At 38.3% G+C, this 288,179-nt stretch overlaps 1 protein-coding gene across 5 annotated transcripts; it reads right to left on the bottom strand.

Moving 5' to 3' along the window:
• Positions 1-45,830: 45,830 nt before the first annotated feature.
• Positions 45,831-187,650, bottom strand: GULP1 (GULP PTB domain containing engulfment adaptor 1). 5 transcript variants are annotated; one of them, XM_041487569.1, is made up of 14 exons: positions 187,565-187,630; positions 168,312-168,365; positions 118,662-118,750; positions 106,047-106,108; positions 85,856-85,927; positions 76,593-76,691; positions 74,225-74,362; positions 72,935-73,051; positions 72,490-72,582; positions 64,071-64,295; positions 61,113-61,251; positions 54,358-54,452; positions 52,620-52,630; positions 45,831-47,866 (listed from the first exon to the last, which is right to left on the bottom strand). In XM_041487569.1, exons 3-14 carry the CDS (start codon positions 118,687-118,689, stop codon positions 47,845-47,847), a joined length of 1,101 nt encoding a protein of 366 aa, XP_041343503.1. In that variant the 5' UTR covers positions 118,690-118,750; positions 168,312-168,365; positions 187,565-187,630; the 3' UTR covers positions 45,831-47,844. The 5 variants fall into 5 exon arrangements, with proteins under 5 accessions (XP_041343503.1, XP_041343501.1, XP_041343505.1 ...); XM_041487567.1 differs by lacking the exon at positions 52,620-52,630; XM_041487571.1 differs by lacking the exon at positions 64,071-64,295.
• Positions 187,651-288,179: the final 100,529 nt, after the last annotated feature.

Below are 288,179 nucleotides of genomic sequence, written 5' to 3'. Positions count from 1 at the left end.
CCCCCCCCCCCCGCCCCTTCTTCAGATTTTGTTTCCATGCACAGTTGTGTCTCAGAAGTTGCAGCCCTGCACCAGATCAACTGCTTTCGTGGGTGTTGCCTCATGTCTCCTGAGTCCTTGGAGTACTCTGAGTAGATCAGTCAAGAATGAGTGAGAAGATATTATTAAATATCTTATTGAAAAATAAATGTTTCTCACTATATATACATGGTCATGGCCATTCAAAGATGTACCATCTGATAACTACCAAATAAATGGATTTGTCATTGTGAAACAATCAGAATAGGAAAACCAATTTCTTGAGGGCTAAGGTTCTGAAATATTTTGAAACCAGTTTTATTCCATTAAAGTAACTAAGCATTTGAATCTATTTCCTAAGTGAAACTACCCTTCAGAAATCCCTGTATACTAAGAGGAACATCACTGCTTGGTGAAGATGGATAAAATGGGCAGAATGTGTTACATGCATTTGGAAAAAACCAACAAAACCAAACACTTAAGAAGTAAAATACTGGCTTATTACTTAATTTGAATAGCTTTCTAATTTTACCCTGTGAAAATGCTCTGCCCTGACACTAGAGCACTTCTGAAAATGAACAGAACACACAAATTGATATGAATGTATCCTACAGCATATATTAAACTTTATTAAAGAAAAAGCAGGGAAAACTGGAAAAAAGGAGTCATGCTCTGCCTTAGTTTTAGTTTGGAATTAATGGGCACCATAACTATTGGTGCCTTTGCCTTTGAACTGGAGGCTGCCCATGTTCACATCAGTTATTTCTGCTGTACACCTGAGGGCTGGGAGGCTGAAAGAAGCCTGTGGCTAACACACCTCCCCTTGTTCCACAGTGCACTGCAGTTGCACTTAGAGTTGGTATCAGCCATGGAGCACGTAGACACTGCACAAACAGAAAGCACATTTTTGGATGCTTTTCTGTGCATACCTCACTGAGCTGTGAGAGTTTGTTTACAGAGTTGCTCAGCAGCTTCACTTTCCATTGACTTCAGTTGCTGGCTCCTCAGGTCCTCAGTTTACACAGGGAGGAGTGATGGAACAGAGAATATGGACACTGTTACAAGAGCTATACTGCTACATTTTTGTAGTATTTAGATCTATTCAGAACAGGTGTTTCAGTTAATTTCTAAATATTTCACTTTAAAAGATTGATCTATTTACTTAGTAAAAGCAAAGAAAATTGTATCTCAGGATTTTCAAAGCAGCAGAGCAGCTCTGTGTCCAGCATCCACTGAAATTTATTAGGATTTGACTGTCTAATTTCCCTCAGCTTTACTGAAATACCAGCTTTGTGTACAGCTATGGAAAGACTGAAGCATTTACTAGTAGCTGTGCCATCATCTTGAAACACAACATATAAAAGGCATGCCAAATGCCACAAAATTGCTCAGAAAAGAAGGGAGGTCTGAATGTTTGGAGATTACATGGTTAGGAGTAAGGCAAGGAAAACTATGTCCTATAGAAGACAAGAGTATTTTAGCATTATCTGAACCTTTTGGCACCAAAATGAGATATAGAAAATTATGAACAGTTTGATTTTGAGGGACTAGCCTGTAATGGGACCTATTTTGTAATGAACACTTTTACAGCACTTTTACAGCATTACAGTTAGTACAGTTAGTTATCAGCCACATTGATACTTTATGAACAAAATCTTATACACTTGAGCATTTCCACTATGAATGCTATTCTTACATGTGTCTAAAATCTTATCACTTCCTTCTGCATTTTACTCTCAGCAACTTTTTTTTATCATAGTGTCATCAAAGTGATAAAAGATTTTATCCCTACATGAAACAGAATAAAATTATAGTGAATAGTAACTCTGAGATTACAGATGCTTAAGAGTACTCTGGACATCCTTAGGGTTAGAAACTTCACAGTAGAAGTGAAGTTTTAAGCTGCAGGACAAGTACAAAGACCTAGCAATTCCTGAACTTTGGGCATTTTTCAGATAGTTTTTAGAATGATTTTCAGACTGTGGAGGACTGCCTTGGGCACGTTCTTGTGGGAACCCATTGTATGTTTATTGGTGTGAATTTAACTAGAGAAACAAGATAACTCTGTTTATTATGAGAAGGGATTATGGTGAGAACTCTTCTGCTGCTGCTGCATTATGTTATCACTATCCCAAGAATAGGAAGAGGATATAAATCCAAACTTCTTTCTCAAAATTGCTTCCTGAGCCCATCGTTCTTATAGGGAAGCATGAGGGTTGTACCCCATCACACATATGGCACAGTAATTCTAATGCATCCACATGGAGAAACACAATACCCACACAGAGAACTTTTGTCTCAGGTTTACACTACAGAGTGTAAATCTGCCCCTAATGCTCTGACTTAATAGAGTGCATCTACTCTTATAACACATAAAAAAATGTAATACTAATAGCCGTAAATAATTATCTAACACCACAGAAAATTTCAAGATAATTCACATAAATGTGAAGACTGGTTATGTTTGAGTAGTATCGCTCCTTTGGGAGGGGAATATCACATATCCAAACCAGCAATATTTCTAGTGAAAACAAACTTTCTTCTAGATTCACAAAAGGAATTACAAAAGTTGGCTATGTGCATAAAATGGCAATTTTTGCAAGTCCTGTCTGACACAAATACACTTGGTACTCTCAGCATTCGCTCTAAATCTGCATTTTCACTCAGACAACATTAGGCCATTGCCTAACCTTGGCGCCCATCCTCCCCTTTACTCCAGATGAGATAGACTCGAGATACCAGAGCAGTGTGACTCACAGAAACTCCTTCCCGCATGAAATCCCCAGCCTAGCGTACAACATGGATTCAAAAGCCCTTCCAGGCCACGTGCCAGCACTACAGCTAGCCCTGAGCTTAAGATCTCTGGTCAGAGAGGAAAGCCAAGGAGCTATGACTAAGCCAGTGTTAGGAACATCTTTTTCTATCCCCATGTCTAACCCCATAGCACCAGTCCTTGCTGACACTGTCAACCCACACCCGTTAGCTCCCGGAAACTCATTAGCTACAACACAGTGTTGCTAATTCAAAAGTTAATTCTTAGTTCCCCCAGCAAGTGAAATTATGACCCCTAGTCATTTTCATAAAGCAGTTACTCTGTCACGAGACCTGGGTTTGGCACTAGCTCACATCCACCTCCAGAGGCTTCCCGAGTGTTTCTCAATACTGCTTAGGTCCTTGCTGTCCTGAATCTTTAACCAGAGCATTGCAGATAAACTAGAGAGACTGGATTCAGGCAAGAGGCCTGATTTATCCACGTGGACAGCTTTTCCCTTTCATGGACTTCTATTTCTGCAGCATGTGACTTGTCTGAACACTAATTTCTATCCAGCAATATACTGATTTTCCTCTAATCTGAAATTCTTGGCAACTAAAAGAACCTTATTAGGGTGTTTCTGTTGGCATTTGTTCTTTTTCTGTGAGAGGGAAACATATTTCAGTTTTTTGCAGTTCAAACTCCTTAAACACTGCCAGTTAAAATACAAATTTGAACCTAACTGATCATCCTCTCTGGGCAATGGAATTAGTTATAAGTCCAACATTGTGACACAAAACTAGGCAAGCAGCTTCACATGGAGCTGCTCCTTGGCCCTTGTCTGCATTGAATTTAACCCTATTGCTAATCTTAGCCTTAACCTTAATCATAGACCAGCAACTGCTACCACTACAGACAGAATAAACTCATTGGGTCCTAAATAAAACCTATAATCTCATTCTGAAAAAAAAAAATAAATCTATCTATATCTATCTATCTATCTATCTCTATATATCTATATCTATATCTAGAGGTTCCTCTCAGTTCAAGCACTGACTCTGATTTGATCATTTGTCCTAAGCTGAAGCTTTATTTCTCTAGTCCTCTAGAGGACATAAACTAGAACTAAACCTATATAATTACCTTAGTTTATAATCTCCTGCCATTAGAATCCAAAACCTCAGCTACATCTCACCCACATTCATTGAACAATGTGTGTTAAACATCGCTACTCTTGGCACTTCTTAAAAGTAGCTGAATAAATTGACTCAAATCAAAAGAACTATGTTTTGAAGAATCTGCCTTTCACACTCAAAATCACAAACAAACTAAGCAGAGGGAATGAAAGAGAGCTTCCATTTATCTCACTTGTTTCCACCTCTGGCAGAAACTCACAGGTTGTGCAGCCTGCTGAGACCTCTGCATCGCTGAGCTGACGAGGCTCACTACTATGTGGGCTGAAAACCTCCACATGAAACCTCCAGATCTGCCTGGGCACCCTACAAAGAATGAGCCACACCAGCTGGCTGGGGTCAAAGAAGTGACTACTTGGCAACCTAGCTTGCCATGGTGACTTTCTGATTTCAGGTGATTTCTCACTGGGATTTTTTCTCCTACTCTTGGTAGCTTGAGTAGTGCTCATCAGACCAGCTGAGAGACACGTGGTTGTAATTTTTTTTTAAGATATCAATGCAACTTAGTTCTTTATACAAAGTAAAAATTCAAGTTGAAAAAGGTCATGTGAATGATTAAAGAGAAGACCCACAATATACAATTATTACTGTTACAAGCACATGCCTTAGTATATCCAGTGCCCTTTTGGATCTTTAAAAGGAAGATTTTAGGCATAAAATCTTCTACTCAGCGACAGTCACTAAATTAGAATTAGCTGCAGAAAAGTATACAAACCCCTTGAAGTGTAAGATCACTTGAGTTCAAGAAGGAAAAAAATAATTTAAATAGTAACAGTCCAGCCAAGCCAATTTGAAATGCAGCGACAGGGAAACAAAGCTGTACAGATTGGACCGCTGTGTCTGGAGTGATGAGAGGACTGGCAGAAAACACAACAGCACTCAGGTGTCCTTAACCACTCTACTCCCCACAATCCTGAGTCCATTCAGACATTGCAAGGTCCAGATGCATTTTGCTCTTTACTCTAGAGCATTTCTGGTGATTGACTGCCCCGTGAACAGTTGCACGGTAGTGGGAAACCCCAGAGCTGATAGTATTGCACACTGCAGGGATGGCAGACAGGGAAACAGAGATGGCTAGACAGGGAAAGGATCAGTATCCTATTTGGTTAATAGGTGGTCCTCAGATCCTTTCAGAGGTGGGATTGCTCCTTTCTACATCTGATGCTCAGCTGTTTTCTGAGGTGTATCAGTTTTACTTTGGTAAGTTGGTCATTAGTGCCATATTTCTTTTGCTGTAGTTCCTTTTCCTCCATTTGTAATTATTTCAGCCATTGGCTCACATGATATTAATCATTCAACACAGAAAATGTTGCACATGCCAGGTTCAGACTGTTCTAGTAAACCACAGGGAAATGTTTTATTGTGATAGAAATGCTAAGTTTACTTTGACCTGATGTCATTGCTGAATAATGCACAAGGACAAATTTCAGTACTATTCAAGACTATCCAACAGAAAGGTGGTAGGCAGCAAAACCTGAAAGTTAAGACTTGGTGGAATTTTAGGTCATTACGGACAGCAAATCTATTTAATGGGGAATGTCCTTTTTGGTATGTCTTTCATCTTGGAAGCAGGAACACTTCCCATTGAGATCAAAGAGAAAATGTTACTGGCATTCACGATACATAGCTAACATCATCAGACCTTCAGGGCTTAATTAAAAGAAGAATTTTGTCCACAAGAAAAGCCAGTAGTCATCCAAACCATGGTGCATTTCACAACTGGACTCTCTCAACAGATTCCCAGATATTGCTGAGATTAGTAGCCAAAGCCAAATGCAATGCTTAGATAAATACCAGATGCCAGGTGCTTGGTGTCTTTGGGCTTAATATTCCCTCCTACAGGGCTACTTTCCAGTCTGTGGTTTCTGCTGAAGAAGGTCTCATTTTGGCTTGCATTAAGCAATACACATGTGCACTGCTCTTAATGAATAAATCCCGTCTGGATAACTGCCATCATAAAGCTCCTCTAAGAAGTCTCTCCCTTCAACTGAACGCAAAAATTGTAGGGTGGGACCTACAATTAAACCAAAGTGCAAGCACTGTTTTCCCTCATGCAATAGTCTGTTCACAGTAATTGTTGTGACAGACCCTTTAGACAGGGAAGGTTCATCTCTCAATTGCAGTGGTGCAACTTATGTGCAATCCAGTTCTAAGAAGCAAGAGATATGCAAGGTTGTATTGCTTGCTCAAGAATGCATTCAAAACTTTGCACCTTTCCAAAACTCTCTGAGTCACTTCTGGCTTATTCCAACATGTTATTAATCACCATTCTGTTAGTGAAGATCATGAAAAACTTTTTGCACATAATGAATTTTTCAAGAGAGATTATACAAAAGGACCTATACATTAAGCAGATGGTAGAGCACAAGTCTTTGAGGGAAGAGATAACGTGGAAGACAGAAGAACTATTAATTTACAAAATATTAGAACAAATAGTTTCTAACTTCTTGAATTTCTTTTACCTTTGAAAAAGGAAACCTGGACAAAGAGTTCTGTGAGGAAAAGCAGATATGACAGGCACAGATTAGGAGGAAGATGGAGAAGCAGTTACAGAAGAGCAGTCAGGAAGGGAGGAAATCATTCTCCTTGAAGAAAAAATTAGAGCGTGACAATTCTCAGGAGTAATAAAAGATAAGAAAAACAGAAAACAGTGAAAGGCAGAAATAAGCAATCCTGACATATCCTGAAAATAAGAAATAACAAATTGGCAGAAAGCAAACCAAACTCAAAAAATAAGGATTCAATACAACTCTGTTTATAAGATCCAAAAAGACCTTTACACTGTTAATGCTTCTCTTGGCCCCAGAGTTTCTGACTCCTGCTAGTACCAAAAGGAGTGGGAGGAGAGCATTTGACTGGCCCTTGGTCTGGAAGCCAGCCAGCAGCACTGCAGAACTTCTACTTTTTTTCTTTTTTAATTGTTTTTGCTAGTGATTACAAATATTTCTCATTACGTGCTTTCTAGGAGGAAGCTTGGTGTAAATAACCCATTTTTTTCTCTGTAAATCCCTCCTCTTACACTGCTTATGTTTTGGGTTTCCTTCCACTGAATATTCTCAAAATATTCTCACTAATTCTCTCTACCTTCTGAGGTCCAAATTATTCCATGTCAATAGACTGGACTTTAGTTGGGAATTTGGTATATAGCAAGCATTTAAAAATATTAATGTACTGTTTAAATCACAAGCTTGTACATCCACTTACCCTTGTCATATCAAGACTAGATTCTTCACTGACTTCTGCGGGTGATTTTTGTAATTTGGTTTATGACAGAAGTCTCCAAGTGGCCAATCTGTTTCTTTAACTATTTCTTTTTTTACCAGAGGTAGAATATGTCCTTAATCAGTTAACTTTTAGTCAAATTTTTCCTTCTTCCTGAGGATTTCTAATAAGTTTGTGAACCTCCAAAGCTCTACTAAAAACTTTATGTGATTTTTATTCTCTTCAGTACTCTGTGACCTACCCTTCTGAGGCCCAATGTGTAGCCAGAGTAATGAGTTTCTTTTTCAAACATATCTTGCCCTGAAACTTCAGGATAATTTTAGTTTTTTCCTATTTCTCATTTGCAACAACAATGGAGCTCAGCAGGTCTGTGGGAAACTGAAATAAACTGGGACAGAGGCAGAGATGGAAATATTTCAAGCTGAAAATCTGTTCTCAAAAATGAAGGATTGGTTGCAAACAAGCTGGAGAGAGAACCTTTGCTAGTTTGATATAATACCTGATATTATAAAAATCACAGAGAAGCAGATGTTCCTTATCCAAGAGACTAGGTGTTGGGTTTTCTTGTTTCCAAAATAACCTTCCAAGACAGCACAAGGCATGGGGAAATATCAATTTCTTCTATTTCTGCTAGAACTTCTTCTGGCTATACCTGCTCCAGTAAATGAACTTGGCCTGAGACTGTGTTTGGGTCTAAGTGGACTGGGATGGCCTGTGTCAGTGCTGAACAACTGCAAGAGTTTCCAGGAGGCCTGCCTGGAGGGAATGGCCACCACAGTCATTTAACTCTCAAAACACCAAAAAGTGCCCAGGAATTGTTTTGGTACAGCACTGTTTGTAAAAGGATGAACTCATGCCAGGCAAAGCTCTCTTCACCAGCACAGATGTTTTCAGCCTGGTGCTCAAAAATGTTTCCAGGCACGCTTGGATTTGGTCATGCAGACACAGCCTGAAGGCGTAATAGTGTTTCAAGGGGGCCCATGTGTTAGAGATGTGTTTTATGACTTTTATGTAACGTAGATCTTCTCTTACTGGTGTCTTGAAATCTCCATGGGAATAAATAAAGATATAAAGGTGTTATTCTGTCTCTGTGTAACACAAAGGGAGGGAACAAACAAACTTAGGGTGTTTGGGCTTTTTAATAAATCCCTAGTTTGCATGAAGCATGTTCTGACTAAGGCACACAATGGGCAAATTAGAAATCTGCAAATTAAATTATATGTGATTGATAGTGGTCATTAAACAGATCTTTCAGATCTTTTCAATCAATCAAGCACTAAGAGTGTTCCTACTTACCTTCAAAGCAGTTGTGAAATTTATCATCCTAATACATGCAAAAGTTTCCTTTTGTGGATCCAGCAAATACTGCTAAGCCACCCACGCCACACACATGCTCCCAGGCTCTATAAATTTTGAGATGGTGCAAGTTCAGATCCATTCCAATTGCCAGAAAAAAACACTAAAAAAAGATCAGCAAATACAAACCAGAACAGAAACCTAAATAAAATACTCCAGAAGGTTCCCTTATCCCATTGTATTCCAGTAAATTATGTGTACCTTCCTGTGTGTTTTGGCACCAGAAAAAAATACAAATCTGTCTCTTAATTATGCAAACACAAGGAATATGTGAGTCCTTGAAAACAAATCTCTTGAGCTGTGCTATGAAACTTTTTAAGAGATTCATGTCACCCTGACACCCTGTCACTTCAAAGCATGAACATAATATTTCATCACAGGAAAACTGGTTTGTTGAATTGGGCTTTACAAGTTATAACAAAAGCAAAGTGCTGTACAGCATCTTTCAGGATTCACCTTGATTTTTTTTTTAGAAGTAGAAGCACTTCAGAGAAATGCTTTGGCAAAGCCTCCTTGGTGCAATCTGGAAATTTTCCGGTATGAATAAAGACATACATACACACGGTTTGTGCCTGAGTGTGGGACCTGTGGGAAATGGTTGAAGAAGAAACAGGACTTACTTAGTAGATTGTTATACTTAAGCTCATTAACAAGAAAAATTAAATTATTTTCTACCTTCATCCTGGTTGATTTGAATGTTCTGCTAAATGCAATTGTCAGAACAGCAGGCTAATTTTTGAAAAACAGGCTGCAATCGATCTGGCTGCCATTCAAATGTATATAATTGTTTCAGAATGAGCAAAGAGCATGACAAGGCCATGTGAGGCCAGCAAGAGGAGAGAAGGGAAAGTTTGGATTAGAGGCTTCCTGTATGGAAAACATCTGCACTGGAGCTGGAGAAGCTGCACTTTCACTGGAGCCTGGGTTAGAATTACAGGGCTGAGGCAGCACCCACTGCTAACCCAGCCTGTGCAGGTACATCACTTTGGGTGATCCAGATTCAAGAGCAAACTTAGAAGCTTGTCCCCTTTTCCAAAGGCAGTTACTCTGTTTAGTGGTGCTCAAAGCAAACTTTTGAAACAACTGTGTTTTGTCATCATATCAACTTCCCCTGAAAATAAAATCTTGTAAATGATCCAGTTTTTGTTTCATTCAGGACAGATACTTGAGACCTGAAGGTCTGCATTAACACAAAATGTAATTATAAGCTGAAAAATAAAAAATTTTTGCTACACATTGTACCCTGCCAGTTCTAGTGGTCTGGGGAGAATTATGTAATTAATGTTTTTAAGAACTTCTCACTTGCTTGCCTCTCACCTAAAGCAGATCATCAAAAATCAACTCACCTAACTTGAACCAACAGCAATAGAGGGCATAAGTACCAAAGAAAGAGTCATACAAATACAACATTTTTCCAAATTTCTCTTGAGAAGGTGTTCACTTATTTTGACTTTTCATATTCCTTATATTTTCCATTTCACTGACTACATATTTCTTTGCTGGTATAAAAACTGTTTGTGAATATGCTTGAGAAGAACATCTTAAAAAACCCCAAACCTGTTTATATCTCATCCTTCTGATATCTTGCAGGACTCTGTCCTCCTAAAGATGATTTTAGTTTCTGTCTCTCTATAAAAACACTTCTCAACCAAGTGCTCTCCCCTTTCACCCCAGCACTTCCTCCTCTCTCCACACAGTCTATCAAAGTAACAAGAATTGAAGACAACTTGTTCTAAGTTATGCAACCCTTAATTTCTGGAAGTCTGTCCCTCAATCCCATAATTAAGTAACAACAGGTTAAGCAAGATGGATAAATGCAAAATAAGATCTAATAAGTGGCTTTTAAAACATTGAAAATAACTAAAATAGAATAAAAAATTAGTAATAAAATCAGCTGTAAGAACTGGATTTCTTTTTTCTTTTCCCATATGTTCAGGTCCTTGGAGATTTTCCAACAGGATTTGGTATCTCCTAGAGCTGATAAAGATGTAGCAGGAATCATGGACTTGCTACTAAGCTCACTCAGAACAGGTTGCAAGCCAGAATTATCACAGTATTCACTTTTGACCTTAGTCTATGCATAGGCAGTGAATCCCAAATAAATAGCAAGATTCATTCTGTCCAACAAATGGATCATCTCAATATGAAGGAACACCACACATACTAAAGGATGAAATCACACCCTGAAAAAGAGCATTAAGGAGGAGCAGGACAGGCACTGGCCATTCCTGCACTTCTCTTCCTGAGGCAGGCTGAGATGTGGCCAAGAGCAGGTGCCTATTGCCAGGGGGAATAACCACATGGTGAAGAGAAACTAAAGAAATCTAAACAAATTTCCCCCCAAAGCCACAAGGTCCCAGTGGAAGGAGCAGCTGGTTTCTCATTCCCAGGAAAGGTACCTGAGAGCTTCTCCACCCTTTTTCCCTTTGTGGTCAAGTGAGGCAGAAGCTTGTTCAGAGCCAGCTCCTTGTGGCCTGGAGTGACCCTAGGAGGGGAAGCTGATGAGAAAGAGCCTAGCTAGACAGAGCTTGCCAGTGGGTGCAGCCACAGAGAAATTCCGTGTCTGATTGAGTCCTTGAGTGTCTGCCAGGGATCCGGCATGCCTGGACACCGCCTCAGACACGTATAGTGCTCAGAGGCTTCGGGTGTGGGGAAAAAGATTGATGCAGCAAGAGATGCTATAGCTTTTTGCATCCAACTTGGTTTCAGTCCTCTACATCCAGCTTGATTTGCATAGAACAAATATTCCACTGAGAACACTGCTGAATTCTTTCTAGCTGAGACAAACTATTTATATAAATTGTATTGTTCTGGCAAAATCCAGCTAATACAACATATTTTATTCCCTTTATTATATATGACATTTACATACTGCACAACTTCTGATTAGTGACATGGATATAAAATGTAAGATTGATTTCTACTGTAAATCTTTATTTCCATTTGCCATTTTGTGATCATCATTCTACAAAACTCATGCACATGCTTTTAGGCTGGAAGCATTTTTGTTTATATGACATGAATTGTTTTTCTGAATCATAAAATCCTATGAGGAAACCTCAATTTCTGCTATAATTCTTTCCACTTTAAAAACCAGGTCATTGCCAGTCACTCTGACTTTGGTGAGTTACTTTGGTATTGCCTTGTAGGATGAAATAATACCTTGTTCATTTGGTACACAAACAATTCAGTTTAAAATACAGGACAGCATCCTATTCCCCAAACACTGGATTACTGGAGACCAAACTGAAATTCTTTGACTTGATTTCTCTTTGCATTTGAATTCAAATTTATCTCCTTAGGAAGACACAGTAACAAAGAATGGAAAAACAGCATTGCATCTAATTTTTGCTTAATTAAAAATCAATACACATTAGTCTGTACCTGAGATCTTAAGACCTTTCTTTATGTGTCCTATCACATTACTTCTACAAATCTGGAGACTTTTGATTGCTCTCCTTCTGCATAGATTGTAACTCTTGTCTTGGAAAAGCCCTCAGGAACAGAAGTAACATCATTAGAAAGCTGCCTGCTGATTCAGTAAAACTTTTATTTGCTCTACAGCTCCTCCAGATGCAGCAAGTGTAACCATATGATTAATCTCCTCTTTTGGCAGCCTCAAAAATTGCAACCAAAAAGGAGCAGAAAGATCTTTGCTACCCATACTCTGCGCATGCAATGTCACTATACAGATTTGATTTTCTTTGACTCTTGACCACATCTGTCCGTTTTTGCTGTGGTGAAAAATATGCTCCTGGAGAAAACATACTGCTAAAACTGGAATAGAATATCACATATGACATGTATGTTTCTGAATTTAATCATGGTGGGCTGAGAGCTTTGATTTCAGGACACTTAGAAAAGGCATTGTTTCCTTCATCAGGCTGAGGAAGGCTTCAGAAATTAGATGGAACAAGTTTTCATAAAAGCATAGTCTTTCATTTACCTTAACTCTAAAGAGATGCAAATATTCTTTGTTCCTCCCTCTGATGAAAGAGAGTGGACAACTTTTTTTTTGAAGCTTCTTTATTTACTGCCATCTCTTGTTTTCCATGGCAGATGCTTCCCTGTCTATTTTTCATGGAAACACTTATTTTCTGCAGCTTGTTCTGTTTTGAATGAAGACTGAAGTGGAATTGTCTGTGACCAGCAGACAGCAGCAGGAAGACCTTTTCTGCTTTCTCATGATCCATCTTCTAAATCAGACCTATTCATTACACTTGCAGCCTAGGAGTGGGGAAACTGGAACTGAAAAAAATATGGATTAGGAGTTGAAACAAAATATTGCTTAATTTGGTCTCAATTCTTAAAGAAGCAACATCCTTAAAACCAGATAACTGGGATGATAAAATTCCTGCAGAGATTATTATTTAGGTTTATTCTACAAAATCAGTCATTAAAATGTATTATTGTATTGGTGAACCTTTGCTATCTGAAGAAAAGGGCAAGTTTTAAAATAAGGCAGGCAGAGTTATAAATAACTGGGTAAGAAATGTAAGGTTTTGTAGTAGAAGTGCTCTAACTATACTGGCAGAGTGTATAAATCACCAGCAAGAACCTTCAGGGCTGGCAATCAGTCTACATATGACTACTTCACTTGCAGTTGTCCTTAAATAACAGCAGAGAACAAGTACTGGGACACAAAACACACGGGCAATGCTTCCCACCTAATATAGCTCAGGAAAGTGATCTCAGCCTTCTTACAGTAAAGGTTTCATTCAATGAAGCAAAGCAATTGGCTCCACCTGTGCTGAGGGCAGACAGTGAGCAAAGAAAGGCAAATGCAACAAATCAGCAAGATGTTGAAATAACCTTTCCAACGGGGAAAGAATGTGACACAGAACAAGTACAATGAGTAAAAGTATCTGTTGTATGCTCTTTCTTGGTAGCAGGCAGTGCAAGCTAAAAAGCTAAAAGCATCCTCGACTCAAAAGTAGCTCTGGTTGTCAGCAAGCCATGAAGGTGCAAAAAAGCTGCACAGCCCAGAAAAAGTCACGCCACGTGTCCCACCTGAAGCCCAGCACAAGGCTCAGAGCCTAGCAACCTTAGATCAGCACATCCAACGCTATGGCAGGATAACTGCCCCAGCTGAGAGCAGAAGCTGCACAGCTGGATTCCTGCAGGGCTGTGCCCAAGCCCTGCCTTCTGACTGCCTGAGGACAGAGCTGCTTTTTGTCCTCCTTTACTTTATTTGCTTGTCTGGAACCCCCACACGGGTCTTCATGACTGAAGATGCATCCTAACTCTCTGAAGACCTCTGGAAAATGCCCTTTGTAAACACCCTGAACATTAAGGGCCAGGATAGGTGACTGTCACAGGACAATTGTTATGATCAAAGCACTTTAGGAATGTTCTTGAGCATTCATCTGGGTTGACAGGGAAGCTTCTAAATCCTGTTATCACAGGAAGGTTGGGAAAGCAGGACACCATTATTACTGCAGGACTAGGCTCCTCTGCACTTTATTGCTTCACTTTCCTCTTTTGCATGTAGAACATGCCTTACATACCAAAACATATTGGTTTGTTTTGTTTTGGTTTGGCTTTTTTTAATGTAAAAGAGATAAGAATAAGTATATCAATTAGAGTGTCATCTGTCTTTGTCTGAGTAGCACAACCCAAAAGTGAAAGCGGAATATTTACACTGTGTGTTTCACTATTTTTAGAGGATGGACTATTGGAATTCACATCCTCTGTAGACTGTTGCAGGAAAAGATACCATGAAGTCCAAAACAAAGTACTATTCATGGTAAAAAGGGTTATTTTGCTTGTGCTCAGCACTTTTTTGTGTTTATAGGGATGGCTGGATCTCATTAGTTACTTAATAATATAAAGCTGAATTGGAATTTAACGCGTCTGGAGGGATTTCTGGTTTCCTTGAAGTGCCAAGCGTATTCACTCTTTAAAACTGAAAAAAAGAAGAATGACATTCATGATCCTGTTGGGATCTGCCTTATTCAACACAATTTTTCTGATGGCAATCCACCTCTTTAGTGTGAGTTACTCTTTTCTCTGTAGTGATGCCTCATGCTCGCTTGTCACTTCGAAGAGTCTGAGCCATGTTTTAAGGCTGGGGAGAAGACAGGTGTATTGCTGGGGTTTGGGAAGTGTGCCAGAGTGCAGAAGGTAACCCTGGATCTGCTAAACATCTTAATGGGATCTCTCTGCACTGGAAATGTAGAGGCATATTATATCCATCCATCCATCCATCCATCCATCCATCCATCCATCCATCCATCCATCCTTCCACCCTGATACTTCTGCTGGGTGGGTGGATGGATGCAAAACTTTTCCTGTGACCCAGCCATCCCATGGCTGTCACCTCTGCAGCAAGGCCAGAAGATGCTGGCTTACTCTGTGACCATCCTCCAATGATTTGCTAATGTTAAAAAAGGAAAAGCTGTCCCTACCCCACACACACAAAAAAGAAAAAAAAAAATTAAGCCCATTTTCACTAAATTACAAGTAAATGTCTAATCAGACCAGGGGAGATCCAAAAGCACAGCCCAGGCCCAAACGATGGGCCACTTAATGACTATCAGCTCTGTGACTGTTTCATTGATGGTTTCCAACAAATGTCTTTTTTCTTACTGAGTGAGCTCTCTCATTAATTAGGAAAAGGCTAACAAAATTGGTATCATGATTGAATATCTCTCAAAATAACATGTGCTTGGTCAGTTGCACATTGTTTCAATAAATTTTAAAAAATAATAAACTCTACAGCATTTCCTCCATAAGCTACATTACATTATTTTAAGGCTTTCTTTAAAGACCATGAATTAATCTGGAAATGGTGGTACACATGTAGGGTGCCATGATTTTTCATTCATAGCCCACATGAGATAGCATTTGAGCATTTCACTCATAGCATTAGAGAAAACAGGATAATAGAGTACAGTTTTATGAGTATGTACTTGTGCATTCCCCACACTTCTTGTGTATTTTTATTTTGTTATCCTGGTGTTTTGTCCCCTGCGAAATCTGTTTTATTATATTAATCAGGGAATGGTTGTCTTAGTCAGAGAGGTGTGGAATAACTCTCTCCCATTTCTTTTTCAGTGGGGAGGGAAGGAAGAAAGCACACACAAGTATGAAGTTTGTTTTCATTTCTTCTGACCCTTTTCATGCTAGTTAACAGGTTTTGTTTTTATGTATGCATAAGGCAAGAGATAAGAAAGTTAAAGTCCTGAACTTGGCAGCCCTTGGCTACAGAGAATTGGTAGAAAATATATTAAAGAAAAAGAAGTTTGGAGTTGCAGTAAAACTCAAATCCTGTATGAGATATTTTTAGAATAGGGAAATAAATGAAGTACTAAGGAAAAAAACCCCACACTTGATAAGAAGACAGAAATGTTTAAATTTATGATCTTTCAATGCAGCATTCAAAAATTCTCTAGCAGGAATGACAAAATCTGTGTCACATCATTCAAGGCATGACCAGACTTGATAATTAGTTCACCTAAGAAAAAAAGTGTTCTTTGACTTTACTTTTAAAGAGTGCTGGTATTCGCTCTTCAGACATGGACCATTCTACTGGATTAAATTAATTTATAAAATATACCTTCAAAGATAATTTTTTTCTTAATACATAATTGGAAATCATTTAAGAAATATTTATGTGTTATTATGGTATTAACTGAGGTTCAAGCAAGGATTTTTGCAGACAGAGAATTTTACCTTATAGTGCTTTAATGAAGGCAGCCTGTTTAATGTACGGAGAGATATTCTCAGTAAATCTGAGAAAGAGGGGAGCAGCAAATGTCCAAGCCAGAAGGATATTTTATGTGCTATATATATTATTGCAGTTCAAACCATAACTTCTTAACTTGGCAATTACTTTTCAGTTTTTCAAGCATGTACTTTTTGAACTCAGGTTAAAAGCCTGGTTTATCCTTATTGATCCAGTTTTGCTCTTTAATCTTTCACTTTTCATTCTATTATGGTAAAATGTAAAGTTAAGGATACCCTCCCAAGCTTTTTCTTCAAAACTGACTTATATATACTTAGAAGTCCTTGTGGTTCACCCTGCTCAAAAGCAGATACTCTAAAATCTTTCTTATCCGCACCTTAGCAAACCCTGCACCTGACTTCCCAAACAGGTCATCTGCACTGGACCCATATAAATGTGGGTTCACACCTCTACCAGTCTAAGCTGACACCTCCAAGGTTGCTGGGGCTTAAGTAGCTGAGTCTCTTAGGAGTTCTTTGCTTGCTGAAAGCAATTCAGACTGAAAAGTATTTTTTCCCCTTGTTTTCATGACTAGAACTTCTTGTGAGTTGGAATCTCCTGTGAAGATATTTAAATATATATATATATATTTATATCTCCTGTGAAGGTATTTAAACCGTGTGCATGCTCTTCCACCAAAGAAACCACCCCAACCAACCCCAAAAAACTCTCAAATCTTATCTTGTTACTACAGATATCCTCTTGGCAACTCATGATAGATTGTAGAAAATACTACTAATGTTTTGATTTATCAAGATTTATTATTCATCTCACAAAGTTGTGAGATAGATAAAATTGTTATTAAAAGGTTAAAATGGAGACTAGCTTTAACTCAGATGAGAGAACAGGAAGAGAAGAAAAGATGTAATCCAAGTGCCTGGAATCCTCTTTAGGCACCATAATTGCTTCAAACAGTTTAACAACATGATTTAAAACAAACTAATAGGATAATTTTTTTTTTTCAGTATTATTGATGTCTGAGATTAATCTCTGATCACTAAGATCTCTGTTCATTTTGGGAGGAAATTATAGACTGGAGAACCCAAATATCTACTTTGTGAAACAATTTTCTGCTGTGGTAGCAGAACAAAGGACAGAATGAGTGTTCCCTGACATGTGGAAAAGACACAGTGGGCAAAGAGGTCTCATCACTTACAGCTCCTACACTGAAGTGCTTTATTCTTTAAAGAGTCCTCAGTTTGCAGGTTTAACACTTATAACTGTCAACAAATCATATCCCTGACACTACTAGCTAATGAATTTGACTCTTACTCAAAAAAATGCAAGGAAATGTAGGAAAAAATCGTGTTTTAATCAAATTAAGACTCACTAGCAACAGGGGGATGGCTAGAGAAATTAAAATTGCAAATAAAGTACCATTTAGAGAAGAGGTTGTGAGAGTGATCTAACCAACTGCATGAAAAAATGTCAGATTTTGGCCCTCCAAATGCTCTGTGCTGGTTACAGCATTAAAGTTTACAGCATGATACTGATAAAACCGTCAGAGATTTACACCAGAAGTGGAATGAAGCAATTCTGCCCATTTGATTAGGCAAGCAAATTGCAATGAGTACTTGGGAAATGTCTGTTGGTGTCTGTGATGGCTGTTCCAGCTGTGTGATGATATTCCTGGGACAAGGAGTTCACCAGCAGAAGCCACCCTGTGTTTTACTCCTAGCAGTGCTGAGAGGCATGGGCCAGCAGGCAGCACATTTCTGTCCCAAAATCCAAGAACAGCAACTGATACAACAGCCATTATCTGTAACATCTTTTTAGTGCTCTGCAGAGGACAGAGATCATTCCCATCCTAAACACTTTGCCATCTCTCCATAGCTCCTACCTGTGGAATCCAGCGGATAAATTTCCCATTGCTCCTGGCAGTCTGGCACAGAGCTCTTTGCCAGGTGCTTTCACACCTGGGTGAGACTTCACTGGCTGATTCAAGTCAAGAAATTCAGGGTGATGAAACTGCCTTCCACGTGGTCATCTTGTTTTAAGGAAAGCAAGGAACTCCCAGCTTCAGGACCTATTCAGCTATACAAGGCAACAGCATGTGCTGATCCATGCTTGTCTCTGGCTGCCAGGCAGGCACCTGGATAGAAACACAACTGCTGTGAAAAATTCCAGGATCATGCCAAGTGTAGCTGTCCTATGCATGTATTTGAGCAAGATGCTCAAATGAATAATGGATCACCTCTTCAGCTAGCAGCCCTATTGTGCAGGATGTTGGAGAGCTCAGAAGCGCTGCTTTACTGAGGAGGCTCTTGAACCAGATTTGAAACAGGCTGGTGTTGCTAAGTGTAGCAATTTAGAATTCAGCGGCTCTGATGGAAAAGAAGGATACAGAACTAGCTCAGGATCAGTGCAGTGATCAGTCCACCCCATGAGAACCCCAGAAGTGGCTGAGAAGACACACGACATTAAACTGGGCACTTTAAAGCACCATCTAAAGCAGAAAATCATGCACAAGTTTTATAGGTGAGAGAAGGACAGCTGACTGCTAAACAGGGGATCTGCAAACACAAGCAACTTCAGTGTGACTCAGACAGGCAGGGACAGTGCTGCAACCCAGAAAACTCACTTGCCCCATGGAGAGAGCAGGTGAATAACCCACACTGTGTCTGTGGGCATCAGGAACAGATTCCCAGCCCTGGGGCACTGACAGGTCTGCAAGTCCAGGCTCCATCTCTCACGTTGGCCAAAGCTGCCATCTGCATCATCTGCATGTGCTTCCAGCCTTTGAGGGAGTTGTTCTTTTAAGCCTCACTTTTATAGCTCAGAAATATAAAATCTCTGTCACACACAACCAAGTTAGAAGTAGCAATAAGCCAAATTTCCTATAAACATGCCAGCTATTGTTCTTTTCTTATACTATTTTTCATTAGGGTTGGCAAAGATTATCTGGGGAACTGGATGACTCTATCACACATTATTTATCCCACACCCAGCACTCAGAAACGTGCTCACTGATACGGTCAGTGAATCCCAGTTCACCAATTCCAGTAAAGAAAACTCCCTCAGGTCAGCTTGTGATTCTCCCTGTAAAAAAATTGCCCATCAAGGTCCCCTTCTTTCCTCAAAGCCTTTTACCACCTATAAGGCATGTACTATTCCATAGTCATCACAAGACACAGCTGTGTCAACAGATCCATCTTTCCTAATATCTTTTTCTCTCTTATTTTTGGATTTTGCTGCTGCATGTCACCAATCTGTGAAAGGATTCACTCTGAAATGGGGATGGAAAAAATGCCCACCATAGCATTTGAGCAGGTTCTACATGTGCCCTCAATGGTCCAGCTGTCACTTGCTGTGTGTGATGTCTCTCAATCTCTTCTTGAATGGAACAGCATGGAGAGGCCAGTAACTGTGTTTGCACACACCAGTGTTTTGCAGTGTGTTTAAAACACAAATAATGCACATAGTTAAAGAAATGTTATTTTTCAGACCAAAGGCAAACAAATCCCAGTGTCCTGCTCTACCACTGGTGGCTTGATTATCCATTTTACATCTTTGCAGTTTGCCATTCACATTTCTTTGCACTCTGAGCAAAACAACAAAGTGGAGATGCACATGTGGACTTTGTCCTGAATGGAACATGAATTTGTAGATTTTTTTCATCCCTACTGAAATCCCCTATACATAAAAAATACCAGCTAAAGAGGATCCAGATTAAGAGTTTTTAGTTTATAGCCAAGACTTCTCTCAGCTCTAGGACAAGATTTAAACAAAAGAAGTATCTAATTGACTTTTACTGCACTAAACTTCTTAAGTTTTACAAACAATAATAATCATCCCAGATGGTGGGTTTGGTTTTTTAGAATTTTTTGGAGTTTTTTAGGGGTTTTTTTTTGTTTGTTTCAAATTAAAGAATAAAACTGAAGTATCCAGTTTGCTAGCAAAATATAGTTAATAGAGTGTATTTGTATATTGATCAAATTCAATGCAATAACTTAAATTGCAAATTAAGAAAGTACAAAAATGAGTGTAGATGAAAAGAGATTGAATTCACTGTTTCAGGACGTTTTGTAAAATGGATCTGTATATATCCTGAGCTTTCAATATGAGTCTTTTCTAGGAGGTGGTCTGGGGTGAATTGTGTCCCTTAAAGCAATTTTAGTGGAAGTTGCAAGAAATGCAGGATTCTGGTGATGAGGAGGATTTTCTGTTTATCAGATGTCTGATTTGGTCTCAGCAATCCAAGCTGACACAAAGTACCTCATCTTTCCCATTGCTGGGTCTGGCCTCCTACACAATCAGGACAATTATGGGGTTTGTTGGTTCAAATTCTTGCCCATTTTCCATAGGGTCTGACCCTCTTCTATGAGACTGAGATATTTAGGGAGGAACTCCAAAAGAAACTTGCCTGTTTATGCATATCTACTCATAAAAAGCTTTAGTGGCCAGAAGAGTGTTTTATATTTACTCCATTTGCCAGTTTTCTATGAAAGCCAAAAGGATCTGAAATTAAATGATCTGCATTCAATACAAGCTTTTAATGTATCCAAGCACTGTTGGATGTTAAAGCAGAAAATAACAGCTTTGCTTGGTAATGATGTCTTTCAAAAAACAGACACCATATTTTACTTAGCTGTGGTTGACAGAAATAATTGCTATCATGGATATATGCAATCTCTCACAAATACATTTCTTTATGCTTTTATCAAACTTTGAGCAAAAGATTTTCCTGATCAAAAATGCTTATAGCCATAAGTCCTGATGTAGCTTAAATTAAAGTTAATTGAAGGTTTTAAGACAGTTTAGTTGAATCTACAGACATAAGACCATGGAGTCATTATATTTAGCACGAGGACAAAATCCACAGTTCCCTTCTGGTCACATAAAACCAATTTACAAAAGAGAAGTAGACCTTTTAAGATCCCTTACTCACATGAGTAGCATGCATGCAAATGGACAGGCCTTTTATTTATTTTACTCTGCAATAGAAATCACTGAAAACTTAACAATGTGCTTCCAAACTGACCCTTAGCCAAACCCATTTCCCTCAGTCCCATTTGCTAGTTTTTTACTAGCAAATGGTGCTGGAGTGAGGTGAGTCAGTGATAAAGGATTGAGCAGGAGAAAAAGCTGTAAGTGGCTGCAGATCACAACATGGGACGCTATAGCTGAAGAAAATAAACACTAGCCTATTTTACAAGTAGAAACGTGTCAATTAAAAAGCCTTCTAGTTTTGTTAACAAAGGAACTAAATTAAGCAGAAGGACTACTCTGGCTTATGAATTAGCAAAAAAAACCACAGGAAAGGAAATCAAAGTTCAAACAAAACACACCTCAAGAGTGAAATGCCATACCAGGTTACAAAGTACAAAGAGATTTTTGAATTACCCTCGCTGAGTGATACACGTGACTTTTCAAAGTATGTACACCAGGTCTGTCAACTTGCAAGCATGCATGTGTTTGAGATGGCCATGACAGCTAAGGCTAAACAAAAGCATTCAGAACATACATCTCATGAGTGTTTTCTAGAATGTACACCTGAGAGGAAAATCAAATAAATAAATAAAGAGCCCAAATGCAATCTGACTGAGAAATAAAATGGAACAGGCTTATTACACATCCTTCTTGAGAATTTTTCTACAGGCCAACAAATTTTAAACATACAAATTTTCGTATTATTATCAGTCTATTTCTTTATAAACAATAGCCTAAATACCAGTGAAATGACTGTGTACATTTATAGATAGCATTCTTAACATCAGAAATTGTCTACAGACAATTTTGACATCTGCACTTGTGTCCAAAGCAGAGCCAAGGCCCTATTTGGGTTTTCCACCTGCAAGCATAGAAATACTGCAATGAGCAACCTTCAGTAGAAATACTCTGACAAGCTGATTATTACAAATTTGGCTTAGGTTTTTTTTCCTCCATTTTTGACAAACTAGAGCTGGTGACCATCCCCTCAAAGATGCCAAATCCCCACTTGAAATTCAACCACAAACAGCCAGGTAGCGTTTAACTTTATGAGTTGAAGATAAGGCTATTTTATTTCTGGTGTGGAACTATAAAAATAAGACAGCATATCAAAAAATTTTTTGTGAGTTTGGCAAGTTTTAAGAGATTTACTCCTCATTCCTCCTCCCTGGCCTTGGGACCACCTGCTGAGATGTTTACCCCTTGGTTACCACTCGCAGTAAGGCTCATTCCCCACTTGCCCACTGTGGAGTATGGCACAGACAGCGTTTAGTATTCCCCTGGCTGCAAGTCATGACTTTTCTGTCTTGTTCCTTGGCTTTGCATCTCTGAGAAGAGTCTGGCTCAGTCATCCCTGTGACATTCACCCCCAGGGAGCTGAAGGAAGCAAAGAGATGCTTTCTGCCTTCTGCTCTCTGTGCTGAGCAAGCCCGTCCCTCTCAGCCCCTCTGTACATGAACATGGTCCCATCAAAACCATCTGGGTGGAGCTCTGCTGGATCCCCACCACTTGTCAGCATCCCTCCTGTCCTGGCATGCCCCAAATGGGACATGATACTTATGATGTGAGTCCACAAGTGCCACATGGAAAGGAGTAATGACTTTCCTCAACCAGCTGGATATGTCTAGACTCCAAATATTGTCTGTTTTAGACTCCTTGAGGATGTGGGACTCAGCCTGGGCTACAGTCCAGCCTCTGTGTTCTCAACTTTTCTTTCAGTGTGTCTTCCAGCATTTTGTAAAAAAGGAGAACCTTCTCCTTATCTGCCTCCTGCCTTTGGGTTCCTGCACTTTTTTTCTTCCTCCAGCCTGACCTCTAGCCTATCCCTTCTGAAATCAATCCCCAATGACACTAATTTTCAGCTTTCATCTATCTGAGAGGGTCCCAACCTCATCACATACTTTGTAGTCATGCTGTGTAGCCCAGAAATTGTAAATGACTCCCATGCTTGCTTTATGGCCACGTCACATCTTTTCATGCTAAAGCATGGAAGAACTGTGTTCAAAACCCAGACATAATACAGGGGTTCCCAGTACAAAAAACATGTTTGTCAACAGCTTCCACACAATCCCCTTGCATTAGAAACAGGAAATTCTGTGGTATCTCAACTATTGCCATATGGAAGACTTTTCTAAACTCTTAATGTTTAGTAGTGTTGGGTAGCTACCAAGTTGCTGTATTCATCTTGGCTCCAAACCACAGAAAATTCCTTTGTCTAATATGTGTGTTTTTGTGTCAATATGGAGTACCTTGGGAAAGAGTCCAGGGAAATAGGTGCTGTGGTCATCTGTGGTGATGTTCCTTCAGAAAACTCTTGCAACAGAAATGGATGAAATGTATTCATACATTACTTCACACAAAATACATCTCTGTGTCTCAGTAACTGCAGAAAAATGCAATCTTTTTGCAATGTATCCTTGCTAGTGATACTGAGATCTGAGCAAAATCTTCACCAGCAAGTTGTTTCTTTGCAAGATATAACACACCTCTCCTAAATGCAGAAACACAGCTGTGCAGGATAATTGTAGTTTTCTTGTTAACATTAATGTGGCAAAAGCAATGCCCATACACTCAGCCCTGAGCTGTGGACAGAAGGCTGGCCCAGTACCTGGCAGAGCTTCATTTTGTCCTGGATGGAATGAATGTGCTAATCATGGTTATGGAAGTCTTGCGCCAGGTTTTGCAGGTTTCTTGGCTGGCAATGTAAAGTGCTACTGATGTTACCTTAAGACACCAGAGTTTACATTTATTTAGAAAACATACATGCTTATTTATAATGCTGTTGGGGTAAATTCTAGTGCAGGCAGTCACGCTGGCCCCCTCCACAAGGTTTGCCATATTAAAGCTACATTTGCTTATCAACTATATCTGATACCTGTGCTCTGCTTTGAACACTGTGAACATCCCCTTTGTACTACCTTCTTTCCTGCTGTGCAGAAACAAAGATGTTCACTCTTTTTCAGTGTTTCCTGCTCGCAGACATAAGTGGGCCATCACTTGGGCCTGTGCAAATTGGAGACATGCGTTTGGATCAGAAGCCGCTCGTTGTACGCGGGTGTTTGAGAAGCGTCTCTCCGCTTCACGCTTCTCCTGTTGTTTTGTAAAAGCAGCTGGCGAGGGAGAGGACCCAGGCACTTTGCTTCCCAGTAATGAAGCCCCAAGAGGTTCCATGACTCACGCCCTCCGTGTTCCTGCAGATGCTTTCCATCAGCAGCCTGGAGGCAGGGATGTGCCTCCAGGAAGGCTCCCAAGCAGATGCTCCGCACAGGCTGTTTCTGCTTCTCCAGCACGTCCTTGCCTGGGAGGCTGCTTTGGCCTACACACGCCTGGAGGGGGAAGAAGGGCAGGGAGAGGCAGCTAGAACTCACCAAAGCCCCAGCAAACTCCTGTAAATCAGTGGGCTGCAGATCTCACAGGCAAGGCAGAGGAAATCACAGGATGGCTCGGAGGGATTATTGGGCTGCTGGTTAGAATCAGACTTCCAGGGACTTGAGGATTGTCATGAGAAAACTACAGAATAGTGAAAGATTTCTTCATTGCATTAGTCAGAGTCAGAATGCCTGTTCCGCAAATTCTGTTGTCCTTAATTCCAAGTCTGATTTTGGCTCAGTTAGAAACAATCTCCACTCGCTACATATTTGAGGAATGAATGCACACACACACATATATAGATTCATATATACATACATATATATATGTATACGTATATATATATGTATATATATGTCAAAATGTTTTAAAAATATTTTTGTTTGAACTCACCACAAAATGAACCTCTAAAACATCAGAACTGCACCTCAAGCTGAATGTTTTGTAGCAACCTAAACAACACACAAGCACAGATTACTGCAAGCTGCAGTTCCTCCCAAGGCAGTTTATATTTCTATTTTTTAAAACTAGCCTGCTCACTTTGTTTAAATTTCCAAAATTGAAGTGTTTTTAGTAGCTTTATAACATGAATACAACGCTTAAGTGATAGGAAAAAATTAATCACTTTGCTTTGTTTACTTTTTTACCATTACACTTTAGGCTAATCTTGCTAATTAAGTTTCAATAGCAGCTACACTTGATACATAAAAAAGATGATACATAATTTAAATACCAGTTGAAAGGGACTAAAAGTGTCAATATTACATTAGCTTTTATGCTTCCATCTACCAATATTAATTTCCCTCCTGTTTTAACTCAGATTTACAACTTAAGTGATACAACAACAAATATTTATCAACACAAGTTTTTGCAGTAAGAACATTTCACTCTATTTTCTTTTCCCCAATGAGTTTTTACTAGATGATGCTTTTATGTTAGAATTGATAGCTCTAGCTTTAACCATCAGAAGGCAAAATCTGCTGTATCTAAATATGAGTCCAAAAAGTCAATTGACAAAATCTCATTGGTATTGAATGATTTAGGATCAGCCTCATTCCCACCTTCCTGTAGACATTTGACAGCCTTAAATTTCATCAATATTGAATAAGAATAGTTACAAGATTTGTTTCCTTATGTGCTTTTCCCCCCCAAGGACTCAAGAACTGATTTGAGCCTGAACTATTTGAAGGATCTTACTTGCTGCATTTGATTTTGCCTGCAGTTCCCCTATCTGCCTCATAAAGTAAATTAGAAACCTTCTCATGTCTAACAAATTTATGGAAGGCCAGCTTACAGAAAGTTGCTATCTGCATGACACCACTGTTGTAATCTGGTTTATTTGGCAGTGCTGGTCTGGACAAGCCCTGGATGAACTTGCCCTTGTTATGTAAAGCAACCTCTTTCTTCTAAGAGTTAAAGTTGAAAGACAGGTCAGTGTGGTCCAGACAATCTCTGTGTTATCACGTGTCATTAATTATGCTTCATCCTTTATCTCCTGAGCGATACGTTCATTAGGCCAAAGCATGCATTGCTTAATGAGATATTTTGACTTTATTACTCTTTCCCAACTGTTCAGGGAAATTTATATTTGTAAGTTTAAAGCACAGCCAAATTGACAGTGATAGACAGTTTGGCATTAGGCATTTTTTTCCAAGATTTAGTCCAACACTGTCTTATTGAATACAGCTGCAGAACTCAGATCTTACAGATGGTCGCCACAATTCTCAGAGACTAGAAAGCCAAGACATTGGTGCCAGCTTATGTAATGACCCTTAAAGTACTGACATGTACAAGAAAATCCACGTGTCTTTATTGGGCCTTTTTTCCTGAGCAGCCGTGGTTGAAAGGGGGACTTTGACTGTGTGATGTTCTCTGAGAGGTTGGTGTTACCCAGGATGGATGTGAGGGTCTCCAATCTGGTCCTGTGCCCAGGAAGGAACAAAGCCAGACTGTTAATGGCAGCTTCCCCATGGTGGTGGGAAAGAAGGACAGCAGACAATTGTTGCTAGATTAGTTTCTCTCCAGGACGCTTTGACCTTCTCATGGCAAATAATGGTCTTTTTTTTTTTTTTTTTTTTTTTTTTGCAGCTGAACACATAAACACTGTTTTCATTTTCTGTGGGCTGTTCTGTAGGGAAAGAAAAAACTCAACCCCAATAAAAATCAAGCTGCAGTCAGTAAACCAGTTTTTTATTCCCCTCCTCTTTGCATGCATGGCTCTTAGGACCCGTATTTTCATGGAAGACCCACACACAGCCAGTAATTATTTGTGAAAACAAGAGGGGCAGTTGTTCCAAGGTTTCTCATTTTCCTTCACTACAGTTTGGAATCCATCTTCCAGTCCTAGTGGTCCCACTCCTTACCCATCCACTGTCACCTTAATATGTAGCTGATCACTGAGTTTGATGTCACAAAGGGACAGTTCAAGAGCGACACAGAAAATAAAAACTGGAAAGGCATAAACTTACATTAGAATAAGCAGATCCTATTTTTACACAAAAATAAGGGTTGCTGAACTTCCTCCTGACAACATATAATGATCTAATTTTGTCTGATACTTCTTTGAGGCATCAGCACCTCCCTGAGAAGAAGGAGGAAACTGCACAGTATTTTGGATGCAGATGATCCAGCAGGCAGTGTCCTACAACCCCCATGCAACACTTTCTCTAGATTTTCACTAAGCAAATTAGTATGAGTGTAGACTTTATATCAATATGATAAAATAATATTCCTTTGTTTGCCCAGAGATCTTATTAAAAAAAAATCTGAGAACTGAATTTCCTGATGTGCTTTGCATTAATTAGTTGTATGTGGTTTAAATATGATTGTGAAATAATATTTGGGTTATTATTAAAATTCAATATTATATTTTAATTCTATCATTTTTTAATGATAGAATTAAAAATGACATGGTCTCACCTTAATCTAATTTCTATTAACTGGAAAATATAGAATTATATACCTATATATTTTTTTGAGAATAATGTTTTGATAGCAGGAAACAGGATGGAGAGCTAGATTCATAGCTAGATTCTGTTCAAAACTCAGCTGAATAAAATCAAACCATGCCAATTTAAATCAGCTGCAAATCTGGCCTCTGACTATGTTGTTTTCCATTTGGACAGAGGGATGTGCAATGCATCAACTGGTCATATTAAAAAATGATCCAAGGTTATTCAGCCAAAGAAATCATTAAGCTGTTTGATTTTGCACTGTGGGTGATCATACAGTTTTATTCCCAGGAAGAAAATAAGAAAATTGGTCTAAATGGTATATCCTTTTTATCTGCCCTATTTAAAAGAGGTTAGCAGCATTAAAAAGTCACCCTTGAACTAAAAGTTACTACCATAGTGCAAGGCTGAAGGCTTTGAGGAAATCACCAGAGCCTGGAGAGGTGGAGAAATTTTGGAAGGCAAGGGAGGAAGGAGATATGACCATTTGGGACAAGGAGAGCCAGGCAAGGGCAGAGGAATGTGAAAGCGCTAAAAGAAATGAAAGAAGAAATTTGGATGCAGGAACAGCACACCTTGTAGGTAACTAAAAATTAGACCTTAAAAGAATGTGCATTCAAGAAGCTTGCCAGAAGAATGTGCATTCAAGAAGCTTGCTCTCTGTCCTCATTGCCCTTCCACTCATCACCACTGAGCTCCCTGCACCTGCAGCCCCTGCACAGGTGAAACACGCACTTACCCTGCACTCCCTCACCAGAGAGGCCTCCACCTGCTCCTTCCCAGTGCCATCCCAAGGGCCCAGATCCCAGGCAGCTAACCTGCTTCTTGCCAAAAATCACAGCAATATTTGGGTCACCAAGGTGTCACCGTTACCGCAGCAAACAACATAAATGCTCTTACACAGACTGCTCCTGGTGAATGCCCTACAGCACAAAGCACTTCTGGATCCATCTCCACACCAATGCTGGCAGACACAGATGAGCCACAAGCACCCAGCACCCCTGGGGCACCTCCCTGTGCCTCTGGCTTCACTCCAAACAGCCCCTCCAAAGGACACCTTTGTGCCCCAGCCCCAGGGGCCATTTGGAGTGGTGGCACCCTCACACGCTGCTTCCCACCAGGCTGATACAACTTTCATCAAATAGAAGCTCCTGGACCTCAGCCTCTTGTGTTTTCCTCTGCTGGATCTGTCTCTTTGCTGCACTCCCTGGGGACTGTGCAGAATATTTTAATAGTTCTGACACCGTGGCTCAGTGCTGACCCAAATATTCACATTGCTTTGTTGCCTTTTTTTTTTTTTTGTATTTTGGTAACTAATCATTTGAGCATCTTTTTCTTACCAAACTGCTATATTGAAGTAAAAAAACTTAGAATTTACCCCATGCTACACAGAAAACTGTGAAGTTGTTCACTAAACTACTGCCATCTGCCAGACACTCATTTAAATACACTGCATATAGCAAAAGTGGATTTGATTAAACAAGGTCTTGAAAGTATATTCTTACTGTCTGAAATTAAGCCAAATACCTCTTTTCTTTCCCCCCCTCCCCAGCCTAAGCTTATCTGTACTTATTCCAAGGAACTGTACTGACATGGTCTCCTTAGAGATTTTTTTTATAATCTTTGGCACAAGCAAAAGCCTTAATAATTTCCTTGACGTTTGCTGTTTATTTAGGGCCAATGTAAGCCATCTATTATATATCCCAATCCTTAAATGACCCCTAAATGGCAATTTAATCACATTTTTCTCAGAATCAATACTGTTGTTGGAAAAAAATCCATCTAGGACTGCTAAGGACTAATATTGTAGTCTAATGACTATGACAACTCTAATAAATTCAATCCATTTTACTGTGTCTTGTCCTTCACAGGGGTTCCAGAAATTGCAGTTTGGAGTCTAGACAGGTTTATACTTTTTGCATAAACTTGAGACAGGTAGTTTCTCACTCCTCAAGTCAGTACATTTTTGCCACACACAGGGAAGATCTTCAGCTATCAGGTGTCTCACATCCGTGTATTCAACTTGAAATTTCCACAACTGGGGCTAAAAAGCATTTTTTACGAGTTTCTTTGCCAGATGCCCAAAGGTCACTTAGAGCCCCCAGTCCTTCTGTTCCAGTGCTCTAACCCCCTCTGGATCTGATGACTTTCTGATTCTTCTTGTCCTCTTAATTTCATTGTTCCCAGCATCACCAACATCACTTGGGGTTGCAAACCTCTGTTCAGTTTAAAATCAAGAAACTTTCCATTTTCTACTGGAACAACGATTGCACCATGCTCTGGAGCTCGTGTCCCTGGACCCCTGCAGATCCCCTGGTCCCTCCAGAGGTGTGGGGCTTTGTGCAGCTGGCTGGGCACCACAGGGAAGCCTTGGAGCATGGGCTGAATAGAGTGAGCCCACAGCTGGGACAGGGCAGCAGGCAAGGGGCAAAGGTAGGACACTGAACCATGGCAAGGCCTTACTGCGGACATCAGGAAGATTTTTCTGCAAGGGAACTCTGTAAAATCTTTTGCAATAGAAAGTTTCTTAACTGAGAGCAGGGAAATGGCACATGTGCTCTCTTTCAAGGTCAAAGAGGGTGGGTAAAGGCTGTGTTCAGATCCTTTTTTTTGAATTTCCTCTGTTTCATATATGACCTTGTTCCAGATATTATACAAACAAATCTGATTTTTTGTTTTTGTCTGTTTGCTTTGAACATGGGTGCAGACAGATCTCAAAATCTTGGCTGACTTGGGATCCTGTCACCCTTCCTAAACTAAAAGTGCTCTTGTCATGTGCCTGCCAATGCACTGGTCTCTCTTCTGACACTTCCAAACCACCATGTGCTTCCTCCAGAGGGTGACTGCTGTTCTGGTTTCTGTATGCTGTGACAAACATGACACGTGATATGTTCTGTGTTGTGGCCTCAAATTTCTGCAACTGGAGTGTTTTGGTTTCTCTATCATCTCCTGGATGTGAGAAGATAATCTGCTTTTTACACATTCATTCTGAACCGCACCAACTGGCCAAACTCTAATTATTTTATCAGGGTTTTGTTCTGGTCCTGCAGTAGTAGCCAACAAAACTTTGTCCTAGATCCCAGTTCCTGTCTTTTGTTAGAATTTCAGCACCCTCTTTCCACAGGGCCTTTAGAGACCGCTGCATTTTATAACTTTCTTTTTCTCCTTTCCTTCCCCTGATCGACATCACTTATTTCTTGAACACACAGAAAACTGTTACTAAAAAAGAAAAATGGGCTTTGTTTATTTGTTCAGTAAGGAATTTTCTAAAAGATCGTTGCTTTCATAAGAAATTAGCTTGATGATTTTCATGAACAAAATTTTTAAGAGGCAAGAAAAAACTGGAAAGTAAATTATTTAAATTGAACCATGAGATGAAAAAAAGAGAAACCATGACCCAGAAACTGCACATTTTCTGCATAGCTGTCTAAAATTTCTCCAAGTATTCAATCTTTAAATGGAGATCTGGATGAAGATGAAAGATTGTATAGGATGGCTATTATTATCTGTGGCAATCTCTGCAACGCTGTGGAGCTTTTCTACAACTGTCTATGGGAACTTTCTGTGGTTTTATTAAAAGAGTAATAAGGTTCAACAGAAATGTTATAAGAATCTAAAAAATTTAATTTAGATAATCCTAGAGGATTTAATTCTTGCATATTTTTACTGACATATTTGAATACGCAATTATGCAGAGTTCCTGTTTTAGTTACAAGACACCTCATAAAATAGATACAGCATAACAAGTACAGATTAGTTTTCTAGAAGCATGGAAATGTAAATGTTCCTATGTTCTTATGACTATATTTATTATCTCACTTGTGATTTTATATACTTACTGCACTTATTTACAGTGCTTAAGTTGAAAGCAGATGTAACTGTCAGACTGCAATTGCTATATTTGCTTACCTTATTTTACATTATCTAGTTTTTGGTACTCTTGGATGTTACTCATCACTGCACGTGTTTTCTGCTGGGGTTTCTCCCAGTATGTGTTCTCTGGCTCACAGAGTCACTCACATGCAATATTGCAGTGACAGCAACCTGAAAGTGGATTGGTGGGACAGTTCAGGTGAAGCATTCTGATTCAAGCTAAGTGGAAAACAAGAGAGATGGAAAATAATGAAAGAACTTGAGCAAAATTATTATTTAATAGCTGTGTCAGGTACTGGTAGAATGATGGATTTGAGTGATATATTGATATAAAACAGCAGGACAGGTTCATGAAGACAATAGTTTACACTGTGAGATTCACAACATATAGGGAAGACAGAATTCCTTGAAGACAGATAATGACTACTTGAGAAAAGAAATTAGAAATTATTATGGGGCAATTTTCTTCTACAGATCTCAAAATCAAGAAAACCCTGGTAAAGTATGTCTAAGCATAGCTACTTTATCATTACACTTCTTTTTATTTTTTAACTCCATGAGCTGTTGCCATTACTATTTTTTAAAAATTTCTTGTTTAATAACAAAGTGGTCTTAATTATCTTGTTTACAGTTTTAGTGAGAGGTATAGATGAATGGCAGTGCTGGTTTTTCAATTACACTTCAGTAATTTGATTTGTGGCACAATACTTCATCTCTGCCTCACAACAGTGAGGAAATGCACCATGCACCAAGAGAGATGGAAAAAAACCTTTTCAGCAGCGTGATTAAAAGCAAATAAGTAATTAATACCTCATTTGGTACCATTAGGAGAACCCAACACTTTGCACCATGACACCCAGCAAGGCTGGGTTTTAGAAGACTCCTTATTGCAGATGCCTTGTTTTCTGAAGCTTTACCTCAAAATCAAAGTTTCCAGCTGTATTCTTTACACAGGAACTCTTTGTTTTGATTTTTGTTTTCTTGTAGGGAAAGCATGATCAGGTACAGGAGACTTGAGACCACTTCCAGCAGGTTTAGGGGAGCCTACAAACCCTGACTTGAAAGCGACCCTCAAAGCTTTTGTACAAATCAAAGGATTCTACTCAGGCTTCAATTCCCTCTGTCCAGGAGTGGAGGAAGATGGCCCAAACACCTCATGCAAGCATTTCCTGAGGGGCTGGCACAGGCTGTGTGCCTGTAGTCAGTGGGGGAGAAGAGGATGGCGTGAAATCCCCAGCCCAGAGCACCCAGGAAAAGGTTGATTGTAGCAGGAGGATGCACAAGGCAATGCTTGAGGCAGTCAGATGAAATCCAGGGGTCAGACAAGGACTGAAAGGGTTCAAATGGCTCAAAGTACCCACAAATACTCAGGTTCTTCCCACAGACCTCTGGGTTGCACCTCTGTCTCTCCACTGCCCCACCTGAACTTAGCTGCACAATCTGGTATTTTTCTACTGAATTTCTGAGGAATTTGGATACTGAATTCCAACTGATTCCTGAGAAAGCCACTGGAAGAACATAGGAAATAATCAGTCTACACAGTAAGGATATCTGAGCAGGATCACACCTTAAAGGGGTATATTTTAATGCAGATTGATGATAAGTTTTCAGAAGTCTCAGATTTGTAACACTAGGACTCTTCCAGACAGAAAATTTTTCAGAGTGAACCATATAATGGCATTTTTAAAGAATAAAATCAGGAAGTTGCACTTTCTCTTAACAGATGGAAACAGCAGATGTGCCCAGATAATTTAATAATCTGTGACAATATTAGTTTTAGATCCAAAGCAGTCTGAGAAAAAGCACATCGGATTTTCCCCAAGGATATCAATAAAATAAAAATCAACTAACACCCAAATAGAAAAGGCTAATCAGCACATCAGTACATTCTTTCATGTGGTAGTTTGGTGCAGTGTCACCTTGACACAGACTGCTGCTGCAGCCAAGGAAACCACACAACAAGGGACATCCGCATGTGATAGAAATCAAATGGACTGTCCTGTGGTTAGCATTTCACCAGGCAATCCTTTGGAAAGGAGCCACTGCAGGCTCCTGCTGGGACTGGGGGTCTGTAATGTAATTGTTTGAGACTGCAGCTCTGTGATGTGCTTTACTGCAGAGACGAACACCAGTGGGATTCAATGGGCAATCCATCCAGAGAAACAGAAACAACTGGACTGAAGATCCTGGCTCAGTTTAGGATTTTAGCAAGCAGAACTGATAGCTGCTCCTTCTGCTCCTTTCCCTGCTGATGTTCACAACTGTGCAGCCTCTTACTGAGCCTGCAAGAAGAGTTTCAGTGTCAAAACAAGCTGCACTCTAAAATAAGCTGCACTCTGTAATGCACACATTACAGAGATTACACATTACAGGGATTTGAAAGCAGTAGGACAAAGTGGTCTACAGATATTTCAGTGTCTTGAAAGAACCAGAATTACATACTGGACTCTTCCAATAGGAGTATTTCTGACTAATTCCTGTTCAGTCTGCAATAAAATAATGACAAGAAGCACAAGTATTTTAAAACAACATAAAATCATAAGATACCTTACTATGATACCTATTTATTTATTGTTTATTTTTCTAACTCCAAAGGCTGTTGTCTTTAAAAGGATTTAAATTTCTTCATTTAATAGCAAGTGGTTTGAATTATTTTTTTTACAGCTGTAGTGAGATCTGTAGATTAGAAGCAATGCTGTTTTTCTCAGAGCTCTTCCTAGCTGTCTTCTCCAATTCTCATCTTTCTTCCCTTCTGTCCTCCCTTCCTGTAAAGGAAACATTCCTGCCCAGCTCTTCTCCCTTAAGACTGCTTCACTCTTAATCCCATGGGAAGATCCCTTCCTCATCTGTTAAAACAAAAAAACCCTACCCCAATGCCAAATCAACCCACCAACAAACCCCATCATTGCAGCTTTAGCACACCTGGATGAGAAGGGACATTGCTGCTTCCCAATATCCCCTGAGGCACTCAGCTCAGCCCTGCAGAGCCACAGGATGTCACTGTCACTCCCCAGGGGACACACTCCATGCTACCCTGCAAAGGTCAGGGAAATTGACGTCTTTCCTCATCCCCCTGTGCCTCCCCTAAATTCCCCTGTGCCTCTGGGCACTGCTGCTGAGCTCTCCACTAACACAAAGGCACCCAGGTTTTCTGTCTTTGCCATGGCCAGGTCCTGCAGGGCCCCCAGCCTGTCTCAGCCTGGCAGGGCCACAGGGAGTGGATGAGACAAGGTATTTCTGTTTGCAGTATTGGAGGGCAGAGTCTGTGCTACCTGTATGGCTTGGAAGGGTTTCTGTGGCTCTGCTTTCACATGGAGATATCTCAGCCCTCTTCAGCCTCCTGCTGTGTGCTTAGACAGGACGGGACATCCCAAAAAAATAACAAATCACTGCTGTGGTGGCATGGCCATAGAGTGAATGATGACCATTTCAGTATGAGCTTCTCTCTCTGCTAAAAGAGTACAGGAACGGGACAGGCTTGATTTGACTCCCATGGTGTGCCAAAAGCTTGGGCAGTGACTAAAATAATCTAGGATTTTGGTAAGTAAAATGAAGCAGATGCTTGTCAAGGTTTTCCTAGCCGAGCAGCCTGAGATTTGCAAACTGCATGTTCTGACTGAGATCAAAACCACAGAGCATGTTGGAGATTAGCTTGGATTTGAGTTTTTCCAGAAACAACGGAAACTTGGTATCACTTCAGATCACAGATGAAACAAAGAAGTAAAATCTTCATTGCAGAGTTCAGTTTGTGGTCATGTCATGTGAAAGGAGGTCAGATTACCAGTGACCACACTGAAAGCTTTATTCATAGCTGAGTTCAGATATCATGAGAAGTAAAAAAGCTCTCCAATATGTGACCAAAAAGACATTGCAGCCTAGAAGTATTAATAAAACTAACTTAGGTTAAAGTTTGCTAAGTAGATTGTTAAAGACAGCAAAAATATCAACTCAGAGCAAAGTAATTCAGCTCAACAGAAAAAACACCAAGGAATGCTTCCACTGCTTTTGATGGTTTGGGCTTTTTTTCTTTGAAAATGCTGGCTGCAAATGACCTACATACTTTTGTGGCTAGATTAAATGTATTGTTAAAGGATAAAATTAAAATTATGTTCATGCCATTAGATTGTAAAAAAGCCTTCTGAGCAATTTTTAAACTCTTTATTCTGGGTATATTTGAGGAAAGAATAACATCTTAATTATGTTATTTTCCTATTTTCCTAAAACACCCCTTCCCCCCTTTTCTTTGCTCCATTACTCTGCCCTTTCAGTGACAGCCCTGTGTGAATGAGAAAGAGCAACTATAGTTAAGGAGGTCTAGGACTTCAATACATTACATTTAGAAGTTGGTTCTGGCAAATTTACCAGTCAGTCACGCTGAGGAGAGTCCTCCCTTCTCTGTGGCACACCCTGCCCAACCACAACACAGGCTATTTGGAACACGAGACTCTCGGGATGATTTGAGTGAGAAAACTGGCAAATAACTCTTTCTAATGCTCACATTTTGTTTAATAAAACCTAAGTACTAGGATGTACTTGTCTGAAAACAGATACAGGGAATAGAAAATGTATCCTGCATGTAATTAGAGCTAGCTTTGCTGAGGTCGTGTAACGCACTGACTTGCCTTCCAACAAAACCTTTTCAAAATGTGGTGTTTATTTTGACACAATTGCCCTTTCACTGTAACTCCCTGATGTGTAATATTTTTTTTTTATTTCTATGTAAGGCTGCGTTAGCCAGTTCAGAATAACAGCATGTGTCACACATCTTTCACATGTCTTAACCTGTAGCAAGAAATTTGCATCCTTGATTCCTTTCTCTCACATTCCCCTTTGTTCTTCACTGAAAATGCTAGAGTAAATAAAATATTTCTTTTTTCTCCTACTCTGACCATATTCATAAAACAAAATTGGCATAAACTATGGATCAAATGTAAATAAGAAATGCATATAAGTATATATGTATATAAATCAAGTCATTAGGGTTTCTAAGCTGGTAGATTGCAGCATCACTGATGTGGCAGCAAGGAAGGCCACAGCTCTTACATCTATTTCATGTGGTTACTCACTCTGCTACTTTGGGCTTTTCCAAAAGATTTCAGTGGAGTTTTTTTTTTTTTTGTTTGAAGGTACATATATAGACTTATATATAAGCATCTCAATTTAAACACATGCATATATAAATATTTGCACAATTAAATGTGCTTACTGTGTTGATTAGCCAGTCTTGTCATATTCTTAGAAAGGGAAGAGGTTCTTTTTCTTTTCCAAACTGCAGGTTGATTTCACATAGGCAGAGATAACGATATAATTATGAAATGTATACTTATTTTTTCTTTCTTTCAGAAAGGAAAAACAAGAACCAACTAAATTTCCTGGAGATGGGATTAGAAACATGTTTTACTAATTATTCCCGGGAGGAGCTGGCTGCCAAGCCTGGGGGAGCTGTATCTACATTATCTGTCAAGTATCTAAGAGTACCTATGGGACAATCACAGGGAGAACCACTAACACACTGAAATTTATTTTACCCTGTCAATAAAGGTTAGTGTGAAACAATACCAATTAAATTAAATGCATAACAATACATGAAAGGGTCACATCAAAACATACTGCCATTCACCACCTAAATCTGTGTCCCTCTGAGCAAGGGGTTCCTTGCAGATAAAATTTCCATGGTTTGGATGCATGGACTAAGTGGAGAAGGAATGCTTTCCCCACTCATTGCCCTGGGCTCTAAACACATCATTCACTGGATATGAAATCAGGCAGCAAGGACTGGGAAGGCAGAGAGGATGGATGCCCCAGTGCCACAGAAGTCCAACATCCCTGTGCTGTGCACATACAACCTCACACAGAGTGTGGTTCATTGCTTCTCTGGTGGCTGCTGAAAATGCTGACACAAGATGGAAAGTGATTGAACAATGGAATTGCACAGCTTTCCCTCCTGCCTTTCCCTGCTCTGTCCTCAGCTGCAAGTCTTTCCTGTGCCTCTCCCTTTTAATGACACTAACAGGCTGCTAAAGTGAGAGCTTGTCATTTTTGTCCCCAACTCAACCTTCCCTCCAGCTCTCTGTGCTTACACTGCCCAGCCACAGTGTCCAGACACCAGCTCCAGCCACAACTTCCAAAGGGAGCTGACAAAGCTGTTGGGACCTGACCTGGCCCAGCAGTCTGTGCATGGACAGATGGCATCCCTGTGGCACACACTGCCTTTTTCTCCACAGAGACACCTCTGACTAAAGAGTGTTTCACCCTCAGCAGAGGTCAGGAGAGCCCCTGGACACAATGGCAAACACTCAGAAGAAAAACTAATACCTAATGCAGCTGAAGAGGAAAGAAGATTGTGCAAAGGCCTGGACCACAAAAACCTTCTAAGAACTACTTGCACTGGATCCTAAGTGTCCTGGAGTTACCAGGAATTGAGACTGCTATGACAGAGGCAGTAGTCCATATGGAAATTAATCAATCAGTGCTAGAGATGAAACTGTAAGCTTTACAGTCTGCTTGGATGGGTGGTCTTACCCTGAGTTAAGACATAAATTTGGAGGAAGTACTGCTGTTGGTCATTTTTCTGGAATCCCTAGGACATGGCATATGGGTCTTCAGCAATCCACAGGAGGATGAAAGTATTAACAGCAATATTGGTCATGGAGAATTGTGTGGGTGGCAGAGCTGGGATAGTGGAGGCAGCCAAGTCTGTGGGGCAGCAATTCACTTTTCCATGTGCATTCAATCTGCCACAGCCACAGACTGGTCCTGAGACAGCCCTGTGGAAAGCAGGAGTACATTTGGCTTGGCCTCAAGCAGCATCTCCTCAGCAAAGGAACTGCTGAGGACCACGATGGCAGCCACACAAAGAAAGTCCTCCCAGACAGACTTTAATGGGAAGCTGGGACTGATTCATCAGGAGTATCTACTCTGCCTTTCATGAGGTTTAAATGATCATGCTTCAAACAAGTCCTACAGCAGTGCTGCTTGGAAGTCTGGTTTCCCTCTCAGCAGACACTCTACAGGAACCAATTTAAACTTGAGGGGAAAAAAAATGCCAAAACCCAACTAAGGCCTATCAAGTGAGATTTAGGACAGGATTTCTTTTCTGGAGCAGAACAGCAAGTCCTGCGTAAACTGCTCAAGAGCCCAGATTAATGAATGGCTGTGGCTATGTAAACATGATTGTGGTGTGGGCAGAGGCTGCTGGGGGAGAAAGAGGAGAGCTGAAAGAGAAGAGAGGAATCCAGAGCTGAAACACCAAAGGCTTGGTTAGCTTCAGAGTGGGGTACAGACATCCCACCGGTTTATGCAAGGCACCGTAGCACATAAGGGTGTCAGAGTCCTCAAAACAAGGCTGGTGTTTCTGGGCTTCCTCCTCCTCTTTCCCAGGGCTGGACACACATGTGCTGAGCATCTGAACAGACAAACCCAGAGGTCATAGCCCCAGCTGCCCTCGAGGTACACTGGGGTTCCAAAGCCCAGAGTGAACTCCCTTGGCACTGGGGCCTGCTGGAATGTGGCTCCACAGCAGAGGGCCTTGAATGCCCTAATCCTGTACTTCTGACAGTTCAAAGGAACAACAATCACTGCAGTGGAACAATATAAAAAGATACAATTTATACAAGAAATCTTATTTATGTCTAAATCTTAATATGAAGATAAAGGAATGGCCTGACATCCAGTGACATCAAGAGACTGAAAAAGCTACGGAAGCATTTTTCTATCTCTCTATACCTACAGTGGTAACAAAACCTGGGGAACATCCAGTGCAGCAGTGTAACTGAAAGGTAAAGAGTTTCCCCTAACAAAACAGCTTTGAAAAGGCAGTTTGTAGAAGACAAGCCCAGAGCAGCACACAAGAATTCTGGTAAGAACTTATTTTTATAAAATAAAGGTATGGCACTGTTTACCTGCTTTCTAAATTTGGCAAGGTTTTTCTACCATATACTTATTATGCACTGATGGGACAAAAACTGTAACACCAGAATAAAAACAATAATCATTAGCTGGTTGGATAAAAAAAAAGACTACAAGGTTGTACCAACATTAACCTTAAAAAAGAATTTGAGGCATTACTACATCTTGAATTTTCCCTGCCTTTGGTCAGGTCTCAGGATGAACAGAACTTGCTTCCCTGGCTGCCCACAGGAACAAACTCCCCACAAACTCCAGCTGTGTTCTCCTGGAAGTGTCCTCAAGTGCTGCTTTCCAGGAGTGTAACCTTAGATCAGCTCTACTCAGAGCTCAAGTCGTGTGATGCTGTTGCATAAGGTGTGGGGAGGAAAAAGCACAGCTCTAAGGAAACAGGGAGCCGTAGATCACAAACTAACCCAGCATTCCTGGAAAACAGCAGGCTCCTTGGGGCCAACCACAGGAGTTTTTTTCCAAATTTTCTTGGAGGCTTATTTGCCCTTTGAAAAACCAACATGCAATCTGTGATTCCCAGGAAGAAGGCTGGATGTTAGGTTTTAAGAAAAAACAGCCTTGCCACAGTTTCTAAGCAGAAATGTCAGAATGTTGAGATATGGCACCCACTACACATTTCACAGCTTTCCTGATAGTTCTCTAGGAAGACTGAAATTGTGGAAAAATAAAAATTAATTCAGAAAACCCAAGCAATTATAAGAAAAATAAGTAGTATTCAAACAAATAGAAGCTAGAATACTCTCTCTAGGGGCTTGCAAATAAGGGTTTGCATTTATAAAACACAGGGATGATACATTTTTAATATGTTTCATTAAACTCTCTCCTGCTTGTTGTTTTGCTGCTTTTTAATTAAATTTGGGGAGTCAGAACGTGTTGCTATTTAATCTAAATTTTCCCAGAATGTACTTGAGGGTACTTCTTCCCATGGGTTTCCCCTCAGGCTGAGAAAAAGCAAGTTTTAAATGTTCTGGTTTGTAACAACTGAGAGAGGGGCCAGTGTCTGGAGTGCCTTCAATGTCTGTCTGCACCTATTTGCCTTGTGCTTGAACTCCTGATGGAGACTGACTTGACCTTTCCACAAGCTCTGTCAGCTCTCTGAATCTGTATTCCTGCTCAGCAGCAGCAGCAGCGCCTGAAGCACCTCCCCATTCAGCCCCCCAAAGTGCCCCTCCTGACTGCAGAGCTACCTCTGAAGCACCAGCCTGGGGAAGGAAAGCTTTCAGCACCCCTGTTTTGCATGTGTGCAGCATTCCCATTCCAGTGTGGACAGATCAATAGGCAAATATAATTTCAAATATTGTAAACAGTTTGTCCATACATTTTTCTGAAAAATGAAAGCCATCTGCAACACATTCATTTTAGATCCTTAGATACTGCTCAGTAGCATTTAGCAATACATTCACAGAGGCTCTAAATGTCCTTTCAGAGCAGTTAAGCATCATGTGAGTGTTTTCTGTGGGCTGTGGGGTCATGCAAACTCAGGATTTTCCTGCTTATAACCTAAAACTAACTTTCTCATTTTATATCAGTTTTCTCACTGCTGCCCTGTACCTTTTCCCATTATAACAGTTTGCTTATGAGCACACACCAAGATTCAGGATGACCCCTGCAGCAGAATAAAATATTGCTTAGAATATTGTGTGGGATTGTTTTCCCTTTGGCATTCAAACTTCTAGCCAGGGAGGTCTGTGAGAGACTGAATTAGTGGTCCTGAGAAAACAAATGTCTGTTTTCCTAAGTTTCAAGTAAATTCATTATGGCCCTATGACTCATGTGGCTTTAATGGCTTTACTGGTTTATTTATTAGAGTGCCAAGAGGCAATTTATCTTGTTTACTTAACTCTCTAGTCACATGTTTCAGACTTAAATAAGATTCCATTATTTTAAAATACCTACTTTGAAAAGGGCTATTAAATAGTGGAATCTTCTATGAGATTATATTGCTCCAAATTTCATCCATCAAACCTTTGCCATGTTACCACAACATGCAGCTGTGATGACACAGATCACAGCCTTGTTCAGTCCTTTCACATCAAACATTACACAATCTACAGGTTCCATCAAAATACACACAGTGAGTGCTACAAATCCTTAACACCCTCAGGGACAGATTTTAGTGCAGACTCACCAAAACCCTAGAGATGTGAAAACAGACAAGCACCTTGTAAAGTCAATATTAACACTTTTCATCAGGAGACAATCTGACTCAAAATCTGGAAACAGCATCAAGGATTTAAATGGTTTTGTTAATTTTATTTTAGTTTTTTTTTTTTTTTTGCTTCCCAGCAGCAATACAGCAGATCATCAGCTAAGCTCCACAAATACAGCCTGACTCATGGGTGCAGCACAGCTGAGCCCAGTCACACAAGCAATCCCACAGAACATTTCCATGCTCCTGTACCATTTCTCACTCACTTACCTTGAAAACTTTTACCTTTATTGCCAAGTGTACTTGCTTATTTTGCATCCCAGGTTTATCAACCACAAAAGATATGTGATCATGTCACTATTTTATAGGGTTGAAGTGTCTAAAAAACTTAAATTTATTCATAGTATATAGTGTTACAAAAACAGGGGAACCCCATTTCTGCATTGTTTGCACTGTAGGTGACTTTAATCTGCTATTATGGGGGCTCTCTTCCACCACAAAAACCATAGCAAAGTATGCATAGGGGTAATAATGTTATAACATTCTCTAAATATTAATGAAGAGGAGAAAAAAAATCTCAGATTTCTAAACTATCTAGGCCCTTCAAATAAGTTTTGTTGCTTTCCTCCCCCCCACTAATGAACTGTATTATCTTTAGGGCCTTATCTTATTGCAGTGCACGGAAGGATTTTCTGTCTTTTCAGTGTCAAAGATTGCTTTATTTGAAAACAATGAAGAATGAAGTTTCTTTAAAAAAAAAAAACAACAAATTACAAGAACACCAAAATATTTAAAATGCACAATAATTTTCCAAAGCCAACCAGTTTAGATCCCTGGAGAGCTCATTCAGTTATTTTCAGTGAAACATGCTCAGAATATTCCAATTCTAATATGATGCAGAAGCTTCAAAAAGCATCTTGTTTTTACTGAATAAAATGCTTACAGGACACAATCATAAAAGAAATAAAACTTGCCACAATTTAAATGTCACACATGGTAAAACCAGAGGTAGCTTTTAGAAGTACTCATGTTGAACAGAATTTCTGAGTTACTTTTTGGTCAGAAAAGCTTGTGTGTAGCATGAAGCTAAAGGAAACTGAACCAATGAAAATTTTAAAGGGTCTATTCTAAGACTCCTCTTGTGAGAAAGTTCTTATAAGGAGATTAACTTATATAAAGGTTTTATTAACAGGCATTTAGAAAATATGGATGACTGTCATGCCTTCCAATCAGCATTAGAATAAAGGCAATTAGCTAAAGAACTTGTGTGATGGCTTGGTACAGCTTCCTTCTGGAAGCCTTTGTCAGATATGCAACTTAGCCAGGTTTTTAATATGGTACAAACTACTAAAAATTAGGATAAATGCATGGAAACTGGAGCTTGCAGCAAGCAGCATTGTGGACAAGGCTCACTGTGGTTACCTACTCTGTGTGAGGCAATATTCCTGGCACACTCCAACAGCTCCAAGAGCAGCTCTTGGGGGCTGCAGACATGGCAAATCTGCTTCTTGGCAGCCCTCGTGCAACCCTGAGATAGCATAAAAAGTGATGGGGCAGAACGAGAGGAGTTCTCGCATCAGTTAAGTTTCACAAAAAAATGCACCGTGACTGAACTGCTTAATGCTGGCACAAGATGATATTTTGTTCCCTTTTGATTTTCTTCTACACTTCCTTCCTAATCTGTTTCTGCTCCTTATTAATCTTTATTGCAAGGCATAAGCTCTGCTGAAATAAACAGTGGAAAATGTGAGGGGAAAAAAAAAACAAGAAAAAAAGTTTAAAGGCTGAAATCTGCTGAGTTTTGTTACTGTCATTCATATGAGAATTAAAATAAGTTCAGTCCATTCCAGAGTCCACTTTAGGAGACTTAACCTGCAGGGTTTGTTATCCCCAACTATACAGAAATTAGATTCTTAGGAAATTCCTTAAACACGAAAGTTAAATTACATATTCATATGTTTGGAAAGCTTTACTGCATCACACACACGAACTACATATTCACTCCATGAATCCCAGTGTGTCTTGTACTTCCAGAAAGTGTTTTGGTCTGATGAATAAATAAATGTGCAGTTTCTTTAATCTATGCAGCACCACTGGATGCATGCTGAAGCACCCCAGGAAGGCAGCACGTATTACAAATGTCAGGCTTTCCCTCAGACAAAGCACTGCCTTACCCTTCTGAAATAACTGAACAAACCCAGAGAGTTGAAATCCTGGTCCCTATTTCATTTATGACAACTGCTTCCCAGTTTCTCACCAGCTCACAGTGCAACTCATGCCTCAGTGTCTCATTAAGAATTTGTCTAAAAAGAAAGAGGGGAAAGCAGGCTAATGAAGTACCAAGGCTCCCTTGCTGCCTTTTAGCTGAAGCTCACCAGACACCCACCAGTAGGCATCTTCAGTTGCAGTTACATATGGCCAGTTATTCTGAGGGCTTTCTATGTGTGACTTCTGCATCCTCTAATGTTAAAAAGCAACAAAAAAACCCCAAAGTGTGAAAATAAGGAAACGGAGAGCTTGCCTGCAGTTCTCAACACAGCTCCTCTCTTTAGAGGGTGTCCAGGGGTGACAATCTCTAGTGACAGATGAGATACAGCACAGACAGGGGCTGTGTGTGTTTAAGTAGAGGTTTCTCAGGCAGTGACTGTCTCCTCCTTTGCAGAAAAGACTTTTTTGTGAGGCAGATTTGCTCAGTGAGAATAAAACCATGCTTAGTTCCACAAATTGAAAATTAATCATCATAATCAAGTCTCAGAGCCAGCCTCATCCCTTGGCACATTCCATCACCTCTGGGATTACACAACCACCCTTCTGCAAGTGTGAGAATTTCTCCTTCTTTTCTTCCTTTTCATCTGTGAAGCCAGAATGGAATAGAATTTTTTCACCACATGGAAGATTTGGTCTTTACCAATTTGAGCAATTTGATAAATTTTATGTTTAGCACAAATCCCATCTGTCACACGGAAGGGTACGAGCCACTTGCAGACCTGCTGAAAATAAAGATGAGTTAGTCCAAGAACATCCTGCACTGATGCTCAGTGATTTATCAGAAGTTAAAAAAAGAAAACAGCAACTCACCATATTTCATCTGTTTGACTTCAGAATTCTAACCTAAGCAGCTCATTCACTCAGGTACACCATGACAGGCAGGTAGGAAGAAAAAATTAGTTCATATCATAGGAAAACAAGGAATGTAAAGCAGGAATCCTGCTTCTAGGTGTTAATATAGCTTGGTATGACAGGCCAGGAGAGTTGCTGGGCATTTGAGTGAAACCAAAATCAACAATTACATGTCCAGAAGTGATACAGCCACAGTTAGCATGGTCAGCAGAGTGATCACAGTTTATAGAAGAAAAAAAAAAAATAGAAATGGAAAGAAAAGGCATCCACAAGAAATAAAAAAGTATTGACAAAACAGGCAGCATGAAGCTGCTCTGGTATTTTGTTTTTGTTGCAATTTACAAGTAAAAAAAAAGTCTTGTTCCTGACTCATTAGCACCATATCTCTAACCTAGTAGATGCTGTTTCTCTCTCTGTAACGAGACAACTTCCACAACCAACACTGTGCTGTGAGCAGCAGCAGCATCCCCTCCCTCTGACCAGAGCAGGAGCGATGGCCTGGGCTCCTCTGAGTGCTCCCAGCCAGGTATTTGAGAGCAGCAGTGCAGATGTGGCACGAGGTGCTGCTGCTCTCCCTGTGAGAGAACACTGACGGCAGTAGGGAGGGACAGCTCATACCCACAGCTCACAGGACACAGCGACACATGCTCCTTGCCTGCCAGCACCCAATCCCATGGATGTTCAAGCCCCATTCCCACAAATCCAAGTGCTTAGATGGGTTTTGAGCATTAGTTTGAAGGGAAGTTTTACAAGGGAACAGATTACCAGATGGTTTCAGATCACTTCTCTCAGAAGCACTGACACGGTCTGCAGCAGCCTGTGCCATTAACACACCTGGGTTACAGAGATTGTTTTCTAAGGCTCAGGAAAACTTCAATTATTATCCTTCCCTCCTTAAACAGTCAGTCAGCAGCCAAATGTATTGAGTGGAGAAGTATGGAGGGAAAAAAAGGCAAAAAGAACAGTCAGTTAAATCCAGGAAGCACTGCAGGGAGAGTTACTCCCTAACTGTCAGTATTACACAGCTGCATTTAGAACAAGATTTTCCTCTGCTGATTGCAGATTAGCCCAAACTCAGTAATAAAAGGGACTGGAGTCTTCTACCCTGAGATCAGATCCTTTCCAAACAAGACTTTTGACCCATTCCAGCACTAAACCCTCTTTTGTGGCAGATCCAGCCCAATATTTAAGCACCAGCCCACCCTACCTTCCAGCTGGGCATTTTAGTGAATGAACACTGTGTTCTGGGAAGCAATTTATTTAAAAACATTTATTTTAGGCAAAATTAAACAGACATTTGAGATTACATAGAAATACAGTTTCCAATTGGATCACATAAAAATTAAAAATGCACTGCTGTGTTGATTTAAGTATTTTTGTATGTATTGACCAGGTATATAAGATTTAACCATGCCATTTGCAGTCAACTATCATAAAAATCAGTAACGAAAAAGGTTCCTTAAAATGTGCAAATATTATCTTAGTGTTACCATTGATAATAAATGACCACTAAATAGATGCTTATTATGTAAAGCTTTTTAAAGTACAATAAAAATACAAATTCTATTTGTTAAAAAAGGCCATTGCTATGGCTACTAAACATCCTCATTATACAAATTCGAAAATACTATATGACAAACAAAATTATAAAGACTTTTCTTTATGAAACATATACTATTCTATTTGTTAGTGATTTCATATATTTTTAATATATATTTCTCTATAATACTCTATATGAATGATGAGCTCAGAATGAGAGAGAGGAAGATAAATGTAATGGAGGATGTTAAGGCCCCAATTCAGCAAGGTACCTGAGGATGTGTCAAAGCCAGCAAAGGAATAATCCCATTCTTTTAGAGGACTCCAAAGGCACATGCACAAGTACTTTGTTGAACAAGGCATAACAATACTCGGGATGAAATTGAAAAATATGGTTTTGGTGTAAACTGTGACTGTTAAGGACAAAACTATAAGTGTCAGCAAAAAGCCTCTCATTAAAAATAATCTGAAAATTTTGGGGCAGGGGGGGTTTCCACATTTGTATGTTTTGAAGGGAAATTACTAGAGGTTGGAAAGTTTTGAATTGAACTCATGACGATAATTTTCTGAGATCGGTTTAAGATGGTGTTTTATTGCTTATGAGAAAGATTAATGAAGAGTATGCATAGACATGTCAGCATTCATCTCACCAGCAGCTGAGAATTTTGGTGTGCAGGTATTTCTGTAACATGAACAACCAGTGGGTACAAAGGACTTACTTATAGTTGTTTCTCTGCAGAAAGCCTCAAAATTAAAGACATGGAACACTAAAGAAGAGAGTAAAAGAATTATACTCAACAGAGCCTGGCTATAAACACTCAGGTGTTGAAAGTAATTACAGAAGTGAGCCCAGTGCTGCTTATACACAAAATTACATAAGTTCCTAAGTAAATGCAGGACCATAATCTTCCTTTTAAGTTATGGCTAGCATGTAATGGACTCCAAGGTACATACTTTACACTTCAGCTATAAAAGATCAAAACAAAGGGCAGTTGCTTTGCCATCCTGCACTTTAGCAGTTCTTCTAGGCTCATTACGCACTAATTAGCAGACTAATAACTTGTTAGTTTCTAAAACATGAATGAAGGACCTAAAATCTGGATTGTATAAACCAATACAACATATGTACAGGATAGTAACCACACACAGTGATGGAAATCAATCACACTGCATCCAGATTTACTTTTGAAGCATCTAGTAATGGTTAGTATTTTATGCTTTTCTCACTGCAAATTGAATTTTTTGTAGCAGATATTAATAATTTTACTGCTTGGATATTAAATAATATCTTAAAAGCATAATTTCAAAATGCTGCCAGGTAAAGTATTATGTAGAATTCATGCCTGCACATTTGCAGAGAGAGACAGAGACAGAGGTATGAGTGACCTTTCTGAAGAACTTCTCCAAGCTAATAGTCATAAAGCATAGTAAATTCGGGCCAAAATGTGACAGAAAGAAACACAACAGCGTAATTTAATCCATAATCCATAAACAAATACAACTTTTTACATTTGTACAGGGAAAGACTGGAGATAAGTTGAATTTTTACAGAAGCAAGCCTCACAAGAGTATACAAGTTGAAAAAAGCAATTTTTGGCACATGGATAGTATCTGTGAGTACATGTTCAGAAATAAAAAAAAAACCCACTGTGGAGGAAATTCACATTGACTTTCTTGGCATCAGCACCTGCTGTCTAGTGGGTCAAGACAAAATACTGTGCCTTCAAGAGTTAATCCCATTTTGAACCCCTCCTGCAATGAAACAAGACATCATTAGTAAAGAGCCAAGTGAGTTCTGGAGGATTACATTCTTCTTGTAAAAACATTTAAATCCAAGCATATCTTTAGGCAGACAAACTGCAACGATACTTCAGCCTGAATTCACAAATATTTACATTATTTGGTCAGCCACTTTTTAGTAAGTCTTAGTGGTTAACTCATAAAAGATGTACACCATACAACAGCATAGCTACAGCATGTACATAAAGTGAAGAAAATATTATAGAACAAAAATATTCAATATTGTACATAGGTTGACAGAAATCCAAACAAGTCTGACTTGCACTATGTTGTTCCTGAGTAAAATTCAAGAAGATTTATATTGAAAAATGCAGGTATGACATGCACATAGTTACTGATACAAGGTGTCTCCTGTGTTCTGTGGTGCTGTAAGAGCAGTCCAACAAAAAGTGCTGACCACCCCACCTCAGAGAGCTGCTCTGAATTGCTCCCAGTGCAGTTAAATTGACAGGGCTTTACTGCCCACTGCCATCTGAGCTTCATGAAAAAGGCAAATAAAATCATACTTGCTCAACTGCAAATGAAAAAAGTGCACTTTAAAGGCATGTAACTCAGTAAAATAAAACTCAGTGGTATTTTGAAAGTGCAGTGAGTTGCTTTGAAATTTCAGACCAAAATTCCTGAGTTTGCTCACATTCATTTTATTAATAGAAACACAAAAAAGATTATAAGCTGGATGCTACCACCTCCTCTATGGAAAAGAAATTCATTCTACAAGTACTTTTTTTTGGTATACTATCATAGATGCTTGGCTTGCTAAAGGTACTTCATTCACACCAGTCCTAAAGTAACAACTGCACTTTTAATACAGGAAAACCACTGTTATTTTCATTTCTCTTTTTGCATTAAAAGAAGCTGAATAAGCGGCTGAAAAGCTGAATTTTGTGGCTTGAACCTCAAAAGTCACCTTGAAGTCAAGAAAATTTCAGTCTGCTGGGTGAAAGTACTTTGAAGGTTTAAGCAATTGGAAACGGGGCTCTGACTAGAAATGCCATGAGAACATCAACTCCAGTGGCAACAGTCACAGTGCTCTGTTCAGTGAGAGTGCTGATTGTGTGCTATGAAATCAATAACAGGTCCTTTCATCAAGAAAACATCTTGTAAATAAGATAAATCTTTTTGTAAAACTATCTGTGTGGGGATTAGGCACAAACTCAAGTCTTTCCCTCACATGCACAGCAGTACCTCAAGACCATACCTTTTGGGTTTAGAAGATAAATCCCACGTCAAACCAGCTTAATTTCAAACAAATTCAAATCACAGGCTAACACTTGAAAAGTGTATGAATATCTAATAACCCTGCCAGCTACTGCTATCAGGAGAATAATGTGGAAAAAGAGAACAAACCTCCTGGCAATAGTTACTAAATGGTCTGAGAATTTCCAAGTAAAAGCTGCATTTTCCTAAAGGCAGATCTATACCACGAGATGCTGAGCAAGTAGCACACTGTGGTGTAAACATTCCCCAACTGCGCTACCCAGTCTGCTCTACCTGGGTGACAGTGCTGCCAAGGCTCACTAGTGTATTTAAGATTTTTCCTTTTTTTTCCTCTCTGTATTTTCCAAAGGTTTAAAAGAAAGAACATACAACGCAGAAGATATTTCAAGTGAACAGTACGTGAAATTCCAAGTGAAACACATCCTGTTATAAACAGACAGTGTTCATTTATCCAAAGGGTAAATTAATTGATGTAACTGCAGTCAAAGGAGGACTGCTTACCCAGAAGGAGAATGCAGAGAATTAGCCCTAGAGTCTAATCTTACATTTTAAACCCTGCAGTTACAGTGTGCCTAGGATGCTCAAACTCTGACGTATCTGAAGGCTGTTTCCAGTTTTAAGCTTGTAAAGGGATACAGGAACAAGGAATTGTTGTTGTTTCAACCTGAGGATGATTGATGAGTTCCAACAGCAGAACATCACCAACAGCTGGTTTGACAAGGATAGAGACCTTCATCCTGAGGCAGCCAGAGCCTTCACTGAACATCCATCCCATTCCTGTCCACTTTTATTTTTATCTTATATTTACTGTTAAGTTTGCTGGTGTCTTAAGTAGCTTTACTTCCAATGCCGTTTCCAGCAAGTGAAGAGCAAATCAGATGATGCATTTTGGAAGTACACTCATCTCACTGCTCTTATGTTGAGCATGTCAGGTTTTTTCCACACAAACTGATATTTTGTCACTTAGCACTTTGCTTGTGTTTGCTATGACTTCACTTAGAACCTTGGCCTCCTTGGCCTTTCCTTCTGCAGCTTAACTCCAGCCACTTCCCCCCACCCCTGTTCAGTCCTTCTCAAGCTGTGATATTTTGCATTTAAAACAATTACATTTCCACATATTTGCAATGTGATCAATGCTAATCTGTTCTGAGGTTGCTACTCTTTATGGATCATAATAATTTAAAAAGTTTTTTAACTTTATGACCAAAATGAACTGTCTGTCCTAAAAGAAATCAGTGCTGTGGTTGCCAGGTGCTGTTCCTGAGAACAATAGCTCATGCACCTTCCTGTCTCTAACAGAGACATGGCATTTCCATGATCACTTCTGAGCCACACCAAACCCACGACCATCAATGTCAGATGCTGCACTTCCAAGCAGGCTCAAACTTCCATGACAACCACAAGGCCAAAGAGCCCAACAGCACAGAGAGGACATCAAAGCAATCCAAGTGGCTAGCTGGGCATTTCTGTCATTAAAGGAACGTAAAATCAAGATATTTTTCTCCTGGGTATTTAAGTGGAAGACATGAAGTGAATTTTCAGGGAATGCTGAAAAAGGCCACCCCGTGGTACTGGCCAGGAGAGGGAACAGAAGGGCTATGAAGTGTGCATCTATACTGTGCCTTGTTTTTCTGTGTTCGTGTTCTCCTCAAGGAGCTTTTTTACTTTAGAGGCATTTTTACAAAAGGACTGAGCAGTTTAGCTACTTACTAAGTAATGGTATTGTACTAAGGGATGTGATTGATGCCCTAAAGAGAGGAGCAAAGCTTGTTTCCACTCGAAACAGCTCAGAAACAATCCCTCTTCCAAAACCAGCCTTTTTTTTTGGAGTCAAGGATAAAAAGATATGAGCTATTCTGGTTAAAACCTGTAAGCAGTACAAGACAAAGAACTTGCACTTTATCAGAAGATAAATTTGCCAGAGTCAATCTTATGGCTCAGAAGTTCATTCACTTATCACTTCACAGTGACTTCCCTCAATGAGCTTAAGTCAGCACAAACCAAACGAAGCAATGAAAAATTTACATATCTCTGAGAAGAGCATTTAGAGGGGTGAGCATAACTCATTTGAGATGGAAAGATGCCAAGTCTACTGACTGCTTCAGGGCATGCAGGGAGAATGGCTTGCAGCTCCTGGAAGCTCTCTGATATGAACTACCTTGAGATTTTAATAAATTATAGCAGCTGCTGCTGGTGTGACTCATAATCCAGGGAAACTTCTCCTCACTACAAGATTTCTGGGAAAGTAGACATTCATTTTATTAATGTCTGGACATAGTCAAAATAAAGATGGAAATATGTTTCAGCATAAGGGTGCAGAGAAACAGGAGGTTGGACAGTCATCAGAGAGAGGCCTGAGCTATAAAAGTCACATCTCAGCAAATGTTTGAGTTTTAAGCTCTCCAAAAAGATCAACACAGATTGGACTGAGAAATGGAATAGAAAGCTTAACTGTGAAATTTGGATCCTCACTGAAGTTTAAAAATAAGAGTGCTCCCCCAGAGGCCAGGGAAATTTATCCGATCTCATTAAGTTCAGAATGCAGGATACAAAGGAAAAGCACCCACTACTCAAGAGTTTATTCTCCAGTGTCTCTTCTGTGCTGTGCTCTCTTCTCCCACAAAGAAATTGTTCCCAAAATCACAAGGCCACATCAGAGCAGCTTTTCTGCACACGGGGTGTGTGTGCTGAGGCACCTCACATGTTCCTCACAAGAAACAGGCTAAGAGAGTCTGGATTGGGCTGCTCCAGTCAGGTCGACACATTCTCACTGCAGGCTGAGCTCTACTGAGCTCTACTCAACACCATGGTGCAGGAAGTTTATACATGGAGCTATTTGCTAGGTGTCTGTAAAAAACTTACCTTCACAGATTTAATGGAATACATAATTACAGAAATCCAGGCTGTGCTTCCATAATGCAAAGATAACAAATTCATTCACTGCATTTCAGAAAAGAAGAGAGGCCCACACTTCTCTTCCATGTTTCTCATTGTTGGATTTCCAGAGCATGTTACATGTTCCGTGCTCTCACCTTCCTCAAAGGCTGTGCCTAAGCACAGCAGCTTCTGCTCCTTGAAAAGTTTTAAATCACTATGTCCAAACAAAGACTTGCTCTCAAACGTGGTTGTACTAACACAATCTCTGTACTAAAGGTTTTGCTTAAACCATTTCACTAGTGACAATCTGATAATGACAACTGGAGATTTCACAAGTACACATGGAAAACAAACAGCAGCGAAAACAAATTCTTAGTATTAGCACCTGGCAAGACAGAGTAAAGAAAAAAACCATCAGCTGTCTCTAACTTAGAGATTGCAGGCCCCAAAAAACCAAAATGGCCCTGACTCAGAGTTCTATACACAAACCATAAATCTTGGAATTTTTATACATAAACAAATATACATAAAAATAGAAACACAAGACAAACACATGCACATTTCAATTGTAAATGCTTTAAATACCATTATTAAAATATGATATACCAACCATCGCTGACGCTGCGCACCCAGGAAAGCACAAGAAGATAAAAGAGACATTAGGAAAAACATGTTTCAATCTGTATTTTGCACCAATCACACAGTAAAATCACTTCCCACAGTGTTTGCTTTGGCTCAGGCTAGAATATGGGGGTTTTTCATGCCCCTGCAGGTGTACACTTATTCTCAGCTGGATCATAAATGTCAAGTTTTGTGCCTACATAAAGGCCCACTAATTAATTTTCAGTGAATAGTTGATATGCTGGGGGTGAGTGCCTTTCTTCACAACAGGACACAGTAACACCCTAATGTTTGGGGGTTTTGTTGTTGATTGGTTGTCTCCTTTTTTTAGATCAAGAAAATACAAACAATGATGGAAGATTTTAATTTCATGACTTCAAACATCTTCAAACATTTACTATTTAAGTCCCTGAAGTTTTATGAGGTGACAACACTCTGTACTGGTATAGGCAAACAATTCCAAATATTGTCAAAATATTACCTGTATAGGAACTCTTAATATGTGACATTTAAATATTGACATACCATTATTAGTGGTAACCACAGTTGCTACAATTTATTTTTCCCTAAAACAGTGGAAATGTTGGTAATATATCAATGGGAGGTGCTGTAAGATTTGGGGTTTGTGTTCAAGGGCTTGGTAGCAATGTTATGGGATTCACAAAACACCAGCATGTTGTTGGAATTGCAAAGAGGACAGTTTTGGCTTTTAGCTGCTGTTTAAAATTATACAGGGGACCAAGAAGCTAAATTTCTTACTTCACTGTAAGTAGAGTTTGTCAGTGGAACCAACCTGAACTGACAAAGAAAAGAAAATGTACTTAGGAAAATTAAATGGTATTTCAATTTATTTAATCTATTTTAAAAAGTCTCTGCTGCTCTCTAGGCAGGAGACAGGAACAGAAGGAGCCCGAGAGCAAATGCTCTTGAACTTTGTGGGCTCCTAAGAGACAAGAGGGCTGGAAACCTTGGGAATACTTTCTGCTGAGGAGCCAGGATCCTAGAAATTCAAGTTTCCATTATTTCCAGCCTTTTCTTTTGCTGGCAGGCTGCTTAAAAAATACTAGAGATAAGCTGGCAAGAAACTAGAAGTTTTGAAAGCCTGACTGCAGAGCATCATTTGTTCCAAAACTTGAGGACTTTCTCCTAGAATTGTTTCACAACTGGGTCAATAACTGAATGGACAATGTTGAGTGTTTCAGACTCAACAAACATTTTATGATAAAAACACAACAGCTCAGAATTCTTGAATCAATTCTCAAGAGTTTAATTGCTCCAGGGTGCTACAGAGCTGTTTTCAAAGGCAGCAAAAAATTGCCATGGCCTCAGAAGCACCTGTCTGCCTAATGCTGTGAGAAACCAAAGTGATGCCATTGAGGAGGGTACATTGAGATGGCTGATGGTGGGATCTGGAGGGCTCTTGGCTCAGCTCTCTTTTTCAGCTCTCTCAGTCCCTTCCCAGGTAACAGCTCCCAAACCATTTTGGTTACACTGCTGAGAAACCCTTCACTAGTGTAGCTGACTGTCTTGGTACCAGGTAGGGCTCTTGAGGCAAACCCAAACTCCAGCTCAAAGACCAGGAGATAAACTCACAGAAGGAATAGTCAGAAATAGGGGTTTGTGCGTGCATTAGTGTGTGCTTTGTGGAACACATTTTCAGAATACAGTAAGCATGTATTTCAAGAATAGGCACACAGCCATCAAAACCCACATAAGACAGTAGTTACCTGCATCTCATCTAGTTTGGACTGAATGTCTGGAGGGAAATCTCCTGCTCCACAGCTAAAAGGGTCAAAAGGTTCTGCTCCAAAAAGGTCTCTCTCTGAAATGACAGAAAAGTGAGTCACTGGGAGAACAGGTATGAGCTACAACAACAGCGCTCCGGAAAAGCCACCTTACATCTCCTCCTGAGCTGAGCAACAGCATCAGCTACAACACTCATCAACCACAACTTTTAACATCCCAGTGTGCAAGCCAGCTCTTGGGCAGTTTCCCAAACCTTAATACTCAAATATTTTTCCAAGAACACCACTGGACTTCTGGTTTAAGCCTTTCTTTATCTTCCTTTAATGCTTGTGCCTTCTCGAGATGCAGTGAGAAGTTGCTGCTTTGGAAGAGGGCATCATGTACTGACATGTGCTCTGGAGCCTGTGTGTAGAAGGAGTTTCAAAAATGAAGAGGAAGCAACTGGACATGAGTTGCCAAATTTCATTTCTACATTATGTCAACAACAAATTGCTAATCAATTAATCTTCATATCTCCTGTCTGCCACTCCTCAGGTTAAGGATGTTTCTGTGAGACATGCAAATACTCTTATTCAGGCAAGGCAAGGCCTTTGTTTGATCCAGTTCCTCAGTGAACAACTAGCAGTAATTAAAACTAAAAGCCATCTGAGTTTTAAAATCTTTGAGAAGATCACATTAAGAAAGAAACACTATTTAAAAAAAAAAAAAAAAAAAAACCAAAAACCACAACAGTTCCATGAATTGTCATGCTAAAACTCCACTAAATTTGGGTGCGTAAATAGATTGATAGCAAATTTTCACTTTCTTAATACCAATTTTTTCATCTTTTCTTAACTGCAGTTTCCATTCTAGAGGTCAAAGGGAGGGGAATGTTTGTTTGTTTGTTTGTTTTTTTTGTCTGGGTAAGAAGAGGGCCCTCCAATACAATTGGGTTTCTTTCTGATATTAGACCAGTATAGTTCTTTATATTTGCCTGATCAAATATTTTTTGCTTTTTCAGGTTTTGGGTGGTTTTCTCTCCTTCTTAGTCATAGATTTTTCTTTCCTACATTTAAAGGCTCCACCTTTAGATACTTTTCCCATCTCACATTGGATTAAACTACAGCAGTTAAAAAAAAAATTGCTAACCCAACCCCACTGACTGCAGAATTTACAGAACCAAGTTCCTACAGCCTTGTCACTGGTGAGAAGAAAACCAGAATCATGGGGACATATCCTCTCTCCTAACTTTCATGGCTGCCTAGCAAGAAACCTGACAGGCACTCTACCTGCCTTGAAACAATTTTAGTTTTAGAGCATCACAGTAAGGGGGGCAATAGTAACCCTGAAGTGACTGGACAGTCAAGTACAAAATTCACCCTTAACACCTGAGACCTGGGTGACAATTAACTGCTGGACCCACTCCCCTCATTGCAGTGCTCCCAGTGCCATTATCAGTGGTGCAGCACCTGCTACAGCTGCACAGCTGGTTTGATTTTGGCATCCTTAGAGGCAGAATTTTACACCTGTGTTCTCTGGGCTCTTCAACAGTTATTGTGCATATCAGTCTGTCAGGTCTTTGCCCTTATCAATTAGGTGTTATCAGGCTGCACAGCAGGCATTTTAAATAACCGGCAACTGCCATCATTTGCTCCCACAATAAAGTACAGAAATTCCCATTATAAAGTACAGAAACTTGAGTAGAACTTGATTGATTACATATTTAAAAAACTGTGGCTAAGCAGCCACAAACTGTCACACGGGACCAGGAGATGGCCCAGATAAGAGAGCCTTATTCCAAGAGTCCACTTGAGCCAAGAAGAAATCCAGTCTTTCCTGGCAAAGGCAGACCACCTGCGTGCAAGAGAGACTTTAACTCGGATAATCTAATGTAAAAATTAGGTTCTCCCTCATCCTTTGCCTCTTTCACAGCCAAAATGGGTCTGCTCCAGTGTAACCAGTGTCCTCAAATGCTCTGATGCTCCTAGCAAATGACCTTCAGATGTGTAGCAGCTCTGACTTGCAATCTAACCTCCACTGGACAAAAAAGTGATTCTGCTCTATAACCCTCAACAGTCTATGGTTCATTATGTAGGTCCATTTTCTTTCCTTTTACCTTTAAAAGGAGCTGACAGCTTTCTCTGTGGTCAGACAACTGAAAGCAGACAGTTCCAACACCAGGGCTTAGCAAACATTCTATGGATGTATTTAGGAAAAAACGGTGAAGGACAAAACTCCTGCATGTAATTTGTACTGAATTATGACTTCTGACTATTTTTAAAAGCAAGTATTTTGTACACTATTACGGCTATTATCTCATTCATGCCTTATTGGGCTTTTATCAGTGAAAGCCCTTTTGAGCTCATTAGCAGGAGAACAGCACAAGTTTTAACTCCTTTAATGACATTCCTTCCTTTAATTTGAAAGATTTTTGAATTTATACAGTATACAAGGCAGAATTTAAAACCAGAGTGTGACTTATTCCAAGTGACAGAGCCTAGTAAGCCCTGCACAGAATCAAATTCAAAATGAAGAATCATTACCTAGCTGGGTTTCTGTGCAAAGCTATTACTTGGGGAATTATCTCTATCATAACTTGCTATCCATTCCACAACTGCTTTTCTGCATTTAAAGTTTGAGTGTTATAAGAGAGGCTGCATTGCTAAGAGTCAGGGAGGGACAAAGTTCCCTCATGGAATATTTTCAGTAGCCCTGTCATCATTTGCCTCCAGAACAAGAGCTGAAGAACATGTGTGAAATGGAGAAATGTGCAGATTTCATCCCTGCAGGACTGCACTATTCCTTGGGATATCCATAAGCTTATCCACCAGTGTTCACTACACTCATGATGGAGGGGGGGCTCCTTTTTAGCACAGATGGGATTAATTGGTAACTTTTTTTTTTTTCAGTGCATTTTTATTTTTATTTGCAGGAAAATTAGCTATAACAAGAATATCTTGCCTGGCACACTCCCCAAAATTACTGTAGCATACACAGGCATTTCTTTCTCCAATAAACAGCAACAAGGAAGCCTTTGAAAATTATCCTTTCAAACAGTACAAATAATTTCCCTCCCCTTTCTCATTTCTTTCTGGATGGAAATAAATTCACAGGCTGCAAAATTGACCCACAAATTCAAAAGCCATGAAATGTTGATGTTTTAGATCCTCAGCTCAAACCACAGGATAACATGAACAAGTAATACATTCTGGGACCTGACATTCAGGAGAACAAACACATAATACTGGAGAATAGCAACCTGCACTCTAAGATAAATTCAAAATTAGCTATTACTAAGGAAAAATACAAATATTTGGCTTTTCTGCTGCACTTCACATCCCAATCTCTGCCTCAGCTCTCATCCAGGCACACAGCTATGCTGATATATGCTTTGCCCAGATAGAGCAGCTGTGATGACAAAAATGAATCACACTGAGAGACAAGCACCCAAAGAAATATTTGGAATGAACTGTGACAGGGAAATCCAGAAAGCCTTTCATTTAGCTGCAGGCTACTCCATATTTTTTCCTTTGGAAATTATTACAGCCATTATTCTGACAAAATAATCTTAAATATCTGCAGAAAAAGAGCACCTTGGAGCAGATTTCTGCATCTGCCCGTTGTGACCTTGGATTGTCCATGATGCATTTGTGTGAAATAGATATTAAAAAACTCAACAGAGGATAATCCTCTACAGTTCTTTTCTGAGATATGAAAATAATGCTGTGCCAATAAGAAACATAAGTTAATTCCTCCTTCAATGAAATAAAATTAATGAACTATCTGACCATTCAGATAACTTAGAAGAACATTTACAACTCCTTACTCCATGAGGAAGAAGCAGCATGCAATCTCTAGCATTGCATTTTTGGTTGCATTTCCCTATGTTGCAATCATTACCTGAAGAGTCAGCATGCATTTGACCATTCTGCAACCTCCTGTACAAAAATTATGCCATTTTCTCCTTTAAATAGGTAAACCCCATTTGTTTGCTATTGCTCATATAGCCAGTAGTGAGCAGACATTTGCTGAGTAGCCCTGTTGGAACATTGCTGAATATGAACTCAAAATCTCAAAATTTAATTCATTTTTTAAAGCCTAAAAGCTCTCTTTCAAAAAAAAAAAAAGAAAAAAAAGAAAAAAGTTAAAAAGGTCACAGTTCTGCTCTAGTATTAAAAGGTGGGGTATCTTGAACTACATGCTGTGAGCTTGGCAAAGCCAGAGGTACCATTTATCACTCCACAATTGTTTTTTCCTGTGAAATTACCAAGGGAAGAACTGGTAAGAAAAATTCTAACGCTGGGCATGTGTCATTATGGGGAGCTGAACTGTCATTCTGATCCAGTAATCACCTATGGAACTATTCCTTGGAGAAATGCAAAGTGCTTGGTATTGTTGCAGGTGCCCAGGCCTTTCTGGGTTATTTTTGGCTGGTTTCTCAAACTGGCCAGTGGATGAGTAAGATGAACTTTGGCTTTTAAAAGCACATTTTGCTTGAGCAGCACAAGTGCCCTTCCTGGGTAACAGGCCCCACTTAAGCAAAAGGAATAAATGAGGTAATACTAACAAATAGATGGCAAACCCTCATTATTCTCCTTCTTTACTACTGAATGTGAGAAAGGTGAAAGTTACAAAATTATAAAATCCAACAATCACCCTGTAATTTCACCAAATCAGCTCTGCTTGAGTGCAGTGATAAAGAAAGCAGAGGCAGGAAGAGAAAAAGGTGATCTCAGAAAATGGAGACTCCAAACTTTGGCTCCTTTTGGTTGCCAGCCCTCTGACTTGTACTGGAGAAAGAAATGCCACCTGGTACTGGCAGCAGTGACACCACAAAGCAGTGCATTACTGCACATTGCTACAGTAAGGGGACATTGCACAGCCTGAACGAGCTTATGGGAGTTCAACTTTCTCATTTGGGACAGTAAAGCCCTTGTTTGATGATAAAATATTCCTCTCCTGTTTCACTGACACTCTGAAACCTGCCAAAAAGCATTAATAGCTGATGAAGACAGTAATTTTCAACACAGAGCACCATGACACAGACTGAAAGAGCAGAGATCAAAAGTATAAAGACCATGATGGCTTTGGAACCTCTCTCTGAAGTGATGTCTCTGAACTACATCATCTCAGCTGAAGGCAAATCTGTGAAGTGTAGAAGCAGCAACTACTTTAAACAATAGATATCACTGTTATTAAGCAACTCTTTTTTTTTTTTTTTTTTTTTTTTTTAATATTACAAAACCTGCTGCCTAAACAATTACCAATCCCATATAGATGGAATTTTCAAGATCCCTCAAGATCCTTCAATATCTGAGTGTGGGCTCTCACAAGATTTCTATGGAACTGGGCCACAATTTCAATGGAACTGATGTAGGACAATAGATAAAAAATAAGATCTTGACCTATAATTCAATTCAAGTTCAGTTGCCATTCTTGAAGCTGTAAATGCACATTTAGATCTATTTTATGGCATTGCCTGTAGTTTCAGAGAAGCAATCTTTCAATTATTTATTGCAATGACATAATTCTCTCAATAGAGCAGATCTATTCTAATATTCTATTAGAATATTCAAGTATTCTTTTAAATTATATGAAAATAGTTACTACTATTTTCATATAATTTAAAATATAGCTATGAGTATAACTGACAGATGTAAAATTCTGTCAGTATACTTTCTGAGAATCCTACAGAAATTAATTAATAATTTTAACATATGCTCTTTAAAAAACCCAGGGTTCCTTATTGAATTAAGAGTCTGAACATTTACTTTTTCTTTAGAAGGTGGCAGACATTCTGAGCAATGGAACCAAACAGTACATCACACATGGGCTCAGGGAGGGAAGACATTCACTGACTGAAGTTACAAAATGTATTTTTCTTTTTGTGCACAGCTCCCATTCACAGCTGAAAATTCTACATCCTAGAGGCATGCCCCAAAGCAGCACAATCTCCTCAAATGTGTTCCATATGGTGGCAGGCAGTAACATTAATGTCCCTTATCCACTCTAAAATAGGCGTGAAGGAAGATACGAACACAGACCCATATTTCCACAACCTCTAACATCACTGGTGCATGCCCCACTCTTCTCTCCCTCAAGGGATTTCCAAAGCTTTTAAAAAGACTTTCTGGACTCCAAAAAGATTTCCAGTGAATTCAAGAACCTTACCCTAGGTGCTTTTGACCCTTTGAAAAATAAAATTGCTGTTGTTGATAACCTTCTGAAGACCTTTTAGGAATGGTTGGAGATCTGAAGAGGTTCATCAACTACAACCAAACAAAGCTGTGCATGATATGAAAAGTAGTGTTGAAAACAGCATTCCAGGTCTCTTTGAGAGGTTTCTTCAGCTCTCCCTTGAGCATCACCATCACCATACTTACTCCACCTGCTGCCTTCCCCAGAAATGCAGGCTCTAGGTGCTAGAACCGTGGCTTGGCAAGGAAAGAATTAACAGGAAGTAAAAGTATTCCTTGAAGTACAGAAAAGAGACTGTAAAAGAAAAGCCAAGTTAAAACCCCCAACCCAACTCCTTCCAAGTGTATATGTCACAGTTTCACAGTAAGTTTGTTTATAATGCTACTTGGCAGCAACATCAAGGATGTTGGGAGGATGGTATAAAGATGAAACGGCATCAGTGAACGTGATTTACAAAAACTGCATTTGGCTTTTCATGCAAAACGTACGTAAAACTTTAAAGATGCTTTATGAAAAAAATAATGTAAGCAAAAAGTAGGTCAGTTGTTACAAAACTTACTGATCTCTGTAGATCTACTGGGTACTGGAGGAGGCTGTGTACCATTGCGAGTAGGTGTTGTTGACTGAGGGGATATGGGAGAAAAGGGAACCATATCAAAGATGTCAGTGGAGGGTGATTTAGGTGTCACACTGCCTGCCTACAATAAGGACAATAAATATTAGGGCAATGTTTCACACGAAAAAGATCACAATACTGAATTCTTCAGCATGCAGATAAGAGTCACATTTTGAAAAGAAAAGTTAAAAACAACCATCAGCATGCAAACCCCAGCTACTAACACCAAGCAAATGGCATTTGCAGTACAGACTGACACATGCTAACACCCCCCAGTACAAAAGCAGCATTGTAATTTTTCCATTTTCAGTGGAAAATGTATCCCCGTTACACCTGACACAGCTGTGACAAGCAGCTCTCTTGCAAACATATGAGCACAGACACCTTCATGAGACCCAGCTGAGGTAATATGGCAACAACAGTGTGCTCTGCTCTGGACAGCACAGAACCAAGTTCAAAGATTCAACCCCAGTGTTTTTGGTTTACTAATTCTTCTTTACATGATCTCTTATTTGGCAGCTTAGAAAAACTGGTATGATAAAAACTTAAATGTGTTTTTCCACGAGTAATAATCTATACATAATATACTGAATATTAATATCCAAAATAAACCTTTTGTCCTCAAAGGTAAAAGTGAAGAGATTTCATTCAAAAGGCACTGGAATTTGGAAGGGTTAAAAAAAAAAAATACTGGGCAAGCAAGAAACCCCAAACCCACCAATTACTATAGTTCTACAGCCATATTTGGTTTTGAATGGTTCATTCCTCCTGCCACCAGTCCACTACTTCAGGGCACAAGTGAGGCACAGTCAAGTTAAAATATACTGAACACTGAAGACAGAGGATGAAATAGATTAAAACTGAGACTGACAAGCTGAAGGCATGACTAGTTTGCATGTTCATGTTATTGCTGAGACAATACAGAAACCCCCACACCCTGGGTATTAGAAAGGCCAGCCAGGCACAGCAGGAGCCTGCAGCTTTGAAACAAGATTCAGTTTGCACAAACTATCCATGCAGGAATTTTGAAGCACAAGTTAAGTTAGTCACATGGATCCTCTAATTCAGAATACACAAATATGATAACCTGGCAAGCAGGTAATCCTTAGCACTGCTTGTCCATGAGAGTGCCATGGATAAACCCGTATTTTGGAATGCTGCTTTCTTCAGTGCCTGTGCTGCAGACCTGCAGCTGCCCTGGGACACTCACATCACAGATCCCTAAGTCAAGTCTACAGGTGGCCCTGAACCACGCCTATTTCTCTCTGGAAGTTCTCTGCACTGGCTGCTGAGAAGCAATATTGAGCCACAGCCTTCCTCTGAATGCACTGTTAAAAGAGGAAAAAACCACAGGGCTCTCAAGTCCTACATGTCCTATTTCTTGGAAGTTCTGTGATTCTTAGGAGTTTTGAATTTATATTTTAAATTTGGATTAATATTTTAAAATTGGATTAAGAGAGTCTGTAACTGTTCAATATCTAAAACAACTTGGGGTATTTATTCCCAGATATACAGAAGCATAGCAAGAAAAAAAATCTACATTTTACATGCTGCTTTTATTTTTTGCCTTTTTAAAAAAATATTTTCTCAGTCATTGCTACTCCCAATCATGACCATAGGTGAATCAACTTCATAAAAAACAGTTTTCAAGATCCAGAACTGTTACTGTCCTCAACTTGAGTTACTATTGGGGTTCCAAAGATCATGTGTTGTGAAAAGATTTCAGTGCAGAGTTCAGACGCCACAGGCTCCTGTTAGTGTCCACGGCCCGTGCACTAACCCTGCAGAGAACCAGGACAATCTAAGTCTGGCAGAATGCTGGATGTCATCTGCTCCCACTCCAAGCAGGGCAATGGATGTGCTGGACCCAAAATATATACAATAAAGAAGCACAGCCCTTCCTTCATCTGAAATTGCTCTTATTGTAGACAGGCTTTTGTTGGCATCAGGAAGGTGGGATCAGGTTTGAGGCATAAATAAATGCTTACATCAACCTCCATTTCCACCAACACCCATGGGCAATCCTAGAATGACCTGGAGATCACATGTGCTAATGGAGAATCTTATTATTTGCTACATGATTATGGTTATCTAGAAGACAGATAAACAGAACTTCCATTTAGTTATAAATGTGCCTTTTAGGCAAAAAAAGAAAACCCAAACTTCAGACTCATTTTTCAGTTACATTCAATTTTGTTGAAGTCACTTACTGGCCATTTTGATTCTACTGATATGGTTTAATTAAAACTGTAAGGTAATTAAGAAATGTGTATTTTGAATACAAATGAGCACAAGAAGCATTTTTATTTAGTGAACACATGCAGAAAGCCAGGATGGTCGCTAAATAAAGCCAAATATTACTTGCAAATGGAAGAAAAGTTGAGGGTATAAGCACATGAATATGAAAAAGGAGGCAATATGCCCATTTCATATTTGAGAATAATTTTCAACCTTCATTTTGCACAGTTTTTATAAAGTATTCTAAAAGCTATTTAATGACTCATTGCTTTTCTATTAATTCCTGGGGGGAAGAAGCCCTTGCAGTTGGACCTTTAGAATTGCTTTGAATTGCTATTCTTCATATAAAAAAATTTAACAAAAGATTGACAGATAACAGAGATAATTAATTAATGGACTAATGTAGACATGTTGGAAAAGTAAGAATTTATGTTTTGGTGATGGGAAAGAAAAAGCTCTGCAGAAATAAGAGCAATTCTTAACAAATTCCATATTTTAAGAGTACCCCTAGAGAACCTAAGATTCATCCACCCTATCCTTTAGCCACTGTACAAAATGCACATTTTTAATACAAGTTAATACACAACAGAGAACAAAAAAAAAAAAAAAAAAAGCCAAAAATAAACGAATAAAACTGAAAAAGCTTTTGCACAGCAAGATTACACGAGGTCTTGGGCAGCTGTATTCACTGGCAGGCTTTGGAAGACCACTTTTTGAAGGTGGTGGTATTAACAATCCAGGTGGTAGTCTAGAGTCAGGAGAACTCCTAGGAGTAAGCGTAATGGAAGAGATATCTAAACAAGGAGGTGAATCCTCATTGTTACACCAGAAAAAAGTAGAGGGTCTTTGAAACATATGTTCATCATTATCACACTTTATGTGCAGCAGCTGAAAAGGAATCACAGAAAGAGAAAACATTCTGAGGAACAGAACGTGGTAACGTCAGGGAAAGAAGAAAAAAAGAAACACATTTTATATTTCAAAAAAGCTTGTCAGCAACTTGCTGTTCAGTGCTATAGTTACAAGATACAGAACTTGAAATTACTTCAATAAAATATAAAGATATGCCACATTAAGAGGTAACCCAGTACCAACTGGAGCAAAGACAACTTGATCATTACACCAAATAAAAGGAATTCAGACATCTTTCTAATAGTGTGTGTGTGTGTGAGATGCTAAGAAATGTCTAAATCCAATGAGGTATCAGCAATCCCTCACATCTGCACTTGTAAATTAGCAGCAGGCACAAGTCTGGGGAGGAGTTACTGTGCTGGTTAATGCACAGGTCAGGCTTTTCTCTAACTGATTGAAGAAAAATCTACCATTTATATCCCACCAATGCTGAAAGAACCGCTCATTATTGAACTAAAATCTTCAGAGGACAGATTAATCTTTGGATCTTAACAGAAGGGAATGCACAACTGTGCAGAAAGTTCTTCTTGGCTACGGCCAGGAGTTCCACATGGAGAAGGCAGAAATTGCACATGGGCTGGAGGTGTCCTGCCTAAACCCAGTCCTGCTTAAACCCCTGTGACTGGCCCAGGCTGAGGCAGTGGCAGATGAGTGCATCAAGAATTCTGAAGCTTGGTTTTGCTCCCCTTGCAGTGTTACACAATAGATATATCATGATTATTTCATCAGAAGTTTGCATAACTTAGTAGAGCAGGATTCAATCATTTTAAACAAATTTTTTCAGTGTTATGTAGAAAACAAAACATTTCATATCCTTTTAAAATGACTCTCAGCTTCTTTCTTTACAGATTAACCTGGCTAAGGTGACTAAAGTTGCAACAATGCCATACTTGAGAATGTCAAAATAACATACAAAATTCCCTACTCAAAACATGCAATTCAGCATTAAAGAATAAAAAAATTTTCACCCCAGCTTCAAAAATCTCCATACTGGAATTGTGAAATGGAGGGTTTGGAATGGTAATCAACAAAAAGAAATAAAAAAACTACATGAGAGAATTTTGATTATTATTTCAAGAATATCACCAGATTACAGGTAGAAGAGTTGCAGTGCTACTGTGCATTACTGCCATGGAATCCTTGCTGCTACACAACTATGGGAAAAAAAACCCAGGCCTCAGAATAATAAACACTCAAAAAGACTAAACAGTGTAATTGAGAAGGCCAAATACTCTCCTGAAATGCAAAACAGCAAAGGATAAGTAATTTTCATAAAAAGGCATGGATGTCACATGAAAAAAATCACACAGAAAGCAGCACGACGCACACAGGACACCAAGCAGCAAAGCCATGAGGATATTGAACATATATCAAATCCAGGCAATGGAAAAATTCAATACAAAACCAGAACACACAGCCCTGGTGTCATCTGAGCCCTGAACTGGAGCAGTTCCAGGTCTCACAGTGACACTTTGGACACCACACACCCTATGGGGTGGTGAGCTTCCTACCACAGTTTTGGGAACGCACCTGCTCAGGAATGCATTTTCCCTGGGAATTCTTCATTTGCAGAGCAGCACAGAACCCATCAGGTGCTGGGAATGCTGCTCTGTGTCTCACCTCAGGGTCCAGAAGGACCTGCAAGGCTGATGGGCTTTCTGCTCACAGCCCTCTGGAGCCAAGCAGCCCAGAGACACCACAGGGGCAGCAGGGAAGTGTATTCGACAATGGAAAACAGGGAATGTCACCAAATGCACAAAGTGCAGGGGGAGAAAGGCAAAGACCCTCATTCTAAAGAATACAACCTGAAAAGGGTGTAGTTTTTGAAAATTAATACTCTTACACTGAATTATAAAGGAAGAAAATATAGTAAAAATAATTAAATTGTCATTTTATACAGCAACTGTGCTTTGTCTGAGGTGCCCACTCAGAGCTGCAGTAATAGTGGCATTGATACAATGTGTTCCAATTTGGGCCTCATTCCACTAACATAAGAAAATGACAAGAAATGATACTTCATGAAATTATCATACTAGTTCAGTGGACTTGGTCTCTCTTATGGTCAGATGTAACTACATGCCAGCAAAAGATTTATTTTTGACTCATTCTGCTGAGAAGGGTGCTGAAGATGCACTCTTGTGCTGCATCATATCAGAAAATGTAATGTGATTGTGGTTTTATTAATCAGGAAATTACTTCAAAATTGTTTCTTTTTACAAGGTGTCTCTAGACACGATTGCAATCTCTGTGTCACACCCACATAGTTTTGCTGCTTAAAACATTCAAATTGGTGATATACAGAACCACCACATCAGGAAACTGCAGCAACATGCCAGGGAATTGCGAGCAACCTTGAACTGAAAATTATGCATTTAGTCAAGAACCTGGTCATTTCCTGAGATTTGGGACTACTAAGAACACTCACTCATCCATAATTTACTAGTTCATAAAATACTGTATGAGCATTAGCAGTCCCATTAATTAACTGCTACATCTTCAGTTCATTTAGTACTTTTTCAGTGACATGAAATCTGCCATAGGGAATTTCAAATCCATTTTCTTTAACATTATAAATGCAACAGAATTTTATACCCTCAGGAAGAAGTGCTCAAACAACTCAACACAGAATATTATAAATCTAAACAAGCTGAAGACAGGCAAAAAAACCCAAAAAAACCCCACGTGCCTTTTCCCACTTGGCAATCTTGGTGGAAACAGGAACCAAGTGATATGCATAAACACATTCCAAAATGGTTTTTGAAATCTGCATACAGTTTCAATGTCTGTCTTGGGGGTTTTCCCGTGAGTGTGGTAAAACTTTCCAGTGAGGAAAGCTTTTTCACTGAGGCAGGTGGCCTATGCCTCTAGGTCACAGCAAAACCTTGGAGCAAAGGGCTAATCCATCAGTGTCTTTAATGCTCTGCCTAAAACTGAAAGGGTTTTGCACCATCTCCATGAAGGAGTATGTATTCCACACTGCTTCTTTGGAAATATTTATGGTGCATGGAAGAACACTGATCCTTCTGGGCTGCTGCTCCCAGCATCTCTTCCTGCTGCCCTCCAGTTCAGCTTCCCCACATTTCAGTGCTCTCAGGCAGCCCTGGCAGCTTTGGGCAGCACTGGCAATGGGAACAGCAGCAAGAAAGACACAGTGTGAGCCCACTGTGCCAGGGCTGTGCTGAGCTCTGGAGGCTGCAGTTACACACAGCAGCAGCATCCAAAGCCTCCTGGGGACACAAACTGCAGCAATGTCCCCACAGGCAAACAACGGGATGAGAACCCGATGGTCCTCACTTAATCAAGACCAAATGCAAGAAAGATCAGTGATTAAAGCATTGCCAAGCCACTGCAACAGATGAGAAGTAAACAACAGATACACAAGTCACAGAAACTTTAGTAGTGCGTGCATAGGAGCGAGACAAAGGAAACATTCCATGCCAACATTTCCCATGGCACATGGAAGCGCAGCTCCAGAGGCAAACTAAGGAAAGTCTTAGTTTGGGATTGCATGTCCTCGACAGAGCTACTCAGGACACCAAAAAAAGTGATAGTTCCTGTTGCATAACACTTCTGCATGGGCAAACACACTCATCTGAGGGACTAACTTCTCAAAGTTCTAGGAGGACTGCTCAAAACCATCGACCCGAATGCAGAAAGCATGATCACTAAGCAGTTTATTATTTACTGAATGTGCTGAGCAAACGTAAATCTAATTAGCTACAATATCCTGAGAGAAAAAGCGTGAAGATTGATAATTTGATGTGCAACTTTCACAATATACTTTATGCAAAAGTATTTCATTATACAATCCAGTTTCCTCTCTTTCATTTCCAACTATGATCTCATTGCCTTAATGGGTTCTTTTATAGGTTGAGAAAGAAATTTATTTTTCCCACAGAGTTTATGAACTGACAGAAAAAAACACCTAAATTAGACTGATGTTGATTTGGCCATATGGCTAGATTTAGAGCAGCTACAGAAAAATTTTCATAGTGATACAAATTAGCAAGCAAGGAGAGAGAACCCTGATGGCAATTGTATCCCTGAAAAGCAGAACTTGATTGCTGTCAATGCTTTTCACCCATTTAAACACTGCAAAAATGCAAAGGGTAGGTAATCATATTATTCACACACGTATTTTGCACCCATTTCACTCTGTCAATATTATTTTAAAATATGTCCTCAAATAAACCCTTAGCTGGCCTGCAAAAAAACTGCAATACATGCAAGATTCATCAGAAAAGCAGTTTTAGACTGAATTTCCCTTTGTACATCCCAATCAAGCCTTTAACTTGCACTACTTATAAACTGGACAGAAAAAAGTAATCCCTAAATTTTAAAATTATTGCTACTTTTAATTTTCATATGCAAGTGGGATTTTTTTCTGTTTTTGTTTTTGATTTTTTAAATAGAGTAACTGAGGACTTGCTAATAATAAACTCCCTAACACTCCAATTCACTATTATTACCTAAAACATATTTAATTAAAACAATTAGTGACAGATATTTCAGCTGGAAAAATGTTCTCTTATGAAATTATCAACTCAAAAGATTCTTGATTCTACGCTTAAAACGAAGCTTTAAGCTTACTTAAAGTAAAATGCACTGCTTGCATTTTCTTCTCTTAGATCATGCATGGATTTCTGGATAGGTCATCAATTTGTACACATTTTGATGTGAAGGATCAGAAAATTAAGGTGTTTTAGTATTATGTTTTGCAAAGAAAGTGTTGAACACTATTACCCAAGAATTCAATATGTGAGCACAGGGCAAACTCCTTTTAGAGAAGTGAATCTGTCAGCAAAGCCACACATTGCAGTCTAGCCTGGCAAATCACATTTTGTCTATAGTTTGTGAAACTATGAAGACAAAATGTTTTAAAAACATTTTAGAAGTAAAAGACGATCTGAATTTTAAGTATTGATAGCATTACATTTGATCCTAAGCAAATGGTTTTATCTCATATTTAGCTACAAACCTATTTTCAGTGACAACAGGAAGTTAGAAAAGTTTATTTCAAATGACAGCCTGGATGTATCTGTTTGGAACTGAAACATGCTGAAACAATTTTTTAAATATGCAGTGAACCAGATGCTTAAAACCATACATGTATTAAGTTATCCATCCACAGTTTAAAGATGCTCTCACATTCTATTTTCTTTTGATATTGAAGTGAAAACAGAAAATGTAATCTCTTCCTGCTTGTGGGAAAATGATCTGTGAATGAGAAGGCTGAGTTGTCTAAAAGAGTACAATTGGCTTTTAAAAAAAAAAAAAAAGAGACCAAAAAACCCAAGTGACACAAATCAAGGGTCAGTGACATAATACAAAAAAAACCAAAAAACAACAAAAAAAAAACCCGGGTGCACTTAAAATTTCCTGAATTGTTTTTTCCTTTCTTTATTTAGTTAAAAACTAACAGGAAGACTAATGTGTGCAGAATGATTAATCGATGCACCTCAGAAGCAGGAATAAAGAAATTATAACTGGCACTGATGCAATGGCACCATGGCTTCCCAGTGACTGCCAGGTGGGAAAGCCATTCTGTCTGGATCAGTATCTTACCACACAAGGCATGACAGTGACACCATGTGCTGGCTGTCACAGCAGCGTGTCACACTACCGGTGCAATAAATTCTAAAAGCCCCTAAGCCTCCACTCCTGGGGATGGAAATCACCCTCCTGATCATTGCCAGCTCTGTGCCTGCTTAGAGCCCCTGGTGTCACTGGGATGGCTCTGAGGGAGCAGAGGACACAGCCCAGAGCGATGTCAATGTTTCTGCTGCCCTGTTTGTGCCTGCCAGCACAGGCCCCTGCAGCACTCCCTGCTCTGGGCAGGGGATCCTTGTTTAATCCCACTGCTCCTACACCTGCTCCTGACTGCCAGGCACTGACCAGCAAGGGCTCAGCCAACAACCTGTGTGACAGGGGAGCCGCTGGAGCGCATTGCAAACACTGGGAGAGCACAAACAGCATGCAGACAACCAGATACAAACAGGAAAGCACAAGCTGTGAAAATCTAAGGTACTGTTCAAGCACAAACAGAAGCAACTTTTAACCATCTGTAGCTGGCTTCTGAAACTCAACATTTCTTTACAAACTGCTGTGATGCCAGTTAAAGGCATGTGTTCTTTTATCATATTAGGTGTCAAGGATCAAGGTTCAACTTTCCTTTGACCACTGAACAATCCCTTCCCTAGACCTCACCACGCAGAGGAGCTGGACTGCCAGATAAAGAGCTCCAGCCATAAAAGATTAAAAAATAAAAATAAATCAAAATGCTTATTATGGGTAAGAAAAGCTTCAGAAAGCTGTTGTATGGCACTGGCATCCCTGCATGATTCAACAGTGTGATAAGAAAAATGCAAGAAAACTTAAAACTTATAGTTTAATAAATCTGCTCTAAATCAAAACGATGATTATCTTACTTTCACAGCATATAATACCAAGACTATGTGCATGGAAGAAAGCTTTTCCCATCCACCCAAAAGTGCTTAGAAAGGGGCTCAAACAATGTTTTATTCCCCATGTTGGATATTCAGCTTCACTTAAGCTGTTTTATTTCAGAAAATATAGAGCTGAAAAGTTTACTCTGACAACATAATCACAATATAGATCTGTTACTTTAATTTTGAAGACAGAGCAGCAGCAGTACAGATATTTTTAGTTTAAATTCAGAAAAAATCTGCAATTATTTAGTTTAAAACTAAAGGGACTTTTTCATTTCAGTAATCATGTGGAAACAGGGGGAAAGAAATTTTTGCACCACTTCTTTTTTCTGATAGGAATTGAGACTTTGTAGAATCATACTTGAAATTATAGTTGATTGGAATGAAAGGAAAGAAAATTAATTTTAAAATATAACAGGCAACCAATTGTCTTATTAATTGTTTGTAATTTTGTTCCTTCATACATATTTGTTGCTCACAAGGTACAAAAGGACATAGGTGTCATCACATTCACTGCTATTTCGGACACATTGACTAATAATCTTTTAATGGACTCAAATATTTTATATTTATATGAATGATAATAATTTTATATTTAATAAATAATATAGAAAATAAAATATATTAATTTTATTTATTAATTTGTATAAAATAAAATATTTATATCTTTTTCTCTGCACTGAAGTCACTTGACAACCTCACCAGCCCATTCCTTCATTCATTCCCAACCTAACAGTTGCACTGACATGGAGTTCCTCCTACAGCAGCACACCTGAGAGCTCTGATTCACCATCTCCACGAGACCTGGTTTAAAAGGACCTACTGAAAGCTGCCTCCTGCTGAGGTGCCAAAGTTGATAGTGCCTGGTGGGAACACCTGTGGGCCTGGAGTGAGAAAGACTTTTTCCTAAAAATGAGCTTGGTTTTGGTTGGTTGGTTGGTTTTGTTTTAATTTTTGGCTGCACAACTGATGGAAGAATCCTGTAAAAGGAAAGGAGCTTCATCCAGACTCCTGCCTGAAGCAGCATACAATTTGCTGAGGCTGTTGAGGACCACATACATTAAGAAATTTGGTTTATTTTGATAACTGCCTAAAGCTGTACAGATGGAACACACTTGTGGGAAGAGGGGAGTCATTAGGACCAGTCTGCAGTGCAACCTGCATTTTTGGAGGCCCTGCCTAGGTGTCAGGAAGTGCCAGCCAGCAACTTAAACAAGTTTCTCTCCTGATCACCTACAGGAACTGCAGAGCAGTTGGAACTTCCAGCGAGGAACCTACCCTTGCTCCTCTTTCCCAACCACCCAGCATCGGCTCCCAAGACCTCAGGGCTCCTTGGCAGGCAGGTTGTCATCACAGGTGACCATGTCCTTGTGACAAAGGTGTGAGGAGCTCCCAAGCAGCATTTAGGAACCAGATCCTTTCAGTGCAGAACAGTTTTTCACCCTCAGCTGGCACATTCAGCTCTCTACTCGAGTGCGCATTTATTGTCCTGAGGCAGCAACAAATAGGTATGGAAGGGCCACAGCTGGAGAGCCTGCAATTTGTACTTCTGCTGGCTCGTCCCTCTGTCACTGTTAGTGACAATGCCCTTCAACAGACATGCTACTTGGTCACTGCATGTTAATGGCAATCTCTGGGAACAGCAGGGATGCTCAGAATGATCGTAATGTGATTATAAATACAGAGTGACCTCAGACGCAAGAGTTATGTCAGGTACTTACTGGAGACGCGTGTACTTGTGTTATTCTTAACTGGTTTTCCAAATCTTGAACTTTATTTTTCAGTTCTGCATTTTCAGTTTCTAATTCTTGAATCTACAAAGAAAGTGGTTATTCAACAGCTATTGGGATAGTCATGGATTTCAACAACAGCATCCACTGAGCATAAGTTTCATCACAGATCTGGTGATTTAGAATCAAGGTTTAACTCTTTATCTGACTATAAAACATATTCAGTATCCTCCATATTTCAAACTTCCTTTTTTGTGTCCTTGGAGGACAGCAAAACAAAATATTTTAACAGATTTTTTTCAGTCTTCTTTTTTTTTTTTAACTTTAGCAATCTGAGAATAATGCTGGAAATTATACTTCCATAAAAAGCAGCTAATACAAACACAGCAGCATGTACTTTTATCTCTTAAAAAGAACAACATAGTTCAGAACTTACTCTTTTCTGTAAACCTGCGATTTGTTTCCTTGTTTCAACATCTTTTCCTCCGGATTCCAGAAATTTCCTGTAAGCTAAGTCAAATGCTTGACCAATTGTTAAAGTTATCTCTTCCGCCTTTACATAAAACATAAGACTGAAATTAGTAAATTAGGAATACTTGCTGGAGCTCCTTTCATTTCAGAATATCACAAAACACTTTATACCATGTATCATATCCAAAGGCTTTGCCCCATGCACCATGAAGCCAACACTACAAAGGAGCACCACAATATACAGCCTGTTCAATCATGAAATAAAGTATTTTATATTTAATGAAATAATGTTTTCATGCCAATGGATGTTTTGACCCCTATTGATTTTAAATCTAGATTTCAACACTTATTTTTATGAGTACTATAAAAGCTCACTCAGGATACTGCAGACAAGTATTTAACTGCCCAATTATTAATTATTTCCAACTACATATATCCAGAAAAAAAAATCTGCAGATATTGCATTTGTATGTGCAAAATATAGTAATTTACTAGTTCTATGCTGATTCATATCCTATGTTATGATGTGTTTATACAGTCAGCGCAGAATATCTATGTCAAAAATGATGGGAGTAAAATAAGCCTAAAGGATGCTGCTGAAGGACACGAAGGTTTCAGGAACAAGTGATTCCAAAGCAGGACCAATGAAAGGTGAACAGATGGATACACCATTTGCTTAGAACTTTAGCAGAGGAAGTAAACACAGTAAGGAATAACTGTTCTGTCTCAGACACCAGAGAATGTCCGTTCTTGGTGCAAGGAGTTGTTTGGGAGTGCTTTGTGGTGTTAAACTTGAGAGATGTGGCAGGGAAAGGGGTGGACAAAGAAGGGAGAATCTTGCTGCGATAAAATAAAAACCTCAAAGACAAACAATGCACAAAAACCCCAACACTAAAACCAGAGACAGACACATCAGCAGAAAAGCCTGCAAGGGTATCTCAGCCCCAGAGCTGCAGTAATCTCTGCAAACAGCTGTGCAAACATCTCAAGCCTGGTGGGATGGAGCCTGTTCTCCAAGAGTATTGCAGATGCTTCCCCCAGGATGAAATTATCCCAGAAAACCACCTTGGATCACTGAAGAAAGAGACTCTTCCTTAACTTAATGCATCTAAGTTGCAAGACAGCATACTGGCATGAAAACCTGTGTCCCAGTTAAGAGGCAGGCTGTCTCTGTTAACCATTCCCACCCCATCTCAAGGCAGACCCATCAGCAGCACAGTGCCCTCGAGCCCCGCAGAGTGTCCCGTGTACTTACACACTTCTCACTGTCAAACACATAGCACAGGTGCTTATTGGATTCTGAGTCTTTGCAGATGAAAGTAAATATTCTCTTGTCAGTTTTGTCATCAGCACAAAAGGATATCCTGTGCAGCTGACAGTTGTGCTGGACCTCCTGCAAACAAACAGAATGGTAATTTTGAAGAAATTCCTGCACTCATTTAGGATGAAGATGCACAAAGGAAAGCTCTGGATTTCCTCATAAGAGCAGGCAAGCTGCAGTAATGTTTTTGAATGTCTCTTGTTGCAGTGAGAGCACCCAAAAATGGACTTAAAGCATAACAGAAGTTAGCAAACTCATCTCCTAAAAACTGCTCCTGTTTTTACTGAATGTAAACAGGAAGTTTATTTGGACAGCATTTATCTGGAAGTGTTTATTGGACAGTAATTTCTGTTCTAGAAAATTGATTTTACTGTTGCTTTGCATCCCTCTGCAATTTATTTAGGGCCTGATTATGTAAAGTCATCTGTGCACTTCCAGGTGCACAAGATCTTCAAATTTCATCATCTCCCAAGGTTTGTTATAATGGATTTACTGAAATGAGTCCTTACTTTGCTACATTAAATACAGAAAACAGAAATAAAATTACTTTGCTAACCAAACAAAGAGAAATAAATCTGACACACAAATACTTGTTTACTTGAGGTGCCACATAAGCAGCTTTTAAGCATTATTATTTGTATATTCTGCTACTGTATTTAATTTTCCATTAAAAAGTAATTTCCAGCTATTTAAAAAGTTTCAATGGCACTGCTCTTCAGTTGCAAGAACTTGACAAGACTGAAATAAACTATCTCAGCTATTTTTTTATTGTTTTTCTTCAACAAGTCTCTTCTTGGTATTTTATTTTATTTGGCTTATTACATGGGAAAGCAGTATTTGCTTTAAAGGAAAATATGTCTTTTAGATGTGAACTATTGTCTATTAAAAAATGTGCAGCACAGGGGTTCCCAGCTTGCTGTAAGCCCATAAACAAGGCCATGCCCGCTCTGCACAAAACCACATAGCCAAAAAATGCACCCTATGGGCAATCTTTTGCCCTTGCCCCAAGTGAGTTCATTTTCTCAGTCTTTACAGCTGTTCTGAGTATTCAGTTTCTCCCATGTCCCAAATCCCCATCCTGTAGCAGCTCTTTAACACACAGAAATAATAAAACGTGCTTGCCCTGGCACTATGAGGTTTACCAATCCATGTAATTATTTTATATCGTTTAAGGACAGAATCACATTTTTATAATCCTTTTTTTGAGTGCTAAGTATAGAATCAGGTCCTGATATATGAGCTGGCCTCCTATTCCTACTGCCATTAATAGTCACCATCTGACTAAAACCCAATATTCCTACTGAAGTGCTTTGTTTGAAAAACACACTGCAAAAAAGACTTTAATTAGTGCTGATAAGATGAAATTGAATTTCCTAAAGCATTTATAAACTGTGTAAAAAGAAGGAAAACTCAATTGAAATTTACATGCAGCTACAAGAGATGAAGTGGGCGAGATAAAAAGACTGCTCACAGTTGATTACTACTTGAGTTGTAATAACAACATTGCTAAGAGATTAGAATGTTCCTACTCCCCCAGGAACATATAACCCACAGATTTCTGCTAATCTCTGCAGGAAGGCTAAGATCTTTTGGCATTTCAAACTGTTATTTTAAAACAGTTTTTGCCAGAATATGGGGTTTAGCACCCCAGTCTGCTCTACCGCAAAAAAACTCCAATTAAAGTTGACATGGATATTTCTTGTCCTCTCTGCTTCTGTGTGAACTGTTGAGTCCTGGTTGTGTGAAAAGCCTGAAGCAAAAATGGGCTGCAAACATCTGTAGCTTTGAACTACAGCTACCATTTGAGAAAAGGCACTGCCACTGCCTGAATGCAGCAATTACTCCACAAGTAAGTTAAGAAGCAGGAACAAAAGAATCTTCCGAATTCAATATTCAACATATATACGGACAGGTTTTTATTATATACAGTGTCATATTTATTCTACATATTTATTATAAATATTACTCATATTTATTATGCATACTTATGCAGTGTCAAACATTTATTTAGGTCATTGTCTTCATCTTCCTTAAAGTTTAGAAGTCCTGCTGTGAAAGGATTAAAAAAATTCAACGCCATGTTAGCTACAGTGTGCCTTCAGGACCATCATGTACCTTCCTGAGAAGATGCCACCCAGATGTTGTAACAAACTATGGTATTTTAGAAGATTTTTTTCCACCAACAGAATGGTGGGGTTTTTTTAATAATACTTTAAAAAATACAAAACAATGAAAACCTTAAAACCAGTGAAACAAATATTTACTAGTTTAGCATGAAAAAAATCCCATGTAAGTTTCTTACCTTTGTTTTTGGATCTAGAATTTTTACACCATAGATTGAGATTTGTAACTCAACTTTGGGTGTCTTCTGGCCTTCAGATTTCTTGATATGTCTTGCAAACTGAAACATAAATGCACAACAGAAATCACATTAATAGTAAGTTTGTTTTTATTAAATCTCATTTTCTCTCAACTCTCTCCACCTGAAGTTGTTTCCTTCCTTCTTCAATAATCTTCCCATAAACAACACCAACTACTCCAAGAGTCTCAGCTGGGCACAGACCAGCATTTCTAACTGCACACTACAGAATGTTCCTAAAATTCAGGAAGAAGCATTTTAAAATTACTTAGCACGTTCCCCCAAAACTTTTATCTGCTTTTTATGCACTTAATTGAAGATTTTGCAGGCAATTTCTCTGAGAACAGCAGAAACATGAACACATTCAGCTTAGCAGCTGCCTGGTTGTTGAGTAGGAAACATGTTTATGTTTCCCACACACCACTATTTCCAAACTCACTTCCATACTTGTGCATGGAGGGTACTTCCAGATGCTCCTTTAAGATATTCCAGCAGTTGTTTTAAACAGGGTCAGTTTGAAAGTACTAGAGTTGTCAACACCTAAGAAGTACTTGATCTGTTTTATTCTCAGAATTTATCTAGCCACTAGATGGTGGCTAGACAGCACTTTACATGCCTGGGTTGGGTAATAATTCCTATCCAATACACTTCTCATCTTTTTCAAGACTCACCTTTCTCTCTTTCTCTTGTGAATACTGTCTATAAAATCAGCACAGTACCTCAAATTTACTCCTGCATGACAATTAAGAAGTGCCCTAAATTTGGGTACCTTTCTTAGCAAATATGTGTGATTGCTTCATATTTTTCTCTGTTCCCAGAGCAAAATGTTGCCCTTTTACTCCCAAGTCTCTGACAGCCTGGAACGGCATTTTCAAATGCATAAATAAGGTTGATGACCCACCAAAGGCCGGAATTTGGAGTCTCTGCTTCAGAGCTCTATGTTTGAACACATGATCCTCAACATTCCCATTCCAGAATAAACTGGATGTGCAATCCCCACCAGTACAAGTGCTCTGTGTCAGAAGCCAGTGTGGACAATGGCTTCCAGTGCCATCAAGAATCCAGAGTGCCACCAATGGTGCTGTCCTATCAGACCTGGAAGGCACCAGCCTGAATTGCCCTGTGATTGTGAGGTGCTCGGCTGTAGCCAACTGACACCTCTCCCTCAAATCCTTAAAACCTCTGACCACAATTAATTATTTATTTGAAAGTTCAGGGTTTGGATTTTTGCTCTGATCCTTTTCCAACCAGTTCTTGGAAAATTTTCCCATAAAACAAGTGCTTTACAGAATATGACTGTCAATCTCTTATTTCATTTTGCTTATGGGCAGCTTCATTCATGGCAAATTATTAAATAGTTTGCAGAATGACCCTAAAAACACAAAATGAGCCTGTTTTTCCCTTCTTCTCAATTTTATTCCTCATTTTGAAGGCATACTTATTGGACTTTTGATAGCTAAACATTAATTTATAATTGATCCTATTAACTTCACACAGTAACAGACACTTCATTACTGATTAATGCACCCCAATAGCTGATAAGTACCACACACTTGGTAAAACAGCCTCACCTCAAAAACCTCCCACCTCAAAAACCCCAAACAACTACCCCCCATCTAAACCACTCTGTGCCATTCTCAAAACCAGCTCTTAAATATAAATACCTATTTTGCATTTAAACATCTAGAAATGCCACAGTCACTGGCCAAGTATTTTATAAAACATAAAGTATTCTGTATTTCATACAGAATGATTTACTTTACCAATTAGTTGAGAATCAAGAAAATATAATTTCTAGTTCTGCCTCTTCAGCACCGTGTACATGCTTCTTGCAACACATTCTTTTCCCATCTGTGAATTTCACCTCAAGCCCATGTCTTGCTAAATACACTTTTAATACACATTAATCCCTGTATCTTTATTAAAGCGTACCATTCCATGTGCATACTTGAATTTTTTAAAAAGACATTTTACAGAAAATAAAATTTTAAAAAACTTAACTGCTGGTTTTCAGCATTTTGTCCAATGACATCTGTTACTTTAAGGAACAATTAAAATTCACTACAGATAAGAAATGTTTTATTTAATAAAAATCACTCATTAAACCACACAAAATCTGTCCTAAGTTTTATACTGCAAATTTAGCCTTTAGTCTGTGCTTAAAGAAGAAAAAGATAGACCAACCATTGCTTCATTTGCACAAATTTTTATTTTTTTTTTCAATATGAATATAAAACTTGAAGTGTCTTTAGATAATTTTCAGATCATGGACTTATTCATTAACTGCATCCAGCAGCTTTCCCCTCTGATTTGTAATTTCCTGCTGTCCCTTCAGTGGGTGGGACTTGGAGGACATGTGTGACCCCTTTCCTCAGTACTCTGCCAGGTTAAATGGAATGATTACAAAATCCAAAGATCACCCAGACATTCTGGACATCTCAATTCCCAATGTACTCGCTGGTGCCCAGGAAGACACCCACGGAACAGATAACCCTGAGGCACAACTCATTCTGAAACAGCCTGGAACTGGAGCAAATTCTAAGCTTTTGGAAATGTCCTTTTGCAAACAAGTCATGCACGAGAATTTCTGCACAGTAGTGAAGAAAAAGCACAAATACTGTTGGATTTTACAGCATTAAACTCATGGTTCATATTGAGACTGATGATGGAATGCTTGATTTTCCAACAGCAATCATCTCAGAGACTCGAACAACAGCTACAACATGAAAAAGCCGTAATTTTTAAAGAAAAGAGGTTTTAAAGAAAAAGGTTTTAAAGTAAGTGATGTGAATAGCTTGCACAAGTTTTAGAACAGCTGGCCAAAGCTTGCTCCAAGTAGTCAAGAAGACTTACAACACTGAGGAAGTTCCAGAAGGCAGTTCTGTGCCAATTCCAAAAAAAGCGTGAACAAACTGACCCTACCACGTCTCCACTCTCAAAAAGCAGAAATCCAGTTCAAGAACTAGAGAATTCAAGTGAGATTAAATTAATGATGATCAATATTTTACAAAAAATGCAGCTTGTCTAAGTATACAAAGCATCTGCATTGTGTATGCCACTTATATTTAAGAAAGTGAAGCAACAGAAAGAAAGCATGAGTTAAGTTAGTTACATTAGTGTCCAGATGTAGTTATAAACAGGAAATTGTCATTGGGAAGATATGTTTCTAATGTATTCCAGCAGGGTTTATTTCTTAAGCATGACATTATTGAACAATGACCAGGAGAAAAAAAGTTACTGATAAAATCTGCTAGCAGAAAAAATAAGAGGGGAAGGAAAGGGGAGAAAACAAATTAATGATCTGAAATCTAAATTCAGAGGATTGAATTTAGATTCAATTACACAGAGGAAACTTGCAGCCCACAAATACTGATGAAGGGGCAAAGAACAGAGAGAAGCCTCATCAACCAGAGCACCACTGGCTGGTATCCCAACACAGCCCCTTGTTTTCCTACAAGCAATCCTGCAAATTCCACACATGGCAACAAACTTTGGTTCTTGGGAGACCACCCTGTGAGGATGGAAGAATGGAGTCTGACAACATGGTAGGACTTCCACTAACTGAGGACCTTCTCATGAAACCAAAACTGGGAAGGTGTTTCAAAGAGATCCTTAAGATGACAACAATGGCTGCACTGCATCAGCTGCTTGTGAGAAAACAAATGTTATTTACTGAGGGTTTCAAATGCAGAAGGATGTTGACAAAATGGAGAAAAAATTCACAGGATATTTAGCAAAGTTAGCAGAGGGCTGGAAAACCCACTTTAAGACACTCCATAAAATCAAAACCAGGACAATGGTGAAAAAAACCAAGCACCAAAGAACCCCTTCCATACAGACATCCAGACAAATGGTTTTTTTAATCAAAGGTACAATGAACACACAAAGATTAATTCAGAAAATCTGTGGCAGTTCCTTTCTTAGCATTTTTCCTGCCCACTGTCCTGTGCAATAACAGATAGCACACAGATACTGATCAGCAATTTCTTTTCTAGCTGACATTCTCCACATTCATCCACATTCAGAATGCCACATTCATCCACCTCCCAAACCTGTGCGGGGTTTGAACAGCACTTCCCCATCACTGAGTCAGGTATCAGGAATTTTCTATTTTATGTATTTCTAGTCTTTTCTTCTACCTAAGGAGGACCCCAAGAGACCTCTGGACCTGGGAGATGTACAAACATGGCATTTTCCTATCAGCACACATTTGAAACCAAATAATATTTGTATCTCACACAGTAACAAGATTATTTAAGAGGGTAAAAATCTGCAGCCTCCCATTGGCATCAAAATGGAAAATGATATAAAATTATAATGAATCACAGCATGGCTTGGGAAGAGACATGATGGGCCAAATTCTTAAACTGTTAGTTTATACATATAATGTTCTCAGGCACGAACTCCAGGTTTGGTCCAGCTCAGTGGGATGGGCTAGTTTATGTTCAACTGCTTCAGAATTAACATTATATTTTCATGGCATTTTTAGGGAAAGGAACAGATACAAATAAACCTATTTTCTATTTCTATTTTCTACTGTTTAACTTAGCTTTAAAAATTAAAAAAAAAAAAATGAAAAACCATCCATATATTTTGTAATTTATCACAGCAGCAGGGAAAAATGCATACTCTAAGAGTGTTATTAAAATTAAATTTGGTGTGTTTAGGTATCAAGTATTATCAAACCACAAACAATAAAAATGCCATGAGGAAAAAAAAATCATATTTTCAAGACAACCAGGAACTGGAGCTAAAGAACTAATTGTTAATACTAATTACCTCTATAGATCTATAAATCAATTTAAGCCATGCAATTAAAATTATGTGCTTCTCATTAATATTTACACCTCCCTGCACAATTCAAGATTTAATTAAAAATAGTTGAGACATCAAAAGGGAGATGTTCCTGTGATTTGGATGCTAATCTCCATCCCAGGGAAGAGAGGTTCACCTTCATTTAATGCAGGTGACCAGTGACAAATCAGACATGGCACTTCACACCTTAAAAGAGTCCTGGTTTAGGGCAGGGTCTTTGGATAAGCTGGGAGACAGCTTTGTAACCTCTCTTGGAAGAAATCCTTCCTCCTTTTTTTCATTACAACATTCATTCTAAGGAAACATGTCTGAAAAAAAAACCCAACAGGCCCCATTTTTTTTGCAGTGCCTTCATGTCATCTAATTGGTCATGTTATGGTCCAAACTCTCATGGACATTTGATGTGGGCATAATGAAATTATGGCTTCTGAAAAACAGCTGCCACGAGCAGGAAAATGGTGAAATGATATGCAAAATGCAGTCTCTCAATAATCACCCGGGCAGGGAAAAAGCCATCCAGAAGTGTATGTCTATGGAATAAGTTGTATTTTATTTTCCAGACACACACTGGACTGAGAGGCAGCCTATCCATCTATTATCCACAACGTAGAAGACAATACAGTGCAGCCTTTCTTCCATCTCTCACTTCCTGACAGATCTTTTGTGTTTTGTTGTATTTGGGGGTGGGCTGCTTTTTGTTGCTGTTTTGACATCTTTTGCTTATTTTGCCTGGTGGCATGGAGGTTTTTTTGTGGTAGGTTTTTGATTATTTTTTTTCCTGGTTGGTTTTGGTTGCTTTTTTTTGGGGGTGGGGGGTAGGGGAAGGGGCAGGGTTTAATTTTAGGTTTTTTGAGAGGCAGGGTAAACAGGTATTTTCTTCAGCTCTTCTCATCTGACTTGCTTTGGTCTTCAGGATGTCCTTGACTGTCACTGAACCACAAATTCTGCTTTCTGCAGTACTTCAAAGAGAGCAGTCATAGCTGGAAGGCTTGGCTGCAAATCTCTTTATCCCAATATTTAAAGCTTCTCTGTACTCCACCCTCCTCCTCTGTCCTTTCAACAACAAATGAAACTGAGCTTTAACACGGGCGGGAGCCCAGAACAATATCCATGGATGGTCCTTTAAGGGCAGCAGCAGGACAGCATCTCTGCATGTGTGGAAGTGTGTGAACGAGCACTCTTCACTCTGTGTATCCATAGAGGTCAAGGACATGATGAAAAATATTTTGAGTGGTTTCAAAGTGATTTATGCTATTTGCATTTTGTCTGGTCATCTCCACTTACAGAAGAAATGTGGAAGAAAAAAAGGATCATGAATTGAAAGCTGGGTAAGCAAACAGCCTTAAGTTTGGCCCTCACAAAACATCCCTTGGAAGACTGTGGAAGAAACAGCCCAAAACTCAGGTGTTTATTCTGGTTTCTCCCTAACACTCCTCCGTGCAGCTTTCTTACCACTGCTCTGGTTATGCTGCTCCTTCCATCTGTCATGCTGCTCTTTCTACCTGTTTCCACTTCTGACAACAATTTATGAGAAAGATCAAATTCATTCTTACAGTCTGATTGAGAAGTTACAAACTGCATTAACCAAGGAAAATAATAATTTCATTTAATAAAGTATGATTTGACAACATGTAGACATTTGAGTACCATAGGCATGTTTGGATACAGCGTCTGGGTGCCATGTGCTTTAGCTTTTGTTTCATTCTAGAAACCAGTTTGGCTAGAAAACTTGAAGGAAAACACGTTTTGTAATAATTTATTATAATAGTTCATCTTATCTTACAAATAAATAAACAAACACATTGTAAAACATTAGTGTTCAAGTTTCTTCTCTCTCCTGCAGTACAGCTCCAAGCACTTGGAAAACACAAGGGGAAATCCCACCTAGATAAAGCCACTGGAGAATCTTTTGGAAAAATTAAACATAGTTGCTTGAAAAAAAGATCTTCTAATTGCAACTGTCCCAGAAAAATTGTCAAGAAAATATAAAAGTCGTATTTGGGACAAAAGTACAATGAAGCACCAAGAAAAGTTTGTCCAAGATATTTTATGTTTCTGTAGAACATCAGCTCCATCTGCTGGGAAAAATCAGTTTGTGGAATGGCAGCTGCAGTTTCTGTGCTGGGCAGCCCAAGTTTTTGTGCTGAGTTAAGGGCTTTTAGATGATTTAGAGAAGTAAACAGCTGTATATCAAATCTTGACTCTGACAGTTTGGTGACACGAGGGCTTAAGAAAAATGCTTTCTGGTGGCTGCGTTTCATGGTCCGTCTATCACTGGAGCGTGTGACTTCAAAAGCTTATTAGAGTGATGCATGTCACTTGTAAAAATAGTTCTAAACATTAAGAAAGCATCAGTCGTTTTTCTGCCAGCTATTTATTTTAATTAAAAAAAAATTATGATTACTAACATTGCAATTAAAAGCAAATCCAGATAATTTAAAAATATAAATATGGCATCAGAAGCTACATGTGTTTTGAAAACTCTCCTAGCACCAAACCACTTTATATTTCTTCAACATTTCTTTCAGTATGACATTAGTTTTTCCAGCTGTTTTAATTGCTTAAAAATTTTCAATTAGCTTTTTATAAAAACAAATTTCAGATTTGTGCTTAATAAAAAATCCAGTACCTCTAGGCTTCTCTTCAAAAACTACAGATGCACTATGTAAGTCAGTCTTCAAATGAGTATTCAATTAATTGGGGATTGTCTCAAACATAAAAGCGTTTTCATTGCTTTCTGAATTCTGTTCCAAGATTTTTCAAGGCCTTCCGAAAGTCATGTTTATTTACTTTGGAAGGTCCCTAATAAACTTGTGATTATGTAAGATCACATGCAATACTTGATATCTAAGCTACAAAATTCCAAACTTGAAGAAAATAATGTAATTCAGGCAGCAGCTATTCAGACTTCTATCTCCAAGGTGGCTTATTTAGGGAATGTGTGTAGAAAGTTAGGGCAGGTACCTGCGTACTCCAGTGACATCATAAACACACACACCACATTTCTGGCTTTGCCCACACTTCTGAGAGCAGTTATTTGAAATCCTTTTTGGACCCTCTCTCAGAAGGGAAAAAATTGCCATGTGAGAAATCATAGAATTCAACCCACCCAAAGCCTCCAGTGGTCAGTGAGAGCCCAGGCCCAGCCTGGGGTTCCAGCAGTGAGACTGAGATACTCAGCATTTGGTTTATTCAGGAGTGCAATGAAACACCATTAAAACAGAAGCAAAGCTGCTCCATAGCAAGATATCACTGTGACAGATTTCTGCACAGAACTGAATTTTCTTGGGGTATTGGAATTTTATAAAGACAAACTACACAAGGTGCACACAAACCCACTTTGTTCCCACCGATAGAATGCTGCAATGTTTAAAAAAGGGTCAAACTTAGCCTAAAACACTTGAAAACAACTGGACAATAATGACTCTGACTATCTGCAGAACAATAGTCTTTTTGGCATAAAACACTTCAAGTATCAGCTAAATGAATCTTTAAAAGCAGCTGTACTATTTTGGTAGAGTGAAAACAACAGCAAAGAATGTGTTTTAATACCTTAATAAGATTACTGATCCATCTTGTAAAGATGGCTTTCTCAATGGAAAACTGAGCCTTAAAAGCTGAGCTGCATGAGTAGTCTCATGTTTCCTTTCTGCATTTCTTTAGTATGGTAATAACACAATCAATTTTTTCAATATTGACTCCCCACGTTTCCTGCCCATTTCCAAGGAACCTGTTTAAACGAATAATGAAAAGCCTGCAAAAAAGTTATGAAAAATGCGGTAGTAGGGAGAAAGATTTCTAAATCTAAGTAAACTGAAGGGTCAATAGCTCAGAGCAGCTAAGCATGAAGCAATTCCACAGGAACAAGGCAGTGGAGTGGACTGGAACAATCAGCAATCCCTGCCCCAGCTCACAGTGTCTGCAGAGCTCTGAGCAGTCAAGGCAAAGCCATGTTAAATGAAAACAATCCTCAACAAGTCATTGCACTCGGGTATTTTTAGTTGTCCACCAAGTCCCTTGGTGCCCAAGCACATGTAGCCAAGAGGAAATTGCAAAAGTCCAATTTTCTCAGCCATAGCTGGGGATGGCAGCTGAAACAAATTCTTGCTACCTCAGTTTGTATTAATGAAGCTCTAACCAAGCCCAAAGAAGAAGCATTAGCCATTGAAGTACATTAACTTTATAAATATTTCTGAATTATTGTAAAATCTGTAGGACAACTAAATATTGTACACAGCAGAACACCTGACCATACTGACATAATAAGGAAGAACCTACACACTAAAGAGAATTCACTTCTGGAGCCAGTGCATTCACCTAGAAAATCTGCAAAGTGTCTTAGAAAAGAGGGTAAGAGTACATTCCATTTATGTTTCATTAAAAATTCTTACCTTTAACTTTCTAACAGCATCTCTTACAACTTCTGTGCCTTTGGGCTGCTCCACTTCTGTACTGCCTAGAAACTGAAAATATTGTAATTTGTGAGCAGTAAGTTATGCATTTAAAAGCCTAATCAACTTGAGTAATCTTATTTTCCAATTATTTTCAAGCAGCATTTTGGAAAGGCAATTGTTCCAGTAGTTGATAAATAAAAAAGGCTTCACATAGCTATTTCTAATGAAGAGAATAACAAGAATTACATTCTATACTAATATTAGCATTACCAAAATTGACTTTAAAAAACTATCCTATACAAATCTGTAAACTAGAAGTTCAAGTACCTTTTTCCACAGGGAAATTACCACTTTGGTAATAACTCTTCTTAGAAAATAATAAAAAAATGCACATAAAATACAGATGGAAGATGCTTCCCATGAATCAACATGAGCCAATCATTTGGATTCTGTCACTGAAACATTCATATACAATGCAAGATAAATTAAAAGAACTGATTTTCCTCTTAGAGCTGCTTGGTATAGTAACATAGATTTGCAGGAACTAGGCTCCAGCTTATGTAAAACAAGAGTCATATTCAAGTAGTTTCTATTACAATTCATATTTTTACCAAGTAAGGTTTTAATAAAAATCAAACAAGTTTTCATATATAAAGCATAATAATGCAAAAGGAGCTTATTTCTTTATTTGTACACTGAAATGCTTTTGTTTTCTGTACAGGCACACTTGCCTTCTACTGTACTGTCACAAAAGGTATGATAATTCTGCCTGAAACCCATCTGTGCGATACACTAATTGATTTTCTGTTGCCCAATTTTCACACTGAAGTACAGTTAAGTCACATCATGTACATATATATGCTGAAATAACTCTAGGAAAAAAAACCCCTCCCTTTTTTCCCAAAGTACAGTTTGCTGTGTACCATGACACACAGAGGCATGTACCATTTTTAAGTCCCAGCCATTTCGAAAGGAATTTAAATTTGCCAAGATACAGACAATTTAAACAGAGTAACTCCAGAGTTTTTAGTTCTATTAAACCTTCCAACATGTTTAGTGCAGTCAGTGTGCTCAGGGTACTCCTGCAAAGAAACTGTGCAGCTCCACCCATAATGAAGCCTCATTAGACATTTGCTACTGACTAAGAAATATGACATTCCACCTTGAAAACAACAGTGTAAATCAAAACACCACACACTGTCTGTGAATATTCTCTATGATTACACTTCTCCAGCCAGGAGACCAAGGCTTTGGAAGAGCAGAGCAGAAGGCTCTGCTATTGATTTGATGTCCTTCACACAACATCTGATGACTTCAGACCAAGGGGGTGATCTTGCCTGGAAAAGTGATGGCTGCACAAAATGCATGCAGAGAAGGAAGAATGATTCTTGGACATGATGGATACTGTATGTGGCAGAGACAGAAAGGTGAGTGTGAGCAAAAAAACCCCGAACCAGCAGGTAAGATCAGATGAGAGTCTAAGAGGAAGGTTGAAACACCAACATTACCAGGTATCTGCACACAAGCATGCTTATATCCACCACACCTGGCAGAACACAAGAGGCAGAAGTTTAATTGCTGTAAGTTTGTGAGCAGCTCAAGGATACACAGAACAGAAATCCTGCAGAAACACGGGAAACAAGAGCTGCAGGCATGGACAAGGCTCAGTAAGCAGAGCACAGGTCACTGCTGCCCATGGAGAAGCTGAAACAGATGCTTCATCCCTGGCTGTATCCTAATCCTTGTGCTGTTTTCAAGCTGGCAGCACCAGTATCAGTGTAGGCAGCCCAGTACTTCTCAACACAGAATTAGAGCCAGGCCTCTGGTGGAACTGGGTCATGCACACAAAGAGGTGCCTCAGGTTATGCTGCCTTGCCTGCAGCTGCTTCTCCAGAAGGGCAAAGGGCTGCCCTACGTTTTTTATTTACTTACTTCCATCCACATGACCAAGCTCTGATAAAGCTAAGAAAGAGTCAGTCACTTCCCCAGAACTCTCCTCCCAGCTCTCTGCTTCACACTGCAAGAAGGATGAAGGTATCTTTGCTGTATTCAGTAAATCCCAGCAGCAGACCAATCTTTCCACAAACAGTACCTTCCCACAAATATAGTTTTCCCAGAAGCTTGTACCTCATGCTAATTCACACTACTGCCTCAGAAAATGTAAGCATCAAATTAAGCTTCTGCCACAGCTGGGGAACCTTTTAAATGTCACTGAATTTAAAGCTTATAGTAATGTTCCCCCAACCAGAAATTACCATTTATGATTATGGAGGAGAGGAAGAAATAGATTTCTAAGCAGAAAGATAAACTGCTGAAAGCACTTTAAAAGACTGACAAAACCTGAAGAAAAACTCATTGTGTTTGTTCAGTAAGTAACAAAAAAATAAACAACCAAGACTCAGAGAATATAGAAGCACCACGAGCCTTATATCAGTATTTACAGAACATAACCCACTAGAATTCCATAAGTCATTCACTGTCTTCCAGATGAGTGTTGGTTTTGACATTAAGCATCACCACTGAAATTTTTATTGCTCTCAGCAGTTTTGAACAGGATGTCAAATTCAAGCTTGTGCATAATAAACTATTAAGCATTGGAAAATAATTAGGACACATTTAATCCAGATATACAAGGAAGATTTGTAACTTAAGTGTTAATACCATGAAAAATTACAAGGCTATGCTATGGATTGCACTGTTTGTATCTATTTCTAACTCTTTTAATTGAACTGTACTTTTTGTTAATTCAGGTGTTTTAAAATTGCTTACACATTTTATGCTTGACCTCCCTTCTTAATTTCTTGGTAAGAGTAATAAAAAGAAAACCAGCAATTAAGTGGAGATATTCTGAATATTTGTATTAATTGGACTGTTCTGTTTGGGGAAGAATATAGACAGAATTTCAGACAAAGACGGGTTTGTAACAAAAGAATGACTATGTAATAAAGCCTTAACAAACAGCTGATGTTTTAATGGGAGGTTTTTATTGCTTGCTTTTTCACCTGCTCTGTACCTTTTCCATCTCATCTATCATCATTTTCTGTTTAATATGAGGTACCGATTTCTGTGGTATTACTGATGACAGTTAAGCTAAGCAAACAGATGCATTTGCAAAGCTGGGGCTTCAGCTGCCAAGGTCACTGTGCAATTTGTACAACCCCTGGCACAGCAGACACACTGTCACCAGGGTTTCTGGGGGAAGCCACCAACAACTAACTCACCAACCTCATGAAACGGGAAGATGGCCACTTGATCATGGTCCTTTCAGCAGATTTTTCTCACCAAATCTCACACAAAAACAGAAAACAAATATTTGTTATGTCAGGAAGTTGGTCCAGCTGTGGCATGAATATTACAATTATTCAGCATGGAAGAGTTTCCACAACAAAAATTTCAAAGCAAACGGGGTAAATGTGAAATCTCCCTTTCCAAGCCCAGGCTCCTTTAGGGAGCAGTACTGATCCAGAGTTTTAGATGGAAACTTGGCAAGTCAGTGTTTGTTTTCAGCATTTGAGGTTCCCTTCTGCAACTCACGCAGAACAACCAGCACAAGAAACCTAAGTGGCTCCTGAGAGTCAAGCTAACACAACTCCTACACTTCACTGCAGAGGAGGGAAACAGAAAATAACAGCTTCTCTTTAGATCATTCACTATTAATCCTAAATGCAAACTAATAAAGGCATTAAGTGCTTAAGTGTTCTTTACATAAGTAAAGTGTTCAGATACATAATACAGCTGAAAAATGTTTACATATGACTGCTACATCTATTTACTGTCTGCAGCTAGCAAAAAGATTATTCTTGAGGTTGGTGTACTCCATGCATAATATGCCTACTCAGACACAATACATAATTTAGGCATGCCACAAGACTCAAGTATTTATGTGTTGTTTACTATTAAGTTCATCATGACCATACCGAATTTTTGTTGGATACTTTAAAAGTTGGAAGAAGATGACATTTAATATTTTGTATAACATAAAGCAATTTTCTTTACCACACGTTCTGCACTGCAGTCTGCTGTTCTTCCAAACATATTCCCTACAAAACTGACGAGCAGTTATTTTCCTAATATATTACTCATTCTCATTTCACTTGCAGCTGTCTGCAATCAGAAATAACTCTTATGAGGCCAACAGATCCTATCAGTCAGGACCATTTAAGTGTTCCTTTAATGTACAGTGATGCTTGCCATGAAGAAAGTGAGCTGTTGGCCAGCCACATACAAGACAAACTCCTCAGATCAAACTGTTTCTAATCTAATATTAGCAGACAACCAGATGTGTTCACTCCACATGCAAAGATTTGCAAGATAATGCAGCTGCAAAGAATTAACAGACACTATTTCAACATATTAAATCAACAGAGGTTTTACCACTGACAGCAACTGAGAGGAAATTCAGCCCTGTAATGGCCAGGAGGGCTGTCTTTCACAACAAGCTATCAGACAGACCCTTTGTGAGGAATATCTTTGTCAGAATGTAGGTGATATTTCCCTACGCATTAACATGAACAAGACATTTTTTGGTCCAATTCCATCGTGAAGTTATTAAATTGCATTTAGATTTGCACTTTGGGTGGAGAAACTGTTAAAACAGAAGGTAAATAATCTTTTACTTTGCTGGCTCAATTAAAAGTCAATTAAAATGTAAGAAAACTTCAGGCATCCAGAATCCCCTACATTTCTGACAAGGCTGCTGCTGTTCTGGTGTGCCCAGCAGGTCTGAGTAAGGCCAGGTGAATTGTTAAGGTTAGCAGTGCATTTTTTTCCTTGACATTAGCAGGAAACTCTCCAGTAATTCTTCCCCTGGCAGTTCAGATTTTGACCCCTTTATTGGCTTTACATGTAAAGCACATCCAGGTGCTTTTCTTCAAAGCTTAGGGGGGAATAAAACTCTATACATGCTTAGGAAAAGTTAGTTTTACCAGACTAAAAAAGTTAATAGACTTGACTCTTGATTAAGGAATAGTTTTAGGTGCACTTCTGAATATTTAATGTAGACTTCCACTCTTCCAGTAGAGAGCAGTGTAGGATATTTTAATAATAAAATAACATCTGTTTTCCTGTGTCATCACATTTCAATCTTCAAAAAAGCCCCCAGTCTTTCACAGTGCCACATTTTTTTTTTACTCTGAAATTCTTGAACATTAAAGGTTCTCTCTTACGCAGACTTAAATGCAATTATATGAAAACAGTGCTTACCAAATTCATACAATAAAGAAAGGGAAAAAAAACCAGTGCATAATTACTGGATACCTGCTGCCAGCTTTGACAAATTAGCTCCTTCTACCTCCTCAGTTCTGCAGGGATGCTGGTATACTGATGAAAGGAAGACAAATGTATCCATATTGAGAGAACACCAGGACAACAGTGTATAAAACAAGAATGAAAGTGAAGTGGGACCAGTTCTGAACAAATGTCTAACATGTTAACCATTCCACAAGCCCAGGCAGACGTTTTGCTCAGCCTTGCGCTCGTGAGTCTTCTCCATCACTCAAACAGCAGAAGGACAACAGGGACCATAAAACAAACAAAACTTTCTATCTTGGGTTCCTTCTCTTTCCCCACCCCACAGTCCAGCTCCTCACCTGCAGCAGCTTCCTTGGCTCTCTACAGACACATGCTTTTGCCAGAGCACATAAATGTTTGGATTTTTCCCTTTTGGAGAGCACTCCCCTAGTACCACCTTAAAAGCAACTCCTGGGCATGATTGCCACTCAAATGAGAGCAGAAATCCAACTCACCACATGGGAGTATGAGGCAAAGTGGGACCAGACAGACATCAGCACATTCCCCAAATATCCCCTGCTTGTCTGACATGTAATGTTCTGCACAAATGGTGGCCCTGACACAGGAAAGAAATTCTAGGTATTTTTTGATGGAGTGCTCAAGTACTACTGGCAAAGAAGAGAGATGAATGCACAATTAAAAACATTAAAAAAAAAGGTTATCTAATGGAAATAAAATATTACCAGGTATTTCATCCATCAATAGAAAATATTTACAGTAATTAAGATATGACAAAAGAAAAATTTATTTAATAAGTAATTGAATTAATTGGGGAGAAAAAAAGAGAGTGTTACAGAAAGGATCATAAAATAATTAGGTTGAAAAAGCCCTACTGGCTTAATTTGTACTTTCTTATATTCTCTACGACTGCAGTAACTAAGAGCTCTCCACCTTCAACAAGCAGTGATTTCAGTCTTTCAGTCTGGATCTATTAATCAGTAATAAAGAACATTATTTGATAACTAAAGCTCAATATATCTTTGAACAGCTGACAGAGACAACAGACATTTCCCTGGAGCAGTGCACCTCACCTGGACATGGCTCCACCCAAATGTCTGGAAACAGGAATCCCTAGAAATATTCTGTCAAAGCTACCTGAGAAACTCAGCCCTAATCCTACCTACACCTGTCTCCTAACCCATGTTCAGATATGCTAAGAAGAGAAATTATTGAGCTGCTGACTGGAAGAAATCTGACTTGTGGGCCAAGTCAGCTGATTCCTCTCGGTGTATCCCTAAAGGCTAAAGAATGGGATAATTACACAAGGTCACATTTCTCCTCAAGTCCCACTGCAGCCAGAAGGGAAAGTGGCACTCAAAAAGAAAACTACAGTAGGAATATATATGTTTGTATTACTAAAATCAGCTTGTTTGTAAGCAGAACTTCAGAAGACTTTAGGACACTCTTGGTAAATGATCAAAACTTAATCTTCTCCAGTGTGGTCACATACTAAGGGGGTATCAACAAGGATAAAATAAAAAATCAAATCCAATTGCAACACGGCTATCAAAGCTGTGCTCCATATTAAACCATCTAATTGCAATGATAAAATGATGCTAATATAGCTAGGACCAACACAAGGGAGATAAGAGCAGGCTGGAATACAGAAAGAGAGTAAAGGTAACACATGTACATGGTCAAGACTCTCACTACAGAAAACACCAGTTGTACAAGAGAAAGCAGGCAGCATTTCTTCAGTCCATCAATCTCCCCAGCACTTCAGAAGCACGCCTCAAACTGAACCATGCCCTGAAGAGCTGTCAGGCTGCACCTGAAGATCAGACAGGCACTGGGGGTGGTGTACCCTGACCTCCCGTTGCACACACCACCAGCAGCTCCCCTATAGCTACCCAGACTACAGGCACAGGCTGAGAGCAGCACAGCTGCCCCAGCCTGACTCCCACCTCAGGCACTGACAGCAGAGAACGTTTCCCTGGCTCTTCTCCACACACTCCTTAGCTGGAGCTGACTGTTTACTCCAGCTCTGAGTGAGGAGGCAGAAGCAGGAGGGTAATAGGGATATGTCCTAGGGATAGTACAGCTCGAAGCAAAAAAAGGCAGCAAACTCAAGCCACTTTTAGAAAACTCCTAAAAAACTTTGATGTATTGGAAAAGGCCTTAAAAAGGGAACACTTTGCCAGTGCACAAATGGCAGTGATGCTAATACTAGTAGTATATCATGCTGAAGGCCTGTTTTCCTTTCAATCCCAGATGTACTTCCCATAGCTGATAAATAAAACCAAGGATAACATTTGGCATGTAATAAACAAGGGCAGGAGAAAATGGAAGCGAGAGCAAATTCATCACTGGAGACCATAATTTCTCATCATATATTCCCTGGCTGTGACGGGTCACACAGGTTCTTTTGATAGCATTCTTTCCTCATGTGTGTTGCAATGTTCTCTAACCTTCACATGCGAGAATCCTGTGCTCAGACAAAATGAAAGAGTAAATTAAAGAATGACACATTTTCAAAATTCATCTATTGTGCTTCAATTTGGACATATTCCATATTTCCAGTTTTGGCTTTTCACACATGTGAAAAGATTTATTTTTTTTTTTTGGTAGGAGAAACTGTCAGATCCTTTTACGGCAGCAGGAGATGTCTGTGAATAACCCAAAGGCACCATCCTCAAGTTATTACAGCTCTTTTACTTCAATCCACACACTATTGACACTTACACCAAACAATGGCATCAAATCACTGTCTTCTGCTCCTCTGCCACTACTCATCAGCTCTGCAGAGCCTCCTGTAGCACAGCCTGAAAGTTTAAGGATAACTACCAGGAGAAAACCCATCCAATAAGACAGTATTGACTAATGTGATCTAGCTTGACCCTACATGTGGCCTGAATTGCTTCTGACTTGTGTGGGAAATGACTGAGATGTCCAACCACAGATGCTCAATAACATCTTTGTCAGCTCCTGCAACCCTCTCATATTATTTTAGATTTCATTTAGTTTGTGACCTCAAAGAATTACGAACTGGCAGCTCTAAACTGCAGCACCTCTTGCGTTTTGCAAGATTTTTCATTGCTGAACCAATGTTCAGTGAAGGTGTGCACAAGAACCATTGTGCATCAAGATAGGACAAACAGACCTAATTATCAAACCAGACACTTCCTTTAAAAAGGATATTCAAATGTGAAAAGCCTCTGATACTCACTGAAGACACATCACACTACTTCAATACCTCAATTTAGGAAATTTATATTCCTGACTGGATTGCTTCCAGTAAAAAAAAAAAAAAAAAAAAAAAAAAATTTACCTTCACTGAAGAAAGCCACCTAAAAATAATTCATATTCACTATTTTATACACCAAATTTTTGAGCATCAGAAGTAATAGAGTGGACAGATTTTTCAGCTTTACACGTTCATAATTAGACAGTTAGTTCTGCACCACAGCAGCTCAATTTAACTCAAGCATAATTTCTTCATGAAAATTGTAAAGTCAATTAGGCCCTTAAATGTACTAAAACATAGTTTTTCACTAAGTCCTCGATACTTCAAAATATTTAATGTAACAAATTTGATACCATTTGCTGCTTTTTTATTGTTGTTTCCATAAACCAGATGCCAATGCAGTGACTTAATTTACCTTAAACATAAAACTGAAAAATTGCAACAACTCCTACATTCTTTACACAGATGTGAAATGCAGTGTCAGAAATTTCAGAACACAGAGGCCAGTTTACTTCACTTCCCCCTTCACCTCTGCAGATACCAGCCAGAACCCTGGCCATTCAGCAAGAACTTCACTGCACTACTGTAGGAGAGAACCTTTAACTGCTACTACTTGTGTAAAGCCACTACCCTACCCAAGCTGAGGTTAAAGATCATCATCTTCAGCACTCCCAAATGGAAAGGACAGATTCCTACATCCACTGGCCCCTCAAAAAACACACACCTCTCTAGTAAAATGCTACAATTAAAGGTAAAGATGAAGATCCCAAGTTGCATCACAACAACTTGAACACTCAGCATAAGGCATCCAAAGCTGCTGTCCTGGTTTGACAATTTGGTCCTGCTCAGTTATCACACTGGTTTTCATAACCCCACTGTTCCTCTGAATGCAGCACCTACTGGTTGGTTCTGCATTAACATCCTGAAACCATCCCTTTTTCTTTTTTTTTTTTTTTTTTTTATTAACAAAACACAGCAAGTTGAAGCTTGAACTCTGTTAAGCTCCATCTGTCCTGCTGACTTTTTTTCCTGTTACAAATACTAGGTCTACCTCCCCAAAACAGAGTGGAAACAGAACTGAGACAAAAAGCCCATATGAAGAACAGAGATGTGCTGTCAAGTATTTGATAACAAAGCTGTCGTAATCCAGAAAACTGACAGAACCACTCTGCTTTACCAATAAGTTGAAGCTTTCTAAATCCAGGAGCATTTTGATGCACTTGGAACTTTGGGGTGCACCTCTGAGCCAGGAGAGCAAACAGGCCATGGCACCACTGAGAGCAGCTGCTCTTTCCAAGGGATGTTTCCCAGATGAGTTCATTGCTAGGAATGGCTCTGAGCACAGGCTTCAGATTCCTTCTTTCATAACAACATGTACCAGACCAGCCAGGAGTTTCCATGTGCCACTTCAAGGTGGGATTGTGCAATTCTGAGAATTCAGTTTGTAGCAACTGAAGCTGGGCACAAAATTCTTACAGCCTTCCTCTGCTCAATGTAAATAAATTCTGCAAGTTCTGGAAGAACTTGTGATGGATTTATATACATATATATAGGATATATATGTTAATAAATACAAATCAAAAACTATTGAAGTTATTCTTCTGTACCAGAAAACACTAACAATATTTTATAAAAGCAGAGATGAAATCCCACAGACGTTTCCCATTTTGTGGTTAAAATTTATTTTGATCTAATTTCTACCTCCCTTGCCCTTGACTAACATAATACTTAACTTGTATTATCATACTTCTGCCATGGCAACATGCAATGACATTATAAACACAGAAACAGGAATTCCCTGTGGGACAAAAAAGTCACAGTTAGGAACAAAATCCTCATTCCAACACAAATAGCCTCAGTAATAGGAACAAATAACTATTGTCCCTGACTCTCAGTTTATTAAAGACCTTTTCCAGTTTAATGTGAAATAAGAAATGGCCTATTTTAAGGACACTGCATTGCTTCTGAATCAGGACTTTTAATACTGCCAGGCTTTCTGCACCATAATTAGAATAAATGAGTCCTGATTTAATTCTTGATTCAGGGAATCGATGTGCTGTCAAACAGAGGACAAGCAGCACACCAGAAAAGAGCTATTCTGAAGAAAGAGCCATGAATGTGTGCAGCTAATGCTTTAGCAGCTTGGAAATATAAGATAAATTTTGGTAGGCTTCTCAAGGAACCCAAAATTTTGGACAGAGTCTCAATTTCTTTTTTTTAAGCTATCATTACCAGAGAAGATCATCTTTATAATCTAGTATCATAAGTTTGTGTGCAGTAAATAATTTATACATACATTCTGTGGGCAAGATAATAGACACCACAGGGCAGATACAGGTGCTGAGGAGTATTAAAGGACAGGAACATGAAGTGCGAAACTTGGTTGTTTTTTCATTGGTTGGGTGGGTTTTTTTTCCTAAACTGTAGATTTCCTATAGTGAGGACCACTTAATTTGGAAAAAAATAATAAGCCTAAAGTGTTATTAGTAATGTAACTTCAGTGGGAAAATATGTTATGTCAGTATGCAAAGTGTAATTCACAATCACGTGGCTAATCTACATGAATATGCTAAATTAAATACTATATTCACAGAAATTAATATCAGCATTTTGATAAAAGTGGACAAGAAAATGTCTGTGTTCAATAATTTTTTTTTCTTGGCTCCTAGAAACTACTCCCTAAACTCCATTTACTTCTTTAAATGTGCTGGTAATTTTATACAAATTACACATATAGATGTCTTTCTCACCTGCTATATTCACAGAACACTCAAATTTTCAGAGACTATGTGACTGGGATAGCCAAGTCAAAATCAAATTAGTTACATGTGGAAGGAACTAATTCTGCAGGGAGAGAAGGTCCACGCAGCAGATAAATACACAGAGAACAAAGGAGAGCAGTAGCCATGCCCTTAAAACTGCAACATGACTGAAGTTCTGACAAAATATCTTTAAGTGGGTATCTTGGAATAACAGAAAAAGGACAGGGCAACCTGCACTGATTCTGAGTGCTTTGATTTTTTGGACTGAAAAGGGACAATAGCGACAAGACAGCACAGCTGGGAGGCAAATGGAAAAGCAAATGAAGAGCAGGGGCTGGAGAGGAAGTGGCTCTTCAACCACAGCAGCTCAACAGCATTTTCAGCTACTGCAGGTTCATGACTACAGCACACGGTAAGCTGGTCAAGGATTTTGGGGAATTGCATTCAAAATTTTTATAGGAAAACACAAACATTTTGGAAATCTTTCTTTCCAAGGCTGGGAATGTACCCTTAACATACCGCTGCCTCATTGTCTGTGAAAGTGCTGCTGCACAGAACACAAACCCTACTCTAAATCCCTCTTCTTCTACTCCAGCACAGATTCTGGAAGCAAGTACAACTCAGGCAATGGGCCTCAACAAGAAAAGCACTTCTTCCCTTGTTTAGCTGCACTGGATCTTCCACTTTTCCTCCAGGGAACTGGTAGTGTCTACTCTGTGATGATTTCTGTTTTATGAGCCTGTCCATATCTCTCTCATTAATCTGTTTTTCAGAAGAAACTCCCTTCTTTACACATAATCTCTCATAAAAGACAGCTATAAAACAGATGTGATCACCATAATTCAACACCTGGCCTTCAGGCACTTGAAGAATATCTCTAACAGAGTTTTTTTCAAAATCTGACTATGATGAGAGTAATTTATTTAAAAAAAAATTATTTGGGACAGAAATAACTGTCTCCTTATGTTATCATTTAACAAATGTGAAGAGCACTATTAAAACACGGTAGTGTTTTTCCCACTAAACAGTACAAAATATAAAGCTGAATTTTCTTATTAGACTGATTATTTTAGCAAAATGCAAAAATATTTCAACCTGACAACATTGGATATTAAATTATACCACCATTATTATGACCTTAGATCCACCAGCGGATGAGATGAACATCTTGGATGAACTGTTTAAGAGAACATAACTAATGGAAAGTAATGTATAAATTATTTTACAATGGCAATTAATCCAACAAAATATTGGCTTTCACTTCTTACTTCATAAAAATATTATGTTTTCCAATAAAATACCTCAATCTGGTGCTGAAGTGGTAAAATTAATCTAGACTAGATCATTATAGTGATACTCATATCTTTAGGTGAACACAGAATCAGAAAAGTCTGATTATGCATTTAAAAGTTCTTCACAGGATTTGGAGTCTTCCCTAAATAGCAACCTAATCCTTTTCACTAAGAGAGCAGGTATTGAGAAGACATTTAATCTTGAGCTCAAGACATGAAAGCAGAGCTCAAAATTTGGGGTCTGATTTGAGAACAGAGATTTGGGGCAGATATGTGGAAAACCTTCAGTATTACCTCTGTTCCTTATCTTTAAGCTAAGGATAATAAGTCACCCATTTCTTATCTGCATTATCATTTAATTATCCCAGCTGAGAAGAAAGCTCATGAGAGAAGTCCAAGGTCTTCTGTTGCCTACTTATTCTGAGCTTTGATCTACGACTGCTTGCACCAGGGTAGCACCTACAGCCTCTCTCTCATTATTCTAGAGGCTGCACAAACATCAAAAAGATAGCCCTTAGCTTCAAAGAATTTATGATCTAATGAACTGTGATAAATTGCAGTAACCCCTTGGAAATGCACAGCACAGTTTCAGTTAGTACCTCTGAGTGTTACTGATGAAAATCAATATAAAACATCGACCCTATTCTTCCTCGTACGCATCAAACAGCCAACACTAACACAAATAAAAAGCTATAACCAGCACAAAATTAACAAAGTGTTCTGTCACACAACACACACTCAGAGTGCTTCAGCAGATTTCAAATATAAAAAGAAAAACCACTTGAAGAGGTCCTGCCTTCCCACCTGCCTCTCTTCAAAACCCAAAGTTTAACCTGCAAACCCACATCTAGTTTTAAAAATTTAGGATTATTCTGAACATTAAGTATGTACATGCAATTTTGGGGAATGCTTTTTCATTTTGAGAATGTGTTTGCCTTTAACAGTTTCAGGTCCTCAATGTCTCATAAAGTGAGGATATGTGATATGGCCTCTAAAGTCTGACTTAAGACCTATAAATTCCTGATGGGAATTGATTTTTCCACAATAAACCTGTATTCATGAATAAACAAGATTTGCCTCCCACCTAATCTTTTAGCTCTAATTAACATGATTTGTTGAGTTACTTATCTGTCCTCCTAGTTTCTCCCTACTCAGAAGCACTGGGAGCTACAGCAATAGCACAAGATGGGGTTTAAGGACCTTTCTAGTTCATGCTTCAAGTTATCGCTCCCTTCAAATGCAACCTTTGGTTCTACCCATTTCAAAGATTTAATGGACATCCTTGTTTCTACATTTTCCCTATTTTCAGTGATATTACAGCAACATGCTGAAAAACAACTTGTAAAACAATAGGACTTGCCCCATTTCGATTTTCTTTAAAGATTCAGAATGAAGAGAAATAAAAATACTTAAAGAAGGTTTAGACCAATGTAACCCATAATTCCCTTTTAGTTGTACATAATAATTCCTAGTGAAAATGCAAAACATTTCGACAAAGCTTTACAAATAACTTCATGCAAATATTCCTCCTCTGCTATGTTCAAAACCAGAAATTATTCGTTCTTCTATTAAGTTACACCTAACATTCTCATATTCAAAGTTTAAAAGGTTTTTTAAAGCAGGTCAAAATGAGTTTTACCCTTTCTGAGCCAGAGTTATCACAAGGAGGCTTTCTGAAATATTTATTGCAGTCCAAGATCCACAGCTGACTAATGTACGTTACTATTTTATTAAAGTTAATAAAGTCAGAGACTGCAGCTGGTGGTTTGTCTGATGGTTTATTAAGGATGGATCCTCATGGAGATCAGCAAATGTGAAACTTTTCCTGAATGGTGAACAGCCTGGCTGTAGTGTATCTTGGCTCTGTTTTTAAAATTGTATCCCCTTGTAGAATTTTCTGTTAAAAACCATGTGTCATTCTCTTATTTTCTATAAACCAGCTCTGTTCCTAGTTTATAGAAAGGCTGAGATTAAATATGGGAGATAAGAAAGAGTAATTCATCTGCAGACCTGATTTAATTTAAAGCAAGCCAATCTAGAAACAGCTGTGGGCCACCTAGCCCACAAGGACAATAATCCAGATGTTTGAATCCTTCTTATTCCAGTGTCAGACATGCAACTCACTTGATACTTGACAGTTCAGAGGCTGAAAGGCCTTTTTCCAGAAACCTCACATTCCTACAGCTGCCCGCTCTCATGGAAGTAGAGCTGCAGAGGGAATCCCAGAGGAGATGCTAATGAGGCTAATTGGCATTTTCAACCAGACTTAGGGAGAGCCAAGGGAATAAATATGAGCAAGAGAGAAGGAAGAGAGAGGGATGTGGAGGGTTGAGTAAATCTTTGTTGACCCTAAGGTCTTTGCACACTCTTTCTTGCTTTGTTAATTCTGACTGGACAGACCTCTGAGCTTTGTTCATTTGTTTTGAACAGGCAGATCACTCACTGCTCCTTAGTCAGTGAGTGCCTGCTCTTATCCAGGGCTGAGAAATTCATGACTATCACAGACTTCAGAAGATTAATACTCAAATACTAATTTAGTCTGAAGTCTTTTTCTTCTTAGTCTTCTTCTCTGAAAAATAGGAAAATGATATTGTAAAAGCTACTATATGAAGCTTCTAATGATTTTGTGACTTTTGTCTCAACAATCTCATTGCTCACCTCGTTTGAGACAATACCAGGGATGGGCAGAAATGCAACTGTTCAAAACACACTTTTAAACTCATTGTTAACATGGTATCTTTAGAAATATGCTTCAGATGCTGGGTTCAATACTAAACCATAGAAATCAGTTGCAAAGGGCTGGAATGTGAAGCCCCTGAAATTTCTGTTACTTCTGGATTGTTTGGGATATAGTTTATAGATGCATGGTGAACTTCTTTCTGGCTCAAAGCTTTTTGCAACCTTTTACTACAAGTTTTGGTTTCCTAAGTATGCATATTGTTTTGGCTGCGTTGGAAAATCCACAGCAGGGGATTCTGTGGTGTTCATTTCTCTGGCATGGAAGATTTATGTGGATGGTGGGATTAACAGGGCACATTGGTGAGCAACATAGCACCTGAGACCCAACATGTGCTAGGGACATTCTTTAGGTTATTTTTTTTTTTGTATAAATTATTATTCTTTATGTAGGCTGCTAAATAAATGGATGTGTGGCAATTTATGTGAGAGAAAGAAACTGCTTGGATACAAAGGAAACCTAAAACTTGCTCAGGATAGGAAACTTCACCACATATCTTAAATAGTGTGCCTTGTAACTCTGCTGACTTGGGAAAGCTACATACAATTTGCCATTTGACATTTTTTCATTACTTTTAATGACACAGTCATGATCATTCTGCTGAAATGCTGACTGGATAGAAGAAGAGAATTTCTATAGCAATAGCAAAAAAAAAATTGTAGTAGAAGTGCAGTTTAGGCCACAAAAAATGTGGCTTTGATAACACTGTACACTAATGATAGCAAAATGCAGATATTCAAAAGACAGAACTGCACCTAGAGCCCTGCAACCACAGTGACATCATTTGACCAAAATGTCTGCTCCACAAGAGTTTATTTGCCATTCAATAGTGATAAAAAACACACGGAATAAGAAATGGCACATAGTTGAGAATCTAAATAAACTGTATTGTCCTACAGTGAAGACTGAGAGCTTTATGTATGGCCAAGGGAGGTCTTTTATTACAGACTCACAGAATCATTTGGGTTAGAAAAGACCTTCCAGATAATAACGTGTGATCATTACTAAATTCCTTTTTTTCCATTGTTCTTTTAACTCTAAGCTTTCAAATTGAAACTACTACATCAAGAATCAAATCTGCAGCTGACAATATAAAAACTCTGAAAGTGAGTGTGAAGCGAGCATTAGGCCAGTGAGCACGGGGGGGCTGTGATATCTCTTGGTGAGACACCTTCCCAAGAGTTTAATGTGCCATCACTTGCCATGGAAAAGAGCAGCCCTTCTGCCTCGTGCAAGGTCAGAGCCACTGATCCCTGCCTTGCCAGCTGCCAACATAAACACCAGGCTGGCAAAGCACAACCTCTCGTCTGCAAAATGGAAAGCTATGCATGTGGAAGTCTGATATAAGCCAAAAAAATAAGTGACTCTAAAGGGGATTACAGACACAATTACTACAGAGAGACATAGTAAATATGGTTGGTTGGGGCAGCTTTTGATTGGCAGAAAGGCACCACTCAGGGGATGACAACCACCAGCTCTTTTTTAAAGGCTGCAGTGTTTTTCCATTATAAAGTCACATTTTGATCACTTTCATTTTGCAGAAAGGAAGCTGGCCTCAAATCAAAAGAATTGCCTAAAGGGCAAAAGAGAGCTTTTTCTTTACAGTACAAAAAATAACACAAACATCTCTTCTTAATTTTAAGGACCATTACAGAAAAAAATTAACACAGAGAAGTTTGGGGTTGCCTTAGAATTTTATAATTGGGTGATATTAAAACTGTCATGCCACCATATCAAAATGTGTCAATATTTGGTACTGTATTATAAAAAGTCTAAATTATCTTTCTGGGGAAAAAAAAAAGTGTGAGCAATATGCTTTCATTTGTAGTGACACAGATAAAAAAAATATAGCACCACAAACTGATGTCAGAATTACGGCTTCTCTAAACCAAGGTTGCATATCCAGAACATGCTGAAAGGCGAGGAATCTTATTATCAGTGCCTTCTGGTAGACCAGGATATCAGTAAGATAAGGGGGAAGAAAAAGGACCCAAAAAAACCCACTAAACAAGCACAAAAAATGACAGTAGCAGAACAAAAGCAAACAAAACAAAACTGAAGACGGAAAATAAACACCCCAGTCCTGTCCCACCCACCCCCCACAAATAAAAAACCCCAGAGCCCAAATCCTCATTGGTTTACACGGTGGAAAAATTTGCCAAAATCAGCAAATTTCAAAACAGTAAGTAGGAGTGGGTGTGTTGAAAAAGAAAGAGAAATTCAAGACACTTTTATATTTTAGAGCTTCCTTAGGAGACTCCTGTTTCCTGGATTTTACTTGCAGAAGAAAAAACTCAGCTCATGTTTCCTTGCAAAGAGGATTATGGTCATAAATCATCCTGAGGGTGCATGTTCTAAGAGATAACATGACATTACTAATTCTCAGTTAAAAAGGTCCTCTCCATTTAGTAGAGCAAAAAGGCCAGTTGTCAAATTGCAGGATTCTTTTAATTTCCAGTTAACTTTGCTAGGATTTTTAAAAAAATGACAGTCAACTCATGAACTCTGCTTTATCAACGAGCTGTCTCAGGAATCAACAAAACCTCATCTTTCCCAGTAAGCTCTGCCCGTGTTCTGATCATCTCAGATTAGTGTCAGAGAAACTATTTTTGTGTCTTATGAAGAACAGAAACCACTTTTCCATCCACACTAATCTGCATCCAAAAAACTGGAGTAGAATACAGCTCACTTGCTCATGGACAAATAACATCTCTGGTATTACTTTCCATCAAACTGATTTGATTTTCTGAACACATCATTCTTCACTCACATGATTACTTTTTAAAATAAATCGGATCAATGTTGTCTTCCCAACAAACATGGAAGATACATGAACTGAGTGTTAGAGAATTGGAACAGTTTGGGCAAAAAACAATGAGTCTTGTTCAATTCTTGTGTTATGAAGGTTTTCTGAAGCTTTTAATCATTATTTCACAACACAGTTACAAGTTATCAAATCAATAAGACATTTCACTTAAAACCCAAAATGCTGCAAACCCCAAATAAGGTACTGATAGATACATAACTTGCTCTTCCAGTGAAAAATACTGCAAGACTTTATGAGAATGATACTTGAGAACTGAGGTGGAAATATCATCTAGATTTATTGTTGTTATGCCTGCATATGCCAGCTAAGTTCACAAAAGCATTGTGAATTTCTTCCAGGTGTAAATAAATAAACAGGGTAAGGAATCCCTTTGCACTCCAGTTACAGAGCGGAGCAATTTTTTGCTTGCTTTGAATCAAATGACTGACAGTTCTAAATAAGAATTTTCTACTGTGATCCAAATGAAAAAATGGGTTAACTTTCTTCAAAAATAAATAAATAAAACAAAACTAAAACCCAGCATATATGGCATTAAAGTCCCAGTTTCCTACAACTGTTCTGGCAGACCTTAGAGGCCACCACAAAGGTGGAGTAGGCCCTGGAATAAACAACAAACAGGAGCAGAACTGGAGAGGACACTTAGGCACATATCAGCCTAAATAAGTGGAAAGACATTTTGGACCAAGAGTCTTCCTAACTAGTCTGAGAGCAGACTTCCTTTAGACTGGAATTCTCCAATCTTTTCTTCTGCTCCAGAAGTTGCTGATGCTGTTGTTTCTACAGTTACCACCATCTTAGCACCATCCTCTTTATTCTAATTCTTTTTCTGCACTGACACCTACTCACCAGATCTGCTCTTAGGCAAGACAATGAAACACGAGAGACGAGGGAGGCTTCTTTTTTTCTCTCAAAGACCAGAAATGAACAGACACTGTTCAGTGCTTTGAAAAAAAGCTGGCTTCAGCTTGCTTTTAAAAGACATGGCACAGTCACCACAGCAAGTAATCCTCCCTCTGAAGAAGTGTAATATAAAGCCAAGGTGTTTGGCAAGGCTATTCAGTTAAAGGGTAACACATCCTTTGGACAAAAATTCAGTTGGAGAACATAGAATGAAAACACTTTCAAAACCTGGCAACTGTGAGAAAGAGACTCCACTTTCCACTACAAACACTTGCTCACTGTGTGGCAATGCTAAGCAAAAGAAAATTGCAAATACAAAAGCAGGGAACACTTGTAGAAACCTGAACCCTGGCCTGTGAAAGAAATATTTTGGTGTATATATATTTATATAAAGAATTTTCACATTTATTTTTATTAAGACTATTTTAAGAAAGGTTTTTATATTAAGAAATACCAATCATAAGAGAACACCATCCAGAACAGCACACAATATAATTATATTAAATTATACTCTCAGTTTAAGCGAATAATTGCTCATTACTCAGTCTACTATGAGTTATGCTGATGGCTGTATATTTTCTCCTCCTTTTAGTAGACTATCTTTTAAGCTGGTATTTAGGTAAGTATTTAGGAACCTTTAGGTTCTCAGGTATTTAGGTAAGATGCATTTCCTGCCAAGTGATGTCATTAGACAAATGGAACCATTACTTACATAAACTTACCTCTCTGTAATTGGGATAAGAAAATTAAAGTAAGGCTCCTGGCTTTGTGGTGCAAAAATGCCATTATTGTTCTATCACATTTCCAGAGTATTTGACATAATATATCCAGCAGAAAGGGTTGTTACTCGTTGCCTTTGATATTGTTTAAAAGAAGTTTTTGTCATTAATTTTAACAATATTGTAAGCATGCAGCCTGATGTTAAATTCCTTTGCACTCAAAACTTCCATCCATTTACAAAAACATCATCAAGCAGAGAAGGAACACTAGGTTGCTTTCTGTAAACCACAGCTCAGAACAAGAATCAACTGGCCATTAAAAACAGAACATTTTCACCTGCAAAACAGACATTTATTAAGCTTGTCTTCATTATTTCATCTGGCAAATCTACGTCTCTGCAATCTTCCAAGTCAAAAACAAGATAGAATGTGCTGCATTCTAAAAGTATGAGGAGAAAATAACTTCATTTTTTCTTACCTTTGCATTATAGGGAATATAATGCTTTGATAAGGCTTCAGGAGTGTGCATCCATGTTTTGTCTACAGAAAAGCAAAATAAAAGAAGCACTGAATAGGTTATTCGATTGTTAACTAGAGTATAATAGTACATCTGTGGAAAAGTTCAACACTCATCCTCTTACTCAAAAAACCAGCTGTCTGAAGTGGTTAGAGCAGCTGGAGGGAAATATTTCACACCTACACAAACACTTAGAAGAAAGAACCTGCTTCTTTCTGTTGGGCACACTTCCCATTTTAACCAACTTGATTTTCCATAAGAACTGCAACTCCTCCCCCCAAATGTATTAATTGGTCTGAGGCTGTTTGCTAGCTCTGCCTCAGATCAGGATTGTCTGCATCCTGCTGTTTAAAACACTGACTGCATCTTGTGCATCTAAAGATGCTTTTTTGATCAATTATGTCCTTTTTCTGATGAATTGTCAAGACACTAAAGGGACAAACAAAAAATTATCCAAGTTGCAAATGACAGAAGAAAGTCCTAATCCTTATAAAAGAAAAATGATGAACATCAGATTCATATGTTTTAGATCTGATTTACAAGTTCAGATCATCTGTAATTTTTCCATACATATGCTAAACAAATTTGCATATTTACTCTTTAACTTTTCCATTACAAGACTCTTTTCCTGTTGCATAGACATAATTCTGTAATTATTTGTCAAATACATCTTCTCCTCTTACTTTAATGGCCTTTTTGAATGTTCTACACAATTTAAGATGGAATTTCAAATGTTAAGAAAAAGCTTTTATTTACAAATCTTAGAAACAAATTTTCAAAATTTTCTCAGCTGAGAGCCTTTAAGAAAACAAAAACACTCAAAAACACTAATTTTCATTACCACACATTTGGGAGAATTTGTAAATCCAATTAATGTTTTATATGACATATACTGAACATTTAGTAGTATTTTCTAACTTGAAACTATGCTGGTTTAAATGAGCATGAATTAAAGTCACAAAATTGGAACTTTATTAAGTAACAGACTAACAGCTTAAAGCAAAATTCTACCCTTAGATACTCGTAAGGGTAGAATTACAATTACATTTGCCTTTATGGGGAGTTGCAGTCACAGTAATTACTAACTTTTTTGTTAGTTACACTTAAGGACAATAAAGTTCTGTTCCCTTCAAACTGTTGAAGAGCAAAAGCTGTGACACTGATTGACATTAAAGCAATCATTAAATATTTTAGATTATGCAGAAGCAAGAAAATGGTTAAACAAATTGTTCACCGGTCACCACAGTAACAGGATCAGAACTACAAAACTGGGAGAATTCTTTTTTTCCTTAGCAAATTTCATTCTAGATGGCAGCAATGTTCAGCTCCATTACTGAAGAGTGATATTATCACTTCTTAATTAAGGAAGAACGATTTGCCCATTCAGCAGCATCCAGGAGGATGATTAAAGTGGCTCTTCCTTTTAACTGGGGCTTGTGATTGGACTGCCAGAACCAAAAAATCATTTCCCAGAATATTTTAACACCTGAAACCTGATCTCTACTTTAGCAGAATATCAAAGGCTGATGTTATCTCAAAGTGCAAAAGAACCATCCCAGTGAATTTGAGCTAGGCCAGAAGGAATAAAGCCTGTCAGGCCAGGAGATAAGCCGAAGCCCAGCCAAGCAGCGGGTCAACAGGCTCGCTGGCAGGGCCAGGCAAGGGGAGATGGCACTCAGGACAGGGTGAATTTCAGCTGCTCCAAGTGCAGCCACATCGCTAATACCAAGGGTTAATTTACCTAGTTCCTTCACTTTACTGTTTACCAGCTTCAGTAGGGATACGGTCATATTTATAAAGGAAAATCTAATAAAAATAGAACACTGAACCTCCTAAGGAAATTGCAATAGTTCTCCACTCATTTTATGCCTAGTACCACCATGAACAAGTGACAGAGCTGTAGCTTCTAAAGCAATTTTACAAGTAGACAAGTGGTGCCATCAAAACTATTCCTTGCAAATGTTTCTTCCTCCTTTCACCCCATCAGGGCAAATTCAAATCTGAAAAAAATGTTATTTATTTTGGGAGTCAAGTGTGAAGTGCTGATCTTAATTCAGCATCAGGTAATCTTTCCAATTGTATTATCTTGTACAAAGCTTTACTTCAAATGTTTCTGTCAAATCATCAAGTTTCCTAACATCCTCCAATCGTAATGTGACAGAGATTCCAGCAAGGAATAACATTGCTGGGCAAGTGTTGCTGTAACTGTTTGCACCCCTAATTGGTAGAAAGATCAGGAAGTATGGACAGGTGCTCCCAGCTAAAAATGAAATCAGCAACGTAGCAAGGTACCAAAATACACCTGGCTCCAGGAGTCTTGTGCCGTTGGTTAAAATAGTCCAACAGATGTAGATCCACAGACACTGACACAGCTACTGAAGATTTCCTCTGACAATGGAAGTCCATTTGTTAGAGGCAAGTAACAATTACAGAGTGGTGATGATTTGGAAAGAGCTCTTCATCAATACAAGGCAAAACTCAGGCTGATAGTAAAGATGTGCAAAAAATCATGCAAGCTGTTATGGGGTAGTTTTTTTTACCAGCATCTCCTTCTGAATTGTGAGGTCTGGTTATGGACTTACACCACCCTCAGCAATTGTTTGAAACACTGCTTAGAATTAGTTTGTTTTCACAGCAGTTGAGAAAAACCACATTTCAGAGATTTTGCATGCAATAAACCAGAAAAACACGAAAAAAGAAAACCTATAAAAGAAGTATTGGTCAAATATCTGATGTAGATATAGTTTGTGGTTTGCATGATTCCTCAGCTAATTTAATTTTTAAAGAGTTTCCACAGCTTAAAAATTAATTATTCATTCTGAAGCAACAAGCAAAATATAAAACCCTACAATGAAAATCACAGTTCATATTATTATTATTTTAGTAGTTACACAGTAAAGAGTGCTAGACACTTGCCTGCTAAATAAAATAATAGGTCCTAAAGAAAGGACTGAAATCCCAGATAAAACCAAACCTGACAACCTGCATCTAATGTTAACAGTAACAGAAAGTGAAAGAAATAGAAGTGTAATGCTGTTACACTGGGTGAAAACCACAGTTATTTTAGATCTTGTCTGAAGTTCTTAATCCAGGTTGCTTTAGACTTTACATTAAAGTTTGAAAAAGCGCTCAGTTGTGTTTTGAGAATTATGAGGTTTTGAGAATTATGCGTTTGAGCCATTCAGAGTTCAATAAAACCTATGCTTAACTGGGTTATGAGAAATTCTGAGTATGGGGTGGCTTTGCATGAAACAAGAGGTGTAAAAAGGGGTCATCACTGTGATTTCAAGGGCATGGGGTAAACCACAGCCCTGATTAACCAGGACTGGCAATCCTGTGTGCAGCCCCTCCTCAACACCTCAGCGTGTGCACAGCTCAGTGCGTGGCACACGCACAAAGAGCCCCCAGAGCAGCAGCACTGCCCAGTTTTTAAGGGAATTTGACTTGGGTGAGATCTCAGGTTTTGTTCCCTGCCAGCACACACCAGTCTGCTAAGAGAAAACAGCAAGTGAACAATGGGATGGATACCCAAGGGTCTGACAGCCTGAATTGCACTGGTGGAGGTGGGAGCTGGGCACTTCCATGGGCAGAGGAGTAATGCAGCTCAGAATTGAGCCTTCTCTCACCCACCTGAACCATGCCAGCCTTTACCATTAAAAAGGGGAGGTTGCTTTCCAAAGTGCATTTCCTACCTGCTGCCCGGTCCCACACAGCTGGATACTGTGTGTGAGCCAGGGCAGAGGGACAAACAAATCACACACTGAAGGCAGTCGACTTGGGGACTTCATCAAGGGCCCTGAACAACTGTGCTGCACTCAGGGGAAGATGGCATTAGGTTAGATAACAGCACAGCTGACCATTTATCTACCAAAAAGGAAAGCACTAGCAGTGCCAAGAAATTGTTCTCCCTTTGAGATTAATTTCTCTGCATGTTACTGCCCTAAGAGATTGTAGAATGGCATTTTTGCAGTGCATCTTTAGTTAACTACCTCCCTAAAGCCCACTGTCATTATTAATTCATTAACATTAAGTAACATTTATTAATTAATGTTACTAAAGTGTTTATCAAAGCATATTAGACCTAGTGGCCATTCATTTAATACAATGAACAGAGAAAGACTCTGATTTTAATTTTTTCTTTTTTAGTGCCACAGAGAAAAGAGTAATTTCTAAAAAGTAGAAAATAAAGCCTTTATTCTTTACTGGATTAATATATTTCCACATTGATGGATGCTTTTATTATTAACAGAAGAAATCTTGGAACTGTCTTTTCTTCCTGTTTTACAAAACTTGGTTTGACAAAAATATTTTTTGTGACAAGCAGCATAATCAGAATCTCCTGAAGAAGAGATCCTAAGAGATCCATAATACATCAAGGTATTACTGCCTCAGGAACAACAGCTTACTTGCTTCAGTGTATGCACACTGTTTCATTATTCCTAGATTATCTAGGAAAAATCTGTAAAGAAAGAAAACCTTCACAAGAGGACATGAAAGAACTGTCACCCTGTTAAATGATTTCCTTTATTCTGACTGCAGTAGAAACAGGCAGATGCTCACAAAGCCTCCTTATGCTGGTCAGACAGTAAGGCAGAACCTGTCTTCCTGACCACTGCAGGTAACACATGAATGGATAGGCTGAGGCCTGAGACAATTCTTGGCACCAGAGTTTCCATCAGAATGTAATACCAAAATATTACTAACAAATAAATCTACCCCTATTATTGCATTGCTCAGCTGCAGCATTTGTTCCACCACCTTCTAGAGCAATGACTGAGTGAAGTCTGGGTGTCTGATACCAGTAATTTATTAGAGTTGTTAACAGGTTACTATGACTAATGAAATGAAATTATGAGTCAGAGCCTTCCCTAGAAACTTTTAGAAAAAAATGCCCACGAATACACATAGCTCAAAAATAGTTTTGGTTTTTTTTTCCTCTTTTTGTCCTAAACATAAGCCATGCTTTGGATGCATATTTACTCTTTGCCAAGAAAAGAGCTGTATCTCCCTAGAACAGAGTGAGCTTGGCAGAATGCTTTGCCTGTGTCCTTCTCGTCTAATATTTAGGACCTTGTAAATGGTTTTAAACAGCTGATTGCTATAATTGCAAAATGGTGTCACAGAATGCTGGGTTGGCATAATTACAAAATTAAAACAAGCCTGGTATTTGCATTTCCCTCAACAGTAACATCCACTGCATAGCCTAAACATTTTATAGTACATGTTTTTGAGATATGGATGCTAATATGTAAGCTCTGACAAGAAAGGAAAATAGGATCAAAGTGTTAGTGCAGCTGACCAGTGATTAGCAAATGTTAGCGTTTGCACTTCAGATTTGTTGATGCTAAGAACTTTTAACAGGTTCATATTCCTAAACCAATGGAGGAAAAACCAAGAAAAATAAATCTGAACTATTTAGCCCATATGTCATACGTTTTTTAGCTACAAGAGCTCCACTGTCTTTGATAAAAGCTTTTATTTGAAGTCAAAAAGAGATTACTGGCATAACATAATTTAAGTGATCACATTTTGCAAGTTTTCACTAAGATATATAGAGAGATCAAACCTCCAACTCCGTATTTCACTTCTGTAGTCTTGCTGTAGAAAAAGTTCAGTGAGTTATTCCAGTATTACTATAAATAAATTTGGAGGAGTACCAATTAAACTCGTAAAAAATGTTTAAAAAGCAAGCTTTTGAAGAATTTCTTGCTGTTAAAGAACATTATGTAAATAGGTCAAAACAAAGGAAAAGGAGCATAAATGACAATCTCAATACACAATAAAAACAGAATTTTAATTTTCTGATTCCAGAACACTGAAATAATGTGATATACAAGTTTAAATGGAGCTTTCTGTAAAATTCAGCTGGAGGGAGAAGGAAGGAGTTTGAGCAAGCAGTGAGAACAACTAAAATATACATATCTATAGCTTCCCCTTGCTTGTGTACCTAAGGTACATCCTTTTATGTCTCAGAAGGATTTGATTTCACAAAACAGTGTTTCCTGAGTGATCTATTTTGGATGTTCTCTGCAATTTTCCAAGAACTTTACAGGACAGATTATTATGAAATCAAGTAGCCATTGTGATTCCTGTCAAGGTCTGGTTGTTACAGCCCTAATTTACTTCACACAGGATAAGATATTTTGCCTTTAACTAGATACCCATCAAGTAATCTCACAGTGTACCTGTGTAACCCAAGTATTTAGGCTGTGGCTGTGTACAATTTAGTAGGGTAGAAGCCAAAAAGCTTCAGACTCCCAGTATTCGTGTCTATGGTTCAGCAGCACACACGTCTTCTGGAAAGGAGCTCCTGAGCTTTGGGAGAAGTAACAAAAGTTATTGCTGTGAATGTCACTGTTAACCTGCCTAGAATATTCCTTACAGCAGGCAAGAGATAAGATCAGTTCTGCAACACCTTTTTGAAGATAATGAAGATAAAATAAGCAACAGGAAATTATCCTCCTATTTTTATGGGACCAGAGAGAAAAGAAAAATCAGGCTCAGCTGCACAGAGCCAAGAATCCTTCAGGGAAGGTTTCCAGAGCACCCTCCTCATCTGTATGCCTCCTCTGAAGCCATACTGTAACCTTTATTTTCTAAACAATTAGAGCTGAACCTTCTGCTTTCAGAATGTGGATTTACTACCATAAATATGTGTCCAGCTGCATACAAATGTTTACAAACACACACAAATTGTCAGACTGAGCACAGCCCTGTCCCACCAAGAGAAGACCTCTGGGTCCTTGCCAAATCATGTCCAGCTGCATACAAATGTTACAAACACACACAAAGTGTCAGACTGAGCACAGCCCTGTCCCACCAAGAGAAGACCTCTGGGTCCTTGCCAAATGAAGGTGGAAACCATGCAGGTCTCTTTGCTGCTGTACTTGAATGGGTGCTGCCACAGCCTAAGGAGAGCAATAGCACAAACAATACTTCAAAAAAACAGAGTCAAAATTCAATACAAAAAAAGGATTTGGCCACTGAAAATTGGCTTTCCACATGACCCCATGCTTGGAAAGACAAGAAACAGTAATTGGAATACATATGACTTCTTTGTGGAAGTGTTATGAAAATGTTCAACTATTTTTGTGTCAAGACCAGCTGAACAGAAATATTTGTTATACCAAAAACGCACCTTCTTTTCCTCCCACCCTTCACTCTTGAAAAGCATTTGTTCAAGAAAATCCTACAAACATCAAGCAGCAGCTTTTTTTGCGGTAGGGGCAGAAAAGGAGATTTAGACCCAGATTTGGTTTGTTGGATTATTGTTTTTTGGTTTGGTTTTTTTTCCCCCCCCTTTCTCCCCTGCAAGGTGAATGCTTTTATGAAAGGACAAAGTGCAACCACAAGAATATCTGAAGATCACAGTGGGGGAGCCTGTGGCTGCTTACATTGCTTGAAAACTATGTGAGTATATCCTCTTTACGTTTTTTATCATTACTCGTAATGTGGTAGTCCAGCATACAATAGGCCATTTGTTTAAATCACTGATGTGAATAGATTCTGACAGAAGGAAATTATTTATTTTAGGACTATGCTTCTCCCCATCAATTTTTGCCCTTCACCTATTGTCTTCTCATTAACAGATAAAATATAAAACAAAATATTTCTCATCTTTGGAATGTAGCATATGTTTATTATAAAAATAAAGATCATATTATAGCCACTCCATTCACATAAAAAGCATCCTATAACCTTTAATTGCAGTTTCTTCTATGTCAGCCCCTGCCCACTAAATGCAGCTGTCTACGCTTTCATAAGTAAGACTCATAAAAAGCCATTTCACAGAAACATCATTGCTGAAACTTATGATTTAAAACAGGCCATTACTTCAATATATTCTATTTAGCATTATAAAGACCATCTACATCTCAGGAGTTGATAATTGGCAGCAATTATCCACCTTATTAACTGCTACTATATGGGAAAAAAACCCCAGAAAATTTAGATTCCCGCATATATTGAACTTCATGTCATAAGAAAACTAAGGCTGACATTCTTTTATGGGATGAAGGAGGATCATTGGGGCACAATAAAGAAAGACTAAAGTAAACTAAAGTAAACTGCTACATCCTGTACAACCTCATCCATTTCAGCCATTGTAATTCAGTAGTCATGTATATCTACATTTTCAGCATTGTTTTTTATCACTCAAAAAGTTTCAATCTTTTGCTCGCTGAGAGTTTGGATTACAATCATCCCTTATTTAGATGTGTCTCTGTCTGGAAGGAACAGGAGTTTTCTCCCACATTTCTGATGAGGCAAAAGCTAGCTATTTTTTCCTTACTTATATGCACCAGTTCTTACACTAGCATCTTTTAACAGAAGGATGCAGGATCAGTAAGATGTGCCAAATTCATTTATGCGAAGCAACTCCATTCACTAAAATAAGTAAACCAAAACCCCCATAGTTAATATTTTCTATTTTGTTCATGTAAATAAATCTCATCACAAAATCAAGTCTAAATGAAGAACAAGTAAGTAATTCAGTTTAGATACAAATATACTAAAAATGAGAAAAATTTGCATAACATCTTAGCATTTTGAAAGATTTTACAGGAGGATTACATTAATATACCTAAGCTACTTAAAGGAGTGATTGAACTTTTCAAAATGCAAACATATTTCAAATTGAACAGACTTCCATTTGCACTACAGACTTGTTGCACCACAGCATTTCAAAGTGAGCATGGTACCATGTGTGACTTTAAAGGAAAAACTGAAAATGAAAAGTCAGGAGGACTCCTCAAAACTCCTTCCCCAAAACTGGATCACAAACAAAAGCAAGCTTCCAATAATGTGATAGATACACAAACCTTTTCACAAGCTTGGTCATAACAACAAAACAAGGACATAAATATTGTTCATCAATTTCTTTTTGTGGGAGAAGGAAAGAGACTCTTAAAGTAAAGATAATTATCTTTTCACTGTAATTTACTGCACTCATTGATCAACGAATGGAAAACAATGCTTGCTTTTGTACAGTTTGTGGAGTCATATAGTATTTCTGGAACTGAGAATTTTCTCCATAACACATCTATTTGTTAGTCGAAACAAATTCTACTAAAGCCAAGAGAGAGGCTATGTTGCTTTGAATGTTTTTTTCTGTATTTAAACATGCAACTTCAAACAGCAAGTGCTGGTATCAGCTTTAAACCTGAAATTAACCTTTTTGTCAATATTAGTGCCTACAGTTTTTTTCCCTATTATACAAGCACATGGGTAACATAAGAGACCAGATATCACAACCTGAACTGCTGAAAGATTTTATTATTTATCATTACCTGTGTAAGTACTTTCTGAAACAAGCTGAATTTAAACTTCGCATTTTCTTATGTTTTTTATTGACACTATTAGGATGAAAGATAAACAGCTTGATTTTTTACAATTTGAGATTTAAGCAGATCAATTAAGCCTTCAACCCAAATGACTATCAGACAAATAAAAATAATACCAGCTGAAATACAAGCAGACTCACCAGTTCTGGTTTGTACTAAATCTTGGGGAGTCAGGCAATGGCTGTACCACTTTTTTTATAGCCAGAGCACTCAGCACACCTTGTCAGCTGAAGTGGCTATTTCATGTCCAAACCATGATCCTCAAAAATCAACTTACACTGAGTATTGCAGTGGACTGCAGATATGATACCCATGATAACAAACTGTGCCTCAAAATGAGGTACTGGTAATGCTGAAAGTGGAGATGTGTGCTCTCAAGAGCACTGCTCTGATTTATGAAAAGCTGCTGTTCCCAAAACAGATTCTCTCCATAAAAATCCATGCCACACATCTTATCTTATAGGAAAGTTTTGGCTGTAAAGGATCAGAACTAATTTTTAAAAGAGCTCACTTTCTGTCTCAGCAACATTTTATGGCAATTGTTTTGTGAAAGCACAGGTTGCTATCCAGCCTCCAACAGCAGAAAAAGGGGGAAAAATTAAAGAAAGCTTGCTTTTAGTGCTTCTTTTCTTGCTTTGTCTACTAATGTCTGTCCATTAAATAATCTGTTGAGCATTTAGAAAAAAATTCTGGTGCTGGGATCAGGTAATGGAATGAGAAGAGAGTTCATCAGCAGGAACAGCACAGTCCCAGCCATTCTGGCACCCAGTTTGCCCAGTTCAAAAAGATGGGAGCCATGGCACCAGCAACTGCCTTCTCTCTGTGCATCCTGATCATCACAAAGAACATTAGGGAACGTTTATTCTGTACATCCACCCAACTCAGATATAATCTCTGGCTATTATCCAAGAATCACCTACATCTGCTTAAATTCCCCTCACAATCCTATGGATTTTAAGGCTATTGTTTTTGTAGCTTCAAGATAAGAGAGCACTGCAAACTTGGAATTCACACAAACCCTACCAGCACAGCCAGCCGGAAACAGGTTTGGGTTTAGCAAGAACTGCTTGGGAAGCCACAGCAGCAACACTGTTAATGCCTCAAACTAGCCACACTCTTGTGGACAGAAGAAATCCACAAATAACCCATCAATAATGGAAATAACCATTTCATAATAACCAGATCTCATATCTGTGAGATCTGGGGGGGGGGGGGAATCACATACTATAGAGGAAACTGTTTTTAAATGCAGTTATTATGCAAGAACATTGATGGAGCCGACTTCTTCTGAACTTCAATTTGCATTAAAAATATGTAATTTAAAATATGTAATTTTCACTTATTCTTGACAATTACTTAACTGAAACTTGGTGTTTTTTTTGGTTTTTTTTTTTTTTTTTCCTAGGGTATAAGAATGGAAATGTCAGGAGTGTTACTATGAGTAAAATAAACAGATGACAGCATTGAATTCCTCTGTCTCCTCATGTTCTGAATCATTATTAGGAATCCACACTAATTGCATTTCATTTTGCCTGACAGCTTTTATATGATACTTTTTTCTTGTTGGGGTAAAGAAAACAACACACAAAATCAACTGAACAACAAAGCAAATGTCTTTGAATACAACGAAATTCCAAAAATTTAGATAAGGACTTAGTAAGAAATTAGTAAGAATCTTTTTATGAAGAAATGAAAACAGATAAAAGTTAATTGAGACCCCTCAAATACTCTCAGGAAACTGAGGATACAACTTCACACCTGATTGTAAAGGTAAGATGCAGAAACTGCCAAGGGCAATATGAAATAGTGACAGAGCATTTCAGCATTCTGGGTTCAAGTCCAAACTCTGAGAAAATATCCAGTAAAACACAACTGGTCTGTTACTAAAACTTGGCAGGCTGAGCTTCAAACATTATCAGAAGTAATTAGAAAAAAAAAAAAAGGAAAATAATTACACAGTCTCCTAGACAAAACAATCTACAAACTCCAAGTTTCTCTCTCAATTGCGATAAATCAATCCTCAATTAAAGAATAATGAAATGGTTTCTCAAATGATCTGGAAGAAGCTTGGCAACACTATCAAGCACCTGAAAGGTGCTATCTGTTGATAGCAATGTTACAATTACCTACAAAAGGAAACACATCAGTGCTTAAGGAGAGCACAGGCTATGGGTTTAAGCTTATTTCCTCCTGCTGTCAGGGTATTAAAAGATCTTTCATCCTATTTTGCAGCCTTTGTAAGTGTATCTTCCTTTTGTGGTCACATGCTGATATTCTGGACTGCTTCTCTCACCTTGATTCACCCGGCTTTAACAAACAAATGCACTGGACACACAGGGATGCAGTGATGCTGGCATTTCATGTTGGTCTAAGTAAGAACATTTCTTTTATTTCCAGCTTTGATATTGGCACCAAAGCAGAAATTCTTGCTATATAAACTAAATATTTACACTCAGTCCAAGTGAGGTTACACCTACTTATTCATGCAAGGGCTCCATCTCAGTGTGTGCCACACTTAAGAAGAAAACATGGAAAACAAAGAAATGTCACCTACTGAGTATTTTCTACCTTACAAACAAATGGGGGAAATATCAACAACGCTGTCAGTAAAAAAAGCTTCACCCCTAATGCTCCTTCTACAGACATATGTTTAATCATAAGCAGTTCATGAAAAGAGACTAAGTGAGCCAGAGGAGCAACATATATAACTGAATATTTAGTGCTTTGATATTCTTTTGGAAAGCATGCCATTTCAGATTGCTACAAATCCAGAATAGTTTCTTACAGCTAAAAATATCCTGCTGCATGAGATATTTCAAACATATTAAACACAGTTTGAAAAAAAACAATAGCTTCTCCAAGAATAAGAATCCAATGAATATATAAAAAGAAAAGTCACTGATTGTTAGAAGTTCTAAAACCCTCCAGCACCTCTTTGGAGTGTGCAGGCAAAAAAAAGATAACAGAATACGTATTTTATGTTTATGTATTTATATGTGTGAGTGTAAAAACATCCTGCAATAAAAGATATATGAAATTCAACTTCAGCCTTGGAATGCAGTAAGCTCTGTAAGTACCAATCAAGAATGCTTTGCTCCATACATCTTCTAGAAGGCTGCTCATTTTCATCTAAGTAATTCAGGGCAATGATTAAGTTTTTCTTTGTATAATTCCTAATACTCCAAAGTTTTACAGGGCATTTATGTCTCCATGAAATATAAGCTAAATTACCTACCTTTCTTCCTGCTAAAAGCACGATTCATGTTGATAAATCTACCCAGTCAATGATGCTTCTGGGTTTGGTTTTTTCCTCCCCACTTCAACCTGCAGAACAACACACATAAGAAAGCAGAAAATCCCATTGTTATTATAGTTGAAGTTCTATCTATCTTCATATTAAAGACACTGCAAATGACCTTAAAAATTCTGAAATAATTCTGAGAAAGCAAGGATGTGCTTTGCTGAGGAAGAAATTTCAGCATTGAGAAGATCTATGTTCAAAACACCCAGAGGTGCTTCATACAGAAAGACATTTTAAGGTTCCTTTAAGCTGTTCTCCCAGAGATTTCAGAGGCACAGAGCAGGTGGCATTATACATATAGATAAAGACAAATACTACACACAAATAGGTTGAAAAGAAAGCTTTAAAATGAATGCTGGCTACAAGACTCCATAAAAACACCCAGTTCACGTTTGCAGTGCCCTGTTTTGTGCCATTTAGACTGTCAGATTATTTCAAGCTAGGTTTTCATCTTCACATGGGCTTGACACTAGGGAAAAAAAGTAAAAATGACAACATATAGAGTCTTCTTCACTCAGGAACTCAATACTGATAAAATTGTCTTCTATCAGTGCTACTGATAGAAGACATTTTCTTCCAATTTCCTCCAATTGTACAATAATTTCTGTATTTTCTTCCCTTAAAAACATGGATCCACTCTTAAATTATTTAATTTTTGATTCACAACACTATTTTTGAATTTTATTATTTACCAACATAAAAAACCCAATAAAATCCACTACACCCAGAACTATTCCACACCATCCCATTCTGCAACACAAAGTTTCTACTTTTACAAACACATGTGAAGATATTGCCATTATAACTTTTCATTCTGTTCAGATCTACCAAGCAGAAGTGTCACCAGTTCACTTTTCATTACAAAAAGTTTTTCTTTCTCCGCTCTCCAAGCAGTCCAGTCAATTAAAAAAAAAAAAAAAAAGGAGAGTAAAAAAACAAAATAAAAAGACTTTGCTATCAGATGATTTTTTTAAATTAACTGGAACAGTAATTTTGCTTTGAGTAAAAACAAAACTTAGGCCAGTGTTTCAATATCAGCATTAAGATAACAAATTCATTTAAGATACTTTATGCAGCTCATGAATGCTTCTTGTGGTGCTTACCCCTCTTTTGCAAGTAAGTTCAATATTAATTAAGGCAATCATATCCAAATTTTCATGTAAATATTTGATACTTTTCAGATTGGAATACATGGGAGATTACTGCTAGGGGGAAAAAACCCAACAAACAACAAACAAACTGAAACAACAAAGCCTCAGTTTTATTTTCCACTAATCACTGATGCAGCAGGACTTCTTCTCCACACAGTCCTGTGAGAATGAAGGAGCAATTCCTCTTTAATTAAACTCAATGCAGCCTGGATATAAAACCAACCATTTGTTCCCTATAGCACAGGTACCAGATCACTGTTTTACAGATTTTACTGAGCATTTAAAAAGGGAGGGCAGGACACAGTCAGCACAGGCAGGAGTTCCCCATGCAGTTTCCATGCCATGATTTTGATGCAAAGCCCAGATGGCATTTGGTGCCCAGCAGTTCAAACAGCAGGGCTGGGGAAGCCTCACCCAGCCCCAGAGCCATCCCTGCCCTCACTGTCATCAGCACCGCACAAACGCTGGGGGTACACGGGGGGCAGTGGAACCAAAAAAAAAAAAAAAAAAAACCAGACCTGTGAGGCCTCTTGAGCCCCAGGAATGGTTGTAGCAGCATCCCTGGAAAGGGCAATGGCATTGCTGGGGGAATTCCAACATGCATCAGCATCTCCACAAAAGCTGAGAATGCACGAGTAGCTCTCCTGGCAGGGCAGGCAGTGTGGGGCTTTCACCAGGGTAAGTGAAGACAATAAACTCAGTTGGCATAGAGTAATAGGGAAGAACATGAGAATTCCAGCTTTTTAAACAACTACAAGTGTGTTTGGCTTACAGGTTTAACACAGGAACCCTATTAGCTATGCTTCGGATATATAAGCAGTAGCACAACTTTGTTCAGGATGTTCACCCTCATGAGTTACCACAGTCAGTTTTGAGTAAAAAAACTTCCTTTCCCCTCTAAGATAGCTCTGGCAGTTGTCTAGTTGTCCTCCATGATGGGATCATAACATGCCCTTTTTCAGAATGCCTTTTTTTGTGTATTCCTGTCTCATCCAAGAGACTGCTAAGGAACATATTTGAGATGGTTACTGCATAGAGCATCTTCTAAATAGAAACTCTGCAGGCACAGGGCAGCTGGCCGGCCACATTTCTAGAGCTCACCATTCAAGTATTTTGTTTAAAACACAGTGTAACTAAGTATATGTTTCTTCCTCATGAATAAGGATATATTACCATTGAAGTAATTTATGCTAATAAAAGCCAAAATTTATTGACTACTTAGCTAAAAATGGCCAGTATTGCCAAAACAATGTTCATAATTTCAATTCCAACAAAACATCAGTAGAACAAAACACAGATGTGGTTTATGCATCAAACGATATCAAAACACTTAATCAGTGTACTTCCACTTCACACAGATGTTATTAAATAGGGAAACAGAATTATCTACATGTAACTGCATTTACAATTCCCTCAAACTCTGATATGAACAACACCATCAACCTCTCAGATGCTGAATTAAATGCTCCATAAAATTTTTCTATCAACAAAAGACCAAGACAAACACTGCCAGGTTCATTTCAATCTCCTCAGTGTGGCCAACCAGACTGGTAAGTTTTCCATCAGAAAAGCAAAGTTATGTTTAGGCATATCCTGCAATATCTTTGTCCACAATATTCCAATGACAAAGAACAAAACTTTTAGGAGCAAGCAAGCTGTTCTCTGGTAATGGAAGGTAGGCAGGTTTCTTGGCAGAAAACAATTGAGTTTCTGACTAATCTCAGCACACCAAACCACTGGAGCAGACCAGTCTGTTAAAAGCTTGTAAAGATCCAAAAGGAAAGCAAGTCAAAGAATCCCATTCTGGTGCAGGGAGCCCTGTGGACAAGGGGAGAGTCCTGCCTTTAAACACTTTACTTGCAAGGTTAAAGCAGTTGTAACAATCAGAGGCATTAGGGAATAGGAATGTGGACCAAGCCATTCCATTACTCATCACTCAGGAAGACACACCTAGGTAAAGAATGTTTCTCCACCTTACTCCAAAGAGTTTTCTTCAGCATTGTCCAGAAACCAAGCCCTCCTAGGGAATAGAAAACTTGCACAGGATTCCACAAAGCAGTTAAATGAAAATTTGTGAAGACTTCTGACAGGAACAAAGGAAGGAAAATCTGGGTATTTCCTCCAGGACAGAGATTAAAAAAAAAAAAAAAAAAAAAAAAAAGAGAGAGAGAGAAAAGGCTTAGAAAATAATTTTATTACACTAAAATATTCCCGTGACAGAAAAACACCCTAAGCAGGAGACATTGACACCCACAGACCGAACACTGACAGGCATATGTCCTGGGCAGGTGGGTGTTTAAGCAATCACAGAGAAAGCAAACACCATCTCCTTTTTTCTTCACTAACCCCTTGGTTTTCACCAAGGGGGGGTCTTGTCACAGCAAGGAGGAAACTGCAGCATGGCAAGGGGAAACAAGTGGCCTTGGTGTTGGTATTTGTGGCCTTGGTATTTGAATGGGGGAGTGCAAGGGTGGCAAGATTTGAAGCTGAGATTAGTGAGTAATTACTTTTTAACACTGACGGTCACGTCGGTGGCTGTCTCCTCTGCCTTATGCAGCAAAGACAGTGAACAATGAAGTGGAGTGGCAGACTTCCAGCTGCCAGCACAAGGGCCGCAGCCCTCCCTGCCTGCTGAAACAACACAACAACTTCCACACAGGCGCCTCCACACGCCTGTGGGCTCCTTCAGAAGCCTGGGGTTTGATGTGTTTTCTAAATTTAGAGCTGTCTCAGACAAGCCAAGAGAACACACGTAAGAATGGAAAAAAACAAGCCATGAATGTAACTCATCTCCTTTGTCTCTTATTTCCTCTTAGAAATATTCCTGAGGACTTATTTGGGGTTTTCTCCCCAGTCAATCTCTTTGAGTGGCATGGGCTGTAACAATTACCTGGTCTTAGTCTTGGATTTTATGTTTCTTTTTCATTCCACAAATAATTATAACAAAACCTCCTAAAAAAGTCCGACATGCACCCAGCCACTCCCTGTAATAAAAAATAGAATCCAATCTGTCCCCTTCCCTCACACACAGAGTTTCCCCACAAAGGCAAATTTAGCTTCAGAAGACATGAAGATTCAGACTCTTCCCCCTCTCACATCCCAGCCTTTAAAGCACACTGGGTAACATTCCTTAAAGAATGAAGCACAAAATGTCTTAAAGCCTGTTTTGTAAGGGCTGCAGCACACAGGAATGTGTGATTCATGGACTTGAAATGAAACTTAGGCTTATAAAGTTATTTCTGAAGGAAAGATGAGAAACTGAAATATAATAACAGCTTTGTGAGTACTTGTTTGATTTACACTAAAACTCCATGAAAATATTGCCCTAATATAACATGTTGTAAACAGAGAAAAAAAATAATACAAGACTTCATTAAGTAATACACAAACACAAGTAAACATCTTAATATCAGGAGGCACTTTCCCTTCCATTTGTATGAAGGTAACTAAACATTAACTTGCCACAACCCTTTTTCCTCTGAAACTGTAAAATCATTAAGAAATGACACATCAATGAACATATTTTGGTGCAGACCCAAACCTGTACTGTCATGCTAGGAGAGCAGCAAGCACTTTCAATCATTGTTATGAAAACACATGAGCCCTTTATGTTTGCAAACAATAATACAACAGTCTGTAGGGCTGTAAACCACAAGAGAATTTAAATATAATTTAGCAGTACAAAAACTTGCAGGAAAAATAACTTAAAACCGACATGGCTCTATGGGCTTCACCAAAATTGAAAATCTTGCTGCCAAATGAAGTTCTTAGCCTACACTTGTGCTTTACAATTCACAGAAGCACAAATGAAGTATGAAGGAACACATTCAGTCACCAGGAAACTTTACTTTCAAGGTTTTATTCATTGACACATTTTCAAAAACGTTTATTAGCCAGAATCAAATGGCAGCCATAATTTCCTCCTGGAGGTGAATCTGCAGAAATACAAAATTACTTCTTGCAGTTTTTCTGCTTTGCAGAGGATGGGGCAGGGCAGACTGGAAAAGAGCTGGTCTTGTATCTAAAATTCTCCTCTACCCACCACCAAAGCAGGCACTGCTGTTGAGATGACAGAATTCCCCATGGTTCAGAGCCCAAACAGCTCTGCTGGCCCTCAAGCCTGCAGTGTGTGAGTGAAGTGCCAGAGGTGTCACTGGGGCTCACCTCGTGTGAGTGAACAGAAGACAGAAATGAACTGGGCTAACACCAAAACAGCTGGAAGCCACAGCCCTAGAAAAGAGCTCACCTTCCAACATACTGATTTCCCTTCTGTGAGTGGAATGGGCAGGAACACCCCAATCTGAAGGCTGAAGACCTTCCTGTGGTCTGACTGAGATCACCCTGCTCTCGCCAAGCTCCTGAACCCACCAGGAAGGTACAAGAGTCACACATGCTCTATATTTTCTTCCCCTTTCTCAAGCAGTATAAGCCTAGCACTGTTGTGGCAAGTGCTTTCCAGCCTACAGCAAGAAGTCTTTCAGACTGCAGGTAAAGCATTTCTCATACAGTAGATCTGCCAAAAAGTATTCGCAGAAACCAAGGACAAGGAGACAGTAGTGTTTTGCTATAAATATAAATATCAAAAAGAGGCCAGGAAGCAGAAAATCTGTATGAAACTCATGCATTTCATAGCAGTTTGCACAAAACTTTCCTAGGTGATTTTTTACTCTTCCATTTCCTAAAGTAGTCTGTTCCTTTCAACAGGAAAAAAATGAAAATAAAGATGAGTAAACAGGTGACAAGGAGATATAACTCAGCTGACAGCAAAAACAATTCCTTAGGCAAGGTGATCACTAACTTTTGTTTTACAGCAAGAAGAAATATCAACATCAATACGTATGACAAGAATAAACTTCAGTATTGAAATAGAACTACGAAGAAAATGCATTTATAATTGTTGCGAGCACCAATAAATCCTCAGACAAGTTGATAATGGAACAACTTTTAAAAACCTCAGACAAATAGAAAATGTACTTGTTCCACAAAAATAATTCTCTAGATGGCTTCTGAAGCATTAGGAACAATGTAATTTTTTTAAAAAATTGCACTTCTCAGCATATTTACTTGTAAATAATTTGTTTTATTATGCTTAATTATGCTGATACATATTAGTGGATTACACGACTCATTGAGCAAACTGCAGTTTATACTACCCAAACAAAAAAAGTCATTGCAAACAGAAGAGCATCCTCTTCTGCAGAAACCAGTTCTATTATTTCTATTTTCTATTATTTGGTTCATTATGACAAAATAACCATAACAGGATATAAGAGAGGAGCTTTCTTTTTCCTCCAGTCCACAAGCACCAATGAGTCAAATGTGAAGGATTTCAGCCTAATTCTTACTCCTCTGCAGAAGAACTTACAAATGTCAGATGCTCAGAGCCAGCAGACAGGCTTTATGTGTGTTCTCTCCCAAAGAGCTCAGACACGTTCATCTATTCCCAAAGGACAGACAGATGGCAAACATCCTGCAGACAAGAGTATTCTTTTTTTCACATCCCATTAGCCATTTGATCAGCTAGATGGAATCAGAACAAGATTTCTGCCTGTCTCACTACTTTCAGGCGGATGGTTGAACACCTGAGGAGCTTTGTGAGTGCTCTGTTTTTAACAGCAACAGAGTTCACCACTGGGATCTACCACAGACAGGTAAACACAGAACAGCTCTTAAAAATAAACCAGTTCTGGTGCAAGGGATTACTGGACACCTGAGCTTTTGACTCACAGGAGGAGTAATTTTCCAGAATTTCACACACAGTCCTTGCTTGAATGGATAGATATAGTCAAAAGAAAGGTATTCCCTGACACAGACTATGGTCGCTTCCATGCTGGCATCACTGTTTTTCCTCTATAAGAACTGATTGCTCTACAGCAATCTGGATAACCTATTTATTTAATTACTGGCAGATGATCTTAAACCCTCCCTAGTATTTTCTTTAAGGGGGAGGGAATGTATTTCAAACTTTCAGGTCTCAAAACAGCAGCAAATTTTTGTTAACCTTCTGGATTTTTTCCAGTTACATTTACTGCATTTATTGCATTTTTGTAATCATATTGTAAAAAGTGCTGCTGACAGAAAAGGCAGAGACTAAAAGACTCATTAGGTATTCTGAAGGTAAATCTCCAAACAAAGCACACCAATTTCAGAAATAGGTTTAGATCCACTTAGAGTAAAAACTCATCATATTTAGCAGATCTGTTATAGAGGCACAAGATTTTAACAAAAGACATTTTTCTCCTCTACCAAAGCACACTTGGCCAATCCTGAAAAGTGCATCAGACATATGCACATATGCTCAACAGGTCCCAGAAGACCACTTCATGTTCTTCCCTCAGTGTGCATTAACCTTAATTGAAGTTCAAAAGCTGATTACTGATGTTCCAAAGATACTTAAGATGAAGTGAAAGCCCCAAGAAAATTCTGGGTAGGTACCAGGGAACAACCTGCAAGAGAAGAATGAGAAGAGATGTGCCTTCATCTCTCCACACATGCTCCTGTATTTTTGTTACTCCTGTACAGTACACACTAGATATTTTCTTTGCTACAATCCTCTCAACAGACTTATTCCAATTTATTATGAATGCAAAATGAAAAAGGTAATCACCTTTTCCTCAAGGGATCTGAACTATAACATTCCAAATGGTTTCCTAAGTCTCTGAAATCAGTTTGGGTTTTTTCTTTGAATTGTAAAAGCTTGTTGGGCTTTTGTTTTTATTGTGGTATGTTTTTTAAAGTAAAAGATTGATAAGATTAAGAGAGATCATCCTCTTATGGAAATGAGGTGTACAATATGTTGTCATTTTTTAAATCTAATTTATCTGCAGGATTTAAAGTCCCTATTTTTATACTTAAATTTGGGGTTCCCTTGTCCCTCAGCCGTCCCTCAAAGGAGAACCAGAACCCTGTAATGACTCTAAGCATACAGACTGCTATACAGGCTATATATGCTGGCTTTCTTGTCCTTTACAGTCCAGTTCCTACCAGCATTTAGCTACAAGGCTAAAGTGATGAAAAAAGAACACTATCATAAAAATTTCTAATAATTTATTTTCAAATAATGAATTTATTAACATATTATATACTTCTGAAACAATGACATTCACTTAACAAGAGTTTCAAAAGTGTCATTCACTTCACAAAGACTTAAAATCTGTGATACTGAACACAATCCCTTACTATTAAAATCAATAGATTTCTCATTAATATTAATACATTCAGATTCCTTGCTTTAACTGGTTAGCCTCAAGGACAGCATTAAGTTTTATTTATACAGATCAGATGGGCTTTATTAAGTGATTTCAACAGTTTTAAAGATTGAGAGAAGTTGGCAATATCCGCTTTCTCACTTGTACTAAATGAATCGCAGAGGGACTATCCTGAAAAGAAGATTATATTGGGTTTTAGGCTTTATCATATTACATTCCTTTAGCTTATCTGAATACAGTCTGAAGAGCCCATCCATTTTGGTAAGGTGGTGGTATGAAGTTAAAAGCAAAGATATGTAAGTGACACAAAAGCATGGGAACCAAAATCATATTTATGACAAATTAATCTCCTCACCTCTGCCTGTCAGATCCAGTGTATATTCAAATAGTTCATTATAGTGTCTATTCAGGAGAAACATTCAGGTTTTACACACTATTACAGTCATTACTAATCTTATTTCAGGATTTTGGCAAGTGATCCATCCTAGAGTAATTTAGTGGAAAACACTGAAATGCAGACTAATACATAAGAGAGTTTCTAAGCTAGCAAGTGCTAGCTGTATCTTCTATTACAGCTGGGATAAGGAGAACAGGTAAGTTATAAAAACATGAGAGACCATCAGGTTCAGACTGAAACACTGATCACATCACACACAGAATGGTACTGGCTGCTGGGGACTGGGACAGTCCCACTCTCTGCTCCAATTAACGTCCATGTGGTTGAAACGTGCTGCAAGTCATGTTCACAGTTTGCTCAGCTTCACATGGTTTAAAACGCTGATGAGGCAACATCAATATTTGGTAATGAAAGACAGCCTTGTCCCACCCTTCACAAGCATATTAAACCTCTACACACAGCAGCTCTGTCCCCAGGCAAACACCAGTCTGGGCTGAACCTCCAGAACCAGAGGAGAGAAAGAAGTAGAGAATCATCCTCCTGAGTGTTGGGAGGTAATTTAGGCACCTGCTAACATCACATTCTGTGGCAGATTCCATAATGTAATGACTGGATGCAAAAGAAGAGGAATGTGAAAAGTAGGTACTTACACCTGTTATCTTTTCAAAGAAAGAAATTTTGAAGTTACCTTCTTGAAAACTGTGGGGAGTGGGAGCACAGGGAGAAAAGGGGAAAAAAAACAAACCCCAAAACAACACAAAACAAAATCAGAAAACACCAAACCTCGAAGTTTGGAAGTAAAATGTTTAAAAAATGGAAATAGACCCTTGCTGGAATTTCATACTGAATAGCTTAAATGCCTGTGCCAGGCATTTCATGTCCCCTTTTTTTTTTTAACAGCTCTGATATACCAAGTCTGGTCCATGGCACTGGGTACAGTGACTAGATTTCCAAACAGTGAAGCAAAACTACGATAGTTTTGCAAACACTGAAGCAAAACCATGATAGTTTTGCAGCAGCTCAGTCCTCTAATAAACTTAAGCTTCACTACCAAGGCTTCAAGAACTCACTGTATGAATTCACAGTGTATCAATGCCTTCTGAGTGAGATTCTCAAATCTATGCAGGTGAAGACTGCAGGCTAACTGAACTTAAACTCTGTTCTTAGATCTTTAACATCTGTCCCTACCACTGAGTACCCTGAGCTGCCTGATTTCCTTGGGAAGCACTGCTCAGGGCTAATAACAGCTGTGCTCCTGCACTAACAGCACAGCTCCACCAGCACCAGTGACACCATGATACCCCGGTGGCATACAGCCAAACAGAATCTTCTCTACACAGTAATTAATTCTCTATTTGAGGGGCAAACCACAGAACACAAAATTCCCTCATGTACTTGAGAAAATGCTTTTTTCAAAAGCCAAGCCTAGGAATCAGCTGATGAAACAAAAGCAGCACCATCATCATGAAACTTCAGCCTGCATCCCCAGTTACACCAAACCACATGCTCATCTCCCCTACTCCTTCGCCAACAACATACATTGGCATTGCTGAATTTATGAATCACAAGTAACTCTTCAGATTGCTTAAGTTACTTCCAGGACAATCACATGCAAGTACTACTGGTAGTCACCAAAGAAAATTCAATTACTTGATGGTTTGGATTTGTATACAAACACAACTTCACTGACACTCTGAATACTGCTTTTCCAAAAGCCTCTAATGTTGTTATACAGTCAAATAATGACAATTCAAGAGAGCAAGCTGCGTATTTCTACCGGTATTTATGTATTTCACAGTTCATTTCAAAAGAAATAGCTAGGACTACTGAAAAAAACTAAGCTTGTGTGAAATTATCATCCTAAACAGTCTTGCTTCTACTGCAGCTACATTTTTATTTTTTTAATGAGTACAAAGATAATAACTGACAAATGGAGAAACAGATGAGGATTTCTTAAACAGGGAATAGTCATTACAGGCCAGTATTACAAATATCCCACTCAAACACATCAAATCTTTAGCTATAGTTTTCCACACTTGTTTAAAACCCATTACGTTTAACAGAAAATGTATACAAGAAAACTCAAGCAAAGCTCATTCTTTGGAAATTGCTTTACTACATAGGCACATACATAGATGTGCACTCTCCTCTGTCTCCTGCAGGTGGACAAAAATCACTGGTACTGAATTACATCTTGGACTTACATCTTGGACTCTGCTTTTAAAACAAAAAAAGGAGACAGCCAAAGAACAACAGCATCGAGATCACCTGAGAAAAACGTTCTTTCTTGAAGAAAGAAACCTCAGTCTAAATACCAATGTAAACTGCAACACAAATTTCTATATATAAAGAAAAAAAACATGAAAAAATATGGGGGGGGGGGGCCTGAGAAAAACATTAGCAAAATTTCCTTGCAAACTGAAAGCAGAAAACATTATTTAAGCTAGAGAAAATTACATGTGAAAATCCATGCCTTGATAAACTGAAAATAAACTGAAGAGGGAGCAATGTTGGAAGCTGGGAGTACTGGAGCCATGAGGTACTACAGTATATTTGCGGACACAAATTCCCCATCCCTGCCAAACCTCCACTCCTTTTACTTCACTTTGTTTATGACTGTGACATGCTATGCCTTCCTTGACAGAAATAGGTATTCCATCTTTCAAATGGTTTTAGCTGAGCATCCAAGCTGAAATTAATCTGTTTGATACATGAGGGCAGCTCATATTCCCTGCTGTTGTTCTATGAACAGGGGATAGTTCACTCACACAAGGTCCTGGGCAAATGATACTCTTATTTTTCATCTAAGAAATTTAAAACCAAGAGCTTTTCCTCCAAATGCCTGAAATAAAAGGAGGAGTAACTCACCACCATGCCTTAAAATCTGCTCAACTATCTGCTTTAGAAAACAAGCATACATTTACTATTCCATTTTCTTCGCCTATTTGTGGCTATTGTGCAACTCTGGATTAATTGTGGTTTTACCACTATTCTATGATATTAAGTCACTATCTTGCCTGCCACTGAATTATTTAAAATATTAGCAAGATAAAGATTTTGCAGACTGGTCTGAATGTGTGATACAAGTAGAGGCTTGCCCTGTTACAAAGCTTCCTGGCAAAAGGAAGGCACCTTTGAAAGTTTTTTCTGTTCTGTTTTTCTGTTTTGGCCAAGGCAAAAGGGAGCAAACACATGGAAAATCTAGTAAAAGTCAGCTGGGAATCCTTTCTAAGGTTACTCTTCATGAGACACACAGTTCTGCACTGAATTCTCATTCACATATCACCTTCAACTCTATCTCACAGCTCACATTAAATAGGGGAGGTTGGGGGTCTTTTTTGTACACAGCTGTATTTCCAGCACTACGTCCAAGGTTTCCAGCACTGAATATTCATTCACATGAAGACAAATCTTTGCTTGCCTCAGGGTCATGAGCAACCTCACTTGTGACATTTACATCTATTGATCTGCCTGTTTTGTGAGTACTCCCTTACAATATGTTGATCAAAATCATAAATTAATATTTAATTTCATTAGAAGATCTGCACTTTACATTTCCAAATAAAAATGATTTTGTTTTTAACTCATACAAAGAATCACCCTTTGATACTTCTTTTTACTTCTCTGTATTGTGATAGTTTCAAATTGCTACATTTTCAAGGCTCAAAAAGTCAGTAACCAAATCCTAGAGAATTTCCTTGGTGATAAATGGAAAGTTGCTGGCAGACACTGCTACCTTCCCTTGTCGAAAAAGTTAATTTTGAGAACTACCTTTATTGAATAGACTGCTAGCCGGAGATCTGTGCATCTTCACCAGCAAGAGTTAATAAGCTGCATTTCTGCTGATGAAAAGATAGCTACCCAGCAGCATCTAAATTTGAGCACAAAGGATGATCGTGAGTGCACTCCAAGGTGTATAACAAAAGAGCCTGGTGATATTGCCAAATAAGAAGTCAGTCTTACCATGTTATCAGTCAGGGATATTTTTACAAGCAATGAGATCCACTCTCCAAAGAAATAAAAATTATAGACTTGCCTTTAAATATGTAACTAATTACCACTTTGACTCAAGGTTAAAATTCCATGTTTTATCTTGTACTTGTCAGTAAGTCACTATCTGTGCAATTAAGATGGTTTATCTGATTAACAGAAATTCTCTAAACTGCAGTAAATAATTTCTGTAAGGTGAATAGCAATTGACTTCCTAGAAAATCATCTGGCTTAGCTATCAGTTCTTAAATATCCATAGAGCTGCCATTATCACAGTATTTGACACCTTCTTTAATCACCGAATAAAGGCTTGCCACCTTCATAGCTCCCTTTCATTTTAGAGATGGGAGGGCAGAGACACAGACTGATGTTCAGGAGAAGACATTTCTGACACCATTTAGCACTCAAGGATAAAACACTGCAGAGACCATATTTACCAGCATGTATAAAAATGCAGAATCAGGTGCTGGGAAACCAACAACTGGAAACACTCTGTGCTTTCAGTGAACGCCCACAAAGTAAAACAATCAAGAGGTGTAGAAGAATATTCAGAGGCATGTTTTAATTTTTAACTCCTCAGCAGAAGGGAGGAATAAATGGAGTTTTAAGACTGGCAGTTTTAGATGAACACTTGCTCAGGGATCTGTTGGAACATTGTGTGAATGACAATTCAAACACACAGCGAGGGAAAATTGCAAAAGCATCGAGCCATGGCAGTTATTTAAAGGTGGCAGAGAACTCTGTAACAGAACAGCCACCCCTCGGGCTGTCACCTCACCCCGAGCTGCTGACACTGCTGCCAGAGCTGCAGGAGCACTGTGCCACAAATGCTTTTTCAAGGGTCTTGCATATTAATGTCCAGTATGGCAGAGCAAGCACATGATAATGGACATGCCAGAGAGTTACTGTCAGAGCAGTGAGTCTGCAAAAAGCATTAAATTCACCCAGGAAAATAAAACCTGCTCAAAATGCAAGGGATGCAGGCAGATGGAGGAAGTGACAGAATCCCTACTTGCCACCACAGAGCCATGAACCTCACAGCAGAAGCTAAAAATTTAACTTTAAATATCGTTAGTTTTCATGTTCCTGGTTGTTTTATCTTTTTTTTTTTTTTTCAAAATGCTTTTATTATAGGTGTGACAAACTTCAGAGAGACACTCGAATATTTCTTCCAAAAAATGTCCTAGTCTAAAAAAAGTAACATGGCAAGTCTTTATTTTCTGTTATTCTGCATCATTGATACATGACTTATTTGGGTATTCAAGTTTGATATCCTTTAACTTAGGGGTTTTTTTGTTTTGTTTTTTAACAGACCAAAACTTTAATGTTCCTGTCAAAGTAGATTTTGGGTTAAATTCAGAAATATTAAATTTACATTTATTTAGAATTCTCCTTTGGTAGGGTTTTTAATCTTCATCTCAAATCCCTTAGTAATTTAACAATGCAAAATATAGATGTTTTAGAGGGTACATATGTTTAGAGAGGCAATTAAATAAATCTTTATTCATCATTAAATCAAATATCAAGTTTTTGAATTTTCAAAGTAGAGACTTACTCTCAAAACATGTTAGCTCACACCATTTCTCAAACATTTGTAAGGCTAGCTGGCCTTTGTATTTACACTTCAGGAGCAGGTGAAAGTGTGCCAAATACCAAAAAAATTAATAAAAATAAGGTTACAGAACTCTGGAAACATCAGTCCTCAGAGATCTAGGCCCTTGAATATGCTTTGAGGAGCTCCAGTCCTCCCACTCCTGCAGTACAACATTGCTAAAGCTGAGCATGAAGCAGCAACTTCCTACAGAAAGGAAGTACCCAAAGGAGGGCAAGGGCACATGACTGCTGCAATACTTACCTAGATAATAACATTTAAATTTTTTTTTAGAATTACTTCTGTCTGTAAAAGAATAAAACAGCCTCGAAACCTGGATTAACATAATAAACAAATGTGTAAATTTTCCAGCTCTAGCAGTAAATTACATGAAGTGATTTATAAATATAAAACCAAATACAAAAACTACTGAAGAATAAACAAAAGACTAATTAAAAGACAGTACCTTCAGTCTTAACATGAATACTATGTGTTTTCATACCAAACAGAAATATGAAACCTCATTATTTCCTTCTCTCAAGAGCAGCAAATAAAAGACTGCAGTTCATCTTTTTCTCCAGGACAGGAAAAAATACAATCCTTTCCATGCTTGTTAGGAACGTTAACTGTGGGGAGAGAGATCTTACAAACAAAGTAATTTATAAATGAAAATAAGAAGCGGCAACAGGTTGCATTTGAAAGTTGAGAATTAATTTCTCAATTTCACATATCATTTAACCAGTGTCAGACAAAAAAAAAAAAAAAAAAAAGACCTGATAAATAATATCTGCAGTGCAAAGCCACTGAGCTGCTGACCACAGGTGGATTGGCTTGGCCATGACTCAGAAATATGGAAGAGACTTGCAGTTAAAAACCAGATTGAGGGTTAGGTAGAGGGCAGCTGTGAAACTCCTCTGTCTACACCTCCACTACAAAGAGTAACGCACTACAGAGCTGTCTCACAAACCTATTTGAGGTGGGCTCTGATACTTGGATTCATCTGTACTCCTGGAAAAAGTACAGCTCTATAAATGCAGGAAGTGCAAGCCACAGTGTATTTCTAATGAGCAAGGAATAAAACAAGTGGTTTTGAGGAACAGTACCAACAGCAAAATGGAATTAACCCAAGCAAGCACTGAACAGGCACATGATGGGATTTCTCCCAAACACCCTTCCAAAAGTATTTGTGGTTTGGGGAGTGCAACTGGGAAGAAAAACACAGGAACAAAATCCATCAGATTTTTATTTGCTTTTTTAATCACTGATTACCTGTATTCAAGCTATTGACAACCTTTTTTGGCAACCACTTCAAGACACCCTTATCTCCACCTGGAAATCGTCATGGCTGGGACATAATTTCCTTCCTTGTGACCTGCATAACATGAACTGGGCTTTTCTGCTTGATTACACCAAATTGTAAAGATACAGCAGGGCATCCAAAAGCTTTATCAACAGCAGCACAGGAACTCCCTGGCTGCTGACACTTCTGCGTGACAGAGCACATCTATGAACATTGATGAAGCCCTTTCTTCCATAGAAGAGGCCTCTGTTCTTATGGTTATTTAAGTTAAAAGGGATAAAACAGGTAGAATTGCATCTCAAATATACCTTAAACTAAAGGGTACGCTTATATTTTGACCTTACATATTATCCCAAAAGGCATTGCAATGCACACATTTGTTTTAATAACACACCAAAACGTTGGAGATAAAAATGCTTTAAAATTATATAACTGCTTGACTTTTAGAGATGCTAAAGCCTAATGCTGAACTAAAAATAACCATAATGCAGCCTAGATGCACGTTAAAAAAATATATATAATTGCCTATAAAGAAGAAATTAATCAGAGATGTGGCAGAATCTTCACCCTCTGCAAAGTTTCAGAAGTTTAATGGCCTTGTGAAAAGGAGTGACTCTCCCAAATGTCAGGATGCCTGTAGGAAAGGTGACTGCAAGGAACTCAAGGTAAAGCACTGAAGCAGACCTGGAAGACATTTTGGTTTCTGAATCATTTGGCTGCAGCCTTGCCTGGCTCCTTGCCCACACCACAGGCAATAAAGGAACCAAGACAAAGCAGTGCTAAAACCAGCCTGGCAGCTGGGGAGGCAGAGATCCAGACAGACAGCAGGGATGGGGGCAGCTCAGCACACACAGCAAAGCAGAGACACAGAGCTTTACACAAGCACATCATGGCGAACAGTATGGAGCACACAGATTTCTACGGGTGTGCTGGAATTCCTGTCCCCTATAAGCAGAATCCATTTTTGAATTAGGAAAATCAAACACACACAACAAAAACAGAAAACCAAAACCCAGTCATGCAAACACCTTGCAGTTAAGACTGGATTTCACTATGGTTTTTGTAGGCTTAAACATCTATAGGAAAGGTTTTCAGAATCCAGACTGTGTAAATAACTCTGCCCACCTACCTGAATACCATCTTCATATATCTTGCTCATACTTAGAACACCATTCACATTTCCTACACAAATGTTTTTAAGTGCTTTAAGGGAAAAATATCTTTTGAATGTACACACTTACTAGTTTTACATGATTAATATTGCTTATTAAAACATACTACTTCGTGTTTTTCTTGAGTTGGACAAGAGCTACAGGAATCATTTAGTCCAACTTCTGGCCCCACATGGAACAGCCCCAAGAATTTCACCATGTGTCTGAGACAACTGTCCAAAAACACTTGAACTCAGGCTTGGTGCTGTTCCCTGGTGAGCCTGTTCCAGTTCCCAGCCACCCTGTGGGGGAAAGCCGTATCCAACTGTGACCCAAAATTTGAGTTATAACCCTATGAGAGAGAAGGTTTTGTACAGTTTTGACTGTACATTAAAGTACAGCTACTTAAAAAAAAAAAAAAACCCCAACAATCTAGGTGGCAGCTTCTGTTTCTTTAAAAATTTTGCTAATACACTAGAAGTTAGCCAGCACCTCACAGGCTTAAAAGCATTTTGCAGCAACACAGCCATTCAAACACTGCAGATTTGGTGTTACTCTATCATTAGTCACAGGAATAGTTTCGCATTTGATTTAACACACTCTTGGAGCAATTGTGCTCCTCACTGCCTTCTGCCCAAACATTTGCTCCTACACGTACTGCCCTTCTGCACTGGCACAAGCAGTTCCTGTCAGGAAAAAGTGTAGGAGAAAAAGCAAAAAGCCCTTCAAAAAACTGTGCTGAAGTTTTCTCCAACCACACACTACAAAAAGTAAGGTCTGACAATAAACACTGGAAAGCAGAAGAGCAGCAGTACTCTCTGCCACCTTCCACTCTGCTGTGTGCTGTGGTACTGAAGTGGAAATCCCAGTCTCTGTGTACATCAGAAATCTTTCAGGAAATAACGACCTCTTCTTAGGTGTGGTGACAGTCACAGTTCAGCCCACAGACAGGTTGTACCAAAATAGTCAGAAGACAGGAATTCAACTCATTTACGCTCAATTTGCTGCCTCTAGAGGCATTGTGGCACATCAGCTCTGCTTGACAAAGCCATTTAGATGCTACGACGGAGTCAAGTTCCCTGTATCTTAAAAATTGTTTAATGTAACTGAAGGCAGCTCTGCACTGAATTTATATAAAATGTAGAACACCACTATGTGCAAAATTCAGAGTTCATTAGCTTAATCTAATCACATGAAGACATTTTTATTCTGCCCATTATTATTGGAATAGGCATTAAAAACAAATCCAAATACAATGTCTGGGCAAACAAATGTTATGGCAACTCTGATGAAACAAAGCTTTCCCAATGAAACATCAAATGGCAGTTTTGCTCTAAGTGAAACTGCCTTCTTAATCTTCCTTGAGATTTTAACTTCACTTGCCCGTTGAAAAAGGAACACAAGGTGCATTCCCTGTCCCACTGGCCTCTCCTGCAGGTCTCTAAAGAGTGCTTAACACAAACAGTAATTTATGGTATTACACTCTTGGACTACAAGTACCTCAAATTCCACTTCAGGCTATTAGGCCAACTGCTGTTTAAATTATGTGTAAACTAGCAGAATCATGACCCTCCACTGGAAAAGTCTGCCTTATGGATCATGTCCTTAGGGAGTTGAATGCTGTAATGACAACTTACCACTGAGCTAATCAAGGATCAGAAAACAAAGTTACAATTAACTAAAGCAGAGGCACTGCAAAAACAAATCAATAGTGCTACCCAGCCGAACCAGGTCATGCATGCCAGAATCTCCTACTATTTGCTCCTGCAGTATATGATTGCTAGAGTAAAAATAAACTAACTCTCTGCAAAATCAGAGTTATTGAAAGATGTCTTTTGTCTCTGACTCCACTACAGTGAAGTCAGAACTTGTTTGCTGTTTAGCAGTTTTTAGATCTTGTCACTGGTCAGCACCTGATTTTGAAAATGTCAGTGATCAACCCTGGCCCTAAAGGTTTCTGTAGTGTTGGTCTGTGCATTTTTGTGCAATTTCCGCTCCAAGTTTACAATGATACATGCTTCATTTACTCAATGAATTTTGGACACCAGAAGTACATACACCTTTAAAAGCCCAAGGACTCTTTTTTTTTTTTTTTAAATAAAGCCTTTTTTAATAACACCAGATTTGTCTTTAAAGTCCAGAATGCCACACACTACATAAGCCTGCTGCAAATCAGCAAAAGAATTTGTATCTGAGAATATTATACAAATCTGTTTCAAATAGGTCTATATTTACAAAATTATTCCATGTTTTTGACTGGTAATGAGTCCTATCAACAGCAGTTTCTGTGAATGGGTCTGGCTTTGCCCCTCACTGTGGAAAGACAGAACCATCTGGAAGTCCTGAGTGCAGAGCTAGAAGGTGAATCGACAACATCCACGAGAGAGATTTGGAGTTGCTGTTGTCAGAAAGAATGAACAACCAAGTCATAAACACACACACTAACTTCCTGAAAACCAGCAGTAGCTGAAGTCATTCTACAAGACAATGCCACAGCAATAATCCAAAATCCAAGGAACTTTTACATGAAATACAGTATTTGCACACCCCCTAGACCATGTGCTGCAAGGAGCTCAGGAAGGTGCTGCACCTGAGTGATGTGTGTGGAGGAGCAGTGAAGTCAGGGGGTGCTGTGCATAGTCTGGGATATCCCTGCCAGAGCCATCCTGGGGTCCTGTCAAACACAGCCTTGGGAAAGCCAGCAGCATCCCCAGACAGCTTCAGCCAACTTCAGCTCTATGCTTTGAGAGGTACTTCAATGGATTTGGGGATTTATAATCAAATGAATCACTTGCTCTAGAGCACATTGCAGCAACTGAAATAAACCAGCCAAGGGAAAGTTTTTGTTAATCATTAGATTGCTAAACAAATGTTTTTGCTTATTCTTGCTAAAGACCAATAAAAGTTTGATACATTGTTTTAGCTCACCTTCCTTTCACAAACTCAAACATCCTTTTCCAGAGGCTCCTAGTTCCCCACCCACACTTAGAAATCATTTAAAGCATTTGTTTTTCACAAGTATATTACAACCACTTTCATAATAAACTCTTATACATCATAGTGCTATAGAACCCCAAATTTTGCCCTTTTTTTCCCTAGTAAATCAATGGAAACTCACAGCTGCTGCCTTTCCTTTATCCAGACAAGCCTTGCTCTCTAGACTACAGAGAAGTGAAGCAAGAAGACTGAAGCTCCAGTGGGCTGTAGCAGTGTCTGCAGTCTAAGCCCTGAGTTATCAGCTGTGGACAAGAGAGGGAAATAAAAAAGGAAGAAAAAGAGGAAAAGCCAGTTTGGAAGTGTCATGCCTGCAAGCATAATTCTCTCATTCAGCAGTAGGGTTACTGAAACACAGATGCTTGGACTGGGAGAGCTTTGGGTCAAAAGCTCAGTTCTGACGTACACTCAGTGGGCCTTGTGTCAGGGGTGCTTTTAACAGGGGAAACAAATGAGCATCTCTCTAACCCCCAAAGTTTATAAACCTTTGACTTTCTTACAGGCATTTTATATGGAAAAGAAAACCAAAAATCCAACTTGAATCGTTCACTCCAGTATTAGAAACCTTCTTCTACTCAACCACAAAAAAAGTAAAATATTTGCTTAATCCTTTTCTGCAAAACACTGCAACAATTTCACCAGCTTACCCTTCTGCATTCCAATTTCTTGCCAAGGTACAGAGCAGACACTAATTCTCATGTGGAATAGATCACTCATTTCCAACATCTTTCAGCCTTTGTTACTGCTGCTTTAGTTTCTGATGTAGCAGAATAAAAAGAAGCAATGACAGATATAAGTTCTGAACTAGAGTATTATCAAAGCACAGTAATTGTTATCTCATTTTAAGAAATGTAATGCCAAGAGCTCCATGGAAATATATTTCATGTAATTTAATACAGTTCTGCCAGAGAAGTGTAAATCAAACTAAAACGCTGTGAGCAATAGATCTGGATTTTCAAATAGGAATTGTGATACATATATTTCACCATAATTTCCTCATCCTCATCTGCCCCTATACCAACAAAATAGCCACTTAACAATGGAGCAGTAGCTTGACCACTTTTTAAATTAATTCCACTAAATATGAGTGCACAAAACATGCAGAATCAGACAAGAACTCCTGGTCCTTTAAGGAAAAACTGATTGGCAGTTTCATTACTATTAAAAGTGAAAAATAAAAGAATACTGCACTCCCACAGCTTGTAGGAAATGTGTCTGTAGAAATGGTACCATATCTTGTTTCAGCATAAGGAAGTTCAATCCCCTCTAGTGCAGAACTCAGGAATTTAAAATATGCCCTTTACTGAATGTTTGAATAAGCCATCCTTGTTTGAATCTTGACATTTTTGTTGATTCACTCTGAGCTATTTAGTTATACTATTTGTTTCAATCCTCTTGGATCTCCTAACTTTCAAGTATCAAGACATCAAGACCTAGAATTTTACCTAATCATCAAGGGAATATTATTTCCCTGATCCATTAAATGAATAAATGACTTTACATGCTCTATATACTCCTTTCATTGATTTCTCTTTTGATGCCTTAGTGTAAAAACTATCTTTGTGAGGAATATGAATTCCTGCTATTTCTTTTCCTTCATTTCTTGTTTCTCTACTACATTCCTCTTCCCCTGACATGGCTGCTTTTTTCCCCATTCACTTTAAGGAAAAGACCAGGAACTTACATTATGCAGTCCATCACCTTGTACCATTTTCTCTATTAATTGCCACAGGGGTTTTTTTCATTAGTTCTCAGCTGAGTTTCACCAAAATCAATCCAATTAATTATGTTTTCCCTTTTTCCTATATCATTAGTCAAGATGGCAAGTAAAGCCAGGTGACACCAATGCCTCTAGCACATTATTTAACAATTTCCTACAGTTTGATATACCTTTTCTTCTTCTTTTTTTTTTTTTTTGTAGTCAGCTGTTACCAAGAAGATGAACTTCTTGCATTTAAGGATTTCAAAACAGTTTTTAAACCACAAATTGGAGAAGCATAAATATCCAAGGTTTCTCAGCTACAGCACAGAGCCCACCAATAATAAGTACAACCTGATACCTACTCAGTACAATGAATGAACAGGTGATAAAATTTGCAAGTAACCAATTCCTTATCAAACATGCAACTCTTGCCATTAGATCACCTTTTCATCTTCATAGAAACACAAGAAGAAAGAGTAAAAAAACAAATTACAGATTTGATCTTACATCACAATCTGAACTATCATTTTATTTTTGTCATCTTTAAGACTTTATAATCACACATGCACTTTATATCTATCAAAGGGAAATTCTGATTTTTATTGTGGTCAATTCAGTAAGAAGGTAAAGATCATAGTAAACTTTAAACTCTGAAGCCCCATGATCAAATATTACTCAAATCTAGACCTACATCCTTACCTAAATTTCATCTGCGGCAAAGGCACTTTTTGTTGATTCAAGAAGCAGAGCAACATTGGAGACAAAAGGCTTCAGGACATTGCACCGGGTGCTTAATTATTCTGTTTATGCTACCAGGGACAAAAGTCAGAGCTAGCAAAAACAATTTTCTATCTTAGAATCTTAATATCCCAAACAATTTCACCTAGCAAGTCGCTGATAGTCTCAGCTATCCAGGGACTTGCCTCACCAACCCAGTGGTGAAGACCCCAAATGTACAACTAATGATACAGGCTGCTATTAGAACATAAACCAAGTGCTGAAACATCAGAAAGCTTCCCTAGCAGGCGGTACACTGCCCCACAAGGTTGTAATTTCACTGCCTTGTTACTCTGCCAAACAAAACATGTGTCAGTTTTCATAATGATACAATGCACCACACTCGCCTGATTCACTTGCTTCTATCATGCCTTCACCGGGATACCAAGATCATAAATGCTGAAGGTCATTTGGCTAAGAGAATGTGTTCTGGAGCTACAAGATGGATTTTCCCTTGATTTGACGTGAGATGTATCCTGTACATTTCATCATCATGATGAACACACCAGTGCTGCACTCACGCTCTCATAATCTACCACTCAAATTTTTCTACTAAAATGCAAAGGGCAGAGGAGTGGCAATTTCAGCTTTTTCACAAATGTATTTTTGTTTCTAAGCTGCAACTGTGCTTTTTAAGAGTTTTATGTTCCAGGCAGAAGATAAAACCATTAACTATTCCACACATAATGACTCTGTGACCCTACTTGAGACTGTACAGCTGAGAACCTCCTGTTCCCCTGAAGACAGCAGAAGCTCTAAATTCTCAGCTTCCTCCTCTGCAAATCTGGGTTTTATAGACAGCATCCACTCTAACATTTCCTTGTCAACTGACACAGGATCTGACCCAGAGGACAAGTCTGAAACACACATTTAAGTGTCATTCACACCTAGATTGAACCTCACTCATGAGATTCAAATGCTGCTTAGTAAAAAAAAAAAAAAAAAAAAAAAAGTATAAACACTTTTACTTGACTCTCACAGGTTTTTCTGTAACTATATGGTAACAGCATCCCAACTGTGCTTTTCATGTTAAAGCAGAACAAGAGAAAAGGTCATACAGCACTCTGGAAGGCAACACTCATTAATGCAGCGTTCAAGGTTAGATCAAAGGGAACAGTGGAACTGGGATTGCACTGACTCAAATGGCTCTACTCCTTTTTTTGCTTATTTGCTGTTCACCCCATAGTGCCTGAAGCTGTTGACACAGCTGCCTCCCAGGAAAATTTATTTAGAAACCCCTTCATATTGTACTGTTCACAGTCACTGTAACCAATATTTCAGGAATTATATTTATAGAGCAGCTGTCAGCAAAAGGACTTGGATGTGCAGCAGAAAGTTAGAGCAATCCAGTCTTTATATTCAAGGCACAGACATTGCAGAAACCACACACAGAGAGGTTCTTCAACTGAATTATCAGAGAAAGACACAGAACTACCTTGGCTGTGTTTTGTTCCCATACTGTTGCCAAAAATCTGTCTTTAATCAAAACCAGTATTTTCTCACTTATACAAATCCAAAGCAATCCTGCACAGGTTCAGTAATACCCTCAATAAAATAGCACGTAAGAAACTCAGTTTTCAGAATACATTTCAAACTATACCAGTCCCAGGATGCAGTATAGCTTCTTCCTAAATACTCAATTGTTCCTCTTCCTTAAAGAGAGGGAGGATGCTTCTTTATAATTATAGCTTAGTAGAAGTTATGCCAGTTTTAGAAGACAACAAACAGCATTTACTGAAGGCTATAAAATCTGTGAGGTACAGTATGCTTGACATAATTTCAGAACAAAATATTCCAAGTAAGTTCAACTTGTCTTTTTGAAAACTCCAGATAAATAACCACACTTGTCCTAGTGCACTTAGACAGCACATCTGGGGCATATACACTAACCTTGATCATGCCATTAAAAAAAAAAATTAATTCCAAACCTTAAATCCACAGGAAAGTTTCCACAGTCCCCCACAGCCACGGGTAAGCAAGCAGTGGTTCCTAAACTCCCATTTCCAAATTTGTTTACCCCATCTCTATCTTCTTCAGTTCATCAATCAATTCCCCATTGAAATCTTGCAGAATTTTGATGTGATTAATAATCTCCTCTTTGTTCTGCAAAGTATTTAACCTTTTTCAAGGCCATAAAAATAATTGTTATAAATACTCCGGTTCAACAGACCTAAGAGACCCTGCTTTTCCTACAGATGCGAAGAAAAGTCTTGTATGCCTCAGGAATGTGGTATCTATGTATTTCACATTACAACTGGATTTACTTACATACCCACAGAGTAATGCTGACAACATATCTTCAAAAAAAAACCAATTGTATCTATGGTGTTATGTGAAATAATCCTGGAAAATTAATAAAGCTAATAAAGGCCTAAAGGAAATTGTACAGGGGGTGATAGAAGAGAGAAAGCAAAGCTGTACTCAAAGGAATTAAACTACCCTGCAATATAAATGTTAGAGTAGTCCCATAAAACAATGAGCTATAGCAGATCATGGAAGGAAGCAGCCAGAACATGAATTAGATATCAGAAACTGTATTAAAGTTGATAGAAACCTCATGGCAATTCTGAGGGTTGTCTGAACTACCTGTTGACCACAAAGACTATACACTGTATGCAACATGGTGGTAAAGAGCTTTCAATGAAATAAAAGGAGCAAACCAACTGGTAAAAAAAATCTAAATCCACTAAGCCAAACTATTTTCTTAAGGTTAATTCAGGGAGCAGGAAATTAGAGCGCTTGTCAAGGGAAACCAGCTATGACTTTTTTACACTTCAAAACCACATTGTCTATAAAAAGAAAAGACTAAGGGGGTGAAAGAAAATAAAGTTCCCAAATTAGACAGTAATTTCTCACACTTCAGGTAATAAAGTATCTGCAAAGCTGAGACTACAGATACAGTCATTCTTACACAGGAAAGAAACACCCAAGTAGAATATTACTTAATTCTTCTGCATGAGAGACATTTCTGCCAGGGATATTCTGAAGGTCTCTAGGACTAGAGAAACAAGCAAGTGGTGCTACCTCTCCATTTTATTCCTACAGTTCCACACATTTTGGTTTGTCTCCCCAGGTATTCAGGCAGTGCAGCACCCCTGGCAGGTCAGCAGCTGCAGGACTCCAGAGATCATTCCTTTGTACTCCCCTGCTGATATTGGGAAGGAGCACAGGGCACTTGCAAAAGTCACACAGTTTGCAAAAGTCACTGGCTAATGTGAATTACTCTGCTCAGCACAGACAGGCCAGCTCTGTGTGACTCACTGATGAGCCTCCACTGCTGTGACCAGAGTTGAATTAGCTGCCACAATGAACAAAACACTCAGTGAACCCATCTTATTTTCCGACAATACATTTCATATCTTGTTTTTCTTGGTAACATCGTTACATTCTTTTCTGCTCATTCCACTCTTATTCTCACTCAAAAACAACCATGTAGACAAATTACATGCTGCATGAGTGCTGGACAACAGAATTTTTCATAAAAATAAAAGAAAAACAAAGCATAAAATGCAGATTTGAGAGTTAAGATAAAGTACTACACTTGTTATTTGATCATTACATGTAATCTATGCCTGAGACACAAAGAATGGAGAGGGTATGAGCATATCAAGCTTCATAAATAAGCAAAACACTCCTGGAAATATTGGAAGGAGACTCAGAGGAGTTTTCAGCTAATGGTGGTTGGTATTTAATTCAGTGTGCAAATTAAATACAGAGACTGACAGAAACTGGATTATATTCAGCTGTATGATATGCAAGTACTATGTACAAATACAAATCTTTCATTACTATACCCCATTTATTAATCTTCTCAAAAAATGTTTACAAGAAATTTAATCAAATGAGTTATCAAAAAAGAACTCCATAGAGCTCTGCCAGGACAGCCAACATGCAGCTCCTGGCCTTACAAAGGACAGCAAGCCTGGAGCTTATTATCTAAGAAATGATCACACAAGTTCTCCCTCCACAGCCAGTCTTTGCACACCTACAGAGCCCTCATTCTCATGTAAACCAATCTGCAGATATACGTCTACTTGAGATAGCTGTTTACAAAGGCAAAAGCTTGTCTCAGTGCATTTTAATGGGTATTACAAAAGATGCCACAAAACCAAGAAAAATTCTCTGATCAGCTAATATTTACATTCTGCTAGAAAACAGCAGGATGAGAAAACTTAAAATGTCTACAGTATCAGTAAAAAATAAAACAAAACCTTAGACTGCTGGAACATTTTAATCCATGAGGAGGTTTTAAAAAAGCTTTTTTTGATCTATGCCCACCCACATGCCAGCTCCAAAACATCTACGAGATGAAATAATTTCAAGCAGATCATGACAGCCTTGTGAGAATGAAAGAACAGTGATAAATCTGCACCAATACATCACTCTAAAAAAATGCATAAGGCAGTGAATTACTTTTCCTCATGTCTTTAGGAATGGAGTATGTGCACGTGCAAACACACATTCCTGTGTGTGTATACATGCAGAGTGCACCAATACACAATTTCTCTGCACTGTGTACTTCAGTATGGATCTTAGCAGTACTGTATCCAGGAGAGCCACAAAAGCAGGCAAGCAATCTTCCCTTCAGCTAATCTATTCCCTGACTCCAAACTGGAGAGGGACTGAGACAGAGGGAGCAATGCAAGGCTCAGAAACAGTTGTTATGCTGTCAAGAAACACAAACTTCTCAATTTAGAAGTTGGGATTCAGAACTCCTTCCTCTGTACAATTTATAATGTAATTATAGTATTGCTTGCAGCTCCAAATGACTCATGCAGGACCATTTTGGAAAAATACCTCTGTCTCCCAGAGCAGCTTTTCCCTCTAAAACTGTTGCGCGCTGTGTTGAATTTATTCCCACAGGGCGCCTCCTCACTATAAGAAAAGGTTTATGTTGTGGCCCTGGGCACTGCAGGATTGACCATTTGGCAAGGATGGTTTCCTCATGCAGCTGCTGTAGCCTGGCAAGTTCCTAGCACTGCCTGCATTCCCCTGAAGTACTCCTCATGGATATGGACTGCAGAATTCATGCAGGCAGCTGAAATCAGCCCAGAATGTGCCACACTCATGGTGCAAACAGCAGTCCCTGCAGCAGGGAACACCAGTGGCACCATGAGGACACAAAATCCATCCCTCTGACCAGGAAATGTGGTGTAGAGATAGGAAAGCCACATAAGTGTAAAACCAGGAATGAAACATTTCAGAGGAGCTGTTACACATTTAATGGGAAGTTTCATGAAACACCACTAACAAATTTCATTTGGAGATGAAAATCACAAAAGAGCCCCAAACAACTCCCTAGTTGTTCTGAGAGGTTTCTGTGTATACTCCAGACATTATTTGCTACGTCAGAAAGTAAAGAAGACAGTGATTATAAACATTGTCTGAAGACACATGTAGAGCTGGAAATACAGTAGTTGAGACAGGGACAGTGAAGAATAGACACAAACAATGTAGGAAGTGTGTGGGGAGGGAACCTCATGTACGTGACTTTAGTAAATCAGTTCTCTCATACCCCACAAAGCATTGGGAAACATTTCATATTTCAAAAAGGATAATTTTGTGCTTAGTATCTTCAGCAAACAAAGAAGAAAGGCAAATGAGGAACGTCCAAAATTTACCAGCTTGCCAAACTGACATGCAAATAGAAATACCAGGCTGTGCTTAGACTCAACTACTAAGCCCTCACACTAATTATTCACTCCTCCATGGTTTTCAAGCTTTACTGAAGCCCAAGTCACTGTAAATCAATTAAGACTGTTTTAAAAGAGGCAACACAAGCCTCGTCGTTTATGCTAACTTCTTTTTGATTGGACTTCCAAACATCTGCACATTGGAGGCAATCCTATGTCCAACCTCAGAGCCCCCCTGCCTAAAAACATATTTCAAGGCATCACACAGACTAAGCCTGAATGTTTCAGGAAGCAAAAACTTTGTTCTGTGGCTCACAACAGTTTCATTACTTAAAACCTTTGAAAAGCTAGGGAAGTGATTGACCCCTGCTCCTCATCCCCAGGGGAACAGCTACATGACTATTTAAGCAGCTGGACACACCAATTTTTCAGTGCAGGTTCTCTAAATGTAGTAGTCCATGAAACCAAAACTGGAATTCAAGCCTCGCTTTGTAAGCCTGCCACCTGCTTGCCTTCAGTTGATTTAAGGAAGCACAGCCTTTTCTCCTCCTGTTTAGATGGCAATTTTGATTGAAACATTCTGACAGGTTACTGATTTGGGGCCAGTTTTAAAGAAAAGCATTGTTTCTATCTGGTGTTGAAAGTTTGATTATGTTTGTGATTTATAAGAAATTACTTTAAAAAGGCCAGGTTGTAGATGACAGTCTGCCTACACACTACAGCCCACAGCTGCATAAAACAGAGTTATTGCAGCATCACAGCCTTTGAAACATGATTAATGGCGATTTCATCTTTCCACAAATGGGTATAGAAAAAAACCAGAACTGCTATGCCCGGAAAATAAATTTGCCAACAAAAATATTGTAGCCTAAGTCATTTTCTAAATGGACATGTTACTTTCCAGTAATAAAATACACTTGCTCTATATACAGACAGAAAATAGTAAGCAAATGCATTTAACATCAAAATATAATTTTGTTTAACTCTTCAGTACTGGGTTTACTTAGGAAAAGAACCCAGACAATTTGAAGTATTCCAATCAGTAAATAAAAGATTAAGATCTCTAAAACGTACATAACACCAGCCAACTGATATCTCTTATCACAACATTGATAGTGAACACCTTGATACAGAGTTGCATTTGGAGCAGCTGATAGTGCCATCAATTCATATGAGAAAATGCACTCAGTACAGAAATCATCCCAAGGATAAATTTTATCTCTAATGATGCATTAGATGCTGCTACTTTAATTGGTGCTGCTATCAAAACTCATGAATAAAAGTGATGGCAACACCCAGTAATAGTCATGATTATTGATCAAAAATGCCTTATTTAAAACTAGAGAATTTTGCACATTGACACTCAACCAACTGCAAAGGATTGGCAGGGTTCAGAGATGAGCCCCTGCCATCTGCACATGAATATGTATCAAGGGTTCATTTGATTAGTAACAAACAACTTACAGTCATTACAACAACCATAAAGAGCACCGTGTAAAGAAGGACTAAGGGAGTTATTTCAGCCAGCAGGATTCCTCTGTGAGATACAGTGACACCTTCAGAATATGCACAGACGCTCCAGCAGCACATCACTTCTAATCAAGCCTTGGAACAAATAATCAAATCAGGATAGATGGGCTGAGACAAGCAGTTGCCAACATGAAAGACTAATAACAGTGCATGTCTGAAGGTAAAAAAAAACACATCCAAAGTTGTAATCTGATTTACTATCTTTCCCTAAAATCTGAATTTACATGATTCACACTGGAGAATTATTCTCTCTTAGTAATTTGAGATCATATAGTGAACCCTGGTGCCACATACTCCTCATGGAAAGCCTTCACCTGAGCTTTCAAACTGTCTCACACATTAAGTTCATGCCCAAGTCTTTGCTGAGCTGTTACACTGCATCCCTTCAGATTTTTCTGAAACACCAGGTTTACTGCTATTTCACTATACTTGAAAACACCGTTGGTTATATTACTATTGCCATCCTGTAAGGGTCTAAAGCACACCTTTGCACAGCTCTTTAGTCACAGCCTAAACTTCCCTAACACTTTAGAGTACCTCAGTTGAGACTGGAATCACACAGACCCCTCTCTCACAGCTCTGAGCTGCTCCTGTGGATCAAGGCACAGTGGACAGCATCTAAATTCTCACCCCCTATTAAATTATTCCATGTTTTGATCATGTAATAACACAAAATTGATAAGTAAGAGAAGGAAAAAAATATTCCACAAGTAACTAAGTGGAATCACAAAGACAACAAAACCCAAGTGAACAGGGACCAAAAGCTTCAGATGTCTAATAAATAACAAATTTACTCTGGAAAAACAATGGCATTTTCTCTACAATGACCTAGGATTTAAAGACTCGGTTGCTCCTCTCCTGGCTCCACTTCATCCATAGGACACAGTAGTACTATGCATCCTTGGTTCTATCCTCACTGTCCTTAGTTACAGGCATGGTGCACCCAGCTAAGAGCAGGACATGAAACACAACTGCCCTTCCAGATGGAAGCAATGCAAGGAATGAGGGTTGTGGGCTTCACTTCACATCTCAGGGTTATGCTAATATAACAAAAGCATCACATAGAGAACTTGATCCCTGTCTTAAGGAAGATTGCCTAGGTCATGGCATGACTAAGACTTTAGAAGCACCACCCAGCCTCATCTTGGGTAATTCATCCTGTTTTTCAGGAATAACCCAAGAAAGAAAAGAATAAAAGTGCAAAACTACAAGTTTCACAGCACAATGCATGGAACACTGGAGCTGCAACATTTCTGGCATCCATGGCAACTTCTCAAATTGCCCTGGCCATAGAGACATTATATTCTAAGAAAAATCCTAATTGCCATTAGACACAGGTGATGACGAACAGTTAGCTGACAAACAAGGCAAACCTACTGTTTCAACTAAGAAACATGTCAGCATTCATTTGCATGAGGTAATATGGTAGAGAAGGTTATCTATAGAAATTGAAATTTCTATCTTAAGATATGTTTTAAATGTCAGTAAGTATTTAGGAAGAGGCAAGCGAGGCAATACAAAAAACAAGACTGCCAAACTACAAACCTACAATTAATGATCAATCACCAAAATATACTATATGGAAATAATGTGTGCTTCACTGCATATTTTGAACTAGAATAGAGGTATTTAATAGATACTAACAGAATGGAAAACCCCTTTTACAAAGAATGTGGAACAATTATCTTTTTAGAAGTATTTTGGATGGGTTTCTCAAACTATATTATCAGATATAGATTTTTAACAAGCATAATATATATAAGGTGGGTAAGTTCAATTTTCATCTGAATTTTTAAAAGCTCTCTCAGATTTTTATTTGCCAAATACATTCCACCACAAGTGCTGTAATCAGTGACCTAAAAGCCAGATATTTTCCAACTTTGTTTTGCAAATCACATTACATAAAGCAAAGATAAGCCTAAGTCATAGTGAGAAAATAAATTAGATGGATAAAAAACTTTTAGATAACAGGCTCAAAAATTATCCCTGAACCAAATCTATTAATAGGATTAAATTTAAATATCTCCCACAAACAAAAGTTTCAAGCAAAGCCAAGTCTAGACACTACACACAGGAATCTCTGTATAACATTTTTTCACCATTGCACACATTTAAGTAAGGATGCCTTGAACAACCTGAGTGCAGATACGCGGCCATGCAGACTAAAGGACAGTTTCACTAGATACCATATATCACTCTTCCCTAAGGACTCCAAGCAACTTCCCCATTTTCCCAGGAAACCCCCACGAGTTCCCTGTGAAGGAAGAGGCATCCTGTAGTATTTATGACTATCTGGGAGGCTGTTTTCAGATTCCACAATTAGAAGATTATTACATAAAAATGCTTCTCTCCTCCTCTTCAACTCCACTGCAGCAATGACCTCTAAGAAAGCAGCACAGTTCTCCTGCTGCCACAGCTGCATTTCACATGGACATTCTCTGGTTTTGAGTAACCTCACTCCCACCAAAGCAAGCCATCCCCAGTCAGGCACAGGCAGTACACTTGATCTTACTCTAGTTCCAAGTTAATACCTAATGTATCCTGTTGAAACCCAGTATTTGGCTTTGCCACAATTTAGATGCAGTAACCCCTGCAATGGCTGAACAGGCCAAGGTCATTCAGCACTGTAAATGCATTCAGTCTCACCTGTCCTAGAAGCAGCACACTAAGTTAATTAGGAGAGAAAAAGTACACATTAAACATCTTCCACACTAAAGCTTGTTTCGATCCTTTAAAATGGATGAAAATTATCTTCACAGAAATTAAGAGTTCTTACTGTTTATATTCTTGAGTAAATTTAACTTCCTGAAATATCATCCTGATTCTAGAGCTCATTTTGCTGCCAGTAACTGACCTCCTACTCTCTTCCTACTCAGAGCCATTTTAATCACCTTTTGCTTTTCCCTCCTTTGTTTTCTTGGTTGAATCTTCCGTCTATTGAGATAGCAGCAAGCAACTTGTACCGACTGATGATGGGAGATCAACACACACAACAATCCACCATTTCTGGAGGGGAGCTTGCATTATGTGCTCTGCACTAGACTGCCACTGCTGCCTTTGGAGAACATATTATTCCAGTTCAACACCTCTGGTGGTGTTCTGGTGAGGTCATGCTTGGCAAACACTTAACTAAATTAGGGAATATTACTTCTAAATGCTGTCCAAACACAATACTGTTGTAAAAAAGGTCCAAATGCTGTACTGGCTGTATAGAGAGAGACAGACTCAAAACCTTTACTGTCACTCCATAGCCTTCTGTGGAGTAATGCTAATAATAACAACTTCAGCCCATCAACTTCTTCATGCCAGGTTAGGGTTTGAATCAATCCCTCCTTTCCCGATGAGATGAAAAGTTTATGAGGTATTCTTTTATTTGGTAAATTTTATGATTAAATGTTTTCCACCTAGCAAAAAAAAGTTAAAGGACACATTCATATGCATGTTACAAGGGTGTCTAGTTCAAACACAGGTTCAACCCTATAACCATTCACTTTCCCATAAATAGAGCAGTAAAAACCAGCTGGACTCATTTGGACAGTTCTATTTTGCTTTCATAAGTCTGTTGCTAGATATTTTTTATATTACATATATTACATATTCTTTAAGATGTGCATTGCTTTTCCATGCCCAGAGGCAAAATGTAATACCACTTACCAGAAAAAAAAAAAAAAAAGAAAAAAACCAGGTATAACAGTAACTCAGGTTGTATTACAGAACTGTAGCCTTGCTAACATTTCCTAAATTTCAGTTAGACAAAATAGTGAATTCACTTTCACGAAGACTGGTATTTCATTTTAACAACGCACAATCCTCTTGCACAGACATAATGAGCAAAAGCACAACTGCCAAGTGGGACAATCCCATCTTCAGTTCTGAAGCTTCTCAAAAGCATGTGTACACCAAGAAATATACTCCAAACCAGGAATAGATGGAGCTCCTATGCTATTCAGACAGTAGTTTGAATCCCCAAAATCCAGGTGTTCCAACCATACCACTCTGAGAGTTCCCACAGGGAGGGCTGGAGAGGTGATGGTCATACACGCACCAGAACCAAACAGTGAAGCCCCACACAAGCCCAGCTCCAAGGGGATAACAAGGAAACAAATTCCAGACCCAACACAAGCTCCCTCTAATATGCCTGCAAAAATTCCACCTGATCTCTGTTCTATCTTCTCTGGCTGTAAGCAGTTCTGTAGGAAATAACCACATATAAAAAATAAAACAAAAACAAAACCCCCCACCAAATCTCTATTTTTCCATTTCAGATTAGAAGCAACCTAAACATGCAGTGGACAGAGCAAATCTTTACCTGTTCAAAACAGCCAGGAATACAACCATAATTCAATCTTGTCATGGAGAGGAAAAACACAGATAGCATTTTTAAATATGTTTTGAGGTGACTGCATGTATTCACATAGTACGACAGCAAACAGATGTTTCTCCACAGAAGCCTCGACTGCAAGTGTTTGAAAAACCAAAAAATGCTGAAAGAATGCAGCTGACCTTCTCTTAGGGCACAGTAATGACCATACAGTCACAGCCAAGAGAAATGTAGCCCAACTGCAAAAACATTAAGACATGTACACCTGGGGAAAAACCAGGATACGAGATACTTAGTAAAGACTAGCAGAATATGGAATCAGCATTTTATAACAGTGAAGTCTTTGATGAAGAAAACTTCAGAGTCCCATAGTACATTTTTCACTTGTTTTACTTACTTTACTGGCTATTAAGTCACGCTTCCCACAGTAGGGGAGAGGATAGGCCAGCAGAGACAGAACCGCAAAAACTACAAAAGCCATACCTAAACATTCATGAGACCAACATGGGACCCTAAATAAAGCTCCCCTGCCCTCATTTCACCAGGCTATTTTCTACAGTAAAATGCAAATGTAGCTTTTAAAATTTAAAACCAGAAATGCCCACGCCTGTTACAACCAAGATAACTTCCTACAGAGCTCCTAACACAGAGCCAGCCCTAAGCAAGGCTGTTGGGTGAACAAAGGAAAGACTCTGATGTACCACAGCAAGGTGGAATGAGACATGAAAACCTCACACCAGCTCATCAAAGCCTCTGCAGGTTATCAGCTTCCCTAAGTGAGAAATGTCCTGGATGTCATCTGAAATCATTAAAAACCATGGGTTTTAAACTCCCCTGACAGGTACCTAGGGAAAGGGAGGAAGATGAGAGAAACCCTTCCCTCCAGCCAAGTATAATCTGAATTCTTCTTCTAATGTACTCCAGCTCAAGAGATAATTTTTTTCCTATTAACAACTCCTAAAGTGATTGACATACGCATGTTGATAATCATTTAAAAGTTATCTTAATTTGAAAAATGCTTCGTTTGTATATCTGTAGGACAAAATGATCACAGCTTTATCAATTAGTGTCTACACGTCAAAATGTGTTTTCTATAACCAGACTTGTAAACAGAACAGAACCCCAAGGTCACCCTTGTGTATCAAATCTATACCACTACCACAAATAAGCACAATAAAATAGGCTATTTGTTGTGCATGAAAACATAAACAAAACTGAACAGATTTACAGCAAGAAACATTGACTTTGAGATCCAAGGAAAACACAAGGAGATGTGAGAACTGTGGCTGTGAACATTCAATTTCCATAAGTGATACCAGTTAGATCAAGCATTGACTTGTATTGTGCTGGAAAAGCTGGAATTACAGTACAAAGCTGTTCTGCATGGCAAGCTTCTGAAGGCAATCTTCCTGTATTATACATGAAGTTCTCTTTCAGTACAGCCATTCTGAGCAGAGTTTTGAAGATCAAGGGGGTTTTTAGTTAGCTCCTTTCTCCTACTGCCAATGTGATCCAGCTGCTGCTCCCTTCCCATGGCTGCTACAGCAACTGTGAAAAAAAGATGTGGCAATAACACAAACTTCCTAAATATTTTTTTGCTTTCTGTCTCACCAACTGCCAGGAGTACAACATCTGATCTTGGCATTTACAATAAATTCTTTTCCAAGCTTCCCTTTTTGGTAAGGTATTTGCTGTCTAAGACTTCTAAGGCTTCCCTGCTCACATATCAAAAAACTTTTAAAACTGCTGCAAGCCCATTTCTCTCCTCTCTCATTTCTGCAAAAATCTCACTGTACAAACCAGAAAAACCCAAGTTTTGGAGTTTTTCCTGGAGCACACATACTTCATCTTTTTAGAGCGATAGAACTTTTGGAGCCTCATTGAAGGATAATTGAATTGACTGAAAATGACAAGCCAAGTACTAAATAAATCAAATAAATTCCAATATTCCAAAAGTTAAGTCAGGTACAACCGTCTCAATTTTGTATCAGCAAATCCTCTGAATTCAGACAGGTCCAGTTCAAACTTACATTTACATAAAAGATGGGACACTGGTAGGTATCAAAATTATTTCTAGCAACTATTTCAAAAATCCCACAAAATTTCTAAGTTAATTCTAAGATGTTGCATGCTTCCCCCTGCATTCTCCTACAAAGACATGGTATGGATTTTACAAATCAAGTACAAACTGTTCATTTTTCATGGTGCATAGAACTGGAAAAAATATACAACTGCTTTGATTTTTAATTAAAAGCTGAACAGTGAAAAGCCACTACAAGACCTCTGTTCTCTCACAATTCAGCTATTCACTAGATTTCCTACCCAATGGAATTACATTCAATTTTCATTATTGTGCTCAATTTCCTTTAGGAAAGTTCCTACATCACCTCTCATTTCTCTGGAAGCAACACACCAATTAACTGTGTATGTAACTAGCAAAACTTCAGAGCAGCTTCCCCTGTTCTACATCAGTGATTTAACAGAAGCAAAAAAAAAAAAAAAGTCGTATTATGCCTTGGAATAAAAATACAATTTTTTTTTTTCCACCCCCAAAGTTAGCACTATACAACATACAGCTAGGACCAGCTATTAACCAATTATTTCAATTGGTGTGCTGGAATGTTGAACAGATGTCCAGTAACCCCTTAAAGCAGTCAACTAAAATCCACATGCCAAATCAATCAGCATTGATGTTTGGCAACTGTATCAATACCATTACAGTAACAATTCCCCATATGTATTCAACATGTATGCATACAGACTTTCTAACCTGGACACTGATAAAAGCTCACGGTTTTGCATGTTCCAAATTTTCAAGCATTCAAAAAGTGTCTGGAAAAAGCTATAGGGGTAAAATATCCATCCAGTTCCCTTAAACACAAAATAAATCTTGGATCCAAGTTGCCTTTGGACTTACACATCACTAGGAAAGTAACTGTGTGCGCTATTTCATTCTTACCTTCTTCAACAAGGAATCAAGGAGAAAATGAGTCCACATGCAGGACAGCACAAAGAGTATTAATCTGATTCCAAACAACTATTAAAATTTCTAACTCTTGACATGGGTACATTCCGCAGCAGCTACAGACTTTGTGTCCAAGTCCTCGAGCACTTGAGTCCACTGCTCTGCTTAACTGCTGTGCAATGCTCTCCTAGAACTCCAAGCTGGCCTGGACTAGAACTGAATTTGTCCTACAAGTTACCAAAAACAGTCCAGGGGTTGCTAAACACAAAAATGAAAGTTTCATCAAAGCATGTGTTATTATAAGTCATCTGAGAAAAGACAATCCACTGTGAGTGATCTAAAAAAAGACAGCCTTTTTCCTGCCCAGTGGTTCCCTGCCAGTGAATCCTTTTGGGCTCTGCAGGTTTGTCAGCCTGTAGATTAATTTAGCTGCTTCTCTTCCTTATGGAGTCTCTGGGGCTTTTCTCTTCACTGCTTCTTCCATCACTTCATGGGAGCTGTGCCTTTCTGCAGCACTTGCCAGGAGTCCTGCTGTCTCTGGGAACTCCTCTCAAAAGGAAAATGGAAAATTCCTGTGCCCCAAGGAAAGGAGCTGCTGCCCATCTCCCACTTTGCACCTGTGATCCACACTCTCTTGACAAGGATTGCAGGCATGCAACAAAGTGAAATGGAAAGAAAGCAGTCTGTCAAGTCACAGCCACCTACCAGCCACCTCAGTTCTGCTGTTAAATTTCAACTATAGGAATTTAAACACTACCTCTGATACTACATCAAAACCCACAGAGTGGGGAATGAAATAAACCACTACACAAAAAACTGGTAAGATTTCTATCCCCTCAATCTCCTAGGTCCTTTTTAAAGATCATAGCTGAGCTGTCAACCTTACAATAATGAGAAGAGTCCAAAACAAAGAATTCAATGCTACAGACAGCTGTGCTAGGAGTCCAACTCAATGCATTGGTGAAGGCACCAAAATATTTGGGTACAGCCTGAAACCACAAATAATAAATAGTTAAACTACCAGTAAGTTAAAGGCCAAACCTTGTTTCTAATATGACTTATTACAACAAGAAAAAGGACAAACTGCATCTACACCTGCCATAAGCCTAAGAAATGGCTCTTTTCTAAAACACTACCACAGGAAGTTACTGAGTTTTGAACAATGTGAAAAAATCAAGAAGAACAAACAAAAGAGAAGCTGCCTATTAAAGACATTTCCTAAGAAGGAACATTGCTGCAATGCCAATAAGTGACCAGTTAAAGTGTTCTGGGAGCTTATCTCTTAGACCCTCAGATCAACATCACACTTGAGAAACAAAGCAGTAAGCAAAAGAGTGTTCCAGCTGGAACAGGCAACAACACATCAGAATGCTAAGCTAGGAAGGCAGAGCATTTCTAAATTTCATGACCAAAATTACCTGCTGCACCTGTCACAGGCCATTAAATTTCATCTAGGAAGGATTTCCACCTTGGAAAAGCTATAGCAAAAATTTACATTTTCAATTTCAACGTCTCAATGGATGGCTACAATGTTTTCCCAAATGGTAGCTTGTCGAAAAGATGAATCATCTTCATTGTCAAAAACATATGCCTCACCTCCAAAGCCAGTTATTAAGCATCTGTTCTAGTGATTGATACTTGTTATGTGTCTCCCTGCAGAAGAACACAAGCATCACTACCTGCTGATTTCCTATATAGTAAAGGCATTTCTAATTGCTCTTTCTGAAAAGTATTAAGTCTCTAATTGTCAATCTTCTGCACATTTTTATGGCTCTTTTCTACAGTCAAACAGCTGTATGTTCTCAAGAACTTAGTAAGGAGGCATCATGGTCATGGCTATATTTTAAAATCCAACTTCATTAAGATGGAGACAAAGCAAAAATCACCTACTCCATTTCCATTTCACCTCATTTTCTCTCCCATCCTTCCCCATTTCTTGCTAGCACAGAACAATGATGGACCTTCAGCTGACAGGTGTCACAGAGGGCAGTCCCCTTACAGATCCATTATTTCAGACATCAGTGACTAAAAAGACCTCAAAACTGTAATTCAGAGAGACACCAACATACCCAGACACATAAGAGTATCTCTCATTCATTTATATGGGCCTGAAAAAGCCCCAGATCTTCTGGAGGACAGCAAACAACACAACCGCTCATGAACAGGTTAAGAAATAGCTGCCCTGAGACTTCTGGGACAAGAACAGGTATCTTCTGCATGCCATCACAGTCAGGGGTACCATCTGCTGGAACTCATCTGATTCATTTAACTCCTCTTACCTAAGGTTGACAGAAACAAACTCTGTCTTGAGAGAAACAAGCTGTGCATTAAATATAAGTCAAATTCCTTGGTTTCCAATATGGTCAAATATGCCATAATATACTGTCAGCCACAAATAGTACCTGCTTAGCAGAAAATCTTCATTCCTTTATATCAGAAAACCACTTCTACTTCTCTGGTTAAAAAACAAGGGGAACATTTTGGAGTACATACTTTTTTACTTTGGCAGGACACAAAGATCTTGCAACTAAACAACATGAAACATGCCACCTAGGAGACTACAAATAATTTTTTTAATGGAAGCAGTTGCCAAGATGTATTCACCTGGATGATGCTGGACCCTATTAAACTTCATTCAAGCAAGACATAGAAGATCATGTATCTTTTATCAAAACAAAACCACACATACTGTGACTGCAACCTTCAGGCTTCAACTTTCTTTGAAGAGCAGGGACAGTGCTAATCCTAGTGAGCCAGGGAAGTGCATTAAGCCTGTAGCAGCACTTGTTTACTTCTCCTCTCCTTCCACTATTCCCAGTTCTTTCCCAGAACATCTTGAAAGAGATAAAAGCTCCTAGGTTTGGAAGCACAAAATTCCTCAGAATGTAGAAGTCTCAGAGGAGTATTTCTATAGCTGTTAATGAAGTCTTAGTGTACATCAAGGGGAAAAGTAACTGATGAGCCTGAAGAATTGAAGCACAGGGCTCTTAAAATCAACTTTGTGTCACATGGAGCTGTTCCACTCTGTATTGACGCCCTGTAGATTTTCAGCTCCAACTTGGCCTCTAGCAACTCTAACCATACAAGAAAACCTTTTCACTAAACCTTTAACCAGTAAAGAAATTCAAGAAGAGACAAACTGGATTAGCAGCCTATATTTTTTTTTTTTTTTTATTACCACCTCTGGAATTTCACATTTCATAATGCATGGAGTTTTTGTGATGCTGAGTACACATCCTTGAGAAAGAAAGGAACAGTTTTACATGTGTCCTCTTAATTGCCTCTAACAGGACTATGTCCCAATACAGCAGGATGGGGTTTCTAAGTGCATGATGGGCAAGCCCTTTTTGTACACTTAAGCTCCTGACAAACCATGCCTAAAAAAAATGTATAATAAGGTACTCCTGAAATTTTAATTCTGCCTTCTACCACAATAAGAAGAAAAAGCTCATCCTTGATTTCCCTAAGTTGGATTATGTCCAGCAGCTGTGGAAGGGAAGATGTTTGGGAAACTCAGATGTCAAATTTAAGTGATCTTAACTACTGCAGTTACAGCAACACTTATTTAGCATTTACTCTGATAAGAGAGCATCAGTAAAACAAACAGATTTGTTCATGTTCCTATCATTCCTACTACTGCATGAGGAGAGATATATGATAAGGAGCAGAAATAGAGCACTAAGTGGTGTCTCCTCCAGGTATGGCCAAACCCCAGAAAAAACATCAGCAATACAATAAAGATACCAAGTTAGCATGGTTATTTGGAAGATAAATGTTTTTTCAGCTTCTCCTGAGTATTCTTTATTCACTTGGAAGGAAAACCAAATGAGTTACCTTTTCTAATGCCATCCTTACCAAAATTGTTTGGTAGGCAACACTGTGGGTGGGTGATTAGGTTCCATGCTGTGCAGCAGCAGTCTCCTGTTACCTTGTGCCCAAGTTTACACCTTTGCTACTCAGGATACATTCAAACCCTGTCAGAGATGAACTTTTATTTTTTCCCACAGAAATAGAAAGGGGTATTCCTGTTAAGAAAAAGTCTGGACAAAGCACTATTGCCCTTTTCTGATACATGTCAGTGTGTTTTTGCCACACTTATTATTCTTATACAAGAAGCAAGGGACAACCAATCACTCTTGATAAGCAAGGCAACTTTTTAAAGTCTCAAAAAAGAAATTGGTTAAAAGCCATCCTATTCTTTCCTCATAGTCGTCCAGGAAGATTCACAATGAAGACTGGTTAAAAAAAAATGGCACTTCACCATGAAAGCAACCTCATAGAACTTGCAGGAAAAGCAGCTTGGGGCTGTCACATTCTGAATGCAGACACACAGTCATATCCAGGAAAAATGCCAGCCATACCAAGACACCACAGAAAATGACTAAGGAGTATTTCTAAACAATATTCATTGCAGTTTCCAAACAATTCATGCTTCTTACTTGAGTCAGATCTTAATATTGCAAATAACAGAAACAAATGCAGAAAGCATCAGGTACAAACAAAGGCAAAATGAAACACTGATTTTCACAATCCTTAGCTAATTTTTGGCTAAGTCACTACTTGGCAGATATTAGTAGCCAGCATTCCCCGAGTTGATAAAAACAAGGAAGTATTGGTAAACCAAAGCACACTAAACAATGGTATGGCAATGCCATGCGTGCTAGAAAACTGCACGCCTTATGTCACTCCATTGCTTCATTGGGTAATAAAATATTGTGTTAACTGCTTGATCAAAAAATATATCACAATGTTAGCACAAAGTCCAAGTCTGGAGCATCACTTTACCAAAAGGTATAGTTATGAAAATGCAGTAGGAACATTCCATATTCCACTTTCCATGCATTAGGTTTGTTACTTCTTCAAAAACCAGAGACAAATTCTAAAGAGTCTTGTAAACTTAAATCATGCAGAAATTACATATTCCATCATCCATCTGTTGCTCTAGCTCTTGCTTAAAGTTTTATAGTACGACTATGCCTTTCTTTCACACACAGAAAGAAGAAAGATTTTGCCAAAGGTCCACCCTAAACCGGATGGATACATTTTAGCTGAAGCATCACCCTGAACATTTTAGGTTTCTACTTTTTAAATTTTAAGAGAGAACACAATATTTTGTATACAAAACATTAATATATTCATTATTTCTACATGGATCTGACATCAATGTTGCAAGCCATCTACTGTTTGTTCCAAAATTTATTTCCCATAAATCAAAAGTTTAGAGTTGATAACCTCCCACCACAGGTACAAAATGTATTTCATACCCACATTCTCTTTCTGATCTCCCCAAAAATATTGCTTATTTAGTTACTTTAAGATTTCTAATAAGTCCTTTTGTTCAAGAAATTTCTAAAGTTAACAACCACCAAGGCCCCAGTAAATAAGGTTGCAAGTTCCTGATTAGGAGTACACTGTTTTAGCATTATTTCAGTTAAATCATACCACCATATTCTATCAACAACTGCATGTTCTGACAAACTGTACAGGCAACACCTTGCACTGTATGTGCACCATGATAAACTGGCCCTTTGAGCCTAAGTGAACCACTGCCTTCCAAAGTCTGCTGCTCACAGCTCTTTGAGAAGGGAAAAATCCCTTCTGAAGGCAAACAACCTAGTCTTACGCAGGATTTTATCAGACCACATTTACAACAAGGTACAAATACCTTGCAACAGGGTTTTAGTTGTCTCTCATAACATAGAGATATAGAGCAACAAAAGAAGCAGGAATGCATTTACAAATTCAGAATAAGACCTAAACAAACCCTGCTTCCTAGGACCACAGAATTACTTAACTTCGTAAAGTAGAACAAGGAGTTTGAAGCAGACTCCCACCCTGCACTGAACCATTTTCAGTTAAGAACCATATTCAGTTTCATTGAATTCAAACTGTAAGGGAAGTTCGTTGTACAATTCACCTTCCTGGCTGGTCTGGAAGTCTAAATGAGTTTCTACTTCACCTGAATAATTTATTATGCCGCTGCAAAGCTGAAAAATCTTTGGGAAAACAGCGTAGAGTGCACATGTGTATCAAGATATGAATATGTCTGTTGTGAAAAATATTTTTCAAATATTGGATAATAAACCTTTTATTACAATAAAGATGAAAACTTTGCATTTGCAATTACTGTGTCAATACATTCCTGTAAAACAGAACTCCAGTTTTGTGATTAACAAATCAATTCAAGCATCACAGATAATAATTGGTAAACACAAGGAGTTTTGGACACACTAAAAATACTTATTGTCAAGATGCTGCTGCTTAGCAAATACAATCTTACAAAACCTATTTGTGAAATCTATGTTTTGAATAATGCACTATTTGGTTGTAGAGAGAACAGTTCTCAAAACCTAACCCTTTACACAGAAGTACAGCACTTAACAAGCAGTTCAAAGATTACAACTACCTGCATTCACAGAGCAACATGTAACATGTACTAGCAACTGAGTGTCACAGGCCTATCTCCTAGGAGAGAAATCCACATTTTACAATGATTTAAGACTTTGCACATAGTGATATTTTATGATTATTGGACTTCCCATATAAAAATTCTGTCATTCATCTTCTCAAAACCCAGTGCCAGACAAAAGCAGCTTTGCAAAGTTCAGATCTCTTCAAGAAACAGCTCTGAAACCTGCAGGGGTAAACTCAGTATTTGGGTACTTCCCAGGAAGCCTTTCCTCCGGCAGTATTCTTCTTTTACCAAATCAGCAATAAATATGACAACATAACCCCTCCAGGAGCTATGAACGCTGCATGTCAAATTAGACAAGTGTCTTTTCCAGATGTTATCCTATATGAATCTACCTTCACTCCACCATGGGTTTTCCTCTCAAATCTCCCCTCCACAACTCCCTGACCACTTCTTTGGGACATGATTCTCTGTCCCAGGTAGCTGCCAATTTGCTCCACAGAAAAGTGAGGGGGCAATATTTTAACTGCTTGGCTGAAATGTACTTTTTTATCCTATGTTCTTAACCTGCTGCATGTGCAGCAGTTAAATATAAATATTTTTTTAGATATTAGAGAAATGCACTATATTTGAGTATAAAAATATATTTCCTTATTAACTGTGTTTTCCTTAAGGTATTTCTGAACTTAGAAACAGATGATCATGTAATATTAGGAAAATATTAGAATTAGTAAATGTTACAAGCCACAAAAAAAACCTACTAAACCCCACACAGTAAGGAATTAAAAGCAAATCACTTGCTGCTTGTCAGGCATAACCTGCCAAGCTATTAGCTCTCATTTTGAAGGCTTGCATTTGCTCAATGGCTGACCTGCACATTGCAGAGCCTTAGCATGAGAAATGCTTTTAGGCTCAGCTGCTTTCTAAGTGCCATCCATCATCAGGAAAAAGAGATTATTCCCTTTACAGTCGGCTACTTTGCCAAATTCTTCTGGCTCTGTTCCATCAGTCACACCCACAGCACCCTGGGGAAAAGGAAACCCTAGCTGTGTATCACTCTGCTCCTGCTGAAGCGCAGAATGAAAAGCAATTAGCATTTGATGCCATTTATGAGGAAAGTGAGGTGAGAAGATCTTTACCAGCCCCACTCCCTGCACCAGCCAGCAGCTCACAGGGGCACAGAGAGGCAAGCTGGGAACTTCAGCTGGGGTGGGGAAGAGCTGAGAACATCCCATGGTTTGCACAGAGAGCCATAAACAAACCCACATGCAGCAAGGGGCCCTTTGGAAGCCCTTCTAAAAATACATGTACACATATGTTGTCACTGATGCAAACAACCAGAAGGGTTATTACTTGCTGAACCAGAAGGTGGTCCAGGAAGGCTCTTTTGCTTTCCAGTAAGGCTTCCTCCCCACAATTTGTTTATACTGAAGAATTATAAACAAGATTCCCTTTCAAATCAAAACATCCGCTCTTTCATTCACAGTACAATGAATACACTGCATAACAGATTATGTGCACTGGTAAAACAAACCCCAAATGCCTCCAAAGGTGGCCTTGGCATGCCTGTTATTCCCTAAATACTCTGCAAAAGGGTGTGCCAGGTTAAGCCTTCACCCACAGTGTCCTGTGAACACCGCTCACTGCAGAGCGACAAAACCACCAACACAGCAGGTTTTTGCAGTCAACAGGCATTAAAACACAGATGCATCCCAAAGGTTCTAGTTCCTTCCCCTCCAAGAAAAAAGGAGAACAAGAAAGAGGTCAGGACTATCAGCCCATTGTTCAAATCCAGGCCAGAAAACTGGACTTTTAGAATAGCTTTTGCCTTTCCTAACTGGACATGTAAGAGGCTAAGGAGGAAAATTACAGCCACCACTTCTCTGTTCATGGTTTGTGGACAAAAAAGTGCAATCACCTTCTGAAGAAAGGCACAGCCAGCTGGGCTCAGTTCTTCTTCCCTTTAAATCCCAACTTCACACATGTAGCCACCAGCATGCAAATGTTTTCACAGTAAGTTAAGGATGATGAGATCTCTTTGGGTCTCTTTGCACTTTCACTGCAATCTGTCTGAGTAATACACACCATTAACCTGCTTAGTGAAAACCCAGCAGGAGAAACTTGGAAATCTTATCCATAAACTGAACAATCTTTGAAAATGGTCTATCAGTGGAAACACAAATGTGAACTTGTGTTCCTCCTTTGAAAAATATATGCCCAAACCACATTTTAAAGACATTTCCAACTTAAAATGTTACTACTCTTTACTGCCACATTTAAACCTACTGTGCCAGCAGAAAACAGAAGCCACAAGTTCAAAAGATTCTGGAGACCCTGACACAACACGCTTTGAAACTAAAGCTGCCACTAAAAATACAATGTCCTCTGCTTCACAGTCAAATAGCAAAAAGTGATTAAAGCAGCACTGTGGGTTTGGGTTTCTTGAGGGAGGAAAGGATGGCACTTAATCCCTCCTAGTACCCAAAGCAAGGCGTTTTGAGCATAAATTTATTTTCTGAAATTCAGGCAATGGACAAGAAATCAGCTTGAAAAATCAGAAATCAAACATCCTAGCATGGCCCATCAGCCTCCCCTGCTCGCTGATAAATGAGAGGGAGCACCCCATGCTCCACCAGCCCCACACCAGCTGCAGCAGCAGCCACTGCCAAGGCTGGGCTTGCACTTGCAGGAGAAGCTCAAGGCACTGAAGGACTCCTGTGCAGCTGCTCTGTGAGAATCTTTCTCCAAGCAACAAGTGCAATCAGCACCAAAAAACACAGCCAGGGCAAACAGGGAGCATTGGACTGGCCCTTGCTCTGGAGTCCCCAGATTTGACCCCAAACCTTCACCTTGTCTACAGCCAAGGCCACTTTGTGACCAGCAATGTCCTCTTCTCCACTGCACAAAGGATGGTAGCACCAGACCACTAAATCCTGGATTCCTTCATCCCTATCCTTGCTTCAAATGAAAAATTCAGCAGCTCCACACAAAGTGGCCTTCCACTTGCCCAGTGCTTTCCTGACACCCGTGTGGCTCCACCAGCAGTGGTCTTGTGTCTTTCCTCCTTTAACCATGGTGAAAGATTGATTTGAGTCAATATCCACAAGATGCACAGGGCACCCACCTGTTGTGGGGAGGGGAAAGTTCTTTGTAGTGTCCTGATCAGAGGAAAATGACTCCATCTCTTCCTTAATCCCAAGCTGCTTTCCTGGTAGCTGTGCTGCAGTTATTGGCAATTCCTAGGTAATTAAGAGGAAGTAAACAAGCTTCCAAAGCAAATGGCTGGAAATCTCAAATGCAATAAAGGAGGGGATGTTGTCTTATCTGGCTGTTGCTAACTAGGAACCAAAGTTCAATCCAGCCAGTGTGACTTTTTTTTCTACCAAGATGAGCTATTTCATTTAGAGAAAACTAGTTGTCTTTGAATTGATGACAAACTGCAAAAAGAAAGTTATGTTAAATTAACAAGTTATAGCCCAGAGAGTGAATTAACATTTTTGACAAAAATCCCTATACTTAAACCCTTCCCCAAGCTGAGCAGACTCCATGTTAACTTAATTGCTTTGAAGTAATTAAATTCCACATTAAGTGGGGCTAATTCTATGCTGTTTCAGCCTAATTACTATCTCAGTTCCAAAAGTTGGTGGCTTTTTTCCCCCAAAGAGATTAAAATGGACTTTATTCTTTAACACTTTAAGTCTCCAGTTGTCTGTCAGGTCTACTTAATGAAGCCTTGTAGCACAGTAATACAGACACAGCAGAAGATTCAAGGCTAAGTCAGTCTTGCTCTTCCTGCATTTATTCTGCATTTTGTTTGTTATGCTAATTGAGGCTGTTAGCTAATGACTTCAGTACCCTGTTAGTAATTTGTGGTTTTCCTTTGTGAAAACTAAACTAAATTCCCTATATATCTAAAGGAAGGGCATCCATACATGACACTGAAAGGAACATTTAGGTTCTAAACACAGGTTTATCAACACTCATCCTCCTGGTGCCAAGGCCTACTCCAAACTTCAGTACAACTCAAAAATCATCAGGAGCTGGCATTCTTTAAGCTAGTCAGAGGTTTGCCAACTTATCCTTAAAGATGCTTTAGTACACCCAGACATCCCAAAGGATGAACATAACTCATACAAAATTACATCTATTATAGTGAAGGCTTCTCTTAGGGTGAGAGCATCTGGATGTGTAGAAAGGACTCAAACTCCTTTTTCATTCCATATAAGCTCCACTGTTTTTTTCTCTCACCTTAGATAAATGCAAGCACCACTTTATAAAAAGAAAAAATAAAAATCACAGTGCTTGCCTTTTTATAAACTTAAGTAACAGATTTTTTTCCTTTCCAATTTTAACCTAATAAGCATGCAGTATTACTGTGCAAATTAATAGTAAAGACAGATGGGAAGCGGGGAAGACAACAAAGTCTTGCATTAATCCCACAGGTGGGGTTAAAGATACCAAAACAGAGCTGTAGCTCTGATTAATGCCACTTACAGTATATTGGCCTACCCTATGGAACCATAAGATCACATCAGCACACCAGGTTTTGTTCAAGAAATAAATAAATAAACCAACAATTCACAAGGCAGTTTTTCATTAGATATTTGGCATGCTAGTAAGAGTAATCAGGGCATATAGATATAAACAACAGCTTTCTATTAATTCTGTCCCAATAAATAAGACCCTGGAAGAGTGCTCACTGTAACTAAATGTATCTAACCATTTCCACAGTGCAAGTACTAAAATTTGAGGCTTTATTCTTAGGCAGAAAGGCAAAAGCCAGAAAAAAAAGCAAGTAAGTGAAGCTCACACAGACTCTTACACAAAGAGTGACTGTCCCATGTGACAAGCACCAGCAGAAAGAGCCCATTTATATTTCTCTGTCTCCAACAATCACAGCTGAAATGCATCTTTAGGAGCCTGATGTGAAGTTCAGAAGACTTTCAACATACTGCTGATTCTGCAGAACTCATATTTCTGGGTTCTTTATCATGCCCCCTATTTATGCCATAGACCAACATAATCTGATGCCTGGAAACACCAGGGCGAGGGCTGGAAACAAAAATTCTGCCTTGAAAATCCACCTCTTTATAGACAAGGTTTATCTATGTTAAAAACAAGCCCCAAAAAAGGAAAAAAGGAAAAAAAAAAACCTGAAACTCCAAATGAATCCAAAACAACTTGAAAACTCTGGCAGTCCCTTTCCATAACATTTTCATTCACCTAAGAGGCCAAAGCTCAGACTATCAGACCATCTAGCTATTTCTGATTTATTTCTCAGAAATATTTTAATTAAGAAACTTCAGCTATGATGCCTTGCAGGTGCCAGAACAACATCACTTGTTACACAGTGTAATTCCCCACTCTGAGAGCACAGCCCAGGCTGTTTACTTCTGCACATGACAGAGTATTTGAGTACATTGTCCTCTCGCCCCACACTCCTTTATTTAATCACATGCCTTGGATCAAAAATGCAATTATATTCTTCTAACATAAACCATTCAGATTTAAATCGTGCTTCCTCTTGAGAGAAAATAATTTTAAATGTTTGTAAGGAAGTCAGGTAATAAAAATATCACAGTTTTATGGTAAGTCTTGCTATGACTCCATCAGGAACAAATCCCTACCCTAGCTACTTGTATATCTTCAGCACATAGACTTGTTTATGAAGTTCTAGAAAGCATTCCCCCTTCCCAGCTCCCCAGAACAGAGCCTGTAATTTATACCAGTAACCAAAATCCTACAGCAAATCCTAACCACAGTCCTACTAATTTCAAAATCCATCTGACCTGGCCAGTGACACTGGTTCCTTCTGTCAGAATGCAATAACTTGAATGGACATGAAATCAACAGAACAAATCCAACAGCAGGTCACAAATATACTTTTTAAATTCTTCCCCAAGAAACTGACCCAGTAAAAAGGCAGATTTGTGTTCTCTCAAAGCAGTGATGACAACCTCACCCTGAAGACACATCACCCAAAGCACTGACAGCTACAGCAACACGCTCTGTGATCTAACCCAGTCTAGCAGTGAAATAAAAGCAAAGCAACAGATAAAACAATCAGCCTGTGAAAGTGAGATAAATAATGGTCAAGAAAAGGCACATCAAGGAACCATGAATTAGTAATAAAAGTTGACAGACATGTGCTGGATAGAAAGATTTCAACTGCCCTCATCAAGGATAAAGATTAGCTTTCACCATTCCACATTATTGTGGTTTCAGGTGCCCTGCAGTGATAACAGAAGTATTTAGATGACAAAAGGACGACAGGTGTTTACAGAGTTTCCCCTGTGTAAACAGCACACTAAAACCTCCTGTAATATTTCTGTTCCAACAACAAGGAGAATTAACTCTATTGACATCAGATCACAATATAAGGGATTAGCTGTTTGTGTTAGTAAGCAGATTTATGTGATCAAATGTAGGTATACAGTAAACTAAAAAATGTTATTACTGAACCTGATCTAGTGGCTCCTTCCTCTCCACGTGTCTTGCATCTCACCTCAAAGGTATCTGTCAGAAAGTTCAGAAATCACAATCATTAGATTAAACTGTTAGTAACTCTTAAAACGACTTTTAAATTTCATTCCATACTTGCACAGATTGCCAATACTTTGGACATCAAGTTTATCTGGCCTAATAATTTGTCAAACATGAACCAAGAGATTGTTTGAGGTACAGTTGAACCTTTTTAAACACACAAAAGAAAAATTTGCCAGTGCCAAAGACTAATTAACTCCCAAGTGTTGAACACATGTAAGAATTTTGGGGACGCGTTCTCTGGGAGACATAGCCACTACAACTGTCCCAAGAATTTCCAAGGCTCCTATGAGATCTTATGATAAATCATTTAAGTGCCTTCTTTAAGCAATTTTATCACGTCTAGTACAGAGGCTTTGTGTATAAAAACAGCACAAAGTGTTGAATACTCTCATCAAGTGCACTTTTTCCCAACTGTTACACATTAAAATGCAAGTTTTCATAAGCAGATATATTTCCTCTGAAGTTTTCAAATGTGGAGAAATAAAACAGAAAAGAATTTTCAGTGACCTGAAGAGGTCCATGTTAAAAAAAAATGTATCAACATCCCCAGAGAAACTAAAAGCTTTCCAGTGCAAAAAGTGAAATGTTCACCACAGCACTGTGGGCACAGAAAAGCTCAGCAGTTCTTGCTCTGTGGGTTTATGTGCCTGGGATAAAGTCCACAGGTCATTTTTCACACTTGTCACAGGAATTTGTTCTCTGCCACCTGAACTCAACATCCAAAAGAAGCCCTTGATCTTTTTCACTACTAGGAAAAGTCAGTATTTCTGGGATCCAGCCAGTAAAGCCTTGCAAAGGCATAACAGTGACAGTTAATTACTTGCTAATTGTGCTTTGGTTTCAGGATGAATGCCACCAGAAATATTTCATTTATTCTTTTCATTGATATTAGACATTCATTGTTACAATTACAAAAATTTTATGTCAACAATTCCAGAAGACTGTCTCTAACTGACAAATACTTGAAAAAAAGCTCATTTTTGTGTCTGCAGCTTGAAGAGATCATTCCACAAACCCCATGCTGTTCAGAGCTGATGTGCAACTGAGAAAGAAGTACAGAATTTGAGAGAAGCCATATGGCAAAAGTTAAATATTTTGGTGCCAAAACACCCATCACAGCTGAATTCAAACTTACCACATCCTTCACACTTTTGTGACATGAGATCCAGAGACTGGTCAGAAGTGTGCAATTCTCCTACCAATTTTTATGGACAAGGGTCAATTAATTATTTTTCTCTTGACAGGAGCGTGACATTTCAAAGTTGCCTTTCACCACAGAGCTCTCTGTAGTTTCAGAGCAGACAAAGACTGCATATTTCCTTTACACACATAGTTAGGCCATCAAAAACATTCCAAACAATTTTAGAATTAATAAGACAAGGTTTACATAAGCATCAGCATAATTTTATTTCCAGGCTCACTTATGCTTAAAGAGTTCTAAAACTTGAATATGCTCAATATGAAATGTTAAACATTTACATCCCTGCTGACAATGACCTTGTGTTAAATTATTAGGGAACAACAGAATAGCTGATGTTTCCACATGGGTTAGAACTGGATATGCTCGCAAACACAAGTAGATGGATCATTACTGGGCCATAACTAATTACCACTGCCATACACTGGGCCTCCAAACACTGCCTGTCATCAATATCTATTAGCAGAAGGCTGCAATATAAACATTTATAAAGCAGACACAATACACCAGCTAAACCACTAATGCATGTAATTGCTAACACAGAGCCATATGCTGAAAATTCATCTCTCTTTACATTTAACTTTTACAACCTAGGCAAATCAGACAACTGTCTAGCCCACAGTCTTCCAAAACTGCTTACTGAATAGAAAACTGTAATCAGCTGCCAGTTCAATTGTTTTTACAACATTCTACATAAAACAAATGAGGTCTGTAGCCCTGACTTGTGAGAGCTCCAATAAACACCAATTATAAGAGCAATTAGGGGATCAAATCTGACATCACAGGTTTCTCTATAAGATATTAGCTCAATGACTTTTTTATAAGCTAATTAGTCATGGACTCTGAACAAGCAACAGATGATCCAAAAACAATGATTCTGCAAAAGTGTGTTGTCAGTCCCCATGAGGGCAATAACCCCAGCTTACCAATAGGAATTATATCTGTGACTGTCAACTTCTTCAACTATATTAACAATAACTATCTAAATTACGAACAAGAACACATGAAGTATGATCAGCTTCTGTAAAGTTCTTAAAAATCCTGGTTTTACCAATATTTCCTTTGTCAGAAGCCATGCTGTTAATCAAATATGAGATAAATCTGCAGGGATTGCACAACGGGAAGAAAGAAGGAATTCCCCCATAATACAGTGAACATGCCTCTTCCTAAAGGAACAGAGGACATAGCAGGAAGTGGGTGCTTCAGTTGAAAATTCCTGTCACAAAAAGGCAAGCCTGGCCACCAGCACAATCCAGGAGAAAAGTAGTTTCATTTTCTGAAAACCAAAGTCCTCTGTTGCAAAATGTTGTCTGTATGATCATAATTGGGATTCCCTTACCTGTAACCACAACGACAGTATGTGATTGTACAATGACACTTTTTCTGTAGGCTATTGCCTTGTTTAGTACACAAAACAGATGCAGGTCACCAAATGAAATCTTGTCTGATGGTCCTTGGCACAGCCTGGTGCATCATTTGCCACAAACTCCTCAAAGTGCAGCCTGAAGCCACAGGACACTCACAAGAGACAAGACAGCTCTCTCTGGCAGCTCTCACCAGAGCACTTTATGGTCCACAAACTTGAGTGTGTTTCAAAAATAGTGTTGTCCTTATTTTACATTTAGCCAGTGTGGCAACTCAACATAAGAGAATTGGGGGGTCCCAATATGAAATGATCATCAAGCATTTTGCTGTCTCCTCTACTGAGAGGCTTAAACTCAGCTACACTCAAACTGATTTGCTTCAGGTGCAGTAAAACCTGGCAGAAACTACAGAAACTACCTGCCAAGGAAACATGTGCAAGCCCTCAGGTGTTATTTCCTAAAGAGCTATAAAATGGGGAGTATTTTATGATCAAAGCAGGCTGCCCTTGATTTCAGCTATGAGAGTCAGCACTTGATCAAATCACAGCCAAAAGTTAGGGGCAGGTATTCCTAACATCAGCAAAAAGCTTCCTACAGCACCTTGACCACTATTAATTAGGATAAACAGGGTGGGGTTGGGAATCAAACTCCCCAGAATTATATTTGACTGGTTAAAATCCATTTCAGGGTCTGGAGAGGGCAATAAGTTTTCAAGGAAGAAGTTCTGTCTTTCTATCCCATGCAAGAAAAATCCTTTGTGTTTGTGTCTGGGAGCACAATGACATACACATGTACATAGACCTTGGAAAAAATTGCCCCCCTACATAGAAGCCACATGAAATCTTTAGGCTACTCCTCACACAAGGGCAGCCCAAAGCAAATCAGGCAATGCAGACAGAAGTTCTATATCAAGCCACAGCCTTCCTCAGCCTAACATACAGGCATAACCCTTTTTCCTCATTAAAATTACAACCTAGCTGGTATGATAATTAACCTAAAGGCCTCTCTGAACATGCTTCTCCAAATAACTTATGACTAAGTTACTCCAGATATCTTGCAACGTATCAAATATGCTATGACACAAGTGCTAGGAAATCTAATAAAACTCCAGCAATAATAACTGTCAAGAAGCTACAAAAAGATTCTGACCACGCTCACGTACTAAAACCTGATGTAGAGACAGCCAGACATTGCACCAAGAAATTCACAAATATGAATGCAATAAGCAGAGAGGCAGCAGTGTATGGGCACAGCATGGAAACTGGATTTTTCCATAGGTTGCCTGTCAACACCCCATTTGGGACTGATGCCCTGAAACCGACATGACCTCTGAAACCTCACACTGTTTACAGCCATGTCTCCAACACCCTCACACTCCTGAATTGCCTTAGGAGTGAAGCATGCTGACATGGCTCTGGAGGTAAACACAGCATTTCTGGAGCGGAGCTGCTCCTGGTTTGCTTAAACTAGAAGCTGATGTGTTCAGTTCTGTCTGCACCCTGGTGTGCAAGTTCATAACCACAAGTAAGGGACTGGCCATTTTTTCTTCTTTTAGGAGACTTCATAGAGTCACAAAAGTTATAATTATATACATATTTATTTTTTCTTGCTTCTTTACTCCTGTTAAGGAGTATGTTGGTAACCATATGATACTGCTGAATCGAGTGACAGGGGTCAACAAACAGAACTAAACATAAGCACAAAGAAAAGCACCATATGCCTACTGAAAAATTTTACAGTGACTTACAGATACTAATTTCAGCAGAAGACTTCCATAGAGTGTAACTATATATTCTCCTACAACCAATTCAAGAAACACAAAAACTGAAATTACATTGGCTTTACTACTTCACAAATCGAAACCTTCAATAGACACACCCCGTGCACAGCCATCCACGTTTACAAAACTACCAACTAGTCAGATTTATCTTAAAAAAATCAGGTCCTTAAATGAATCACAGTCACCTCAAGAACCGTTAGTCTGCTAATTGAGAATGGACATGGTGACATACTTGCTAGGCAGCAAGCAATGACGTTTTTGTTACACCTAGATTAAATAGAACAGGACTGGAAATTCTGGATTTATAAAAATCAAGGCTTCTTTTTGGGAACTGAATGGATTTTTTTACAGAAGCTCACAAAAATGACAAGTAAAACAGACTATTTATTATAACTAAGAAATATTTTTTTTACAGCAACCAGGATCTAGATGATCAAGTATTCAGACAATATCAACTGGAAATATTGAAATGTAATTAAGAAATGCATTTTACATAAATTTTTGACTGTAATACACAATTCAGCTAGGCACACTGAAAAATGTTATCTAGAGCCCAAACACTGTGTGCTCATGTAGGATATAATCTGCAGAGAGACTTAAGAATATTTTCATGCAATAAATATAAATTCAAGCTGTGTCAACAATATAACCAATGGACTAAACAGACAAAGGTGCACAAAGCTTAAAGGAAAAAAACTTTACTTCTCTGCCACAAATATCCCACTTTGCATCATAAAAACATCTAATTTGTTCACTTGTGTAGTTTGGGCCAGGAGCTGTCTTTTAACCCTTATTTCACCACAAGGAAGTCTTTCATCATATTCTTTGCATTTTCAGTTCAGAGTTCTGTACAATCCCATATATTCTCCTTTCACAGATATCACCACATTCAATGTGCATTTTCAGACTGGAAAAGAAGCATGACACTGATGACACTGTTATTCCAAAGTCCAGGACATCAGGGTTAATGTATTCCATTCACTCATATTGCATATAAAACAAACAGACCAACAAACTAAAAACCTCCCCCACAACTATGATTATTGCTATGACAGAAGTGAGATTTTTTTTTAAGTGGATGGTTGTTTTCTCCTTCTAGTTGAAAAATGGAGAAAAATATTGTAAGCATATTGTCCCTAACAGTTTCCATAAACCTCCAAAAATACTTGCTGAAACTTGAGATATTATCACTTCACATCTTAAGAGTCCTACTTAGTCTTTAGATCAGCAGTGTATTTCATCTAAAATTATACACAGTGTTTTCTTCAGGACATTTGTATTTCTCATCACAGCAGAGAACAATAATAGGAAAAGCCTCCTTTGTAAAACATATTAAGTATTAAAAAAAAAAAAAAAAAAAAAATCACAAAAGGCTAAAAATGTCCCATCCATGACATCATCACAATGCAGCAGATGAAAGGAAAACCATTTTCAACAGGACTCATCTTTTCATCCAGAGGAGAACACCAGAACGTATTTAAATCCAGGAGGTCTTGGTACATTCTTATCACCTATCATCTACATCATAAATGGAAATCTGAGTATGTGGAGAACCACAAAGTGGTCAGAGGAAAAGAGTATTTGTGAAACACTGGAGAGATGGAAATTGCATCCTCAGTGTTGGAGTCACACCTATTCCTTGTTTTCTCCTGAGCAATTCCAGGTGGGGATCAGGCACAAAGAACAAATGTGGAGATATTCTTTCAGACTTCAAATTCTTGCTTTCATCAATTAGGTTACCGCTAACTTCTGTGAATTAACTGGGAAATGCAGATGGACACACAGATTCAGTTTCAAAAATGTGGTGGAGAATAGAGGTATAAAAGGAATAATGGAGAATATAAAGACAAAAAAAAAAAGCAGCTAAAACAGCTAATTGAAAAACAAAGCAAAATTTAATGTTCTAAAATTTTATCCAATTACAATTAATCCTAAGGAAAAAAACCCTGCATGCACGGACAAAATTGACAAAAATCAGACAAAAAGCATTAGAATTACTGTATAGAAAAGGTACCAGTCAAACAAGCACAGCTGATGAAGCAACCCAGTGAACAACAGGATCCTAGAAGTCTTTCATGTAATAAGAGTAACCTTCAAAGCCTCAAGATGGACATTACTACACAGCTGCTTGCAAGGGGAGAACAGACAGAGGCAGCACGCAAGATTTCCTCCTTTAGTTTTTGATTTCATTTGAGAGCACCAAAGAATACCAAGCCATAAACCCCCCCCCCCCCCACAAAAAAAATTAAAAAACCTTGGCAAGACTGAATCTTGTGCAGGTAGAGGAAGAGGTCATTTAGAACACTGCTGAAGCAGGAATATTGAGATGAACCAAACTATGCAGTTTTAAAGCTGTCCAGATTTCTGAAGGAATATTTGTAAGAAGAAAAATTGGCTGCAGATCCTGGAGCATATGGAATGCATAGAGGCCACCTACAGCAAACTGAGAATTCCATAGAAAAACAGGTAAGCTATTTGATTGATAGCCCACTGCCAAAAAACCTGGAACACTGAAGAGACATGGGCTAAACAAGAAAAATTATGTATACTGTATATATATTGGATGTGACATGGCAATTCTGCCTAAGCACAACTGAGTAAAAGACTGTTTACTGAAAAAGCAGACTGAAAAGGGCTAAAACAAAAGTTACAAGAAAAGAGAATGTGCTAAAATGTGATGAAAATAGAAGATAAATAAAAGAGATGACTGAACTGCATGAGTATGATGAAGAATTCATAATAAAATTCACAATGTTGTGCACCTATAAGGCCACTCCAAAACAAAGTGCTGGAAAGGTTGCATCCATCATGACAGGGATTAATGGATTCATTTTCATGACCAAGAAAAAAAAAAAAAGCTTTTTATCAGAGGCTTTATTACAGGTAACTGTTGCTAAAACTCAGCACATTTGAGCGATGAGTGAGAATTCACTGTTTCAACCACATTGTACTCCAGTCAGCTGCACGTCTCCTGCAGGGACAGTGATGTCAATCTCTCTTTTCTAACAAGTCATCAGATTTTGTGAAATGCATGAAAATTTTATTGGAGGACTCCAAAAAGTTCCAAAATCATGGCCAGGGAAAGAGGCAAAAGGAAAAATGGGACTACTCTGCTGCAGCCCAATTCCACTAGAGACTAGCTCAAAAGAAACCCAGTTTAAATGGTCTGCCTTCTTTTTCAGGATCAGTCCCTTGAACACCTGACTCCTCCACTCTTCCAGCACCAGCAGCAACATTAACTGAAAAAAGATCTGCCAAAAGGCAATTAAGTTCTGGCAGGTTGTTCCACGCTATGATAAACCTTACAAAAGTTGAGATTCAAAGGCAAAATTCTATTTATAGCAATAGCATATTTTAAATGGGGGTGAGCAGGGAGAACAGCCACTGGACAAAACAGAGCGACCACATCGTTTGCTGCAACTTCAGTTTCGTTTCTCTTATTAGTTCATAGATAAACTGAACTCTGGTGCATCCAAAAGTTAATAAATTCCTCATTTTAAAGAGAAGCAAGAACCAAGAAAAAAGCTTTTCTGTTTGTTTTGTTCTGATAGAGTTCAGCAGGAAAACAAGAGAAACCTTCCTAATATACACACGTAGGAACCTGAATTCATGACAAAGCTAAATAAACTGGCTACAGTAACAACAATGTTCCTGCTTTTCTGCACTTCAGCACTGTTCATCCCCACTTATTAAAGTGGGGTGCCTTGAAGAGCACAAAAGTAAAGTGAAGGCCAGATAGAGACTATGTCCATGTGGAAAAATCTGTTCTGGTTGTGTCAGCAAAGAACTACACTGCAAGCACTGAGGAAATCAGTGCATGACAAACCAGTGTCTGGGTTTTTTGTTCTATTAGGAAAAGCAACTGTATTGCATTTTACTCTGTTGCTCCACAATCAGACTGAACATGTCTAAATTAACTTACTCCTCCCACTTCCCAGTTCTTGGTCATACTTGATCCAGTTCCCATACCAAAAATACCTGAGCCAATACCCAAAGAAATGTGCACTAGACAGGAAAAGGATGGCAACATAAGGAGAAGTGCTTCAACCACCATCTCAGGAGCATCATTTCACTCTAAATGACTTCCACAACTACAGGGTGACCATCTTGACACCCTGAGAAGTCAAATAGACATGAGCAGGATTCGTACATCTACACAAAACAGAACTAATAAAATTACCATCATTCACAACGCAATTTCTCACATTTCAGCTCTTGCACTAGCTAGTTCTTTGCCATATACACCAGTTTTCCTAATATCCACATGCCCGGGCAAACTCAAATAATTGACACATTTCCAGATAAGTGACAAGATAGGAGCAAGCAGAAAACACTGTCCCCACCCTTCACACTTCAGTGTCAGAAGCTCAGAGTAGAGTTAATAAGTTGCTTTCTCCAGACAGGCTACAAATATATTTGAGCTGCAACATCTCTCTGAAGATCTTAACTTGCAAAATGTTCCCAGGTATATTGTGAAACACACATTTCAGAGATCTGTCAAGATATGTCAAGATTCCACCAAGTTTGTCAGCTAGGAAGAAATACACTTGATTCTACTGTAGACAAACACTGCCTGGGACTTATATTTGTGTCACGTTTTCCAAATAGCAACTAAAATAATACACAATTGAATACTGCTGTCTGGGGGGAAAATAAGTATTTAGACCATAAACAAACAGGATCAAATTAACCCAGAAGTACACATGCCTTGCAGCAAGCACAAGAAACACAACAACAAATAACACACATAAATATTCTTCAAAAGCATCTGGCAAAATTCACCATAATGAATTCAAAATATTCAAGCAATTATTTCCAGCCAACCACTTATATCCTTCAGAAATGAGATCCTTAGCATTTTATCATTTTCTTTACTGTCAAGGCATATTTCTTCAGTAGTTGGACTTGTTTTCTCCCTGCCATTTGGCTAAGCAACTAAGTAACTTATTCGGTAACTTCCAGACGACCTAGCAAATGAAACTGATTTGGATTAAATAGCAACAGATTATTTCAGTGGTTAAGCAGTCACGGGTATGCCAGCAACATAACACATCTGAAATATATTCCACTAATCCTATCAAGTATGCTTTTACTTATCTTGAACTAAACATCTATTTTATGGTCCATTTCTTCATACCTTCTAATCACAGCTCGTTTTCAATGTCAGAAAACCTGAAATCCCAAACTGAAAAGCACATAGAATCACAACAAACAAAATTTTCTGAGTAAGAGGTACATAAGGGATTGCTGTGGAATTACTAGTGTTTACAACTATAAGCATATTTACTGCTTTCCTTCCTTTACAGGACAGATTTGTTACAGTTGAAAGCTTTCCCTTCAGGGCCTTTTAGAGAAGCACATATATCCCACAGATATGCCATAACCCATAAAGTCATCTCAGTAAGGCACAACACAACTGTTCTCCTGAGGGTTTTTGAGAGTACAAGGGCAAGAGGAGGAAAGGGACACGGAAAAAGGAAGGAAAAGGTGTGCATGCAGGAGAGGGAAACTATACCTCTAGTTTAGAACTGAAAGGATTTAAACTCATCTAAACCAGAAGTCTTTTCCATTCCCCACCTTTTACATGCTCAGATTTTGTTTATTTTTCTGACTCATTACTCAAAAATTTCCTAGATCCTAATCAAGTCTAACAATGCTTCAGAGGAAGCACAACTCCAAAATGGGAAGGGGGAGAAAGTCTTATTTAGGAATTCTTCATAAGCCATTAAGTTATAAAAACTCAGGATATCCTCCAGGAATGGTAAGAAAAATGCTACATAATAAAGTACAATATCTTTAAGTCATCAAAACATGACTTGGCTCTGAATTCTGGATGTCAAGAGCTTAGATGGTGACTGTTCATTCTTATATTGTACTTCTGTTTGAAGTACCCCAGATTCTTCCAGGAGTGGAGTTTGAAATGAATTTAAGATTCAAGCCAGAAGTATCACAGATGAGGAAATCCTGAAACACATCAGTGGATCAGTGGTCTGCAAAGATATCTGGACACACAGAGTACATGAACCACACAGTCTCCCCAAAAAGCCTTTGTTGTCACAGAGCCTCCAGAAGAAGCAGCTTTCTACTCCATTTTAAATTATCACCTTGGCTGATACCAGGCTACACACGATGCACTTCATCAAAAGCCTCATCCACGAGCACTTGAAAATTATTCCCTTTACCCACACAATACCACTTCTCATTTTTATTAGCTCTACAAAGTTTTCTTATCTGGCTTCAAATAAAATACATGAGCAAATGATGCTGCACCTATTTTTATAGTGATAACATTTCTTTATATCTTTGGAGATTTAAAAGTAAAGACTATGTCATTGTTTATTTATGAAATCTACAAATTTAAAAGATAAAACAGACTAATATGAGAATAAAATTCAGATAAAGATATTTTGTAAATGCATTCCAGTTCAACAAAATGAAATTTGCTCCTAAGATATAATTTATCCTATTAGATTCAATCTTGGGAAAAACAAGTCTAAGTAAGACTGCAAACATTTCACTAAAGCATGTCGGTCTTTTTGAGTCTGGGTTTAGAATTCACGGTGCAAACTGTACATTTTGAAAATAGAGAAGACTGAAAGCTATTTACAAGAAACAAGTTAAGTATGTGTATTAGCATGTACATGCTAGGCTTGCCATCTAATACAAATGTCCATGTAGAATGATCTTATTTCTCAATAATCTATTTTAATTAGACAGCTACATGAAACAGAGCGCCATGACATCATATTACGGCTAAGTAGTCACACCCTCTCCTTCTCAGAAAACCCAACAACAGAAGTGAAAAATCTAAGCAAAGTGACAATTTTATATCTACTGCTGAGGATAATAACCAGCATTTCCACTTTTGTGCAGGGCTGGAGAAATAAACACGGTACAGAACACTGGGCATTAAAGCAGTTCCTCAGAAGTACAGCACACTATCCTTGCCTACCATGACACAAATCCTCCTTCCTTGCAGCAGCACTGTCACTTGTGCAGTTAAATCATTTTTGCCTTGCCAATCAGTACCAAAGCCAAGCAAACACCTGCTTGTTTCTGAGAGAGATAATCAACAGTGCTGTCAACTGCACTTCAGTTTCCTGACAGATCACTGCAACACCCATGTAGGCTCTGCTCACTCTGAGCTTTCCACACTGGCAGATTTGCAGTGGCTGTAGCATGCCATCCCAGTCTCATCCCATCCCAGTCAAAACCAGTAAAAAAAAGAGCCACATAGCTGTAGTGACAAGCTGGGGGTATCACCCATGCCGGCACATGAGTCAGTGCAGCAAGGCTGAAATGCCAGATAATTACTTGGATTCAAGAATTACTCTTCATATCAGGGAAAATTACTAATACAAAACCAGTCTAACAGCTTAATAGCTGCATTCAATACCCTCAGCCATAAAACACAGGGATTGGAACCAAGACCTCTGGGAGGTGTACTTAATTTTGAAAGAGAAAACAATAACTCATATGCTCCTACTAGATTATCGCTTTTGCTGTTAGTGGCAGAGTCCTTGTGACAAACACATGGGATTGCCAGTCAGTATGGCCAGGTTAAAGCACAACTTGCAGATTCTGCTGTCTTTCAGGGCAGAAGCAGTAGGCCCTGAGAGAACTTAGCCTGAGAACTAAAGTTCCCAAGCGCCCTCTCCAAGACTGGCTGCTTTCTTGGGTACAATTTCAAACCTGTGGGGACTAAACCAGAAATAAAGCTCCCCTCAGAGAATGGGATGGGATGGAAGATGGAGAATCATTTTTAAAGGCTGGAATGCTTCTAGGTGAGTTCTTTTTGGTCTCCAAAAAGACCTAATATGCTTTTAAAATAATAAAAAATAGAATTAGCAGTGGAGAGTCCCACTGAAGTAGAAGGACCACGAGCAATTTAACAACAATTTTATCCACTAGCATACTAACAGTTTTAAATGGCTATATAAGAAAATTACATGCTCCTTTCCCAGCCACAGGCATTGGCACTGCTCTTATCTTACCACCCTGCACAAAAACATGTGCAAAGACAAAACCAACCCATCACCAAAAAAAACCAGCTACAAACTCCGATGACAGGAAAATGCATGAAGCACTGCATTGGTAGCTACACACGAGCCATTTCATCCAGTCAGGTGAAACCTGGAAATGCTCTCTTTCAAGAATGTTAGCATTACACACACTGACGTACCTGCTCAGCAGTGTTGACATACTGCATTTCACACCATCAAACACAGCAAAAGCAAACAATTAAGTGCAATTACTATATGGCACAGAAAGATTAGGGAATTAGTAACAGCTCCAGGTGCACAACTTGTTGAAAAAGCATTTCTTCCAAACTAAGCCCATTTGCACAACATGATAAAGTGAATATTAATGCAACGTGTAACTTACAAAATTAGTAATGCAATTTTTAGGCTGCTGGAATCAAGAAAAAGACTATCCTTATCTCAGACATTAAAGACCTTTGTGTTTACAAATCCACAGTAGGCTCTGCTTTAGAGCTTACACATGTGAAACAGATTAAGAGGCACCACAGTGGGGGTTAATGTCTCAAACTTTCTGCTGGCTACATCGTCAGTCCCCTGCTGCTATTTTCTACCCCAAGTAAAGATTCAGCATCATTTACCATATACACTTCACCTCTCACTTGTACTTTGTTTAAACAAGTCTCCACACATTAATCTTAACTACAGTTACTCTAAAACAGGTATGACTTGGGCATAGGATACCCTGCAACATGAAATCACCCTTTAGCTTTGATCCCAAGTGTCCACTGCTTTGGAAATGATGGTTCTGCCATTTTATCAATCAGGAAACAGCGAAGAGAGAAAAGCTATCAGCTACAATTTTCAGCTGTGGGGCAAGCTTCACAAGAGACTTTTTCTTGAAGACCCAAGTCCTAAATTTGGAGTTTGTGTGAAAAATAAATTGTTTTGAATACAAAATAAAGTTCAGATCTACATACCTGTGTAAAGAAAAAGCTTTAAAGAAGGAAAATAATACTAAATGTTCACAAGGAGCCTACAGTATTTTAAATCTCATTATTTTTAAGATTTTGGTTTTTTAGGGAACCTGACTCACGATCTTTGAACGCACTCAGCTGCCAACACAGCGTGTAGGAAGAAGGCATTAGAGACTGCACATATCTGCACAGCAAGGCATTTGGGAAGATGGCCTGGACAAATGTTAAAAAAATAGGTTTGAGGACACAAGAAACTTTCTTAAACAACTCCTAATGTAACTGGCATGCAAAGATGATTGCTGTTCCAAACAACATTTTGAGATGTGACTGCAGGAAAAATAATCTATTTTACTGGGAACACAGTTCTTTATCTAGGCTCATTACCTCACTTCAGTGATATGTTCCAGAAGATTTCACAACAGATTAAGAAAAAAAGTGCTGTTGTTTCATGAGACACCTTTAAAAGATGTGCAAACACAGACACAAAACCCAAAAAAAAACTCCTAATCTGACAAATGAGAAAATATATTCATTAATATCAGGAGTACCTTTGTGAATAGGAAAAGCAATAATTACACTCTAGCAGATATAAATTGCCAGCACTAGCACAGAAGAGACTTGCCAAAGCTGAGCAGACCCAGTCTGCAGCTGGGAAGAAACCAGCTCTCCCCAGGGATCCCTGCCACAAGAAGAGCTCCAAGACCCAGGGGAGAATGGGCAACCACCTCCCTTCCAGATATTTTTGTCCACAGCAGGAGCAACCCCATCACAGCCTTTTGTCTAGTGGAAAACAATCTTGATTTTGCCTAGACTGCTGAGATCTTTGAAAAAGCCTTTAAGGGCTACAGGGATTTAGAGTAGATCAGCTGGAAAGTTTAAGCACAATGTTTAAGTGCCTAATGTCCCATTCTGCCTAGAAGGAGCTGAAGATAGGACATCTGCATGTAAAAGATGAACAATGGAAACAGAATAGAATATTAAATGTCACAACAGGTACTAGGTCAGGATCCTGATTTGCACACTGTGGCACTGCTGCATTTTGCCTTTGGTCAGAATTTTCCCCATTAAAGCTACGGGGATGGAGAGAGCAGAGGAAGAACTGAAAAAAAACGAAATTACATTAAAGATCTTAAAATGTTCCAGAGAACTCAACAGTCCTCAAAAAACTATTCTATTCTATCTGAAAAGAATGAGGAGGAATTTGCATGCAGTTTTACAGCTTTCATGTTATTTTGGGAATTATGAGAAGATTGAAGAGATTAGGCTTCTATATTCACATCTATTCCCAAGTACTGGAGTATCCACATACCCTTCTCCACAAAGTAATAAAGAAAGCTAGAAACCAGCCATCACATACTTTTGTGTGGCAAAAGATCTGCTTTAGAATTCCCAAAGTTTTCAAGAAAAAATGTTATTTACTTGCGTTACTCAGGACATCTCTACATCACAGGAATAACCAGAATTTCCACAGATTAAAAAAAAAAACACCTTAACTCTGTCAACAGAGCCAGCTGCAGTCTCCAACCAGCACATTATTAAGAGAATTGTTTGCCAATTTACACTTGTGCACACCATTGCAAGGCAAGGGTGTTGATCAGGTATTGCTGACAGAATACACAGAAAAACATTTGGCTGCACAGATGTTGCTGAATCTTTATAACTCCAAGTGATATAGTAAATGGAGAAAACATAACTCGGTTCTCAGAATAAAACCAGAATATGCAAGCTTAGGGTGCAACATAAAATAAATGCAGCAGTAACCAAGCGATTACATACTAATAAGATGAACATGTCAGACTCTGGAATTAAAATGACAGAATTTCTTAATGGCTGCCCTTCAAAACAGAAAAAAAATATTGCAGAAGTTAAAGAAATCCACTGCCTTAATCTAAGAGGCTTTCTGGTACTTTTTGCCAAATTATCAAGCAGCCAGTGTGAAACTGTAGGTGTTACAGCCTGAGTTCTGCTTCTTGCTTCAGTGACAACTACTTAGATGGCTGTCAGAAACCTAGGTGTTGTCTGTTCTACAAATATGTTTGTTTTCTTCAGCTACAAAATTCTACATTCTCTCTGTCTTGGCTGATATGTAATTACACATCAGAAACGTAAGTCACTTCAGCCTGATGAAACAATCATATTTCATTTCGGAGCGCCCTCTCAGCCTGGTGATAAGAACATCTGCTTAAACTGGCAGAGGAGAGGAGGACTGAAAGTGGAAATGCTTTCCTGGGAATTCATGATGTGTTTTCAGCTGGATAAATTCTCTGCTGGGATCCTGGATGAAATCTGTGGTAACATCACTTTGAACTCTTGATGTTCAGTTTAGTGTAACAAACGTTCTCTGAAACCATGCGGCAAGGGGGTCCTTAAGGGAGGACTGTCTGCTTATTATGTGCACTGGAACTGCAGCCTAGGTTAAAAATGCATTTTAAGTGCATTAAAATGCTTAAGAAAAAATATTTCTTAATACTTAAGAGATACTACTGACTATTGCCAGAGTCTTTGCAATGCCCCTGGGCAAACAGAGTGGCACAAACAAGGTCCACAGCTACATATCAGAGACTGAAAGGGTGGGCAGTGATGACACTGCTGCACTCAGGTCTGTGCCCTAAGAATAGACCACAAAATTAAGATAATTGAGTAAGCCTACCTCCTTCTTCCTCCCAGCCCTAACCAACACGGGCTGTGAGTGTAAACCCAGATCAAGGATACACATTCAGTGGCAGTAGTTGGCCATGACACAACAGCAAAGCCACAGAACAGCTTGATTAAGCATTTAAGTCACAGGGAATGTTCAGGGGAGCACTGGCAGTGAGGTAGCAAAGCTATCTGCATGAACAAAGCCAACATTCTGATATCAGGGATTCAGGAGATACTAGGAAGGAAATTACTTCCAAAGATATTGACAGATATATCTGCATGCATAGTTGCATTCTGAAGGTAAGAGAACCAAAGAGAACATTGTTAGGCAGCTATGCAGAGGCACTGTGTGTTCTAACAGAGCCAGTATTGTTTGCTGTTTTCTGGATTACAACCTGAGTCTCTGAAGGAGCTTATCCCTTCAAAAATCAGATTACAGTAAGGCAAAAAAGGCAATGGGGAAAATGTTTATTTCTGCCCAATTAGCATATTCTTGTGCAACAACTCTATTAAGTCACAAACTAATGATTTTTTTGCCCCGTCTCAAGAGCTGATGTACTTGGAATACAGACTAAACTTCTGCCATGCATTCCATCATTGATAATAACTAAAAAGTCTAAGGGACCTGCAGTTTTTTTGAACAGAACCTGGTGGATTTTTCTGCTCTCAGTGTTCTATTTGTTCTCTTGGAAAAAAAAAAAAATGACAGAATTGGAATCCTGACACAAGCCATACTAGCTATGATCAAAATTTAGTAATAAGGTAGTTTCCTCTCTGTTCTCTTTCAAGCTATAAGTTCCCCAGTTCAAGCTGAAGCTGTCCTTTAATTAATTCAGCTGGTACTTCTAATTATGTTCTTATGACATGTTCAAGCAGTACACTCTTGAGGGATTATCTCAAGAGAAAAACTAATTCCAGTTTATTGTATTAGACCTCTCAAGTGTTTCATGCAAGTCTCCTGATTATGACTTTTAGAGCATCAAGCAATGTTTACAAACACTGTACATTACAAACAATAACTTGAACTACATGCAATAGACTAGCAAATTAAAATGAGCTTGTAAAGGAAATTCTGAAATGGCACATCAGGTGAGTGTTTTGCAGAACAGTAGATGCACAATCTTTGAACTCTAGAAAAACCCTCAAAAAGGTTACAAAGTTACCTCCAAAGACTAAGGAGGCTGTACAAAGCAGTAGTTTGTCTAACATCCCCTCTTGTTTTCCACTCCTGTTAACTACATCTTCCTTCTTGCTGGTCCTCCATTAGTAGGAGATTTCCTATGAGATTTAAAATGCTTTACACAAAACATGGTATCACAGTTCACTGTTGCAATCATTTTAATTTCTGTACTCATCACTCACAAGACACACCCAATCACGTCATCCTAACTTCTCAGGCAACCAGAGTTGTACTGTTGCTGCTTATTTCCAGCCCCCTTCCGTTGATATTCCTCCCACTGTAGCTCTGCTGAAAGTATAAACCCAAGTTCTCCCTCGCATCCTTCAGCACTGCGCCATAACACCAGGCTTTTAATCCCTAAATCACTCTCTTTATCCAAGCCATTCATGTAAACGTATGCCTTTAATAAGATCTATAATCACTAACGCGTTCATATGCTTGAAACGCATACCAGAAAAGTGTATGTATGGGTAATAATCATGAAATTATTTCCCCCCGTTCTGTCGTTTCTTTCTCAAAGTTCAAGTGGATCATCTCCAAATATTTGAAGTTGTACCTGACATACTACTGCATGACAAATCAGCCAAGTAAATCTACAATCATGAGGCAAAACTTACTGTAGAAGCTTGACCTTGAAAAATATATTATTTTCCTTTCCGGTAAATTGTTTTGTCTTATTTTCATTAACACCTTAAGTGGCTCTGAAGTACTGCCTATCTCTACAACAACTCAAAGGTACCACTTATGTTACATGTTCATCTAACATACAGGGGAAGAAAACCATGGAAAATAACCTCTAAAAGGAGAAGCAGTCACATAACACACAAATACAGATGCTTATTTATATTTATACTGAATAAACTAAATATATTGCTATAATATTTTCCATGACTCTCTGCAATTCAAAGCACCTTCATAATCACCTTCACATATGCCTTGTTTTCCAGTTTATTAGGGGGGTTTTAACATCTTTTTAGTTGTGATAACTTTTTCTTTCCATAAAGATGACATTTTAAGAACTTGCAACTGCAATGGAACTGTAGGAACTGAAAAGTTTAAAAGTGGCATGCTATTTAAATTAGAAATCTAATAAGTGTCTCAAGTTCAAAAAGAGACCCCAGAAATCTATTTCTTCGGAAGGAAGCCAATTCCTTTGCATGAAGAATACAATTAACCTTTAGGTTATTTTTAGGCCTTTGATTGACTGTCGGTGCCCCCTAATAAATGAGAAAGACAATGAAATTAAATGAACAACATACTTTACACGTTCCTCTAATTGCCATACAACTTTTAGACCCTCTCAAACGGAGAATTTCTCTCTGAATCTCCCTCCCCGACTCCAAGGCAGAGCTGCCGTCCTTGCTCAGACTTCTCTCTATTCGCGTGATGATCCAGCAAACTCCTCCAGCACTCCACCCTCCCGACACACGCGGAGTTAAAATTATCTCGGTGGTTTGGGTTTGGTTACGAGCCGAAGATCCTCCCTAGTACAACAACTGAGCGCTCAGCAGCCCCAGCGGCGAGCTCGGCTGCCGCCCAGCACCGCCGGGCTGCCACGGCGGAGCCTCAGGAGGAAAACAAAACCTCCTCTCGGATAAAGGCTTTACTGTACTTACAACGGGCAAAAAACCCAACCCCGAATGAAAGGCATCTCATTATTCGCAGCTACTTGAAATTCACAAAGCCCTGCCCGTGTGTCCGAGACCCCGGGGTCCGTGCGGGTGCCGGGCTGGGAGCAGCCGCTGCCGGCGGCCCCGGAGCGGGGAGCGCGGACCCCGCAGGTGAGGCGGGACCCGCGGGGGCGAGGAGCTGCTCCGAGGAGCTGCCCCGCGAGCGAACCGCGGCACCCGCGCCGAGCTCCGCCCGCCCCTGCCAAGTTCCGCGCCGACGGCAGAGCCCGGGGCAGCGCTCAGCCGCGGCGCTCAACAGGCGCTGGGACCCCCGTACCCCCTCCGTGTCTCGGTGGCCGCCGGCCGCCCCTCGGCACCGCGGGGCAGGGGCTGCCCCGGCACGGGGCCCCGCGGTGCCGCCGGGCGCGGAGCGCCGCGTACCTGCCGGGGATGGAGCAGCCCGTCCCGCCGCCTCTCCGCGCCGCTCCCGGCGCCCGCTCCGGCCACGGCCGCCCCGAAAGTTTCCTGACGTCAGCGCGGGCGGGCGGGCGCGGACCCCGCCTGCTGCCGGGCTCGCCGCCGCCGGGCCGGGCCGCCGCCGCTGCTCCCGGGCTCCCCCTGCCTCCCGCCGGCACCGCCAGGGCCGGGCAGCCAGCAGCAGCGAGCGGCGGAGAGAAGGCGTGAAGAGTGGGCGGCAGTTGAGAAAGTGAGGAACGCGATTTGGTAACTCTACACTCCTCAAGGAAGCATCTCCTAAAGAAAAGATAGTAGACACACTCGCGCGGGTCTCGGTTAAAGCTGCAATGAATTTTGTCGGGTACAGATGCGCAGCATCGCACTTTGGAGAACGCCTGTGGCATGCACTCCCCATTAAAATGTGCTTCGGAAACACCAGAACGGTGTAACACAATATATTTTTATAATAGTCATAGTATGTGCAAGTTAGGGACAAAGCATTTCCTGTTCAAAGGCAAGGAATTAATATCCACCATATTTATTTTATTCCTGGTGGGCTCCCACCAATAATAGTGTCTGTGGAAAGGCAGTAAACTCATCTATTATTCCTTCCTGATTATTTTTTCTTAACAGCACATGAAAGATGCTTTTCATTTTACATTAATCACTAGACAAACGCCGAGAATGGCCATTTAGAAAGCAAAACAAAACATGTCACTGAAATCAAAGCAAAGGTGTTTGTCTGTAGCAGGTGTATTCCTGTTTTAAAGACAAGATGGAAAACAGTTCAAGGTTGCAATTTATGGTCCAGAGTGGAAAGTTTCACGACAGAAAAAAAACCCATGAAGAGTAGAACTCAGGAGCACACAGTTTTTTAAATCAGTAAGCTCTAGATAACTACATGCATAAATATGAAATATGTAAAAAATTAATTAATGTGGCTGCCTTTTCCATTCATGATTAAAATAAAAACCAAATCAAACTCCAAAATAGGTACAAAAAACCCAAGTAAATTAGTAGTTTGTCTGCTCTAGACATCAGAAAACTACTGGAATTTTCCATCAGTATGCGTTCTCAAGTAAAGGAAACAAACAGAAACTTTTCACATTGCTTCAGAGTTATTTGTAAACTTTACTAGGGAGATAACAAGCTAAATTCCAAAACCTAAACAGAAAATGAATTCTGAGAAAGAAGGAATTGGAAAACACTTGGGGAAATAGTATGAACTTAAAATTCTAAATAACATCAAATCCAGGAATTGTTTTCAGCTGCTGTTTCCATATACTAAACCTTAAGTACTTTAGGAGGGGGGAAAAAACCCAAACAAGAAAAAAATACCCCTACTAAACCTATCGACAGCAACATTAAGACAGTTGAAGGAGAACCTGAGCAAAACACATTTCATTCACAGATAATGCATGAGTCACATCAGAAATAAACTTTGACTGTTGTTGTTACTGACAGCTATTCCCTTACACCTTTCTGCAGCATCTGGTTGGAGCTGACAACTGCATTGCATGCATCTCCTCAGCCACTTGTCCCTGTCAAAAACAGTGACAGGGAGGATGGGAAGAGAGATAATCTAGGAATTGTATGAAATCGTTGAAGAAAAGTAAAAGCCAGCTGCTATCCAGAATGTTATTTTTTTAGAGTTTCTCAAAGATACAGACACAAACTCACCTAGCATAAGTCTCAAACATTGTAATAAAACATTTAGGCTTCAATTGCTTGTTTTTTGATGTTTGTGTGGGTGTTTTTTAAAGCAACAAGGCAGTTCATGCAGTGCTTCCTTAGACAAAACTGCAGTTCATCTCAGTGTCAGGAAGTGTCTTTATCTGTCTGGCATTCCACAACATACATCCAAAGTTGGTCTTTGGTTCAGATCATAAACAAGTGCTCAGCCTTGTTCAGTAAGTGTACCAATTTTAGTTTGATTAGACAAGCTTAGCTGTCATCTGCAAAGCAGAGCACACTCTACACAAAGAGAAAACATTTCGGCTATTGAAATACATACTATGAATTTTTCAAAGGTGATGCAGAAAGCAAGTAAAATTAGGGGCACTTCATTTTTTTTCTGGTACCATAGCAGACTTTAAACCAGAGGAAGCTAAAAATAAGTTGTTATGCAGGAATGAGGTTTTTTTACGTATTCTGAAATAAAATATGCTTGATGAAGGCAGGGTAGATTTTTTTCTAAAATCAAGTTATACCATTTTAAATGCAATAAAATTACATGTATAGACTATATTAGTCAGGAAAGGACATTTTTCAAAATCCTTTCTGCATGGAAAATTTTTTTCTTAAAGAAAATGAAGCATTTTATAACACAAGAGCAAAATACTCAGTACATAGGAAGCTTTCTAGTTCTTCTATGATATATTTTTGACATAATCTGTGCTGAAATGCCTAAATAAAAGGAATGTAGAGCAAACCTATTTTCAACTTAAATTTGCTGCATAGTATTTGAAGGAAAGAGAAGAAAATATGACATCTGTCTCCTATGGTCAGTTTTTTCCCCCATCAAGAGTGGTAACCTCAGGGTGGAAAGAGGACATTGAGAGGAAAAGTAGAGGAAAAATATTTGAACTTTCTCATTAATACCTATTCCTCTTAGTTTTTAATTGTTGTGGTCTATAAAGCAAAAGACTGAGAGCAAAAAGAACCAAATCCTGCCTTGCTCAGTAACCCAGATCCCCCACAATCCAAGAGGACAAATTCAGGTCATTACCAGACTATCATACCTGTGTGTTGTAGAGAAGTTGAGCAAAGGACTGGGCACACAAGAAATCAAAAGAGAATACTCAGAGGAAAAAAAAAAAAATCTTTCAGAAACACATAGAACAGTTTGGGGTGGAAACAACCCGAAAGATCATCCAGTTCCTATCCCCTGCCATGAGCAGAGACCTTTCACTAGGCCAGGGTACTCAAAACTTCATCCAGACCTGCCTTGAACACTTCCAGGGCTGCAGCACCCACAGCTTATCTGGGCAATCTATTCCAGTGTCTCAGAAGCCTCAGAATTTCCTCCTAGTATCCAATGAACACCTGCCCCTTTCACCTGGGAGCCATACCCCTTTGTCCTATCACTACATGCCCTTGTGAAATGTCCCTCTCCATTTCAGGCTTGCACCCTGGCTCCTACATGAATGGTCTGGTTTTGTTGTTCTCCTGAGACAGTAAATGTCAGTCATGTCAACAGATGGTGATGACTGGGTAGAGATCATAGAGGACAAGCAAAAGCAATACAATCAGAAGCCTTTTAGACCTGTAGCTTTCCCAATATCAAAGAAAAAACACCAAACAATTGTCACAGGAAGTCACAGTAGAAGCAGCCACAATACACAGAGTATCACCACAAAATTTCAGAAAGCTTCAACCCACATGAGTAACGCCTTACCACATCAGAAGGCTTCAAGCATCAACCCACACATAGTACCACTTCACCACTCCAGAAGGCTTCAGACATCTGCCCTTCTTGTTCTTCAGCCCAGCCTTTTATCCCCTCCTGTTGATGCCCTGCCCCTGTGTGCCCTCTGCTCCCTTCGGTGGTTGCTCAGTGCCCTGGGCACTCCATGGCTCATTGCTGTCAGTGCTGCTCACCTGCTGCTCACAGCTGTGCCACTGGGGATGAGGCACAGCCCCACTCCCAATCACCACAAACTGTGTCCCTACAACCACTTGAACTGATTTGCCAGAAAATAGTTACTAGGGGAAGACAGAGATTAAAGAATTGCTCCAATTACAGAACATGATAAGTTTCCCTGTCTCACCTCTCATAGACCAAAAGCTGCATAACATTACTCTGCAACGACATGAAACAAAAAACCAAAACCTTCTCATGAACAAACCATGCCAGAGAAGCTATTCCCAATTTTCTATTTAATTTATAGCTCCTTTAGTGTTACGGTAGTAAAATGTACATCCCCATTTAAAGTTTTCCTCACCTTGCCAAAAGAACTTTAAATTGCCACATTGTAAACAGATATCACAACATTCATCTTAATGACCTTAGACTATAACAAAAACAAGCCTCTGTATTTCAGCAAAGGGAAGGACATCATTAGCAGTATGATCATTTTAGGAATCACAGATGGCAAAGACCAGAAGGACCCGAGTATCCTGCCAATTATTTGCCTTATCTATAGACTTAACCAAGCACATAACAAGGCTGCTGTTGGTCAGCTCATCAAAGCAGATGTTAGTCTCTTTAAGGCAGCTGTATGGCATCATATTATCTGAATTTTCACTTTGATTTGGCAAAATAAAAACCTCTTTTGGGAGAGGACTTATGACAGGGGCTTATGTACATTAGAAGATATGATATGGAGGCAGGAAAGAGGGAAAACATGAGTAGGTGTCTGTTCTAGCTTTATTAACTGGGAATGTAATCACGTTTCAAAGATGTGAAGAGTTATTCACTCAAAACCACACTATTTCTTCTGTTTCTTTTATGGTCCCATTTATTAAAAGACTCTTGCCAGATATTTGATAGTTTTTTCTGCTCATGATGCTGTTACTCTTTTTTTCCATTTTGAAAAACTTTAAGAGCAGAAAGAACTATTACATTACTTTGATTTGGTAGGTGCCATAGGCTACACAATTTTAACCAGATGTCTTAGCTATTGAGTTGTTAGAGCCCATTCAGGGCCTGAGGAAACCAGCAGTAAATGGATGAGAAAAACAAGCTGCTGACAATGCTCGAGTGCAGGTGGTGGTGACTGATTTAGTGTTGCTCATTGCAAACCTGAGCTGGTTATCACTGTGCAATAAGATATATAAAGAAGGTCCTTTATGTCACAGCTACTAGAGTTTTCATCCCAAAGGCTGTCAGCCTCTGTATTGTATCCCTGAAGCTTTTTCTGGGAGTATGTGACATTAAAACTGTTATGGTCATCCCTACAAAATATTTCTAAAATAGAAAAGCAATATTCTATGTAGAACTTCTCACAGACAAATGCTGGTTATAAACCTCCCATCAAAAAATCTAAGAAAAACGAAGGGGCACTTCATTCTAAAGTTTTAAGAAAGAAGCAATAGAGAATCTTCATTAAAAACTAAAGGGTAACATACAGTATTCCTTGCACAGAACAAGACTAGGAAATGCTTATTTTGGTTTTTTTTTAATGAGCCAGTCTTCCTTTGAATTGTGGTAGAACATCTACTTCTGAAATATCTGAATCTAAATTGCTTAGTCTATGACAAAACCCTAGAACACTAAGGCCTAAAAAACTTACTGTGCCACTAGCTTATGACAGAAAGAATCAAAGAAACCATTCCTCTTCTCTACACTTACCATGGACCTAAGTTTTTTAAAATATTTATGGTATTTGAAAAAAATTGCAACAAAAATTTACTCAATGGTGTGTAAACCAAAGAAAAATCTCAAGTTAGCTCCCACAAAACTCACAAGTATTATTCCTGTGGAATTCAAAGAGAGGAATATATTAATAAAATATTTGTACAACAGTAAAACATGAAAATAGAAAGCTTTTGCTTTCAGACCTTCTGATTGGAAGAAAGTTGGAAGGAGATCTGGAAGAATTTCTTAGCCCCTGACATAAACACTACAGCATCTATCAACAGGTAAATTGGAAAGGGAAATCTTCCATGCTTAGTAAAATAGGCTAGGCAAGGCCTCACAAAACATAAGCATTATTTGAGACTTTTCATCAAGACCAAATCAATATTTTATACAGTTGTGTCATAATCCAAACTTCCCTTTCTTTTCCTTGTGTAATACTTCATTTACTGAAGACTGGATGTAGAATCATATGAAGTTAAAGGTGAGTTTACTCATTCACATTAGATACAAATCACAGCCTTGGTGATGAACAATGGAAGTGATGCATGCATTTAATATGCACATTAAAAACCCTTGGGTTACTTTTCATGTATAACTGAAAAGTTACAAGAAAAGAAATTTGGTAATACTTCTAAAAGGCATGGGGAACCATATGAAAGCTGAAGGCAGCGTGGGATTAACACAGCAACAAAGAACCTAACACTGCAAAAAGAAATAAAGCCCTGATAACACACCACATTTTGTGATCTGTAGGAAAAGGAATAAATATCCAGTTAGAAAGACCTTGTAACTGAAAGTTTGGAGTGTAAAGAATTATCAGCATTATTTGTGTGCTGCAGAAATGAACCTGCTTCCTTTGTAGCCAGCTGTACCATCATTTTTAAGCCCACTGCTCTCATCATTGGTCATAAATACTAGCCAAAATCATGATATTTCTTGCTTACTTATTTTTCACAGAAAACACGTTATTCACAGAAATTTAGCACTGTAAATACTTTAAAGTATGCTCTGTTTGGAAAGATATCTGTCTAGAAAGAGAGAGTGCCATTAGTCTCTTCACCATTAGTGGTGGTGCCATCTAAGAATCCTCAGTAAATAACAGACAATGAATTTGTCTTTTTAGGTAAAGCAACATGAAGAAGCATCACTTTGGAGTTTGGGATTGCTAACTACCAGATTCCGGTACAGACTTCCCAGCATAAACAGGTACCTTCAAGCAAGGAGAGCAGAACAACAAATCTTTTAGTGGAAAGCACCCACCCATCTGGAAATGGAGACTTGGAACAGGCTTGCTGACATATTTGAATCAACCTCCATGTTTCCCTCTAGGCTTCTTAGCATCTTTTCTTGAGTTACAGGAGTTGAGAAATGAACAACAGAATTATTCCTTTGTTTGTAACTGATACATGTGATTTATGAACACATTCATAAGTCTTCATTGCTTTCACCAGGCACAAATTCACACATTTCCATAGCTATCAGACCATGAAAGCTTTGTGTTATTCTTTGCCACCCATTTCAGACCCATACATTCTTTCCATTTTCTTGGTAAGTATCTCACATCATTTTTGCTGGGTTTGTCCTTTAATAGTAATCCTTCTTCTTTATGCTTTAAATAAAAAGCAGCTGAGCCTGTTGCCAGATTATAAATGGACTTTTATGTTGCAGGCAAAATTCAGCTCTTGTCTAAAAGGTAATTGTGCATTCTATAAAACAGAGTAACAGGTGTGAAGAACTTGTGCAATCCAGAGAACACTACAACATACCTGCAAATCCATCTCTGACTGGTACTGAGATGAACTCTGTATTGTTTGTGTTGGAATTGTTACTCTTGCAGAGGTACACTGTGGTCATTCATGCCCCTGCCCTCAGGAACAGACAAGGCAATCCCTCGGTCAGTACCATGTGCCACAAGTAGAGGTTAAAAACTGCCTCCCCTTCACCAGGTGCAATTAGCATTTTAGTTCAAGGTCTGCTGATGACAATGATCTTCAGAAGCTTTTCATTAAAACAAAGAATGATAAGTTAAAGGAGTAAACATTTCCCAGAATCTGGGCCATATGTGAGACTATATTTGAAGAGCTATTGCTTAAAACTAATCTGAAACTGCTCAGGCAAAAAGACCAGCTGAGCTTTCAAAAGAAATGCCAAGGAGGGTGTATTTAAGTTCATATTACACAGAGTGCAGTATTTTCAGGTAAAGTTCAAAAATTGCTCTTGATGAAGCAGCATTTTAATGCTGTGATAAAAACTCATTCAAGATGAACCTAGCTTCCATCCAGAACTCCCACATCCCCCTAGTGACTATTTAACATTCAGCACACCTCAGAGTGGAGTCTAAGCATCCCTTTGAAAGCAATAACTGTTGTAATTCGTAAAGGTCTATGTTATTATTGTATTACTTTCAAAAAAGTCATGGGTGCCTATCTGTTGAGTAAAGAGAAACAGTTCACAGAACTATGGCAGTACAACATATGGCTGGACAAAACAGAGCTGTCTATTACAACCATCCAAAAGGAAAGGGGGGTGTGCTGTTCTGGGTGCTGCACCTTTCAGCCTCCCTTCACCCGAGCACACTAAGAGAAAAAACTTGTCTTTGGTTCTATAATGACAACAGTAATCGGTCATTAGCCTTCTGCAATGTCCAGGTACTTTTCCAACCGCCCACTTCTTGCTAGGTAAAGCATAGGGAATAAATTCATTTTTGCATGCTAATGTTTCCTGCTATCAGCTCAGCAATTGATCCTTAGAGCTGCGTAGCAAACATGTGCTTTCACACTCCCACACAGGTGGGTGGAACGGCTCTCTGCTCTTCGCTGCTCATTTCAATACCTGCCTCCAGGTAGCCAATCCCACCCATGTCAATAAGCAAGTAAACGACATACTTGTTTCACCAAGCAAAAGATAGCATCAGTAACAAAACTAGGAGTAACTTTCCTAAAGAAAACATCAAAACAGTAAAATACCCATCAATCTCCTTTCCTCTTTTTCACTCAACTTTTCTAAAGAATGTCTTTGCTGTAGAAACAAAGCGGACAACTCAGCACAATATTTTATCTTCCTTTGATCTCTTTTTAGAGTCTTTCAGCTTTTGATATTCAAGAAAAAACTCATGTACCCATATGGCAAGTAATTTTAGATTAGTATATGGCCAATATTAGCAACACAAAGCAACAATGCCCCTGAAAAACCTCCTACCATCCCACTACAATCTCTTCTTTACCTTAATAAAGCTAAAGGATGTCTGCTAGGACAACACAATCTTGTTCACCAATGTCATCAGACAAAATAAGCTTCCTTGAAAGTGTCTTTTCTCCTAGCTTCCTCTAATCATTTATCTCTCTGCTTCTGCCTCTAACTTCAAATAATTCCAAATAACTCCTGTTGTGTCAATACCTCAAGTTGGTTTTTTTTTTTTTGGTTTTTTTTTTTTTTCTTTTCATATCCTAGTTTTACTTATTGTTTAGCTGAAACCAGTGCCAGTTATTTCTGCTTCAGTTTGTTTCTGGTCACAAGTTTTTTTTTTTCTTACTTATTTTCCTTTTATTAGTCTATTAGAAATTATTAAATACTGGCCTTTGCTTAGTGCTTTCTGATATCTTGTTTGCTTGGGAATCCCCTCAGTCTTGTGTTCACACAGCACAAAACAAACCAACTTCTCAGCACCTGATACTGACTAGACATGAGCTCTGAGAGGAGATCTCAGCACCAGAGCATCTCCTGCATGGTCAGATGATAATAAATAATCAGATCAATTGCTGACTGTTCCCCAGAACCTCTTTAGTCCAAATAGAGACACTTGATGCTCAACATCATTTAATTGTCAACAAAAAGAGCACAACTTGTTCTCACATTAAACTTGCCAGCCCACTCCTGCCATTTTACACAGAACCAAATTCCTGCTGACTTTCAGCCTGAAGCAGCTTCTGGCTATCAGACCTCCTTCTGTCCTCTGCTAAATGCATGAAACACTGATCAGTTTTGCTTTTCTATGTGTCTGAAGAGCACAAGATGCCAGGGGAGTTTTAGATTAAATATTAGTAAAAGGCTCTTCCCACAGAGGGTGGCTGGGCACTGGACAGGTTTCCCAGGGAAGTGGTGACAGCACCACACCTGACAGAGTTCCAGAAACTTTTGGGCAGTGCTCTCAGGTAAATGGTGGGATTTTTGGGGTGTCCTGTGCAGGGACAGAAGCTGGACTTTGGTGATCCTTGTGTGCCTGTTGGAGCCCAGGATATTCTCTGATTCTGCAGTTCTAAGATGGAGGCCTTTTTTAAAATTTAAACTACAACAGAAGAGAACTGCAACCACTTGGCAACCAACATACCAAGAAGTAAACATCCAGCACAGATTAAATGTTGCTATGAGGTGAATGCCAAATTCATGGTTTCAGCAAACATCTGCCTTAAATCTATATTGCTCATTAGCTGGAAGTATTGCATGCTTGGGATTAGTTTTGTAAATAATACTGAAACACACTCAACATGGATACATTTCGTCTGTATTAATGTGAGAACTGCAAGGAAACAAAAACCAGAAAAACTCTCCTATTAAAAGCTGCTTGGCTGAAATTTAAGATATGCACAAAGGATTGAAGAAAACTGTGCAATTCCTAGTATGATTCCTGATTGCAAAAAGCATTTTATAGGATGACTGTTATTAACCCTTAAAAATTTGCTTTCTCACTTTCTCTTCTGCTGAGCTGTTTGTGTGGCCTTTTTACAAGTTTAGATCCACATTTTGTATGTTAAAAGAAGCACCTTAGAAGTACAAGGGTACATTTTTTCCTTTTCAACTTGCCTATTTGAGAGCAGGGTCTTAAAAATGACTGATTAGGACAGCTAGAGAGAGCAAACTGCAACTGGGAGAGACAAGAAACAGATTAAGATTTCAGGAGCTGTTTAAATCAGCTGTAGGTTGACAGAAGTCATATGTTGCAATGACACTGTACAGTGGGATATTTATTTACCTCTTCCATGTAAAGCAAATTACTCCAGTTTTAGCTTTGCCCTTGATCTGCTATCACCCTCTGTTTAAACAGATGCCTAAGGAATGCAGGGCTGGCTTCTCTACATGAAATGCAAATGAACAAATTTCTTGGTATTAGCTGCAAAGTCAATGATAACTTTTATCTATTTGAATGAGGGGGATGAGGTTTTTAAAGTTATTATCTTTAGGTTTAAAACCATAAATTCAGCAATGAACAGCTCACTTTTTACCACTTTCTGCCTTTGTTCTTTTCAAACAAAAACCTTTTCTAATCATGAATATGACATTTTGGAGGATTTAATTACTTCTTTTCTTTTTAGAAATACTGTTTCTCAGTGTACACCCACGTCAGTCATACTTATGTTAGAGAACTCATAGCATATAAATTATATTTTTTAAGCAAATTTTAAAATTCTTTATTATCTTATTTGAAATCTAGCAAGCATACACTTACTTCAAAAGAATGACTCAGCATCTCCAAAGAGATAAAGTTCCAAAGAAAATTTTGGGACTTGAATAATAAATATCTTTATCATATTAAATGCAAATTAACATAAGAATTGACAGCATTTTTGCATATAACTTCACAGTTCTGTAGAAGTACAGCAAAAGTTAACTAGCCAGATTAATCCAAGAGTTAACTCATGGAGGTATTTGGGATTTTTAAACTCAAACTGAAACCACAAAAATACATCCAGAACTGAAGAAGCAATAAGCAAAAAAGCAACAAAATAAAAATCCTTGCTCTTGCTGAAATTGGAGCAGAAATACCCTTTTCTTTCAGCAACTTGTTGCCATGTCTGGCTGTGCTCTTGCAGCCTGAAATCTGGTTATGCCATATGCCAGCAAATGGGGTAAAGGAAGCCTCTTGCACAGCTGACAGCAAAAGACTAAAATAACACTGCCAGCAATAAATGGCAAACATTACCAGCAATAAATAGCAAACATATCCACAAGCTTAGGGTGGATAGAAAAGAATTTTATGAAAGTATATATATAAAAGTAGAGAGTAGAGGCGACTGAAAAAATAAAGAGTAAGGAAAGGAAGAAGAAAATGACAACGGATGTAACAGATGACCACAGGGAAGAGAAAATAAAACAGATTGGACTTACAAGGACACACTTTACCTACAGTTTATGCACTGACTATTTGCTGTCAGAGATCACTAGAGGAACGATCTCAACTTCAGCAGCAAAAGCAGTTGATGTTCCCCTGCCTGACAATGTTTAATGCATCTCGTTAAAAAGAGCAGTGTATCTGAGATATCAGCCTACCTTTATGATTTTCCTTGTATTAATCTTGCCTTTTATGCCATACCCTGCCCTGTCCTAAGCCAAGTTCTGGAACTGAGTAGTGAAGACTACTTAGCATCTATCTACCTTGCAATTTCATTGTCTTCCACTCTTGTTTCTCATACATTATGTAGTATGAGTTTTTGAAATCACAACCCTAAAATATAATAAAGGAAAGCAAGAGAAGAAACTTTGTAGCTTAGTAGGATTTTCATAACAAAAAATAATAGCAGTGTTTGTAAACCTGAATTTAGGAACTAACATCACTGCATCTGTCTCTTCATCATGGGTCTTGCACACTAGACAATGACAAAGAAGATGCAATTGCTCAAAGATTATGCATTTAAAATGCACATTCATAAAGGCACAGCTATTTTTGTCATCTTCTAGCAGTTTTATTGTTTTGGGGACATCTTCAGTGTCAACACAACCGGGAGGATTCTTGTACCATTTTATTAAAGAGGATGGTTGATGAGTGTCCCCTTTTTGAAATCAACACCAGCTGGACTTCATGTCCTACTTGCAAGGCATAAAGACTGGATGTGTTCAGCATTTGACTAGAAGAACACAGAGGTTCTGTTGTCTATTTATTTTTCTTATGTGGCAAAGAGAAAAAAGCATTATAAAAACAATAATGGGGGAAAGGGAACATGAGAAACAGAGCAGCTTTAAAGTTTCAAGTTTGAACAAAGTAACATCAATAGCAGTCAAAAATACTGCTTAAATCTGTGTATTCATTTCCAAAATAAACTTTTCACATTTAACTGAAATATAGCAAAACAGACACAAAGTGTCCAGAATTACAAGTTTAAACAGCTGTTTTCAGAAACAGGAGATTTACTTTGCTGCAAAATATTTTTGTTCAAGAAAAGGAAACTTCCAGAATAAAAAAGACCACAGTTGCAAGTCAGCAGTTTAAGTTACAATTATTTTGATGTCCTTGGTTAGGAAACATTAACAAAAATATTTAGAAGGAAATAAAGTAGCTTGTATTGATACCCATGGGTGGATAAGGCCTTTCCAAATTACCTTATCCTATCAAAACAGAGCCAATCTTTTAGCCAGGTCTATTGAAGGAACATAAAGGAACAAAAGAAGGACCATTCTGCTAAAAAAACCCCAAAATCTCAGCTTTGTGTTAGAAACAGGAGCCTGAAAAAAAAAACCTATTCCATCCCCAAATTGTGAAGTGTACATTTAGAACAGAAAACAAGATTGATATCTGTAAATTATTTTGTGAAAATAAAACATCATTGTTTTATTTTTCCCCTTATATCTTGGCTTTCATTAAACCAACAGAGCTAGCAATGGGCTATCTTCTATGCAAGGATACTCCTGGTCAGGAAGAAAACTTCCAATGGCGTTATTTTCTCCTTCTTTAATTCATAATACATACACAATCATAGGAAAGGGAGTAAGAGACGCTTGATAGAAGAAAAAAAACCTCAGCTTTCATAGAATTAAAATTATTTGAAGTGTTTGGAAGTTGATAGGCTCAGTTGCATTGGGTTTTTAATTAAACTTGCTGCTTAACACGAATTTCTTCTAAGAGCTGAGAGAGTTTAGTGCTATAAAAAGCTGACCTTTCAGACCAAATCTGATTTAAGAATACAGGTTGCAGTAAATTGACTAATATTATTCTATCATGTTATGTTAGGAATTTGTTATTAGCTAGGACAAAGTCTACTCCTGAATGTGTATTTCCACCACAACTCTGAGTTTGATTTTGTGTTCTGCAACAAACTTTAGATAATGAGACTCTCATCCAGAGCAAGGTCCAATTGTGGGGCAGCAGAACAAGCAGGAGAAAAATCCTGAGGAAAATGAAATGTGAGTACACTGAGGAATAAAGTCCTTTGGATCTTCAGTTGTATGTACTGAAAGCACTACAGATTAGATAAGGGAGCTAAAAACATCTGGCAATTCTTTCTGAATATGTGTGTGATTGTCTGAGGGAAAATTGCTCTGTAACTTTTTTGCATTTAATTTAAGATTACATCTAAAAGAGTCCAGTGACATTTCAAATAAGGTAAAAAAACCCAAATGCATTGGTGGAATAAAATGATCCAGTTTACTTTTTATTAAAATCTGATGATCAACACATGCTATATGCCAAAAGGGGTTTTTGGCATTTAAAAGAAATCAGAAAACTGCATTCAAAAAATTGCATAAATTATTTCCAGTTCAAATACTGCAAAATTATGTTAATGCATAAGAACTTTGGCCCTTAATTTTGTTGGCAGCAGCACTGAATACTAAAATTAATATTTTAAAAATACTGATTGGACTCCATTCCTCATTCTAGATGTGTCTGCATGCTGAAAACAAAACATCCCTGCTCTCCCCAGTCCTACAAAAGGTAAAGAATATAAACAACACTATTTAAAAATATTTAAGACTAAAAATAAACTCAAGTAAACACTGTAGACTGTTAACAGAGAGATTCAACTATTTCCTAGTGAAGCAATCTTTTGTGAAAATAAAATCTCATCATAAAGAAATATTAATACACTATTTGCACAAAACAGCTGATTACTTTGTGATATTTTATTACTAAAGGTTCCTTAAACTGCACTTTACCCTTGACATGATTGTATTTGAGCGGCTTGACTATTAAAGCAGATAAATTATGTTATGAAATGGAAATCAGGCAAAAACGTGCTTTAAGGCTGGTCCTGGGCAAAACATGTCCTCAGAAAAAGGTCTCTCCCCTCTTGGGAAGAAGAGAAAGTCAGTGCCTTTACTCATACTGAAATCTACTGTATCACCTCCGAGTGCAGAACGCCTTAAAATACATCAAAGGCCTGGAGCACAGATGAGGTTGTGACCCTGTTCATTACATGATTGCAGAACACACTGGATAGTCCTTGCAAGCCAATTGCACCATGTATAAACTCTCATTTGAATTATACTTCCACCACTGTGAAACTGATTAAAGTCACATTTAACTTGAACAGAGCTGTGTGCTGTGATTTTGCACACAAACTGCATTTGCTAGTAGGAATTTCTAAGCTGTCTTCCAAACTTCCTCAAATTCTATGCAAGTAAAAGTCTGTGCATTAATTTTAGATCATTGTTGCACTGGCTGCAAAACATGTCTTAATATTTTATCATTTGAATTATTCATTTCCTAGTGTCCTGGTCTTAAAATAGATTACTTCTTTCCTATGGCTTGAATTACATTCTCCAGTCACAATATTTGCACAGCTTTCAAACATCAAGAAATGGGGAATGAGAGAAAAAGTTTGCACATTCCAATATTCAGCAAAAAGATTGAGTATCTTTCAGAAATGCAGAATTACACACTACTATTGCTGTGGAAAAATATGTCCCACGTTAATCTCTACGTGATGATGCCCAATGAATCGGATAATTTCTAATAATTTCTTTGATCAACATCCGTCAGCCAAATTAATTCCAAAAAGTCAAAGTCCTACTGTAGGTCACTTCCCAAATATACCCAGAAAATGCTATCAGGAGTTAAAATAATGACTCCTCCCTTATCTAAACCCTTTCCAAGCCCATGTAGCATATTTTGAAGCCAGGGGCAATTGCTACAGCACTTCCACTACAGGAAATCCTCAGAGAAAGTCAAGTACAGTGAGGTTCAGACAAACTCCAGCAGGATGATGGGGTGGTACAAAGCAAGCAGAAAATAAGCAAATTGGATTATGTGCTCAGTGAACCTGCATGTAAATACACTTCACAGCCCTCCCTGAGCTGTTTGATGAGCCTTCAGCAGGCAAAGCTCATATTCTCCTTTGTGTTAGCAATCTCCCTCAGCCTGCAGGATGATAGTTGCTCTGGATAACCACTTGCTTAAATGAAACACAAATTCACATGTTTGTTCAAGGAGCAACTAATCAACTGCTAATCAATTAAAAGTTGCTTACTTGTCTCTGGGAGTTGGCACAATACTTCCATTACAAATTCACAGGGGTTTTTTAAAGTAATTGCTAAGTTACCTTTGTACCTGGCTCAGCATTAACCTCATTATCCTCTTAGGGGTAGTTTTAGGCACAAGACACCACAACAAGAGAGTTCCTCTGCCTCTTTAATTTATCTCCCCTCATCTCTCTCATCTCTAATCTGATGATAGTAAAATAACCCCCATCAATCAGGCATGATACAGCAGTAAGTAACTGGTGTCTGGCTAATGTGATTTTTCTACATCACTAAGTCCTAAATGGGGAGAAAAATCTTCTGCCAGCCCACAAGTGGAGAAGACAGAATGTGATAGCTAAACATGTGGACTCTATGCATTTTTAAACAATTTATCAATTGATGTATGTTGTGCTGCCAGGGAATAATATAAATAATCTTTGTTATTCATGGTTTTAACTGTCGCTTATAATAATGCATCCTGTTGTTACAAAAAAGATTTGGAGCCAGGAAAATTATTTTTCCCCTTAAATATTGTAAACTTGTCCCTTTTGAAAAAAGTTTTAGACTTGTGCAAATCTCTGTATCCCAGTAAAAGGAGAAAGCCAATGTCCAACAGCAAAGGAAAAGAAAGCAAACAAGAAATGTCTCCTTTGAAAAAGATTGCCGGAAAGAGCAGCACAATTTATTGATTTCTGTTAATAAGTTCTAAGAAAATATTCATGCCCTGTAGCATTCTCTGATATATCAGATTGTGGTTTGATTTTTTTTCCCCTACTTTGTTTGGCATATTTTACTATATTGGACTCTAAAAAGTAGAGGTTACTCGAGAGCAGAGATGGAATAGCTCTGCTTCAGTGCAAAAGCAAATTAAATACAGACAGTCCTTTCTGGGTATGGGCAAGAGCCCTGCTCAGATTTCTGAAATTGGTTCTTCATATCTTGAAAAAAATAGACATGGGATTAATTATTTTTAGGTTTTTAAATGAGTTATATGAAGTATTTAGGAAGATGAATTTTTTTATTATTTTCTTAACTCTAAACTTGCAACCAACCAATGTCAAGTTCTTCTCTGTTCTCCAGGTTATTTTCTTGACAGCTATAATCCAAATCAAGAGAATCAAGAGACCAGAGCAAAGTGCTAAGAGAATTGGAAAAAGATTGGTCAAACTGCCATTGTCTTGTGCTTCTGACAGAATCCTGTGATTTTTCAGAGTATCAGAGTACATCAAAATATCACATAAACAACATGCAGATCATGAGAATCTAATGGACTGGGGGAAGGAAAGAATGCACAGCAAATGATAGACAAAAATAAGTCTCTTCCCTAAGGCAGATTTTTTTCTTATGGAAAAGAATCACTTTTCCTTCTGTTTCTTGAAAAAATTAATACATATGATATGAATAAAGGACACATGTCTTTGATAATTCTTTGGTGGAAGGAAATGACAGAATTTCAATAAGAGAAAAGATCTGCTACCAGCATCATAATTGTTCAGAAATTTCTGAATTCACTTTAGCCCAAATTTTTCAGGCCATTAAATATGATAGTTATTCCAGTCAAAACAGACAGTTTAGTTGCATAGTCCTAACAGCACACTTTATTACATGGGTTTCTTTTTTAGGACAAGAGAAAAGTATGGGAGATTTTGGCAATTGGTATTCCTTCCTGAAGCAAAATGTCTCCTCAAAGAGTTTATTCCTTTTCCTTTACAATCCAGATCATAAAAATCACTCATGTTTGCTCTTCTGAACTATTCCCTATCATCCATTCCTTGTTATCACTGGCAAAGGTCTCAAAAACCTCTTGAAAAAAAGGTTCCTATTTAGTCTGGGCATGCAAACACTTCTTTAAAGTAGCATCTCTAGAAACCTGCAGAATGTAGCCCTAGAGAAAGTATTTCTAGTGCAGTAATTTAATAATGTACAGCATAAAGCACTGGTATTTTACAGTGATAAGAATCCATTCAAGATGTAAGGTAAAGCCTTGAGAAGATTGATTAAACTGCCATGTAAAAACTGTGACATTGCGACATTATGCGGGACTGACATTTTCATTTACAAAGGGAGAAAAGTCACATCCATTCCTCCTTGCCAAATAAATACTTTGCAAATCTTTCATATTGATTTCAGTATATTAGCACCAGGATTAATTTTATAAGGCAAATATTTTGCCCTAATTTGTCAGACTGCACTTGCAATTTCCATGTGCCATGGGCCAGTAGTTTTATTGTTTTAGAAAATGGAAAAATCTACCAAGCTGAATGTTGTTGCATATATCCTATGCTAGATTAAAAAAAAAAGACATCTGTTGAAGTAACCAAAAAAATAAAACCATCAAATCATGAGGGCCTGTTTTTTTTATGCCTGTCTTACTCTGAAAATTAAAATGTTCCAGGAGTTTTATTTCTAGAATATCACACCTTTACTAAATGCCTCAGATGAGAAGAAACTGCTGGAAAAACATGAAACACAAATCAATAAATACCTGCTGTCCTGGTTAGCATGGATGGCAATCCTTTGTCATAGACTGTTCAGCTACAGATTCCACCTGATGCCAAAAAAAAGTGAAATAACTTTTTCCTTCACAGCACACCCTTACTGTAGTAGGCAATAGGTATTAGAGGATATCTGCATTAAACTCGTTTCTTGCCAGTTCCAAATGCATTAGAAGAATTATTCATCATTAACAATCAGAAGGAGGCAAATATAACAAAATTGAGTAAGTTGAAATGAAAAACTTCAGTCCTAAAGGTTAATGGGCCTTGCATTCAGTCAGCAGAGCAATGTATGAAAAATGAGTATAAACATTTATGGTTTAAAACAATTTGCAAGCTACTTGGACTTTTTCATCTTTCTTTACATCTATGGCAGAATCTGCAATAAACGTGTTTTTTTCCATCTGAAGTTCAATTAATGATCATAATAGCTAGAATAGCAATTAGCACTGTTGAGAGGAAGATAAAGTATGAGACATATAGAACAGTGTCTTTCTACAAAGCAATAAGAAAAGTTTTTCACAATCTCAAGTCCATCCAGTTCTTGAACATCTAACTACAATGTCCTCTATTCCATTATTTTTCATCTGTGTATGCACTCTTGCATGGAAGTAAGAATACAAAGCTTTCCTACATTTGTTTTATTCCTACAAAAGTAAAAATTATTTTTCCTTAAAAATGTTACAATATTGTGTTTCAGGGTAAAAGTATAAATTTTCATCTTTCTTGTTAAAAGACGATAGAATTCACCCCAAACTGAAAAAAAAAACAAAACAAAACAAAAAACAAACCCTCCGAATCTTCTTGAATACTTCCATAAAATATATACATCTACACCATTTTAAATGCAAAATATTATCTGAATGACAACCTCTCTAGATTTCAGTTTTCAATTAGTTTTTTTATTAGCTTACTGCAAAGTTGCACTACAAGTCCATTACAAAAGTAAAATCCTTTTCCACTTCAATCTGCTTTGTTGACTGCTACAGATCACTGCAAAGAAGCCAAGGAATGCAGAGTAATTAAGTCATTCATTTTTCTATTTAAATTAGCTTAAGAAAATGGCTTTGGATATAATTATCTTATTATTTTACCTTCAGTTTTTAAGGCATAAAACCCTAGCCTTTGAATGAAGAAAAATCCTTGCAAACAAAAGTGCTTAAATAGCATCCTGAATGCCATATCACAAAGTCAAGGAAACTCAAATGGAAAGCCTCAGATTTTTAAACCATGAGCACCCAATACAAACATCTCAGCAGACTTTATACAAGGACAGTGACCATCTCCAAAGACCCCCAAACCACAGGGTAGAGTTGCTAAACGCAAAATATTCCACTCTACAAAGATATCTAGTAAGACACATCTGTCCTGAGTAATTTCTTGCTCTTGTGAGTTCAGTATAAGGTCCACAGCATTTTGTTTCATTCCTTTTGCTAATGTCAGATGAAATAGCCATCAGAACGGCAGATATCCATAACACAAAACTATTAACTATATTCATAACTACCACAGACTAGCTGAGGTAACATTCCTTACACACCACAGCCTCAGACACTGTGAGGGCCAGGCTACTGCTCTTTGAATATCTGAAAGGCTGGACTGTAGTTCTATACAGTCAAGAATTATTAACTTGCTAAGCAGAAAAGTATTTCATGATCTATAGAAGATAGTTAGAAATAAGTATTAAGAAAAAACTCTTTTTCAGCCACTGTCTTTCCAGTAGCTCCTTGCTTCCAGCTTTTTTTTTTTTTTTTTGTGCTGCAGCAAATACCAGTTAAGTGCCCTGAGGTTGATCTGTTTTTTAGAGCTCTGCCTGAGCTGCAGCTCACCAGCTAAACCCTGCTTTCACCTTTCTACCCCAACAGTGCTCAGGGCCTCTCCCCTGACACACTTCACACCCCTCCTGCCCCAGGGATTCACCTGGTACCTCTCTGGGAGCACACACAGCTATTTTCATCTATCACAGCAGCATAAAAACAACTTTTAGAGATGGTTTTGGGGGGATAGGGGTGCTACATGAAGATTATTGTTGCTACTGTCAGCACTACAAAAGTCATCAAGCATTGTAACATCTTGCTGATAAAGGCTTTGAAAAGTAAATATGTGAGGTGTCATTTGGCAAAGAACTAGCATGGAAATCTCAATATACTTTCCTATTTTGATCCCTGACCAAACTGAAAATGAGACAACAGAATCCATGTCGAGCTTGCCTGAAAGACAATGCAATTCCTGAACTCCCTGCTGCACAACCTGCAGGGGAATTGGACAGGTACTGCAGGCTCAATGTAGAAAGTCACTTTCAGAGTCACCCACAAGGAGGTCACATCATTAGAGCAGATTTTATCATTAAATACTGTATCAAAACACTTCATTTGTCACAGTTCCTTTACTGTCTTTAACCAGGCCTTACAACAGCCCTTCATTTTTTCCATTTCTCAAAAGAGAAGGTCCCTAAAGTTAAGTAAAAAAGGTACAACCAAATTTCCTAGCTCAAAACAAATCTGAAAACAAAACAAAAAAAACCCTAAACATAACCAGACATGGATGCTGTTTTCTTCTAGTAAACCCTTTGAAAAAAAATAACTTCCTGTAACCAGCTAATTTTCATATGAAATCAATATTTGAAGGCAGAGCTGTGACCAATAATTCGTCAGCTATTATCTATTTGTCACTGTTGAACAAAAATTATCCATTTAGCACATTTCTAGTCTAAAAGACTTCCTTCACATACCAGCAAAAGTATTTTTAACATGAACCTTAGATTCCAGAATCAGTAATCAACAGCTCATTGTGGTTTCCCTGTCCCACCTGTGAGGTTGGATGGACAAGACATGCTTGAAGCAGTATCAAACAGAAGCATCAAAGAGCTAGCCTGATTTCTAGAGTCAAATGCACACAGGAGTACCTCAGAGTGCAAATTTCTATCCTAAACAACCCACAACTCCCCTCCTACTATGTAGCATTCAGAAGAGTACTTGAAGCTTCTACAGTAGTGAAGCTTTTGCAGAGAAACTGACTTGCTCGAGTAGCTGTGGAAAAGAAGACAGTAACCATGTATTTGAGGTCCAAGCTGCAACAATGAAGTAAGTTGTCAGTTTTTCCTTCTTTTCCTTGAGAGGCAATTAGATAAGAAAAACATGTATCAAAGGTTTTTATTGTAACCTATCCTGCAATGAATATAAGCTCTGATGTACATTAAATAAGACTATTTTAATTTCAATGCTTTATATAGCATAAGAACACCTTTCAATGCCTTGTGAAGGACATATAAGCAGCACTGAGTACCTGTGTCCCTCACCAGGAAAGAAGTGTTTGTTCAGTCCTTAGAAGGAGAACACAAACTGCTTGTCCAGTCTTCTCATGGACACACTCCCTCGTGCCTAATAACCCATAACAAAAAACTGTAAAACTTATCCTCTATAAATTACATTTAACTTCACCACAACCATTCCTGTCTTTTCTGATCCATAGTAAATTATTTTTCCACCCCTTCCAGGAGATATCTAAAGCCTTACCTTTTGTAGGCTAGATTTCCCAGTGGAAAGCTGCCATAACCTCTGTTACCTGTGGACTTGATGTGGGGAAAATAACCTGCTAGTGAAAGGCAGTAATTGCTTTTTCCACATGGCTTGTACTGCCTTTAGATACTGGGTCAAAAAAAAAGCTGCTCCTCACATGCATTTAGTTAGAAAACCCAAGATGAAATACTGTTTATGCATAAGTGGGCAATAAGAGCAGGACCATTCCCTCAGGAAGGGCAAGGTGACCCCTGAGGGAAGCTAAGCATGGGTGTCTGCCTCACCTGCCATAGGTGTTCTCTACACTGAGAATAGCAGAAAAGCAGGCCTCACCTGCCATTGGGGGACACCCAGAGCCACAACACAGTGCCAAAGCCACCAACAAGCCAGGAACATCACAAGGAGCACAGCCCAGTCCCTCAGGAGCAGGGGCAACTGTGTCCCCAGCCTGGCTTTAAATGGAGCCTGCCCGCAGAAGGTCCCAGGTGAGGCCGCTCAGGGCCCTCAATGCGCTCAGGCCTTTGGGATTCTTTCCCAAGGCGCTGTTCCCTGTTCCCAGGTGCTGTGTGTTTGTTCTATTGCTTTGATGATGTGACCTTCTTGTGGGTGACTCCTGAGAGGGTTGTGGCTTTCTACCTTGAGCCTGCAGTACCTGTCCTGTACCCCTGCAGACTGCTGCAGCAGGGAGTTCAGGAACTGAGTCTGTCAGGCAAGCCCTACCTGGATTCTATTACCCCATTTTCAGTTTGGTCAGGTATCACAATATGAAAATAGATTAAGATTTCAACGCTATTTCTCTGCCTAATGACACCACACTTGTGCCTGTGAGTACATTGCTTAATGCTGCAGGTGCTGCTGCACCCCTTCAGTGTGGGGGCAGTCGAGTCTCTGCAGAGACAGGTGGTTTTAGAATGGGGTGGGGTTGTTTTTGGTTTTTTGTTTCTTTTTTTTGTACAACCTGCTTTGTTCCTATAGGCACACAGTTTGTGGTGATAGGGAGTGGGGCTGTGCCTCATCCCCAGTGGGTGCAGCTGTGAGCAGCAGGTGAGCAGCACTGACAGCAATGAGCCATGGAGTGCCCGGGGCACTGAGCAACCACCAAAGGGAGCAGAGGGCACACAGGTGCCGTGCATCAACATGAGGGGATAAAAGGCTGGGCTGAAGAGCAAGAAAGAGCAGCTACAGCCTTCTGAAATGGAGTGGTGTTACTCTGTATGGGTATGTGCCTGAAGCCTTCTGTAAGAGGTAAGGTGTTATTCTGTGTGTCTGCATGCTTAAAGCTTTCTGAAATTGTGTTGTGATACTTTGTGTGTTATGACTGTCTTAACCGCAGCATACACTGCGACATGTTATCTTCTCTTTCTTCAAATGTGCTTTATCATTATAAAGGTGTTTTCAGTATATCAGTCCATGGTTCTGTAGGTATGTGAAAAGCACTTGTAAAGGTATCGTTTTGAATTTGTTTTTGCAGTGTCTTAAATACTTGTGATTGCTCTTATGTGAGGTACTAGCTTCGTTTGCCAAAAAAAGGTGAATTTCCTGGTATTAAGCATGTTTTGTGGTAACTGAAATACTTCAGCTTTGTAGGCTATGTTTTGAAGAACTTAAGGTTGGCATTTGTAATTTGGGTTCATTTTCAGTTAAAGTTAAGGAATTTTTTTTTTTAAATCAGAAGGAGATTTTTTGGGTTTTGTTTTGACTTTTTGTGGTTTGGATTTTTTTTTTTTTTTTTTTTTTTTTTTTTTTTTTTGTTCTTGGCTGGTTTGTTTGTGGGTTTTTTTTTTAATTCTTCCTGATTATTCTATTTCTCTAGACAATTTTGATCACTGGAATGGGTTGTTTCCCTTCTGATGAGACTACTGCTATCATTAGGAAGTTGACAGCTGATTACAGTAAAAGTAAACAGAAGAAGACCTTGTTGAGTTCATAAAATAGTCGCAAAAATTCACCAGCATATGTTATACCACATATATGGTCTTTGAAATAAGACATCTATGTTACTTTTGTAGCTAGAAAATCTTATTAAAGCATATGTCTACTAGGTTCACTTGCTCCGTTAAGCAAGTAGTATGTTCTCTTTTTTTCAATGGCTTTGAAGACTGAATTATCAAAAGTGTTGAAGAAGCAGTGACAAAGACTGATGCTTTTGTGCCTCTAGGAGTAAAGTCACATGGAGACCTCAGGTTTAATTCCTGATTAAGGTTCAGAAACAGATTGGAGACATGCTAAAAGCCTTTGAACAGGACTCAGAAACAAGTACATGCAAAGCTTTTTAGGCAGTATCTGACTAAGAACATAACAGTATGGTTTAGCTCTGGCATTTCTGTGCTGACTTCTGGGAATTATAACCACATCTATCGCACAGCTGTGACCACAGAGTTTGAGCTGGATTAGCAGCTAAAATACTTGCCAGGTGGATTCCAGATTCCTGCTGCAGAGCTGACCTATAGGTGCTTGGTTCCTTTAGCAGTATTTAGGGGTTTACTGCTGTTTGAATATTGGTGTAAATGTGCTGTAGCTGCACTTCATTTGCAGATGCATCTCTTTAGAGGGCCATGCTCCTCTCAGAGCAGGAGGCAAAGGCAGATGTTCTGGCTGTCATGATCAGAGATGGAGCATTGTTACAAACCTGCCTGACATGGCTTTGTGTTTTGATTTTGTCAAATCAGCCTTGAGTCCAAGGCCTCACTAACAGAGTCCCATTGGGATAGAATGGAGCATGTGTGAGCATATTCCAAAGTTCCCTGTCAGAAGTTCTGCAGCCTTGTACTTCAGGTGATTGAAGCAGGCCTAAATATAATCTTCTGTACAGACACAAAGACAACTTGGTTCCTCAAACTCTCAAGCTACACAGTGTTTGCTTTGAGCAGTTCTCTCTGATTTCTCTGACTAAACCTGGATTTATCAAATCTAGTGGGAACTATCAGTGCAGAAGGTATAAAACATGTCACCAGCCCTGACAAATCACTCCCAGTTTATCCACTGAGGAATTTGTCAAAATCCCTTGGAGAGAGCCTTTCAGTGTACAATGTTTCAATGTGCTTATGTTCTTGCCAGCCAGAAAAAATGTGGAGATAGCTACAGTAAAAGTAATTAGTGCCTTCAGGTAAGATGTTATCTAGCTGTGCCAAAATATGCAGGTTAGCTAATTATTCTCAGCTGTAAAGAATCACATCAACTAAGAGGGGTGGAGGGTGTGATGGTGATTGGAAGTCTTGGATATAGCAATAATGAAATGCTAGAATAGTTTATGAATGGTTGAGGTGATGCTGTTAAAACCATGGGAAATACTGGTGAAAAGGAGGTGAAATTTGCATTTTTTAAAAATGATGATTATCTTTTTCTGCCTGTTATGTTATTAATGGGAAGGCTGCATGTCCTGGTTTTACTGCTATAATTTCTTTTGTCTTTGACAAGGAAGAAAATGAAATGTTTCCTATAATGAAAGATATAGCTCAGGAAAACAAACATCCGTTGGTGTTATGTGACCTAAGCAAATAACTGAGAATGCAGTTGTAATTGTGAACAGCTCCTTTCTAAGGAGGCAAAAGGTGCAGGAAAATATGTGACTTTACTAGTGTTTATTTAATCACTAGATTTATGACAGACTTTTAGATGTTTCAAGACTCATCGTGCTACCTAAATAATTGTTCTCACTGTCCAAATATTATAAAAGTCTATGGTGCAGGAAGGGTTCTACCTGGGATAGTGATTCTGCAACTTAATTAGCCTTACCCAAGCACAAGTAGAATATTATTAGTCTTTCCGTGTCTTTCTGTATGAACTGCATGTTCTTTTCCATAAAAATCCTGTATGTACCCACATAAAGTATTATTACTTTTTAAAAAAGATAAACTAGACCTAGTGAGTCTAGGTCTAGTTACATTATACACTAGAGAGTGTATAATGTGACTCTTTATTCACTGTTATAGTACAACTAAAGATTTGGTCAGGAACTCACACGAACAAAAAAGTCTGCCTGCTGTTAAATATCTAAAATGTCAGAAACTATATCTATAAACTGGTGGAATTAGTCTTTAAAGTCGTGTGCAGATAAGGACCCAGTGAGCAGACTCATGCGCTGATGTGCTTCATTAAGGAGTTTTAAAACTAATTGAGGATTCTCCAGCCTTACCATGTGAAAGCTTGCTTGCATATCTTGGTTATTCATCTCCGAACTAAGATTACTTAAACTTTGCTGTGCTTGGATTATAAATGAGAATACTTGAAATCCTAGAAGCTCATGAGAGTTGCATTAAATAATTTCGTTTGACTTCTTTTTTTGGTTAAACTGCTGGCCTTGTAGCTAAAGAAAACTCAGATAATTAGCAAGAAAATAAAAAAAACCCCAACTGTATTTGTTTTCCATGCTGACAGTAAAAATTCCCACTGGGAAATCACATTTTCTTGCTGTTACACTTTTCAAAGGAACCAGACTAGAGTAGTGTCCTTTGCCAATCTTTCTTAATCTGCGCTTTCTTATTGCAAGGTCTCGCCTCAAGAATTTGTGATTGGAAAATTGGTCTCTTTCCATTATTACTGTTCTCTGGGTTGCTGCTAATGCTGCTGACCAAACACATTTTTTGAATTTCTACATTATCTATAATAATTTTTGCTTTTATAACTTATGAGTAATACATTACGGCTTTAGCTGTCAGTTTTATCTGTTTGTAGTTTTAAACTTCCTCATCGCAAGAAATTCTGCTTATTCATTATTTATATGTACATATAATTTTCATAAAGTAGCTGTGGGGTGCTGAGTTATCAGCCTTGATGGGGACAGAGCTGGTGCTCTGAGGATGTCTGCAGGGAAGAGGAGGGTTTGAGTGATTAGCTGTCCTCTTTGGCTTCCTATGAAGCAGCTGTGAATTTCCAAATTTCTGTGGACCATACTGTGGTAGCTGCTGATTTGTGCATTAAGGACAAACATTTAAGGTAGGAAAAGGAAGGATGGTCCTAGTGGATTTTTGTGATTTCTAAGCTTTCTCTATTTTTAAGTTTGATACTTTCAGACTTAGCTTTGAGTCCCACTTGTCCTATCCACCTTATTTTAGAATACTTTATAAATAAAAATTATTGGGAGAATTGAGTACTGTTAGTACTATACTTAGAGATTTTGCTTATAAGTATCCTGGAGCAAACTGAGCTGCAAAATAAATAAATGGTACAAGAGAATAATAATTTTCATCAGTTCTGAATCATTTGGGTGATGTGTGGTATTTCTATTTCTGTTTCATTTTACAATGAGATAATTAGTGAAGGCTGCTCTGGCTGGAAAAAAGCAGTCAAAAAAGGGCACAAGGACCAAGACAGTAGTGCAAAGCACTTTTTTAATGCAAATGCTGGCAATACAGAGTAATACAAAGAGTAAAGCTTGCATTGGTCTGGCTCTCTCTGAATTATTTTGTATTATGTTTTCATATTGCTTTCAGAGGTAATTGTTTCTGGTTTATGTACATCCAAATTGTACTTGAGAGGTGAAGTGTTGTAATCTAGGCATGTATGTAGATATTTCTGGGATCTAGGCATGGCTTTTTGACAGGAAGGTAGCATTCAAATTAATGAAGGAAAGAAGTCCATCTGTGAAATGTGAAAAATGGAAGACTTGCAGACAAGTTTTTTTAGAACTTATAAAATATATTAATGAAAGATATCTGTAGTGGAGAGTCTTGGATCTCAAATAGACCCATTTATCCCCATCTTAATGTATTATGTAAAATAGAAGAAGAGATTGAGCAATATATCTCAACTGGTAAAACAGAGTAAAATCAGAGCTCCTGCACTTACCCAGGCTTTTGTAGTTAAGAATCAGCATTAAAGAAAATAATCATAACTCTGACACAAAGGAGACTGATGGAAGACCTGATGAAACTGTGCTGAACCATAGCTAAGGGTTTTATACAATATCATACATCAGACTCAGCTGTGGGGTTAATCAGCACTGCACAGTGTACCATGAATAAGTTATTAATGAGAACACCCAAGACAAATGATACTTATGTGAAGTGTAAACAATTTGAGAGGGATGTTAAACTTGTAATACTTCTAATCATTGGTATTGTAGATGAAAACTTCTATATCTTAACACACTGATTGCTTGGGGATTTGTCATTGGAATTGTGCTATCAACCGCACTTATCTGTGGGGTAGTTATTTTTTTAAATTAATAGTCTTGCACATGAATATGTGTTGGATAATGGGGAAGGGATTGACATTCCTGTTTACTTTTGGTTCAGGACAGAAGAATACAGCTGTATCCTATTTCTGTTCATGGTGCATGTGTTTATTTTACTGCTGCAGAAGAAATCTGTAAATAATTATGTTGGAGAATATCTTGTCGTTTGGGTAAAGATTTGTTTAGACCTTCTTGGTAGTATTTCAGTGTGAAACTCTAATATTTTTTTTCAATGTATAAATTGTTTCAGTGAAGGTTAAACTGGGAAGAAAGATGGTCAGAAAGGCAGCTCACTGGAGTGTTGAAAGTAGTCATTCTTATTGATGTTGTTAAAATTAAGGGAGGAATAATCAGTTGACGAAATAGCTATTTTCAGATATTCATAGTTGTCTCTTCTTACAATATTTTCTAGATCAGACCAATAAGGAGAATGAGGTGTTTTCAGGTAGAAATTGAGGCCCCCTTTGAGGTGGGACTCTCAGGCTGTGTTTGGATTTTATTTGGTACTGCATGCCTTGCAGAGAAATGTAACTTAAAGCACAAGATAGAAATGCATCCATTTTGGTGAACAGTCCATGTGTGCTGCTGGTCCGCAGGCAGCATCACCAACATGTAAGGGTTTGGAGATTTTTTAATGCTCTATTTTTCCAAATGGAAGTCAAAATGAATTATGATGAGCCTCTGGTCTAATATCCACATTTCCTGGGTTCAGTGCACGCAGATCATGTTTGCCTGTGAGGGAACACAATAAAAATTATGGCTGAGTACTTGGTAAAGAAGAATTTGGAAGATTCCAAGCTGCATGTCTAGCTCTAAAAAAAGTTCTAAAAAGAGGCCTTGGAAATCAGGGGAGGGGTAGATGCTGCAGCTGTGTTATGGACCATTTAATATTGTCTGGAAGCAAAGCAGGACTAAACTTTGTTCAAATTAAATTTACATGTGCATAATGTTTGTCTTGGACAAAGTCTGCTAGAAAAACATCTGCTAAGGCTCTTTCTAGAGTAATATGGATGGCAAGTAGGAATACAGCTAAGGATTAGCTCTGTATCTTGCTAAGTAATGTGAGCTGGTTCAAAAGAATGTGTGATCGGCAGCAGACAGAATTTGACACATTTGTGCAGGACAGGTAAGGGAATGGTGATGGTTGGACGGCAAAATTAGAGCCATGGACTATTATGTGTATGGCTTATATGAAGAAAATAGTTCATCAATAAACCTGTTACACAACAACCCAAACATTCATTTCTTTCCTTCTTGTGTGTTTTTTTTTTTTTTTTTTTTTTTTTTTTTTTTTTTTTTTTGCTTCTCTGAAGTTGCTTTGCTAGACGTGTTCTAATTAAAGCGGGTGCAATTGCTTTTTTACTGAATACTGAACGATTACTGAAGGATAAAGGTTTAGGGGCATGAATCTGAGAAGGGGGTGTGTATATGGCTGCTAATAATCCATGTTGCCACATTCTAATTTGGGGTGGGGTCACAGGTGGGGAAGTAGGTGCAAGCAGAAGAGCTTGGTCCTTGCTTCATCAGAATTACTGAATTAAGTAAAACAATTAATATCCTGAAAAACTAGGTACTGTCTTGCTAGTAATTTGTCCACAAAGGAAACAGAATTTACAGCTAGAGCTTTGTGTAAATGGCCTCAGATGCTGTTTGTTGACACTTATTTCTGTGTGCCTGAAGCAAGATGTACCTTTTTAGTTGTGCTCACTGGAGACAATTGAGTTCATTGTCATGTAAAGACTGAGTAACACACCAGCACTGCAGGGACAACTGGGCAGTCTTTCTTACCTGTGATGTGCAGCAGGGTCTGTAATAGCAAAAGTGAAGCCTCTAAAACTCAGGAACTGAGTACACTGAATCGAGTTGATTTATTAGAGCCTCAGGACAGGCAGATGGGAGAGCAGGGGCTTGTCCTCTTACAGAACAAGAGGGAACTGCTGATAATGGAAAGTAAAACACTATGAGGATGAAGGCTATTGGGTAAAAACTTGCAGTCTGAACAGTCTTGAACAGAGGACTCTTGTTTTGTGGACATGGGGCCAAAAAATTAAGCCATGAAACAATTTCATCTTGGAAGCTGGTGACAGAAAAGTCCTTGCACATTGAGGTACAGAAGTAGCACAGAAGGGCTTACAAGCTGTAAGAGAAACTGTTAGAGTAGCTCTGTGTTGGTGTTATGCTGAGCTTTAAAAACAAATCTTCTTAATGCATGTTTTGCTTCAACTGAAATTGTAGGAAAGACCTGTGGAGCAGGGTCTGTGTAACACACGGAGCTTTCAGCTGGAAATTTAGTCACAATAAATTAATTACACAATTAAGTGTGGTGTTAACTACTGTAACTTGTGCGAGCTGGCAACAAAGGTTCAGTGCTTTCCAGAGAGCCAAGTATTATGCAAGGTGAAGGCTCTGAGTATGGAAGAAATCTCTGAGTAAGGTCTGTCTGAAAGCTTAATCACCAGATTTAATATATAGCCACATGCTTCAAAATTATTTCAGTGAACTGCCTGGTCAGTTTTGAAGAAATATCTTCTTGTAGAACTGCATATTAAGGGATGTCTTAATATTTTAGTCAAATTATGAGTAGAGCAGATGAGCAGAAGTGTTCTTTTGAACTTTTGCATTAATTATTGTGCTGAATGATAGATAAGATATTCACTAGAGGATGTAGACTCCTGCAAGTTCCTGTGTAAATGGAAACTTAATGACAGAGAACTGGGTTTTAAATAATATGCATTAACGTTGTTAACTTCTCTGGGCACACACAAAAAATGTCATCAGACCTATCCTTGCCTCCAAATTCAAAGCTGCAAGCCTAGAACCTATTTAGCCCTCTATTCTGCCCCAAATATAGCAACAAGCTTAAATTTTTTGTGCTGTTAATGGAGACATGAGATGAAATGGAGCTGTTTGTTAGGTTATGCTGTTTTAAGACTGATAGGAATAGTGCCACTGAAATGCTGAATATGAGGGACTGTGGTATATAAACATTTAGACCCAGCAATTATTCCTATGAGCTTGATTAACTGTATGAAGGATCTGAGAGCTTCATAAATGGCATAATTCTACTCAGAAGGGTGCAGACAACAATTACTTGTCATGTGGCTTCTTTTAAAAATAAGTTTGTACTTACTGGACTGTACTCTGCAGACAGAGGCATAGAAGACAGGACCAAGAACGGGAAAAAATAAAGTGTGGTGCTGAGAACTGTTAAATGAGCTCCAAAGTGAAGCCTGCTGACAGGTTCTGTTCTTTTGAGAGACTAACCAAATTATGTGGAAACTAACACAAGATATGATTCCAATGTAAATGTATGTGTTAAGCCCCAGGAATCCTCAGGATTCAATTTAGTCTGAAACTGATTCCACCTCTTCTAAAGTAATTCTGCCTGATTTACATGGATTTTTTCCAGCAGAAGAGTGGAATATAAACTTGATATGTATTCTTGTTATTTCAATAGACTTTGAGGTTTTTCCCTTCTTATACCCACTGCTTTATCCCAGAAATTGCATCTTGATAGAGTAAAATGAAATCTAAAAATAATGTCTAATTTGATACGGACTGCTACAGTGTTTCTAAGTTCAGAGATGTCTACAAGATTTCAGTGAGCCCTAACTTTACCCACTTAATAGTTCTAAGATTAGTATTGGGATAAATTCCTTTCCCAAGTCCTTGTTTCTTTGTTTTCAATGTTTAAACCTTTATTTCATATTACACTTGGTATGGCAATCAGAGTGATGTGGTTTTGCCTGTTCCTTGCCTCTGGGCTTGCTGGATAGAGCAGTCTAGATCAGGGTGAATTGCACCCTGGAGTTGGTCCATCAAGAGTTAAGAGCTCTCTGGGAACTTCAGGATAGGAGTAGACCCAAACAATCTGTCTCTTTCTGCCCTCCAAGAAAGGGGGAGGGAAACTTTCTGGCATCCAGGATTTCTCTCTGCACCAGACTTGGCACATCATTTATTTGCCCTGAGTTGATGTTTGAAAGGTTTTCTTTGCAGAATGGGTCTGGAAGGTTTTTTCCCCTTCAAAGCTTAGGCTTTGTAAATGCTAATGATTCCTATGTGAGAGAAGGGGTTGCTGTATCCTGCTCCTTCTCCTTCCCAATGTGCCAGTGGGAAAGTAAACCACTTAGTGTTCTTTGAGTTTGCTTCCTGAAGATTTGCTTGATAAGGATTTTCCAGCCTTAACTCATTTGATTAGCTGCAATAAGTTCAGCTCCTCATTTTTTTTCCCTTCCTGGAGTAGCCACAAAGGAATACAAGCTGTGTGTTGTGGGAAAAGTACACTTTTTCTTTAAAAAAAGCCCTACACAACAAATCTACCTTGTAATGTGATTAGAGAAACTCATTCTTAGCTCATTTATTGCACCAACTGACATGAGTGGTTCACAAAAGATTTGTGCATGGTCAAGATGAATATTATGAACTTAGTATTTGAAAATATGCAGAAGAAACAAAGGTCTGCAGAGGTCCTGAAAATTCAGGAAAAAAAAACAACTTGTGGAATTAAATGCATCTGGATAATATTGTATTGGAATGACACTGTTGGGATGGTTTATTACACAGCTGTAGTTGACAGCTTACATTTTTAGAGTTCAGACTGTACTTTTGCTAAATGAAAAATTTTAAATTTTTAAAAAGTTTTTATTATTTTGCATCCAATTTACAAAGACTTTCAGACTATTGCACAAGATATAAAATAGATCTAAAAGCCTTACTTTCTCAAAAACAAACAGGCTAAAACTAGAAATGATTACAAATGCTTTGAAACTCATGGTCAGTGCTTTGCTCTGAATTATGTAAGAAACCATGCCATGCAAGATATGGAAGAAGATTAACAGTAATGGGTGAAAAGTAATAAAAAAATGTCTAAGTAATGAATTTGTTTCAGCAAATATGTGGTTGTAAGTGGCCTTTGATCAGTCCCATGTGGCCTGGGTGCCAGGTGAGCCTCTGACAGGGTGAGAACCTTGAGGCACTTCCAAAGAAATGCTCTGGCTGTGGGTTGGGCATGAGGAGGCTCCGTTGGGGAGTTTGGAGAAGGGGATTTCAAACCCTCTGAGTGTATTGAATCTTGCACTTTTTAACAGAAACCAAATTGATGCAGAAGAGCAGTATGTAGGTCAGTGTTAATTCCAGGTGAGCCCTCTGGAATTGGTGTTTTAGTTCTTCAGGTTAAGAAGTGTGCAATGGGTGCCAAGGTTTAACATCTTGGAAAGTGAGACAACTTTAAGCCATGGATGTTTCCTCCCTCTTAAAAGGGGTTGAGAGAATAAAACAATGTTTCACTGTAGAGCAGTTCCCATAGCGCTAAAGAATTTATAGTAAACACAGGGGTAGAGATTTAGTAAAACGTAATGGCATCTGAACTTGGCTCAATTTGTTTGATTTCATGTTTCCTCAAAGTGATTTATGAGCTGATGGCACAGGGTGTATTAGGATTTTGTTCTACTGAATTGGTATCTCCATTGCACAGTTGGTAAAATGCAAAATGATCATGCAGAGCCCTCTATTTTCAATTCCATGCTTAGAGCCAATGCACAAAATGTAGTAATTTTTTCCACTGTAAAATGAGAGGGTGTTTTTATGATCCTGTGCAATCATCTAGTATAATAATTTCAACTTTACCTTCATGTACATTTGTGTGTTTAAAAAGAGCTTTGACTCATGTTTTGGACAACCAGTCCTGCCAGCAGAATTGTTTGCTAACATATCTAAGAAAATTATGAATAGAGCTGTGAGAAAATCATGCCACACTTATACAAGATGTGTTAGCATAAGTGATGTAGAATTTGCTAGTAATAAATATCTTGAATAAACCTAGTTATTTACAGTATGTTTATACACTTGTTTCACACTATTTTCTCCTCCAAGAGGTGGAATATTAACTCAATTAAGCCTTACCAGAAGTAGATTAAATTCAAAACAGACCACCAAATTTGTGGTGAACCTTATCATTATATATTAAACTTTCTGCAGTAAATCAGTGAACACTTGCCAATTCCTGCCTGCCTGAAAATTGGAAAGCAAAAATCTTACACAATAGGGAGTAATTTTTTTGTTAATATTGAAATGTTACAGAATCCCTGGAATGAAGTGTTGCAAAAGTAGCAGCATCTATGTGTGAGCACTCAAAACAAGTATGCATGTTAGACCTGGAGTCTGAGGCTGTTGGTTCTGAGTCCTGAGAGGCTTTTCCATTCTCAATTCTTTACTACAGCATATCTAAAGAATAGGTATACATTAGAAAATACCATTTTTATAAGGGGGAGTGGATTGGGATGTTTTTGTTGTGGTGGTTTTTTTTTGTTTTTTTTTCTGCAGTGGTAAATGGAAGAACACAGGTGTGCATTTTTTTTTTTTCTTGTGGATAATCTGAAATAGACAATAATCTGCCTAAACGCTTGATGTCATTTGCTCAATCTCCTACTTTCATCTCATGCCATCTTTCCAGATTATGATACTCATAAAACTAGGAAAACCATATTTAATCTCCAGAACAGGGAACAGAGCATGGTAAGCAAAAATAGTCTAATCATTTACTGAGATTAGCTTTTAAATGCTTAATGTGTGATTGGTTTCTTCATAATTCAGAAGGTGATGGAACATTGTTGTGATAGCAGTGAAAATATGAGCTCTTCTGTATTGTAATTGTCATGTCTTGAACTTCTCAAAGGTACCTATTTTAGTAGAATTCCAATTAATTTTCTTTTCCCAAAATCAAGCAAACTTTTTTAAACAGTTTAAACTTGAACCCTTTCAGCAGTAGCTTTTTTATCTTTCCATCAATGTTCATAATCAGGTCTGACTTGGGTAACTTCCAGAGTGAATTAATTTGGGTTGGGTTTAGATTTATTAAACAATTTTGCTTCTGCAGAAAGACCCATTACTGTCTGACTTGAGGTGGGGATTGCCTTATTTCAAGGTGGATTTTGGGAATCTCCCAGACTGCTTTAAAAGGAATGCCAGCCTTGTGGCAGAGATTATCTAGGAGAAAGGCTCTTGTATCAATTGCAACAGGTAGCAAAGCTTCTCTGGTCCTGGTTCCTGCCTGCACAGAGATGATAATTCTTCCTTTCCTCCCTGCCTGCAGTCAGCTCTTTGAAGAAAAGAACAGAAGAGCATTATGTGAAGGTAGTAGTGTGGAAGATAAGTGTTTGTAATACAGATGCTACACAAATTTAGCTTGTGGTGTACTTGTACCTACTAATAGAGTTGTAATAACTTGATGTGCAAAAGAGGAAGCCTTGCAACATGAAAGAAATCAAATATGCATTCTCTTAGTCCCAAACTCATTTTATAGCTATGTTCTGGAGGCTTACCTTACAAACACTTTTTGCAACAGGAAAATTATTTAAATATTAAATGGAAAATTATCTAAGAATTAAGGCTCTAAAATCAAGTATTGTAGGTTGCTTAAAAATCAGTCAAATCTTCAATTGGGATTTATAGCTTCTTAAATAACTTGTTCAAATCTCATTAAGGTTAACAAGAAGTACAAAAGTGCTCTTGGGGAAAAAAAATGGATGTGATTTTAAGGGAATACGTTGAGTGAAAATTACCTTCTAGCTTTAAACCTAGAGGCTAAAGAATCTGAAATTGCTTTTCAGTGTAAATAGCTCTCATAAATTAAACTAAAATTTTTATTAGGATTGATGCAATGGTCATCCTGATGAAAACAGGATTACACTTATGGTATAAATGAGAAAAAACTTTACAGTGTGTATGGGGAAAAATCTTTTAATTTTAAAGGGCTGTCTTTGGGCATCAGATGCTGGCCCACATTTATGGCAGGTAACGTTTGCTGCAGTCGTGGTCTTGGTTGTTGAGGGTGGAGGAGTGGCTTCAGCCAGGCACAAAGCACAAGTGAGGTTATAAAAAGTTTTGAAAAGAGAAGCAGCGAGGTTACCTTTTTTTCACACCTTTCCCCTCCTCCCTTGCATTTTCAACAGATGGGGTAAGTGCCTCAAATGAAACAGAACCGCAAAGCACCAAACCCTGAAATAAACCCCTTGTCATCAGTGATGATGAATTATTTCTGTTGTTTAGTATACCCTGTAAAACACATTGCTTGATTTCCTAAAACTTGTAGTGTCTTAAAAATAGCTACATATGCAGTACCTTTATTTCTTTAGCAGTAAGAGACATCATGACAATAACCCTGCTCCTGCTGCTGGAGGGAGCAAGGAGCCTGCTTGCTTTTTCCTTGGATTATCCCAATTCTAGAGAGACTTGGACACTGCTGGATGGTTTTGTTCTAGCCTCTGATTGAATGGCTTGATCCATAAAAGAGCTTTTAGATGCTTCATGATTATGTATGTTACATTACCTATTCACTCTTCAGCTTCTGTTGTTGTATCAAAATTTTAGCTTGGAATTTTTTGTTTCTTTGTGGGGGTTTTGTAAGTTTTTATTAGACAGGAATACTTGAAAACTCAGAATCCAGTCTTATATATAACAAATGCACTGTCCTTAAAATTCCATGTCTCTTTCAAAAACTGAGCAAAAAATAAACATTTTCTTTTTTTCTAGCTTGCTTCTGATTAGAAGCTATCAAACACTGCTCATTTTGAACTTGTTGCTTCTTAAGTTATCACAATACTGCCTTTGAATACATCATGAGGTATATAAAGAATTCTCTGTGGAGTAATTTCTGTTTAATTGTAGATTCTTTGCAATCATGATTGGCTTAGATTCCCTTACTGGAGTGAGAAGGACAATGAATTTGAACCCCAATTTCCTGTTTGGTTGGCATCATGCTGTTCAAGATGAAAATGCTTATCATTTAATCAGAGTGGTTTCATAATTTTTGCAATATTACTAAACTGCTAAGTTTATCTTAAATGGTGTTACAAATTCTCCTTCAGACATGTTCTTTCCAGATTCAATAATTAAAATGTAAATTATGTACCTTTATTGAAGAGAAACCTGCTGCCTTCTCTAATGAAAATTTTTGTGTTATGGAATCACCCCTTTAACAAAAGATCATCTCAGTCTGACTGCAGATCAGAAGTAACCTTGTAATCAAGAATTCTCAGAAGATGCAATGCAGTCATTAAATCTGTGCTCTGTGGCAGGTCACCAGAGTGGGTAGTGTCCCCTAGCTTAATGAAATATTAAATTAGTAGCTGAACTTTTGACCCATCTTTACAATTAAGTATACTAAAAACATTTTACAATGAATTTCTGGTGTAGACATGATGCTTGTTTTCTTTCTACCACAGACTTGGTGTGGGGGGGTTAGTTTGTTTTGGTTTTTTTTTTTTTTGGTTTTTGTTGTTGTTGTTTTTTTGGGGTTTTTTTTGTTTGTTTTTGTTGTTTTTTTTTTTTAGTGGCATGCATGTCAATTCAAATTTTTTCTTCAGAAACATAATTTGTGATACAGGCTGGACCCTCTGAGTCACAGTGGAGTGACCAGCACTATAAAAATATATTTTCTAAATATATTTTTATATTCTGTTTTATATAGTTGTAAATATATTCTGTTGCAATATATTCTGTTTTAGATAGTTGCAAAATGCTCTCTGTCCTGACCAACAGACTACTTCTAGGTCTCCTTATTGGCAAGTCCAAACTAACGGTGAGAGCGAGGAGATTTCTGATCTCTAGGTTTAGATGCAGGTTTCTGAAAATCTTGTGGATCCCTCCCAGCTCAGGATATTAAAAATAAAAAAATAAACCCCAATATTAGGATTATAATTGTATCACTTTTCCAGAATACTAAGATTTTAAGTTATATTGTGCACATGAATAGAATAGGCTCAAAATGTTACTACAGCAGTCTTTCAGTGTTTGGTTTTTTTGTGTGTGTGTTTGGGCACTTCAAAATTGGTTTCAAGAGAACCTTTTGGAAATGAAATTACTTTCTTGCTTCATACTGTGTATCCTGCTGTGGTGCTGATAGTTGCAGTCAAGCACCATGATTTTAAATATCATGGATCATTGAAACATAACTTTTTCTCATTTGAATTATCTATAATAAACATAATATATTGATGGTAGCCCACTTCTCAGGTTGGTTATGATATTTATTCATCAGACAGGAGTAGGAAAGGCTGCCTTGCTGGTCACAAGTAATGCACTGTTTGTCATGCAACAGCTCTGCTTTCAACAACTGAATACCAATCATCCTACAGGACATGCTAGAGTAATTAAAAATTGGGGGAAAATGTGTCAAAACTATTTTTTGACTGTTTGTCTTTGTCTTTGTTTATTTAGTGTTAATGTGATATTGCAGCATTTCAGTTGGTCTTGGTGTATGTACATCATGCATATAGAGGCAAGGTTAGGAAAAGCATTCTCATTAAACCTTTTTTCCTGTACAATTTTACTATTTATAAGGAAGAATAGGAAGTCTAAGCATTCAGTGTTTGGTTTCAGCTGAAACATACTTTGAGGATACTAGTTTGTGTTCACAAAGGAAATTTTTTATTGTGTGCAACACAGAGAAAGTTTATTTTAGTCTGCCCTTGACAAATTAATGTTTGTTTTAAAGGAAAGATGCTTGCAGGAAGTTAGTGGCTCTACATATAATGAGTCTGGAAACAAATGAAACCTCTCTAGACTTGAGGCCCTACTGGTTTTTTACTGACTCAAAGGGGGGGGGGGGGGGGGGGGGAAAGGTCTAGGAAAGGGGGGGGGCAGGGGGACATGTCTAGGAAATAAACTTTCCTTGGCTTGGCAAGGGGCTAAATAATCATCTAGCATTATGTGTAACTCAAAAGCTGTTCAGTAGTTTCATATTACATTTTAAACATAGGTTATTGTTAGAAATTTCAAAAACTTCATGAATCATTAGTGCCTTAATTTGTTTCCCAAATATTTTAAGTCCTGAATTTTAGTTCATTATTTAATATTATAAACTTCTGGATTTAATAAAACATCGAACTTCATCCCTTGGTAATCTAGAGATCAGAGAAGGATCTTTGGTTATGCCTGATTTAGGGCTTCACTTGATGCGTATGCAGAGCTTAAATTTAAAAACTCAAGGAAACTATTCCTTTCAAGTAAAATAATGGTATTTTTGGCTGGTGTTAGGGTCTTCCTTCTTCCACAGCTTTGGTACATATATATATTCCATGCATATGATGCAACATCTTGTGTATGTTATATATGCTTAGTTTACTTTAAGGCTTATACAAATAATGCAGTGAGTTAAAAGCTGTGTACCTGGTTTCCAGTAATTTAATCTGCATTAGAATTTCTTCATAACATTCCAAAATTTATTTATTGACTACACTATTTCTATGTATAGTGATGGTAAAACATGACCAGTTATGCATTTTTATCTCTGTGTGGGTAGGATATGTATTAAATCAACAGGGGTTCAGTAGAAACACTTGTAAAAGAAACAAAGGAAATAGTATGGATCTGTCTAAATCTGGTGAGGTTTTTTTGGTGGATTTGGGATTTTTTTGTTTGTTCTTTATGTCCCTTTTCTTTAAAAATGTCCCCTTTGGACAACAGTGAGTTTTTCAAGTTGTGTTCAAATTCTTGTATGCAAGTCTGTGCCTTTGGGGTAATGAGCAAGGCATGACTAATTTTTAGCAATTTGGTCTCTGGACCATGTCCTGAGGGCCAAAATAGTCAGATGAAAATGTTGATTTTAATCAGCCTTCCCATTGCCTGATGTTTCAATTACAGCAAGTCTTAGCTTAGCACTCTGACTCCTGTCAGACTTCATCTGTATTATTTCTGTAAGCCTGCCAACAATTTCAAATTCTGCTCACTCTTAAAAACTTCAACCCACAAAAGCAGGGCCCCAAACACAAACCTATGCAAGCCTTGCTGCAAAGCCAGTGAAGAACTAATTACAGCTGTGTGTTCATTGATGTTCAGTGTGATTTGGCATGAGAAATAGCCTCTGTGGGCATCTCTGAAGCCTGAAAATATGGGCATGCTGAAATTGGGTGACTTCTGTCACTGTGCATGTATCAGAGATTGTACTACTTCCTCAAATCAAATTTAGTGTCTGTGGAGAGAAGTAAGAAATTAGCTCAAGCTGGGTTTTGGGATTTGTGTGCGTTTTTTTAAATTAATATATATTTAAACTATATTACACTGAGTTTTGAAATACGTTGCCTATAGTGAGTTAGGAGCTCCATCGTGGACAGTTTCCTGGAATCTGCTGGATCAAAAGCCCTTGTGTGTTGTCAGACTTTGCCTGAAATACATCTTGTCAAGTGGAAGGATTACACTGTGGTTTGAACTGTGAAGTGATTTCCAGATGATTTAGCTAGAAGCTCTAGGCTTTTCAGCTGCATGTAGGAGGTCTGTGTGCAAAGGAAAGGAGAAAAATTGTCACTTTTGATAAGGTTTGATAAAGCTGTTCTGAAACATCAGTTCAGAGCTTGATGCCATATACATCCAAATGTATCCCCAAGTGTGTCCTCTGAAATAGCACCAACATGATGGGTGGGGTTGTTCAACATGCAGTTTTAAAGAAACCACTTTTTAAAGTACTGGGTTAACACCGGTGTATTAAAGCTGTAAAAGGCATGTGAGACACTGAGGTAAAATAACACACCAATGGCACAGCAAACAGATCATGCCCCTTGACTAAGCTCAGTCAGATGTTGTTCATTATTTACTGATAACTCTGGTTGCTATTATGTTCAAAGGAACAGTTTGGAAAGTGCATCTATTAGGTGGGAATAGTGGCAGAACTTCTAGAAGAGATAAAACCTCTGAAGTAATTGAGATTCAGACTTTTTCCTGTCTGTGTATGTGATAGTAAGCTACAGCTCATTGCTCAGCATTTTTTGTTCCAGTTTAAATTATTCTATTCTAATGTATTCTAAATCATTGCACACTGTTAGTTTTCCTCTTAAATATTTTCTTATATTTCTATACATATAGATGAACACAGATAATTTGTATTCTGGTTTTTTTTTTAATCTTGGTATCTTGTCTACATATTTACAAGGTAATCCTCATTTGTCCTTACTTGAATTTAGTCTGACTTGTTGGGCTCTGTTCCTTCAGAAGTGCATTGCCTGGTATTGCATTCAAATGTGAGAATGAAGGATGATTTTGCTGCCAGGCAGCTTGTAGGCTATGGTCAGCAATCTCTTGGTTAGCATATCCCCTTCTGGGTAGTCAGGATACAGGGTGACAATAACCAGGTGGAGTGGCCAGGATGAGATGACAGGAGTGTGACAATAGAGGGTCCCCTTTTTGTGATATCTCTTGGCACTGATAGCTGGATGAAAATATTGTAACTGTTTTTGTCATTTCTGCAGTCTGTGCTGTGGTGACTGCTTTAATTCATAACTTTATCAGTTTTTCTGTCCCTAAGTATATGTTCAAACTGATTTTCCAGCTCCAGCTTGTACTTATGTGCTCTGGATTTCAGATTTATGGGTTTTAAGTATCTGTAATGATTTTATTTCTAGTGTCAGGCATGTAAAGTGTCTATGATTATTTATGTTCTTATAATTGTTCTATAACCCCCAAACATATATTTTGATTGTACTTCAGACTACACTGACATTTTTTTATCTCTGCGTTTAATCTAAACCGATGGTTTCCTTATTAATACTTGAGGTTGTAAAGAAAACAAGTTCATAAATGGGAGTAGAACTTAGTCTTCTGCACTGTCAGACTGCCTGCAGGTACACAGACCAGAAGACAGGGTCTTACTGAGGTGCTTCTGAGATTCCTCCCTGGTTATGCGTGACTGGAAGGACTCCCACCCACCTGTTCATGATATTTAACATCTCCAGATGAATCTTTCACCATTGTTGTCATGCAGGGAGCAATCTTGTTGAAGGAAATATAAAAATCTAAGGTCTGGGGGCATGTGGGGCACCTCCCTCTCCAACATTTTTTTCATATGTTCTTTGCTGTCCCTTTGGTTTTGCCCTTTTTCTCTCACTTTCTCACAATATTTTAACCTCCTCTCCAAATACAGGAATGGAAGCTTTAACATTCTAAGAGGAGAAAGTGAACTAATGAGTCATTAAGAAAATGTGCATTTTGCCAGACTTCAGGTGCAGTTATCTCCCACATAGGGCTCTCAAAGTAAATTGTTCTTAATGCTGGCAGACAGATTTCTTTCTGAATCATCCAAAAGAAATCTTATATCTGGAATTATTCTTTCTGCTTCCTAGGTCTTTATTCTCTCATCTCCTGCCAGTGAAAACATTTGGGATAATGATTATTGTGATAATGTCATACAGACCTAAGTAGGCCTATGCTCTCATTTTGCCTTTCAGGATGGAGAAGGAAAAGTCAAAGAAACAAGCTTTCCCCTTGATGAGTTTCCTTTTGTGTTACTGTTCTGTATATCAGCTGTACTTGATACCTCATTCTAGCATCAAATTGGGTGTCACGTCAATGTGGTGTTGTACACTCTGCCAGTTCAGATAATTGATCCCGGTTGGTCAAGGAGAATTCTCTTCAAATACTTTGTTTAAATGCTATGCTAACAGAATAAACTTAATTTTGGAAAATTTAGTAGCAGTCTTTAAGCTGGAAGTCACTGTGTGGATTAGTATTTTTGTGGAGCAGAGTATTTAGAAAATTAATTTTCTACCATATACCATGCTGCTGTTCTTATGTGCAAATTTATTTCTGCTAGTAGAAGTATTTTCTTTTTTAGATTTCTTCCCCCTCAAAAACTTATGAGAGATTGCATTAAGTGGTTTTGAAGACTTTCATCCCATAAATAAAGTTTGGCTTGGTCAAAGTTTAACCAGAAGCTGAAATCTTGCAAAAGATGCATGAGGGGAGAGTGTGGTCTGAATACCAAGTGGTTTTGTAAAAGAGCTGTTCAGGGTAGTGGGAGGTTGGTACACAGTTACTTCATGAGTTCTGTTTTGATCTCCTCATTGCTATGGTAGAATAACTGACACTTCTCTCTAACAGTTTCATAATTTTATATAGAATCAGTGGATGCATGCTGAAGGTTTTTTTATTAATCAAATTTAGTATTGCAAAAATGAAAAGAAGCGTGGCAAAATGTGGGCCAAGATTTTAGCATGACAACTAAACCTGTTGCACCTCAATTTAGGAAGAAAATCCACAAAACACTGGCTTAGCCTTTTTTGTCTCTGCACTTGTCACCTGCAACAGATTATTTCCAGTCTTGCCTGAAACACTTGGATTGCTTTATTTGTTAAAAACTGGCAGTGTGCTATAGCAGACCTTTCTGTTAAGTGTGCCATTAATTACTACCTTACATTAATTAAAGTAAATGCAATCATGAGGGCAAGCTGGCAGTGTTAAAGTTAATGACCCAAGACATTATTACTTAGCACAACTTCGGAGTTCATTCAAGCCGTTTGAAACCTTAGGAATTAGATTGAGCTATGTGGTCATAAAATTCTAGAAGTTGTGATTTTAGCCTTTGTGTGAGACTCCTGATGGATTTCATGTTAGCTTGAATAAATTAAGGGTAGAGATAATTGCCTAATACTGGGGTTTTTTGCAAAAACTTGAATTTGAAAGAATGTACGTGCTCAGACTTTACATAAACATGCAAAGTTTGTGTGCTGTTAAAGGCAAATGCACAGAAGTACCCATTGTGTTAAGTGCTGCATCACCTTTAGGAAGCCACTTAACTGAGATATCAGCAGCAAATTTAATATAAGACCAAATATGTGAGCTAATATCAAAAAGAGGACAGAGAAGTAATAAAGCTGCAGTTGTAGATGGTATAGGACTGAATTAAAGCTTATTTAAAATAATGTGTTCTAAACCTTCACTTACTTCCACTCAGTTTTACCACTCTGAGCTCCACTTTAATGTCTGAATTCACATTTTCTAGTCCGTTTGAAAATTTCTTGCAGATGACTTTAGATTATTAGAACACAACTCTTTGAAACAGTGGATTGATGCAATGGAGACTGCAGAATCTGTCTGGTTCATTTATAATCAGGTTTTGTGATTCAAATGCCCATTCACTGATATCCTATTCAGGTGGGTTTTTTTGGGCTACTTCTAAGGATTTTGGTCTTAAAACATTTTTGAGGTATTTGCATTAAAGATAAAGGTGTAATTATAAGGAGACCTATTAAAGGGTCTGTTTGACAGCCTCTTCTGAAGCTTCTGTTTGTTTTGGGCACTGTGGCCCTTCAATTGGAAATTAACAACATAAACAAGATAATAGTTAATGAAGTCATAACAGCAAGAAATTGTAACAAAGTAATCACTTATGGAGTTATGCAAACAAAACACAGTTGGTGTGAGTAGAACAGACTGGTTAAATCAGGATGTCTGCAGGGTGTTTCTCTAGCTATGGGTGAATACAGTCAGTGTCCTGAGCTGCTGAGTGAGGTCCTGCTCATTTTGGTGTCCAGGCTCACTTTCCTCGGTGAAAAGCACTGAATCTGATCTTTGTTAGTAAAGCAATCTTGAAAAAAATCTGTTTGAACCTTCTGTACTTAATGTTTAAATGACATAATTGAGGGAGATAAAAAGGCTTATGCTGACAGAGGTATGTAAGGATTAGCTTTCATTGCTGTAATGTTTTCCAAATTCTCCTTTTATTAAAGAGAAAGAAATTAATTGTGAGCATTTATTTATGAAGGGGAGGAATGGGGAATTGAACTACTAGATTGTAAGAATTCCTATGCTTATGCTAAGATGCAATTGTACTTTCTGTAGTTTAAATCTTGGCTCAAGACTTGTAATCTGGGTCTGATTTCCTTTGTCCTTAATAAATTATTAAGGATTAAAATGAGAACCAACAACATGGCTATCCTATGGAAAGGAAGTGAGCAGAACTTTATATCTGATGTTTTTATGACAAGGCATTGCTGTCCCAACCTTAGAAAATGTTACACATTACACCCTTTCCTGTAAGAGCAGCACACTCACATCCATAATCTCCCGTGTGTTGTAGGACCATGACAGCACCTGTGGATAAAATTCTGAATAATTTTAGTGAAATCTTCTGTGGTAGTTGGTACTGGAAAACAACTTTATAGGGGGACAAGATTGCCCTTTTCTACAAAATTACTGCTAGATAGCTCTCGTGACTATTCTGGCTATGTTTAGTGTTGCCACAAGATTTTCCTGGGCTTTTATTGTGTCTTCTTTAGGCTGCAATTCTTTTTCAAGGCTGCTCTCCTCCAAGGATTTATTACTTTCAAACTGCCTATCTTGGCTTAAACATTTTTTTTAAGGTTCAAATATCTATCAGAGAGCAGAATAACTCAATGTGACACATTTGCCCAAAGCACTCAGCAAGATATCCTGTGAATGATTATACATGTCTTGCAACTTCTTCAGGAAGCAATGAGGGAAATAAGTGAATCCTTGCTGAGGACACATTGCTCAGACTTCCTGCCAGCAAATGAAAAATCTGACATATGCAGCACATAAAGCAATAGTGAAGTGACAGCGACCTGATGAGCTGCAGTGTGGTAAATAGCTACCCCACTGGAGATGCTGGAGGGAGAAGGCACCAAGAATGCCAAAATATACTTATTTATGGCAAGAGTGGTCAGTGGAGGGAGAGAAGTAGTAAGAAGAAATGAGGCTGTGTTGTCAGAGCATCAACTAGACAAAGCTTTGGTGGACCTTGGCTTGTGTTTCTATGCAACTGCAACTCTGCAGTAAAACACTTGTGCAGTTCAGGTGTCTAAATATAGGTATGTTCATGGTGAGATTTGATTTCACAGGGCACTGCAGGTGTCTAAACAAAGCATCTGGGAGACTGAAGCTGTTCTAAAGGGGTTTGTTCTTTCTACTGGTAAATAAACGAAGTAAGGAATGTGAAGAACCAAAACTTTGTTCTGATAAGTGTGTCAGTAAGGAAAGTATTTTCACTGCTGCTCTGTGGATCAAAAGACATTTTCTTCAAGTTCAGAAATTTCTGTCATGCTTTGGGAAAGGATGAATGCCAGAGAGTATTCTTGCATTTCTATTTTCCCTGATATGCTTCCCAGAAAATAGAATGATGTGACCAATACGTCTTGCTCTCTGCGTTAAAAAAAAACCAAAACAACAAACCAAAAACTCAAACCCACAAAATACTATGAAATAGCTCAAATATAATGATGTATTAGTGTAATAGTCCCATTTGGTTTTGATACTTTGTAGTCTTACAGACACAAGACGTATTTTCTCCACCATATATAATAATGGGCCTCTGATTTTTGGGTGGACTTAGTGTATCCTCAGAAGCAATGCTGACAATCTAGTACAATGAGTGTTGAAATCTGTGCCTGTTATGTGTAGTTCTGTGCTGAAGCCTCCCTGGTTAATACTAAACAGCATTTCTGAAAGTCAATAGAATTTTTTAGAAATACCACTTCTATTTACTGTGGCTGTGTGCTGATTTGAGTGCAGTGGTAATCATGGTGCAGCTGTGTTTGTAGCACAAACTGCTCCAATGAGAGAGAAATCTGCTGGATCTGTTTCTGCTTCACTTGTTCCAGCCATAGCTGCTCACTCTACATGGCTGAAGGACTTGCTGTGATACTCTAAATACAGCCTGCAAGAATTAGGGAGTTGTAGATTTGATGTTTGGTTTTTTCTTAATAATTTGTTGCTTTTACTTTGTAGTGTGTGTATGTCTGTAATACAGAAATAGATGACTGTTATCTGAAAAGGAAGGTGTCAAACACCTGGCTTTGTATTTAAATTATCTGAGGCATGTCTCCTTTCACTTTTGTTTATGTCTTTCCAGTCTTAGAAATTAGAGTTATCAGGTTTTATGAAAACTGTGCAGTATGTATAAAGCAATGTGGTTAATTGAAATGTCTGGGCCCATCAAACCATTGTGGAAGAACTGGTGTAAGTTCTTAGTAATGTGTGTGAGTGAAGAAGCTTAGTTCTACTTTTTCAGTAACTTTCTAATTTCCTTCTTTCTACACTGAGGACTCTGTCGCTCTCTCTCTTTCCTACCCTGCATTTGAATTCTTAATGTTCAAGGCAAACTTCTCAGGTTTCCTCTGGAGAGGAGTGTTGATGAATGATTTTTACCAGTGTAAAAAACCCCAGAAATCAAAGCAATAGACCACTCACAACCTACTCATGTCAAGAAACCTTAGAGTAGACAATAATATTATGGTGGTGCTTTAAGGAAAAGAAAAAACAAAGAAACAAAACACACCAAACTAAAAGAAAAACAACAAACAAAACAAAATCCACCAAGACCCAACAAAAGATGTAGGGATGCTTAATTTCTGTGTTAGCCATTACATTGCTATTTTACAATATTTAATGAATTTAAACCTGGATTGCATTATCATATTTACAAACTTCTCAACAAAGAATTCTGAACCTTTTTTTCAGTGTTTGAGGGATAATGATATCAGCGACTTGCCAGTTTTGAAGAATTCTTCAAAATTCTAGAGGCCAGAACCTTCCTGGCCTCTAGAATTTAAACAGGTTTTTTAGAGGTACTGTCACAGTTCTGAATGGAGTGGCAGCCTGTGTTTGAGACTTAAGTCTCAATGCTGCATGAAGATATACAGCTAATTTGCAGTGACTTTCAGGACTATCTTGCTGCCTAAATCTGCATCTCTTCAGATGAATCTCCTACAAACTGAAATACTAGGGTAGCATGGCAGGAAATTAGTTTTTGCGTAAATATTTTATCTTTAACAGCTTTGTTCTTATGACTGTATTACTCATGACTTTTACACTAACAGAACAGTAAGAAGACTTATGCTGCACGTTAAGACTGTACACATATAATGTGGAATTTATTGTGTGTATTTGCTAAGCAAGAAAATGTGTTGCACTTCTCTTGCTTCCTTCTATGAACTAATATGTATTTAAATATAGGATTATGCTGGAGTCTTCTATGTGTGAAGAGAGGACCATAATCCCCATGCAAAACAGCATTTTAATGTGTATTTCGAGTTTTAATAGGAGTGCCAGAGCTCTAAAGATAATTAACCAAGTATTTAGGAGTTAAAGACCTCTTAGGTCTTAATAGAGAAAGGTATGTAATTCAAATAATTTGCTATTCAATTATTAAAGGAGACAAACACAATTGGCTAGAGTTCGGAATCATGGTGCTTCTAAATTGCTAAGGCATTCCTTAGCCAAGTAAAAGCATAAATTTAATAGATTGTTCATCTGCTGATTTCTTGAATTGAAAAATAGGAAAATTCATTATTGTTCTAGTTAACTTTGGCCTTTTTTTAATTTGATAACTAGGTTAACATCACATAGGAGACCTAGATCTAGTTCATAATAACACTGTTAACCCTTGGTCCTACTTTTCAGTTTTCTTGCTAAACATCTCACCTCTTGCCACATTTCCTGATCCTTTCTGAGTGGGGGAGCATTCTTTTCAAAGCAGCTGAGCAAGTTTGTGCTCTGTCACAAAGATTCTGATGGTAAATTAGGAGACAGTCCTTGTTATTGGGATGTGTATTCAAGTAACGCCCAAGTTATTTTTGTTAATAATGAAGCTGTGCAAACTCTACCTGAACATCTCCAAGTTCAGGTATTATTTTTGTATCAGAGAAGGAAAGATATCCAAGACTATTCCTGTTTAATCAGTGCTTTCAAGGCTATGTGTTGGTAAACCTGATTCTTTATTCTCGAGAGTTTTATCAAGAGCCTTTCTGGGGAATTAACTGTAACTCCACCAGTAGGTCGCACCTTGTCTTTTTTAAAGACTGCAGGTGGGTTTAAAGTGACAGCTCTTGTCTTCACATTTTAACGTATATTTGAAGATGAAAGAGTTGACTTGAGAAATCCTTGTTACAAATTTAGAAAGATGTTGAGAATTAAATGGATTATGATATTGTATTAATATTTATAAGCAGTTTTAGAAGTTAAATCTTTAGTTGTGTAGGAGGCTTTTCTACAACATGGTATGTCATGTTTAAATATATAGGTTTTCATATCAAGAAACCTGTTCTTTTTTTTTATCCTCACTGTGGTTTGAGCTGCTTTAACAGATCAGAACAAGGCTAGCAGCTTTATAGGTTTTGATATCAGCTTAATAAACAGATTTTAGTATGCAATCTACTCCTTTAATTAGTTCAGCATACAGAAAAGTTTGAGCTCTGTTTTGTGTTATGCTGCCCTGGAAAATGGGTTGTAGTGCTTGTCTGAGTGAGGTATGTTTTCTGCTCCTTTTCAAAAAAGTTGGCTGGAGGAGCCAAGTTAGCTCTTTGAGAAATCTACTTGAATGACTTTATTCTTGTAAGGCATGCAGTATTTCCAGTTAGCATAGGTGAAGGTCTGCTGAATTATGCTGCCCTTGCTCCATGTAGCCCTATATTATGATTTCTAAGGGAGTGCTAAGGTAATTTATGAAGAACTTAGGAACTCAGCTGAATCACTCCCTGTGTGCTTTTATTGAATAGCCTATAGCATTCTTTTTGCTACAACTCTACAGAATAATTTCCAGTGCTTTTTCAACTCTTCAGATTTTCTTATTTTCTGTCTCTTGGGCATTTAATGTCCTCTAATTGACTCTCAAAAAATCACAACTTCTTTCCTATTTTGAAACACTTATCTCTAACTCTTTAGCTTATCTAAGTGTTCATAATCTTCAGAGCAAAGAGTTCCTGAATTGCTTCTCATGGAATGACTTAGTCAAAATTTGTAATTAAATTCTTAATTCACTTGAGAATAACATTAAGAAAAGATGAGCTGCTGTGTCTTCAGGTCAAGTGTGCACTCCAAACTCTATGTAACTTAACTTTATTTCATTACTACAGCTATACATTACAGATATCTGTGCAGGAGCAGAAAATGCTCTCTGGGAGTAGCTGATAGATTTAGTCTGACCCATACTGTCTTTTCTTTCTGAAGTACTGCTTGAAGGTCACTGTGAGGTAGTCAATAATTAATAACAGCAGCGTGCCAGGCAGCTAGACCTGATTACCCTTGATGTACCTTCTACATCGATGTTCCTGATTCCCAGGGTATGTTCCCTTGTGCATCTTGGAGAGGAGGGAGGAGGGAAGGAAGGAGCTGTTCTCTGACTACTTTTTTTTACTCATTTTATTTTTGAAAATTTCTAGAATCTAGCACTGGCAGCCCTGTATTGAAATTATGCTGCTTGAGACCAGAAAGGAAGCAATCAAAGCCTCCACCTCAGATTTTGGACTACTGCTTTCTCAGTCCCTGTCCAAACATTCTTGTCAATCCTATACAGCAATCGGAATATTAACTTCCATGGAACTACAAATTAAAACTTTAGTCCCAAATTTTTCAGTATTTCTGGAGGTATCCACTAAGAACAAACACCAGTATTTCAAGTACCTCACATAAAAATGTGTGGGGGAAACTGCAAAAGACTGTGAAACCGGTGTAGCACAGTTTGTGTCTGTTTACACACTATTTCATTAAAAAGAAAATAAGTTGAGGGGAAAGTAAGATGTTAAACAGACTATAAATTACTTAAATTCTGAAACACTTCTAGTAACATTTCCCTGCTACTTCACAACTGTATATTCTCTTTTTAACTCACAACCTTTGCACTCAATTCCTGCCTTACTGGAAATAAAACAAACCACCTCCTCAGAATGTTTGAAAGAAAACAATTGGATTTCTCATTAATTTGAAGTCTTTATCAATATTGCTGCTGCATGCACTTGAGAATTTTCAGATTACCTTGCAAAAGGGTAGCAAGTGACAGACAAGCAAGAAGTTGGTAAGTATCCATGTTGTGCCATAAGATTTTCATACTTGCATCTGCATGGTTTTGTACAATGTCCTCATCAAATATGTGACTTTAAAAGTTAATAGATATTGTGTATAAAAGCTAATCAATATAATAGATGTTGACTACAAATGGATCTAAATATTCTGCACTTGAATTCTTGGACAATTGCCACTAATTGTCACTAATGTGTCACTCACATTTCTCTGTTTATTTCTACTCCCACTCACAAACACATTTTCGTTTTCTATAGCTGAGAACAATATGAATTAGTGCACAAGAAAAAAAACACTGAAAAACATTTTTTAATGTTTTTCTGGTTATACTGTATTCCTGTACTTCCAAGGTCTTTAATTCAACAGGGGAGGGGGTTTCAAAGCATGTTTTTTCATGTCATCCCTAGCTTTTATATTCCTTTCTGTGACTGTTGGAGTGTGGATTAAGATTTTTCACTTGCAGTATGGAAACAGGCAAATTTGGAGTCAAGTATTTATGAGTTTATTGTTCAGTACTTCAGGGCCTAAATCTGAATACAATGCCATATAAATTTCAGAATCATGGCCTGGCTGCTTGAAAGATGGAAGAATGCTGGGAAGATTTAATAATTGATTTGAATAGACACTAGTGGAAGCTTCATTGCCCATACTTCATTAGCTTCTGTTGCTAAGTTTCCTTTCTGTGTTCCCAGGGGTCCTAGACTGACATTGAGTCTATTTCACTGACACCTCCTGAAGTGAGCACCTAACTCCTGAAATTGCAAGCAGCCTTCTGGAATGCTTCTGAGTACTGGGTGCACAGATCTTGAGTTCAATTTTGAGCCAACTCCATAATTCAGGCTATAAGAGTGCCACTTTCCACCTGTAGCTGTAGCCATCCCTCTGAGTCTAGCTTCTCCTTACTCTGAGATTTACTAGAAAAAATACGGAAGATTTTGTTTGGTTTAGTTTCTGGAATATTTACTATTATTGCACATTAGAGAAAAGTTTAGTTCTCTCATTGTGAGATTTCTGGTGTGGTATTCAGCCTTCCTGGCTTGAATGTTGCATGTCTGCTGAATGTTAGCACTGCCTTGAAAGTGGCTGCATGAATCAGTAGAGAGCTGAGTGATTATTTTCCCTCCTGAAGTGTCACACTTAGTGTTACTGTTCAGTAGCATGCTTTACCTTACTGCAGGTTTATATATTTAAAGAGAAACTTGTCAACATGATCTATGTCCCATTGGTGTGTAAACAATGCAGCAAGGGCAGGTGGCTGCTGTATGACAAGCCTTGCCCACTCTAATTCAGCAAGCCAAGAATAGCCAAAATACTTTCTGGATTAAATGGCACGTTCTGCACATTTCCTTTTCCTCAATCCTAAAGTGACTAAATTCATAAAGCAGTAACAAATTTAATCTAGGGACTAATATGTTTGTGTAAAATAGGAATCAAGAAACTATTTTTCCAAAGCTGAAATAAAAAGCAGTGGACTTTTTTGAGGTACAAGTCCCTCATTTTCAGGTAAACCAAACTTTTCTTCTTGGATTTCCTGCTGTTATTTACTGTCTGGGTTTAGAAAGTGAATATTTTACAAATGTGAATTATAGGAATTGTTCTGACATGGGACTCTTGTTTCATTTCTTTCCTTTCCTCCCATGTTCAATATGTTATTGATTCTGACCAAGAATAACTTTTTCCTGAGTGAAGATGAAAAATCTGAAGCAAAACTTAAATTTGCAGAAAAGTAAACTGCATGTCAGTTCTTCTCTCAAACATAGTTTTGATTCATAATTTATATCTGCACACAAAACTGGAACACACGGTCTATTGTCCACTTCTAAAGTTCTTAAATTGGTTCTTGGTGTTCTGAAAAAAGTTAACTGCAGCTCTAAAAAAAAAAGGCATTTGTAGGAGAGGGTACTTAAAAAAGGAAAAGGTGGTACTTGGTTCATATTCTTTATTGGAAGTTGTGAGGTTTTTGCTACTTTCCACCACATTATTTTTTTCATGATGTGACCTTTTAATTTTCCCCAACTTTTATTTTTTATATTCTTTTTGTTAACCTTTCCTCCAAGACATTCACAAAGTCTGACACCTGTGATCTTTCCTGTTATACCTCTGTGCTACACTTTGTTCAATACATTGCAGTGTCTGTCAAAAAGTGCTGAATACACTTTGGAGCTGGAATACATACCTGAACAATTTATTTGCTGTTAAATGCTTTCTGAAAGCTTTTAAAATAGTACTTCAGTGAGAATCAGTGTGATGCAGCAATATAAGCATCCTCTGTTAAAGAAAATTCAAGTATTATTTCCACAGTCTAATTCTTTTAGAGTGCTGTATTATGATGCCCTCATAAAGCAATTAACATATAACCCAACGTGTCTCTACTGGACACTGAAGGTTTTCTGATGAGTCACTTTAAATGCCAGCTACTCACAAATACAGGATATTTCTTTGTCAATGAGTTAAAAGCACTGTAGAGTCATTATTTTATCAGTTCTATAATGTATTCTTTTGCTGTGAATTAAGTTAAAATTGCTAGGATTCTTAACGTTTAAACTGGGATTATAGATCAGGCAGAAGGAAAAATTAATTCCTTCTTCTACAGGTAACAGATATTAAGCACCTCACAAATAACAAAGTTTACTTGAGGCACTCAAGAACTTGTGACATTAACCCTAAACCCCCCTATTTGATGTATGTCATAACATATTCTTCTTAAAACTGACAATATTCCATGAATTACTTAAGCACCTTATAATGTCTTACTGCTGGTTACACATTGTTAATCTGTCTCCCAAACTGTTACTCCTGCCACGGTAATGATATTTCTGTCTAATTCAAACAACAAACTTGATGCATGTAGAAAAACCTGACTAATTCACAACTGGGAAGGCTTTAACAGAACAGGCAGTTTTTGTGCCCTGGGGGCATGGTACTTTGGGGTATTCTGCCAATTAGAATGGAAAAATATAATACAAAAAGAGTTTGAATATCTGTTGTAACTGCTTTGTCTGTTCTGCTCAAGCTTTCTCTGGGAAGCATTAAATTGAGTTACAGGGCTGCCTGTACAGTCACACTGCACTAATGTGGCTCTTGCATGCAATCTCTCCACTTCATTAATAGCTCCCTACCAATTTTGCAGCCTGTGAGCCACGAGCAGCTGTACACTGCTGATGTTCAACAAACTCAATGTATGAATGCTTTAAACTCATTTGGCACACTTGTGAACAACTTAAATAAGTGCTATTAAATAAACTACCAGAATGCCTCTGTTTAGAGTTTCACGATACCTTTCTTACTGTTGTGCAATGACATTAGTGGAATACTAGAACAGTTTCTCTACAGCATGTTATTTTTTTATCTTAATATTTGTCATGCAAAGCATACACAGCCTGAGTTGTTCAAATCAAAAACCTCCTCTGAGGCTGACTTTTAGGGTGTATTAAATAAAATAAATAAAATTTGTGTGTGTAATAAAAGTAAATTTAGAAAAAAACCTGTTGGCTTCCTGCTTTAAGATGCAGCCCTTCTTGCCAAAATTTTCCAGACTCAGGAAATTTTTCTCTGCATTACTCTGATTCCTGATTGACTTCAGGGCTTGCACACCAGACCAACACACTTGGAGAACTGAGATCCAGCACTGCTTTATAAAGCTGCCTATTGCTCGATCTCCTGCACAGTAAGTCCTTCAGTAAGAACACTTGTAAAATGTGTTAGTACTTAAAAATGTTCTCACAGGATTGGGAATTGCCTGTCTGTCCAGCTGGAAGCTTTGCCAGCAGCCAGAATCTTAAAGATATGGGAAGGTTATAAAATATTACTGAAATTTGCTGAAAGGATCTTAGTCATCCATTAGGTATGTTAAGGAAAATAATGGATTTCATTTCTCAAGCACACAAATTATAGCAAAGTAATGCTGGTGCTGAGACCTGCACTAATTGAAGCAACTAGTTTGTCTTGGTGCCTTCATAACCTTGATGGTGCAAGGTAATTCAAACATCTTTGGAAGATTTTAGGAGAAAAGGGGTACATTGCTGCTGGTGGCTGGCAGAAGGTATGTGTCAAAGCTCAAACAACCTCTCATCTTTTCCACTTGGAGCTGATTTCTTATTTGTACTTAGTGTTATTTACTACTAAATTTGAAAACTCAAATTTTAGTTGTATGCTTGCACATTCCATTATTCTTTTCCTCCTTTATGAATGTGTTTGTTCTGTATGTGAAGCAGGCTTGTTCTTTTCTGACTAGCCATACACTGGTGTGACAGCAGTGCCCATCTCTGGGATGCCCTGGGGAGGGGCTGCCCAAATTCAGGTCCCTGGGCAAGGCCGTGGTTGTCTGGCAGCAGCTCAGCTGGCTGAACTGGTGGGCTCCAGGATCAAGTACTGAAGCACCAACCACACCTTTGCCATGCTGGCATGGGACAGGCAGGGAAAGTCCAAGGGTTGGCACAGGGATTAGAAGATCTGAGAAGGATTTGATGTGCTGTGCAGCAGAAAGGGAGCCCCTGATGTGTGAGCTCCCCTGCTCCTCTCAGCAGCACTGCATGTTGGCACCTCCTTAAATAATGCATCTTTCCTCTTGCTGGGGTAGTCCATGAGGATTTGTGACTGGATTAAAACTGAAAAAGGAAAGAGCATGGCATAGGTTTGCATTCCCTCAGTCCCAAGTCCACCAACATTGGCAGAGAAAAAAATTAGTTCCTGTTTTCCTCTAAGTTATTTGCTTGATTATCTACTGTGTCTGGAATTGGTTTTTCCTCTAAGCTCTACTTGCTTTCCTTTTCTGTTTTTTGTTGTTTTTGTCCTCTCCACAGAAATAGCAAACAATAATCCTTTTTCCCCACAATATTGCTTTTGTGAGCATGGCAAAAATGAGGAGTAACTTCCTGGCTACAGTAAGGCTGACCCCTATTTACAGGATTTTCAGGTTGAGAACTAGAGAGTGAGGTAATTTGAGGATTAAATATAGGAAGAGCCTGCCATGAAGTAAACACCATATAAGGTGGCACTAAAAGTGAAACATGGCCTAGATTTACTGGGGACTCAAATTGGTCTGATGTGCCTTTGCAGTTGGATGCCAGAGGAGGCTGCTTTTCATGTTCAGTCTATTTCACAGATGGCAGTGTGCTACTTCTCCTCCATAGAGGACTTATGTGAGCTCACTTGTGCCTTATCTAGGAAAACATTTATGCTACTACAAGAATGTTCTGGTAGGAAAACATGAGCACAAATAAGGTACATTTTTTCAATTTTAAAACCTGTATATTTCGTGAAGTGAAGATTTCAGAGGCAGCTTGGATAGGAACAGCTAGCCTCTTGCCATTTTTAGCAGTTACTTAGATATGTTTTACCAGAGTTAAAGACCTTATTACTCATATATGAGTCCATTCTATCTTAACTAGGAGATAAGTAAAATTCCTTTTTATGGCGTTGATATTCTAACAGTTTTTCTCTGTTTAAGTCTTCATGTAATAACAGCTAATACTGAACTTCAGCTTTGGTTTCTCTTCAGGGGCTGGTTATTATGACAATTATCTGAATGAATTTATCCCTCATTAAATAAATGATATTTTCCTTCAAGACTTCATGACCATAAATTTCTGTGATCACAGTTAAAATGGCCCAAGCCCTGATTTATCTGTCAGGCATTTTATAAGTGACTTAAATTTTTGGCACTCTATTACATCCCAAATTGCAGTCACTGTCTACACTGAATTACAGCAAGAGTTACAGCAGCTTTTCTGCTTACTGCTTTATTCCATTTAGCAGTAGAGAGACATCAATGTGTACAATTGCCAGAATAATTCAATACTTATAATAAAAATTAAAAAGAACATGTTCTAAGGGTATTTTCCTGATGGGAAATTCTGCTTTATGAATGAAAAAAATATTATTTTTATTATTAAGTTGAAAATCATCATAGGATAATAAAGATTTTTTTATAGAAACATATGCAAAATTCTTTTCCCCTGCTAAGCATTTAATAGGTTTGCAGATTGACTATGTCTATGGCTCATTATGTGTCAGTTGGTAGTTGGGCAAGTTTTATTGGGTATGTTTTCAAAAAAATTTCTTTTTCTGGAAAGTTACTTGAGGGTGATGGTAACTTTACAGATCTGACCAGAACAGGTTTAACAGTTTTAGGGGTGCTCTAAGGAATTTTGGGTGGTTGCTTTGCACGGCTGAATGAAGGCTTTAGTTGGCATTGGCCCCTTGTAAAATGCACACACAACCCAGTGCTCATCTTATTTTTGAAGGTCCTTCTCTCTGATTACAATGAATTATATGCCCTTAATAATTGCTTTTTCATGTTAATATTGTTAATAATACTGTTAACTACTTGTTAATATTAATTAATATTGCTTCAAAGGTAGGGGCATTTGTTGTCTATCTCTGTTCCTGGACGTAACTCTTAACTGAGCGTGTGCATTGCTGGGTACTTGTGCTGCTGTGTCTGCTGCTGTAAAACCCCAGCACAGACAATCTAAACGATCTGTGTCCCCTTGTATTATGAGTAAACTGGGGGTTTTTTCTTTTGGTGTGGTATACCCCATTTATGGTGTCTCCATAAGTTGAGCTGCTTTTTAATTTTTCTCCTAGAAATCTGTTCTTATTTAGACACTTTACTGTGTCCTGTACACAACCTCCCAAATGCTATCCCTAGATTCTAATGTGATTTAACCTAATCCACAGAGATTTTGTGAAGATTAGTGGGCTCTGAGCCTGTAAATCCTGATTTGCTGTCTTCAGCATACACTTAATAATTAATGGTGTTCTACCTATATTTGAGCAATTGCCTGTAGTATTCAGATAAGGTCAAGGTCAAGAATGTATAGAAAATTGGTAAGAATGTAAATATTTTTCTTGAAGGACATGAATGAAAGTAGAGCCACGATGTGGGAAAAGCTCCTTAAGTGATAAACTATCTTTAAATATGTGGTCTACAGGAAAGAAGTGATGGGTTTCTTTACTTGATTTCCCCAGCTCTCACATCCATCACCCAATTACTTTTCTCAAAATGTGACACAAGTTCTTATTCTTTGTAATGAGTAAATGGAAGTTTCTCTTGGTAAAACTACTTTAGTTAAATTTTTGTTAGGTGCAAAGTCTGTGCTCATTTCCGCTGTGGAAAAAGTGGAATCTTTCCTGAACCTCATTGAACTAAATGCTTGGAATTGCAATAATTATGCAATTAAGAAAGAATGACAATTCTGTAGAAGTCACTGATTCCTGCAGACTTTTTAAAAACAAAACCTTATTAAGTGTATCTGTCAGATCTTGCTGTGAGGAACAGCAGAAGGTATTTTTGTAAGCTGACAAATCTGTTTTAACAAGTTCAACAAAATCTCTTTCAGACTCACCTCTTTAATTTATATCTTTAAATAGATACAGTATCCAAGACAATGCTGTTTGTCAAGGAAATATAATTTTTTATTTATTATTTTGCTCTTTTAATATACTCTTGTATTTGAGCAGATTTTTAAAATTCAGTATAAAAATGTCACAATTCAGAATAAATATATATAATTCGGAATTTTGGGCTCCAAAAGATGGTAGCTGAAGATATGCTATCTCATCTGCATTAGTTGTTGAAATTAATTGGTGTTTCATCTAAAAAATGTCCAAAATATTCTTGTCATTGAATTACCATAATGAGTTTTTGCTCTAAAAGAAAGTTATTTAAAGTTTCATGCAGTTAGATCCTTTTGTTTTGTTGGAGTTTTGTGCACCTTAACCTCTCAGTACCATGATTCTACGTTAGGCTGCTACTTCCCTGTGATAATTTTAAAGCCAGTTTCCTAGTCTTATTTTGCCATATGCTTGACTGGTTTTTGGGATTCTTGTATTTCTGTGATTTTTCCTTTCTTTTTCCTGTGCTGCTTTGTGGAGTAGTCAAAAATTCTTCTCAATATTTACCTCCAAAGTCCTTCTTAGGACTTGATCCTCTCGTGGTGCCTAGACATACTGCGTAATGTTATACATGTTAACATAATTCAACAACCTTGGGAGTTTTTAACTGTTATGGGCTCATTGAGAATGTTACAAGCCCCTTAACCTTTCTGGATTCTGAAGAACTAATTCTTTCAGATTTGAAACCAAGCAACAACAAAAGTGCTGACAATCAAATTGTTCTGATGACAGGAGTCTGCCTTGTGACTACGAAATTTGATGGGGGGAAAATAATAAAAAAAGCTGTCAACACTGCTTTTGTGGCTGCTATGAACAATTTAACTAGGGGACCTTTGCCTTCTTCCCTGTTAGTATTGATCATGTAAAATATTAGTGTCACAAAGTGCTCCTGTGTGCTGAGTGGATGAGTGTACAGGTCCTTTGTTAGGAATAGGAAAGCTGTACACCTGTCTTGGAGTTTCTGAGTGGGTGATTTAAGCTAATTCCTCTGGACCAGTTTTAAGTGCCATATGGAGCTTAGGATTATTTTTAGGCAATTGCAATTAAAAGGAATTAAGCCATTGCCTAAAGAAGAGTCATTATTTTTCTTTGCATGTCTATATGATTTTATTCCATGGGTTTTTTGTTTTTTTAAATAATGACAATATTAAGAGCCAAGTCCACCTTCTTTCACATGTGGCTACTAATATGTGTAAGATCAAGGCAAGTGGGCTTAATTGGAAAATACTTCCATACTGCTAACTGTGCTATAACTGACAGCAGGAGGTTCATGTAAGGAATAGTTTTGTGCTGTAGAAAAAAGGAATTACTGATTACTGGGTAAGCAGATAACAGTGAACACTGGTTCAGACACATAATGCCTAAGCTTCTGTCATGCTGACAATTTTCAGAGCAACTACTGCTTTGCTTAACAAAGCGTACATTTACAGCAGTAGATATTCCAAATGAGGAATGTGGGGGAGGAAAAAGGGTGATTTTTTCTCTTTAGGTTATCTCTTTAACTGATTAAAATATACCTCTGATCTCTAGTTTGATATTTAAGTTTTTTGAAGTCTGTGGAAGTATTCAACACCTGATGTATGCACCCATAGAAACATATTTCTTTAATGCTGCCCACTGTGACAATCATAGTTTAAGGAATAAGGGCAGAGACTGAGCTTGTTCTCTGCTGTTAGCTCTTAAATAATTAACCTTAGAATTGTGTTCACTTAGGAATCACAGGAAAATGCCCCAAAATGTGGCTCATTTCAGAGCTGTGTCTATAAAAGCAGGGAGACAGCACTGATAGGAGCTGGTCACAGTGTGACCTGACAGGTTAGTAACCAGAGCCACTGATGGGAATTATCCCAGTAGGGGATAGTCATTTGTGTCTAGATGGTATCAGCCTCCACAGCCATCCTGTAGCTCCCCTCTGAGCTGCAGGGACACAGCAGCAAGCAGCCAGCTTCCATCTAAGCCATCTCCAAGTGAGACAAAAGAGTGACAGGGGCTGGCACTGTGCAGATGGTAATTACTCCTGTCTACAGGGGTCTCTGCTCTTCCAGTAAACAATGAACATCCATGGGTTCTGGGGACTTCTTTTCTTAAACTAGGTATCTACTTCACTGAATGTACGACCAGTCTGTTTTCTCTTGCTTTCAGTCTACTTGGTGGATGGATAATCATCAAATAGCCTCCTAAAGTATGTGAAAATTTGCCTGGAGCAGGTTCAGATTTTATCATGTCTCTAGTGATTGCATTTTATTGGAAGCTTTGTAGACAGCCAGATAAAGGAAGCTTATGAATGTGAATTTCCATTGTATCACAGTACAAAAAACCCCATAACACAGAAAAATTGGAGTGAACACATTAACTCTAGTTTAACAACTCTATGGGATTTTTTTGTTTAATTTGTACAAGCTTTCATATGGCTAATAACCTGTAGGATCTGTGAATTTTAGCATTTCTAATGCTATTGCTGCTTGTGGCAAAAATTTTAGCCAAATATGCCTACTTAAATCACTGCTTACAGTAGTAGCATTGAATACATAACACGAAAGCGATATTAAATACAAGATGTAAAGCATCATAGTGAAGAGTAAAAATCTTACTACCGGCAAGGTAAAAAATTATATTAACAATTCAAGCTTACCACCTCAGCATGTTTTGCTCTAATACAAACCCGTTAAAGTATTGAACTTTATTTATTGAACTAATGAGATCACTGCTGGTCTAAAGATACTTTGAGTTATCATTATTCATTTCAGTGCAACTACATATTTTATCTAGTACTTATTTAACTGAAAGTAATTTTCCTTGTCTTCTTTAATATTATTGGAAAGTCTTTTTGAACTATGATCCCATTTTTAAGAAGAAAATTTCAAGGCTGTTAATAGAGAAAGTTGAAAGCAAGCTGTCAGGTGTGTTCAGTGGTATAGAGAGAGCTGATGTTCTCTCTGTAAGGGGCAAATACACCTCAAGCCTCAAACAAATGGGTAATCATTAAGCCACATGCTATCTGCCTGTGAAATTAACATAAGACAATTACTTGTCTTTTTACTTTTGTGTATTGCTAAGCAATTAAAATGTTCTGTTGAAAAGAGAAGAATCTTGCTGACTCAACAGAAACTTTTCCATGTTTCCCATTTTCCCCAAGAATGGGTCACAAATGAAGTCATAACTGTAATAATTTCTGAAGCAAACAGTTCAGCCAGTTAAATCTCAGTAGAAGCCTAAAAATTTTGCAGTGGTACTCTAGATTTTCTCATTGGTCATTATAATAAAAGTGGACTTGGGCAAAAAAACCTTTGTAAATCCTATGACACAGTTCCAGGTGAATGATAAGTTAGCATGAACACTATTTGGATCCTAATATATATAAACCATGAGAAAGCTCTAAAAGCTCTGGAAAGGCCAGGTCTCTAAATCAGGTTTGAGCAGGATGATTTTAATTTCTTTCAATCCAACTTCCTGCATGCTCAGGTGAGGCTTTTTAATGCTTATTGTCCTGTTTTAGAGATTGAAGTTTTGCCTCTGATTTCAGGATTTAAAAAAAGCCCCAACAAATTGAATGTTTAAATAAATCCTTAGAGTAAGGATTACAACTGAAGTTTTAGCTGTCTGGTGTTGTAATTTGGTCAGGATTTAGCATTCAGCATTGACACCTTTGCTTTGTGCACAGGACGTTGTGTGAGTTGTTTTGGGGTTAATCTGTAGTTCATGACCAGCCTTGTTTGACACCATGCTTCACAACTTCCACAAAAAACAGCTTTAGCCAGATGTGATTCAGACCCTTGTCACCTTTATGGGCAGTGTCATGTTGTAAAAATTAAGGTCTTTAGAAAGCATAGAGCAGAGATAAGCTGAGAGGTAATTTTTGTAAGTTGTAAGTTTATTATTTTTCTTCAGCTGAGGGGAGATGCAGTTTCAGAGTGCAGTCTTAGATTTTGGAGAAGTTGACTTAGCAGAGGTCATCTATTTTTTGCATTTAAAAATGGGACTGTGTGCTTAGTACAGCCAATTTGTGTATGGTTACAAAACAATGTTTTTCTTATTGATGAGGTCTGCCTTCAGCCCTCAGGTAGCTTTGTAGTGCTGGTGAACAGCCCTGGAACTGCAGTGCTCATCCTGGGAAGCAGGATGAGCAGAGAGAAAAATAGTATTGAGCCTTTAATTTTCCATTTGTATTTGACAATTATAGCCCTGGTGTTACTTCATGTTACTGCTTATCCTTTCTTTTTCTTAGTTATCTGATAAGGACCCTTAAAACTTGGAATCCCCTATGACTTTTGTGTGGATATTGATATGGAAGTAATTAAACTGCACTTATGAGTGCACTTGACCCTCATGTGATCATAAAACTCTGTAAATGTTAGGTGGAAAATGGAATATAGCTACTGTGTTAATTTCTGCAGTTTGTAGAAATCGAATGGCTTAATAGAAATTATTCTTCATTTTTGGTCTAGATTCAATCTAATAGACATCCTGTCACAATACACACTGGAAAAGATAAAATCTGTGAAAATGTTGGAGCTCTTGGACCCTTGTTTGCCTGATCTCCTCTTCTCACAAGCATTTCCAGGAACTGGGTAGTGCTGGCTGATCTATCCCTCTTACTCAGAGATCACTGCTTTTTAAATACTTTTTCTGACCCGGTGGCTGAAAAAAGTATCTGCGCTTTCTTCACTATTAATAATAATAATAGCCAGTATGAATAGGTGTTGAGATTTTATTTTTTGTTTTCCCTTCAATAGGGGAGACCAATAAAAATAGCAAGTTCTTGTTTTGGTCTTAAATTGTACATCAGAAATGCATTTTTAAATGCTACTTTTACTGTTGTGCAGTTAACTTAAAGAACAGAAAGTTGGTTTCAGCAAAGATGACTATTGTGAAATCTGGAAGAATTTAGATGCCTCTTGCCAGCAATTAATTTTTTTGTTTTGACAAATTTGGTAGTGTATAAACCATAAACTCATTTATTTAATCTATGGTTACATGGTGTTTTCTTTGTTCTAACCCGTTTCTGCTCTTGACCAGAAATTAAAACCGTCTGTCTCAAATATTGTATCAGTTTGTATGATTAATAAATAAAAATAATGATTTAGGATTAGATTATTATGGTGTAATCAAAAGGACATGGAAAGATGTGCAGGGGTTTAAAAAAGCTAAATAAGAGTCTCAGCTGTAGTGGTTGAAACAGGAATGGTTATGCTATTAATGGTTATCCTATGAAATTCATGTTATAATTCTTTCTGTGCTGTGGGATGTATTTGTCTGTTTCCTTGTAGCTTAAACTAAGAGGGGCAAATATGCAGCTGCTGTTCCAGAGTCCTATGTGAGATTGTGATCTCTGACTCCTTGCAGGGAAGTGCCATTGTAATAGGTGGTACTCAGGTAGTAGAGGGCTGCAGTAAGAGACATCAAGGGTGGAAACCTCCACAGCTGTTTGTACACTGATTGCGCCAAAGAACAAACCATGATCCAGCAAGCCTCTTTACCTGTGAGGTTTTGTAGGGAACTTTTTCCAACTGTTATTTAACTTCCCCAAAGCAAAGCCATGTGCTAATTCTGATAACCTTCATGCCTATTTTATTTCAAGAAGAGTCCCTCAAAGTTTTTCCACAGCTACTCTTAAATGAAACAGAGTACTATTTGTTTTTGTATTGGGAAGCAAATAGTTGTGTTGCATACATGGTTCAGTGTGTGAATAATTTCTCAGGGAAAGTGCATCTTTTTCAGATCAGCTATTTGTTTTTGTATTGGGAAACAAATAGTTGTGTTGAGTTGTGTTGCATACATGGTTCAATGTGTGAATAATTTCTCAGGGAAAGTGCATCTTTTTCAGATCAAAGAATTGAGTCTTCTGTAAATAACCAAAGCGATTTTATGGAAATGTTTTCATCATTCATGTTTGGCATTCTACTTAAATGTTTCACACAGGAATGTACTATTTATGTTTAAGGTTTTGGTTTACACTTTCGCATAGGAACAGGGATTTCCATTTCCTGTATCTTATGCATTTCCATGAATATGCACTTGTCCATTGACAGTATATTAATAGGGATGCTTGAGGCTCTTGTGTGAATTAATCTAGCAGAAAAAGGAAGGCAGAGAAATTGTGGACATGTATGTCAGGATGGTTAAATCACAAGTACTGGCTGTAGCAGTATTATGCAGAGTGGTTGATCTTCTGAGATGTGATCTGCAAATTTCACCAAGATTGATTTTCTGAGCAAAAATTGCCTTGTGTAAGATCAATGGCCTTAAGTCTGGTTAGCAGTAAATATCATATATGTGAATATTAGTTATGACTGCTTGCTGAAAGCTAGTTAGACTAGTGGATTCCTAACAGAAAAATATATGTCAGTACAAAACCACAAGAGTAAATTGAAAAGAAAGACCATGTCCTTGATTGTTTGGATGTTGATAATATCCTCTGCACATTCTGTCAGCACAGAGTGTAATTCTGCCTCAGTGAAGGGTGGTTTGTGAGCATATTTCTGTGTTGGTTTTTCTCTCTCTCTTGGCTGTACAATTCCTTATTCAGTGTTCAGTGTATTCTTTATGCAATGATTCATCCTTTAATCGACCCACCTGAGCAGAGGGCCTGTGGGTGGGATGAAATGAAAGGGAAGCATGGTGTTGTGAAGATGTGTATACCTTTGACTTATATTTGTTAGGCTCCAAGAACATCCAGTAGTTTTCTGGTAAAGGAGCCTGCTTCATTAATGCTGTTGGAGGCTCTTGAAGTGTAGCCTTGGCTAGGTTACAAAAAGAGGCTGTGAAGGATAGACTTCATAATGTATAGGTGAGGATGTTTTGAAGTCAAAAAAGCAGATTAATACATATTGTCTCTTTATGCATTTATTTTTAAAACTGCCCACACCTTAGTGGACAAATATTTGTAGAGAAAAACTGATATTCACCCTACATTTTTACTTTTCATGTTTTTCTCTTTTCCTGTTTCTTCACTCCTCAGTCTATGTGTGATCATTGCTGCTGACTGCTGAACTACATCTCTGTGATGAATAAACTAAAGGAACCTAACTGATGTTTGGGTCACTAACTGGATTAACAGGAGTTTTAAAAACCTCCAAACCCCAAAAGTTATATTGCAAGTGCGTCTTACCAACGCTTCTTTTTAGTGGTTTCCTTTTCTGGTCATCAAATTAATTTCAGGCAGTGTTTTCAGAAGTTTATCTACTGTTTTGGCTTTCTGATGCCTTTTTCCACAAACTTTACCCAGGTATCTTTGAAGAATGTTGGATTGTTGGGCTGCTGTTCTGCAGGCACTAACACAGCAGACCTACAACAACTCTGTTTCCAGGCACTGGTATGAAATAAAAGCAGCTGGCTTGCTAGCCCAGTTTTAGCAAAGGAATTTGAATGCCTTGTGACAGTGACTGATGCAATTTTGCAATCCTAGTTAATTTTTGAACAAAATAATAAATAAAAATAACTTCCAAAATAATGCTGGGTTCCTGAAATCTTAGCTTAGGAATTTTGGAGAATCAAGAGGATTCCTCTAGCTTAAAATCTATGCACTATTTATTACAAACTTGCTCCCTTGAAAATATTTGGGAAATCTTTACTTTCTGTATGGGAATATTGCGGAACCTGTGTAATTTGTTTTTTATTTTCAGAGAGAAATGTGGAACCTTTTAATTTATGGCTCATAAACCCACTGTAGTAATGACACTACAGTCCGTAGTTTGGGGCTAGGATCAAACTGAAAGAGCAGATGTTAATGCATCAAAAAAATAGTTCCCTGTGATTCTCTGAGTGGTTTACAAGCAACACATGGTTTGAAGATGAAGTACAATAGGAATGACTTGACTGTCACTTTCAAAGCAATTTATAAATGCGTGAAAGGGAGGGAGTTGTTTCTGTTTGTGCTTGAGCACATTTCCCTGTAGGCAGATATGTCAGATGCTATGGAAATAAAAAGCAGCTTCTTTGGCATGTTGTATATTGATTGTTCTGTCATGGACAGTGATCTCTGAATTGATCTGATGTTCTGCCACACTTCACGCCCTGTCCTTTGCATTAATGCAGCACTAATAACAATTCTGATAAATAAAACTATTACTTAAAATGTTTTTAGTCTCAACAAGTAAGAAATAATATTTCATCACAGCAGAAGTGTTGTCAGTCAGTGCTCTTAGTGCAAACTCACACAGGCAGTGTGAACATGCTAATTTGAGCATTAGGGAACTTCTGTCTAATCATATTGTATGTGTCTGGGCCATGTGTTTTTATTGTGAGGTATAAAAAACCATCACACTCACTCTCTCTTCTGTGCTTAGCTGAACTTGTATGCCTGTGGCTCAAATTTTCTTTAATGAGTAGAAGTACATTCAATTTCACATTTCCCAACCTCTACTCCATTTAAAAAAAAAAAATTAGAAACATCATAAAATAAAAATATCAGATGAAAATATTTTCTTTTTAGTTTCTGCAAATGATTTCAGTATGTTTTCATTGAGTAGTTTGTTTTCTTTTACTGCTTTTGGATAAAAAATGTGCTAGGCTTATTGGTCCAGGACTATACTCCTGTGTGATGTGTTCTGTAGCTCTGTGGAATTTTGCCGGCTTTCATATCACTGACTCTACCTAAAATGCTTTTTCTGCTTATAAAAAAAAAGAATAGAAGTTTTTCTTTTACTAAACATGCTTAGAAGTTCTGGGAAAGCCATACGTGAAAGACAGAATTAATTTGGCAATTTATTTTCCAATTGATGGTGAAGCCTGACACAACATTGTGTATGAGCTATTGGAACACAGACTGCACTACACCAAGTATTGGCAGATGCTGCTTTCATAATATTTGGTGGTGTTCCTTAAACACCAAATGCACTGCCTGACAGTTCTTTGGAGCAGACTGAATGTTTATTACAAATTGCCTACGTTATCTCATGAAAAAACTGGAATCTGTGGAGTAACGGGAATCCATCTTCAAGAAGTTCTGCTATGAAGAGTTAATTTCATGTGATTTTGCTATTATGGCAAGGGTGCAGCTCAGCTGGAAATAGTCTGTGTAACACCCGGTCTCTTGGAAGCTCTCCCATCTTTGGGGGAGCAAAGGCACGTTTAATTTAATGGAAGAAAATCCCCTTTTCCTTCTCCCATCTCTTGAACTTAAGCAGGCACTTAAAATTTTTTCCTGCAGAGCTTTTTATATGGCTGGTTTGTTACAAAGATGCAAAAAAACTTTCTAATGATTACTTCAGGATGTATCTTGTAAATGCAAAATGGATCACTCATTTCCTCTCCTTGGAATGCTGCTCAGTCTCCAGTGGGCTCGGGGTTTATTGCAGGCTATTTTCTTTGCAGATCAAATTGTTCCCGAGGCAGTTAAGAACCATAACTTATATTCGTTGTTATTTTTCTTCCTTTATTTTTGGGAAGAAGGTTGAGTTAGAGGCTCAGCAGTAACAAAAATGCTCCAACACTTCAGCTTCTTTTATTTTCTAATTTAAAGAAAATATTGTAGGCCTTTGAAGAAAGGGATCTTTGTATCTTCCATTCTTTATGATAACCGAGGTTGGCACTTTTCCCCTGCACCAGAGCCTCTCTCCTGTCCCTTGTAGCAGGCTGCAGCCCCTCTGTGGGTCCTTGCTGTGGCCATCAGCCCTTGCCTGGTCAGCTGGAGAACATATCACTTTACCTATTCCAGTGCTGGGCAGGATGAAGAGATGTCAAGGAAGCTGCCAAAGATAAGTTGGAAGTGTTTGACAAAATAATGGGGATTTTAAGGACAAGTGCTGCAGAACACATCAACTTTTAGTTTAATGAAGTTATTTGGAAAATAATTTTCATTTCCCAATCTGGATAGTGGGAAGGAACAACACAACATGTGTGTTTGATTTCTAGTTTTGCTCTTCACTGGAGTCTTTTTCTTTCCTTCTGAATCTTTTTCCTCTTAGCCATGTGCTGCTTAATTCCTTCTCTGTAAGTGTACAAATTTTGTGAGACTGCTGCTGTGTTCTTAGTTGGGGCACATCCTTCTCTTTTCTGAGGTCTGACCATGCCAGAATAAGTTTTGAGTCTAGGAACAAATGTAAGAGAAGCCTCCAGGAAGTAAGATTTGGGATGTAGTGGCTTCTGCTGAAAGAAAAGTGTTTTGGGGCTTTTACATATTGGTAAACTTAACAGAAATTTTTGTCTTCATTTTCTTTAAACTTTATTGGCAAAATGTTTCAGTTTTTCTAAGGCTGTGGCTTCTCTTAGGAGCTGTTCTCTATTTGTCAGACAAAACCATAGGGATTAAGGGGCAGTGGGAGAGGGGAGAGTAAAATGGGAACAGAATCAGAAATCAGATCATTGTCAGTTTAGCATACTGCATTCACTACTAAATGTACCTTATTCTGGGATGGTGAAGCAGTGTCTTTGATTTGCTTTCTCAAATCTGTAAAAAACATTTTATGGGAGCTTGGGAACCATTACTTTAGCACTGCTATATTATGAAACTGAGTTATTCACTTATTTGAAGTAGACTTAGAAATTATAAAAAGATACTACAAAATAACATAGGTAAAAAGTAGATACCTGATCCATTTCACTGCTTTTCCTGAACATGGTTCAAGAAACTCAGCTTGTCTTTTCAGGTATTTGCATGCTTGACTTTTCTAATATCAGGTAAGAGTTACTTTGCCTATAGCAAATAACAAATACTGAGTGGTGCAGGGAGTACCACCTTCAAGAAATATCCAACATTGCCTTATCAGAACTTGTAAAATCCAACCAAATTTCCATTTGCACACGATTTTCTAGTCTTTCAATGATGGTTTATATTTCAGATCTCCCTGTAAAAATTTAAGTCTGACTTTTACACTGAACTTAAGTATTTTACAGAGGTTTGGGGGTTTTTTTTGCATCATTTTGCAAAACACCACAGATATTTTCAACTGTCAAAATCTGAGTTGATGCTTAAACATTTTTGATCATCATCTGCAGAGCAAAACATATGTTATAGTCTCACACTAGAATTTCTATGGGTTTCCCTTTAATACTATTTCTTGAGTAAGGCTATCCCTCCTTTTTGCAGTTATAAATCAGAATAGTAAATGGAAGAGAGTGGGAGACAGGACTTCTAATCCCCCATGTGTCAGTTCTGGCTTTAGGCAAGTGACTTAAATTGTGTCTCAGGCTCCCATAGAATGGGATAACGTGTCTCTTGCTTGTCAGTGTATTGTATGAATCGATTCACACTTCTAAGGTCTTGCAGAATGCTTCATGTTTCTGCATTTCACTCAAACTCCCACTACACTCCTCACCCCCTGCTAATTCCTGGTTTTGCACTGGCAAAAGAGATCTGATGAGGAGAAGGAAGTAATTCTAATTAATATTCAGGAAGATCAAAGTAAAAATGAATATAAACATAAAGATGCCACTAAGAGCAATAGTGTCACAGAAATGTAAATCCACAAGTCAATAAAATTGTCCAGGGTCATTTTCATCTTATTGGTCCCTTGTCAGGAATCTGATAGGGAAAGGAGATGTGTGCTGGAATTTAGCAGACGCTGTGGAAGGTGTGAGAGCAACAGGCTCACTACGCCCTGTGCTGTGCCAATTGCATAACATTTGTGGCAGTTTTGACCCAGTAGATGCTGTGGCTCCCACAGGGTAATTTTATCTCTGTTCTGGAATATGTCCTCTGCTATAGGAGTTGTGTTTACACAACCCTGTCTGCACTACTGAAAGTGCAGCTGGAGTGTGTTGTAGACACAATGCAGGATCTCTGCTGGCAAGCTCCGATGGCAGGTTTTGAATGATGCCACAGCACTTCCACTGCATTCTTCTTAAATTTAAATTGTCTGGCCCTATGTGTACCTGTCTGGAACTAAGCACAAATTATAGATGGGTTGGGAAGGACTCATGAACCATTTAATTACCTTTCATGAGCCAGACTAATGATAAGCACAGTCTGGACAATCTTATGTAGGCAACTATGGCTGCAGATGCCATTGGAGCCAAGCCCTGTTATCCCTCTTCTGTAGATGGTGCAAATGCCATCAGAACATCTCAAATACTAATCAGGCAAAATAACACTCCTGTAGGGAAATTGTCTGTATCAGAAATTCTGATTAAGTCAAAACCTGCTGAGCAGTATATGTGATTTGAATTGAACAGGTGCAGCTTCATCAGTAAAACTTGGAAATGCAGACCAAGACAAAGCCTTAATCTGACTATTAGTTTTCAGAAAATACTCCCTGTGTGTGTATTTTAAATGGTAATTTTAATCAGTGTAAGAGACATCTAAACTAGTCATGGAACTGCAGTCCTCTTGAGAGCAATAGAATTTACAGTGTAGCCTGTTGTCTGATGAGCCTCGTCAGCAGTCATATGAAGAGATGCCTACATGAGAAAGTATTGTATTTTGGGAGCTTATGACTTTCAAAATGTTTCCAGCTGAATTTAAATTTAAATTCCAGCTGATTTTTTTTTCTCTGAATTTAAAATACTAAAAACTGTAAATTTCTGAATACTTGGGCATTTGCTGTGAGAGTCTTGTTTGCTTGTGGCACTCCCTGTTCAGGGCATTAATGCAACTCCTGGTCAGATAAAAATAGGAAAACCTAGGAGGGGGAATAAGAAAGGAGTGTAAGGAAAGGAACAGAACAGTTGTGTGCCATTATACCATATGGGAGACAGCAGTGTGCTACAGGAGAGCAGCAAATGGCATTGCTTCCTGCGATGTGTGTCAAGAAAGCTTTCCCTTTATGTGCCATCATTTTCATCTGTCTGTAATAGCTGTTTCCATGGGTTTGTTAATTTTATTAATTGTCTTTGAAAATATCACTCTGATCTGAGGGGGTTTTTTTTTCAGGCAAATTGTAAGTGTGCCCAGAAATAAAATATATGAAGTAGTACTGTTTATTCTTCCAATCCATAAAATGTTTCTTAAATTAGCATTACAAAATAATGTCAGCATCTATAGTCATGGTTAAATTAATTCTGACCAAATCCCTGCAGGCTCTGGCAGCAGTGTAACTGCACTATTCTTATGCTATAGAAATGATACAGTTCAGAGCTCAAAAGCCTCCCAGAGGTGGTACTGTGTTGTCAGCTCTTTGAGTAATGGATGTAGAACACTGGTTTTTCAGGAAAGGGCTGCGTCGTTTAAATACCAAACAATCTTCTGGAGATCTGCTCAGGAAAAGCTGATTTGAAAATGTTTGGAGTAGGGACAGCTGAAGAAAAAAAATGAGAAAATGAGAAAAGGTGAAGAAATTCAGGAAGGATAGAATGATGGAAAATGAAGACCTATTTAAAAAATTTTTAATCCTGTGTGACTGAAGAAACTGGAGATAGTTTCTGATTCAATTGTATTATATTATCATGAAATTGAGCCAACACCTTTGATTAGTTGTGAGATAAGTGTCTCTTCAGAGGGAAATCAGATAAAATTTGAATAGTGATAGTATCTTTAATGAGGCATTTTGGCTAGTTTTTTTTTTTTTTAACTTAGATTTCTATATATGTGCAAATATATTGCATTAGCTGAAAAAGGCATCAAAAGCGAAAATATTTTTATTGTAGTAATAAAATTAGTCATTGAAAACTTGTGTGGAAATTTAAAATAAAATCAAAATTAATATTAAAAATAGAATTAATATATTCAAGTGAAGATAAATCAATCTGAATAACAAATAACATGGCAAACATCCTGCTGGGTCTATTTTGCTCAATATCCTTTCTCTGACAAGGGCCAGCAACAGATGTTCGGAGAAGAGGCAGGAGGAGAAAAACACAGAATCATTTCCAGTCTTTCTAGAGGGAACATTGGCAGATTCCAGAGATTTGTGATTCAGGAACTTCCTGCTTTAGGGTTAGTTACTGCTTTATAAGAGAGTAATAACTGGATGCACTGAAATCTGAGTTTGTGAATTATTGTAAATTGGTTCAGATGGGTTTTGTTGGATCAATTCCTGTCTGGCATACAAGCATGTGTGTCAATTAACCTTTCCATTTGCAAAATGGCATGCTCTTAGGGAGAGAAACGGGCAAGAGAGAATTTGAATTGCTTTTTTGACCCCAGAACTGACACTCCTTTCAAAATTCTGTGAGACAAAAGTATTCCTTACAGGAATGAGTAATAGCTTACCAGACAAATATGATCTGTGTTTACTTCTTAGAAAGATGATGTCTTATTGCTTTGATTCAATGTAGGCTGTTTGAAAACTAAAACTTTATTCAGCCTTGGTGTAAATTGGCCAAATGATCAGCAAATATTAAATATTTAAATTAAGAACATTATAAGCTTTTGGCAGGAAATTATCCAGAAATAAAACTATGGAGGGGAAGCTTGAACTAAAAAAATAGGAGAATTCAATTAAAAACTAGAAGCCAAGAGGTTTTCTTCCTTAAAAAGCATTCCTGAGTCAACATTTCATCTTTTCAACCTCTTTTTGCTGTGCAGAGCATGCTGGGGAGGTTCAATGGTCTTGGGGATATTGTGATACCAGATGGTGGTTAGTATAGTTGTCCTATTAGTTAGGTCTTAGTATTGAAACTGTTTTCATTTTAAGTAATGGAAAGAAAGAGTATAAAAGGTATAGCAATTAATAATTCCAAATATTGTTTTTGTAGTTCCATATAACAATTGTCTGAAAAAGAGATACTCTATGTATATTTGCATGTTTTATGGAAAAGTTGCACATTGGAGGAGCAATAATTTTATTGATTTTTGTAATGCACAGCTTGTGAGGATATTTTCCTAGCTCTGAGACTGTACTTCTTAAAAAGAACCCAAACAGTGTAATCTGTCCTAAGGATAGTTACTAGCACTATGCTTTCTTTATTTGTTGTGATCGTCTATGCCTTCATATTTTGCATGCCAGACTGTTGCTCTGCACTTGTGGATATGTGTGAAAGAGGAGAGTATGTGCTGAGTATATTGCTTAATAATTCTGAATAATTGGTGCTCATTTATTAAGCAGGCACTGCTGCAATTGATGCCCAAGGGATGAGGAATGAGCTTCATGGGTGATGGGTGAATGCTTAGCACTGTGAAATGAAAATGTTTAATTCATGTCTATTACTTTTCCATTTACTTACATGAGAACCAGTGTAAAGTAGAGCTGAAAAGTTACTCAGTTTGGATTGCCTATGAGTAGATTTATTCCAGGATTAATTACCTCAATTGCCTGCAGTTTTCCCTTCCCAATTTTATTGACACTGACTGGAGAATACTGTCACTTGCTTTCAGTTATACATAGGAGTTAATCAGCACAAGTACTCTTAAGATCAGGCACTTTGTCTCGATGTAGGATACATGATTATTCACTTTGATATGATGTTAATCTCATCTTTGCCCCTTCCAAAAATAGTGTACACAAGGAAGCACTTGAACTTTTCAGTGGGATAGATGCTGTGCTTTTTTGCTTTTCCTGTTCTAGTTTTGTCCTTCCTTCTCAGGTTCCAGGCCATTTCCTAGGTACTTTTTTTTATGCTACAGTCCAACAAATTTGGGTAACTTTTGTTACGTAGTCAAAATTTGATCTCTTAGTATTTTGGCTTCTGTGTTCCATGACGGAGAACAATTTGTTTTTTAAGTGTTGTTTCTATTATCAGTTTTTTTTCTAAAAACCCAGGGTCATTTGGCTTTATTACTCTGATATTGATTATTCCATGAGCTTTAATGACATACTTAGTAATACACTATGTGCTCTAAAATACTGAACAGGTGTCAAGAATACAGAATGAAACTGATTCTTGTTAATTATTCAGCTTTTCCATCCCAAATAAGTGGAGCTTCTAATTTCCTCAAATGCACAAGCAGGATGCCAGAAGTATAGATCTTTTTCTGAAGTTATGGGCAAATAAAGCCTACATCATACATGTCTTCTATGGCATTAGGACAGTGTTCTGGGTAACTTTAAATTTGTGCTGGCTGACCTCAGTAAGCTTTCTTTCAATATGAAAAAGCTGTGTAAAATGTTGAGGAATGCCTTGAAAAATGAAATACATCAGCACTGCTTCAAAGAATTTCACCATGTACTGCTTTGTTTGGCTACTGCAAAGGATAATTGCGTTAATTGTTTTTAGATCTTCAGGTTGTTTGCTGATTTATACCCATAATAGGGTTATTGATTTATGTAATCTCTGTATTGAGAAGCATTTTATTGACTTTCAGTGTAACCTAATACCTTCCCAGTTACCTGCATGAAATCACCTGCAGCTTGAGAGTGGTGTGCCTCGTTGCCAGCATAGCATGTGTGGAGTCAGCAGGTGACAGTGCTGGACTCATTCCATTACTCTGGCAAGTTTGGTGTGATCCAGCTGTCATCCTCACCATGAATGAAACCTGCTCTAGAGTTACTACACTGCATCATTTTTAGTCCTTATGGTTTCATCACTGCAGCAAGATCAAGTGGCAGGTATTCAACAAAGGCTTGGAGCAAGTACAGAGACTCAGGAGGTACCTGGCTCTGTCATAATTCTTTCATGTTGCAGCACCTATTGTTAATTAAAAGATTACTTCAGGTGTGTTCAGATGTATTTAACTTGTTCCTAACAATTTGGCATGTTTTAGGTTTTTTTACAGGGAAAAAAATCAACTTTGAATGTACCAGCAATAATGATGCTTTACAAATTACCTCTTTCAGCCATGATTTCATTTTATTCCTGATTTAGTTTCAACTCATGTGGAAAAATTGGGTTTAAACTCTGAAAATGCTGCTGTCATTTTCCCGCTTCTCAGTTGCGTTCAGTTTGATGTTTTCAGGACAAGATGTGATTGGAATGGGCCTGTTGGAAGTGGCTTGTTTTTTGTCAACATTTCAGCCTTCATCTGTGTGATTCCCTGATCTTTGAAACTGTTCATGACATTTTTGTAATGCTTCCTCTTTTTATCACTTAACAATGAGGCGCTTGGAAAGAAGGTTGATTAGTCTATCTGTGTTTGTAATGGCTGAAAGTGTGGGGTTTTTTTGGTAGGATACCTTGAATACTCAAAGGCCAAGTTTTTAAGCACTTGTTTAACTCATTGTATTGAAAGGTACTAGTACTGGCTGCTGCATTTCTACTGAGAGAAGAATAGGGGGGCTGTGCATAAGTATCTTCAGCAGTTTTGGGGCAGGAACTCAGCTTTTAGGCAAACCTTGTGGTTTTGACTGCAACACCAGCAATGGTTCCATCACATACAGAGAACAGTGAAGTCCTGTGGTTTGGATGCACCATTGCCTGTTGCTGCTTGTGCCTGCTTTTGGCTGTCTGTCTCTTCCCATCCCTTCAGCATTGCTGCAGGTCTCAAGTCTTTAATTCCAGCTAATATTTGTCCTCTTATAGCTGCCTGGAAAGTGTGAAAGAGGAATTACTTAGTGAATTTTCTCTTTGGCCAGGAGGTGCAGTACTAGCAATTCTAGTTTGTCTGGAGTGACAGAGTTGGTGAATCTCCTTGAAGGAGCTCATGGTGAGTTGTATTCCACCTGCAGAAGCAGGCAGTCCTGGGACCTGAGTTTGCAGGGAGAGAGTTTTACCTGTTGATTGGAGTCTGGAATTTTTATTGGTTGGAACAGGTCGTGTTCAATAGCCTCTAATTCAACTGCTGCAACTCATAGCTCTAAACGTGAGAAATATTTTCTGTAGAAGCTGTATTTTGTAAGAATGTAGGAAAATCCATAAGGAAGACCCTCTACTCAGAGAAGTTTGAAGGCAAAATGGGAAGAGATTGAATGTGGAACGTTAACTCTCATGAGAAATATAGGAAATGCATTATTAAACTATGAAGATATGAGCTGTGCAAAGATGAAAGCCATAAAAACACTCTGTGGCAAGAAAAACAACAGAAAAGTAATAGGTGCATGGTCTGACTGTCAGAGGTGCTCAGCACTTCCATCAGTCACTGTCAGAAAGATCTGCAGCTCCTTGGCTCATCCAAAGCTACCAGAGGCAGTAAAAGACAGACACAATTTTGGTCCTAATTGTTAAAAAATCAAAGAACATGAGAAATAGTACTAAGTCAGGTGTCTTGCTGTCTGCTGCATGTAAAATGCCTGGCACATGGCTACATGAAGCCTGCAATGTGTGTACTTCCAGTACTTACAGATTTACAAGAACAATTTGTTCCTTTGACAAGTTTACCACATACAACATTACTTCATTGCTTGGGAATGAGCATCAGCAGGCTTCTCAAAAAGATAGGAAAAACAAAATTAGAGTCTTTAGAAACAGGTAAAAGCAAATGAAAGCATTTCGCTCAATTTACATGGCTGAAGGAGGATAGGGTCTGCAAACAGCCTAGGCATATTGGTAGATTTTTCTTGTACAAAAGTTGCTTTTCATTGAAAAAACGTTTCAGAGTATCAGCAATAAAATTGAGAAGTGCAGTGAGAGTAAAATGTTTTATATCATTGCAGAATAAAAAAGCTATTAAGAAATATATGTGCAAGGAGGATATTAATTTTACCACTAGTACCTCAAAACTGATTATTCAATTTTTTTCCCATTTCTGGGAACAGTACAAAAAAAAAGACAGGAATTCTTTGATGTAAATGAAAAATTAGTTAAGATGAAATAATAGAAGTTGTAATTCACATAGCTTCTGTAGACTATTCAGTAGAAAACATTTTTGTGTCAGAAGTGCAGTAAATAGCTCTACTTCTGCATGGAACTTTGTTACTCATTTCAGCTGTAAAAGTCAAAATTTTATTTGGATCTTACTTTTATGAGAAACCGAATGTCTTTCTGCGATATATAGAACAACTTTGTAGACATTTTACAACTTGAACTGAGCTCAGAGTGACTAAGAGGTTGGTATTCAAATAAATAGAGGAGTCATTCATCAACAGAATCCATTTTCTAGGATCTAATACAATTGGAGGAAGAGAGAAGTATCAGGATACTAAGGGCTGATCATGGGGGTTAGGTTTAAGGAAATATTCTTGTGCAGCTTTGTGCAGAGCAGTTCTGGCAGTCTCAGGTCTCTTGTTCCTGCAGGTGATCAGAGCTCTCCAACAAGGGAAAGAACCTTCATGTCTGCATGCACAGATCTGCTCTTGGGCAGGCTCTGGAAGGGAAACACTGAGATCTTTGGATTAGAGAAAAAGTGGAAAACATTATAGGAAAACAAGGGGAGCACAATGAACTTCAATTAAGAAGGCATTTATTTTTTCAGTCAGCTTGAGCTGATCATGGAAATGCTCATGTAATATTAATCAAGATATTGGCTTCTGCTATTAGACTAGAAATGCACATTTGAGGAATGAGTTTATTTTCTTGAATGTAATTGTCATTAATGAATAACTAAAGATATTTTTTAAATTAATTTAATGTTTATTTTCTTCTGTTACTTATGAAAACAAATATTTTTCCACTGCCTTTCCCTGTAGCTTTTAAATTTCTACATCAACTTCATTGAAAAATTTGGCTTTTAAAGGTGTGACAAATCAGAATGGGTTTTGTGCTTGTTCCATTATTGTTCCAGTACAGCAATTTCAGCAAATACACATTTTAATCAGTGTAGACAGTTGAAAAAAAAATGAGAGGAAATGAATAAGATTGCATGTCACCCATGTTCTAATTCTCATGTCTGCAGGCCAGATTTGCACATAAAATTTTATTTGAATGGCATTGTGTTCAGTTGCCCTAATGTATTCAGCTGTTTTTCTGTGGTCGTGAGTTTACTGATCTGATGTTTTGTACTTGCCTACCAAAATTAGGATTAGAAAGGCTGAGTAGTTCCCTTCTATTCAAATAGGTGTTGTTTGACAGGTCCATAATTACTGTCTGTTTGCAAACAGTTGTAGCTTTGCCTTAATGAAGTTAAAGTTTCTAATTTTTATGACTAGAACAGGCAGTGCATATTAAATCTTTGGAAGGCAACATTAGACGAAATGGGTTGGGTTATGACTGAATTTATTTTCAAGTCTCATTCATCCAGCTGAAATGCTCTTTTTAGCCAATGTTGTAGCACTATCTCAGGTACAGAAAATAGCTAGCCTGTCAGAAGTTCTGTTGTGGGACTGCTTAGGCCGAACTTACTCAGAATTTCTAAAGTTTAAACTAAGTAGTTTATGCTAGTTTATGCATCTTACTAATATCCATTCTGTATTTTATATAGTATTTTGCTTAAGGACTGTTTTCAGCAAAAATTAGCTTCAAGTGTATGCACACTCTGCACAATCAATTGGTAGCAGCTGTGATTGCCTATGAAAAAGGAATACAGTCAGTATTTGCAAAATACTTGAATTTAAGTCAATTTACACTTAACCACCTGCAATTTCCCAGCTACACTGCCTTCCTCTGAAATGGAGCTAAGCTGTGTGCCTCAAGTCAACTTGCATTTCTTGGAAACGCTTGATACTGGTAGTAAATCTCAGCATGTAAATGCTTTGCTGCCTTGAGAATACCTTGGCTGCTGGTGTCCCTCTAGAACTCGATACTATTGCATGTATTTATCTAAGTATTACCTGCTGCACACTTATTTTGTGGGCTAAATCTAGCTCCTCTGTGAGCACATGCACTCTGCCCACAGCGGTGTCAGTGGGAGAACACACCTCGCTCCTGTTTTAACAGGCAGCCCCCTGTAGAAGACTGCTAACCTAGATCTGCCAGCCTGGGCTCTTCATCTCCTTCCTCCAGGCTAAAGAACCCAGTTTAAAGTTAACCTAGTTTTAAGTTGTAGACAGCAGGTCTTTGCTCCTATTTCACCTTGACTGAAAAAAAGAACTTTTAGGATACTATTAGTGATGCTTGCACATGGAGATATTGCCCTTTGAACTTTAGAAATTACTTTCTTCTGAGCAAGTGGGAGCAAGCACCGCCTGGTTTAAGTCTTTCAGGGAATGTCTTGCAGAGAAAGGCAACTTGGGTAAAGCTGTGACTGACACAGTCTCACGTCAGTCATTTTTAACTACTCCCTACTGACACCAGTGGAGAGTTCTTCACAAAACTTAATGTCATAATCTTGCTTTAAAACCAACACACAGGCCCTGAGTCCAAACACACATTAAATGTTAATATGCTGATAAAAAGGAGCCTGTGGTTATCTTGCTAAAAGCTATTCATAGGCAAATAAGAGGTGTTAAAAGCATAACTGTTTTATTGCACTCAGATGACTAGAACAGCTCCTAATAGTGTTTCTGCAGTGATAAAATACAGAACAGAATTATTATACCTAATGTGCCCATAAATTTGTATGACAAAGACTTTCCCCCAACAGCAGGTATAATGAAAAAACATCCAGAAGAATGTAAAGACTATTTATTACTTCAGTGGACTAAGTATAGATGTTGTTGTGGCTTATTTCCATTTGTTTTATATTTGTGAAGACAGTGTAAGGGGACTCAGAAGAGCAATAGAAATGATGTGTGATGGCCTGGGAAGATGAAGTGGAGAAGAAATACTTTTTAGCATAACTTTGTCTACAGGAGAGTTTGGACAAATACCATTGATTGCAAAATTATAATGAGTGGTTTTGACAATGCATAAGATTGGACAAGTTTTAAAGAACCTTTGAGTTTCTGGTGGAGATTTTGCATCTTTAACTCGCAATTTTTTGTCACAAGCGTATCTGCCGTTTGTCCTATTAACAAGAGTCAGTTATTTGAAACCAGAGGATTTATAGCCATGAACAAAAAATTAATTACACACCTTATAACTCATGTGCATCATTATTGACAGAGTTGGCTTTCCTGTAGCCTGGTAAAATTAGACGATAAAGTGGATGGGTTTTCATGGTGTGTAGCACTGTGATTCAGCTAATTACCAATGTTGTTCCAGTGGACAGTAAATGTGCTTCCCTCTTCCTCAAATATTGTACCAGGTAGTAGTTAGTTGGCTTTATTGCTAGGATCAGGCTGTGTGGTGGAGAGCTGATTTGTGCAATATTCTGAATTTTCCATTGAATTGTACTGCCCGAAATCCAGGGCTGTGACTTTCGCAGAAGATATAGAAGAGGTGGGTGGAAAAAAAAAACCCCATAGAAATCACTCTACAGAACCATGTTGCATTATCTATTCAAATGTTTCTTGTATGGGATTTTATCACTTGGAATAAGGCTCTTTGGACAGAGAACTGTGTATTTATGGCATGCAGGAATTTAAATCAGTTCTGCCTTATCTTGCCCATAATATCATGGGTATGAAGTTTGAAACATAGTAAAGCTTGTCATGGTGGCATTGTTTCTTATACAAAGAAAGCAAAATGCATTGTCACTCTGTAATTTCAGTCTGGGCTAACTGTAAACAGAAGTTAATTGAAATGACACTAATATAATCACAAGACCCAATAAAATTGGATTCTGATATTGTAATTGAAGTAGATCAGGCACTAAGGGCTCTGTGTAGTGTAAGGGGATTATGATATGAAGCACAGGAGGGGATCTTTGTCTTACTCTAAGGACCCATAATACAAGAACTCTTTGTCGTGCAACTACAAACCTGAGTCAGGGGAGACTTGGCCTCTCTATAAAGAAAAATGCAGCAGAAATGTGACAACCTTGCAGAATAACAATCATAATGATCGGGATCTAGATGTGTGTGTGTATCAAGAGCTTTAAGTGGTTAATATTTGTTTCTTTGCTATTAAAACACAAATAGAAATCACTTTAACCAGCGAAAAAAGCTGCTAAAAAGCATTGTTATCTTTTTCCTAGGCCTCTGTTGCATGTATGAAGGTTGAAACATGGAAAAGCAGTAAAGCTTGTCATGGTGGCATTGTTTCTTATACAAAGACAGCAAAATGCATTGTCACTCTGTAATTTCAGTCTGGGCTAACTGTAAACAGAAGCTAATTGAAATGACACTAATATAATCACAAGACCCAATAAAATTGGATTCTGATATTGTAATTGAAGTAGATCAGGCACTAAGGGCTCTGTGTAGTGTAAGGGGATTATGATATGAAGCACAGGAGGGGATCTTTGTCTTACTCTAAGGACCCATAATACAAGAACTCTTTGTCGTGCAACTACAAACCTGAGTCAGGGGAGACTTGGCCTCTCTATAAAGAAAAATGCAGCAGAAATGTGACAACCTTGCAGAATAACAATCATAATGATCGGGATCTAGATGTGTGTGTGTATCAAGAGCTTTAAGTGGTTAATATTTGTTTCTTTGCTATTAAAACACAAATAGAAATCACTTTAACCAGCGAAAAAAGCTGCTAAAAAGGATTGTTATCTTTTTCCTAGGCCTCTGTAGCAAGTATAAATTGCAGTATAAAGATCTGAAGGCTGGTGTTGCAATACCAACCTGAAGTTACTCCTAAACAGAGACCACCTTACTCTTCCAGGCCACTGTAAATCCCACAGTAACAGAAGGAAAGAGAAAATGCTTAACTGTGAAGCTCAGTATTTGTGTTTATAAATACCACCATTCTGATTACATAAAATACCAGGATTGTTGCTTAGGTTTTGCATAGGTGCCATCCATGCTGCTTGTCAGCGCTGGAAAAACTACTCAGGCAGAGCTGGGGCTGGTCAAGTGCTTTTAAAGCACTTTAAATCAAAAGCTCAGTTTTGCAGTATTTCAGAAGCTCTGATTTGAATGTATATATATGTGTTTGCCTCTACCCAAATATATTTCAAGTTACAAATGAAAGCAAATAGTTGGTATTACTTAGACTGTTGCCAACAGACTAAAGTGTTTTCTCAATTTTCCTTGAGACAATTTGGATTGAAATGAAATCAAGCCATGCCATGTACTGTTAATGTTTATGAACGCTGCCTATTTTGACCTCCCTTTTAAATCTATTTCAAGATTTTTTTTTCATTACTTAAAACTTACTTTGCAGATTTTTGTAAATAGATTTTATGTTCAGGTCCTGCCAATATTGATTTGTTAATCTATGCAGAGATAGTTATGACACATACGTAGCAGGATGACAAAAATTCATTAGCCGTTATTTTAGCCAAAGCTGAACCTCTGAAGTGATAATTCACACTGTCCTTTTTAAATGCTAGCAAAATTGAGATTATGCCTGAGGAGAATCCCACTGTAGTCTGCTTTTTGTTCACTGCTAGTAATTTACAGACTTCTGAGACTCCCTGTCCCTGTGTTTAACTTTCTGCATGATTTGCAATTCTACAGTATTCTCCCATGTCAAATTTTAAGGTGAGGAGACTAGAAAAGGTGATTTTTATGCAATTCATCAATATCTACCCCCCGTGTTTCTGGCCATTTGCACCAAGTTGTTTTAGATTTTTTCTTCTCCATTTTTTCCTGCTGCAGATGTGACTGTACCATATTTTATGGTGATGAGCTTGCATGATCTGAAGTAATCAGATCATGCAAGTTCATCACCTTACAGTAACTTACCTGTTCTCAAGTAGTAAGAAGGCTGAAAAAAGTCTCTTTTTTAGTAGGAATGTCAATAAAAAGACAATATATTTGGTTAAGTGTTCTCAAAAAAAAAAAAAGCTGAAGTGTGATTTTATATTTATTTTCCTGTACAAATATTTAAATTATATGTTTGCTTAGGTATTAATGTTGCTTGTGCTGTGATTTAAATAATGCAAAGTGGTTGCCTAACTTATGCTTTCTCTAGCTGTTATCATGAGAATTCTCCCTAAAATGAGCTAATGCCTCTTGTGACAGCAATTTGAGGCACTGTTTATTAAAAAATGAAAATAATTTTTAGTTTGTCAGTTTAAAAACCCCAAATCATGGGCATTACCTGCCCATCTATCATCACTCTTCCTCTTCTATTCCACATTCCTGCTCTAGTACTGGTGTAATACTCTGCCCTATTTCAAAAGGAAATATTTAACACCTGCTTGAAAGGAGCTCTGTCAAGAAAAACATCCCACCAACCAAAAAAACCCCAAACAAATTCCCTTACTCCCATGCCCATTACATGGAGCCACTCTGGGTTTTGGAGAGGCTTGGTTTCCATGCTGTGACATCATGATGCCATCAGTTTGCATTGAGGGTTTCTTAATGCAGTTGGGGTTTCTTAAATTGCTATGGCTGGGGATGTAACTTGTGCCAGTTTGGAAATGGTTGTTAAATGTGATTTTATGGTTGCTGTTCTCACCATTTTACAAAATCCCACTGAGATTAATTAGTGTGAGGGATAAGCAAGGGCAGAGAGGATTTACAAAGCTTTCAGGGCTGCATTCAGTATTGATGGCTACAAGCCTTGTGTTCCCCACAAGGGGAATTGTTGTAATTTGTCTGAGCATTCAGTGTTTGTAACATTTCTGGGATGTTTTCTGCAGGAGCTGGGCTCTCACTTGAACAGAAAGTGAATACCTGCTGCAATGTCCATGTGGTTTGTCAGCTTGGCATTGTTAATATAACTGTGTAAGCAATCCAGCACCCTACAGAGTCATTCCTCTCCAGCTCTTTGCCTAAGACTCCCTCAGCTCCAGCTCTCCTTTAGGTACTGTGGTCTTTAGTAGAAAAAAAAGTCCTTTTTCCTCTCCTTTCATAGATCAGTGCAGGTAGATGATAAATCCTACTCCTGAAAGGTACCTTGCATGGTTTAAAACTACAAGATGATACAAATAGAATATCTAATTATTCTCTTACCAGCTCTGTATATGTTATTCCAGAGGATGGGTTCTGATCCTTTATTTTAATATTCAGTTACTGATACAGGTTAAGAGTTCTGGCACATTGGCAGTGGAGGCCATCAGTATTGTGGAGGGGTTTTTAAACTGATAAATAGATTTTTCCACACTGAGCTTCAAGACTATTGGAGCTCTAGGTCTGTGCTCTGGAGGCTCTTGCATCACTTGTGAGCTTTGCAGCACTCTTCATTAATGAGGGTCGTTTCTGGGATTCTGCCTGAAGTTCAGCATGTATTGAAATGTGCCACCAGAACTTTTTGCTTGGGTTGTGCCTCCTCATTGCCTCCTGAAAGGTTCTGCAGAACTCAAACCACCACCAGGCATGAGAGAAACAGTTCAGCTTTTCTTGGTCACTGAATAATATTGGAATTTAGACCAAAAACTTTTTTTTTTTTCACCTGATTTCCATGGCATGAGCTGTGCAATGACACAGCCTTTTCACCAGCTGGGGATTTTGGGGCCAGTATTCATTCTTTTATAGTTATTAGTTGTTCTATTATTAACTAGACATTGAGTGCACCTTTGTTCCACTGGCCCTCTTTTGATCAATAACTGTGTTCAGTTGCTTTTTCTTGCACATCTAAAGACTTTGTGAATCTGTTGTTTGTGTGGCTTTGACTACAGCAGCCAGGATTATTTGTTTTTCTGCATTTTTGGAATTGGAAAGACTTCTTGTAACTCAGAGGTAAAGGAGCAACAATTAAAAAAAAAACAAAAAAAACCAAACAAACCAATGCCCAAAAAGTCATTGATGATATGCTGGATTTTGAAAACAGTGATTTTCATTGATACACTTCTGTTTTTCTCTCAAAGATCACAAAGGGTGTGATAGTCCATTTGGTTTCTTGAAGCTGGGTGGGTTGTCTTCCTTTCCATGCCTTTGCTCACACAAACATGACGTCTGGCATAAGAAGAATAAAATATTCATTCCTAACTAAACTTTTACTTAGAGTTCAGGCTGTCCAATAAAATATTCTTGATTATATGTGATTATGTTCTTGCTTTGTGATTATGTATTAATGGTGAACTATGTTCATTTCTTGAACTTTAACACGAGAATTTTAAGTACTCTAATTTGGATCGTTGTTTGCTTGTTTGTCTGTTTGTTCACTTCTCCTTGTAACACCCTGCCCTTGCAATATCCCTTAAGGACAAGTTGAAAATTCCCTTCTTGCTGCTAAAGTATCATAAGGCATATAATTGCATTCCAGGTGCTGTTTAAAATCTGACAGAGATAAATTTAAGTTGGTGGTACAGTACAATAACAACAGAACTAGGCAGATGTTTAACAAATGAAGTGAAAAAAGTTTCAGAACCTGCTTTGGATGGCAGCAAGGTTTTGCCTGTTTGTAATTTCCCTTGTTGTGCTCCTTACTAGGGCTGCTCTCTGTAATGATCATTCTGTAGGTTCTGTGCTCTTTGCTGGCACAGCATCTCCAAGGAAGCTTGTGCTGATGTGTCCTTTATGTCCATCTTCTGCCTTAATGATTCAGCTGGCATTGCTATTATAACTGGACCACTACAATGAATTATTAGATTGAGCACAACTGAAGGGAATGTTTTACTAAATTTGCAATTAAATGTTATGTGTCAGTTTTGTCACGCTTTCACCAAATTAATGTTGGGCTTTAACATTATGGTCTACTATGGTCTACTATGCAATTTTTTGCAAACAATCCAGAAGAAATGTCTGCTTCAGATGTTAAGTCTTGTTTTATGTAAGAAGTGATAGTGAAATGCTTGCAAGTAAGCAGAACCTAAACAAAATAGGCAAGAGCTTTCTTTAAATTTAAATACTTCTAAAAGCGAAAATGCTTTGTTATGGCTTTAATGTGAAAAATATGGTGTAAAACTTATGGTAGAAGTATGCTGTCAATAGAGACAGTGTAAATCCAAAAAGAATATTTGGTTGTGAGCATAGACCTGAGACCTTCAGCAAGAGCTGAAAATGGTTTGTTCCCTGCCTCAGATGGGGCTCCTGTGCCACACCTCAGTGTCTGGCTGGCCACCACCGGTGACCCCCTCCACTGCTTTGCTTGGTAGTATTTCCACTGTGATTTATAACCAGGAAAGGAAGTGTAAACATAAACAGTTTCTTCAGATATTGTATGTCTGAACAGTAATTATTTATCAAAAAAAATTCAACTATTTTAATTTAAGCTGATATTGAGTTATGAAATGAGGTGTTTTGCGGTGATTTGCTCCAGGCAACACACTGGTCTTGGGTGCCAATTAAAATTCCCTGGTGGAATTCCCTGGCAGGGACTATGGTGTGTGGTGGGTTACCATAGAATCAAATACTGAGTTAAGAGTGTTATCAGCTCCTTTCTTGCTTATTTGAGGGGTTATCACTGAAACCATTCCCCCTCTGAGATGTTTTTCTGTCTTTTTCCAAAGAAAGAGGCACTTCCCCTCTTCCTGCTCCCCCCCAAATCTTGCTTTAGATTTAATTGTAAATTTTACTGCTAGGGAACTCCAGTCATTTTAACACTCTCACCCTCAATTTCAATGTGTCACAGAAGCACCAGATTATTTTGTCAGTTTGTATTTTAATAAGAGCTAGGATCTAGTTGAAATTGGAATTAGCTGATATAGTTCATGGCATTCAATTTTTGTAGCCCCCGCCTCATCAAAATATTCACCAAGCTGCTTCTTTCAAACTTGCACTTTACTACTCAGAGCATTCATATGAATAGCAATGTAGCTATTTCAGGGCTGAGGAGAATTTTTAACTTCTGTGGAGGAGGATGCTTCATCACTCATTTTAAATTCACTGATGGACATCAGCACCATGAAGTGTTTTCTGTCCTCTACTGTGAACCCAAGTGGAACTAGCAGCCTTGATTTGATGGAACAGCTCTTTTTTCTTTCTCCCATACTCTCACTACCACTACTGTTTTTTTCCCCACCCTATTTCTGTTTTGCTAATTCTGTTACTTTGTCTGTGTTCTCTGCCCTAGAGCCTCGAGCTACCCTGCAGAGCTGGTTCAAAAGCTGCCAATTCAGCAAAGTAAAAAAGCACAAGGCAAGCTAGATCCAATTGTTAATTACATGGTGAGATGTCAGGATTTGTGAACTCCAGCAGATGATGAAAGAGAAAATTATACTTAAAATCCAGTTGAAAGCTAGAATGTTCCAAGTAAATGTTCTCTATATAAGAAACAGGAATCCAGAAATAGGTACCAAAACAAGTTGAGAGATTCCATGTTCCACGTTTTTCTTTGTTTCATTTATTCTCTCATCCCGAAATCCAAGCTCTGATGAGTTAGCTGATGGCTGTCTATGCACACAGGATTTCTTTCTGAATCACTGGACATACACAAAAAATGGGGTTTTTCAAATATCCAAAATGGGTTTTTTTCACTCTGAAGTTTATTTCATGGACATTGATGATATTACATTGTTAAACAGATATTTAAGAGTATATTTGTATAAAAAAGTAATTGTATTATAATATTGAATCATTATTACATTTAATACCAAATTTTATCAACCATCTTAGGTATGATTTGTTGAATGAACTGTATCAGGGCAATATGAAATTATTTTTTTTAATCATCAATCTTTTACATTTTCTTTTTGCATGCAATCATTGGAAAATTTTGTTTTGGTGGCTTTGTTTTAGTACTTGAGAAATTTAAAGGTGTTGCACAGACTCAAAAGGTATTTTTCTATTTCACAGCGATAAAATGAGGAATCTTCTCACTGAATGGTTACTGGTAAATCACAGCAGCCTTAACATAGAAATCTGCTTTCTTCTGAGGCATTTTTCTAATCTTTGATAATGTCTTTCCTGTGGGATAATATGTTGCTACTTCAGTACTTCCACAGAAGTATAAGCCATGGCAAATAGAGCTCTGTGATTATTTTATGTGCTTGTGGGTTAGCTTATAGCAGTGCAATCCATTCTGGGAAAAGGACAGTGTGTAGCCATAAATTGAGACTGAATTGATTCACAGCTCTTTTTATTGTGCTTTATTTTCTGAGTAAATACTGCAACAACTGACAACCGGATTGTTTTCATCATAGTTGTGATGCATAGTTGCTTGATGATCAAAACCACTTCAGTCTGTTTTTTTCTTTTCCATTTTGTGTTGGATGAGGCAGAGAAGAAACAGCTGTGGCCTGTTTGGGGTGGGGGTCCCAGCCATGTGCAAACTGTGTGCATACAGCACACAGAGCCAGCACTGTCTGTGCATTGCAAACAAAAATGTGTGGGGAAGCTGCGGCCAAAGGAATCCCTGGAGTGAAGAGCACATCCAGCTGCCTCGAAAAGCTGCAGGGCTTTGGGGGATGCTCTGCTGTGAGGAGCCCAGGTCAGCCCCCAAGCCAAGTCTGAGTCCCAAAGTGCTCTGTCAGTCTTTCCCTTTGAGCTGGGAAGGTGACAACCTGTGATATGCTGTATCTAGCAGCTGTAACAGGCTGCTTTAAAACACCTGTCACAGCATTCTTATTAAAAAAAAAAAAAATTTAACTGCATGTAAGACTGTTGCTTGATTACAATGGAAGTCTCTTCTCTTTTTTTGTGTACTGTACATACTGTACACTTTGCAAAAAAAGCTTCCTATTAAGCATCTGTGAAGAGCATGGCATTAACAAAAATGAAGGTTATAATTAGATAGAATGGCTAAGCCTTTTCTGTCTGTGCCTGGGTGTAAAGGCACAGTGCTTCCTTGCAAAAGTTGCAGTGCCTCTTAGTAAAGAATAAACTGATTTGCTCTGCTGATTTTGGCTGAAATAGAGTTAATTTTCTTCACAGTAGCTGGTGTGGAGCTGTGGTTTGCAGTTATGCTGGAAACAGTTTTGATAATGCAGCAATGTTTGGGTTATTGCTGAGCAGGGATTGCACAGTCAAAGCCCTTTCTGCTGCTCACCCCATGCTGCCAGCAAGGAGCCTGGAGGTGCACGAGGAGCTGGGAGGGGACACAGCTGGACAGCTGACCCAAGGGACATCCCAGACCACATGGCTTCATGCTCAGTGTATCAACTGTGGGGAACGTGGGCTGCTGTCTGGGGGCTGGCTGGGCATCAGCCAAATAATTGTTTTTCATTTGCATCACTTTTCTTTCTTGGATTTTATTTCTGTCTTTGTATTTTTTTTTCCTTTTCGTTACAATTTGTTGGTTTGGGTTTTTGGTTTTTTTTTGTAAATTATTGTTTCAATTATTAAATTGTTCTTATCTCAACCCATGAGTTTTCTTGCTTTTAACCTTTCTAATTGTCTCCTCCACCCTGCAAAGGCAGAGAGTGAGCAGCTGTGAGGGGCTTAGTGACTGGCTGGGGATAAACCATGACACTGGAATTACTAATTCTTCCTCAATTTTTGATACTTGATTCTTTGACTGTAGGCAAATTGTATTTTCAAACTGGATTCTAACTAAGGTAATTAGAATGATTAGGGTTCACTGAACTACAACTGCAATTTTATATGTGGATACAGCTGTAAAAATTTCCCTAGAATAATTTTATTAATGCTCATTTGATAGCTGTATAAAACTTCCTTTCTTTATTATCAAGAAAAAACTAAAATAGACTGTGGTGCTTCCACCAAATAAATCAATATAACTGAAGAATTAAATCAATGACAGCCAAACTATTAAGTGTTAATTCATTACCTGTGCTTGTACTTAAATTTGTGGAAATGTTTGTGAGTGTACATTTGCAATTACAGATAAAAATAAGGAACTACCTTTATAAAAAAGAAAAATCCATTGTTTCTTAAAATTCTGCCTGCTGTTCAAAATTTCCTAATTTTGTCCATGGCAGCTGAGAAATGAATGTCTCCTTCAAAAAGGAACAATATTCAGCAAATGACCTTCATCATTAGTCATCCATATCTGTTTGGCACTGCCGATTGCCAAAAGAGAAATAATTTCCTGAGTGAAAAGATGGGTAAAATGAGATTAACATTTGCCCCTTCACAAGTCACTTAATGTGAGCTGCTGCCTCCACAAACCGAAAAGTGAATGTTTGATTTCAGGAAACCTGGAGCTGCTGCCCTGTTAAGTTCCCATCTAGAATTCAGTCCTGGTTTCCAAATGGGCATCAACGACAATAAAGTCTTCTGAAGATCATTATGACAAGCCCTGCAAAATTCTTTTTGAGAAGGGAATATGTGCTGCTAGGAGTTGTCTTCTGGTTTCATCGCAAGCTGTCACTTCCAGATTTCCCTTCCCTTGATTTTGTAAGGCACAGCAGATCTGACACTTTCAGAGTCAGGGGAGGAGTGATACTATTGAAGCCTTATAACTCGTTACCACTGACAGCAAAATCTTACAGATTTAGAACAAATGGATCTAATGCTTCCTGAGGTGAAAATAAAAGGGTTTTTTCTTATTCTTCAGAGTAAAATAGAAACAATAACTGCACAATACACAGAAATAACTTTGAGATGCTTTATGAGATGTCAGCACAAGGAGCTGGACTTCTTTGTTGCCTTCTAGGCATTTGTAGAAGGTGTGGAAGTATCAGAGGAATAAGTTATTTTTATAGTTGTTTACCTGTGGGAGACTGAATCTGCAAGGTCATGAGGTAAAAGACTGTTGGAAAGTATTTAATGACTTGAAAAATTATTTTGCATCCTGGTCAAAAATTGGAGGAATCTATTTCCTCTAAATTTCATAGCAAAAACCACAAAATATCCTGATGTTTAGAGAAGTTTGTGGGGATTTGTTGTTCAGGTTTAATGAGTAAACTTGTTGTTTTTTCCTTTTAGGGACCATGTCCTGGACTGTGGCTTTCAATATGAGGTCAGGTACTTCTCTTTGCTTCAAAATCCTATGCCATTTGTATAGAGTTTTTAGTGCCTTCTGTTATAATAGATTTGATTCAAAACTCACTGGAATTACTGTTCATTGACCTGATTTGCTGAACTATGGAGTCAGAATTACCTAGGTCAGAAGTCAAAGTAATGAGTGAGCCTAAATCTTTTTCAATCCTTCTGAATGCTACTGAATTCAATAGACTAAGAATTTTAAATGGCTTATTGTCTTTACAGTCAAGTTCATGTTTTATGCCTTTGTCTGGCTGGAGTTCTGGTCCAATAAATCACTTTCAATAAAAACATTTTTATCTTGAACGAACTTGGAATACAAATAAAAAGAACCATTTCTCTGTTTTAAAATTAGGGGAAATGGCCTTTGCTTAATTAAATAACTTGATAAGTATATATAAGAGAGCTTGTATGGATCTCTGTAAGACCTTCAGATTTCTAGTGGCAGAGATCCAGTATGTCTGTAGATTATGCCCAGCCCCAAAATCTTCCATTCATTCACCTTCATGTGGACAGTAGAAGACATGAAGCAAAAGGAAGCATAACTGTGCAAGATGAGCAGCCTTTTATTTTTTTTTTAATTGAAGCCTCAAAATGCCATTGAGTAACACAAAACTCAGCTCTAACCCTCCTGAATTGGGCCCCATTGGAGTTGATGCATCCAGTGCCAGCTGTTCTACTCTAGCCCAGCTGAGTACACACTGGAGGGTGAAAACCCCAAAGGCTGCCCAGGTAAGAACTATGTAGAACTGCTTCCTGTTTTATGCCTTTAGTGTAAAGATGAAATGGGGCAGATACTCTATCACAGCCTGAAAGCAAAACAGTGAGAGGTGATCCAGAGAAAACTGGCATATGAACTATGGTTTCATTTATTGCACTTTCTGATCCAAGTTCTGATCCAAGTCTTACTTAGTTCCCCCTTATTTGCAGCCCTAGAAAGCTTCAATGTAGGTAATAGAATGGCAACATAATGCTGAATTTCCATCTACTGTGTGTGCACTGCTAATGGTGGCTGGATATAGCTGCAGCCATGCAAGCTGAGGGTGGTTACCCTGCTCACACATCCCAATGTCACAGCACAGGTGACAGAGCCTGACAGGACAGTCACCCACGTGGCAGTTCAGCTGCTGGAGTCTTGGTTTCATTTACACCACGTAATTACTTCTGATTAATGCAGGTACTGATTTGCATGTATTATGCAGGCTCTGTAGATAGTCAGGGTTTTTCTGTGGCCTGAAGCAGGCTCCCAGGGCATGGAGCGGCACTTTGCTCTGAAAGGGAAGCCAGCAGCAGGAGGGTTGATCCACTGGGACAAGCCTGGGTATTGCTCTTGGCACGGAAAGGTGACTCCAGCCTCACTGACATTGCCCAAGTATTTCCAGCCTGACTGGATTCTTGAGCAGCAGCACGCTGGGGCTGCTGTACTGTTCTACAGAGTGAACATTTTAGTGATGAAAACATCAAGTCTTTCTTTTCCTTACCTGCTTCTGATAAAACAAGGTGTCTGGGCTCCATTTTCCCATTACAAGGCAAAGGTTCAACACCCAACTCATCCTTTCCTTTATTTAGCATGCTTTTTCCTTTCATGCTTGGGCTGCCCTTTGGGATATGCAGATGCTGGCAGAAAAATCAATGATACAGATCAGTGGTGTTCTACTTAAAACTTATATTTGTCTTTGTAAGATCTGCTGACTTCTGCTTTTGTGATGCTTTCAGAATCTTCCTTTTCTCTCTGTGGCTGCTCCAAATCAATGGTGAAATGGGCGGGGTATGGTTTATAGTCCTATTGACTTTGTTCTTTTACAAGGCATCTTTACCCTGAATGCAAACTCTTGTTCCTATAGTATTATTTGGATCATGAAATGCTTTTAATTTTTTTCTTGTTTTTGAGCCAGCAGTCATTTTCTCTGGTACTCTCTTTGAAGGTTTCCCTGAATGGAAAGTCACAGACTCAGTGGGAGACACATTTTAAAGATAATGCAAAACAAGTGCAATGCTGACTTTAACAGTAAGTAACCTCAGAAAAATATATTCCTTAGGTTTGCCATTGAGCTGGAAAAGACTAGTACTGCTTGTACAGGTGAAGTCAGCTCTCCAGCACTGGAAAATTAAGTCTTTCTGTGTGAGAAAGTTATTCTGAAGGATTTGTAGTAATATTTTTTTGTATTCTGAAAACATATTTTCTGTTTTCTTACTTTATTACTTTATTCCAATTCATCCCCTCCTAAGGCACTTTTTGTAATCTTCTCCTAATATATATTTACATGCTGCAGGCTTTTATGAATGGCTATCGAGTCACAGTTTTGTTGTCACATAAACAAGCAATCTTATTTCAATTAAGACCTAATTAAGAGCTAATTAGCTCCTCCATAATTTTCTTTGTTTTATTATCTAAGTCTAGTTTACCTGTGTGCTTCTTTCAGTGGTGTGCAGATTACCAAGCAGTTTACGTTTGAGATTCCTTTTTGATCCTTTCTATGGTACATGAACACACATAGAAATATTTTATAAATATACAAAATTATATGCTATTGAAATATGGCAAATTCTATGGATATGAATTGCTGACCTGCTCACTCATAAAATAGTTACTAAAATGTGTTTCTAGCCATTGATGTATTCTCTAACTTTTCTCAGTAATTCTAGGTAAAAGATTTTGCCTGTACATATACTCCATAGATGCTAGTCTGCTTTTAGAAAAGACAGCTATCATGCTTATGCATAGATTAGGACCAGCTGAAACAGCACCATGATCTGACATTACTTCTGAGTTAAGGGTTGTGTTTAACTGACCTTAATTCACTCAACACAGAATTGCAAAATGAGAGATTTACTGAATTCATCTTGCTCAAATGTTAGAAACCATTGGATAGCTGAATATTGTCATGTAGGATGAAAATGTTTTTTAACAGAAGTAAAAACTCATCAGAATAACACCTAATAAAATCTGATTTATCAATCTGACATCTGCCCCATGTTTTGCTTTATGAAGCACTTAATTAGATCTGCTATTGCTGTAAATCTCCCTTGTAACAATATGTGTAATTTGTTCAAAGTAGTTCACAAATTTATGGATGCCTCCTGTTCAACTGCCTCTCTGTATCAGTCAGAGTGGAGAAATCCATGACTTTGTCTGAAGTAATTATTTAGCTTAAAATCAATTTCAGTGAACAAGCTGGGAATATAATTGCAAAGAGAAATACTTATAAATGATCTGTCAGGAGAGGACTTGGAGTGGTGCTGTACTAATCCCAGAGATGAAGCAGCAGTACTGCCTCAGTCTCCTGACTCTGGTCTGACACAGTAATTGATAGACATTGATTGCATTTAGCATGGGGAAAGGAGATTTAATTGAAGCAATGGTAAAACCTCTCCAAGTGGACAGTCATGCTCCTGGTAGATGATAATTCTAAATGAAGGGCTCTGAAGATTCTCTTTCATTAGCAACTTGTGATCCCTTGGTGTATGAAAGGATGTGCAAACAGCAGCGTTGGTATGCTGAATCACTTTATTTCTATCTAACTAGAATCAGTGAGAAAAATCCAATAAAATTGTCTTGACCTTTCCTATTGCTCCTAAAATTTGTTCTTGACACATTTTATAATTAAAACTGTCTTCAACATTTCTTTATTGAGGTAATTTCAAGGTCTCTGTACTTATGAGCCCTAAATGATTAGTGCATTTATTTTGATTTTAAGCCTTATGAGAAAATTTTTTTGGACCATAGGTGAGCTCACTCCCATTTTTGCTGTATTTTGTGCCTAATGGCATTACCATGATACTGTAAGAAATAAACTATGTGTCCTATAGATATTTTGAGCAAGAGAAAGAAGGAAATTTTATATATGTTTAAGTTCTTAATGCTCTTTCAGTTTAATTGCTGTCTGAACAGCTTACCTGGTGTTTGAAATGTACTTCTCTTGTGGAAATCAGTATCAAAAATTGACCAAGGAGTGGGAATCCACCTGTGGATTTCACATAGGAGAAATACAGTATTTGAGTTTAATAAACCCCTACTCTGTGGCTTGAAAAACACAGAAACTTAAATATGTAGAGGGCGTGGTAAGAGTTTCACTACAGAAAATCTGACTAAAACTGACAATTCTTAGTTTGAAAGAAAACTTCACATGCCCTGCAAAGAGCATATTTTCTAATACTTATTGATGAGAAACAATAAGCTGCTAAACCCATCAACCTTCTAAAAACTATAATTACATATATAGAAGCAGCTTAGCTAAGATGAAATACCATCTTTTTTTTGTTTTGTTTTGGATGTTTAGAACTGAAAATATTGTGAGATTTATGCTGGAAAAGCTCTTTAAAAGTAATTTATTTTTTCAGTAAATTTTATAAGGACTAAAGCTTTGTTTAAAAAGCTTTGGTGATGGTCTTTGTCTTGTCCTCACTTTACCTCTCTGTTACCTCCCCAAACCCATTCCTAAAAGACTAAATTGTTGAAATTCTCAGGAAATAAAAGGGGAAAGTCAGATTCTTTTCTGGCAAAAACAGGAAAATTAGACTAATTTGGTGAAAATATTCCCATTTAACTGCAGCAGAAATTCAGTAGCAGTGACATTTTCCAAAAGAAAGCATTTTCAAAAAGCTTTTCTGGGTTCAGAGGAGGTGATAGTAATTTGCTGAGGAAGAAGAAAAAGACAATTTTGTAAACGTTTTTTTTTTTTTAAATTCATTTAATTTCAAGCTGTCCTTTGTCTTGGTTTCTCACCTTTTTGTAAGGAAAAACTGTCATGAAATACTTGCAGAATTTTTTACGGCAGTAGATCTTCTAACCAAAGAAATGCTGGATTGTCATATTAACTTACTGGAAATGTGCCTACGTGGATTCTAGAAAACTTTGTATTGTCATTTTTACATTATGTATTCGTATAAAATTTAAAACATTACAGTTTATTTTGGGGTTTAACTGCCAGTACTAAATATCACATCACGCTTGAAATAATGTGCTCATTATTTGCATTGCTCAAATAAAACAAGAACTTTTTTTTTCAGCAGATGAAGCAGGACAAACAAACCCAGCTTGGTGTGTGCTTGGGGTCTCTGCTGGTCACTTGCTACTGAGTTCAGACACATTTCTGCATGGAATTTATTCCTACTGAAAGCTAAATTCCCCCCAAAACAACAAATGTTGTAAATGCTGTCCGTATGCTCAAACATGATTTGATGCTGGAAGGGGGAAAGCCCAACAAATAGGCGGTGATGCATCATGTGAGAGCAGAGTTCTTAATGCAGTGGGGTTTTTCACAGATAATTTATAACATGGTGATAACAATTCAGCTTTGCAGTCAACCTGGTTAGCCATGAAAACTCTCATGTTCCCAGGAAACCAAGGAAAGATGAATCCTCTTAATAAAGAGCACACAGTCAATATACAGTCAGGATTTCCAAGGGAGAGTAAGGACTTGAAGCCACTGAAGTAGTGGATGATAAATAAGTTAAACAGTTCTTTATCAAGAAATCAGATTTTTTTTCACATTTCTCAGGTTGCATTTTGAAAATTAATCATGCCCAAGTTTCTTACTGGTTAACGGCAATCTTAAACTGGTAATGCCTTGCAACTTACTGTGTGTACTCCTCTCAAACTGCATAATGCCAACAAGAACCTATTATGTTAATTTTTTTTTTAGTCATGCAATGAATCTCTTAAACTTAATTTGTCATCTAGATCTTTGGAGCAACTCCTCAGATCTGATTCAATGTGCACCACTTTTTGGACTAATAAAAAGGAAAAACAAGACTCAAAACCAAAAAAAAACCTGAACATAACCATTATGCTTTATTCTACTAAAAATCTCTGGTGAATTTGGGGTGTCAAAGGCAGAAATTGTCAAGAATGCCCTTGAAAATTCTTTGCAAATTGATTCACTTGGAAGCACAAATGTTTACTTAGGATGGTGGTTTTGAATATTTTTCTAAGTCAGACAATTACTGAAAATTCCCCCTGTATTCATGGAAGTGTAACATAAGCAGAAAGAGAAGAATTCCAGCCACCTTCCTGCTCTGAGATAATTTTCCTCAAAAATGTCACTAGAAAAACTAATATTATGTCTTCTGCAGAAGAAAGAAATTTCTGTTGCCTCTAGGGAGCAGTAAATTATGTACATGTCATAATTAGCAGCATTAGGGTGTTACATTATTTATAAGGATAGAAACACTTCCAGCAACTTGACATCCAGGTGTTATATGTGGTGGTATGGATAAACAGAGTTATGTAATTGTTAAATCCCCAAGGGGAGACATGACTCACACTGTCTGAGTCAATCTGGAGGAGTTAATTGCTACAAATATTTGCCAATTAAAGGAAAATGTTAAATCAGAAGATAATTCGTAATTAAAATAACATCTTTATGTGAAAGATGGCAAAAACTTAGTTAGCAACCCACTGCAAAGATGCCTCGATAAACACTCATCCTTTGAAAATCAACCTTGCATTAGATTGTGCTTGTAGAGTTGGGTACTAATTCAGGAGGATGTTTTTCATTTCTGTTATTTAATGAGATTTCTAGCAGACCTGGTTAGCTTAAATATTTTACTAACTTGAAGTTGATCTGAGAGATGAGTTTTCAATAGTACCACAGCTGGACTGGGGAATGGGATACCAGGAAAAGATTTGTGTGTGTGTGTGCGTGTATATATATATATATGTGTACCCCTCCACACATAAGTAATCAAAGTTGAGGCAGGAATTCAAACAGACCTGTTGACATTCATATAGTAACAGCATGCTTGCTTATTAATTTTCCTTAATGTAACTGTGTTACCTTTCAGTATTGCAAAATACAGTTCAGTTTTGGAGATGCACTTTCAAATAGGTGTTACTTGAAGTGAAAGTAAATCTTTGTAAAACAAAATGGGAGAATAGTATTTTGCCACAGTTTGTATAGGCTGCTCTAAGCCAAGAAATAATTCTTAATTAAAACTTTAGAGTGAAGAGACAGGAGTATAATCTTTCCAATCAGACTTTCGTGATACCAACAAATAGAAAGCTTTTTTACAATCTTGGTCTTTGTGTTACTAATACTCTCTGCAGCAATTTAATTACAAGTTTCAAAGTTTAATTTCTGCTTGGAGGAGGTTTGCCCTTTCCCTGTTTCTCAGCAAAATAAACAAGCAAATTCTTTCCCTTGGTTTTGAATTTAGCTGGGGAGACAGATGAAATCAGAACAAGACATCCAGGTGTTGTGTAGCATCATCATTGGGTTACTACCAGACAGGAAAACAGAAGGCAAAGAGGAGGAGAGAGGTTGGGTACAAATGCATTTATTTATCCATGGGACTAATCATACTTGTTTATCCATAGTACTGTAGGCTACAAATTATTTTTTCTAGGGCATGTGGCAGGCAATTTTAAAATCAATAAAAGAATGCAAAGGCTTCTGCAGCAGAAACTGCAGCCATACCTTGGGTTACTGCTGTAGGCAAGCAATATTGCTCTGTAAAGAGCCAGAGTTATTTATAACATTTCACACTGCTAGCATGGTATTAATATCTTTTTTTGTTGTTCCTGAGCAATTTAGGTATCTGTGTTAGGGAGTTCCTCTGTGTTCTATTTTTTCAAGACTGTTTCCATCCAGGATTCATGATAGGGATAGTTCTGGTTGGCACTGGGAGGTATTATACAGTGAACAAACAGGCTTAGCTCAGCCTCATTTTACCAAATTGTTCACCTGTAATAACACACCTGTCCTTTACAGCAGCCTCCTGAACCTTTGAGCAGTCAGACCTGAGGATTGAGGGTAATTCTTAGTGGTTGCAGTATCCTGAAGGGCTGAGATCTGGAGCTCTATTCTCTTTATTCATGCTGCAAGGCTGAGTTCTCACCATCTTTTTGGGAGCACTCTGGATGGAACAAAATTAGATGGCTTAATTTTTACAGCTCTAGAGTCCACAGTTCAGTCGACTCTCTCAAATGAAATCAGAATCTGTTTTGACATTTTTTCCTTCAAAATGTTGACCTTTCAGCTGAAGTATCTAATCTCTTTACTACCATAGGAGCAAAAGAGTTCAGCTTGTTTTGTTTACTGAAATGCAGAAATAATTAGATTGGGGGGAGCATCAATGAATATATATCTGCAGGTATGTGAACGCCTGCTAGTTAACAGAGGGAAGAAACCATTTGAAAACAGACATTTTCAAGGGTGGCAGAACCAAATAAAGTTTGTTAATTGCGGCTGTTGGGCTGTTTCTAGTGACTCCTGTCACTGCCCAGGCTATGCTTTGTGATTTCCAATGCTGCTGACTCTGATGGATGGCTGAGATTTTGTTTGGGGCCATCAGTGTTTTGGGGTCTGTGTTTGGAGAGATAATTGGTACATGCCATTTCTGAACTCAGAAATCAGAATTTACTATGCTTTCAGTTTTATATAGTGGAGTGAGATGGAAATAAGAGCACCTGTAATGTTTCTTTGGATCTTGAGCCACTGACCTAGATTGTGACTGAAGTAGACAAAAATGTTTCTGGCCAGGCAGACCACAGTGCATGAAATATCAGGTCAGCTGGTTCACTGAAATGAAAAAGTCTTGAAGAAGAATAAAAGGAAGAAGTCTGGCTATAAAACTCAAATTAACAAAGGTTTGAATATTAAACAAAGAGAAAAAAGAAAGTGTAAGTAGAGAAACTTAAGTTTTTACCTGTCAAAAATATCTATTGATTCTTTTTAGGATTTTTCAGAAGATCCTGTTTATGTCATCCAAATGCCTAAAATATAGAAATACTTTTGCATTATTTATATCTTTTCAGATTATCTGTGCACATGACTTCTTGTAACATGTTTTTTATACTGAATTATTTGACTTTTATGTCTCTTTTGGTCATTCTGTATCTCCTACTTGTCTAAAGTAAATATTTTTTCCAGTTTTGTAGAATCTGCAGAAGCTTTTCACAGACTCCATTAAAATACAGCTGAACTTTACAGGCAGCTGAGACTTAAAGACATGAATAAGATTGTTGAAGAAATATTGTCTGGTTGCCAGATTTTACATCTAAATTCATTATTGTTGTGGTGTGGCTTATTTAGAAACCATCTGCTTGGGTCATGGACTGCCCTATAAAATACCTGTGATGCTCCAGAAAGCCCTTGGGGTCAGAAAATTGCTGTTTTCTACCCTCTTAGGTAAATGTTTCTGGGAGACGTAATTTGAAAGTCTTTGCCTTTTTTTCAAGGTTCACACAAAAAACATCCATGTCACTAAAATACCAAGCTGTGTATTCCATCATGGCTATGCACTGGCTTTATTTCATTGTCTGTGGTTGGTATTAAGGTGTCATAGTCTTCAAGCAGCTTATCAGGTGCAGAAAAGCAGGCAGAGTTGATGCAGCCCATTAAAAATGATGATAGAATGATGTGCACGCAGGCAGTGATGGACAGGTTTTCCCTATGGAAAAATATTTTGAAACAAAACACCTCTGCAAGGATTACTGTTTGTCTTTGTAGGAATGGAAATGAAGATGTGAAAGCTGCTGGGCTGCACTCTCTACAAGGTGCATTCATGGAAAAAAAAATGGGATGTCTAGCAAGAAATGAAGTGTGCTTATAATTGCCAGGCTATTAGTCTAGCAAAGAGCAAAGTGCCTTCTGACTCTTGTGATTGACTTATGGTTGGGAGAGCAGAGGGCTCTGCTCTGGGTGTTTATCTGCAGTAATAAGCAGTGGAATTAGTCCTCTGGGTTGGCTGAAGTCCTGCTGTCTTCTCAGCAGCTGGCAAACACAGTGAAATCAATCTTGCATCTTTCACAACTTCTGGATTCAATTTAGGAAATAAATACAAAAATGATCAGCATTTTTCTAGCAGATGAGAGACTTCAATATGCTGTTATCATCAAGCAACTTCAATAAGAAACAAGGGCAAATACATCACAAATTGATGCAGGCCACTCTTTGCTCAGCATCAGAGGCAGAGGTAGCCTGAGGGTTCTAATTATTCATCCTTTTTAAATCTTCAGTTCAGAAGGGCTTCCTCCAAGAGATCCCCATGCCTATTTCATTTGCACTCTAAATAGTCTGGTTGTGGAGTTTGTACCACTCCAAGTCTTTTCTTGGCCCTGCTGATTTTGGAGTTTCAGGGGAGAATAATTCTTTGAGTGATGGGTCTATGAAGTTGCTGCATTTTGATAGCCCTGGGGGGTAGGCTGGGAAATTGGGTTTTCATCTCTCTCCACAACCTCTATCTTATTTTGTAGCGCTATTTGTTGCTTGTTGCACATGGAGATTGATATCTACCAAATCTTTTGGCCCAGGCTGGAGTTCACTTTAAAGGCTACTTCAGAGAGCAGGCATGGATTTGATGTATTGGCAGACAGAGTAATCCAACCTTTTTAAAATGAACTTTTATATTTTCTACGGTGATATTTCCCAGTTTCTGCTGCATCACCTCCCTGCTGGCACCGAGTAGTGCTGCACCCTTGGGACTGCCTGCCAGGGCCTCTTCTCTGAACCATGTCTCAGGCTGTTGCTGTAAATTTTTATTTCGCAAAGCATTGCTCTGTGCTCTAGCTAATTCTTGTCAAAGTCAAACATCTTAGTGCTTAATTTAGGGTGTATAGAATAGTTATAGCATTGGTCTGAGTGAAGAAATACTCTAAGTGGTGCTTTTGTCACCCAGATCTTGTCTGTCTCTTCTGATGCTGTGTCTTTTTATTGCCCTTCTGTTGTCTGACATTATGTTCCATCTTGGAGCAG

The sequence above is a fragment of the Pyrgilauda ruficollis genome, unplaced genomic scaffold (genome assembly GCF_017590135.1).
Source record: "Pyrgilauda ruficollis isolate IOZ18807 unplaced genomic scaffold, ASM1759013v1 scaffold81, whole genome shotgun sequence".
In the NCBI taxonomy this organism is placed as follows: domain Eukaryota; kingdom Metazoa; phylum Chordata; class Aves; order Passeriformes; family Passeridae; genus Pyrgilauda; species Pyrgilauda ruficollis.
Note: the sequence above shows the minus strand (reverse complement) of the source record. Positions and strands in the feature narration are given on the sequence as shown.

What these genes read in the sequence shown, in the direction of transcription:
- GULP1 (XM_041487568.1), bottom strand. Translation starts at nt 118,689, where the DNA reads ATGAATCGTGCTTTTAGCAGGAAGAAAG. An exon ending in ATGCTGTTAGAAAGTTAAAG is followed by an intron (nt 76,692 to 85,855) that starts GTAAGAATTTTT and finishes TTTATGTTTCAG; the next exon opens with TTTGCAAGACATATCAAGAA. An exon ending in TTCTAGATCCAAAAACAAAG is followed by an intron (nt 74,363 to 76,592) that starts GTAAGAAACTTA and finishes GTTTGTTTGCAG; the next exon opens with GAGGTCCAGCACAACTGTCA.